Here is a 221,050-nt window from a genome sequence, read left to right on the forward strand (position 1 = left end):
CGAACAATATACCCAAGAAACCACCTACTGTCAGGTGTAGAATTACCTGCAGTTGTGACTCTTTCCTTCACTGGTCAGTTGATGGTGGTTAAAGATCATGTGAAGATATATGTCCTAAATTTAGACATATTTCTCTTCAAGCTTGTCAGAAGGAAAACTGAAAAGCTTTAAAATGTTCACAAGTTATAAAATTGAACATATTTAAATTGTAAAAAGAAACTTACAAATACTTATAGGCGTCAGAGAAGAATAATTTGTATATCGACGAAAGCGACATTCCCCTTCTGTATCAAAAAAAGGTAAAAGAATATATATCACTACAGTCCGTGTCGCGATGTCCGACCACTCACTATCTGACGATTATACATCTTGACAGTAGCCCTGCAGTGCTGTTTCCATGACGAAATGCTCTTTTGCAAAGTTTTCATGTCCAAAACACACTTCTCATCCCTGCTGCTTTCAATAATCTATCTATTGTAGGAGGACGACGGTTTCTCAGCGCTTGTTTCAACAGTTTAATAGCACAGAAATCTATACGTGCTGCACCTGACAACTTGGCCCAACATGACCAGGTGGTTAGCACGCTCGATTTGTAATCTGAGGGTCGCGGATTCGAATCCCCGTCACACCAAACATACTCTCCCTTTCAGCCGTGGTGGCGTTATAATGTAACGGTCAATCCCACTATTTGTTGGTAGAAGAGTAACCCAAGATTTGGCGGTGGGAGGTGATGACCACTAAATTAGGGGCAGCTAGCGCAAATAGCCCTCGTGTAGCTTTTCGCGAAATTCAAAAACAAACAAACAAAATCTGACAACTTGACCCGAGTGCGCTTGTATAACAGCATGACTACGCGTTTAATTCTCCTCCTGCTTGTGGTATTTGTTGAACAAACGTGTCGTGGAAGCAGTTTGTGTATATGTGATTTCTATTGCCCTTCCACAAGGAGATCCTTCTTGAGTATGTCATGTTTTGTTGTATGGGACACGTGAACACCTTTTGGCACTGAGCTTCCTGTTCATGGATTCTCATATGTTTTGATAAACCACATTTTGCTTACCACAGCTGGGGTACAACGTTTTGCAAGTATCTTTCTGGTGTGAGTCTTGTGGCCCAAATTGATATATCTTCTCTTCTTCTTTCTCTTTTTCAATACTGTGAAATATAAGGAATATCCGTGTTTTAGGAATTCTAAATCGCCGATTTGAACAAATTTATATGATCTAGAGGTACCTATATTATATGTCATATAGAGTTGTTACATATCTCACCCCACAACAATGAATTTTCGGTGGCTCATGCTATTTATGAATGCCAAACAATGTAAAAATTTTGTCTTGATACATTACATTCCACCGCGACGTTAAACCGGCTGTTGTTGTCAAGTGACTTGCTGGCTTGCATACTGAAATTCGTTTTAGTATGTTATACTTGACCAAGTGAATTTCCAGGTGGTAGGACTATTGGAACGATCACTAAAAAATTGACGTCCTCGTATAACAAATCGATTATGGAAAGTCAGCAGTCTTTTGAGAAGACTGCCTTTTCACAGAGCCTTTTGTAATGAAAACTACACTGCAGATCTATTGTCAACATGCGCAGTTGTCAGATAGAAATAACCAGACATTGGTAACATAGATTGTAACAACATGACGAAACTCCAAAATCGTCTTAGTACAACATATTCAGCCTCTTTCGAAAGAAAACTGTGTTCCTTACATTCTTCACACTGCACATATGTGTGTACCTTAAAGAAACTGAAATGAAATAACATAAACGTTATGAAAAAAGTATCCGATTTCATCAGAGGCACGTGGCTTAAAACCTATTTCATGTAACGAAGGTGAGGTTCATAGTTTTTCGTCTTTCGTTTTAAAATATAGAGTGACAAATTCGCGTCTATCTTTCAAGAAGAGGGCAAAATTTTGTAAGAAACTTATCTTTTGAGCTTAAACATAAAATGGAAACGAAAGAAATTATCTTTAAAGTTCAAAGCAAATAGAAAGAAACAGAGGCAGCGAAAAAAGAGGGTTCTTTTTCTTTACAATTCGCTGCACAAGTTAATTATTTTAACAAACAAAAGTAAAATATTTCCTCTTGTTCCATTTTGCAGTAAGAATATTCTTGAGAATCGTCGAGATATACGAATGTTGAGTTTATATTCAAGCAATCACACTTTAAGAAACTACTGCCGTTTCAGTGAATTCTCATGAGACTTGGTGATGATTACCTGCTAACCCTCTGTTACGGCAAATAAAGAAATTCATTCCAGCAAATGAGGCGATTTGAACCCACGGAAATGGCCGTTTTCCTGGAAGTTTGAAACCTCGAGAATTGGTGTAACACTTTTAAACAGATAATTTAAACCTTTACTTCTAATATAGTGGGTGAGGAGTAATGAGTCATTAAAAATGTCAGGCATGTTGTTAAAAGTTAGGGTAAAGAAGTGGGCTTCTGTTGCCTCAATTCCTCTTTTGTATTAATGCCAAACAGAAAATTTCCACCAATTTTTGTGTCTAGTTTCTTCTATACACACACACACACACATATACGTTTATATTTATTCATTTAATAGCTCAATTGCTTGTTTTAAGTTTCACGTAAAACTACCCGAGGGCTTTCTGTGCTAGTCGTTTCTAATTTTGAAGTGTAAGACTAGAAGGAAGGCAGATAGTCAACATACGCCAACTACAGCAAACTCTAGGAAAAGTAGGGCTGGCCATTTCATTATAACGCCCTAACGGCTGAAAGGTCGAGCAGGTTCGTGGACGGAATTCAAGCCTTCGACCATGAGAGTATACCAGGATCTTAGTAAAATAAGCTTAATTTTGTGATATCCTTCCTGGCGGTGCAACTTGTGTTTTCTGTTTTGTAGCTACAATTTCTGCCATATTCTTGATGACGAGAAACCCATTTGAAATTAAAATGTATCTCAGAACGGCTGGTATGGGTATTAACACTTTTACTAACCTCTTTGTTAACCTGAAGATGACCTAGGAAGGTCGAAACGCTGTTCTCTGCTGTACAAAGGTTTAGAAAATCCAATTCTAAGAAACAGCTTACTGGATTAGAGCCTCTCACTTTAGGGTTATAACGTAGATAAGCTAGAAGTAAAACAGACACAGTAAGAAATTTTCGTATTTAATTGGAACCACCTGTATCGCACGAATCGTTAAAGTGAAATTATAGAAATTTAAACCAGAAGAGCAGAGCCAGGTTCAACGGGAAAAAATGTGTTATTTATACAGATAAATAAACAAAACGCACATATTTAAATACATAGTCTTTCAGTGGGCCAGCGACAGGTTCGTAGACTTTCAACTCTAAAACCTAGAGTTCGATTCCCCATGCTCAACCGAAAACATAGTTTATTGCATAGCTTTAAACTAAAACAAATTAACAACTAAATATTTTTAATTAACAAGAAAGTCGAAACTATTATTAAATACTTTTGTTAAATCTGTTTGATAAGCTCTGTTTCTGTGAAAACGTTTTGAAAAGTAACAGCTTTCCTGCTCAGTCAACATTTGGTTATTGACGAATTTGGTATATTTTTCGTGGGATTTTTATAGGTGTCACTAGCTTCTGTCTCACTTTACGAAGTCCAAAACGTCCATAAAACAAACTTAAACCTCTAGCACTTTCGAATAGAGGTTCTCGTTACGAAGGTAATGAGATTTTTAGGCTAATTTTAGATATTCATTATTGCTTTGTAGTGAAACCATAGATCTGTCTTACACAGAAATTGTGACACATACAAGTATGTGTATATTCGTGTGTATTGGCAGACATACCAGATAACCGAAATTGTGACTCATAAACACATATCGTATGTAAATGTTCATTGGAACTTTGACATACTGGATAACCTGGATATAAATAATAAAACATTTTGAATTTAAAACGTCATTTTCATTTTTTTTGTGTTCAGATATACACCATATATGTTAGATGATACAAATGTTATGATACTAAAGTGAGTTATTTTAAAAGAATACGGCTGCCAGTCATCGCTCAACTACTGACTTTTCTAGATATCTTTTCAAGGCTCATTAAATTTACCATTCTTTTACTCAGAAGACATTTGTCAATGTGTCTCGTTAATACCCAACGAAAAGTGCATCATGTCTAAAATGCTTCATTCAACAAGATAAAATTTGGCGAAGAGTTTGAATATGTCTATCAGTGTAACTGTCGTTTGTCTACTGTCAACACCAGAAAAAATAACAACCGGAGCTTCCAGCTGCGTAAGTTTTCAATGATCTCGTAAATTTCTATGAATATTTCATAGCACGTGCAAGTTTAGGGAACTGAAACTGTTGTCTGACAGACTCTCCATGCAAAGTGTGTTTAGAACTTGTGTTTAAATACTTTAAAACATGCTTATATTCTATAGTCTTTCAAGTCAAGCCAGCACTTGCATCGTTTCGATCACTGGGGTACTTAATATTCTGCCATTATAACTCTCCAGGTTTTCTGCGTCTCCGCCATTCTATGGCTGAAAAATTCACTCATTATTTTACGTTGGTCATCTAGTTTATTCTTGGTCTGCCTTCTTAGCGCTTACCTACAGTCTTATAAAGGATAGTATTACCAAAGATGTCTGCTTTTCTCGCCATATGAACAAACCACTGTTGCTTCGTGATTCTCAGAGCTCCTAGACTTATGGATCTAGTATTTTTTTATGAAATTATAAACTACCATAATACTGATCCTTGTTATTTCGCTTTATCCAGGGGTCATCCTGAGATCTCTCGTTTATTGTGTTGATGGCTGCCACACAAATCCTACAATAATAACTGACGTCCTTAATATAATTGTTCATGAGTTTTTATATTATCATTCTATATGTAGTATTACTGTAATGATGGCTGCCATGTGTCCTGTAATTATCCCATTTCTTCTTTAGCTTGATTTGAGTCCTACGTTTGTCCTTCATATATTTAGTTTGATTGCACTTGTGGTCCTTATTATAATACAAACACCAGTAATTTCTAAGGTACATACATTCCTTCCCTCATATTGTACTTGTATACACAGGTCCTATATCATTACCTTCCTGATCCTTTATTCGAACCTTTGCTTCTTATGTACAGCAGATTCTAAGGACACTTTGTGTCTAACCGTATATTTATTACAGAATTGTATATTTACAGATTCAAGTGATTTTTGCTATAGATAAAATCTCCTAAGATTACGTTCAAATATGTTAATTGAAAGGATAGGAGAATCTAGAATTAGGTGCTGGCTGACTATGTGTATAGACTAAACGTACATGTATAAGTGTATAATATGAATATTCTGGTGTTTAGGAATACTCGTGTTTATTGACCATCAAACTGCAGTGGAATTACTGCAAATTATTAAAACAGACACATGAAATGTGCAAGTAAAGTGTGTTTCTGTATTACTTTGATAGTATTTTATGCTTCAAGTCCAGATGTTCGGCTTGTTCGTGTGTGTGTGTGTGTTTTAATCATTGACAAAATTACTTCTGTCCAACAGTGCCGTCTTCTTATTGGTTAAAGGTCTAATGCGCGTATAACTCTCAAATACTTTATACAAATGCAAGTTGAGTTTGGAATTTTGACCTAAATGGTGCTTTGTGAACATGTAACATAAACTTCCAAACCAGAGACCTCTAGCGTTCTAATATGGACAAAACTAGTTTTGAGCTACTGAACTTAAAAAGGCAGTCAATTAACGGTACTCGCTGCCACAAGGTTTTTGTTCGATTATTTAAACTAAATAACGGAAATGGCTGTCACTCTTATAACGTTTTCTCAGCTGAATTTATGGAGCTTGTTCAGCAGTAATGTTTCTCAAATCCGTAACAATACAAGCTTACCATCTGGCCGTTCCAAGCCCTTCTATAGGCGAATAAAATGTTTATTATTAAAAACATCTATGGATGGATATTTTTAACTATCACTATAACAGTTTATTTTTTTCATTCTGCCATTCATTTCTCCCGTTATTCATTTTGCTTATTCTTGGATTTTCAAGTTTTGGTCCTGAGTACATTCGTACCTAACATACACCATATTCTCTTTTATCTGGGCTGGGCGTGGCCTATATATTAGCGTGTTGAAATGTGGATCCGAAAGTTCATCACTTGCATCCCGTCACCACTACAAAGTTGCTCTCCGTGTTTAGGGTGAGTTATAAAGAGTGACGATACAATCCCACTGTGTGAGTGGAGTAGCAGAAGATTTCGTAATGGATGTTGTTGACTAGCTATCTTTCTTCTAGTCTATTTTTCGAAATTACAGCCGGCTAGTGCAGATAGTCACTGTGAATACCTGACCTAAGTTCCAAAATAATCAGAATAGTTTATGTCTTTTTAATCATCCACTTTACCAGTGAACCCTTTCTCTCTCTGAGCTACTTTTCACATATCATATAAATAATACCCTGTGTCATTGGTGGACGTCAAGATATCAAAACACGATCCTACCTACCAAAACACGTTCTTAAAGATGTACAACAGCTGAAACAAAGGTAACAGAACGCAGTCAACGAACAACGTAAATGTAGTTTATGCAGCAACATATACAGTCAACGAACAACATACAGGTAGTTCATACAGTAACAGATACAGTCAATGAACAGCTTAAAAGCAGTCATATGTAACAAATATACTGTTAGTGTAAATATGCTTTGTAGTCAATACGATAAAAGTTACACACTGAATAGATGAAGTGAAAATAAAGTATTATTGGCTAGTTCAGTTCAATTCTTTATACTACATTGCAGCACAGTAGCAGACATAATAATCTTAGTACTCTGAAAACTGTTTAATTTCGAAGTGTTAAGTTTAAGGAACGTCCAATTCTATCAACACTGATCAATATGTATATTATTGGGTTATACTAGTTTCGGGGAATTTAACTCTTCATGGGTAACCCTGAAAACAAGTTAACAAAAGCACTTTCACACAAACAGTATCGTTGATACTTTTCATTACGATATAGGTCCAGTTTATCTGTCTTTTATTAACTTGAGTTAAGGGTTACTCATGAGGAGTGAACTTCCTTGAAACTACTACAACCCAATAATACACGTTGATCAAAGTGTTGATTGAACTGGACTTTCCTTGAGCTCAGACATTAAATTAAACAGCTTTCGGAATACGAAGTTCATTTATTAATGGCACGTAAGCCATTCCATCTCACAAAATAATTTTTGCAAAATGTTTCTCGCTACATCATAAACGACGAGTAGGAGGGAAAGGATTCCAAGTTATAAAAATTAGCTCCGTATTCTGTGGGGTTGGCTCAACTCCTCCTACCACTTAAAGCTCTGGTTAGATGTTTTGTAAGTCTGAAAAAGCAGTTTTCCTGTTAATGGAGTGTATTGAATATGAACATAAAAAGATATCCATTTGTATCTCGAAACTCCCCTATCGCCACAAGCTACTGCTATACAACGCTAATTTCAGTTGTTTCATCAAAATTTTATGTTTCAAATGGTATCTGTACACTTGTAAAGACATGTTACTTTACGAATATGCTTCATCCATAAGTTTCCAAGACTGTTTACACTGAAAAAATTCTTTGTTCTTCGAATCTCGACATAAATATTGTTATGGTAATCGTACCAATGTCTCACCTACCTAAAGTGGACAGGGTAATATTTTAACAACGTTTCACTTACCTAATGTCTGACACGGAAATATTTTATTATCTTTTCTCTTACCTAATGTTTGACAGGGAAATGTGAAACATGGAATTCTTGATTTGCGTGTGTGTAAAATCTGTTCATTTATTTATCATAATTCATCTAAATATAGCGTGTACTACGAACAAAACGTGTATCCAAATATCGAAGGTCACGTGATCATGCTTTATTTAATTATAGTTTACACAACTGATAACGACCGCCGAGAAGATGAGAAAATTTAAATAACAGCAAAATTAACTGGTGATATAAAGTGAGCAAGCACGTTGCAAGTCAACATACGACGAATGGATTGACCATGTAAATGGTGAAACATAAAGAATTCGTTTTCGATTTTATACTGTACCTTAGCGAAATCATAAAATAGCGCAGTTTTACACGCATTATTCAATACAAGATACAGGATGACATCGTAACTTAAAAGTGAAATTTAACAAGCGCGCACGATTGTGGTTTGGAGATGAAAACACGTATTTCATTCATAATGTACTGGTTTGTACATGCTTATGCGCACTTAGAGATTGGAACAACATAGTAATTAGTGCAATAACTTGAATTAGTGTTTCACCTAACCATGTACAGATATCCGTTGAATTGAGTTAACTACAAGTGGTTATAAGTTGGGTTCGTAGCCTAGCAATGTAGACAATGGCATTACAGATTCAAAAGACTATATTAGTTACGTCAAATACAAGTGAATTATAAAACTGTGTTAGTTACGTCAAATACAAGCGAATTATAAAACTGTGTTAGTTACGTCAAATACAAGCGAATTATAAAACTGTGTTAGTTACGTCAAATACAAGTGAATTATAAAACTATGTTAGTTACTCCGGATACAAGTAAATCATAATTCGTAGTCTGGACTGTTAATGACTGATGAGGTAATTATCTTATAGAAACTCATTATAGATACGAGAAATCACAAAGTTTAATACTTCGCAGTGTGTAGGTATATTTCTATGTATGTGTACAATTAGTGCAGCGTTTTTTTGTTTAAATAAAATAAACTAAATAGTTTCGGCTTGTTTTTTTTAAGTTACAACAAACTAATATAATTAGTTAGAGGTTTTGATTTGCTGTTTTTAACGCAGTCCATCCCTGTGATTTTGTTTATTTCATCAAAATGTATTCTTTTTTACTAAAACACATACATACATATGTATGTATTATTGATATCATGACAGAATGTCACAGCGTGCACCGCTTATATCACAACAGAGTAACAAGGGAATCATAGCAAGATTAGTTACATTTCAACGAACTATTCTAATGAAACACAAATTGATTTGTATAAATCACGGTAAGGGCGAGGTTTCTGAAGTAGTCTAGACTAAAATTGAGCATGCCCGAAAAACGAAAGGAAAAAAACAACATAAAATGACATATCAAAATCCACACGGTCAGGAAAGTTCGTAACACGCAATTTCTGAAGATTCTAACAAACCTAACCACGATGTATCCTGTTTTCTTTTATTTAATTGAAACTCAGACTTTGTTCACTGGTGATATATAAAACATGCAGCAAACTTTATAAAACCTTAGTTACTGTGCATTCAAATTAGACAGAGACCTACTGGACTTGTATGACCAAATACATTCCAGTTACACAATAGACAAATGTTTTGTAGACAGTAGGCTTAGAATAGAGTACAAGGATGGTTTGTTTTTTCCCCCATCGAACTGTGACATTCAAGTTTGTTGAAAACTTACTCTGAGTAGTTGGAAAATTGTATCTTTGTGTGTGCGTGTTTTCATTTAGCAAAGCCATCTCGGGCTATCTGCTGAGTCCACCAAGGAGAATCGAACCCCTGATTTTAGCGTTGGAAATCCGTGGACATACCGCTGTACTAGCGGGGAAATTTTTTATTCTGTCTTTGTGCTTAAAAGAATGGTCGTTCTAGCGGTGGAAACATTGTACTTATTCTGCTGTTTAAAAAAATTAAATCGCCTACTGTAAGCTTTCAACAAATCTGAATAAATTTGGGATGATTTTAACTAATTTGAGGAAAGTGTATTTACATAATAATATATAATGGATAAGAGTTCGATCGATGGCTTTCATTAAAAATATATTTTCACTGTAGGTTCAACATTTACATAATGGAACTGCAATTTTCAGTTAAGTAAAACAAAATTGTAGTTTGAGCTGAGTACAAACCTTTAACAGATTTGTTAGTAAAACATTCTAGAAAGTAGAGTTCAGACATTTTTGTGTCGTCTTGACAGTGTAAAATGTATAATAGACAAATTAGAACAGCTTGTGTTCCATCTCTAAAATATGGAGCGTTTGAATATTTAACAAACTCTGTAATGTCTGGTATGAAGAAAGTGATTGATTAAAAAGATTAAAAATGTTTTAAGAATCATGCTCAGCCTAGTCTTTAGTCTTCCTCCCCCGAGTGGGTGAGCAAAACGTTTACAAATATACAACGTTATGATTCCAGGTTGGATTCTCCACAGTGAATAGAGAGCAGACAACCTATTACGTAGCTTTGAGCTCAAAATAAATGGTTTGTTTTGAATTTCGCTCAAAGCTACACGAGGGCTATCTGCGTTAGCCGTCCGTAATTTTGCAGTGTAAGACTAGAAGGAAGGCAACTAGTCATCACCACCCACCGCCAACTCTTGGGCTACTCTTTCACCAACGATTGACCGTTACATTATAACGCCCCCGCGGCTGAAAGGGCAAGCATGTTTGGTGTGAAAGGGATTCAAACCCGCGACACTCAGATTACGAGTCAAGTGCCTTATCCACCTGGCCATGCTGGGCCTTCAAAATAAATAGGCACTGTTCTAAAATTTAGGCCCAGTATAACAAGGTGGCGTGTGTTTTTCTCACAGCAAAGCCATATCGGCCTATCTGCTGTGTTCATCGAGAGGAATGGAACCCCTGATTCCAGCGTGTTAATTACTTAGACCTGCCGCTGTCCCAGCAGAAGGACTTGCCAAGAGGATAGGTGCTTGACTCGCAAACTGAGGGTCGCAGGTTCGATTCCCTCTCCTTCCAAATATGCTTGCCCTTACCGTCGTGGAGACATTATAACGTGTCTGTCAGTCCCATTATTCGTTGGTGAAACAGTAGCCCAAGAGTTGGCGGTGGGTATTAATGATTAGCAGCCTTCTCTCTAGTGTTTCACTGTTACATTAGAAACGGTTAGTGCCGATAGCCCTCGTGTAGCTTTGCGCGAAATTCAAACCAAACCTAGCCTAAAATGTAGGTAATATACTTTCGGAAAAGTATTAAAATGTTTTATCGGAAAATAAAAAATGATTTGGACCACTAGAAGCAGTATCGAAACAGTTAACGGATTTATTACACGTGATTATATAATGGATGACATCATACATTATTAAAGTTTGTTGAATTTCGCGCAAAGCTCCACACGAGAATAATCTGCGCTGGCTCTCCCTAATTTAGAAATGATAGCCTAGAATGAAAGTAGTTGGTCAAAACTACCTAAAATCACGTTTAGACTACACTTTTATCAACGAATATTGGAACTGACAGTTATACTATAACGCTGAAAAGGTGAGCATGTTTGTTGGGACGTGGATTTGAGCTCGCGACCCACAGATTATTGCTAAGCCAAAACCGAAACGAAATCGTGGGCATTTGAATTTCATTCAAGGCGATGACTTGTGTACGAAAATATTATAACGTTTCTATGGTTGAAAGGGCAAACCCACTTAGTGACGTGATTCAAACTCGCGATCCTCGGATTACGAGTTCAACACCATCTAGGTCATATTAGACCCAAAAGAAAACGTTAATGTAGTATCAGAATTATAAGACACAAATAAAAAAACTGTCAATGTATATTTTTAAAATATGTAATTAGAAGGATTCGTTTCTATTTAAAACCTTTTTTATGTCTAAACTGAAGTACTTAAAAACATAAATAATTATTGAAACGTCATTTCGCCAGTGCTCGTCTGGCACATTTATATGACCAGAAAAGGTCCTTAAAAAAGAGAGAAAGAGAAGAAAGTCACGTGACACAAGTACAGAAAAGGATTGCAGGACTTAAGAAACATTTTCACCACGCATTTTTTTATTCGTTGTTAAGAAGAAAGCTACACAATGTGTTATCTGTACCCTGACCACCATAAAACGTAACCTACCCATTCCTGGTAAATTAAATCCTTACTTTGTGTGTTAAACATGCCATTTAAATAACCTCGCTCATAAACTTAATACATTACTTCACCGCGTCAAGTGTGCAAATAAATGTACTACATAATATCAAAAAGTAAGTTGGTTTCTAGTGTACACTGATGCTCATAACTTTGAAAATTCCTACACACAAAAAAAAAAAAATATATCAGGCCTTCTACCAGTTCAAGATGCTTTGGAAAGACGGAAAAACAATTGGAGTGAAAGCAATTGGACTTTTCTCGCCGAGTTCTCGAGTTCGAAAGTGAAAAATGCCTCATGAAAATAATACTTTTTGCAAAGACTGGATTAAAACCATCTGACCAAGAGGAATAAACAGTTCTCTATGGAAATATCCATGACTACAGCGTGTGTGGGCTCTCTTTAAGTACTTAAAGCCAGACCATATAAAATAAAGCTTTGCAGAATTCAGTTTCAGTGGCTGTTAATGTATTTTTGATTGCCCATTCAAGCATAACAAAAATACATCTGAAAGAAAACTGATCGTATTAAAAACATCATCTCACGTTTCACGTCGCGTCAGGTCCTCAGCGATGATGTGTTTCTTTTTTAATCAAAATCTGTTCCTCTAGTGGCACGGCGGCATGTTTTCGGACTTGCAACGCTAGAAACGGGGTTTTGATACCTGCAGTGGACAGAGCACAGATAGCCCATTGTGTAGCTTTATGCTTAACTTCAAGACAAACAACGCCTGGCATGGCAAGTGGTTAGGGCGCCCGACTCCTAATTTGAGGCTTATAGGTTCGAATCGCTGTCACACTAAACATGACCATCTTTTCATCCGTGGGGGTGTTGTAATGTGACGGCCAACCCCACTATTCCTTGATAAAGGAGTAGCCCAAGAGTTGGCGGTGGGTGGTGATGACTACTTGCCTTCCCTCTAGCCTTATACTCCTAAATTAGAGATGGTTAGCACAGGTAGCCTTCGTGTAGCTTTGTGCAAAATTCAAAACAAACAAACATATCAATCTAGAATTATTTTTGTTAAGTGGTCTATTAAACAAATCGGGACATAAGTAATTAAAGCTTGGTGGTTAGTACTCGCAAGGCGTGGGTGGAGGGTTCGAATCCCGTCACTAAACATTATAATGAGAAAGTCAATCTCAATTTTCGTTGATGGAAAGCATCCCAAAAGTTGGCAGTGGGTGTTTTTGACTATCTGCCTTCCGTGTAGTCAACCAACAAATATACCTCACTTTCACGTTAATTCGAATCATAATTTTAACATCGCGGTTTATAATTTAAATTGAAACCGCTACTATATACTCATTAGTTTATAAATTAAGATCCACAGAGAAGAACTCCGAAATCAGAAATTGTGAAGTTTTGAAAATATTTGCAGGAGGTTAGAGTTGACATAATTCGATCTGACATTCGCTCTAAACCAGATAAAAGGAATATTAGCAATCCATGTAACATTTGTTTGCAGGGCGTTAGATAAGAACCCGAACAGTCACGATTTATAAACGAAATAATTCAGTTACTTTATGTGAACAATCCGACCGGAAGGCTTTTTCAACATACCTTCCAGCGTTTCAAATACGTTTCTGCCCTTTAGGAACATAAACTGTAATGTTGATGATATATCTTACAAATTAGAATCGATTTTCAAAAAAAAAATTAGGAACTCTAAATCCTAACAATAGTCTCAGTGTTGTAGTCTGAAAAACACACTGAGACTCTTGTTGGTTCTAGCGATTTAATTTATCATACAACTAATACATAGCCAGATAGCACTTTAACCGCCAGTCCTTGCTAGTTACTGGTTAATGTACTAGGAAGGTACTTAGTACACGGGGCTCACCTGACTTAAATTCACCACTGTTAGTATGGATGCAACTTTTGTAATTATACCCTACACTGGTTCAGTATAGTTGTCTAGATTCCCATCAAATTGTTTGAAACGTAGCTTCCACAACCCATGGGATTGTGGATACATGCTGATTATATTGATTTTGGTATACGTTTTCTTTTACGTATACCAAATGGATACATGCTGATTATATTGATTTTGGTATACGTTTTCTTTTACGTATACCAAATGGATACATGCTGATTATATTGATTTTGGTATACGTTTTCTTTTACGTTTTCGTCGATGTTGCTATTACAGCTAAACACAACCATTTAAGAAAAGAATCAACGTAACTACGCCCTACAAAATGACTTTCTTTAAGGAGGAAAGCGTAATATGATTTTTTTTTCTCTTCTCACTTCAACAACGTAGGTGAAAATCAATGTAACTGTTCCAAACAAATAACAGTTGTAAAATTCCCTTCGAACATATGACGGATAAAACATATAACTTTTTTTCTTGTTTGATTCCGGTACTCGCGCAGCGCAACATATACTAGGCGTTTCTAATAGACTAGAGGGAAAAAAGTTGCTAAAAAACACTCACCGCCAACTCTTGGGTAACTTTAATACTGATACGTGAATGTAACTCTTATTTGACACCAAAGTGCGGAAAGATTTTTTTCTCGTAGAAACGGGGTGTTAACCATGGATTCTCGGATTTAGAGATCAGCACGCTCACCAAATTTAGTACCAAAGAAAGTTTGAGATCAAATAAACAGTATCTTCTATAATGTCTTTAAGTTGCTTTTTTACGAAAATTACTTTTTTACGAATCTAAGTTCATGTATGTAACATGAAATACTTTTTTAAAATATATAAAACATCTCATAATTTCACTCGACTTTACATCAAAAGCAGCTTCTTGTTATGATTCATTCTGGTGGTTCACGTTAATTTTATTATTATCTGTACTGAACGTTTCAAAACATCTTGATGAACCAATGAGAAGAAATAGAAGTTGACAATTAAATGATGGATTAGTTTTCTGGTTTTTTTTTATTTTGATGTGAACATTTTCAAAAATTTTGATCTGTCGTTATCATTAAATTTGTTAAGTTACTTTTGCTCTAGCTAAATATTGTCCAGTGTTGCTTCCCCAGATCTGGCCGTAGAGAAAATAGTTGCAAAGATGTATCATGTATGAAAGTAAACAGTAATCGTTGTTTTTGTTGTTGTTTTCCATTGGTAAGTCAAATGAAAAGATCTAGGTTACAACTCTCTTATTTTCTAATAGGAATGACCAGTCACGTGGAAAGCACCACTCGCCCTAGGAAGTATGATGCTATAGATTTTAAGAATATAAAGTAATACCTTGTCAGACTCATAGATTGGATTACGGGGAGCAAAGAGATCATACGGATTTCCAGTAATTAAGTCAGACTTCCACTTCCAACATTTTGGTTCAAAATCCCATCCATGCTCAGGTTAAAACATGATTCTACACATTCAACAGCTCAGATTTGGAAACCAAAATTATATCAAAATTCTCCAGTAGAAGTTATCGTGTTTTACATTGAAACGATACAAACACACTTTAGTTTGTGTTATTATATAAAGATTGTTTATAGTGCGTGTTTACACTTGCGTCTAGTTTATTTACGCACGCTCAGTTATCTTTAAGGGAAATTTAGAATTAATCAGAGTATTCACATTCGAAGGTTTGCTTGTTTGTTTTAAATATTCGCACAAAGCTACCTAAGAGCTAATTGCACCGTCCCTAATTTTTAATTGACAGACAGGTAGTAAACAATGTATAGATTTTACCGTCATCTTTATAACGCGCTCTTGGCTCTAAACGCTGAGAAAGACATTTTTTGACTAAAGAGACGCGAACACTAAACCCGCAGATATGTAGTTAGGTACGCTAGGTACTGAGCCATGCTCGGTCTCACATTGAATAAATTCCCTAGAAGAACGAGTTCATATGAAATTTTGCTCATCCATTCATATCAAAGCAGTATGGAAAAATTGAAACATTCATACCATCAAACAGAAAATACTAGAAACTGGTAACAGCATAGTGTACTTTAAACAACTAAAACACATCACAATTTCTACAATAGCGCTTTACTTCACTGAACTCTTTAGATTAACTAAAACTAATGGTCTTTTACTCTAAGCGCAGCCAAACTTGTGGTATAGCTAGAAGATTATATAAGTGTCAGGATAATTAAAGGAAACAGAAAAAAGTGTGTGTGTGTGTGTAGCAAAGCCACAGAGGTCTATCTGCTGAGTCCACCGAGGAGAATCGAACCCTTGACAGAAAAAGTCTCGTGACGAATAAGAAATACAATAAATCTAAAGGTCGACAGTAAATGCTGTCGATTATCGAGGCTGTCACCCTCTCAGTAGCTCAAATGTACATCTGAAGGTTTATAACTTTTAAAACCGGGTTTCGATACTCGTGGTGAGCACAGTATGGACAGTCCATTGTGTTTCTTTATGCTTCGCTACACACAAACAAAATCAGTTCGAAATTTAGGACAACTTATCCAAATTCGAGTTTAAATTATTGTTATTCTAGGGTGATAAATAAAGTAGTGCCTTACCATGTCGTCGTGATATCATACTGACCAAACTTACAAACATTTACACATTCATAAATGCAACTTTTTTCTCACAAAGGATATTTCCATTCCACGATGCCAATACACGTTTTTCGTAAGGGATTTTTGAGGGTTAGACAACAAAGCGCACGAATGGGTCTTTCGACAGCTTTTGGAGCTTTCCGGAAAGGTCGTTTTCTTTCACGATTTATCGCTGTTTGAGTTGAGGCTGCACCAAGCGCTGTTTTCCACGCACTAGACAAAGGTTTGACGTCACTTCCTCTACTTCGTATACTTCCTGTTCTGGTACCGATACCAATACCAGTTTGTAGGTAGTCAACACTACCAGGTGAACTCGCTAGACCAGCAGATGGCGTAATTTGATGTTGATAAATGTGGGTATTGACGTCTTCGTAGGATACAGTGCAAAGAGCTGGCAAAGAAGCGGAAGATGACAAGCGCCCCTCTGGTGTTTGGTGAAGATTTCGAAGCTCGTCACTAGATGGAAATTCATATTGGGCCGAGGGTCCTTGCTTCTGCTGCTCACCTAGAGAAATGATGAAATAAATGAAATTTTATTCTTTATTAGATCTCCTCTTCTATATTTTTATCTCGTCAGCAATAAAAAATATTGTAAAAAATGGTGATTTAAAAATACAGTATTAACGTTTCATGAATCAAACCGGATGTTCTACCTAACCTGTGAATATGCAGGAAAAGGATCCGCAGCCAGAAAAGTATTGCTACTCCCATCATTCCGTACCGCTTATATTTATAAAAAATGAACTCTGAGTTTTCAGCAATAATTCTTTAAAAAGCTGTATGTGCAGTTTAAAATAATATATAATAAACATGTATATTATGCAAATACGCATTGATAAATTTCATGTAATTCAGGTTAATATAGAAAGTAAAGATACTCAAGCTGACCTCAAACAGCAGGAAGCACATTCCTAAAATAAAAAAAGCAAAATAAAACGTTTCGGTAGTGAGATAGGTGAAGAAATTAGGAACTCTTGATCGGTTTGTTTATTTGTTTGGTGGGCCTGGCATGGCCTAGTGCGTTAAGGCGTGCGCTTCGTAATCTGAGGGTCGCGGGTTCGTGCCCGAGTCGCGCCAAACATGCTCGCCCTCCCAGCCGTGGGAGCGTTATAATGTGACGGTCAATCCCACTATTCGTTGGTAAAAGAGTAGCCCAAGAGTTGGCGGTGGGTGGTGATGACTAGCTGCCTTCCCTCTAGTCTTACACTGCTAAATTAGGGACGGCTAGCACAGATAGCCCTCGAGTAGCTTTGTGCAAAATTCCAAACAAACAAACAAACAAAATTATTTGTTTGGAATTAAGCAGAAAGCCACCCAATAGGCTGTCTGTGCTATGCTAATCACGGGTAACGAAACCCGGTTTTTAGCGGTGTAAGTTCGTAAACGTACCGCTGTAGCATTGGAGGGGGAGAGTAACTCTTCATAAGAACTGCATAATGCTTCTGCGGGTCTAGCCATTTTCTGTGGTTACAGTTCCGCACTTAGGGAATGTTTGGGCGTGATAAGAGAGACAGTTATCTTCCATTATTTGACCACAGTCACCAAAGGTGGAAGGTGTTATTGACTAATTACCCTAATTGTTGTTTATTATCTCAAAATTAGGAACAACGAAGGAAGAAGGACCTAGATTAGTTAGTTATACGTTAATATGCGAAAGAAGATGGAAGTTGTGGCTGCATGAGGTTATGCTACTTAATATACATTTTTCTTGCATTACATCTTCTACGACCATTATGTAATCCAGGAAACACACACTAACTTTCTGTGCTAAATAAATAATGCATAATCTGTTAACAAACAACTTTTAGTTTCATACAAATTATTTTTCTTATCACAAAAAGTTTAGTTATAGAGGAAAAAGTTCTTTTGAATAAGGACAACAAAAAATTTCGTGTTTTATTGCATATAAAAGACAGAGAAAGAACATAGAGACGACATCATTTAGAAGAACAGAATTGTCAAAATGATGCTACTGGTGTTGTCGTTGTAGAATTTGTATTTTTGGAAGTTATTTTAAACTGAATAAACTGGTTTTTTGCTCATTAAGCAAATTCATTTTTCCTCTAATGGACAGGTAAAAACAAAACTAATAACTTTTCTTTATTATCTTTACTTTGTTCGGTTTATTTGCGTTAACAGTTTGTGAAAACAAAACACAAAAGTCTAAAACATCATTTCTAGATATTTATTGTAACAACTATAATGCATAGGTGAAAAATCCCGTAAGAACAGGACACCCATAACAACTGTACCTTTCAATAACATAAATGGTATAATTCTCCCACCTAACATGGATTGTATGTCGTGATTGATCGAAAGTATATCATGTGTCATTTTCCAATGTTGTTAAGGCCTTTGCTATACGAGTCTAAAACTGTTACAGATTCTTGCAAACGGACAATTTTTTTTGCAAAACAGTGAAAACTCGTCGATTCATTTAGGTCCAATTACAAACAGTTTGCTAAAACTCTTAAAATGGTTGTGGACATATTTCATGGCTTAAGGTTTTAATCCTTCAAAGATGAAGAGCCGCAAAATATTGCAGACGACAATCGTTTTATAGTTGTTTTTATTTCTTGTAGCACAGTGAAAATATGCTTATTCCTCTAGGTCTAACTTAACAATCAACAGTATTTTCTAACAAATTTTGCGCTGAAATTAGACAGGTACGTACTTTATATGTTTATTGGTAGGTACACATGATAATGATGAATTATTATATTCTGAAAATTGAAGAAATATTAAACCTTACTAATGATAGTTTATTCTTAACATGAAATCAGAATCTTCAATGAAACGTTACACTTTGAAATCTACATGTAGGCCCAGGGATTTAGGTGAAGTATAATAAGTGACACGGCTAATCAATCAGATTTTAGTAAAACTGAGAACAAAAGAAATGGAATAAAACAATTATTTGTACAACGGAATGGTGTTTTATTCATAATCAGTCAATATTTGTTCAGTGTTTGCCATTTTCTGCTGATGACCAATTGAAGTTTCATCATACACCAAAAATCACTTTTGAAACATAAAAACAAACACACCAAGCGAGTACTGTGTAATAATTACTGGCAAGTAATCAACTAACAATATAGTCGAAAGAAATAATCAAGCAATTATCACTTAATATTTATAACCAAATCTAGCCCATGAATTATACTCCTTAAACATTAAGGCCACCGAACATGGTGGTCAAGCACATGTTTGGTAATTATGATATACTTACCAATCGAAAGAAGTAAATCAAACAAAACTAACTTGAACGGAAAATATCCACCTACCATATTTTCTATAATTTACTTTTTCAAACTAACCAAGAAAATCACTTTCCTGGAGGCCCGGCATGGCCAAGCGTGTTAAGGCGTGCGACCCGTAATCTAAGGGTCGAGGGTTCGCATCCCCATCGCGCCAAACATGCTCGCCCCTTTCAGCCGTGGGGGCGTTATAATGTGACGGTCAATCCCACTATTCGTTGGTAAAAGAGTAGCCCAAGAATTGGCGATGGGTGGTGATGACTAGCTGCCTTCCCTCTAGTGTTACACTGCTAAATTAGGGACGGCTAGGGCGCTCGATTCGTAATCTAAGGGTCGCAGATTCAAATCTCGTCATACAAAACATGCTCGCCCTTACAACCGTAGAGGCGTTAATATGTGACTGTCAATTAGGAAGGACTATAGCAGATAGTCCTCGTGTAGCTTTGCGCAAAATTCAAGCCAAATCAATTAAAACAAACATAAAAAATTACCGACTCAATTAACTTCACTAGTTGTGTTGTTAAGTGAAAAAAAATGTATGAGCTACCACTGTAGTCCGTTTAACGCAAGCAATGAAGTCCGAATATTAATGTCATAAACTCAAGCTTAACTACGAGATACCGGTAGGCCATAATTAAATAATAACCTAGATGTTCATCAAAAAGAAAGTAGAAAAGTGTTTTTTGTGTATGTATATATATTTAACGATAATGTTAATACTTAGAGTTAAGTAAAATAGAACAAAATCAAAAGTAAGAACTGCGTTAAAAACAGCAAGTCCAAACCTCTGATTAATGTTAATTTGTCATAACCAAAAAAAAGCCGAAACAAAATAAAAAACGCTACACCAATTGAAAGAATCCAATGGTATGAGCTATAATGTGGGATATGGAATGAATGTACCCTGGTTTTGGAGGTGACTGAAAAGTAGGACCCACATTGCGGTGGGGATACACCGTCTATCAGTCTTCCCTCCATTCGCCAGTTTCACAGAAAGAAATGAAATAAATTAAAGGAGTAAAATAAAAATAAAATAAATTAAAATAATATAAATAGGAATTAGAAATAGGAGAGTGAGATATGGGTGCTCGAACCCACAACATTCCATATCTATACCACCCTTCACTGTCTGCAGACAGTTGTGGGAAAGGTGACTGCTCTCCAAAGTAAAGAAGTAAAATAAAATATAAAAAGTAAATAAAAACAAAATAAGAATAAGGTACCACCATTTGGGTGTAAGTAAGCTAAATAAACTTACTTTTTGAAGTTAGCATTTCAGCCCCCATTATGGTAGAAAGGCACCGATTGGTAGCCCAGTAAACGATTTATACTAGTTTGAAGGGTCCCAACTAGTTATTTCAATTATTATAACTCCTAACAACACCCATTAAATCTACTGTAATTATCAATTTTCATACTCTGAACAAGTCTTTATATGCGGTAAGGTATTCATCCACATAAAGTAGTGTCAAGTTGTTAAATGACCTTATTCACAACTAAAAATAGTTGTCAGAAATGTTTAGTAAAATTTCTTTTATTTTTATTTCTTTATATTTATTTAATACATTCATATATTTTCTACAGAATATTTAATAATTTTATTTAAAGTTTCTTTATTAAATCATTTAAGATTCATTTTTGTATCACCATTTCAATATTAATAATAAAATATTGTAATTTATTACAAATTTTACAGTATCTGAATAATTATGAAGCTATAATTCTTATAACAGAAGGATATGGTGCATTACTAAAAAGAGGGTAAACCATATACTGGAAAGGCAAAATATTATTTTTATCAAAAATATTTATATTGATGTCCTCATCATAAACTGGCATAGTCAAATAACTAACTCACAAACCTAGTATCAAAATATATCCGAACATGTTTTTTTTTTTATTTGTGGAAAAAATAATATTCTTCCGTTTCATCACAAAACTAACTGACAAAACCAAACTACGGTGAAACTGTGTGGTCGATTGTTATCGAAACCTTCTGTAATTCAAGAACAGATGCTGAGATTAGGTATTCTGGAGTGTTTATCTGACAAACAACGACAGATGCTTTGATCACATTCTGGTAAAAAATTTGTATTTCTACACCATCATATTGCTTGGTTCGAATGCTATTAGGCATTCGAACAAGGTTCACTAACATATGCTGTTATCACAGGTAATGGTGGGGGGGGGGGGAATAATGACATTTTAACTACGTATGTATATATTACAAAAATGAGATCTAAGTTGCTATACGAATATGATTAGTGTAACGCTGAATTCTATTCACGTTTATTAACGCTTAATAACTCTCACGAGCTACCACACCAAATGGTTTTGTATGCAAATTGCGTTTATAATAACATACAAGATATACGAACGGTTAAACACTGACTGAATTTCTCACAAGATATCCTGGTTGTGTTAGTTACGGACAGTAGTCAAGGGTAAAAATTTGAATATTAAACGAGGTGAAGTGATTTTATTTTCATAACGATAAACAACTGACTAAAACACGATGTACTGACTGAACTATCTATTAACATTTATTAACAGACCGAGTTTATAAAAATGTGTACTGACTGAACTATCTATTAACAGACCGAGTTTATAAAAACGTGTACTGACTGAACTATCTATTAACAGACCGAGTTTATAAAAACGTGTACTGACTGAACTATCTATTAACAGACCGAGTTTATAAAAACGTGTACTGACTGAACTATCTATTAACAGACCGAGTTTATAAAAACGTGTACTGACTGAACTATCTTTAACAGATCGAGTTTATAAAAACGTGTACTGACTGAACTATCTATTAACAGACCGAGTTTATAAAAACGTGTACTGACTGAACTATCTATTAACAGACCGAGTTTATAAAAACGTGTACTGACTGAACTATCTATTAACAGATCGAGTTTATAAAAACGTGTACTGACTGAACTATCTATTAACAGACCGAGTTTATAAAAACGTGTACTGACTGAACTATCTATTAATACACCGAGTTTAAAAAATGTGTACTGACTGTGTTTCTACAGATCATGACAACAGGTAAAGACTGAGTTAATAACTAGATATACTGACTGTGTTAACTGTGGATTGTGAAGAGCTACTAACAGACTGAGTTAATACTTAGAGGTAATGACTATGTCAACTGCAGATTCTGAACATCTATCAAAACATTGAGTTAATAACTAGAGGAACTGATTGTGTTAAATGTGGATTGTGAAGATCTACTAACAGACTGAGTAAATACTTAGAGGTAATGACTGTGTCAACTGTAGATTGTGAGCATCTATCAATAGACTGAATTAATAACTAGAGGTACTGACTGTGTTAACTGTGGATTGTGAAGATCTAGTAACAGACTGGGTAAATACTTAGAGGTAATGACTGTGTCAACTGTAGATTGTGGACATATACCAACATATTGAGTTAATAACTAGAGGAACTGATTGTGTTAAATGTGGATTGTGCACATCTATCACCAGACTGAGTTAATAAACAGAAGTACTGATTGTGTTAACTGTGTATCTGATTTTCGGCTACTGGTAAGTTGAACTTGATGCAGAGTCCAAACCTTCAACTACAGTCATGTGAAAAAGTTAAACACCCTATGAAAGCTTGTGTATTTTTGTAACATTTTTGGATATATAGATATTTAATCTCAATTTTAACAATACTGAGAGATTATAGGAATATAACTAAACAATTAAACCTGAAGAAAAGACTATTCAAGATCTTCTGTAAATGTCATGCAACAAAAATGCATATTTGAATTGAGGAAAAAGTTAAGACACCCCCACATTTATGCCCACATAAAATGGCTCAACTCACACATAGGTGTATCATACCGGGTGCACATAATTAGAAGATCGTTACTCAGCATTGTAAATGAGGCTTGCCCAATTTAAACCTCAGACATTTAGTTTGGTGTGCTCCTGACTGTTGAAGTGAGAGTGAGCACCATAGTGAGAACAAAAGAGCTGTCTGAGGCCTTCAGATATAAAATTGTAGCAGCTTATGAGTCTGGTAAGGGATTTAAAAAGATCTCAAAAGAATTTGAAACCAGCCATTCCACTGTCCGGAAAATAGTTAACAAGTGGAGGGCTTTAAAAACAACTGCCAACATGCCCAGGTCTGGTCGTCCAAGCAAGTTCACACCGAGAGCAGGCCGAAAGATGCTAAAAGGTCTCCAAAAACCCTAAAATGTCATCACGGAACCTACAGCAGACTCTGGCTACTGCTGATGTGAAAGTGCATGCCTCTACAATCAGAAAGAGATTGCACAAGTTTAACTTGCATGGGAGGTGTGCAAGGAGAAAACCTTTGCTCTCTAAGAGAAACATCAAGGCCAGACTGAAGTTTGCCAGAGAGAATGTAGACAAAGACCAGGACTTCTGGAATAATGTTCTTTGGACAGATGACTCCAAAATTTAATTATTTGGACACCAGAACAGAGGACATGTTTGGCGTAAATCAAATACAGCATTCCAGGAAAGAACCTCATACCAACTGTGAAGCATGGAGGTGGAAGTGTCATGATTTGGGGCTGCTTTACTGCAGCAGGACCTGGACAGCTCACAATCATAGAATCCTCCATGAATTTTACTGTGTATCAGTGGGTGCTTGAGGATCATGTGAGACCATCTGTACGAAAAGTAAAGCTGAAGCAGAACTGGACCCTGCAACATGACAATGACCCAAAACACACCAGTAAATCTATCAAGGACTGGCTGAAAACTAAGAAATGGAAAGTCCTGGAATGGCCGAATCGAAGATCTTAATCCCATTGAGACGCTGTGGGGTGACTTGAAATGGGCTGTACATGCAAGAAACCCCTCACAGCTGAAAGAATTCTGTATTGAGGAGTGGGGCAAATTTTTTTCAGACCGATGTCAGAGACTGGTAGATGGCTACAAAAAGCGCCTGACTGCAGTTATTTCAGCCAAAGGGGGTAACACTAGCTATTAGGGGGTAGGGTGTCCTAACTTTTCCTTAGTTCGAATATGCATTTTTGTAGCATGACATTCACAGAAGATCTTGAAAAGTCTTTTCTTCAGTTTTCATTGTTTAGTTATATTCCTATAATCTCTCGGTATTGTTAAAATTGAGATTAAATATTTATGTATCCAAAAGTATTACAAAAATACACAGACTTTCATAGGTTGTCCTAACTTTTCCACATGACTGTACGTGTAAAAAAAAAAAAGAGATTGTTTATATTCATTTCATGTTATAGATGTCGTTAGGTCTATGCACCACATCTAACACTTGAGTATGCTAATACAGCTTATGCTGAAAGGGCTACAAATGCCTGGTCTGTGTTATTGATGCATTATTGTTAGGTCATTCACTTGAGTTTGTAGCTGAGAACCTGAAAATAGTACTTCAGTAGATAAAAAGGTAGGCTGTTAAACTGAAGCCTGTAAAAGTGTATTTTCAATAAGGCTGGTATGTTTATTGAAACTTTAATTAGTATAATAGAATAAAGTGTTAATACCCATACCAGCCGTCTTGAGAATACATTTTACATCAATTGTGTTTCTCGTCATCACGAAGAATCCTGTAAAATGTATACTTTTATGCACAGAAGTGGAATGTTTTAATCACATTGTCAGTAGAGATGGTCTTTATGAATCATGATGAAATATTACTGATTAAAAAAGGAGATTAGTCTTTTTAGTATAGTCTCGTATTATGAACAATTTGTGGTCTACGTCTTACCATGATAGGTTCTCACAAAAGTTGGACACACGTAGTCATGATTACATAAGAGCAAATGTTTACTGAACGTGCTCAGCCTTGAAATGCTGCTCCATGTAGTTATGATGTAATGTCCACCTCCTACAGTGGACATTCCAAAATGTCCAAGGAATATACAGGGTGTTCGGAAAGTCACTGTGCAGTTTTGTAATCATATTTTATTCAGTCTATTTCAAGCCAGCAACTGATAGCGGTGTTTAAAAACAAAATAAGAAGGATCCAGGCCTATATTGATGCCAACGGGGGTCACTTTCAACATTGTTTATAATTGTCATTCATATTTACTTCCTGTATTCTGTATTGAAACATGTCTGTTAATAAATATATAAGTGCACAGTGACTTTCCGAACACCCTATATATATATATATATATATATAGCTGCTAATATCTAAATTAGCTTATATCTTAAGACATAGGAAAGGCCACTAGGCCACTAAGCATTGAAGGAAATGTTATAAAAATATAGATAACAAACAGTGGTACCAGGATGAAAAGTGGGAGTGGTTTTGGTGTGCCCTAGTAGCACAGAAGCATCTTGGCTCTGACTAGACAGTTCTTCACTTAATTCTATGGAAGATCGGTTAATTAATGTAAGGGTTGAGACTGTCGAGCCACAGAAGGACAAGAGTACTGTTTCATATCACATCAACGAGGGAAAAAAAGTTGCATAACATGAACCAAATGAGGAAATGTTGTAGTTAAAGACAACCCTAATGATCGGTCAAGCCTCTTGATGGATATGAATGGGACTAGACAATGACTGACACTATAGACATGGAATCTTCAAATATTCCATGGTATAATGTTAGCACTACATTTTGTTATTAATAATCGATTTCCTTCTTATACTAGAAAATTCGTGATATTGAAAAATATATGACTTAGATGGATTTACACCCCCTGATTGCTGAACACATAAATGAATTTTCTGCTGCAAAGATACCCCAGAGTTGCGATACAATCACTCCTCTGATACACATGAGTGATAAAAACTCTACGATTCTTCCTTCCCTCCCTATATTATATTCCCTTGGAAAGTATATGAAATTCACTTGTAGTGAAGTGGTTACCATTTCGTAAGTTGACATACAGTACTAGCAATATGAGTGTTGAGATAATTTCAGCAAAAAAGTCTTAGTTTAGTTTAAATATGACAACGACTATTTATTTTGAGCAGCCTGAAATAAAAGAAAAACAAACTGAGTTTAACGGCCACTATATGTTAGTGTGTTATACGCTACTATAATATATGACAATGTGTAATAACTATACAGTTGGAGAGCAGTATATATATGTAGGTAAATAAAGATATCGGTGAATTCTCACACACGTGTAAAATCACTGTAAATTGCCATTAATCAGCATTATACAGCATGAATGAATCAATTATATAAATAATACAGGAGTAAGTAACATACACATGGAAAAAATGGATTTGATATCATTGGTAAAACTTTGATACGGTGTTAAATGCGATTTTTGAGCAAGCCAATGTAATAATCCAGCATACAGGACAATTCTCTACACACCCATCTGCCCTAACTTTTTTCACTGACTGGAATTCACCTGACGTGCATTAACAAACCTGATTTTTCCTTTAAACAGTTTCTACAACCTTACTGTTAGTTTCCATGTTGTAGGTTTATGTTTGTGTGATACAGTCTCTAAAATGCTACTTTTTCTTTCAGTGTTATAGGTTTATCTTTGTGTGATACAGTCTCTAAAATGCTACTTTTTCTTTCAGTGTTATAGGTTTATGTTTCTGTGATACAGTCTCTATGATGATACTGTCTCGTTCCGTATTATACGTTTATGTTTCTGTAAAACAGTCTGTACAATGTTACTGTCTCGTTCCGTATTATACGTTTATGTTTCTGTAAGACAGTCTGTACAATGTTACTGTCTCGTTCCGTATTATACGTTTATGTTTCTGTAAGACAGTCTGTACAATGTTACTGTCTCGTTCCGTATTATACGTTTATGTTTCTGTAAAATAGTCTGTACAATGTTACAGTTTATTTCAGTGTTATAAGTTTATGTTTCTGTGGTACAGTCTCAACAACGTCACTGTTCCTTTCACTGTTATACGTTTATGTTTCTGTGATACAGTCTCTACAACGTCACTCTTTCTTTCAGTGTTATACGTTTATGTTTCTGTGATACAGTCTCTACAACGTCACTCTTTCTTTCAGTGTTGAACGTTTATGTTTCTGTGATACAGTCTCTACAATGTCACTCTTTCTTTCAGTGTTGTACGTTTATGTTTCTGTGATACAGTCTCTACAATGTCACTCTTTCTTTCAGTGTTGTACGTTTATGTTTCTGTGATACAGTCTCTACAATGTCACTCTTTCTTTCAGTGTTGTACGTTTATGTTTCTGTGATACAGTCTCTACAATGTCACTCTTTCTTTCAGTGTTGTACGTTTATGTTTCTGTGATACAGTCTCTACAATGTCACTCTTTCTTTCAGTGTTGTACGTTTATGTTTCTGTGATACAGTCTCTACAATGTCACTGTTCCTTTCAGTGTTGTACGTTTATGTTTCTGTGATACAGTCTCTACAATGTCACTGTTCCTTTCAGTGTTATACGTTTATGTTTCTGTGATACAGTCTCTACAACGTCACTCTTTCTTTCAGTGTTGAACGTTTATGTTTCTGTGATACAGTCTCTACAATGTCACTCTTTCTTTCAGTGTTATACGTTTATGTTTCTGTGATACAGTCTCTACAATGTCACTGTTCCTTTCAGTGTTGTACGTTTATGTTTCTGTGATACAGTCTCTACAATGTCACTGTTTCTTTCAGTGTTATACGTTTATGTTTCTGTGATACAGTCTCTACAATGTCACTGTTTCTTTCAGTGTTATACGTTTATGTTTCTGTGATACAGTCTCTACAATGTCACTGTTTCTTTCAGTGTTGTACGTTTATGTTTCTGTGATACAGTCTCTACAATGTCACTCTTTCTTTCAGTGTTGTACGTTTATGTTTCTGTGATACAGTCTCTACAATGTCACTGTTTCTTTCAGTGTTGTACGTTTATGTTTCTGTGATACAGTCTCTACAATGTCACTGTTCCTTTCAGTGTTGTACGTTTATGTTTCTTTGATACAGTCTCTACAATGTTACTGTTCCTTTCAGTGTTATACGTTTATGTTTGTGATACAGTCTCTACAATGTCACTGTTCCTTTCAGTGTTATACGTTTATGTTTCTGTGATACAGTCTCTACAGTGTTACTGTTTTTCCCCCATGTTGTAAATATTTGAAGTTAAAACTAGATTATTTCTGGTTTTCTGTGTGTATGGGGGGTCTTGAAGTCTCGTGTGTACCGAAGGGATCGAATAAAAATTTCAGACTTGTCCGGGAAGTGGTCAGTATAGCAGATAACGTTTTTGTTGTTGATGTAATGTCCGTTGTTACATGGATGCAAAGCGTTGTGGACGATGGAGGAGTACATTTTGACGATTGCTGTGATTGACCAAATGTTACAGGTTGTAATGGCGTCCATGGTGGAACGTTAAACTAAACACTGTTTATAATCACAACGGGACTTCTTTTTTCTTTAACGTTTCAAAATACGTTGGTAACAGTGGTTTTACAGTTTACTTTCTATGTCAACAGGTAACGTATCGCGGTTTTGATGGGTGAAATCACGTTTTTCGTTAGAACTCTGTTTTCTTATTTCGCAAAAAAAAAAAAATGAATAACGCAGAACAGTAAAATTCGACGTGTAATAAAACCCCTAGATTTGAAGATACGTTACAAAGTCGCTTTTGTTTTTAAAGATAATAATCCTGAAAGACTTCAAAGAGTTTTCGTTATGTTATCTCCTTTCTGCTAAATCTATATAAAAAAAAGATATAACCGTCTGTCTATTCAGATAAAAAACTAATGTTTAGTCAGGTCTCAGTATAAGGGCTTAAGGGCGAGTCTTTAGGCTTTTCTTTCCTTCACGACCTTTTCGTTTTCCAGTTACGCCTTTCATTTTCGAGGACGACAAACGTTACCATGGCAACGAAATGAAATTTAACAAGATTGGCATGAAACCATTAACAAGTACTGTCTTCTATAGAAAATAAAGAATTACTCAAATAAAAGAGGAAGAAGAAAAAATCGCAATTCAAATGACGAAGAAACCTATCATCCACAGAGCGTTAGTTGGCTAGATGATTACAGCAACTGTCCAATGAGAGATCAGCTAATCAGATTAATTTTACACTATCTATTTGTATCAGTCAACAAGTACTTAATTATTCTGAGGAGGAAGTAACGAGATAGATTGATATCTAGTGTCCGTTACTGTCAGGAAACCAACTGTGCAGCTGAAATAATAATAATAAGTTTTCCGTTATAGAAAGGATTATTTGGTATAAAATATTCTAGCACAACGTATCCCGGATGTATGATGGCCATGGATACAAGAAGGATCCCTTATTTAGAAACAAAAGAGTACTAATTAATAGTGTATTTAAAATTGTAAGTCACATGAGAGCATGAATCTATAAATCTAAAGAATGAACACCAGTAAGATTGTAAACCGTAATTAACATATGATTGAGATCTGTGTTATATATGGAGTTATTACTACGTAACCCATAATTAACATATAACTGAGATCCGTGTTATATATGGAGTTATTACTACGTAACCCATAATTAACATATGTAGTGTAAAACTAAAGGGAAGACAGCTGGTCATAACCACTCACCGCCAACTCTTGAGGTACTCTTTAACTAACGAATAGTAGGATTGATGGTTGCTTACCATGCCCCCACGGCTGATAGAGCGAGCATGTTTGACGTGACGGGATTCAAGCCCGCGACATTCCAATTGCGAGTCGAGTGCGTTAACCACCTGGTCATGCCAGGCCCACTTCACAGTTAGTGGTATTAACTAGTTGTCTTTGCTTTAGTCTATTAGGTCAAAGTTAAAGACAGCTAGACAAAAGCACCCATAACCAATTCTTGAAGTAATTAACTAAATAACTTATTTCTCCTGTAGAACTGAATCCAGTTTTCCAGCAACAGGACCCTCAGATTTACAGTTCAGTACACTAATTATTAGGCCATACCTGACCGGTGAATTATTTTTGAATCCAAAAGGAATTTTACACTGAAACATATTTAGAAATATCGTGTCGCAGCAATCTAGATTACATGACAATAAATTATGGTACAAGATGGTATTACTAGGAAAACAAGGAAATGATTAGTTCAGAAGCGGAACTGCGCCTTTCATACCAATAATATACTGGTACGCACTTGTTTACAATATTGGATAAAACAAACTGGTGGAAAGAATGTCTTATTTGGTTTTAATAAATGAAGAATCAAGATATATAATTTAAGCGATTTCGCGCTCAGAGATCTGTCTCTTTCTCTCTCTCTCTCTCTCTCTCTCTGTGATATATATATATATATGTCTGTTTCTTTCTGCGTTATGTGTTTTATTTCTGTGATACAGTTTCTGTTGGGGGAGAGGATAAACTGTTACACAATTTGATACTGTGCACAAAGTCAACAATGTTGTTAAAGCAACTGAAATGCCACGGAATACGGGTTTGTTTCAATACATGTAGGTGTTCAATATGCTGTAAAAATCATCACTGACATTTCAAATGAATTGAGAAAACAACAGATTGAACGCAGATTGTGAATATTTAATATATAAAATATATATATACATTTTTACTGGTGAGTTGTTTCCAAGATTGAAGTATTTATCTGTCCGATTTAGTGCTTTTAAATATTTATGGAATCAAGTGAGTTTATTATGTGCAACTAAAGAAAGTCAATGATAAGAAAATTGTTCCTTTTACAGGTCTTATCCTTTTATGAATATAATACATTTGGCACTTTTATAGCTGAGACGAATTAAGATACATTTAACCAAAAACCGATAATGATTAATCTAATTTAATTTCAATGTTTAACCTGTTGTTTTACGTGTTTGCCTCAAACTACGCTATTTAATATTTTCATCAGTTGGAAAGAAATCAAACTTAATTTCACGTAGATATAAGAACAAAACATGAAGAAAGAGACACACAGTTTTTATAAATATACTGTTAATTGTTAATATAAGAAAAATAAAATATTGTTTAGCAGAAGAGCTCGATATAAATAATTGAATACCATCGGGATTGTTCAAACTACGATCTAATTCTGAAGACTCTTCCCATTTTTAATTGTTTGTTTGTTTTTGAATTTCGCACAAACCTACTCGAGGGCTACCTGTGCTAGCCGTCCCTAATTTTGCAGTGTAAGACTAGAGGGAAGGCAGCTAGTCATCACCACCCACCGCCAACTCTTGGGCTAATCTTTTACCAACGAATAGTGGGATTGACCGTCACATTATAACATCCCCAGGGCTGAAAGGGCGAGCATGTTTGGCGCGACGGGGATACGAACCCGCGACCCTCGGATTACGAGTCGCACGCCTTAACGCGCTTGGCCATGCCGGGCCCATTTTCAGTTGTGAAAGTGTTAAGTGAAATATCAGCACACATATTAAGCTTAGCACATAGCACAGCTTAAAAGAAAATGGAATTGTGGAGTTTATAAATAGGTAAGAATATAACAGTTAAAAAAAAACAATTTAATTATATCAAGTGGCTCAATTGCTAAACTTTCCTTATTGCTGTAACGGTTTACTGAAAGGGACATCATGTCCCCACTGACGTTAGTGTTAGACAGAATGATTTAGTGGAAGGGTCAATCTGTCACCGCTGTCGTTAGTGTTACAGTCTATCATGGTTTTTCGTGAACAAAAAGTGCGTACCATAATATTTCAGCTACACTATGTCTGCCATATCCATTGCCAACAACAATTGGCATGTCATTACGACATACATATAAGTATAGATAAACAACGGTATTATTACTTAGAAATAACACTAGGAATTGTGATGCCATCGTGACACGCGTACAAATTATAGATAAACAACGGTATTTGAACATCCCACTAGGGATTGTTATCTCAGTAAACTTCCACGGTAACTGTGTAGATAAATCATTATAAATTATCGTCGTATTGTAATTTTAAGATATTAGCCATTCATGTGTATGTATCTTATTTTATTCTTCTTTCTATAGTCTTTTCTAAGAATTTTTAAAACAAATTATTATTCGTTTCTGTGTATTTTCTTTAGCGTAATAATATAATCTTTACTTCCAACTATAAGTATTAAAAACGTCTTAAGAAATTCGATTATCGCAGCAAATGCGTCGAAGAAAAAAAAGAAGAGAAAAAACATTCCTTCAACCAGACATCACGAGGAGCGCACGTAGGAACCCTTGACATTCAAATTGCACGAGCACGACGGCTAGCACCACTCTACGTGCATCTCTTACGTGGTTCTAGTGGCTTTTAATTCAACGTTTTGAACACCGATAGTCGACTTCACGGAATGATAAAACTTCAGATAGTTTGAAAACAGATTTTTATTATTACCCTATAAATATAAGTAATGAACCGAGGTTCTTGAATGTTTTATTACTGGTTCGAAGAAAGAAACAAGGAATTACGTAAACTGGGAAATTCGTCCATCGTTTGACAAATATTTCATAATAAATCGTTAGTTTACTATTTCAGCGGGCGTAGAATATGTCAACTGTATTACAACTGTTTTCTGTAAATCTTTGGAGGTCTACATATAAGAACTGTGGTATTACATGTAGAAACTGTCCTTACAGTATATCTCTTTTATTGTTATTACCGTTAATATTAACACGTTACTATCGTTTATTAAAAGATATATCTCTGAAGTTTAGCTCACGGGGTTGCCAGAATAATTTGGTTTAATGTTTGGGTCAAAAATTGGTTGTTGGTTGGTTGTTTCAAATTGAACACAATGCTATATACCATGGGCTATCTGTACTATGTCCCTTACGGGTATCCGCATACATACAGTTGTGACACTGTGGGTTCAAAACTGAGCAAAATGAGAAAACATTTTGAATTTATCACCCTAATCTCCTACTCCCACCCTCGTGGCTCAGCTGTGAGTAAAGGACTCTTAATGCTAAAGATCGAGTCGCAGTAGACGGAGCACAGATAGCTCAACGTGCAACCTTGGAGATAATAAAGACTTGTATCAGCACACAAACTCATGCATCTACTGAAAACTGTGACAAACAACCGAACCGTAATTTAACAACGTTACAAAAATATAACTCCAATAATATAAGATTTGAAATAATTAAAAGCTAATAAAATTAAAATTACATTGAAATGTATAAAGCTATTTTCTGAATTTACGATGGTATTTTTAATGCAAGTTTCAGTGTTTCATATTTTAAATGTGTTTATACAAAAAAGCCTCCTACGCCCGACATGACCAGGTAGTTTAGGCGCTTGACTCGTAATCTGAAGGTTGCGGGTTCGAATCGCAGGCCACACAAAGTATGCTCACCCTTTCAAGACTACGAGCGCTATTATGTGACGGTCAATTTTACTATTCATTGGTAAAAGAGTAGCCCAAGAATTGGCGATGAGTGGTGATGACTGGCAACCTTCACTTTAGTCTTACACTGCTAAATTAGGGGCGGCTAGCTCAAATAGCCTTCGTGTAGCTTTGTGCGAAATTCTAAACGAGAAAAAGCCTCCTGGTGGCTGAGCGACAAATGTCATTATTTACAAAGGTAAAATTCTTGTTTCAATACCTCTAGTGAGCACAGCACAGATAACTTATAGTGTAGCTATGTGCTTATTAACAAAATATATACTAAGATTGCTGTATATGACCAAACACTGTACATTTTATCTTTTATAACGCGTGGAAGTCGAGTATATATGCACATAAAACCATATACGATTAGTGTGTGTGTGTGTGTTTTCATTTAGTAAAGCCACCTCGGGCTTTCTGCTAAGTCCACCGAGGGAAATCGAACCCATGATTTTAGCGTTGTAAATCCGTAGACTTACCGCTGTACTAGCAGGGGACTATATGATTAGTAACAGTTACCTTTATTTATTTATTTACCTGCTGGTAGATATACACACAATGAATTTCTAATGAACACGGGAAAAGAGCAGAGGTACCCGTGCTACGCGTGGCGTTAAACGTTTCTTTCGTTTGGCGTCAGTTTCAGATAACACGAATTGAAATGGCTGCCAAACTTGAATCGTTTGTTCGATTGCTTATCCATTTAACTTGGAGCTTTGGAAAATGTTCACTTAAATAATCCTGCGAGATTCCATCTAAAATAGTCCAACCACGTGTTCGCAACAGCTTGTGACGTCAAGACACTATACAGACAAACGGACAACTATCTTTTACGTATACAGAGAGAGTATTACGAAAGATTCAGTTAAAAGGAAAATTATTCAATTCTGTTTCATTTCTGTTTATAAAGGAATGTAAATTTTTCATGTTTTCAGTTTTAAAAGATAGCAAACACCCTTCACCTGTTTTAAGATAACTTCGAAAAAACGGGATTCGACTGTTCCGTACTTAGCGCCAGTAATCTTAAGAATAAACATTCAGTGCACTATAAAGAACATGAACTTATATGTATTTATATAAACTTAAATTCCACGTGAACTGTCATTTTCAACCTTATAATAAGTGAGGCTTTGTCCTTCTACTATCACAGATTTTGGATTTCTATAAACTTCGTAACCAGACGTTAAAAGAATAGAACTTACGGGTTCTCTCTATACCTCAGAGTTAAGCAAGCGCGTATTTACTAAGTACCGTTTTTTTGTGTTTTTTTTTGTTAAGCTTTTGTTTTGTTTGTTTTATGAATTTCGCGCAAAGCTACACGAAGGCTATATGCGCTAGCTGTCCCTAATTTAGCCGTGTAAGACTAGAGGGAGGGCAGCTAGTCATCACCACCCACCGCCAACTCTTGGGCTACCATTTGACTAACGAATAGTGGGATTGACTGTAACATTATTATGCCCACACGGCTGAAAGGACGAGCATGTCTGGTGTGACGAATACTCGAACCCGAGACCCTCAGATTACAAGTCGAGCGTCCTAACCGCCTAGCCAAATCTAGTTAACGTACCACTGATCTATGAGGTTGTGTAGATAGGACGTGACTTGAGAGAAATGATTGAAAATTATTTATTCTGCCTTCTTAAATGGATGACCTGGTTGTTATTCTATACTGAAGAGAGCGAATAGCAATATGTTTTCCCAGTGGGTCAGCAATATGTTTTAAGGACTTGCAACATTAAATTCGGTATTCGATTCTCTGTGGTGGAAGGAGCACAATCGATCGATTATGTTGCATTACAAATTACTAGCAGCGTACGTTTAATCATGAGTCAAAATTATTATCAGCACATAAAGAGCAGCGAATTGTGACAAAAAAAAAAGTTGTTCATTCTACTTTTCTCATTATTCAATATAGCAAAAAATGATTCTCAAACGTTAATATCTGTAATAATAATCTATGGCAGAATAGTTCACCTTAATTATTTATTGCGTGATTTATAGTGTTAATCCTTTCATCTTATGCATGGTCCCTTTCTTTTCCATTCACTCAGCCAATGAGTTGTTAGAACGACACTCGTAACGTATGGGGATGTTTGTTTAGTACAAGAGACAAGGCTACGGCTCTGTGCATGAGTTTAAAGAATAATGCTTTTGTTTTTCCTTAGCAACCATTTGGAACTTCTTCGTTGTGTTGTGACAAGGACACTAGAGACATAAGAATATAGCTGGTAACTACAGACATCAGAATATGGCGGGTACTTGTGCACGTGTACTTATAATTACACACTTTTTTTTTGGTGGTTGTAAAAATTCTACTTCCTTAGAGTATACTTTATCCAGTTATTCGGTTTACTCGTGATAATCTTTATTTACATCATTGTTTTCATTCTTTAACGAGTTTTAACTTAAAATTGCACCTTTTTTAAAAATAAGTAAAATTTTATTTACGTAGAGTCATAATTAACCAAATAAATTTCGCTTCTGAAGTTTAATAAATAATTATAAAGTGTGTCTGTTTGTAGTTAAGTGCAAAGTCACAATAAGGTCTGTCTTTCGCCTGTGGGTATTAAAATCCGATTTTTAGCATTATAAGCTGAGACACTGAGGAGTAAGTTCTAAGGCAATGAATGATAGACTTCTATGATTCGTTCTTTGCATTTGCCCCCCCCCCACACTGACTTAGCGGTATGTCTACGGAATTAAAACGCTAAAAACTGGATTTCACTACTCATAATGGGCACAGCACAGATATGTGTTTAACTACAGACAAACAAATATTTGCACCTATCACCCTGATGATATACTCATAACGGGAAACACTAATGGGGAACTTTGACAAACATCGCTTTATCCACGTCAAATTACAGGGTGCTCGATCATTTGGTCTTCTTCCAGTTTTTTTAAAATCCTTTGACTCCCTTTTTTCTGAGGTGGGTTAGACAATTATTATCTTCGAAAACCAAGAGAAACGAATGCTTCTTTCTGCACTTTTTCATTTTTCTTTTCGGTCCTAAACAAAGCGGGAATTTTTTTTGTTCTTAAAGTTTATGCTCACAACTCTCAAGCCAGAAGTGAGGTGAAAAAAAATCGTTTTTTTTTTTAATATTTCTGAACGCTCTCTGGTTCCCTAAACCTAATTTTATGCTATGAAAAGAAAGAACCGCTTGTGTTCTTGGTCATCTCAACGACCAGAGCGCTGGCCTTGTTATTTATATATCCAGGTTAAGGGTTCCCCCTCCACTTATCAATTTTTTATCATTTAAATATTTAATATTAATTATTATGATATAGGAGATATAATAATGGGAAATTCATCACTGTTTGTGTTCTAATACTCAATTTAAGAGGATGACTTACTTACAGTAGCAGATAAGTTAAAATTACAGTACATATATTAATATACATCACCCGTACATTTCATAAAGATCCAACAGGTTTATGGTGATAGATTTGCTTATAACGAAAAATATCCTTGGAGTATGTCCATCTTAAACGGAGGGAACAGGTTACTAACTTGTTATTTTTATTTTCTGTTGTGTCGTTAAAGTGAACTTAAATCTTTCTACTACATCAGCCATCATGATTACCGTAAGTATTTGGGTTTGAAGAATGTTGAAATTAAAGAATTTTTCCTTCGCCTCCCATTCTGGTGTGGAAGGTATAAGTGTTTTCTTCTCCCCCCCCTCTTGGTATGGAAGGTATAAGTGTTTTCTTTCGCCCCAAGTAGTGTGAAAGGTGAACGTACTTGTTCTCGCGGTGTGAAAGGCATGTGTAGAATGCTTCGTGGAGTAAAGACTCTGGGAACAACAGAATCGTTTCTGCCAAAGTGTTTATTGTAGGGGGAGTGCCCTAAAACAAAAACAACAAAACTTATATTGGCTGGGTAGCAGTAAAAAATACGTGATTATTTAGAAAAGGTTATATTTCCCATAGTAGCCTTACTATCAATCGAAGCTATATGACGACTTCAGGTTGTGTGTCTCAGTGCTCTTATAGCGTTTTGTTTGAATGAATCTGTCAAGTTATTACCTAATTCATGTCACTTTAAGTGTCTAGCATCACTTCTAAAGCCACAGACTTCCATCTGTGGTTGAAGAGATTAAACTTTTTTATATATATACCCTAGATACAAGGGCGTTTTAATGTGTTTTTTGGATTGGCAGATTACTTTAATATTATATAAGATATAAGAATTAAACAAACCAGTTCTATTCAAATTGTTTCTTTTTCATATAATTTTATATTTTATTATAGAGATATAATACCATTTTCTACCGCTAGAGTAGCCCTACGTTCACAATAAGAATGGTGAAACGTTACTTGTTTGATATATCAAAATTCACTGAAACAAAAAGACGATTTGTAAATTGAACAGAGACAATCATAAGGTAGAGAATTGTTTAAACCACGTATCTGTCATTATTCTTATATAAAAATAACCTGAAATTTCATATGCATATACAGATATAAACTAATTATTTAAAGTTCCGTTTGCGTAAAGAAACGAGAAAAAAAAAAAAAGCTAATTTCTTTTACAGTTTCATCAAAATTATCTAAAGCTTCTCAGAAAAACACTGTTTCGACTCAGGCACGTATCGAATGAATTATTCATCTTACCAAGACCTTTCGCAAATAACTACGTTCCATTGTCTCTCTACATTTTCATAAAAGTTAATTCAATTAGTGTATAATTGAACACACCGAGTAAAAAACACGATAACTTCAATAAAATATTCAACGTTATTACTCGAGAATACCAGCAGACAGGACATATTTAAATTATCTATCTGATTTTACGATGTTATAAAACTTTACAGACTAACATATATTATTTATTTAGTTCCATGCCAAAGTAAGAATACTTTTATCACAATCTATGACTGACACTTTGTTTATTTGGTTTCGATGATAAGTTAAGAATATTTATCTTCACTAATCTAATATTATTAAGGAACACTCCCCCACTCGTACATTTACCAGACATTAAAAATTGACAAAGACTATATTTTTAACCCTAATATTCTAAATCATCATTTCTAGTTTTTAAATTAAATTTGAGTTTATATAAGCTTTAGGTATTCTGATAACACAATACTTATACATTTGTTATATATTGTTCACCATCTTAATTTAGTTCACATCGAAATAGTTTGTTCAAGCTATTCAAGCCAACATGACGAGTACAGGTAATTAACGATAGGCCTCGTCGGCATTGGATATAGCAGGCACAGTGTGGTTGACATATTATTATAATATTTTTCTTAACTTTCACTCATAAGTGCCTATAAAATCACACTGAAAAATCGGTCCAGACGAATTATATTAAGAAAGGAGTTTTTATACCTCTTTTATATGGAATTATCTTAGGATTTCTATACTTTTTCGGCTTACATTATGTATTGGGTTGAGGAATAATTCGTGAGCGTTATTTCAAGTTAAACAAATATATTCATAAATGAAACGCTTTCGCAAAATATTTCATGTCATTTGGTAGATAAATTTTTGCTCTAATAGATGGTGTGTTTGATTTTCATATGTCTTTAATTTTTGCTTTCATTTTCAGCTCATTAAATGGACTGTCAAGTGGACAAAATCGAACATTTTCGACATCATCTGCTTTTCGCATTTAATTTCTTGCAATTTCGTTTAAAACAATGCATACTATATACCTAGGTATTACATGAAATAAAGTATCATAATAAATGTTTTGGGTGTAATGTATTCATGCATTGAAGTATTGTATAGTCTTGCATGTAATGCTTGAATGAAATTATTTAAAAACGCTCACGAATTATTCCTCAACCTAATATTTCTATGAGAAGTATAAAAAAGCTCGTCATATGTAATAGTTGCTAACTTATTACTCACAAAACACTTCTGCGTGAATATAGATAACGAGAAATAAAAAATAGGAGAATATCCCAAAAGATCCCAACTTGTATGGTAATATATGAAAACAAAATGTGCCAATTTTTCATATCTAATTAATTTAATCTTAAAAATGTAACTTGGTACCTTTCCAAGAGATTAAAAAAATGAGTAAATAAATCGCTGGAAACACGAAAGATAACCCTGTAGAAGTGTCTTCCATGTAGTACACCGCTGTAAAGCTGAAATAACATACATTTGTATTTTCGAAACCAGTAAAATATCTACACTCGTTCAATTTAACTTGGTCAAAAATATGTTACATCTTAGTCGTGTAAAACATATAAACATTACAGGTATGTATATATATATATATATATATATTATGTTTTACTGTATACTCATATAGCTGTGGCCAACTGTTTATCATGATGTACGACTACATTATTTTTAAGATTTCCCATGACTTATAAACCTGTCTACAAAGTTGGCAATTTGTTTACGAAATGCAAACCATCAAATTAAAAATATATCTGTTTAAAAATTCCTACACCTAACAAGAAAACGAGTTTTCAATTCTTTAATGTGGCTGTAAAGTAAGAGATACAAATTGCTACAAGTTACTTTTCTTCGAAATCGACGACAGAGTTGAAAATGAGTAACATAGCTTACGAATCAAATTCACTGACTATATGTCACAAGTTTAAAATCGTGAAATATGGCTTACCCAGGATATACAGTGTTCAAGGTTAAGGAAGGACCACAGATTTAGGCAGAATATGAGCACTTTTGGGCATTGAAACACTCGTTTAATTTACGGAACATACTTCTGGTCAGCCAGCTGACATTTTAAAATGATATTTTTGTCCTCCTCTTTGTTTAATACAAAGATAAGATTGCTGGCACAACGTGGTGGATTCAAAACAAAACAGAAATTAGTCTGTGTTGTAATGTGAGCTAGTTCTTCGAAGTTTTAAGCTGGATTCATGAAGTATTTTTGTCCTATCTTTGGTTACTCAAAATTATTACACCATATTTCTTAAATTTCGCCTTGAGTCCAGGGTCAGTAGACTTGTGATTTTTAATTACGATGTTGTGCAAATGGTTATTATAAGAAAAGTAGCAATACGGAAGTGGGCCGAGCATGGCCCAGTGATTCGCGACTCTTTACCTAAAAAAAATGCGCTAAATGTATTTGGGCTATGGGTGCGCCATACAGGTAACAGGCAAACACCACTATTCGGTTAGAGAATAGTTTGTTTATTTAGAATTAAGCACAAAGCTACACTATGTACTATATGTATTCTGTCCGCTTCTGGTATCGAAACCCAAACTTAGCAGTCCGCAGACATAAAACTGTGCCAGTATGTGTGGGGGGGGATTAGACAGTAAGAGCCCGATAGTTGTCGGTGAGTTCTGAAGACTACATGCATCTCTTTACTTTGTCAATACAAAATTATGGACGGCTAACTCCGATAGCTCTTAAGTAGCCTTGCGAGTATATCATAAAACAAACAAACGATTTATTAGCTTAACTAACCTGGTACTTTTTCTCCTTCAGCTTCTGAATAGGTTTCGCTCATCATCAGACTTGCTCAAAAAAGATAAACTAATTGAATGGACGACCGCATCACAACTCAAGAGTTGTTGAATTTGCGCGTTCTTTCACTAGTATCGGCAGTTTTCTTGTAGTAGAACCTATATAGCCTCGCTTACAATTAAGACAAACTGTTAAAGTACAATTGATATTTTCAATGAATAACTTCGGTCTTTACATGTAAAGACGTGTGGCAGACGGCATCTTCGTTTTAAAATACATTTCAATTACGCATACGGATATACTCTATGAAAGAACTTTGGTTATTAACATGCACACTGTATTTTTAATGTTTTTATTTAGATGTTTGTTTCCTAGAGTGAGCTTTTCATTACATAATGACAAGCTCTCTCTAGAAAATAAATATATAATTTAAATATCAGAAATATAACTTTCAAGAATACAAAGCATATTTCCAGATATACGACAAATTTATTCAGAATATGACCATCCACAGAATTTATTTCATGTGGAATCAAACTACTGCTGAGTGCAGGCCATTTGCTTTTAACTTTGAATGCGAAATTATGGCTAATTATACCTCTTTTATCTACATCTAATTTCGTCATTTGTATTAAATCAATAGCATTTTATAATACACTTTTAAATAAACTTTCTTCTGTAATTACGGAGGAGGCCGCCCATAATACAGAATAGACATTCTGGAACATACTACTTTAATCAGTCGCTAACTATTCTGCAAACCACATAATTGTTTGTTTGTTGTATGTTAAGCCCAAAGCTACACATTACGCTATCTCTGCTCTGCCCATCACGGGTATCAAAACCTGCAGAATTATCGCTGTGCCACTGTTGAGGGCATCCACCAAATAAACAGGTAAAAAAGTTCTCAATCATGGCTTTCTTCAATTTCCTTTAAATACAGTTGATATATAGTACTCGTTAAATAAAATGTTTTTGTGACAAACTTCATATGTAAAATTAAAATCACATTTACGAGTTAATCATTCTAATGATATAAATGTATGATATTCAATACTAACTTAAAACGTTTAAACTTATTTATTAAATACTCCGACAAACGACTACTCTTCAAAGTAACAAGTGTATTCCACATATCTCAGATAAAAGAAGGATCCTGGTGAACCAAGACTTCGTGTAAGGACTTACTCATTCATAAGCTGACACATAAAATTAGCTAAGATTATACGTTGGTGTTTGTTTTGTAACTATAAAGAAAACGTTCGTCTATTTATAATTATTGACGTGTTAGTTTTACAACTACATCTCGTTATAGCCTTTAAGTACATAAATATTGGAGACAGATGTAATTTTATTTTTATATTTGTCATATGATATAGAAGGTTTTATATTTTGCTTTTGTCACACGGAGGTGTGGTTTTGTATTTGTCATATGATATAGAAAGTTTTATATTTTGATTTTGTCACACGGAGGTGTGGTTTTGTATTTGTCATATGATGTAGAAAGTTTTATATTTTGGTTTCCTCATATGGATGTGTGGTTTCGTATTTGTCATATGATACAGGTTTTATATTTTGGTTTTATCATATGGATGTGTGGTTTCGTATTTGTCATATGATACAGGTTTTATATTTTGGTTTTATCATATGGATGTGTGGTTTCGTATTTGTCATATGAATTAGAAGATTTTATATTTTGCTTTTGTCATATGGATGTGTGGTTTCACAAATGTTATATAACGAAGAAAGTTTTATATTTTGATTTTGTCATATGGATATGTGGTTTTGTATTTGTCATATGAAGTAGAAGGTTTTATATTTTGGTTTTATCATATGGATGTGTGGTTTTGTATTTGTCATATGAAGTAGAAGGTTTTATATTTTGGTTTTATCATATGGATGTGTGGTTTCGTATTTGTCATATGATACAGGTTTTATATTTTGGTTTTATCATATGGATGTGTGGTTTCGTATTTGTCATATGATACAGGTTTTATATTTTGGTTTTATCATATGGATGTGTGGTTTCGTATTTGTCATATGATACAGGTTTTATATTTTGGTTTTATCATATGGATGTGTGGTTTCGTATTTGTCATATGATACAGGTTTTATATTTTGGTTTTATCATATGGATGTGTGGTTTCGTATTTGTCATATGATACAGGTTTTATATTTTGGTTTTATCATATGGATGTGTGGTTTCGTATTTGTCATATGATACAGGTTTTATATTTTGGTTTTATCATATGGATGTGTGGTTTCGTATTTGTCATATGATACAGGTTTTATATTTTGGTTTTATCATATGGATGTGTGGTTTCGTATTTGTCATATGATACAGGTTTTATATTTTGGTTTTATCATATGGATGTGTGGTTTCATATTTGTCATATGATACAGGTTTTATATTTTGGTTTTATCATATGGATGTGTGGTTTCGTATTTGTCATATGAATTAGAAGATTTTATATTTTGCTTTTGTCATATGGAGGTGTGGTTTTGTATGTGTCATATGATACAGAAAGTTTTATATTTTGGTTTTATCATATGGATGTGTGGTTTCACAAATGTTATATAACGAAGAAAGTTTTATATTTTGATTTTGTCATATGGATATGTGGTTTTGTATTTGTCATATGAAGTAGAAGGTTTTATATTTTGGTTTTATCATATGGATGTGTGGTTTCATATTTGTCATATGGAGGTGTGGTCTTGTATTTGTCATATGAAGTAGAATGTTTTTCTCAAAATCATCATTCAGCCTAACTGGTAACTTCTGGTATTGTGTGATTGACCTATTGGGAATGACTTGTGAAAACCAAGAAATGAATTAAATGGTATTTTTAAAATGCTTTTGATTTTGAATCTGATGTGGACAAATTAAAAATAATGTTGAAAATTAATATTTACAGTTTATGTCATCTTTATTATGAACAAATGTTTAGTTTAAGTCTTTAACTCGGTAAGGGTCTATAGTATATTTATCAACTATAAATATAATGAAAACAACAGATTAATGATCTAAATTTTATACATATTTGAAACAATTATAGAAATACAAAGAACATTCTTCGCCACTAGTTTAGCGATAAGTTTTAACGCTAAAAACCGGGTTTCAACAACACAGGAATCTCATTGTGTAGCTTTGTGCTTAATAACGAACGAAGAACAAAAGTAACATTTTTGTATAATATACGAAATAACCGGACTAAACTAACTAATCAGTGACTCGTTTATAGAACAGACGAATGCTGTAAATTTTAATCGTTGTAGTTATGTCTTAAAAAGAAAATCTTAGTCTTAGCTCTTAGTTTGAAATTCAAACAGTATCTCCAATAAATTAAATCTTGAATATTACTTTCAACACTTCGAAGAGATTTCACAATTCCTGTTTAAACATTAAATTTGATACAAATTTGAAAAATATTTTTTACTAATATTATAACTCAAGTTAATAGAATAGGTTAGTTATTTCCTTAATTACAAATGCCAACTTTTAACTGTGAGAAAGTATCACTACTATTAGAACTGAAGAAAGGCTTAGAAAAAAATAACAATGTTTATCACTAATTCTGATAAAAAAATCGATTAGTCAGTTTAAAGAAAATGAAATATCTAAATAAAACGTTATTCCTATTTGGTTGATGGATCGGATAATATAAAACTACGTGAATAAGCGGGTATGAAGTATTTAACTGTCTAGTCGATATAACTACATATATCGATAAGTATTATTTGAGTGTTAAAAAGAATTAACGTATGCTGCTAGTTACAATGTATTTGCCGGTACAACCAAGTTAGATAAACAGTGAAAATTATTGTGTCATTGTTACGTAATTATGAGCTTTCTCTTGCAAACAAACATTTGAATTTAAAATATTAGGAATATAGTTTAAAACAGTGTGTTTAAAAATTTGTATCCTAACTCGAAGGCACAACTGAAATACATTTTTAAATCAAAATGTCGTATGTAGCATTCTTTTATAATATAAAAATCGAAATACTTCATTAAAAAGATCGTATGTAACTTTAAAGTTTAAAAACTGACGTGTGTTGAGTTAAACAACCAAACGTTAAAACGCTGAATAAGTGAAGTGTATCAGATGACGCTTTAAGAGAGTGTGACGTAGCCGTCTATTGATATTATTTTAAGATCTTAACAAAGGCCAGTAATGAACAAAAGGCAAGGAACGAAAAACAGCTGACTCGTTCACAAGCTCAAACTGAAGCAAGTTAAATCAACTATAGATCTTCAATAAATCGCCTTATTAACCTCTTATACACCATTACATGGCACTGTTAACCTTTCAAAGATCCTTATATAGCATTGTTAACCTTTCAAAGATCGTCGTATATGACATTGTTAACCTTCCACGACACGCTACGGTCCAATCTTGTGTATATAATAATGTCAGATAATGTGCCATGACTTTCTCACAAAGAAAATGAATACGTCATGTCTCAGTTGCTTGTCAGTCTCATCAAAAACCTGTAGCTGTCACAACCAGACAACATTGTCACAGATTTAAAACGCAAGAAAAAAAATCGAGATTGACGGCAGCGCCATTGGGGTACGAAAGAAACTTCAAACAGTCAAGATGGCGTACTAAATAAAATAACCGTGGAAGGCCATTATATAAAAGATTTGATCTTCAGTAATTAAAGTTAACTCAGAAATAAAAGGTGTAACTTTTTATGAAAAATAAGTGGCCAAAATAGAAATATTAATACTCAATAAAAAGATAGATAATTATCATTAATATGCGAAATTTTAGAAAAAATGTTTTCTAAATTGGTAGTATATTTTTAAAGAAATAAGCAGAATAATAAGCAAATGCTACAATCTATTACACAAGCACTATATTGTAATATTATACAGTTTTATAGATGTAAAAACATCGTCACCTTTGAAAGTGTTTCAAAAAATGTGAGAACTCTAACATTTGGCCAGGTGGTTAGGATGCTCGACTCGTAATCTAAGGGTCGCAGGTTCGAATCCCCATCACACAAAACATGCTCGCCCTTTCAGCAATGGGGCATTCTAATGTGACGGTCTATCCCCCTATTCTTTGGTAAAAGAGTATCCCAAGAGTTAGCGGTGGGTGGTGATGACTATCTGCCTTCCCTCTAGTCTCACACTGCTAAATTAGGGACGGATAGCGGAGTTAGACCTCGTATAGCTTTGCGCGAAATTTAAAAAAACAACAACAAAACAAACTTTAACATTTCCGACACCTGAAATTTACTGGTTTATAAAAAACAACAACAACAGTGGTCAATAACTAAACCAATCATAAAGTAATTCACATTATTCTGAGACTAGATAAAACAGTGTAAGCGCCTTTTACAGAGGAGACAGTTCGATGCTGTAACGTTTGCCTGTCCTGTGAAATACACGTGTACTTAAGGCCGGAAATAAATCCTGAATCTAATACTGTAGTCGTGATGTTCCTCCGTGAAGTTTACAAATCAAATATATAGTAACTTGTGTCAAAATGTCATTTTTGTAACGGTTTTTAGTAATTCATGAATTGTCATTCTTCAGAAACAAACGAATTTACAGTCTGTAAATAAAAGCGTCACGCTACTGGAATTGATAGATCCCAAGAGGACTTAATCCGTTCCTCGGGGGATCGAACTAACCCTACAAGTATTTTGGCAAACTCCTCGAGCAATCCGTCATCCTGCAAACTTTAAACGTCGCCGTCCATAAAGGGACAGATCGTATACACGCACGGACGTTGCTAAAACCTCTCCAGTAAGTGAAATCATTAACTAAACACGGACTACCAAAAGAGGAACATTCGAAGAGTAGCAGATTTAGATCTACGAGAGAAAAAAATGTTCCCGTAGTCAGGAATTATCTTTAACTAGAAATACCAAAAGGAACTGAATATCACGTGGTCGATTTAGAACTATTCTACATTTAGTCTTAAAGGCGTGGTGGCACATGCGAACATCTGCCACTACAGATGATTATGTTCAGGCAATTTCGATATACTGTAACATAATAATGTTATGAGTTTAGAGGAATTTGGTTATTATCAGCTTTGGCATGCAAGTCGAGAAATCTTATAGCAAGATTTAGAGTACTTCCAAATCACATGTTAGAGAGACGTATAACAAAATCTACAGTAATCTGTCATCAGTAGTTATGTCCATATTCACTTTAGAGATTCGAACCAATTGTTTTCAACTGGGCTTTAGTGAATCAACAACTTTTCACTGTAAAAAATAATTAACCCCATTGGTTAATTTCATATCCAATAATAAACGTTGTAGCTAATGAATCACACTCGTTAAGGTTGTTTCATATCCAATCATAACCCTTGTAACTAATATACAACACTCATTAAGGTTGTTTCGTATCGAATTAACCTTTGTATCTAATAAACACCACTCTCTTCAAGATAGAACATACATTAACAACACAATCAATGAAGAAAAAGAATGAATTATATTTAATATTGTTTATATGTTGAAAGCAATACTAGTCAAGGAAAACATTAATTTTTATTATTATTATTATTTACGTATTTAAGACAATTCCAGTTAAGGAAGATATCAGTCATCACAAAATCCATTTAAAAAACGGAACCTATGTAAAATAGACTGAACGCCGAAGCCAAAATCATATCACATCTCTTGGTTAATTTCAAAGTGAACAGAGTTACATAAAGTTTTCGAACTTTTATATGTTTCCCGATATTTAACCATAGGTAAAGTAGGACGGTTATTCACATACAAAAGTAAAGTAACGTTTATGTAGTGTTACGTGTCTCATTCCGAGATACAAAATAGTTCGTATTATAAATCTGAAGCAACTGCGACCGTTAAAATAAATAGGATATCAGAATTGAGGGTTCGCCGATTTGTTATAAGCAATTTACGTATATATTAAGTACTAAAGTTGTTGAAGAAACATATGGGTGACACCTCGTTATCAATACATTTCCTCTTGGCTGCGTTTTTAATTTCAAACTGCCAAAAACAAAGTAAATATGATAACGCCAGAAAATACGACGGTATTCTACATGTTTGTTGCAAGCACTCTTCTGATAAAACATATATATACAGCACTGCACATGTATATGTTAATATATAAAAAACTCCCTTGTCAATAAAAGTTCTATACTTAGCAATTATACATTTCTATACAACATCTATGATTAAGGGTAGTGCATTTAACAAAAAAAAAAAAAACTATCGTGTGGAAGATAACATATTTCTAAACCAACATCCTTATGTTCAATGCTAGTATATTTCTAAGCAAAAAAATTATTCTTCATTGAAACTTACTTTAAAAAAAAAACTCTTCTATATTAACATGTTTTGTATTGAACACCTGTGTTTAACGGAGTTTAGGCCAGCACACTTTTATAGACTTTTGACCTCTGGCTACCGTTTCCTATATTTGTTTGAATAATTACCAAAAGTTTCAGAATATGTTAGAAACATTCTTCAAGTCCAATCGTTTTTTCATAAAGAACTATCAGCCAAATTTTCTCGGTTGTTTTCTGGTTTACGATTGTCAGTATTTCTTGTTGTATTTAACTATGTTTTAATTCACAATCTCTACATATGTCTCGCCTACTCATTGTTCTTGTTGTTTTTAATCATTGTGTTAAGTATATTTCTTCTTTCTTTAAGATTTTCCTAACCTGTGTATAATAACGTTCAGTTCTTTTGGGAATCAGTTTGAAAGATATGCATAAAATAACACAAAAACTGACGAACACAGGAAATAACAGAAGTTACGTGACTAAAGAGAATATTGTTATAGTTCTCTTGTTGAACTTAACGTAATATCTTTAGAGCTATGTTTGTTTGTTTTTTTAATTTTGCGCAAAGCTACAGGAGGGCTATCTGCGTTAGCCGTCCCTAATTTAGCAGTTTAAGACTAGAGGGAAGGCAGCTAGTCATCACCACCCACCGCCAACTGTTGGGCTACTCTTTTACTAACGAATAGTTGGATTGACCGTCACATTATAACGCGCCCACGGCTGAAACAGAGATGCCAACTATTTTAAATGACTGAGCGTAATGATTGTAGACAGAGCCCTTTATCATTTGCGGCTACTAGGCCTGAACAATGTCTCTAAGCTGTTTATTATTATATTATTATTATTATAACTATTATTACTTATTGCTGCTATAGATTGCTCATTTATGACTGAGTTTAATGTATTTAATAAATAAATTAAACAAATTATTTTGAAATTATGTCTTTTATTTAGTTCAGAGTAACAAACATACTGGTAAAACAACATTGAACATGCACAAACAGTAAGCAGAAAAAGCCTTTGTGTGAGGACTAGTTTATATCATGTTTATGATACTTATTGTGATAATTTTGCAGCTGTTGCAGCCTTTGATTTCATGAGAATGTCTCTGGATGGTTGGGAGTTATAACAACATTGTCCATTTGACTGTATACACATCTTGTGTGTTATAATACTGCTCAAAACGGAGGTGCTCAAGTTTGGTCTGAACTTGCTTTTGTTTTTAGTCACTAAACTAAATATCCTTTCACTGTCAGCATTAGAATGGAAGATTGTAAGAATTCCAAGCATAACCTACACAGAATGTCATACTTCTGGTTGCCGTTTCCATCCTTAACTGTAGACAGCTGAACCCAAAACTTGTCAACATTCAACTGAAGGACAGTTTCTGAGAAAGTATCTATTTAATAGTTCGAATATTGCCCTTCCAACTTGTCAATAGTGTCGTGCTCACGTGTATTGATAAGTACAGGACACCTGTCTGTGAAGAAGCGTAGAGAAGAAAAATCTTTGCTGACTTTCAGTTTTGGATCAGCAACCACTGCATGAATCAGAAGTTCATAATTTGAGGGAAATGTTTCATCATGTAATTTGTAGCTGCAATATAATATTTCTTGACACTGGTGTAGAAGCAGATCAAGTCCAGGTCCTTTTCATATTTAACAGTGTATTCCTTGGCAGCATTTTCAATAGAAACTGCCTCATCACATTTGTGTAAGGATTCATTGTTGTAGTCAAGTTCAGTGATGTTGCCGTCAAGATATTCTGGCTTGATGTATCTGACAAGTATATTTTTAACTTGTGTAATCAGAGTTCTATGCATAATATGTATGCAAGGTTCTTCTTTTTGCAATATCAAATTGGCTTGCTCAAATAGAGGAATTGCAGACTGAAGAAAAAGACAAAATAACAAGTTCATTTTGTTGTCCAAGAAAACTGTTAACTTATCTAACTTGCTCTGCGCATAACTTTTCTTGGTTACTTCCTTACTAGCTTTCGTTTTCTTCTCTTTTTTCATTGATTGTCTCTTCTTTAGTTCAAGGTCAGACTGCCTGAACATATATTGAGTTATATCAAATGTTTCTTTGTCTGCTTTTGGAGACTGTTGTCTTATGTCCTGTGTGGCTGGGAGGGTGTCTTGACTGTGTCCCTGTGTGGCTGAGAGGGTGTCTTGACTGTTAAAGTCTTGCTGCCTGACTGAGCTGCACGTTTAGATCCTTTTGAATCTAGTTTTCCTTTTCACAGTGAAAATACTTCTTCAATGGCTTCCACATGTCCAATATTCTGTTGAGGCACACCCCAAGTGATAGTCATCTTGTGTTAACAAGTTGTAGAATTTTTCTTGTTTCTTTGTCATACAATCCTTGAAACTCTTTGAAATGTTGTTTTCTGCTAGCACTTTTGTCCATAAAATACTAGATATCTATCAATATATCAGAAACTGGGCAGGGCAGTTCTCTGGAAGCTTTCTGGACAGCAATATTCATGAGGTGACAGGCACAGCCCATGAAGTAAATGCTAGGCTGTCGTCTTGAGATGTGTCCCATCACACCTTAACCTATACCAGACATAACTGAGGCATTGTCTGAAGAAAATCTAAGACACTTTAACCAAGGAATTTTCCTCTTTATCAGTTCGTGGTCCAAAAGCTTGAAAATATTCTCTCCCGTTGAAGCTTCTTTCCATTCCATCATTGTCAAAAGAGAACAAACAATTTTTCCAAGCAAAGGGTCAAGATATCGTACAACTACTGGATATAGTTCATGTCTGTGGATCCATCTGTGACTAAACTGTAAACACTGTTAGTAAGTATGCTTGAAATAATTTTGTCATCTTCACAACCCAACATTTGTACAACGGCTGTAGTTTTGGTTCTAGCACAGCCATATTTTTTCGCTATATCAGAGTCTGGGAACAATTTTCTGAATAGATGTCCTGCACGATCGGCTACAGCTAGGGGTAAATTATGAGCAATGACGAATTGCGTGAACATCACTTCTGCATTTATGGTTTCATATTCTGAATTCTTGCTCATAAATGTCATTATCTGCATCGTTTTTGTTTTCGCCTCAACCTTTTGTTGATGAGATGCCGATTTTGTATGTCTGGAACAATCGTTTCTCCCACCATGCGCCACAGAAAAATTGATGTGAAAAGCTGTACAAAACGAATGATTGTCACTGACTTTTGATGCAATGACCGGATATTTTGCACTATACTCTTTCCCAAATTTTTGATTCACAGTTTTAGTCCTTTTAGATTTGCCAGAAACAAGAAAATCTGGTGAAAGAGGCCTCTTTTTTTTACAACTTGTGAACGATTGTTTCTATGCCGCTTAGAAAACGAGAAATACTCATCTACGCAAGCGCTGATTGGCTGACAAGCACTGATGATGTAACTATGGATTCCCTCACGTACCCAGTATTGAGAAGCACAGCACTCAAACTATTGGTAGACGTCGGAGATACAAATATTTTTTTTATTATTTCAAGCACAAACATGATTATCGCAAGTAGCCATTTGGACTATGTTTTTTATTTATTATCAAAATATATTTGTATCTCACTAGAAAATTTCTTTTCACCCCTTTCAAGCCCTGGGGAAAAATTTATTACTTTATTGTATAGGCCTATATAATATATAATAATTTGGGAGCTGCAACAAGTCGTAGTATTTGTCTGTATGAGCGTATAGTCGTAATGTATACGCCAAAATGGTGAAGATTACGCTCAAATCGTAATGGTTGACATCTCTGCTGAAAGGGCGAACATGTTTGGTGCGACGGGGACTCTAACCCGCGACCCTCAGATTACGATCCAAACGCCTTAACCCACCTGGCCATGCAGGACCCATTACCATTATAACATGTTATTCTTTATAATACGATAAATACATATGCGTCTTGTTAATTTACGTTAAATCGTAGAATCCACCACTTAACTTTCACACTATAAACACTGTTCAACACTTATGTCACGGGGAAAATATTAAAAAAAAAAACTTTCTAGATTTTTGAAAGAATTGTTATTTTAACTAACGAGAAAAGTGGCACCGAAATCATCATGAAATATAGCCCCAAAACAAACTACTAATTATATCAGCCCACGTCGAACTAGTCTCTCCTGGACTAAGCCCAAAGCAGTTTCAAGTGTTACGACATTCCACGGTGAAAAACCACATAGCTGTATGCTCTAGTTCAAGAAGTGAAGTCTACAATATCTGTTGTCTCTCAGCCTCAAAACGTTGAGAAGACAGCTGGCACAAAGAAAGCTATATCGTTACAGGTGCAACATAACTTGAATCGTTGAGTAAAAGCGTGACAACTATTCATGTCAATGTATCATGAAACTGCCTAAGATTACGTATCTCTCTAAAATATAAGTAACTTTCACGCGAGCAAATAACTTCTGTATATCACCAAAGCACTTCAAATTAATTCCTTTCTCGATAAAATAATAAAAAAAATCCAGCACGAAAGAATGCTCAGTTCATCCAAACTATCTACAACAAATTCCCAAATTGGGGGTAGGGGATTCTCAGTAAATATAAAAACTATCTTCTACAGTAAATAATTTTCTGCCCTGAGTAACCTATTTAAAATTGTGAAGCCTATCTAGCAAATATAAGTTACGTCCTAATAAAATCTTATCTTTATCACTTTATCTCCATCTTTGTCAACGAGATAATTACTAAAATATCCAGTTTTATTTCCACCGTTAGCCTAGTTAGGTTCACGTACTATGTCGACAAGATTGAGGCTTAGTTAATGATGCAACTTGAAGTTGTGTAGCATAAACAACTTTCAAAGGTACTCTGAGCAAAAATTAAACATTTAATGATGACGTACCCAGTTTATTAGACGTCTAACATGTTAACAAATGTACAACGTTTCGACAAAGTTTTGGACATTTGTTAACGTGTTAAACTTGAAAGTTTCCTACATTACCATTCAACACGTCTTCGAACTTTATTATCTGAAACTAAGCTTACGTTTGAGAAATAGAGGGTGAAAGTTTAGTATTCCCGATATATACTTTAATACAGTGGTTCCCAAACTTTTTTATGCCTCGCACCCCTAATAAATTTTAATATGTTCTCGCACCCCTCACAGTAATTACTTATTTAAGAATAAAGTGAAGGTGGCCAAAACAAATTTTTTCTCGCACACCCTGGAACGCTATCTGGTTGGGAACCACTGCTTTAATATAATTATGTATTAATTAGACTTTTCAGTATTTTGACAGTTAACTTTAACCTGATCGTAATGTGTTTTTCCATTAAAAATAATTATTATTTTTGTGTTTTGATAACTAGTAATATTAATTATCTGTGTTAATATGATAATGAATAAAAATTATTTGGTTTAATGTGGTTTTTCTGAATTATTTAAGCATACTGAAGTGTAATAAATTTAACTTTTGTATATTTGACGGCTAACGTAAACTTAGATTTTAGGGTTAAACATGTCATGAATCAGATGTAATTATGGTGATAAGAACAGAAAAAAAATCTATACTTTACTTCGTAAGGAGATATTCATAGATTATAAGGTGTTATCTGTGGTTTCTCGTGGATAAACCATATTTTCGAAATAAAATAACCAAGGCGAATCAGAGATGAATGTAGCGTTGTGGGGAGTAGCGAGTATAGTTGTAAGAGCCTTTTTTGATGACATCAATTCGTTAAATCAGCACTGTGGCAACAATCAGTTAGCCAAGCCAAGCTATCAGCATAAGTGACGTACGTGTAGTACGGAGCTGGAAATAACCAGTGCATCAGTATGTCCACATCCGGTAAAGTGCAGCAGCCCTGTGGTTGAAATCTTGATATACCATAGCAGCAGACTCGTGTGGACAGAAAAAGAAATCTCACTTTTTGTTCTATTTTTAAATGAAATGATGCATTATAAATTAATAATTGGTTTTACTGAAGTTAGTGTTGTTGTTTTCGGATAACAGGATAAATTAAAAACATGAGAAACGATGGTTTGACGTACGGATGAAACAATATTTTGTTCTATCTGGGTCATGGTTTAGTCAGCTCTAAGACAGTAAAATGAAGGAAAACAATGTTAAAGTTTGTTCTGTTTGTTCATTTACAATCTTATTCGTTTTAAAATTATTTTATATATGAGCTTTAATCACCGCGAGTACATAAAGTGAGAAAATGGGGCTTGCGAAAGGGCAAGATGAAATTAGAACAAGGGAGAATGGAAGGACATAAGATGTAACGTCATTGATAAATTTCAAACGTTTCTGTGAATGAGCGTAGCCGCATTGTTTCAGACGAACTGTTTGTAGAAGTTGAGATTCGACATTAGAAGCGACTCGTAGTCTAAGGGACTGATGGTTCGACATCAGGGGTGACTCGTAGATCTAACGAAGTAACAGTTAGATATCAAGGGCGAGCGACGTATAAATCTAAAAGAATAGAGTATCGAGGTCAGTAGTAACATATATAAGGGAGAAGAGGTTCAACTTCAGGGACAACTCGTACATATAAGGGCCGGCAAAGCCAGGTGGTTAAGGCATTCGACTCGTAATCTGAGGGTCGTGGGTTAGAATCCCCATCACGCCAAACATGCTCGCTCTTTCAGCTGTGTGGGCGTTGTAATATGACAGTCAATCCCATTATTCGTTGATAAAAGAGTAGCCCAAAAGTTTGTAGTGGGTGGTGATGACTAGCTGCCTTTCCTCTAGTTTCACATTGCTAATTGCAATGTGCAATGTGCTAATTGCAATAAATTGCAAGGTTTTACAAGAGGTTTTCATGTCTAATAAAACTAAATTGTTTCTGAGATTAAAGAGATAGTTACGGTAATTAAATCTGGTTATTATTGTTAATGTTGAAATTATCTTAAATGATGGTAATTACGTAAATTATTACGTAAAGCAGAATTTAACGCAGTATGAATCTAACATTTAATGTCTTTGTGCAAATGTATGGTGATTTTATAGTTCTTGTCGACAACTTTGGTTTTAAAGATGTTTCTTAGAAGTGCTGCCTAAAAAAAAAAAACTTACCTAACATTATCTCCGTTGCTAGGAGACCTTAGCACAGTAGGTATCAAGTAGTTTGTGCTACCTGCTATAAGTGTATGTAAATTATATTATCTAAATGTTGGCTATATTAAATATTGGAACGAGCCTTTACTTTCTTAACGAGGTTTCCACTTGAACTTGCTATAATTATGATTAGTTCAGGAAGAGTTGCTGGGAGGAAAAAAAGAAACAGGTAGCGAGAGAATAACCGTGCGGCCAGAAATTATACATGAAGGTAGTATGACCGGGTTTCTTTCAGGTCTTTTCAGGGTTAAAGTTTGAGTATCAGACGAACCATCATCATAAGTAAGTTGAGGAAAACCCTCATTTTTATGAGACAGACTTTATTATCCGAAAACAATGTAAGTTTTAGGCCTTTTGACAGGAATAGAAGAAGGTTCGAATTCAAAAGCTTTGTTTATCACTTTTAAACGAGTTCTGTATTTTTGTTCTCAATCAGGGCCATTACTTTTGACATAGTTTATCGAAGTCTCTGTTACTGACTAGGGTTAATCTGAAATCTACCTTACCTCTGTCACCATAACTTACATATCCTTAGCAGTCCTTTTTAAAATTGTGCTGAAATAAACCGTTTAATTGCTTATTTTGTACAATACAAATAGTAAATGACAGTCCGATAAGCTCGATCAGGAAGATGCTTCAATATTGAATTTGTCGAATCGAGATCTTTCCACCTTGAAGCAGCGTAAATGAAAATAAAAATGGAAAATATAATACTTCAACACTGCTCGGCGTTGAATCTAAAGGCTTACAACGCTAAAAAACCGGGTTTCTATTAAAATTGAACAATCAACTTCCAGAAGATAAGGGGCATTTTGTTATTTGAACGTGTAATTTTAAACATTAAAAAAATCGTTTTCTCCCGTATTGTACGCCAGTACCTCCTCGTAGTTAAAAATATAAGCATTCTTTTAATTTCAGCCACAAATAAAAAGAGCGCTTTTTTAAACATACGCGTGCCATATTCGTTATTTTTTATTGTCAAATTTTGTGGTAAAATTGTTTGAGAAACAACCATAAAGTGTTATTTTTATCTCATCTACAGAAATCAAACTAGCCGTATTTTGACAAAGTGAAAAATAATCTGGTTAAAAAATCAATCCAACAGCAATTTACTACAGAACATAGAGCTTGGCAACAATCGTATGACAAATTGTGACGATAAAAGCTGAACTACCGCAAAGAGGCTTCCTTATGTTCCGGTTTCTACGTCATCGATCGACAGCTGCATAACTCTATAAGTCATAACCTAAAGTAAAACACCTTTACATCGATCTGCGACTGGCAGATGATTTACAAGCCACCTACAATCTTCAACTAAAAACACAATTTTTTCGAACATAATTTATATTTTATAACCGTGATAAAGTAGGGTTTTTTTTGTAAAAAATTGTGTTAAGGAAACTTTCTTGCCTGTAATGTTTAGACACCTGAACTAATCTAAATACATCCATATTAGAATATTAGCTTGAGGCAATGAAGACGGATAATTTGTCTACTCCACTTACTATTCGATTATCGAAATCTGTGGCCATGGCGGTTGTTTAAGCCCGTCAGCAAACTAACGTAACTCGAATATTGTAGATGTTAAAGATAACGTGACTGACACGCGACCTAACAGCTGTTTGAATTTCATGGCTTAACAAACACGAGGACTACTAAACCTTTATTTCTTTTATTATTTATTCTCTCTTAAACTGATCGAACCGCGAGTATAAAAACATGTAATCTTTTCATTTCTTATAAAAAGTTGTTTGTTTTCCATCTACAAAAACGACACCTATAAAGAGCAGTGTTTTCATGAACAGATCAGTTTAAAATCTGATGAACGAATACACAACATTTTAGAAGTTTCTACCTCAACGGCGTCTTGCACACAAAGAGAGGCTCTTTATGAATCTTTGGACCCAATATATACACTGACAGTCACTTTTTTAACGCACCCATAAATGTAAGCGTAGAGCAAAATACGTTCAATGGCACCACGTCCTGAGCTCTTTAATTACCAGCCCAAAACAATATCCACCAGGCCACGCCCGCACTAGTAAGAAACGATTAAAATATAGCAGACTTTTATCCGTAGAAGTAGCTTTGGACATTACGAAATGGGTTCAATATGTTCGTTTATATACTAACAAGTTCATAATATAGCATGTGGGGTAATATGGTACTACATGAACAAGACGGTTAGTACAAGCCTGTATTTGTACAATACAGTTAATACAGGTCTGTATTTGTACACTATAGTTAATACGGGTCTGTATTTGTACAGTACAGTTACTAGAACAATTTTTGTCATCTCTTTTCAAGATATGTGATAAAACTTGTCCCAGTAATTATAGGTCCATTTGTCATACATCAGTTGTAGTAACAGTTTCGGAAAGTTTGACAAAAGATGATTTCCAAAGTGATTTATCGAAGTTTAGAATTTTATTGGAAATTCAAGATGGATTCACTAATGGAAAATCTTACCTTACAAATCTTTTAACATTATTTGAAAAGATTACTGTTTATGTAGATGAGGAAAAGGGTATAGATTTGGTGTATCTGGATTTTTTAGAAAGCATTTGACAAAGTGCTACATAAAAGGCTTGTAAAGAAATATATCTATAGATGCAAGGAGAAATTAGCAAATTAGATAAAAGAGTGCTAGATATAAGAAAGCAGAGGGTTGTTACAAATAGAGTTCAGTCAAACTGGATTAATATTGCAAGTGAGGTACTTCAGGGCTCAGTGTTAGGACTTTCGCTCTTTTCAATTCACATCAATGACAGATGAAAGAATAGGCAATAATTTACTTAAATGTGTTGATTATATTAAGGTCTTGGGTGTTTCTAGCTTTAAAGAGGATGCTACTGATACACAAAAGGTTTTAAATTATTTAGTGAGATGGGAAAAAAAATGTCAGATGGGTTTTAATTACAGTAAATGTAAGATAATGTATGTTAGTTATCATCAATTGAATTATAAGTGTAATTTGGATGAAAATAACCTTAACAGTGTTATGAAAGAAAGGGAACTCCATGTAATAGTTCATCATTCTCTAAAGCCATCCAAGCAGTGTAATGTGGTTAGTTGTTGGACAAATAGAATTTTAGGTTGTATCTACAGGAATACTGAATACAACTCTAAGGAGGTTATAATTTATAGGTCGCTGGTTAGGCTACATTTGGATTATTGTATTCAATCTTTGGCTTCTTACTTCAAGTAAGACATTGAATTGTTGGAAAAGAATCACGTACGCTTTTCATGACTGAATTTACACTATTACTCACATGTAAGTTACTCATCAGTGAATTCAACATTGTTATTTACATGTACGTTACTTATAAGTGAAATCAACATTGTTACTTACACGTAAATTACTCATCAGTGAATTCAAAATTGTTACTTACACGTAAGTTACTAATCACTGAATTCAACACTATTACTTAGAGTTAATTCAGCATTGTTACTAACGTGTAAGTTACTAATCACTGAATTCAAAACCATTACTTACAGTTGATTCTATATTATTACTTACATGTAAGTTACGCATCAGTGAATTCAACATTGTTATTTACATGTAAGTTACTAATCAGTGAATTCAACATTGTTATTTACACGTAAGTTACTAATCAGTAAATTCAACACTATTACAGTTAATTCGACATTGTTACTTACGTGTAAGTTACTCATCAGTGAATTCAATATTGTTATTTACATGTAAGTAACTAATTAGTGATTTCAACATTGTTATTTACATGTAAGTTACTAATCAGTGAATTCAACACTATTACTTACAGTTAATTCAACATTGCCACTTATATGTATGGTACTCATCAGTAAATTCAACATTGTTACTTACACGTAAGTTACTCATCAGTGAATTCAACATTGTTACTTGTACGTAAGTTACTCATCAGTGAATTCAACATTGTTATTTACATATAAGTTACTAATCTGTGAATTCAACACTATTACTTACAGTTAATTCAACATTGTTACTTACATGTACGTTACTCATCAGTGAATTCAACATTGTTATTTACACGTAAGTTACTAATCAGTGAATTCAACATTGTTATTTACATGCAAGTTACTCATCAGTGAATTCAACATTGTTACTTACATGTAATTTACTCATCAGTAAGTTAAACATCGTTCCTTACATTTTATGACCAGTGTCAACAGTGAGGCGCTGGAAAACGGAAAGACAAATATAACATGCTCTGAGGACATAAATGGACTAAGGTTTTATTGGTAAAAGGTGATATGAAGAAAGATCCTGTTATGAGTACGCTCTTACAAAGAAACTAAAGTACTTCACAACTAAACTAGTCATTAGTCAGTTGTTTTGCCTCTGGGAGTAAAATAACCATATCTATTCGAGAAGAGATTTTCTGTATTCAACCTTAATATGTTGTACCTTAGTATAATAATAATTTTAACCTTAATATGTTGTTGCTTGGTATAATAATAATATTTCAACCTTAATATGTAGTTCCTTAATATAATAACAGTATTTTAATCTTAATATATGGTATCTTAGTCTGTCAGTTTAAACATATGAACTGCTTGTCTGATGGCCCTTGTACAGAGTTTAGATGGTGTCCGAAACAAACAACTAATTCGGTTCAATACAAACTTTATATATTGGCAATACGTGTTTATTTTCATAGTTACAAAAGTATAGTGCCATTAGGATGTTAGTAACCAACTTGAAGTAAAAATGTATTATCAAGACGGTTGGTATGGGTATTAAAACTTTGATTAAAATAAAGTACAGAACAACGTTTTTACCTTCTCAGGTCATCTTTTGTACTTTATCTTAACTGAAGTTTTAATACCCTTACCAGCTACCTTGAGAATACATTTTTACTTCATCCGGATTTCTCGTCTTTACAAATTTGAACGAAAGTATTGTTTCCAACTGCCTTTCAACAATGATGCTAATAGTGTTTTTTTGTTTTTTTTCTTAAAACAAAGTCACATTCGGCTCTCTGCTGTGTCCACCGAAAGGAATCGAAGATTTAACGCTGTCACAGTGGGGGACATAATAACAGTTTTATAGCATGTTTTAATACCTTGGGTATCAAACAATCAAATATAAAGAGGAAAGGGAATTCTTAATAAAGACTTCATGCTTCAGTTACGGTACAGATAACTGATAGTGTTCCAAAGTTAAATACAAATTAAAACACAAGTAAATATTCAATAGGCCGTTAAATGTAGATTGAACATTCTGAACAGCTAGCTACACGAGTGTACGAACAGTAAACCGCAAACGATTTTGATTTTCTAAAAACTGAGTTATCAAGATAAATCATGAGCACTCGTTTAAATTATCATAACGAGTGTTTCCTCTTTGTGAGATAAATCAAAACATTCATACAAAATTCAACGACTGTTGACGGAATGGAGAGTAAACTTAAACTTAAGAAATTATAAAAATAAAAAGAACAGGGAAAAGTTTTGCTTGTTTGTTGGAATTAAACACAGAGTTACACAATGGGTTCTGCCCACTACAGGTATCGAAACCCGGTTTCTAGTGGGGTACGTTCGCAGACAGACCGCTGTGCCACTTGGGGAGAGAACATTTTTACCAGCACTTACTAAAACTAACTGTGCTTCTCTTTGAAATTCCTACTAAAATACCGTTTGTTTTAAAATTATAAATAATTTACCGCTTCTAAGTAACAGTTGTTGACAGTTTAATTTGAATAGAAGCACCGTTAACTTGTTACTACATCTACTGCGAAGGAGATCCTGACGAATGTAAGTATCTGTGCTATCACGTCACTGTTCGTTTCGTTCATTACGAATATTTAACGTTATTGTACACTAACCTGTGGCCATTTTGTGTATTACTTGAAAATTAATCTAAGCTGTTAACAGTCTGTAAACTTCGCTATCGTGTTCCTGTTGTAACTTAACCATTAGCATATAATCTATAGAAACTGACGAACGTTGTCTCACCAAGTGATAATAAGAGCCGTTACCTCTGACTGTTAAGTGTTAAAGTTGCTGTTGGTTATTATTATTTATCATTTAACCCTATAATGATACAAATATTGTTTAATTTATAAACCATGGAAAGCTTCAATTATTTAGAGAAGAGGGCGGAAACTGGTTGTAATTCTGGAAAATTCGAAGTTACTTTATAAAATTGATTACGTAAAAAACTTGGCTGTCCAAATATTTTTTCTTGTGTTATTCCACTATGTACATAAAATATAAATTTAAAATAAAAACTAGTAGAACAAATTATATAAAGTTATCTGAAACTGACAATTCAAGCAGAAAATTCAGTAACAAACCCTTCCTGTAAACAACGTTTTTTTCAGTATTTCCACTTTTAAGGGAATGAATTTCTAACCATTCTATCTCAGAACGGCTGGTATGGGTATTAAAACTTTTACTGTAAGTGCAGAACAACCTTTCGACCTTCCTAGGTCATCTTCAGATTAACAAATGCCAAACGTTGTTCTCTGCTTATCCATAAAAGTATTATTACCCATACCAGCAGTTCTGAGATACATTTTTATTTCAAGTGAGTTTCTCAATATCAAGAATTTCTAACCAATTAAGTGACCGTTCCTTGGAAAGAACTTAGTAGAGGTTACCGTGAAAACAACACTGGGTCAGCTGAATGCAATCCCGAAAGACAAATGTACGTTTCCCAAGTAATATTGTTGTAAAAGTTTAAACTTCTTTCCACTTAAATACGTTTACTCACTCTTAAGGTAGGGGAGAAAATTAGGATTGTTTAATTGTTTGAAGTTAAGCACAAAGCAACACAATGGGCTATCTGTGCTCTGCCAATCAGGGGTATCGAAACCCGGTTTCTAACTTTGTATGTCCGCAGACATACCGGTGAGGGATTAAAGTTGAATTCAATCTAAAAGAATCTACGTTTATTACTTAACCTTTGGTATCATTTATTTATCTTTTCTAATTATTTTTTTTTACTTTTGAAAGTTCTTGCCTCTGCTTTAAACTGTAGTCAATCAATGAGTGAATTTCTTACGGACTTCGCTCGTTTTAGTTAATATCTTGAAATATGAGAGTATGATATCACTTCAAGGTGTTAAAAATGCATAGAAATTAATATTAGTTTGTTTTGAATTTCGAGCAAAGCTACAAGAGGGCTATCTGTGCTAGCCGTTCCTAATTCAGCAGTGTAAGACTAGAGGGAAGACAGCTAGTCATCAACACCCACGCCAACTCTTGGGCTACTCTTTTACCAATGAATAGCGGTATTGACCGTCACATTATAACGCCCTCACGGCTAAAAAGGGCGAGCATGTTTGGCGTAACGGGAATTTGAACCCGCGAACCTCAGATTACGAGTCGAGTGTCTTAACCACCTGGTCATGCCGGGCCTTTAATGTTAATAAATCAAAATAAAATACCAGAAAATTTGCTTTTTAAAGAATAAGTTTGAGCAGTTTTTATTAAGTTTATTTAAAAGAAAAAATTAATTCATTAAAATAACTGCTCCTATTGGCCCAGCGGTAATTATCTGGGTTTATGATTCTAAAAGTTGGGTTTCAATACCCTTGATGGGCACTTCACAAATAGTTCATTGTGTAGGTTTGTGCTGAATAAAAAGATCCATATTCAAAAACTAACATTTAAATTAATAGGAGTGATACAATTGGCCCAGCATGGCCAGGGGGGTTAAAGCGTGAGACTCGTAACCTGAGGGTCGCGGGTTCGCATCCCCGTCGCACCAAACATCCTCGCCTTTTTAGCCGTGGGAGCGTTATAATGTGACAGTTAATCCCACTATTCGTGGGTAAAATAGTAGTCCAAGAGTTGGCGGTGGGTGGTTATAACTAGCTGCCTTCCCTCTAGTCTTACACTGCTAAATCAGGGACGGCTAGCGCAGATAGCTCTCGAGTAACTTTGCGTGAAATTCAAAAACAAACAAACAAGTGATACAATTATTTTTCTTAGACTAACGCATGGGCTTGTGGTGAGAGCGCATGATTTGCAATCTCGAAGTCGCGATTTGAAATCCACGTCACCAAACATGCTCGCTCTTTCAGCCGTGTAGCATTATTGCGTGACAGTCAATCCCACTATTTGTTGTTTAAAAATAGCTGAAAAGTTGATGGTGGGAGTTATGATCAGCTGACTTCCTTATAGTCTGTCATTGCTGAATTAAGGACGGCTAGCGCAGATAACCTTTCTGTAGGTGTGTACAAAATTCAAAGCAAGGCAAACTTACATTGAGTTAATATTTTATGAAATACGTTTCAGCATTGTTGACTTACTTCTATCACGTACTATAAATTATTGAATAATCCTATACAGAACAATACACATAACACAAACTTATCAGTAATCGGCAGAGAATACGGTGGGATTTTTGACAATTTTTATCCATGTTTTAATATGATAGATGTCGTTGTAAAGATGAGATTAGTTTTTAATTAATTAAAATTAATCAGTCTATTGGAACTGACATATTTGTCCAGAAACTGGCAGGTGTCCACCGAGTTTCCTTCTCATGCACTATAAACGTGACCAGTATACACACACACACACACACTTATATATCGTTTGCATGTTTAAAAACAACAATCGATTTCAATGTAAACTATAGTCATAAGGCTTATTAAAAAGTACAAAATGAATAATAGACTTACTGGATGAAATTTATTTGAAATATGAAACATTTATTTTGTTATTAATTAATCTGTTACCCCCCAATGGCATAGTGGTATGTCTGCAGAGTTGCAACGCTATAAACTGAGTTTCGATATCCGTGGTGGGCAGAGTATTAGGTCGCTCTTTGTGTAGCTTTGTGCTTAACTTCAAAAGAAACAAACTTAATTAATCTAAACGTTGCGTCACTATGTTTTTTTCACATGAATACACCTGCCGCAGAGCTGTAATAAACTTGGAGAAGAATATTCGTTTCCTCAGAAACAATAAAGGTTGTTTGGTTCAAGAAGCAGCAGTTTATGAGATGTGTACATAAATAATGCACTGGCTACATTCGAGTGAACTTTAATGCGTTGTTCTCATCTATTTCTACATGAATGTATACATTACATATGATAGTAGTGAGTACACGCGAGAATCAGGTTTCGTCTTATTTCTAATGAGAACAATGGCTGAAATAATTTCCGACCAACTAAACAATGTATCTGTATTTTCATGTTGTTGTTTTTTTATTTATGATATATTCTCTTCTCTTTTACCCTGCAGTTTTGCTGCGCCTTTTTCTCTTCTTTATCTAATTACTGCTTTTCACAAAACATGAACTGCAAGTCTCGCACTTTTCTTCGCACTTACGCTACATCCTGAATAATCTTAAAATCAAATGCTTTACGCGTCAGTACGTATTTAAAATATTGATATAAACACAGGTTTTCTGGACTCTAGTGAAAAACGATCTTCTAACGAAAATCTCTCAGTCAGAAGGGAAAGCCTTCTTCCAGGTGCTGTGATGTTCGGTTGAGGATATACAAAAAAAAATTTAGAATAATTCCAGAGCTTATATTTGATAAATAAATACACCTTAGCGCCATCTAGTAACATCGATATTCCTTTTTTCTTTCAAATTAGGTATATTATGTCAGAACATTTGGGGATGCGATTAGCTTCATCTGTTTAGTGACGAAAAACGTTAGAGTAGCTACTGTCCATTTAAAAATGTCGTTTCTTATAATAGAATATATAATCGACTAGTTTAGTTTCGTGATAAAAAATCAGTGATTTTAAGAATTTTACTGAAACAAGCCACTTTTAGACAGCCTTGACATCAAGGGATTTCGCACGTAAATAGTTTACGAAAACAAAATCTGTAATCTGTTAAAATATACTATACCTAATTGTGGTAAATGTACTACAAATGCTCATACAACTTTCACGATAAATAAAGTGAAATGATACGAATTAATACGAAGAATCTAGCCTGTCGTTCCTAGATATTTCCCAGCATACCCTACTTGTTAGTGATTTAAATATTTTCTATAAAAAACGAAGTAAATGTATACTATTTTGACATATCACCGTGATAACTGTGCGAATTGTGTGAGCACAATTATATTTATAGAATAAGTTTCTTGAAAACAATGGGAAATAAAAATAATTGTCGTTTATAGTTATAGGGTAATGCAGACATTGTCAAGAATGTTTATATAAGATTATTAAAACTGACAAACACAAAATATAAATGTATAAGCACATAGTCTTGTAATATTTTCATAAAGTTATACAAAACTATCTTCTGTTGGATAAAAAGGCCTACATTGTGTCCTTATATCAATATAGTTTACATATTTTTATGTTGCTAAAACATATACGCACTATGAGTTTAAAATACGTGTGTTTTGCTAAACTCCGATACTTCCTAACGTCACACAGACGGTAAGCCTGTATTGTAATAACTCTTTTTTTGATGTTGCTACACGTAGAGACAGAGAAAAGCTATCGAGAAACTGTGGTCACCAAGAGCGCATGGCGACAGCATCACAAGTCACTAAGTTAACCGGATTAAAACGAAATGCACGAGATTTTACGCAAGCACACACACATATGGTTGGTTAAGTTGAACTAGGGCTAACCACTTACTTGTTGCATTGGCGGCCATGTTCTTCCCAAAGCTGAAACTAATTTAAAAATAAGGTCACCGTGTATGGTTTACGTTTTCTCATCGTATTTAGCCATTTCACGCTGAGCATCCATCCACTCCTCTGCCTCTCTCATCCGGGTCACTGAACGCCTGGAAATTTGAGTGTTCCTTTTGTACACATGAGGGCGCTAGTGTAGTCTCCAACGAGGGACAAATAATTATTCTGTCTGTTTGAGAAATAGTCTAAAAAAAACTCATGAATTACACTTCTTCTTTTTATGATATATAGTATTTATATCACTTTAATATGTGATGCTTGTTTCTCCGTAAATAAATAATAACTCCGGACAAGCGAGCTTCTACTATGTACAAAAAGTATTTCGAAATTCGCTTACGTTGTTTTGTGATAACTGTGTTTGGTGATTCGTCAAGTGATGAGTACGTATTCTACGAATGATTTTTCAAAGTAAGTATCGATTACATCCAACCTTACTCGGATAAACCACAATTTTAAATTAATACGATGACGATTTTGTTTGTTTGTTTTTTCTGCAGGATTTTCTTTTCAAACAAAAACAATTTCATGGAGTTAAAGTTGTTAAACAATAAAATAACAACTTTACGAAAGAGTAGACGTACGAGTAAACATCTTATTAAGCTATTTCATACAATGGTTCCAAATTTAATTTTATACATTTTATGCTAAACTTTTTTTCCCTATAGCAAACAACATTTTCTTTCTTAGGCTAGTGAACAATATTTTCGTATTTATTGAGTGCATCCTTTCATGTTAACAATACCAACAATAACTAATTTTAAATGTTTGATCTTAGTTCGCACGGATAATATATTTTAATGTATATTAAAGTTAGAATTAATAATGTTGACAATTTTTTCAATATTTTGAGCTTGCCTCTCGTGCTATACAAATTTAGTTTCATTTATATGTATATAGTATTGTGGGTCTATAACAAAAAATAACTATGCTGAAGCACACAACCAAACGTTGTTTCTAAATAATTTTACTTTTCTTAATTTATCGCGGAAGGATACAACAGAAATTTTAACAAATCTTATATTATTATATAAAATAACTGAACAATCCCTCGGTTTAATTAATTCTTAGATTTCTTACTAAACATTAATTCCTTGGTTTAATTAATTCAAGAACATAATAAAAACAACTACTCCAAAACATCTAGAACTTTAGTGTTTGTCAAAATAAAACTTAAACTTAATATACGAATTTAGGACTAACCTAAAATCTTCTCAAGCAGATCGACCATGCTATGATATTATTGTCGTTACGGTCGAAAATAAGAACAGTAGACTAAATAACAGTGTCTATCATGGAGCTAATTTTTAGTTCTAAACCTGTGCCAGTTCAGTAGTCTACTTTAGACATGAGTTGATATTAAATACAGTTGTTAGTACAAATATTAAGTAGATAACTGAAGGAGGCGTTGTTCATTGGTTATTTGTTTGAAGTTAAGCCCAAAGCTACACAATGTGCTATCTTTGCTATGCCCATCACGATATCGAAACCAAATTTGAAGCGTTTTAAGTTCGCAGACATACCGCTGTGCCACTAGAGGGTATTATTTATTCTAAAAACATAACTGTAAATTTGTTTATTTGAAATTAATCAATCACAAAGCTACACAATGGGGTACCTGTGCTCTGCCCATCACGGGTATCGATACCCGGTTTCTAGTGTTGTAAGTCTACAAACATTCCGCTGCGCCACTGAGGGCCATAACCATAATAGCAGGTAACAATGTTACCAGTCTTATAGGTATAAATTTACAACCGTGAGGAGTGTGTTTTAGCTATTTTGTTTTTACCGTGCTTTAAAATAAATCAAACACAAACGGTGTGTGTATTAATCCAATTCCTTGGATTAATAACTAACTACATGTACATGTAGAGGTTCTTATGAAGCAGACAAACTTGTTTATTTATTTTTATGATGGATAACCTTTAATATAAAAAAATATAACCTTTACGAACTAGAATATTTCATAATATTTTGAACACTTTTTTTAGGGTAACTAAACAGTAAAGAACTATTATTATTATTATTATGCACCTAAAACATCATGTTCTCATGTTGTGCACGAAAGAAAAATCTCATGACTTCTTCTTCTTTAGACTCTAATGGCACAGCGGTAAGTCTGTGGTCTTATAACGCTAGAAACCGGGTTTCGATACCCGTGGTGAACATATCACAGATGGCTTTGTTATTAACTACAAATAAACAGTTTTATTGATTGTAATATATAGATACAAAACATGTTCTCCACATTAATGTTACTGTAGAAACAAGTATAGATCTCACACTACTGTTTGTTTATAAGAAAAAATGAACTTCTCTGCGCATTTTATGAGAGAAATAGATTGAATTTATGGGTTTCAGAATTCGAATTTCTAAACTACGAATCTAGTTAAATATGCTGAAACAATTCCTTATGTCTAAATAGCATTTACATGTACAACTAGCAAGACATAAGTAAACCGTTATCACGAACTTCAATGTCCAGAGTATGTCAATTAATAATCTTGCTACTCTAAATGAAACAACCAAAATTATTTATTTTAAACCAGTTTCCACAATTCTACAGCCCATATTCTGAAACTGTTATAATTAGAATTTGATATTTTTATATTTAAAGTATATCTTCCTCAAATTAAAAAAGCTAACCAGTGAGTATTATGTTTGTTAACATAAAAAGCTGACACACAAGTCACCTCAGTCACCGCCTTTAAAAAGGTTTTTACCTTTATACAAGTGCGCTAGGCAGGAATAATTAATTTTGTTTGGTTTGGTTTGAATTTCGCGCAAAGCTGCACGAGGACTATCTGCACCAGCCGTCCCTAATTTAGCAGTGTAAGACTAGAGGGAAGGCAGCTAGTCATCACCACTCACCGCCAACTCTTGGGCTATTCTTTTACCAATGAATAGTGTGATTGACCATAACATTTAACGTCCTCACGGCTGAAACGGCGAACATCTTTGGTGCAATGGAGATTCGAACATGCGAACCTCAGATTACGAGTTGAACGCCTTAACCCACCTGGCCATGCCGAGCTTATTGTTATTGTCCCTCAGCTTTGCCGCTGAGCCATTGAAAGGTTGTTGTTGTTTTGAAGTAAGCACAAAGTAACACAAGGGGCTATCTGTGCTCTGGCCACCACGGATATCAAAACCCGGTTTTTAGCGAGGTAAGTCCGCAAACATACCGCTGAGCCACTGGGGGGCACCATTGAAAGGGTGATCTATAAATAAAACATCAAACGGGTTTTCTAGTTGTGTACCAAATGTGTTAAAGCCAACTAAATTACACTTTTCTATCCTGCTGTAAGGCCTGGCATGGCATGGTGATTAGAACACTCGACTTGCAAATTACGGGTAGCGGGTTTGAATCCCGTAATCGAACACGCTTTCCCTTTCATCCGCAGTGGCGTTATAATCTCGGTAAAAGGGTATGTCAAGGGTTGGCAGCTGTTAGCGTTGACTGATTTATCACTGTTAAATTAGAGACGGCTAATGCAGGTGTAGCTTTACGTGTGATTCGTCATCAAACAATTCTTCTCTGTTCAGCAGAAGAGTGAAATAAATTAAGTTTAATCAAGTATTAAGCCTGTTGGAAGGTAATTAAAAGTAGTTAACAATAGTAGTTATTTTTATTTTAATAACTGTAATTTTTTGGGAGGGTGATATACTCCTTTCTGGGAATACGCATACATATATACAAATAATGAACCTTTAATGTCTGTATTTATTCTGGCCCGGTGTAACGATTTAAAATTACCTCGTTTTCAAGTTACCCCCCGGTATATGAAAACGATAATCGTTTCTATATTATCGTGGGGTAGAACAAAATCGATTTCAGGTTACTCCCGGGGTAGTCTGAAATCGATTTCATCTTAACCCTCTTGAGTTCAAAACTACCCCCTTCCCGATAGACTCGTTTTAACGGTTTGTTAAGATGCTAGACGTTTTTATCGCACTCAGTTTGTGTAAATGAAATTAACACATTAATAATAATGTAAAAATTCAAATATTTATTATGTTTTATATTTCATGCTATCAATCACTCATTTTTATTTCAATGCGCATAAAGAAATATAAAAAATTAATATGTATAAATTACAATATATTGAATGAAGACTGTATGTAGACCTTGTGGTCTGGCGAGGATGAGCCCTTAAAATACCTTTTATCTAATATAAATCATCAATTTTAATAAAAGAAATAATAGGTCTTTTGCCTATTATCATGTACCTACATACGTACTCCACACGCACTACAAATATTAAAAGCAATCATTATGTTTGTCATTTTGGCGTTAGAAGAGGAGGTAATTTGAAATCAAGGGGGGTAATTTAAAATCGATTTCATGTCACTCCCCCGGTACTCTGAAAACGATTTCATATTACTGGGGGGTATCTTGAAAACGGGGGTAATTTGAAATCGTTACACCAGCATAGCCAGGTGGTTTAGGCACTCGGCACGTAGTCCGAGGGTCACGGGTTCGAATTCCCGTCACACCAAACATGCTCGCCCTTTCAGCCGTGGGGGGCGTTATAACGTTACGGTCAATCCCACTATTCGTTGGTAAAAGAATATCCCAAGAGTTGGTAGTGAGTGGTAATGACTAGCTACCTTCCCTCTAGTCTTACACTTCTAAATTAGGGACTGCTAGCACTGATAGTCTTCGTGTAGCTTTGCGCGAAATTCTAATCAAATAAGCGTGTACTTTAACCTTAATTTTTCTGAAGACTGTGAAAGTCCAAATCCCAACTCCAGTTTTATGTAAATCCAGATGGGGTTTTAATTTTTTTAATATACGTGGGTACTGTTACTTGTATGAATATTTTGGTAATTTGATATATGACAGTAATTTTAAAAAGTAAAATTTTTTAATTGATCTTAAACAATGGTATTTATATTTTAAAACTGTACTTACAAGAATGTTAAAATTACGAAAAGAAATTAATTGCGTGGCACCAAAAACAATTTTATTACATTAATCACAATACAAAATAATAATACAACTGGTGATAACATCTTATAACAATGATTTCTGAGGGTTCATCACGTGGGATTTCGCGGCAGATGCATGTTGTAACGTCACCTATGACATGTGTAACATCTAGATATTCGGATCAAGGTAAATTCTCGATTATTCGACACTGCATTGCTGCTATGAATATATTTATGGTTACGTAAATACATCACAGCTCTTTCGGGGAAAAGATGTGAGTGAGTATATTAAAGGATGTAGTGCAAATGGATAAAACGTTTAGAAAAACTAAACCTCCATTGTTCTACATTAAAGCGTAAGGTCGCACAAGAGACCAGTGAGCTCTAAAGGCATGCTCAAAGCCAATCAAAACCATAATTCTAATTTTCAAAAAAGGCTTGACTACGAAAGAGAACCCTCTGACCCAAGATGCCAATGTGATGAATTTGGGAATATCTCCTTGCACCATAAACAATATTATAAACAAGAATTTGAAGCTGAACAAGATTCGTAAAGAAAATACACAGAAGCTTACTGTCCCACTTTGACATAAACGGCTTGTTTCGTGAGGACGATAGCTCAATCAACTGAAATCGCAGGAATTCACTTTGACATAAACGGCTTGTTTCGTGAGGACGATAGCTCAATCAACTGAAATCGCAGGAATTCACTTTGACTATGTTGTTGCCAGAACTCATTAATGTAGCTCCAATGAACTTGTTTTCCTTTGATCTCCTCAAATATACTCTTTCAAACTGACGGGAAATATGTAGAAACTTTCTCAAGATCTATGTGCCAAAGCATAACTCTTAAGTTGTTTGATGAACCTTGAAAATATTGCTTTGAGACAATAATGAATAATGACGACCACTGAACTGATTGACAATAGAGAAAGTACTTCCGAAGCGGTATCAACCTATAATGCAAGTTTGTTAATTTTTCATAGGTATTTCATTATATGTGTTACATTATGTGGACTGGTCATAGTTATATTATGTGGTCTGGACATCATTATATTATGTGGATTGGTCATCCTTTATTATGTGGACTGGTAATCGTTACATTATGTGGTCAGCTCGTCATTATATTATGTGGCATAGTCAAATTATGTCCAAAGTGGCCCACGACCTAGATGGACTTAGTCTTTCCAACACATATGAGTTAAAATAATAAGTAATGAAAACCAATAAACAATTACACTGAAAAGATAGTCTTAACACTTTCTTTGGAATCGTTTGTTAAGAAAAAAGCCGTTAAAGTCGTTTATTTAGCTCCACTGTGATGGTTCATTCAGAAGATTAATATTAAACCTTATTATTAAAGTTGTAGAAGTAATTCCTGTTGACATTATAGGAGATATCTAAGAGAATAAAGAATAAAATAGCGTATATTAAATCGAATACTTCAAATATAGGTATAAACATTAGAGACGATATTTCTTGAGACTAGCCTAACCCAGAAGACTGAGATGAGTGGTGCTTCCTGATATTAGTCAAACTTATAAAACTGAGATGAATGATACTTTCTGAAACTAGCCTAATCCAGAAGGCTAGGGTGAAGCTAAAGGTAAATGATTCCTTTAAGATGTTTGTCTTCAACAAAACAGATGAAGTGATTACCAATAAGTGTTAAAGTTCTGTTCTAAATGTAAAGAAGGTGGTTAGAAGATCTTAGCCATCTAGTAAAGCAGGATAATGTAGTTCATAATACTTCTTAAAATGAGGAATTTTTGTTTTATGATATGTTTGACTCAACGATTTAATTTCTTTCGATTCAACGTTTTAGTTACCAGACTTAAAATTCGTCAACTTTTAAATCATTACTATTAATCAATTAGGCTTAATCTACAGATTGAAATAGTTGAATTATTTAATATTTCAGATCTTTCCTTTTCCTTTCCCATACAATGTTTTGAAGAGGGTAAGTGGACTTCTCTTTAATCAAGAGTCAATAAATTTCTATAAATACATTTATTCTTAATGTCTACCAGCAAAATAAATGACCCACGAAAGAGCCATCTCAAAACGTAATTTCACTATGGGATGTTTTAAGAGTTATTTATCATAATATGACAGAACAATGTTTGCTTATTTGTTTTAGAGCAAAGCCACATTAGGCTATCTGCTGTGTTCACCGTGGAGATTCAAACTCTGAGGTTTAGTATTGTAAGTCCGTAAGCTTAAGGCTCGGCATGGCTAAGTGGTTAAGTCACTCGACTAGTAATATGAGTGTCGCGGGTTCGAATCATGGGCACACCAAACATGTTCGCCCTTTCAGCCGTGGGAGCGTTATAATGTGATAGTCAATCCCACTATTCATTAGTAAAAGAGTAGCCGAAGAGTTGGCGGTGAGTGATGACGACTAACTCCCTTCCCTCTAGTCTTACATTGCTAAATTAGGGACGGCTAAGGCAGATAGCCCTCATGTAGTTTTGCGCGTAACTCAAACCAAACCGTTAGTTTACCACTGTCTCACAATGGGACTCAGAGCCATGTATTACCAACTTTCTCGCTAGTTAAATAAGATATGTCCAGCTTTGGAATGTGAAGACCATATCATTCAATGATATTTTATTATTTATCCCAATATTTTCCTTTTACACTATTTTCCTTAACGTTTCAGAATGTAGGGTTTGTGAAATTTTTACAATGATGTTAACCCAAAAATCTTAAAATAAGCTTCAATATATTTTTATTTATTATGAATTTTCGTTTAGTTTTGTTTCACAACAAACTCTCTTTCTTTACTACTTATTTGTGATTCAAGGCTTCCTGTAGTTTGTTTTTTATTCTTTCATTTGCGTAGCAGCCTTTTTTTTGTTTGTTTTTGAAATTCGGTCAAAGCTACACGAGGGCTGTTTGCGCTAGCCGACCCTAATTTAGCAGTATAAGACTAGAGGGAAGAGAGCTAGTCATCACCACCAACCGCCAACTCGTCGTCTACTCTTTTACCAACGAATAGTGGGATTGATCGTTACATTATAACACCCCACGGCTGAAAGAACGAGCATGTCTGGTGTAACAGGAAATCGAACCCGCGACTTTCGGATTACGAGTCGAGTGTCTTAACCACCTAGCCATGCCGGCCCAGCAGCCTTAAATAAAATTCTGATTCATGTTATAAAAATGCAGTGTAATTCAGTTTATAGTGTTTAAAGTTCTTTTAACTTTTTAAAATTAAAAATTATAGTACGTGGCAAGTATTGTTTGTTTGCAATGAATAAAAAAGATGCACAGTGGGCTACTGGTGTTCTGTGCATCATGGGTATTGAAACCCGGTTTCTAGCATTGTAATTCCGCATACATACCACTGTGCTGTCTGTCGGATGCATGAATCTTTCTACTTAAATTAAGTTTTAATTTAGAGCCAAAAAGTTGGAATAAGAGAGTTTGAGTTAAAAGAAAGGAAATGTACTACAAATTCTCTCGGTCACTTTCTTCTCCAATATTTAATTAATTTAATAACACGGAATTTTTATATCGTGGATATCTGTACTTGTCGTTGGAACATGTTATGTGACATATAACCATACTGGTTATCCTCTAAACTAAAAACAAGGTTAACTTAATTACAACTTATGAATATTAACCATTTTAAGAGCGCTATTCTCTGCGATATTTCTGGAGGTAACTATTTACCGTATGGACAAAAAAAGTAACCACAAATAATAGAACAGAAAATACTGATATGTGGAAGTAAAAAAGTAGAATGAGTTTCTGACGTAAAGGAGTTGAAGAGAAAAAAGACTTGATACAAAATAAATAAATTGAAGAAGAGATACTTGATACAACGTAAATAAATTCAAGAAAAAGATTGAATTCAACGTAAATAAGTTAAAGAGAAGAGACTTAATACAACGTAAATAACGTAAGAATCTTTATTTGAAACAAAATAACAAGTCAAAACTGACGAATGATCGAAACATTGACCTGTGCTTCCAGAAAGAGATCCATCTGCCTTAGAAGGTCTGAAGAAAAATCTATAGTTATTATGAAAGAATAGGGTCAAGCTTTGTTCGAGCTGATAAAACCATACATGAAAACAAGAAGGATATAGTTTAGAGATATTTCTAAACTCGGATCCTGCTAAAGATTTCAAATCGAAGTAACTTCGATAACAATAACGAAGACAAGAAAGTACAGAATAAGTCCTCGAGTGCACACAACTGGCACTCGTGATAAAGTCATCAATATTTAAGACTACCTTCTCTGTTTGTTAAAATTTAAACCTAAAACTCTGTAAATAGAAAATAAATTTCACGTTTACTTTTCTAAGTTACTAGCGAAAGAAAACGTAACACTTTTTCAAGTGCCACGTCTTCTACCCGTTTATTTTAGGCTTGTCCTCTAGTCACCATTAATTCTAAGGTGTAAAACCTTTAACTATATAAAAACTATACATCTGTGAAATCAGCAATACTTTTGTAAACTCTCAGTTTCTGCACCTATAAAACTAGTACAACACATGGCATGTACATGTGGCAGTAAACAGAACTGCCAAGAATAATAACACAGAAACAGGATGGGATAATACAGTATCATAGGAATCATAAATCTATACGCCTTTAATGAAAACCAATTTTAAACTTACATTACAATATTACATACAGTCATGTGAAGAAGTTAGGACACCCTATGAAAGCCTGTGTATTTTTGTACCATTTTTGGATATATATAGATATTTAATCTCAATTTTAACAATACTGAGAGATTATAGGAATATAACTAAATAATTAAAACTGAAAAAAAAGACTTTTCAAGATCTTCTGTAAATGTCATGCTACAAAAATGCATATTCGAACTAAGGAAAAAATTAGAACACCCTACCCCCTAATAGCTAGTGTTACCCCCTTTGGCTGAAATAACTGCAGTGAGACGCTTCTTGTCGCCATCTATCAGTCTCTGACATCGGTCTGAAGAACGTTTGCCCCACTCCTCAATACAGAATTCTTTCAGCTGTGAGATGTTTGAGGGATTTCTTGCATGCACAGCCAGTTTCAAGTTACCCCACAGCGTCTCAATGGGATTAAGATCTGTGCTTTGCCTCGGCCATTCCAGGACTCTCCATTTCTTAGTTTTCAGCCAGTCCTTGGTGGATATACTGGTATGTTTTGGGTCATTGTAGTGTTGCAGGGTCCAGTTCCGCTTCAGCTTTAATTTTTTTACAGATGGACTTGCATGATCCTCAAGCACCCTCTGATACACAGTAGAATTCATGGTGGATTCTATGATTGTGAGCTGTCCAGGTCCTGCTGCAGCAAAGCAACCCCAAACCATGACACCTCCACCTCCATGCTTCACAGTTGGTATGAGGTTCTTTTCCTGGAATGCTGTATTTGGTTTACGCCAAACATGTCCTCTGTTCTGGTGTCCAAATAATTAAATTTTGGAGTCATCTGTCCAAAGAACATTATTCCAGACATCCTGGTCTTTGTCTACATTCTCTCTGGCAAACTTCAGACTGGCCTTGATGTTTCTCTTAGAGAGCAAAGGTTTCCTCCTTGCACACCTCCCATGCAAGTTAAACTTGTGCAGTCTCTTTCTCATTGTAGAGGCATGCACTTTCACATCAACATTAGCCAGAGCCTGCTGTAGGTCCCATGATGACATTTTAGGGTTTTTGGAGACCTCTTTTAGCATCTTGCGGTCTGCTCTCGGTGTGAACTTGCTTGGACAACCATGTTGGCAGTTGTTTTGAAAGCCCTCCACTTGTTCACTATTTTCCGGACAGTGAAATGGCTGATTTCAAAATATTTTGAAATCTTTTTAAATCCCTTACCAGACTCATAAGCTGCTACAATTTTCTTTCTGAAGGCCTCAGACAGCTCTTTCGCTCTCACTATGGTGCTCACTCTCACTTCACCAGTCAGGAGCACACCAAACTAAATTTCTGAGGTTTAAATAGGGCAAACCTCATTCAAAATGCTGAGTAACAATCTTCTAATCATGTGCACCTGGTATGATACACCAGTGTGTAAGTTGAGCCATTTGAAATGGGAATAAATGTGGGGGTGTCCTAACATTTTCTTCAATTAGAATATACATTTTTGTAGAAGTACATTTACAGAAGATCTTGAAAAGTATTTTCTTCAGTTTTAATAGTTTAGTTATATTCCTATAATCTCTCAGTATTGTTAGAACTGAGATTAAATACCTATATATCCAAAAATGTTACAAAAATACACAGGCTTTCTTAGGGTGTTCTAACGTTTTCACATGACTGTATAAGACCTTTTAAGGGGTAATCATAATGTGTTAAATTCACCAAAAAATACAATACATTCCAGTTAACTCCTTCAATTAAAACAATTCTAAGTGTCTTTAATATACAAGTTAATATGGGTTTAAACAAATAAGGAAACCCATGTAAAATATTTTAGCTGTCTTTGAATAACAAATTAACATTAAGTGGCAATTAATTTAAATATACATGATTACAAAGCCAGAGGCGTCGCTAAACACTGGAACACGAGGCCCATGCCCCGATTCTACTTGACACTGCACCGAATTCCTACTTAGTGCCTTGGTCTGTTTGTTTATTTTTTGAATTTAGCGCAAAGCTACACGAGGGCTATCTCCGCTAGCCGTCCCTAATTTAGCAGTGTAAGACTAGAGGGAAGGCAGCTAGTCATCACCACCCACCGCCAACTCTTGGGCTATTCTTTTACCAACGAATAGTGGGATTGACCGTCACATTATAACGCTACCGCGGCTGAAAGGGAGAGTATGTTTGGTGTGACGGGGATTCGAGGCCGCGACCCTCAGATACCTAAACCATCTGGCCATACCGAGCCAAAATAATTGGAAAGGTTTGACAGTGAGAGTATAACCCTAACAAGTTTTAGGCCAATCCGTTTAGAAATTAAGGAATGATAATCATCTAAAAAACGTTTGGAAGAAGATGAAAGAAAAAAACGGACAAACAATATAGAAACAGTATATCCCACTGAAGAGACAAAATAAGGCAAAAAAAAAAAAGCTACTTTCTGAGATGATCAAAACTAGCGTGTGTTCTAATTGCAACTTGGACCAAAATAAAGATATTAAGAATATTCAGTGAAAAATCTATGCTTGTTAAATACTTCAATATGGAAAACTGGGCATGTCTCAAAAAATAATTAACACATTCAGAATCCAAAGTTTTGTTTTCGATATGATATACAAGATACTTTGAACGAATATCACCCTCTGTTGACAAGTACACCAACTTAGGATTATTTCATTTTGATTATCGTCTTTTACGCCTTGTAAGACGCTACATCGTGGAAGACGTACCTTAATTTTGAAAAGACGATTTTAAGAAAGAAATATTTTGACTCAGCAACCAACACCTTGATGTGATCTTAACGTTTTTTCAACCTACTGAGTAAATACAGTCGAATACATCAAATTATTCACAGTATGTCGACAGTATTAGTTAAATTGGACGTTTTATGCTATTGAAAACACTTGTAATTAGTAAGTTATAAGATTACGATCTGTATGAGAGGTCGTTTTGAGTAGCCCCTAAACTAACCTCTTACCTTAAACCATCCCTTTTGTCTTGGAAGATGCATGGGGATTTTTCAATGTATTTTTTAAAGAAAAAAAAGTGTCTTACAAGACCTAAAATACGGCAAGTTAAATATATTGTTCAGTTACAATACTAAAAACATTGGTTAACATCGTGCTTCCCTCTCACCCAACATAATCCTTGGTTTCTTTGATATTTCTAGGAAATATCCACAAAAATGTAAATATTTCTGATTCCAAACCTAAAGATATTCTTCCTTAAATACCCAATGAAAATATAGAATGCATTTTATCTAGACATCATACAGAATAAGTCATTTTTCACAGTTGAGCTTCACGCTACATTATCTCAGCATTTGGAATGTACGATTATTATTTATTCATATTAATTTGTTTCCTGGTGGTTGAGGTAATTGTTTCGCGGATGTGATATGACGTTCATGAATAATTTTATGCAATGTCCATCTAAATTTGACACGCGACACAAATATACCATGCATGAATAAAATCATATCAGTATCACACTTTATATATCAATATTGCGTGTCATCGTATATACCTATTGTGTTTCACAGAATGACTTGGAACTTGTGCAAAATAAAAATAACAACTTTTCGTCTGCTTTTCATATCACAAGGGCTTCGAGCCCAATTGTATACTGCCATCTATGAACCGGTAAAGTCAATTATTTTAATATTATAAAATAGAAAATCACAAATGGAATTAAGATGAAATAAAATTGAAATTCCTTTAGTCGTGATTAAAATCCATGCTCTTATCAAGGCATACATCAATACACACTTGAACCAGCATATATTAATTTCAATACTCAAGAGTTAAGCACATTCACTCTTCTAGATAACCACACATCAATACACACTCAGACCAATACACACTAAATACAATATCCAACTATCCTAGATAACCACACATCAATTCACATTCAGACCAAAACACTAAGTACAATATGCAACTATTTTAGAAAACTACACATCAATACATGCTCAGGTCAATACACACAAAATACAATATATAAGTCTCCCAGATAACCACACATCAGTGCAGTCTCAGACCAATACACACTAAATACAATATCCAATTATCCTAGATAACCTCATGTTAATATAAACTCAGACCAATACACACTAAACACACTATCCTTTAACACTAACTAAAGTACTAAAATAAATGTGGTACAACTGATTTCAAATTTTAATACCAATAGATCGAAACATTTATTAATGCTATTATTGCAGATGCCATTAGTGAGAAAGAACCAGTGATTTTATGTTCACCAATAACTTTTGCAGTGCTTAGTGATGGAAATCATTCAAGAAAAATTGTTTCTTAAAAAAAAAGATTTTCATTAGAACAGTCAATAAATGAATAACAGTTTAATTTATCACCTTGCAGGACATTGATAGCTTTGATGATGTAGATGAAAAGAGAAAAATTGATAATGTTTCCACAGATGATGGAAAGTTTTCAATCTCAGCAGAGACATATACTGAGTTTCCAGTTTGAACTACAGCTAATGGAGCCTCTGTAAATATCAGAGTCTACAGTAGATTGCTAACAAAACTAAAAAATGACAATTGTCTTTGGCTTCTAGGCATTTCCTATAGTGTTGAATTGGCATTAAAAGTTGATATATCTGAATCAGTTGCTGATATTCACAATAACTATATATTACTTATTCAAATGCTATCATAACTTCAAAAGGCACTTTGAAACAACTAATAGAGGATTTGCGTGTACCATTTGAATTTTCCTAAAGGTCATGGTATGTGATTTAATTCTTTATTTAAAGTATTTAGCAAAGCATTTTCTGAGTAATTGGGTAATTATTGCTAGAACAACAGAAACTTTCCTTGCCAGCTGCAAGGAGAAAGTACTAACAGCTAAATTTCATGAACTCTTAAAAATATGAAAAACTTTATTTTTTTTATTTTTTTGCTTGTATAAACATGAACCAGGTGTAAGTTCTGTTTTTGTCTGCACAGTTTGAAAAAGAAAACATTTTATGCTATCAGGTACCATTTTGGTAGGAAAAGCAAAGGATATCTTACAAGAACTTAAGAAAGAAACTTTAGGTACACTCTGTGAAAATTTTTTGAGAAAAAGGTCAAACATGAACTGGAAGTTAAATCAGATTTCTGGCAATATAAGAACACTTTGTTTAAAGCATACCACTGGAGAAAGAAAGCAAGGCATACACAACTTTCAGTGTCAACAACATTCTAGTGAACAATGTAGAATTTACAGAGAAAATGGAAGACAAACTGATAATTACAGACATTCCGAGAGTACAAACCAATCTTTAATTAAGGTGTTTGAAAGTGAACTTATTGAAGCATGTTTTGGACAAATCCAACAAATTGTGGTAACATCATCAGGGAAACTAAGAGTATAAATTTACTAGCAGAGGATTTTTCTGAGACTCAAAAAAGAACCATTTTGATGAAACTAAGATAAGCTCAGAATGAAAGGAATTCAATAGAAAGGTAAAGTTCTACATGAATGGAATAAAAACTATACAGAGTGTGTATGTGCTCTGGAGCAGGTCTGGTGGACCCCAGGACAGCAGCCAGACCAACATTTTGTCACAGGTGATTTTAAATTTCAACTTTTACTTCAAAAACTATTTGTATGAAAACATATAGACTTATAGTGTTATGTGTGAATCAGTATAACAATACAAAATAAATTACCTATCTAATCTGTAAGTGAACATACTTGTAAGTGATTACAGCTATGGTTAGAATAAGTACCAGTGAGTACCTATTTTTGTGAATCATCAGAAAGTTCTTGTAAGTGGCCAATACTATCAATAAAGTATAGTAAAATTAAGACAAAATTCAATCTCAGAACCCGTTTTTTCAAAATTTCCCTGAGGCATTCCCCCACCCCACCAGCACTGCACTGGTATGCTTTGCACACTATTCTGAGTTCCCTCACCAATCTAAACTTTTTTCATCCACTCTTGGTGTGTGCTTTAATAAAGAAGGAAGATATTTATGTTGTTGTTTTTTTTAGTAGATTAGCCTGGAGGATTGGACAGCCAAGATGGACCAGCAGGTCTCTTGTTATGTGCTCACTGATCAAAAACTTAGTTTGAAATGTCATAGAGTGGAGAACCTTCTACTGATTAAAACAAATAATCTTGTGCAGCCATGTAATGAAAGGAAAAATGTAGTATAAGCAGTCTTGGAGATGTTTATGGCAAAAATGAAATTTGATACAAATCCTTCTAACATGACTTTAAAACATGCAGCCAAGAAATGGATGTTAGACACACACAATGAAATTTAAATTTATCCTGTTGCTGATGAAGATTTAGATGATTTTGGAGATCATGGTTATGATCATACTGATTCTAGCAGATCAGGTGATGAGGCTGAAACAAGTGGCTTCAAGAACTGGTTACTGAATAACCATTTGATGTTGACATTGACGGAACTTATTGTCCTGTACGCATAGGTCATGTGGATAATGACTTAATATGTTCCACAAGATAATGGATAAACACAAACAGGACAAAGGATATTGATAGATACAAATAACTATGCAAGATAGAGTTACTTCATTACTAAATTAGTAATTTATAATATGTAAGTTTATTCTACTTTGTGACTTATCTTTCTGAACAAATAGTGAAACTGATGCTTTATTTCCAAGTAGCAAATTTTACTACCATATTACTCTTGTGTGTGAGTTTCAACAGAGTAATCATCTCATGATTCTAGCCAGGATGTTACATGCTGGATATTAAGGAGACTGTAACATTGTAAAGATTTCCAGTTTTACTGGATATAAGAACTTTATTGATTATTACTTTGTTTATTCATCAGATTAATGTACTGGGCCTTATATTTAACTTTTACCGTTACCTTTATCTTGAAATACAACCACAGGCTCACTTAATAGAAAAACACCACAGTTCAGTCAGTACAAATTAACTTTTAATGTCTAATTTTGTAAACAAAGAATAGAGATGTGGCATCATACCACTAACAACCCCAATGTTATTATGTTTAGTGTGAGTTGTTTACAACCCTCAAATGTTTCTCAAGTGTCAGGTCCTGCAAGTGCTCCTGAATATATTTATACTACAGTCATACAGTTTGTTTCTCAGGTCCTGTAATCCATTGTGTTTTTACTTCTTCCCCATAAACATTAGAATCTTGTTAAACCTAGAGGGGCATCTTTCACATTTTTATTGATTTATATAAAGAAATATTAATAAATATGCTGGTAACTGGAACCAAGAAATATTCTATTAACTACAACCAAGAAGCATGCTAATAACTACAACTTATCTCATAGTTTTAAACTTTGTATAGATCTTCATTGGCTCTAATGTATGGTTAAAGTTATATATATTTTTTTTTAAAGGGGTACTTTATTACTTTTCAAAAAAGGGGAGTACATGTTCCCATGTTCCACTCCCACTTCTATGAGTTTAGGGTATAGTTTTACTTTTTGAATAGGAGCACATTATTACTACTTTGTGAAAGAAATTAGGGCAAATGTTCCTTGTGACCCCTCTGGTTCTACCACTTTTATTCTGCTCAGTTGAGTAGTGATATACTTCAGGATTTACACTGTTAAACTAAGCAGTTTGATCCTTGAAAAATAAAACATTTCATGCTATCAGATACTGTCTATGGTACTAAAAGTAAAGGATACCATACACGAACTCAAGGAATAGCTTCAGACACATAGTGTGAAAATTGTTTTATAAAGTTTAAACTTGAACTGGAAATGAAATCAGGCTCTTGTACTAAGATATATAAATGAAAGAATATTTGCATAATAGTAGTGTAAAATGTTTTATTGTTTTTTATTAAAATATTTGTTGATATTGTCTCTGATTATATTTTGCTATTCACATTGCTATTTGTCTGCCAATCTACCTTTAGACTTTAGTTGGCCAATCCAACAACTTGCCCAGTTCATAAAAAAGAAAAAAGGGCTATGATGGAAAAGTCCCTAGGAAGACATTCAGTTTGAAATCATTTTGAATGTCAATGGGTGGAACGGAGAGCAACGAGATATTCATCTTGTTGTCTATTTAAAAGAGGAGTTTTAATGATAAGGATAAACCACTATATTGGAAAAGAAAGTTTGATTACAATTCTAAATTTACTACGTGTGTTTCCATAAAATATGGCAATATATATAAATCTGTGGTACACAAAAAATCAGTTGTGCTACATACGTATTTGTCGTCAAGATATATCTGAAATTGCCAATGTCAGTCTGAAATTACAGGATCATCAGGACAAGTACTGTTCAAACATCAACGCCCCTGGCAATAAACTAGAAGGACTGAAGAGACCAGTCCAGTCAAGTAATTACATAAAATGGAGGAATTACACCCTACGACAATATATTTTTTCGCGTGTGACTCAAAAAGAACATACTGCTTACAAAAGCTTGTTGGAATAAGAAGTTTCCCCAAATTATACCAAAAGGAGGAAATTGTTATAGATGTGGGAAACCTGGCCATTACAGCCAAGAAAGCTTTTAGTAGGCCAAGGAGACAGTACTCTAAGCATGAGTATTTAATTCTAACCACATCAAAGGGCAAACCAGACATTGAAAAAACGGGAATTGGCTAAACATGAGACAAGAAGTTCTTTTTTTTTTTTAAGAATTAGCATCCATAAGTCCATGGATTTATTGATAGAAAACGTTGTGTTGTGTAGAGTGATACTGGTTCTAATAAAAGGTGGAAACTTGCCTCTAGAGGTAAAAAAAGTCAAAGGAATTGATGTGAGCAGCAGGTCCTCCAGAAGTCAAGAAAGACGAGAAATTGATGTGAACAGCAGGCCCTCGGTCCAGAAAGACGAGGAATTGATGTGAATAGCAGGTAGACATAAAATACCAGCAAGAGGAAAACTCGAACTTGTATCTACTTACAGTCATGTGAAAAAGTTAGGACACCCTATAAAAGCTTGTGTATTTTTTAACATTTTTGGATATATAGATATTTAATCTCAATTTCAACAATACTAAGAAATTATAGAAATATAACTAAACAATTAAAACTGAAGAAAAGACTATTCAAAATCTTTGTTTTGTTTTTGAATTTCGCACAAACCTACTCGAGGGCTATCTGTGAAAGCCGTCCCGAATTTAGCAGTGTAAGACTAGAGGGAAGGCAGCTAGTCATCACCACCCACCGCCAACTTTTGGGCTACTCTTTTACCAACGTATAGTGGCATTGACCGTCACATTATAACGCCCCCACGGCTGAAAGGGCGAGCATGTTTAGCGCGATTGGGATGCGAACCCACGACCCTCAGATTACAAGTCGCACGCCTTAACACGCTTGGCCATGCCGGGCCTTTTCAAGATCTTCTGTAAATGTCATGCTACAAAAATGCATATTCGAACTAAGGAAAAAGTTAGGACACCCTACCCCCTAATAGCTAGTGTTACCCCCTTTGGCTGAAATAACTTCAGTGAGACGCTTCTTGTAGTCATCTATGAGTATCTGACATCGATCTGAAGAACGTTTGCTCCACTCCTCAATACAGAATTCTTTCAGCTGTGAGATGTTTGAGGAATTTCTTGCATGCACAGCCAGTTTCAAGTTACCCCACAGCGTCTCAATGGGATTAAGATCTGTGCTTTGCCTCGGCCATTCCAGGACTCTCCATTTCTTAGTTTTCAGCCAGTCCTTGGTGAATTTACTGGTATGTTTTGGGTCATTGTAGTGTTGCAGGGTCCAGTTCCGCTTCAGCTTTAATTTTTTTACAGATGGACTTGCATGATCCTCAAGCACCCTCTGATACACAGTAGAATTCATGGTGGATTCTATGATTGTGAGCTGTCCAGGTCCTGCTGCAGCAAAGCAACCCCAAACCATGACACCTCCACCTCCATGCTTCACAGTTGGTATGAGGTTCTTTTCCTGGAATGCTGTATTTGGTTTACGCCAAACATGTCCTCTGTTCTGGTGTCCAAATAATTAAATTTTGGAGTCATCTGTCCAAAGAACATTATTCCAGACATCCTGGTCTTTGTCTACATTCTCTCTGGCAAACTTCAGACTGGCCTTGATGTTTCTTTTAGAGAGCAAAGGTTTCCTCCTTGCACACCTCCCATGCAAGTTAAACTTGTGCAGTCTCTTTCTGATTGTAGAGGCATGCACTTTCACATCAACAGTAGCCAAAGCCTGTTGTAGGTCACGTGATGACATTTTAGGGTTTTGGAGACCTCTTTTAGCATCTTGCGGTCTGCTCTCGGTGTGAACTTGCTTGGACAACCATGTTGGCAGTTGTTTTGAAAGCCCTCCACTTGTTCACTATTTTCCGGACAGTGGAATGGCTGATTTCAAAATATTTTGAAATCTTTTTAAATCCCTTACCAGACTCATAAGCTGCTACAATTTTCTTTCTGAAGGCCTCAGACAGCTCTTTCGCTCTCACCATTGTGCTCACTCTCACTTCAACAGTCAGGAGCACACCAAACTAAATGTCTGAGGTTTAAACAGGGCAAACCTCATTCAAAATGCTGAGTAACGATCTTCTAATCATGTGCACCTGCACATGGTATGATACACCTGCATGTGAGTTGAGCCATTTAAAATGGGAATAAATGTGGGGGTGTCCTAACTTTTTCTTCAGTTAGAATATACATTTTTGTAGAATTACATTTACAGAAGATCTTGAAAAGTCTTTTTTTCGGTTTTAATAGTTTAGTTATATTCCTATAATCTCTCAGTATTGTTAAAACTGAGTTTAAATATCTATATATCCAAAAATGTTACAAAAATACACAGGCTTTCATAGGGTGTCCTAACTTTTTCACATGACTGTATGTGTGGCCAATAGATATCGAGGAAGAGTACGTATTGGGAACAGAATTCTTACATGAATTTAAGACTAGACTAGCTTCAAAAGTCTTACAGTCTGTTTCCAGGAAACCTTTGTGCACTATATGGTAATAACCACACCAAAAGATAAACTTCCAGTGTCAACATGGTGGGTGATCATAGCATCACCAAGAAATTAAGTACTTATGCAAGGATTTTTTTTAATCTATATTTAGCGACTGGGGCATAAGGAAATGATGGCCAGAGAACCTCTTTTGGAACTAAAGAATAAAGATTTTATGCTTGATTATATCCAGAAAAGACTTAGTCAGCTAGTGATAAAATAAAACTTCACTTTGATGTTAATGCTGATAAGGCTGGATTTTATTGGAGTGACAAAGTATGGATGAACGATTCTTGTTGCAAGAAAGGACAAACTCCAAAATTAAGTAGGTGTTGAGAAGAACCCTTTACTGTTGTAAAAGAATCAATGATACGGTTTATCGTTTGGCAATTCAAGCAAAAGGTCATCCATTAATGTTTCTTTGTAAAGACTTTGGTGAGAGAGAGAACAACCAACCGGGTAACTGCATTTGCCATTAGAAATTGAATCTATTTAAAAGTTCAGAGTTTATGTCGAAACCACTTCTAGGGGATCACGTACTCAAGTAATAAGACAGCAAGTGTAATGGCAAGACACTGTCTTATCAATATATAATAAACTTCAGAAAAGAAAACCACTATTGAAAAAGTGACATAATGAATGGACAGTTTAGTAAGTTGTTTTATTTGTGTATTAGTATTACTCAAGGGACTTCACAATCCAAGAAGGGAGCAGTATTGTTAGTTATGTTTTCAATACTTTGATTTAAGTATTTGCTGATAGGCGCAATGTGCTATAACCCAACAAATTCTTGTAGGGAGTAGAAGGCGTGTGTGATGTAAATACGAGTAATCAGTAATGCTTGAATCAATCATTTAATGTATAATGAATGAGTTAGTAATTTAGTTTATCATTTCGTGAAGGTTATTCAGCTAAATGAGAAATTCATGAGCGAATCAGTTTAGTATTAGTAGTTAGAGTTATTACATTTATCAGTGGGGAAATTCTGTAAGTTTATTTATAAGTTAGGCATACCATAATAGTCTTTCAGTTCATATTGAAATGCTATTTGTGAACTTAGTCTACGAGCCCATCATGGACAAGTGGTTAGGACGCTCGACTCGTAATCTGAGGGTTGTAGAATGGAATCCCCGCCACACCAACCATGCTCGCCCTTTCAGCCGTGGGGACGTCATAAATTTACGGTCAATCACACTATTGATAAATCAGTAGCCCAAGAATTGGCGATGGATGGCTTTGACTAGCTGCCTTCCCTCTAATCTTACACAGTTAAATTAAGGACGGCTAGTGCAGATAGCCCTCGTGTAGCTTTGCGCGAAATTCAAAAATAAAAACAACAAAGTTATGTCAATAGCACATAGCCTGTAGCAAGAGGGGTTGGACTAGGCATTATTTCTACCAAATAACCCAAAGAAGCCCAGCCACTGGTAAAATACATTTTAAGTGTGTGTTTTTCGTATAGCAAAGCTACAAAGGGCTATCTGCTCAGCCCACCGAGAGGAATCGAACCCCTGATTATAGCGTTGTAAATCCAGAGACATACCGCTGTACTAGCGGGGTGCACGTTGTAAGACTATTAATAATTGTATTACTGATGACTGAACAACAGAATACTCCCTTACCAATACGAGTGAAAATGTTGGTTTCACCACCTACGGTCCCGGCATGGCCAACTGGGTTAAGACGTTTGACTCGTAATCTGAGGGTCTTGAGTTCGAATCCCCGCCGCCCAAAACATGCTCGCTCTTTCAGCCTTGAGGGCGTTATATGTGACCATCAATCCATCTATTCGTTGGTAAAAGAGTAGCTCAAGAGTTGACGGTGGGTGGTGATGACTATCTGACTTCCCTCTAGTCTTACACTGCTAAATTAGGGACGGCTAGCGCAGATGGTTTTCGTGTAGCTTTACGCGAAATTCAAAAACAAACAAACATTACCTACGTTTCTTTTTTGATATGACATGGATTGTTTATAAAACCATTATTTCTTATGGTTCTACATATTTCAGGTGAAACCAAACAAAAAATATCTTTCACCAGCATTGAAAGAAATAAACCGTACATATTATTTATCAATGTAAATTATAATAATAACCAATCGCCATTCTGCATTTAAGTGTTTTTTTAAGCTACATTTTGGCAAATATTCACAATCTAGCAACAGAACATAAGCTTTTAATATAATGCACAAAACAAATTTATTTAATGTGTTTGATTACTGGGCGGATTCTTTTTAATTCAAGTAACGACAATTAATTCACTTGTTTCTTGAATAACGTTTGTTTTAGGCTAAATTCACTTTGTCACAAGCTGAAACCTTAAGTTTACAAATGATGTTTCAACAGAAATTATCCCAGTCACACCAAACATGTTAGCTGTTTCAGCCGTGGGGACGTTATAATGTACGGTCAATCTCACTATTCGTTGGTATAAGAGTAGCCCAAGAGCTGACGATGGGTGGTAATGAGTAGCTGCCTTCCTTCTAGTATTACATTGCTAAATTAGGGACGGCTAGCACAGATAGCCCTCGAGTAGCTTTGTGCGAAATTCCAAAACCAAAAACAAAAACTACATTGCTAAATTAGGGACGCTTAGCGCAAAGAGTCTTTGTGTAGATTTGAAAGTTCAAAACAAACCAAACCAATCAACACAAATTGCAAGACAAACTGTAAGTGAGTCTAACTAATAAATAAACGTACAGAATTTCTTCGTTTCTAACACTGAATGCCTTTTCTGACATAACTGATAAAATCAGTGTGTATTCATTATTTACTCAATAATTCATTGCTTCACTTTTACTCCCACTCGTATCGTATCCATTTTCTATTTATTTCACAAATTTTACAGATCATAACATCCTGCGCTGTCTAGTAAATATCTTAACTAAAACGTCAAAAATACATTTTAAAACAAAACTTTATGTTTATGGTACAGAGAGGTCTGCTTGCAGACTTGAATAAGACCTAATGAATGATATATGTATTAATATCTCTACAATTTAATTTGATCTCATAAATCTAGAAATTAGTCACATGAAAATAATCGAAATTATTTTAAGCAATATTAAACTTATCTTTTTGTTTTTATTTTATTTTTTGCCTTTATTCACTTTAGTTCGTACGAGAATAAATATTTATAATTCGACATTAAACATTGCAGTAAGAAAATGGCTGAAATTTAAGAAAATGGCGTTACACTTAAAGATTGTCATCTTAAATATTTTATTTACATTAACTTACTACTTTCGTCTTTAAGTACACTGCTTTTGCACTTAGCTCCTAAGGTAAGGTAAAAGGTTGGATAAATTATGAGCATGACAATTTGGTAGTTTCAATGTTCAGACATTCATTTCTTATGTTCAATTTTCAAAGGCTGTGTTAAGCCTAATATCTTATTCGTAAACCTAATTGGTAAAATTAATACTAATTAAATATGAATTCAGTGAATGAAATTATTAATTTATAGTTTTGAACTAGTGTTTCATACTTAATGACAGTAATTAAGGAAAGCTTTACAGCGTTACGTAAAATCGTTATTGTATTTTATGGCTAAAAAACAGGAACTAGAACTTGGTGGAAGAGATACGCGATGACGAGAAACCCACTTGAAGTAAAAATGTATACTCAAGACGGCTGATATGAGTCTTAAAAATTTAATTAAAATAAAGTATAGAAGATGAATTAAGAAGGATGAAACATTGTTTGTCTTTATTTTAATTAAAGCTTTAATACCTGTACCAGCTGTCTTTAGAATGCAGAAGGGATAATTGATTATTCTTCGCAAGTTGGAGTAAAAGAAGTTAGGCTTAATGTTGAGGCCTAACTCTTTTGTTCACGAAGGATAGACAACTTTGAAAGCTTTCGAGTTTCTGGGTCTTTTGGCATTTATAATATCACTTTTAGGTCAGATGTTATAAATTTTGTTATTACTAGAGTATTAGTAATAAATTAATTACTAATAATTAGTAAAGGAAATTGACCATGCAGATCAAACAAAATGTCTTTTTTTTTCTGATGATTAATATTGATTTTTGAATAGAGCAAGCTAATTAGCTTATTAGCTACAGATGTATGACTGTGTAACGTATTATTGATGTAGCAGAAATCATCTGTAAATTTTATTTAAATTGTTCAAAGTTTTTAATATGTTATTACTGTTATTAAACACAAATGTATTTCCGTAAGTGACACAGAGGGAATATGTCCACTTAAAGTTTGACTCAGTATGAATGGTGAATAAAGATTTGTGTTTAATTATCAGGGAAAGATGCTGTTTCAACACAGCAACTAAAGTACCTCCCAAGTTATTTGTGAGCCCACCCCAATTCATATTTGTTTTTCTTGCCTGTGTATGCCATTTTGTTTTAATTTTTCAAGTGTGTTATTATCATGATCAAAATTAGTAATGAATCATAGAGTTCTTTTACATGTGAGCATAATGTATTCTTGTCAATTTCCACTGTATAGGATAAGTCTAAGAATGTGATGTAGTATGGAGTCCAAGACTAACAATAAAGAAAGAAAAATGCCACAGCCCAACACAAAATTGTACTGATGTTGTAACAGATAGTGAGAAAACAAAGTAGCTGAAACAAATGTTCAAAAGTCTTGATGGTGGAGAAACTAGTTTCAACACATTCATTTGTTCTTTTTAGTCTTATGTTTTATGGTGGAAACAGTTATAGGTTGACTTACTGCTATGTGATGTTATGTCATCAGTCAAAAATTACCGTTCATTGTCTGTCAACTGTTTATTAAGACGATTTGTTTAAAAATGCATGACCTGTTGGTAAGTAATAATTTTATTATTTAGGTAATGGCAGTTTTTGGAATTCCATGATATATAGCTGTCGTAATGAGCCCACCAACTTATCAGAAAATGTCTGAAAGCCATTGAAGGTATTGTTTTAATAGTGTATTATTTCCATTTGTAAATAGTCCAGTCATGCATGCTTAATAATACAGCTAACATATCTGGGAAAAAAGGAGTGTGCTACATACTATAAAAATATTTACAAAAGGAATTGGTATCTTAATGCCTTTCCCCACAAAAACTTATTGCTGCATTCAATAAATCATAAATACAAGGTATCTATAAATTAACTCTCCCATTTTAAAATTAATAAATTCAAAAATAACTTAGATAAAATACTGTGGTTTTTATTTTACTTGATAAAGAACTTATAGTAAAGTTTTTTTCTTTTGTAGTATGTGCACCATTTGTTATTCAGTGAATGTCTAGGAAATACTCTTATTTGTTTTTAAACATCTTGATTGTCATGTTTCTTATGACATCAGTTATTCTGGGGCAAAGATTCATGATAACACCCACTGTTGTCATGTGTATCTAATCTTTTATAACTCCCTAGTGGGGTTGTGTCAGTGGAATATGGGGCCATCATGTTGGTCCATCTCTACCAATTCATCTGTCTGGGAATGTTTTATTAAGGAACTTTTTTTTTCTAGCAATGCTTTAACAATGGATCTGCAATAGAAAGCAGGAAGAAACATCCTGGGTTTTTCATCAGGTTGAATAAACCTAGAGTGTTCTATCTATAATAATTGTGAAGTTATTAATTTTTAAAATGGATCAGACACTTATAGGCACCCTGTATGTATGTATCAAAATACAATTACAGATGTACAAATTATACCTGCCTTTCATCTCAGAAACAAGACGTAGGTCAAATTGTGGACAATATATGTAGTAAATGCACGGAAACACTTGGTAGGAACCATATCAACAAATTAACCCAAAAATTGAAGAAAGTTAATGGATTAAAAATTTATGTAATTTCTTTGAATGATATAAAATTCCTACAGTAAAATTAAAAAAACAACTTATTCTGTAGTATGTAATCTTGCCAAGAAATCAAATAAAAGTGTACCAAAATTGTAGAAGTTGTATTCATCATCGGAAGGCAAATGTAAAATGCTATGAGGTATTGTCTAGATCAATGGAAAGTTATAAGAATAAAATAAACCTTACAAGGGCTCTTATAACAAGTGAAAAATTGAAATAAATGTATGTAATGAAAGAGTAAATCACCACATAGTACATCATATATTTCTGTAAATGGTATAGCAATATCTTTGGACTCGGATTTTACAGACATTTCATGGTAAGGTTAAACTACATGTTTGTAAACAATACACTTCAGGTAACAGAGATTGAATATCACTAATCTTTACAAAATTGGTATAATATGATATTTTTAATCAGTGGCTTTATTTACTGTTGTTCTGAAAGAACAGTTAGCAGATGTTTTCAAATGACAAACTGTTGTTCTCTCCATTATTGATAAAAGTGTTAATACCCATATCAACTGTTCTGAGATACATTTGTATTTCAAGTGAGTTTCTCATCATCAAAAATTCTATTTTATTTTGGAAACAAATATATATCTTAAATATGTTGCACTGTTGATTTTATAAAGCATATATCCATGTTAAATGAGTTCATGCATCAGAACTTTAATAATACAAATTGATTATAGAATTTTTTATCTCTCTTAATTATAGATGATTTTGTTATCAATGATACATTATGTCATTTCAGGATTCTCTGAACACATTCTTGTAAACATTGCCACTGCACTGGTAATATATTACATTAATTTTAAAAGAACTTCACAAGTTACCTTGAACTGTGATTTTGATAATGACGCACTTAAAAATATGTAATAATGCTTAATAATTCTACTGTTGTGTAAAATAGTATGGTTCAAGTTTTGATTATTAGTAGGCTATACAATATCATAATTTTATCTGTATGTGTTTTTAAAGTACTAATTTTCAATAATTCTTATTATAATGCTAAAAGTAAGTAGTATATTTTATTTTTCATTATACTACACTGATTATATATTATACAATCATATATATATGTATCTAGTAATGATCATTGATAAATTATGTTAAAACTGTAATACTTGGAAATCTCTGTTAGTTTATCCATAAAACCATTAAAATGTTCTAAATATAATTATTGGACTAGTGTATCTTGTTGCCAGCTGGACTGAATTTATTTGTTACTTGGCTTGGACTGTCAGGCTGTTATTAACATGAAGGTTGGGATATTCACATACCTCAGTGTAATGGTTGCTTTTAGGATCTGGCACTCTTTTCTTATGCTTGTTACTGTTCAAATGATTTCATTGATTACAGCACCAAACTGTATCATTTCATGAAATGCTTATTTAATATTTCACCATTGAAACATTTATTTTCATGCCCATCTTTTTATATTTTAAAGTATAATTGTATACTCATATTGTAGAAATTATAATAAATTATTTGTTGTTTGGTACCATAACAGATGTAAACTAAGAAAGGGTGTCATTCCAACAGTAACAGGTACCTAAATAATGAAAGCAAAATTAATGGACTCTGAGATAAAGTATGTATGTAAATGTTCAGTGTTGTATGTGGTTGTTAGAATAGTTCATTTGTAAACCTATGCACAGAAAAAATATTGTGAAAGAAATTTTCACAAGTAAAAATCAGTTAAGTTTTTTAACTTTTAAGCATTATAATAAGAATTATTGAAAATGAGAGTAATTAGTACTTTAAAAACACGTACAGATAAAATTACGATATTATATAGCCTACTAATAACCAAAACTTGAATACTCATTAAAGTATTTGTTCTGCAACTAGATGTGCACTACCATAAATACACAAATACTTAATAATATGCTGCATATTTGGAGAAATACATTGGTAATTTCTCATGTTCTAAGCAATGGCAAATGTTTGAGAACAAATTTCTGATGAACATTGATATAACTTGAATTTGCAAGCAAAGGTAAAGGGCTTATTGCATAGGTTACTGTTTGGTATCAAACTTAATTTGAGTTGTTTCTGTGAACAAGCTATCAGATGCCTAAGCTCAATGGTCAGTGTATTAGGCCTAAGGAATCTTTCTGTTAAAAAGTTTTCATTTTTCATTAGTCATATATTTAAATTCAAGATAACTGTTTCCCAAGAGGATGGGGAAATAAGTTCATTAATTTTAAGAAAACCTTGTAAAACAAATAAATTCTAGCTCTTCACATGAAGTGCTACTTTAAAATTAATTTTTGTGTAAATGAAAAGTACAGTTGTTGGTATTGCCATTAAGTTGGAGTGCTGGAATAAAGTGTTATGCATGGAATATAAATATTTAATGACATTGTTTAGTTTCATAACTTTACACATAATTTGGGTTTTTTTAAACAGCTTCTCTAACAATTTGTTTTGAGAAATAAATGTTACTTTTAGTTCTTTCCCAAGAAAGAGGACCTTAAAAGACCAATAAATTATCTTGCCTATAATGTTCAGGTGACTGATAAGTTTAAGTTGACAGGAGAGAGTAAACAAAAGGCAATGATATATACTCTTAATAACATAAATTTCTATTATTCTTTATTAGTTGATTTCCTTAAGCCTATGTTGTAATTACAGTTATGTGAAAAAATTAGGACACCCTATGAAAGCCTGTGTATTTTTGTAACATTTTTGGATATATAGATATTTAATCTCAATTTTAACAATACTGAGAGATTATAGGAATATAACTAAACAATTAAAACTGAAGAAAAGACTTTTCAAGATCTTCTATAAAATGTAATTCTACAAAAATGCATATTCTAACTGAGGAAAAAGTTAGAACGCCCCCACATTTATACCCACTTAAAACAGCTCAACTCACATACAGGTGTATCACACCATGTGCATGTGATTAGAAGATCGTTACTCAGCATTGTGAATGAGGCTTGCTCTATGTAAACCTCAGACATTTAGTTTGGTGTGCTCCTGAGTGTTGAAGTGAGAGTGAATGCCATGGTGAGAGCAAAAGAGCTGTCTGAGGCCTTCAGAAAGAAACTTGTAGCAGCTTATGAGTCTGGTAAGGGATTTAAAAAGATCCCAAAGGATTTTTAAATCAGCCATTCCACTGTTCGGAAAATAGTGAGCAAGTGGAGGGCTTTCAAAACAACTGCCAACATGCCCAGGTCTGGTTGTCCAAGCAAGTTCACCCTGAGAGCAGACCGAAAGATGCTAAAAGAGGTCTCCAAAAACCCTAAAATGTCATCATGGGACCTACAGCAGGCTTTGGCTACTGTTGATGTGAAAGTGCATGCCTCTACAATCAGAAAGAGACTGCACAAGTTTAACTTTCATGGGAGGTGTGCAAGGAGGAAACCTTTGCTCTCTAAGAGAAACATCAAGGCCAGACTGAAGTTTGCCAGAGAGAATGTAGACAAAGACCAGGATGTATATTTCATGTTCAGATAATAACATTTATAAAGTGGTTTGAACTGTTGCTTCTAATTTAACTAGCTCAAAATGTTAATAAATGGAATTATTTGGTGAATCTTTACAGTTCTTTGTGAACATTTTATTGTAAACACAAGTTTATATAATTTATATTTAAATAAGTCTGAGTTAGTTTTAAGCTTTGTAAATTGTTAGTCTTAATTCTTTAGGAACATTGCTTATTTGGAAAGACAGCTGGCATTATGAATATCAGTTTCATATTTTACAGGGAAGTTCTTGGTTTTGAAAATTTTTTATATGAGGTAGGTTATTGTGTGAAAGGTGAAAAACATGATACATGTATTTATTGAAAAATTGAATTATATTGTATTTGATACAAATTTATATTTATTTACTACTATTTTTTCTGTGTACTGTCATATGTTAGGTGGCTGTACACAACTAAGAGTTTTTACTTTGTGTGTAACTGGTGTGGAAGTTTTTGTGCATGCCACATGCCTTGAACAAATTCTCACTCCTACATCTGACTTATGTGTATTACATCAAAATGTTGTAGTCCTCCACAGTAAGAGGGCAACACAAGACTTCCATGCTCAGTAATCTTTATGAGCATTAGCACACGATTATGGGGTCATTATATTTCCAGTGCTTTGTGTTTAGACATGTTTTCCAGGGCTTCATAAGTTTCTGGACCTTTTGATTGATTGTTTTTCTTTATTTAGAGCTGCATTACTTTTGTTGTCCTTGTTGCACTTTTATTCCATCTACTTAATTGCTATTTCTTTTTCTCTAACTGCCAAATTTCTTCCTTGTCTCAATTACAACACTGAGTACGTAAATAAATAATAAAAATGTACTGATGCTTGGACCTTTCTCTATTGTTCACAGTTGACTGGTTTTTCTGAAAGACTGCTTTGTTTCTTCACCTTTTACTAAAAAAAATGATAATGTTAGTTGCTGTCATTCTCCTACACCTGGCTCACACTTACAATTAGTATTACTTTGTATTGTTGTAGTCTCTGCCAAACATGGTATATATGTAATAAATATGACTCATTCATTTTGTATCACATGATTAACTGCTATCACATCTGTAACATGAGATTGTATTCTCTGTGATTTTATATACTCAAGGATCTCCAAGAGAGACAACTTTGTACAGTAATTGGCAACATGTCAAGCATATTCAAGTTATTCCAAAATGGATGGCACAGACACTAATAAAACTTAAGTTGTGCTGGAAGCAGTGGATGTTGGCCTCTACTTCAGGCTCTGAAAGGCTGCATGTTATAGACAAGGATATTTGAATCCCTGTTTCCAAGAAATTAAACAAAGGGGTTTTGGAATTATCACAGTCCTTTCATAAGGGTGTTAAATGTTTAAATTCCTGAGAAAATGGAGTAAAATAACTTGAAAAAAACTATGAACCTGGGATAAAAAATCCTGTGGTTTCCCTAGAGAAAGGGATTGTTTTGCAATTTAGGTACAAGCATACATGTAGGTACTACTGGCTTTGAAATTAGGTGTGTGGCAGGGGAGGCTGTGGATAAAATAGAATTTTTAATTTATATATTGGTGGTACAAAAATAAATAAAAGACACATGGATCTAAGGATATTCATGGTAGGGCACAGTCTGGAAAATGAAGGCTAGAGGATGCAACAAGTAAATAAAGATAAAAAGCCTGTTATTAATGCAAGAAATGACAGGGAAAAAAATCACTTAATACTAACCACTTTCTACCTTTGTTGGCTGAACCATGATAATTTAGCCAAATATTTACCAATATTTATACCTTATCCACCACTGAGTGATCTAGGCTAATTTTGGGTGTTATTCTTTATTGTATTTCATGTATTGTACCTACAAGTTTTTTTTTCTGATTTACTATAAGGATGTGGGAAGAATTTTTTAAGTTTAAAGAATGAATGCTTACAATAAAGACTGTAAAAAGGAACTGTGCGCACTCACTATTTGAATTATTTGTCTGTCATCATCATCAACCAATCATATGAGTTCTTACCTTATTTATTTGATGAAATTGAGCAATCAAATTCATTTTTACTTCAATGAGACTTAATAACTAAGGAATAAATTTTTTAAAAAATAAAAGTTTTGAGATGGCCTGACCATCATTGCATGTAATATGCTGGATATCAACACTCACAGTGTGATTTGTTTTCCACTTTTTAATTTCTTTTTTTCAGTGAATGTTTGTTGGTACAAGTAAGAAAGGTCTAGACTCATATTAAGATTATTTCATTATTTCAATATATTTCAAAATATATTGGCCACCTAAACTACTACCTGGTTACTCAAAAGATGAGTGCAGGTGGTCTGGCTGGCTATAAAAAAAAAAAAAAAAGCCCTGTATCTACTTCATGTAAGTATTTCAACAAATCAGAACAGCCTTTTGGCCTAACTGTGCAGCATATTCTAACTTTCTGCTTAATTTTGCAAAATATCAACAATAATACTTGCTTTTCCTGAAAAAAAAATTTTTTTGAGGCAAAAGTTCAATAACGTTTCACCCTGCAACCCCTGTTCTTATAGAATTTGTATTTGATGGGCTTTCCTATTCTGTCACTATTTCAGAAAGAAACTCATTTTTTGTAACTGATAAACACTACCTATCTATCAGACAGATAATTAAAGTTTCTATAGCTGACATTTTCTTTATTTAAAAACTTATTTAAGGTGCATATTTTTCTCTCTATGCCACCTCTCCTTTCCACTTCTAGTGCATTTTGTTTGCCTTATCAGTAATGAACCTATGATCATGTGCTAGTGTTCATGGGAATTATTGTGTATCTGTGTTATGTTTCTATCCTATGTATGGAGGGCTACAGCATCATGATGATTGTGTCATAGGTTGGCACAATATATTTATAATCTTGTTTAGGGGTGGGTGGGGTATTTTTTCAAGGCTTGTGATGTCTGTAGGAAATTCCACAGTGGTTGTGTGAAAGGTAATAGATCTTAGTGGTGCAGGGAAGTAAGTATCTGCCTGAAAATATTAACAACATCTTGTTTCTCATTGTAATTACTTAAGATTATTCCTCTATAATATTCCTAATTGTAAGAATTTTTTTAATAGTACAGAAAATGTTTTTTTTTGTAATATGCTCAGTTGAAATAGATGCAGTTTATCAGTAATGTGAGTATTAAATTTGTAATGGAACACATTGTAAGAGCTGTTGAATGTATTAATTCATTACAGGAATGGCTGAAACTGAAAATAAAGCACCTGAAGAACTTAATCCCACTTGTTCTATAAGTTCTGAGATATCAGGTTCTTCTAGTGTTGAATCAAAACCATCAATGAGTATGGTTATTAAGGAAACTTGTAGGGAAGGGTCTTCTGTCTCAAGCAATTCAAACACAATACTCGTAAATAAATTTAATCAAGAAATAACCAGTGCTATTGGAAGTATTGTTGAGAGACTTGATGCTAATGGTCGAAGTATATCTAGCACCCTTGAAGACACTAGTGACAAAAATGTTGAAGGCTATACACCTTTGGATTGCTCAGCAGAGCAAGCCAATAAAGATAATGAACCGAGGAAGTCTGAGACAAGCTGCTGTTTTGTACCTGATGTCCACATCTCTTCTCTTCAGGATAATTCAAATGGAAATGTTCTGCTTCATCAAAATGTCAATTCTTCAAATGAAACTCAAACTTGGCTGAAGCCATCAGGATTATTTGTTGAAACTCCTAAAAATAAAAGCTTAGTTTTTGGACAGTTTCAAACTTTTAGTGGCCAGAATTACATGAGTCCATATTTACACTTTAATAACCCATCACTGTTGAATTATAAAATTGTTGAAAACATAAAGGAAATCGGATACCAGGCTGAACCATCAAAAGTTTCATCTGTTTCTGATGGTGATTCTTCAAACCTAAAAAAAAATAGTTGTGAACTTAGAAGTAAAGAACTGAATCCTGAAGTTTTGAAAATTAATTCCCCTGACACAGTTTCTGCTGATGATAGTGGCACTTGTTTAATACCTCATACAGTTGGACTCGAAGAACCTGTAGTGTCAAATACAGGTACATTTGAAGTAATGCCCACTCTTAATTTTTCAGACCAGAAGAAACGAAGAGGCAGTGGTAACTCTACCACAGTTGATTCAAAGGAGGAAGTGGAGAAAAAGATTTTTAAAGTAGACACTAAAGTTAATTTTGAGTTTCAACCATGGTTGAATGATAAAAAAATTGTTAAATCTGGTAAAGAACAAGAATGTGGTAACAAAAACCTGTCTGGCTCAAATCATGAGTTTGATACAAAGACAAATAATGTGTGCAAAGAACATGAAAGACCTTTGCTTGAATTCAAGAATTGTAACATGAAAAAATTTAATGAGGAACATAGTAATGTTCAGCAGGAAATACCTAGCCCATCAACAATTATATTTGACCATAATCAGACACATTCTAGAAATCCTGAAAGCAACAGTAATAGTAGGTTCTTTGATGGTAGAAGTTTCTTGTTAGACGATTCCAATGGTCAAGTTGATAATTATTCAAGGGAAGTTGATCAGGATGTCACAAGGCATCCACGATCATATCAGTGTGATATCTGTCACATGAAGTTCACCCAGTTTGCTAACATGCGCAGACACAAGCTGAGCCATTTTGGAGTTAGACCCTTTGAGTGTCGCCTATGTCCAAAACGTTTCTTCCGAAAAGATCATCTAATGGAACACGTTGTAAGACAACATTCGCTACAACGACCTTTTCGTTGCCCATTCTGTGTTAAAAGCTTTAACAGCCGTTCACAATTGAAAACACATCTATCAACTGACCATAGTGGGGATAAACTTTGCAGGATATGTGGTTTTGAATCGGTGTCTGTTGCTGGAGCTAAAGTGCATTACTTGTCTCGCCATGGAAAGTTGAACTCTGAGAGTCTAGAAAGTTCTTCATTGTCCAGCATGGGAGTTGACCTTGTTCAGTCACCTGTTGACAGAGCTGTTGACTTAAATGTTGTTTCTCAAAACTTTGTCCCTGGTATGCTTCATCCTCCTGTTGTATCTGCAAATCAATTAGTAGATGGTAGTAAATCCTATTCAACACACTTGTTTTGTGTTCCACCTTCATTAGCTGTTGGGTCTGTTTCATCTTCAACAAACACATTTTGCACCTCCAGTACATCTCCAGTGACATCAGATACTCATTTTTTCTGTAATACTCTTTCTTCTAGAATAAATCATAATAAGCCACTAGACATAGCAGTTGAATCAGATCAAACCAGTTGTTTATTAGGAACACATAACATCAAAAAAAATATCGTTAGATTAGATAGTTTAGATCCTTCTTTTAAAAGTCCTTTGTTGCAAAAAGTTCTTCCAGCTACAAATGCAACATCGCACTGTAGTACTTCACTCACACTTCCGACAGATCCTATGAATGTCTCTTCAACAGAAACAACATCTCATCATTTTAACATTTCATCCCGAGGAAATAAACTACCAATAACTCAGTGTTTGTCAGGGTCTGAGCACCCTGATACATCTGAAGTTTCAAAGAAGTTTGTGATTAAAACAGAGCCAAGAGATGCAAGTATCACATTGATTGATGTCAAAACGGATGATTTTTCCTCGCATGCAATAAAGAATTATGATCAGAATCAAGAAGGGTTTTCATCAAATATAGACAACACTTCAGAAACTTCTTGTGATTCTGGTGTTTCTGGAGATTTCAAAGAAAAGAAGCAAGAGAATAGTCACATATCTGATCAAACATCTCACTCTACAACGTCTAATAAAGAAGAGTATCAAAAAGTAATTATATCCAACTACCAGAAGAATCCACACACATCTACAGAACCATTGGATTCAGAGTCTTCTCTCTGTCCAAGATATTCGATGAGGAAGCACCATCCTTCCCAGTCCTCAGATAGTGGATGTGCTACAGAAGAGTTAGTCAATGTTGAAAAGATATGTCATATATCCAGGTGCACCCTCCAGGGTAGTACATCTAGTGATAATTGTCCTGGTTCAAGTGAAGATCGGGAAAATAACAGTGCCGCTAACCAAAGACAGACTTCTCGTGACGTTCAACGGCCACAACAGGACAAATTCAGAGCTGCGTCAACATCTTCAACAGATGGAACAGCTGAAACAACCACACACGTCAAACCCGATCCCGATAGTGTGAACAGAGGAAACAACAATTCCCAAGACCAGTCATTGGTATGTCCCCATTGTGAAATCACCTTTCAAGATCAGACACTGTATTTTCTTCACAGGGGTCTACATTCAGGCTCAAATCCCTGGAAATGTAACTTATGTGGTCAAGAATGTAGAGATAAGTATCATTTTACTTCTCATATAATCAGTGATGCTCACGACTAGGCTGTTTTCATCCACTTGCTTGTCATGTTATTGTAATGGTGCTTGAATAAAAAAGTACATTATATGTTGCATAGAATTTAAAGAAATAAAAGAAAAACACGTTTTCATAAGATAATGTATTGCATGTATGGTATGTGATATAAAGACAACACGTGTTTTGATACTTTTTAAAATTCATGTATAAAATTGTACGTGAACAAAATCAGATTGTTGCTAGAGTGTGGGCAGTATATAATATTACTTTACATACTGTGTTATTACATACTGTCAAATTTCATTTCTAATTAAGTATACAATTAAACATTAAAGAACTTTATCTTATTTTCAGATATTGGTTATTTAACTATAGAAAAGGATCAGACTTAAAACTTTTGTTGTAATATTTAGGCTTTACTAGTTTTTTGATTCACTGTTTAAGCCAAAATTCATGAACTTTTGTTTTTGAGGGGAATGTTTCCAGCAAATACTATAATTTTACATAAAGTGCAGTATTTGATATATTCACCTATTCTCATCACTAAAGATACAGTATATTGAAATAAGTTTTTATTAAGCTATTATAATTGTTCATAAAATTTTTTTGTCAACATTGATTCCAGCAAACCCATATATGGGATGTATGCTGTTGTAATGGGCAAGTGAAAATTTAGCATAGTTCTTGAAAGGGTATGCTCAACTTTAGCCTTTTAATGTTTTCAGAAACTCTTAACTTACAAGTTTAACCTTAGGAAATGATAACATGTAACAAAAGAGTTTACCTCTTTAATATTTTGTATCTGGTTGAACCACAGCTGTTGATTGTATGCTACTAAATTATAATCCACTTATTTTGATAAACAATTACAGTATTTAGCTCAACAATAACATTGCTGTAAGGAAAAGTTGTAGAAGCATATTGTGGCTGTACTTCATTTCTTAATAAATTTACGGTGTTGGAAGGTTTAGAAAATACTGTAACTGAGTACATTCTATTTAGGCCTAGTGTTAAGTCTTTCTGTAACAATGAATTATGAAACTTTGGAAAGATAGGATATATTATGGTATAAAAAGCATATTAAAGCAGGTAAGAAATTTGTAATATTTTTGTTATATTTTTCTGTATTTGCCAGAATGATTGAAGAGTATGTTAACATAATTGCTACTTCAGTAGGCTGTTATCCCAAGTTTGTGACATAATCCATAGATGTAGTGTAGTTTTTAAAACTGGTTTTATGTCTCTCAAGAATACTAACATAACTGTTGTGCTGAATATTTTTGCCATCCTATAAATTCTATTTTATAAATTCAATGTCTCAAATCATTTGATATTGTAGGTGTGTAGAAAAATGCCTCCCATATATGTTCTCAGAACACATGCAAAATAGAATGAAATTGGTAGACGAATTTTGTTACACATGTATAGTCAATTAAAAATTAGGTAACTGTGTAATGTATCAATTTGTTATCATACTCAGTAGTAATAGTAGTTTCCTTTGAAATGGCACTAAGTTTACCATGAGTATCTGATACAGTGAACATTCTAATGAGATTCATCAAATAATAACAGGAATATTCATAGTTTAACAAAGTGGTGTTGCCATGGTAAGTAATGTATGTTATATGACATAAATATAAACCAGACATGAACATCATTGTCATTTTTTTATTTATAGAAGATATTGTTAAGATACAGTTGAGTGATTGTTGATGTTTTACAGTAAGATTCTATTTGCTTCATATATTTTACACAATATCATATATGTATATATATAGTTTATATAAATATGTTGTATTTTATAATACTGATGTCATTGAGTGAGTTAGTTTGATATTTTACTAGTTGGAATAAGCGTATTGTACTTTTTTTTTTTTTAAGTTAACCCCAAAACCTTGCTTGGTACAAGTTCTTGGTATAGAGATACTACAATACTACAGTGTACATTGATGGTCATGCATTTTGTATAGAATATTACATACAGCAATACCACATTGTGCTGATGTTTAGACAGCTATATTGAATGTGTTTCATTTTATAAATGTAGCTTATGTTCTAATATATGTTTATGTAGGCCTGCACTTGTATAGTTTTTAACTTGCCAATAATTATTTTTTATGAAAACTGGTCCATTAGAAACGTTCTTTTATATGGTTACACTTCCTGTAATTTATGTGTTTGTTGTATTAGTGTGGTGATTTGTTATTTCAAAGTAGTTCATTTCACTGTAGTAGTAACTTGACAATACCAACAGTAATGGCTACCCAGTAGATTCTTACATGCCAGTTATGTATAGCAGTATGACTGCTTGATTCTTCTGCTTTTTGTTTGTGATTAGTTTTGAACCTGGGAATGTTTAAGTTTGTATAAATTTTATTAGAACAGACAAGCAAATAGTATTGTAGGTATTTAGTCCTACCAACAAATTTCAAAACAGATTACACGTGATTGTGTTAGTTTTTGGTTTCACGGAAGGTAGAGAAAACCAAAACAGGTTGTATGTTTTTGATATAGGTGAAAAAAAAAGACTGAACATTCAGTTTAACCAGTTATTGAGTTAAAGGTAAAAGAACAGTTTGTGTGGGTTTGGCTCTTTTAGTAAAGCTAAAACCAATATGTACAACTCCAGTCATTCCTTCACAGTAGACTGAAGAATGATTTGTTTTTTATATTAATTTGTTGAACTTCATAAAAGAAAACTGTATGTTTGTAAGTTTAGATTTTATAGAATGAACAAAAATTAGGTTTTATATACATGGAGAAGTATAGGAAATATGCCTGTTACTGATAGTACAGTGAAATTGAATGAAGATGTTTCTATGTTAAAACTGTTTTAAATATTCATACATCGTGCATATAATCACTTCTCGTCAGTTATTTCAATGTTGTCACTATTTATTATTGTCAACTAGATAATGTTATTAAACATTAGTACTGACATGAATTGCCCATACACTGAACATTGTTATACAATTTGTCATGTACTTTGTCATTTTACTATTCCTTATGAGTGTATGTTAGTTAACTGTTGTAACATTATCTTTCAGAGGTAAATGAAGGTGTTACCTTTACACAGTGCTCAAATTTTTCATCTGCCTTTCAAAATTTCAACACTTATAGTGTTTTGTATGAAGTTTTGTTTTTTTATTTTTACTGTATTTTAGCATGCACAAAAATGATAAACAATTACATGTTGAGCAGGGAATGTTTTAAAATAGAATTATCTTGCCAATTATTGTTTACACAGTTCATGTTACTGTTTTCCAGGTAATTTTATACTTCATTTTTGAATATACCACATTGAAGAAAGTGTTTTTGTGTTGCATGATATGCAAATTTAATTAATTACAATATGTTCAGTTACCAGAACAAAATACACAGTTATTTCTAGCATGTGATTTTATAAATAAGTTTATATAACCAAATACATGGTATTGAAAATATATCTTGAAAATATTTTTACTGTAGTTCACTGGCGGGGCTATTGCAGATAGATATAAAATTGATAGATAGAAGAAGCAATGACAACTTGGTTCAAAATCTTGATATTTCAAAACTTGATATTTAAAACTTTATAAACTCTTGGTTATATTTTATTAACTTGGTAATGTTTGGGCCAACCATTTTTTCAAGCTGGAAACAAACCTGACTTAAAAAAAGTGGTTGTTTAAAATGTCTTCATGGTAATAAATTATTACCATAATTTTTAAAGGTGATTTTTTTCTCTCTAAAAGTTTATTTTATGGAAAAATTAATTTGCATAACTGTTACATATATATGAAAATTATTTTCTGTGTATATGTGAAAGTTGCTTAGAGAAAACAAATTTCCCCAAATATGTGATAACTTAGTGTAATGAACAATTATTTTAAAATAGAGGATTTACGATGACAGTGGAGCTAAATTTTTCAATTTACAATAAAAAAATGTTTGTGTTGTATGCCATCTGGCATGAAACTCATCCATGCATGTTTTTCCATTTATATGTTTTTGTACATGTTTTTACTACAAAATGCTTTTGAAAGTCACTTTTGATTAGTTTCAGTTCCAGATGTTGGATAGTATTTATGATATGTCAGTGGTGTATTCATGAACTAAACTGGTATTGAATTTTTGATACTCGTGAAATTATATGTCATGGTGGTTTTATGTTAATTGGGATAAAGTAGTTAATATTTAATTACAGTCACAATAATAAAAGAAGATTATTTTGGTATTTAATAACTTGTGTAAGAAAAATAAAAGGCTTAAACTGGGATCCAAATTAAAACTGATTAGTTTCAATTAAATTATTGGCTATTCATGGCTCTGCAGTGTGTTATTGTCATGATAATGAATATTTTTAATACCCAGATTCTACTGCTGTACAGTTGTGTTGTCACATGGTCAGTTTCTTAATTCGTTACTTCTGTTATAGATAGCTTAGCATTATATGTAAGTTTGGAACAAAGAATTTTTTGCGCCATTATTTATAATCCTTTCATCAATACAACTTTTTTTACAATATTTTTAAACTTCATAAATTTATATGAAATGAAGGAAATTATGTCAGGAAAAGAAATATTAAAATTACAGGTAGTTCATGCTGTTTGTGTACAAAACATTTATTGAAAGTTTATTGGTCTTTAAGGAACAAGTCAAAATATGATGTCTGAAGTATTGTATGAACCAACAGAGAAGATAGAATTAGATGCTCTTTTAGTAGATTTAAGAGTTTTCTGTTTGCTTAAGTTTTGTAGTTTTTTTTTTACAGGATGATTGTAAATAAATTTACATAACTACAATCATCCTATATTAGAAACTGCTTATCATTGGGAAACTAAATTTTCACTGAGGCGCATTAAGAATTTCACATTTTTTTAGGGAAGTTTAGATAGTCTTGGATGTACAGGTTGTTTTATAAGTATCAATTGGTGTTCATTCCCTCATTCTGAATCAACGTATTGTACTTAATTAATTGACCTTAACAGTGTTGTGTTTGTAATGGTCATTGTAAGGATTTTCAAATTTTGTGAGTTATTTTGTTAGCTTCAAGAAAGCTCAGTGGTTAATACATTTTTGATCAATACAGATAAGATCCTTGGATTTCTGCCAGAGAAATGGCTTATAATTCTGTCTATAGAGAGGATAACTTTTAACAGTATGAATTGTCCTGATCTTGTTGGAAAGTAATGTTTTCAATCCTTCTCTAGGTGTGAAATTATAGTATTACAGCATTTATTGATATAGACAGTTACATCAACAACTTTAGTAAAGAAGGATCGTTGGTAAAATTACCACAGAAGACACACCACATTGTAGTTTTATGAACCACAAGTATCCTTGTGGTGAACTGTATGGTCTTTTCTGGGCAGAGGTGACAATATTTAATTGTCATATCTTGTTTGGATGAAAGTAAACTTCATATAGTCATGTGTCATTAGTCCCTAGCCAAAACTTAATGTAAGAAAGAAGCCATAAAAGTAACTTATGATCCTTAATAACATAAAGGGGATAAGCTGTGAGACTCAATTTTTTGGTTTTTTCCACGTTATAGTTTCTGGCAAATTAAGTAAAAAAGGTAATTCCCAAGTTTTGCCTTGGATATTGTGAGTCACCTTTCTCTTCTGTTTCCATAGCTATCTACAATAAAAACATCTTTTTATGAATGTTGTTGCCTTGTGCTGATGGATTGATTTTTTAAAACATTTTTAGGACATTTGTGGAAGTACTTTTTTTTTTCCTAGCCTACCAGTGAATCGGAGGTAAGCCAGAAGGATTTATAACACTAAAAATCCATGTTTTGATGCCCATAGTGGACACAACAAACAAACAATAACAGAAATTTTCTCCATGGAATTTCCTTTTGACCAAACTATAAAACTGCCATTTATTTTGACGGTACAGTCAAACAACCTTTATACAGTTGTGCCCACTGACACACATTTTATTGAAATCACACATCTTGTGTTGTTGAAAAAAGTCAAATAAATCTGTGCTAATTTGTGAGAAAAACTATTTAGGTGTGCATTAATATGGTTTTAAATAAAACCCTCAATTGTATCTAGATGCTTGAAAACAATAATTCCAAGTTTTAATGTGTTTCTGTTGAAATTTTCTTCCTTCAACATAAGTAGACTTTAAGATATAATATTGCTTTGACTGTGGAGTTTTCTTTATAAACATCCTGTATTATATAGTCTATTAACTTCTAATACTACAAGTTTTTGTTGCTACTGTGTGATTAGTTTATCCCAGTACTAGTAAACTTTACCACACAGTTACCTTTACTGCTTTATGCAGCATATAGGTCAGCATTTATACTTGCTATAAAATATTGTTTATTTGTTGGTAAACTTTTAAACTGACTTAATGAAACTGAAGTACCAGCTTATATTTGAATGTGAGGCAAAATTAATTATATTTATGGCACTATTATAAACATACTTGAAATGTGTTCTTTAGAAAGAAAGTACAAAGTAAATTACATGAATTTGATTTGATATATAATTATTTTTTTGAGACATGATACAGCTAAATATTCATGGATTGTGATTTTAACTAAGATAATAGAAGAGTCTGAGACAAATGTAATGTGGTGCTTTAAGATACATGTTATTTTGACACAAATATCCATAAACCTTAAAAGTTTTAACATATAGTTTGGAATTTCGGTTTATAAATACTGTCAATCTTTAGGTGTATTTTTTACAGTAGTTTCTGTTTTTACATAATTGTAATTGGTACATTTTGTTATTGTTTAATTGCTAAACTATTAGTTACATCTTGTTTTTGTGTAAGCTACAAGAGAGCGTGGTGTACTTTGAATTACTGCAGACTGTGTGTGATAAGATGCTTTATATTTTAACTTTCAAAAGTTTACCATTAACATTGAGAGAGTAATATATTTCAGTTACTAAATATAACAAACTATCATAAAGGACATACCAGTTATCCATCTTAGAACTGAAATATAAAGCAGAGAAATTAGTATGCCTGTTATATTACAATGTATGTAGCATGACTAATTATAATTGGAGTCGCTTGTTAATTAGAATGTAACATGAATCAAAAATATACTGACAAGAGTCAGCTTCAAAGGCCAGTGGGCAAACTCTAGCTGCTCATTCATATACCATAAGTACCTGTGTATAGTGCAACCCCAAGTACAGTGTGGGAAAAATTTATCTTATACTAAGAAAAATCAGTGTGTTATGTGTAGTGCACATAACAGTTGTAACAACTGATTGGTGTTTGTGTAGTGAGTGGTGTATTATTGTGTAGATTAGTAATAATATGTGCACATGTAAGTGAATACCAGTTCCTACTAGTTAACTGTATTACTTAATGAACAAACAAAAACTGAGCTATGCTTCTTTTTTTTTCCTTCACTTGTGGTGATCCAGTAGCAACAAACAGTAGTTACCTCAGAATGTAAGATGTGTTGAAGCAATATTCAGGTTAAACATTTTATCTGAAAAAAATGGGAAGAATACTGTTCCCTCATATAGTGTGTGTTTTGTATTTGAATTCCAAATTTTTTGGAAAAAATGTGCATTATACATGGATATTTTGAGTTTACCTCAAGTTGACATTCTCATGACAACACCATCTGTGAGAGTACCAATAGTTTTGTTGCACTGTACCCTTGGAACATGACAGAAATTCCACTGTTACATCTTTCTTGGGGTTTGCATTAATTGCTTCACAAATGTCTTTTGTCGAAATGGCACAAGTATAAAATGTCCTGTGTTGTTTGCATATTTCTCCATTTGTTTCTTTGATGTTATAGTCTTATCTTAAACCAGTATTTCTTAAACTGAGGATTATAACCAAAAAGAGGATCTTTGGGCTCTTGTAAATGGGTTGCAAGATCATGAAAAATATTGTGATAGTGGGGAGGATCTTTTTCTAAGTGTATGAGGAGGTCTCGGTTATCACGTCCTGAAGTCTGTTTTTGAAGGGGGGCTATAAAAGAAATTTTAAGAACCACTGCCTTGAATATTTGAATCTGTACTAAAATTTAAATGAACTTTTTCTAAGCTTGATGTTTCAAATATTTTTTTGTTGTTGTTGTTTGTATCACACAAACTGTGATGTCATTTTTTCAGTATATGCAGTTTTAATGTTGTTTTTTATGTTGGGCAGTATTTGAATGTGCCTTTTTTTTTCTTTCTGTGTTGAAATTGTGTTTGAGAAAAAAAAACATAGGAAAAGTCCTTGTGTGACCCAGAATCACTAAAGTAAGTTGTGGTAAGGTACAACTGTTTTATGACAGTTAAAATTTTGTTTGACAGCATTCTTATAGTCATTTGGACAAAAATGTGTTGCATCAGTATGATTGCAGTAAGCCTTATGTGATGTGTTCACCAATACATTTAAATCCTTTCATAATGTTAAAGAAATGGTTTCCTAACTTTTGTAGCTGTTTTGGAAATTGAAAGTGGCTCTTCTAAATATGCCAGCATATTTTCCATGTGGGCCTTGTTATAAAATATTTTAAGTAAACCAAACTGTTGCATGAAGTGGTCATAGCTTATGTGTGAGGGAAATATTCACATTTTCTGTAGTAAATGTGATTGATTGTGAAGAATACCTGTTAAATTGAGTTCTTGTTGTGTGAAATGATACCATCATTAAAGGTGACATAAATATCAACAACATGTACTAACTTATTTTACTGTTATGGGAGCCATGATTTCTGGTTGCATGTGAGCATTTAATACCTGTCTCATTGCAATTGTATCTGGTAAGAATCCATTTTGAAGTACTTGATTTAGAATTGACAATATAATATTTTAAAATTGTTTTTATTGAAACTTACTGAACAGCTGGACTTTTGCTTGGGCTTTGATAGCAATGATTCCTTTTCACACTTTCGTACAAGTTCATGAATTTTTGAAGCCATGTTTTTAGTTTTTATATTTGATTAATATATATAGGTTGCTTTTGTAAATTGAAAATTGAATTTTCATACATTCAGTTGGAGGGCAATGAGCTCACCATTAATTACTTTATGTACTTCTATATGTTCTTTATTATAGAATCTGTTTATCATACTTACTGTAGCATTATTTTACAAGCAATAAATGATTTTGTATTTTTTAAAGAAACTTAAGCTAATATTGGTACTTAAAACTACTGAAACCATAAAACTTGGCACATTGAAGGTTTATGCAAATCATATCCTACAGTTAACTTCTTAGGTAGCATAAAGTTAGAGTAACTGTAATACAGAAATGTTGCCATTAGAAACTGTGAATCATATAAGATAGATATTTTAATACAATAGCTTTCTAGACATATACACTATTACATGTTCGAGTTGCTTCATCAAACTCTCCTCTAGCATGTGTGTAGGAAGTAGGAGACATTGAAGAATGGACTTGATCATGAAACCAAGACAAATTGTATGAGAAACAAGGTCATAGAATGTAAATTAGAGAACCATTGTTCATTGTTATTTTAAATGTTTTTGCAAATGATATTAGAAATTATTAAAAATTACTTTCAAAATCTTAAATAACACTGGGAAACTAATTCACCAACTATAATTAATGAAAGATATGACAAATCTATTGGAAAAAATTAAATTCTGCTATAACCTGCTGTACTTCAACATATTCTTTGACTGCATCCAATATTCAAGAATTTTAAGGTAAAATTAAAATTATGCTTGAACAGGCAAGGTTGCTATAACTAGAATTAGGCTTAGCATACTTTATCAACTGTAGAACCATGTAGTTATTTTAATACTGAGTAAAAACACAGTACCATATGAAGTAAACTAAAAGAACATTTTGATTCATTGTTACTAAATGACAACAAACTTATTTCAATAATAGTTTTGGTAATTTTAAGTGTACTCCACAGTCCAATTTTGGAAAATGTCAAGACATAAAGTTAACTTGAAGGACATACTATAATGACAATTTGGTGTGAAAATTACCAAAAATAAAACTGGATATTCTTAGCAGATGTCATAAAGCCTGGAACTGCCCTAAGGTACACCACACTCCTCTAATGTGTGATTTTCTATCATTTTGTAGAACTTTAGTTCAGGCAACCACATCAGTGATATAATATTTTCATACAGTGTGTTGTAATTTGATAATTTAGATATTGGGAATAATGTATGTACTTAAAAAAATATACTAAAAAAGTGACTTACTTGTGTAATGTTCAGTGTATGAAAACTGACTGGTAGTTTAGTTACAACAGGAAAGTATGTGCACTACAAGGTGCTTTACATGTTCTGTTGCACTTGTCAAAACCAATTGATCTCAGTACTGTGTAAAGAAAATTATCTCCTCAACTTTGAAATATTATAATTACATGTTTCTGTTTTGGTATTTCTAGTCAGGAGTTTATTTCATTGTTTAAAAAATTTAGTACTCTAAACATGTGAGAAAACCTATATTAAATTGATTATATTTGAAGTGAGAGAAGCTTATATTATTATATAATTTTTCAAAAAAGAGTGGATCTTGTGTGTACGTGTATATAAACGAAAATAATTACTTCTATAACTTAAAAATTGGTATTTACAAAAAATAGAAAATTATTCTTCACATGTGAAATTTCCTATAGTCCAGTTTGTATGATCCTGTATGTTAGCCAACAAGATTTGGTATGCAGGTGTAGGGAAAGATAACATTTATTATGTATTCACGTTTGAAGAATTGGGTCAAAAGTGACATAAGAAATGTGTGTGCTGTACCAGTTCCATGTTTATACTTACAGACGTTGTATACAACTAAGTGAAAAGAACATATATTTCTGACATGTCTTCCTCTTATTGACAGTTGAGTATGATTTTTTGCAGATGAATGTTATTAAAAGTCAAATGTATGTTGTAAACAAGTACAATTTATAAATAGTTTATGTTGAAATGTTTATAATAGATGAACTTTTATGAACCTTCTTTACATTTCAGTTTAATTGTCATCTTTTTGAAAGCTATTACTAATATTATGTTCTTACTATTACCTGGCTTTTATCCTGGCTTTCAATGAAACATTAGATGTATTGATATGATAGCTATGTTAGAAGTCTGTATATTCCTTTTTATTGAAAACTGAAGTTGCTAGTTGTATAAACTATCCTTCTAGTTGTATTTTTTTAGTGGTTAATTTTACAAAAACATAATACTATGTTAAAAGTATAAAAATATATTAAATGTTGGAAAGTGTTAGATACTGTTTGAGTTGTAAGTAAGCTTCAGTTAAGTACAGAAGATGAGCAATATTAGCAGAAAAATAAAGCACCTTGTATTGTAATACTTTTTAGGTCTAAGGTAATAAGAGTTTGTTATGTGATCTAAGGTTATTAGTGTTGTATTTTGTGTTTAATTTGTTTTTTTTACCCACCATACATTTTATCCGGTGAGTTAACATTGTTTCCTGTATAAAGAAAAGAGACTGCTTGGTTTTAATTCCATATAGTATTTGTTCTGACTAAAGATAAATATGTCATTATACTACTTGGTGAATAGTTATGTTGGTAGCTGGGAAATATATATCTTAACATTAGTTTCACTGAACGTGTTGTTTTATATTGGAAACTTGATATTCTTTTTATGGTATTAAAAGTATAATGTGGAAACTGGATTTCTCTTTTCATTGTTCATAATACAAATTTTATGCATCCAGAGCATGCACAAAAAAAAACATTTTGCTTATTATTTCACATTCTTTTAGTTATATGTTGGAGATAGTTTATGCAAAATGTTTTTTTTGTTGTTGTTTTGAGAGAGAAAACCAAAAACTGATAATTTCTTGATTAATAATGTGTTAATTTTGTATGTCTTGAGTGTATTAGCTATTTAATAATTTTATAATGTATCAGTAGCATATAAACTGCTGCTGAGAAATTTGACTGTATTTAATGGAATGAAGTTAAAAGTAGACAACTATTTATTTGATACAGGGTGAACTGATGAACTAAAATTACTGGTTGGAGCTCACAACTAATACAAAACATGCGGAAGAGTTGTTAAAGTGTATTTGAAAAGAATTCATTTTGCATCATTTGTAACACAGTTGACAAAAAAAAAGTGTCCAATTTTTTTTTCTAATTTTTCATAGGTATGTTTCAGGAAGAAAGTAAAGTTAAATTGAATAGAAACAGTTTGAACATACAGAATTTTTAATAAAGAATGTAAAGATTACAGGTGTCTTGAGAATGACAGAGTCGTAATTTTTATACCAAAAGATTACTATGTAGGCTTAATTATAGGGTGATCTCAAGCATTAGGTAACCCCCTCCCATTTTCAGAAACTATGGGAAATATAAAAAAAAATTGTCATAACTTTGTTTTTTAGGTCTGCAAAATTGGTACTAAAACTGAATAGTCTCCTAGTGGCAAAAAATTAGGATCTGAAGTGCATGTCTGATATGCATTAGTAGAGATATGCTGTCTGAACATTCAGGAATGTGAGAAGCTTGAGTAGGGACCTATGGTTGGCCATGATTATAAGGTAACTATGAAATTTACATCCCAGTTATTAATAAAAAAAACACTGCTTCATAAACAGACCAATATGGTATGTAAGAATGGTTAGAGGAATTAAATAGTTCATTTATCAAAATATTTACCCAAACACTGTGTGTATCTGAATATTTCTTAATTTGCATCTTTCCATTTTTATATAAAACATTTACAAGAAAACATTATCTTGAATATTGACATAAAACTATATTATTTAGGTGTAGTGATGTGTGACAGATAAGTTCAAGTGTTCACCAAATGCATATTCTTGAGATGTTATGCAGTTTTTGACACGGACAGCAAAGGATTTTAAATACTGGATTGCACAGGTACACAAAATATTTACTTATACATACCATTTCACTCAGATTACCAGCTTCTAATACACAATATACAACTTATAAAACTGGTTGGGACCAGAATCAAATCAAAAGGTGAGGACATGGCCAGGTGGATAGAGTGCTTGAGGGTCAAAGGTTCAATTCCCCGTCACACCAAACATGTTTGCCTTTTCAGCTGTGGGGACATTATAATGATATGGTCAATCCCACTATCCACTGGTAAAAGAATAGCCCAAGATGTGGCAGTGGGTGGTGATGACGAGCTGCCTTCCCTCTAGTCTTACTCTGATGAATTAAGAACAGATAGCCCTTGTGTAGCTTTGTGCAAAATTCAAAAACAAACAAACAAAAGAAAGGTGAGGTGTAACTTATTCTAAGTTCTGCAAACTTTGTAAATAATTTCAGGGACTTCATTCACCTTCTTTTGATATATGCCAAGTTCAATAATCACCTAACATTCCTTTTGAGATTTAATGATCTTCAGGTTAGTCCACACTCTCTTCAAAACCACAGTTTGAAACATATCACATCTTAGTTTAGCAAAGTTTTTGAAAATACTATCACAAAACTTTAAAAAATCACTATTTAACTATTAAGACAAAAGGAAACTTCTTAACATCAAACAAATTCTCATTTCATAAATTAAATGTAAAGAAATCTTTGCTTTGAACTTCAAAAGAAAACCAAAAGAAAAACTTACAGAAATCTGACTTTTGCATCTCAAAAGAGGTGGAAAACCTAGAGACCACTGTTTTAAATTTCAATTCTAGGATTCTAATCTCCAAACGAAAAGAAAGCCCTTTCAGTTGGCCTCAATTTTAAAAGAAAATCTGACCACTGAGGTAAGGGTAAGCATTAAAAATGATTACCAAAGCACTTACCATATTGATAGTAATGGACTAAGTAAGAGTTGTGACTTTCACAACCCTGGGCCAGGAATGGCCTTGTGGTTATGGTACTCAGTTTGTAATCTGTGGGGTGCAACTTCAAATCCTGTCACTAAATGTGCTTACTGCATCAGTTGTGGGCATTATAAGTTGATAGTGAATCCCACTATTTACTAGTAAAAGAATATTCCAAGAGTTGGTGGTAGTGGTCTTGACCTGTTGCTTTCATTGTAATCTGTCACTTGAAAGTTGAGGTTGTCTAGCATAGATAACCCATGAGTAGCTGCATATTCAAGGTGTATTAAACAAATTCACTGCTCTGTCACATTAAAATTCTCTAGAATATCACCAACAAAGAAAAATTAACTTTAAAAAACTTCAAAGCATTTATTGATCTATCATCACTCTTCCAGCAGATGAAAGAAATAATTTTTTTTTTGATGAACTACAATACCACGAGTAACTCTGAACTATCGTCTAGGAAGAATTATATAATTCTGCAGAAAAAGATCCAACCACTAGGCTTTGAAAACATATTAACAAATACGAAGCAGAAAATGCAAAGTCATCATGAACAACAGCAACTTGCCACAACTCTATGGACTATCAAAAATTCATGAACTAAACATTTCTTTTTGATCCATTATTGGTACCCCTGACTCCTCTCATCATCAACTATCAAAATACCTCACCGTCCTTGTACGTTATTTTGTAAAACAACACAGAAGCCAGTATAATCGGTTCGACTTATCTAGTCGAAGAAACCAAAAGTTGACCTGCAACATGAGGTCAGACTTGTGATCTCAGATGTCACAAGTATGTTCCCAGTATCACTAGCAACCTTATTCTTTTTATTGTGAAGGCAGATGAAGCTTGCATAGTGAGGCTACCACTCATTTTGCTGTCCTTGTCATTGGAACACAATCTTGTTCTGTTATAAATCATGTATAAGTGGTATCTCCATGATAAAAGAAGTCATCTACAGGTGTCTTCCATGGGATCAACAACATCTAGCACTTTCTTCATGCCCTTTAATAACCAGCTAGTGACTACAGAAATAGGATTGAGTTCTTGAAGTAACTAGTCAGTAACTTGCATGCAGTTGACTATTATAGGAAGGTAGTCTTAACATTTTGATGATATTGGAGTGTTTTGTTGTGGCCGTAATTGTGACTGAGCAGTCTTCTTTTGGATTCACTCAGCTCACTCCACATGGATACGAAGCTAGAAGATATGCCATAGACATTATCTTTTACCATTTCCTCATTGGATAACTATGTCCAGCTGGAGCACCCATACTGTAGATAAATTTGCAAAATCAGTTTTGGACCTGGAACATCAGGACCCTCCTGGACAATCATAAAAGTGAATGTCAAAAATACTGCACTACAATTACGATTCAAGAACTTAGGCAGTCCAAGCAGTTGTTGACATATTTATCGAAGCATACGAGAAAATTGGACTGATGCTTAACATTCAGAAGACTCAAGGTCCAACATCAACAAGCTTCCAGTAAACAGTTTCGATCTCACAACATACAATGAGAAATGCAAAAGTGAAATTGTTAAATTAAGTGTCAAGGATCAAATCGATAATTTATAACCACCCATGCGACGGTCATTTCCACTATTTGTTTGTAAAAGAGTAGCCCAAGAATTGATGGTGGGTGATGATGACCAGCTGCCTGTCCTCTAGTCTTACGCTGCTAAATTAAGAACGGCTAGTGCAAATAGCCCTCGTGTAGCTTTGCGTGAAATATCAACATAAACAATTTTTAGTTTTTTCGTGGAATGTTTCAGTTTTTGTTTGTGTTTTTTTTGTCAATTTTTCTTGTTCCATATTTTTTTCCGGACAGTTTCGTTTCTCGAAAGTTTTATGTTTTTTATTGGAAAATCTACGATTATGTTTTGTGTTCCAGACAAAAAAACTAACTAATAAAAATCCAAGAGTAAGTCTATGAAAACTGTAGTTCTGTCTTTGATCTCAAAAGTAAGTTATACACTCGAAGGAATTTTGGAAAACTTAAAAGTATTTTAAATCTGAAAATATGTTGATAAATGTTTTTACAAAAATAGAAAACCTGGCAAATAAACACTGACCATACTATGTAAAATTAACTGAGGGTCGATGATTCGAATCCCTGTCGCACCCAACATGCTCGCCCTTTCAGCCGTGTGAGCGTTATAATGGTACGGTCAATCCCACTATTCGTTGGTAAAAGAGTTGGCGGTGGGTGGTGATAACTAGCTGCCTTCCCTCTAGCAGAATTGGTCAAGCTGGTGGATAGCATTCTCCAGTAGCATCATCAAGTGTCTCTCAAGTTGGTCTTGGGTAACACCAATCAGATCTGATGTTCGACTACAATGGCCAAACTTTGTTTGAGAGTTCTGTTTAGCCCCATTCAGTGTTATATTTGCCGGATTACACATCATAATGATAACTGTTATTCATCCACGCCTCCCATGTACTGGGACCGGTTTTCATGGGAAGAACCAAATCATCCATTTTGGGTACACAACATTCTGGCTGTTCTGATGACAAGTCATGAATCCTTTGAATTTATTCTTAAGTTTACCAAGATTAATTATTTTCAAGGAACTTCATATTTTTAGATATCACTTGTACATAAAAGGGTACTGTTACTAGGAGGTGGTTTACAATATATATTGTTATTTTTATAATTTGACATAAATGAAAATTTAGATTTTCTATTTGGAAATTTCGTTACTTTGGTCTTTAGAATCTTCTCTACTTGCTACTAACTACTGCTGTTCATGCTTGTTCCCTCTACACATATCTAGAGAATACAACAACGTCTTTCCCTCACCCACAGTTCCTGCATCATTGCTTTAATCCAGGTAAAATGCCATTTCTTTAGTAATTAAAGAGCTTTTAACTCAATATTAAAGTACTCTGGAAGGATAACGAGAAACGTACTCGGCAAAAAATTGCAGAAGTTTCCACACAAAGAAATTTCGTGATCACTGCACTGATATTTTTCTCCTATATTATGGTATGTTTAGGTTCACTTATTTCTTTCTAGAGTAACTGGGTAAATTCCACAATATAACAAGACATTTGAACTTAAATGCATTATTAGGTAAATTTCAATTATCTGACTTTGAGCTGAATAAATTGGATTTGGTATAGTGTGCAACTGTGTAAAATCATCTTTATTTGCTCATATAATCAGTCAAAGGCAAGGCGAATATGTAATGGCACCTTTCCTGGAAAGTTGAGGTCTCAGTGTATAAGGAGTGTAGAAGAAATTGAGTATATGCAGCCATACTATTCATTTTTTTGAAGACTGTATCTTGACAATATTCTTGAAGCATGGATTTTGTTGCAAAAGACTAATGTAAGGCTGACATGTTCAAAGCATATTTATTTCCCTCTGCTTTCCCTAATCCATATAGAATATGTGGATAATGATTTCTTAGTTCTCGTTTCAGCAGTTCAATAATACAAAATTCCATACGTGTTGTATCTCGTAATTTGTCTGGTATATTTATATATGTAATAGCATTAATTCACATTTCATTTTCTGGCTGCCTGAGGTATGTGATAGTTGAATGGGTAAGTTATTAAAGCAACATATGCACACGTGTCTTTTCTAGATGGACATCTTTCCTGAATATGTTACAAATCGTTGCATAGGACATGTAGTTGTTTTGTTGTCAGTGATTATTGTATTTATGGATTATTCTCTGTTCAGAATGCCACACGGCTTATCACAATTGAGGTAAAACTCGCTGCTGGTCTCTTTCAGAATGGTCCTGGTATTCCAAGTTGATCCATATTTGTTTTCTCAGTGCTGTTAAGCACAAGGGATATTCTTGTCTTGGAAAATTTAAATCCCTGATCTAAACACGTTTTTATAATTTAAGTGTTAAATATTTTGCATCAGAAATTACTGTTATACAGTCTTTCCAAAAGTGATCAATTTTCGGTAGCGAAATAATAACGTATAAACGATAAATGATATTAAAATGTAATCCAGACATAGATATACCATTCCACTTTGATTTTGTTTATATATGCTATAGATATTACATGACTCGATAATTTGCATATTCAAAGTCATTTTAATGTAATATACGTAACCCTCTGTAATTTCACAAATTGAGAAAGCATGACATTATATACACGAAAAACAGTGCAATTCTCAGATATATGTATTACCAATTCGACTTTTATTTCCATAATCTGTCACTCAAATGTAACTGGCTCGGTATGGCTAAGTGGTTTAGGCGCTCGACTCGTAATACGAGGGTCGCGGGTTTGAATCTTCCTCCCACCAAACATGCTCATCATTTCAGCCGTTGGGGCGTTGTAATGTACAGCCAATCTAACTATTCGTTGGTAAAAGAGTTGGCAGTGGGTGGTTATGACTAGCTGCATTCCCTCTGGTCTTACGCTGCTAAATTAGGGACGGCTAGCGCAGATAGTCTTCGTGTAGCTTTGCGCGAAATTCAAAACAAACTAAACCACTGTGGGAAATGGAACCCCGGATTTTACCATTGTATTTTCTGATATTTGCCACTAACCCATTGAAGGGCAGCCGTTACCCTTAGCGAAAGGTAATTGTGCTAACTTCTATGCTTGAAAATTTTCTTTCGATTTTCATACGTTGTGAACATAGTCTAAAACCGCTAGATGGGGACAGAAAGTCGAGTCAGAGCCGCCTATCTTCTATAGATGGCTCTGAGTCGAGTAGAAAGATAATATTTAGTAAATGTTATGGTGGGTTGATCATGTTTTAAGAGGGCTTTGACTTCTAGAAAAATCAAAAACGTTTGGCAAAAAGGTAGCGATTGCTCGAAGGTGAGTTTAGAATTTTTATATACTTTATGTTTATTTTATATATTTTGCAAAATATGTTTGAAACTTAATCATGGCTTAGGCCTAATTAAGTACCATCTGAGCTTCATTGTTGAAATTTGAATGGAAGTTTATGTGACGCTGAGACAACTTGTCAGTAGCGTTTGACTGTTGTTGAAAATTAACATTACAAATATTAAGTTACTAAGCAGAATATAACAGGTGGACTTTCATTCTGCTGCCAATGTTCTGGTATGTTTCCACGGAAACTAAAACCAATAAAATGAATATATATTGCTTTTTTATTTGTAATATTCAAGAAGCAACAAATAGTAAATACATGAATGAAACAAAGGTAGAATATATAATGTAAGTAGTCGATTTAAAATTATATTATGAATCTAAGAACTCCATAAATATTTCATGTATTACCTCGATATCTAGCAGCCCAAAAATTTAAATATTGAGTAACTGTAACATAAACAATGACAATTTTAAAAATTCACAAATTATATACAAGTAATGTAAATTATCATATTGGAAGCATATCAATGATCATGACTAAGAAATTATGGACTACCAAGTACCTATTATTTGAAAAATCACTCAGGTGGCTTCTAGCAAACACATGCTGATACTAAACAAGAAAAATTATCAGTATTTATTTTTATTTTTCAAATGTTTTTTGAGATAGTTTCAATAAGCTTGAATACAAATCAGTCTCATGATTGATTGTTACCCACATTACAAGTCAAGAGAGAGGTAATTGTAGCTCATTAGTATTCAGATTACCAGGTATTTAGTATTTGAAATATTGTTTATTGGCTACCAGCTGTTTAGTCACTGTGGATCATTTATTCTATGTCAAAAAGAATTGAGATGTTAAGACTAATATTCTTAAGAAATAAGATAATTTATATCAGAATTTCCATAACACAACTAACTCCATCATATAATCTTGAGTCTTGGCACCAGAAATTAGAAAAAGAACCACAAAAAAAAAACAACCTGACTTCATAAATTATCACTAAATTCACTTATTACAAATTATAAAACTAATTAACACCAAAAATGTATCTATACCCCTGATGCTTTGAAATATCTTTTTCTTACATAGTGATTTTGTATTTATAGCATAGGAATTTCAAGAATGTGTGGCATTGATTCTACTGATGTATTTATGTGGTAAAGTTTATGCACGTACTGTTTTTATAAGTCTTTTTACAAACACTGTGATCTTATATATATATGGGAATTTCAAAAATATATCAACATTAAAGCTACCGAGTTTAAAAGGTATTTAAACTAATGAAAACTAATTATAATGAAATCTTCATTCTGTTTAAAACTCCACTTTCAGAAAATATTGTAATTCATTTTGGAAGAGTTATTAATTATCTGATAAATTTACTTACATGGAATGATGGACCATTTTACATATAATTATAGTTAGAGTGACAGATGCATTGTGCCACCCACTGCCAGTCATTTTGTCTTACTATGAGAATATTATTTGTAATGGTATGTGAACTGCACTATGCATAAATGAAATATAAACATAACAATAATTAACAAAAAAGAGAGAATACCATCTCACACACCTCTTCCCTTATCTGAAGTGATAATTTTGACTTATATTGAATATTTTGTAAATAAAAACTAAATCATATTTGTTTTACTATTACTTAAAAGTACACTGTTCTATAGCTTTAAAGACTGAACAGCCAAAATGTGAGCAGTTCCTTTTTTTAATAACACTTTTAATGTTATTTCCATTACAATGATAACCTAAATATATTAACCTTGCATTTGTTATAACTGAAAAAAATCATTTGCTATTTCTTGGCCTACATCACCAAATGAACTAAATCCTTGTATAAAGAAGTAACATTCTAATTGTAACCAGTAACACCCAAGACCTAAATGTCATCTCCATATGTAAGCAGTCTATCTGTGTCATTGATGTAAATCCAAAAGAGCAGAGGCCTTAACTTTGAGCTACCCTACTTGTGATATTAATCCAGGTTGAACACCATTTACAACAAACCTTTTGGTTCTGTCATTCAACCCTTTTTCAGTACAATAACCCAACTTATCTCCAACAGATATAGAAATTTTTTAAACAAGCCTTGTGACAATGTCATATTCTTTTTCGAAGTATGGATATACCCAATTCACACCTTTACCCTTATCTACACAAACAGTATTCTCTTTAAAGGATGCCAGATGATTAATAAGGAAAGATTTTCCACTAATGAAATCATGTTTGCTATCTAACCAAATTTTAAACTTTATTAAATGAAATTGCAAAGAATCTTTTATCAGACTTTCAAACAAGTATTTGTACCACTAGTGTAAGACAGTTGTTCCTCTTAGTTACTTGGACATATATCATGAGAGGAAGAGTAACAGTAGCTAACTTCTAATTTTCTGTAACCTGTTTAACATTCAAGGACTTACAGAAATATTAAGAAATTGCTCACTTATTCAGTCTAGGAGAGTTATTGTTGTTTAACCTTTCTACCTTTTTCTTAAGTTCATAATTAATGTAATTATCCTGTTTGGTCATGTTTCCATCCAACAGCTATTGAAGATAATGAATATTACAGTTATTAGAAAAACTGTAGTAGATGTAGATTTCAGTAACCCAGCTATCTCTCAATCATCACCAAGAAGATTTCAATAACCAAGCTATCTCTCAATCATCACCAAGTAAATTTTCAGTAACCCAGCTGTCTCTCAGTCATCACCAAGAAAGTTTCAGTAACCCAGCTATCTCTTCTCAGTTATCAATAAAAAGATTTCAGTAACCCAGCTATCTCTCAGTAATCATCAAGAAAGTTTCAGTAACTTAGCTATTTCTGTCATCACCAAGAAAGTTTCAGTAATCTAGCTATCTCTGTCATCATCAAGAAAGTTTCAGTAATCTAGCTATCTTTGTCATCATCAAGAAAGTTTCAGTAATCTAGCTATCTCTCAGTGATCAACAAGAAGATTTCAGTAACCCAGCTATCTCTGTCATCACCAAGAAAGTTTCAGTAACCCAGTTATCTCTGAATTATCACCAAGAAGATTTCAGTAACTCAGTTATCAAAAAGAATTCAGTAACCCAGCTACACTCAGTCATTATTAAGAATTCATCCTTTACTATTTCTCAAAGGCCCTATTATTATATTAACAATTTCAACATGTTTAATGTGTCTCTTAAATAGTTGGAACGTTGTAGGTAACAGCATCAATTGTTGATGGCTACTGTTTAAGGGTTAAAGAAACCCTTACTTTTCATTTTTGGCAAATCATTTTGATTTGCTAATGTCTTGTTCAATCCTCTGTAAATTTCTAATAACAGGAGTACAAACTTCTTCAATTTATAATTCTTTCCTTTAATTTTAACCTTTCTACTCTCTGTGAGCCAACCTGGTCTTTAACTTGAAGCCCTCACCATTTCTTTTTTACAACAAGTAACATCTTTATCTTGAGCATTTAAACACTTATTTTAACAGTTTACGACATTTGTTCAAACTGTTACCCCAGTTTATCAACAGTCTCTCCATAGCTATGAAGGTTCTCTACTACATTGTCTTTTGCCTATTTTGTAAGCTCTATTCTGTCTTGTATTTATTATATCTCTTTTGGTCTTCCTTGGCATATCCTTCCAATTGTTTTCCAGCCCATTGTTTGTTCTGGTAGCCTGTCATTCATTCTTAGAATGTACCCACAGTATCTCCAGCTATCCTCTCAGTGTGGATTCCTGTACGTGGTGAGGGGACCTCTCAGGGAAAGTTCTGTTCTTTCTGGTTACCTCCTCTGGGATCTAAACATCCACCCACGTGTTTGCTGTGAGTGGCAATCTGTGAAGGGGAGGAGAGGATCCTGGTGGTTGAGAGGTCCAACCCTAACACACCACTTTGGCCTTGAATTTCTGTAGACGGGCGGCCTTTGGGTGGCTCCTCTTGGGTCAGTCGGCTGGTCCACTTGGGCTAGAGTCAACCAAGTACCAGTGTTGTTGACATTGTATCTGATGCTGGTGTTTGGGTAGAGCATTCATAAAACCCTAGTGTTGCTGCAATGTCCTTTAATAACATTGTAGTGCGTCCCCTCGTATGGCTCCATGGTGGGTGGGGCCAGTGGGTACCAACATTTTCTTTTTTCTCCTATGGATCCTCCTATGAAAAATTTAAATAACATTGTGAAAAAACAGTCAATAGGTAAATGACCACATCTTGAAGACTCTGAGCAGCAATCTTCAACATTTGTAACACCTGTACCCCATTTTCTTGTATTACATTCTCTTTCGGAAAAACCTTTAGGGCAAATGTCCTCCTTTTTTATGCAGAAGGGACTAGAGGGTCTTTGCTGGCTCTCCAAAGTCAGTAAAGAAGCTTTGATCTGGAGAGATATTGGTTGAAACATCCACATCCCAACACAGTGAACTCCTCTTGAATTCAAAGGCAATTGGGGATGTACCTATTGAGGTTACCCCTCATGCTACCTTGAATTCATCACGAGGAGTTATTGTTGAGAGGGATTTGAAGAACATTCCTGAGTCGGAGATTCTCTCTGGTTTCTCCACTCAAGGAGTTTCTGCAGTGAGGGGCATCTCCACTCTCAAAGATGGAGTTACACTGCTGACAGATATCCTTGTTTTGACATTTACATCAGCACGTGCACCAGCCACCATCAAGGCAGGTTATCTAATTTGCAGGGTATGGCCGTACATTCCAAACCCTCTCCGATGTTTCCAATGTCAGAGGTTCAGCCACTCAAAGACGTCATGTTGTGGTTCCCTGACGTGCTCGTTGTGGTGGCAAGGACCACGATGCCTATGAGTGTGACACGGACGCACATTGTGTCAACTGCAATGGTTCTCATCCTTCCAACTTTTGTTCTTGCCCGAAATGGTTGGAGGAAAAAGACGTCATGTTGTGGTTCCCTGATGTGCTCGTTGTGGTGGCAAGGACCACGATGCCTATGAGTGTGACACGGACGCACATTGTGTCAACTGCAATGGTTCTCATCCTTCCAACTTTTGTTCTTGCCCAAAATGGTTGGAGGAAAAAGAGGTGCAGTGTATGAAAACAACTCATAACATTAGTTATCCTGAGGCTCGGAAATTGCTGCCCACCACTCCATCTCAGACATGTGCTGCTGCACTTCATTCCACAACTACAGTGGGAGTGCAGACAGATCTCTCTGTGCCTCCAAGAGAATCGTTTTCAAAACAAATGAAAAACCTTTTGACCTCCATGGTTAAAAATGTTGATGAATCGACTTCTACACCCATCTCTGTTCCTCCCATACATTCCAACAAATCTCAAGATCCACATCCTTCGGTTTCAAATACAGGCATTTCTTCTGATACATCTTTTTCTCCAACTCCACAATGCAAAACAATCATTCGTTTGCGTCCTCAGTCACTGGATTCCCCTTCTAACAACAAAGACCTGCCCAATCAACCCAGGGAAGGATCCATGGAGGTCGATAGACCTCCTCCGGCTAAGGACAGTAAGGAAAAAGACATGGTTGTAAACAGAAGGGTTCTCCAACCACTTCACCTACCTGTCATTAAAAATGGCCACCTTGATACAATGGAACTGTCGAGGTTTACATTCTAATCTGGATGACATCAAAATACTGATTGCTTCCTACCATCCTGTATGTTTTTCCTTACAAGAAACATTTCTAAAACCTGCTGATACAGTCACCATTCGGCAGTTTTCTCTGTACAGAAATGACGGGCTGTGTGATGGACGAGTACATGTAGGGGTGCCACTGTTGATTGTTCAGCATATGCTCACCCTGTTTTTATCACTCAACACTCCCTTGGAGGCCATAGCCATCCGTGTTTCCCTGGGTCATACCACCACTGTTTGTTCTCTCAACCTGCTCCCTGGAGAGACTTATGATCAATCAGACCTTGATGCTCTCGTTGAACAGTTGCTGTCTGCCTTTCTAATTCTGGGGGACTTTAATGGACATCATCCCCTCTGGGGAAGTGCTGTTATTGATAGGAGGGGTCGTTCTGTAGAGCGTATACTCTCTGATCACAATCTTTCTCTTTTAAATACTGGTTTTTCTGCTTATTTTCATGCACCTAGTCAGTCCTTTACTGCTACTGATTTCTTGGTTTGCTCCCCTTCATTATTCTCCCATTTTTCGTGGAGGGTTGACATTATTCCACTAGGCAGTGATCATTTTCCTATACTTTTAAGAGAGACTGGCCATGGTCAATGCCACCTTACCTGCGTGCCCCTGGTGGAAGCTGGATCAGGCAGACTGGTTCACTCTCACTGCTCTCGCAGAACTTGATCCTGCCATCATGAGTCAGCCATCAACAGACGACTGTGTGGCAGCAGTAACTGACTGTATTATACAAGCAGCTGCTCAATGTATTCCTACAACCTCGACACGTTTTCCACGATATCCTCTTCCATGGTGGGATCCTGCCTGCCACATGGCACGGAAGGCTTTAAAGCGGTCCTGGGATACTTTCTGTAGATATCCCACACTTTTGAACCGCATCGCTTTCCAACGGGCTCGTGCACATGCTAAGTGGGTAAGATGTCAAAGCCAGAAGGAATCTTGGATTAAGTTCACAACTTGTGCATATCTTCTACCACCAGTTCCAAGGTCATATGGAACAGGAATCGAAAGGTCAGTGGACACTACAATTCTGTCTCCCTCTCGATCTTATTCTCTGATGGCCAAGAGGTAACTGATGTCCTGAGCATCGCTGATACTCTAAGTGAAAGCTTTTGCCGGGTATTTAGCACTTGCTTGTTCCTCCACCTTCTTGGCCATCAAGACTCGGACAGAGCATTCACCTCTGTCCTTTCGAACTGACTGTCTCTTTGACTATAATCGTCCCTTTGCACTGAAAATGGCCCTTCATTGGTCTTGCAGTACATCTGTTGGACCTGATGATGTACACTATGACATGCTGCGCTATCTCTCTCCTTCTCTTGATATTCTTCTAATTGTTTTTAACTGGATCTGGCAGGAGAATGTTTTTTCTAATGCCTGTTGCCAGGCTATTATCTTACCTTTCTCTAAGCCTGGGAAATTTATATAGATGGTTCCAAATCAGGTAACGCTGTGGGTTCTGCCATGGTTTGTTGTGGTTCAGTGGTTGTGTGCAGAATTCCCTCTACAGCTTCTGTGTTCACTGTTGAACTGTATGCCATTTCTCTTTCCCTGGATCATATTGAAGCTAAGCAGTACTCTAATTGCACTATGTATACTGACTTGCTTAGTTCTCTACTGGCCCTGGAATCGGTTCACGTTGGCTCACACCCTTTTCTCACTGATATTCAAAACCGACTGGCCCATTTCTCATTAACATCTACTTCTCTCCAGTTTTTCTGAATACCAGGCCACGTTGGTATTTGCAGGAATGAGCTTGCAGACACAGCAGCTAAATCTATCTGCTCTGGCACTATCACCACTCTGCCTATTCCATACATGGACAATGGTCCTGTATTCAAGGCTCTGCGCCGTGCCCGCTGGTGGTCAACTTGGAGTGAGCATCGTGACAACAAGCTTTTCCACATAAAACCCTATATTGGACTTTGGCCATCTAGCTTTTGTAAGGTTCGGAAGGAGGAAGTTGTTCTAACTAAACTATGCATTGGTCACAGTTTAACTCATCGTTTCTTTTATCTGGAACTGATGTACCAGTGTGTAGTTTGTGTAACACTCAAATCACTGTAAGCCACATTTTACTTTCCTGCCATTGTTACGACTCTCAACGACGGCACAATTTTAAACATGTTCTATCCCAAGGTTTGTCTGTAACATTGGACTGTTATTGGTGATGATGACACTGTCCACCTTGATAAAGTTTTTAGTTTTTAATGTCATTTAAGTGTTTGATATATATTCATTACACCTTTTTAATTGTGGTTCACTTTTAAGAGTCTCAGTCTCTCTAGTTTGATTTGAAATTGGAAAATGGCCATGACATTAAATAACTCGACACCAGGACTGGAAAGGCCAACTTCAGATGACCAACGTTGCTGTTTAAACTACCTGTTAGTCGTCCTAACGACTTGTTATTACAATTTTGCTGCATGCCTTTTAAAATTTTTATTACTTTACCTTTTGATTATGGCTGTAATGACACATAACCTGGAACCAGGATTGGAAAGGCAACTTCAGGTGACTGACGGTGGTTCTTGTACTTACCTGTTAGTCTTCCTGGCAGGTTATGATCATTACCATTATGTTACAGAAAGTCCTTTACAACTTCTCTTACTCTTCTTACTCTCTTAACATTGTAGACTAGGTGTCAACATTGGTTTTATGCTTTTTCTGTTTTTCAATGCTGTTTTGTTTTACCTTCATTTCCTTTTATGAATTTTACTACATTTACTTTATTTTTATCGGATATTTGGCACAGATAGCCAACCATAAAACACTAAATCAATCAATCTCCAGGTATACAAGCTGAACTACAGTTTCAATTATATAATCAAACTATCTGGTCTTCTTCATCTATCTTAAACAATCACTCTCAGATAAACCTGAAATATTCCATATTCTCTTCTCTTCCTTATGTACATCTTCACAAACATTAAATATGCTACTAAGATACATAAAAGTTTCCACACTCATAATAACTTGATTCTTATAATTTGTTTTCAACCTCACTGCCCTTGTTGCACCAGCATTCATAGCTAAACCAACCTACAGAGCTTCATGTACCAGGGTTCAAAAGTGTTATCTAATTCTTCATTACCACCATTTGTTACAAGGTTTTGTCATAACTCAGTCGTAATTAACAACAGATAGTTCTTGCATCTCTTCAAAATTTGTAACCAAAATCTTATTATTCTTGGTTTCAATATACAATAAAACATTGAGCCCAATACAAAAAGATCATTACTGAAATATTCCCAAGTATTTATGCTCCTGACTATTTCTGTATAATGAAAGTTAATGAATCTAAAATAGCAATGTTTCTAGTAATGTTCTCTGACCAGTTGATGAAGATTCATCTTCAAAAGTTCCTGAACACATATCTTCATGATTTGACTTTGAAATATTCCAGTCTTTAAGCCTGCAACTCAAATCACCCATACTGTCTCTTCAACAGATGAAATTTTAATCCTACTGCAGTTTCTCAGTTTTATCAATTTCATCTTGTGGTTTATAAAATTCTAACTGAAGCTTTCTACCCTTACATCCACCAATGTAATCCAAGTAGATCGAACTTGCTATTATATTTGGTATCATGAACTCTAATTATATTTAACTCATATTTCATGTATGAAGCCATTCATTTCCCTTCTTTCTAGTTGTACTCTATCCTTATTAAACAGTATGTAATTGTGTATTTAAAAAAAAAAGTCATCTTAATTGTTTGAACCGTAGTTTCAATTATTCTTTCAGTATCAAAATTCTCTGTTTCAAAATTTTCACCAAGTTTCTTGTTTTATTTCTTATACTTTTAGCATCATACTAATAACAATTAAGCATACCCTAAAATTATTTCTATACTTTGTTTCTGCACTAAATTTTTCTCTTGACCTCATTTTTTGTGTATTTTGTTTATTCTGACTTACGGCTGTCTTGTCTTATTTTAAAGCTGCCTTTACAACTGAATTAATGTCAAACTTGGGCCCATAGGTAGTTTGAAATTCAAGTAAAAGTGTTAAGAGAATTCGTACAGAATAATAACATAGTTGTGTGATGTCGCAGTAAACTCGCTAAAGGCCAACAATGTACTGGCTCATTCTGCTAGAGCATTATTACTTGGGAGTCCTCCGAAATATTTATAAACTATGAGGGGTCCACTATAGCCATTAAGGATTGTTTAGGACATCAGGGGTGTAGAGTGTAACTACAGAGTGAACGATAACATAGAAAGCCCCATCCATGATCGTCGCCTCCTTTGCATTCGCACCTGGTGTTATTATTCGCTACTACCTCTTCAGATCGGCGTGAAGTAAAATAATTAGTAATTGCAGGAATGAAACAATTATTCAACATTCCTTGCTTCGTTCAGAACATTTTGAAGTTAAGATTAATTGATGTGAACTTACCACCACAATAACAACGATATCAGTTGTGTTTTTGCCTCACTATTTGGATAATCATAAAAAAAAAAAAAAAATTGTTTCAAAGAATAATCTGACCATTCTGCATTTTGTCAAGATTTTAATTTTTACATCATGGATCTATACGGTTGGACTGTTATGAAAAACAACTGCAAAAAAACAAAACTATATCAGTGACATTGTCAGTTCAAAGGTCGTAGACTTGTGAATATAATTTAGAGGCAGCATTTTGACGTACAAAACAAATTTCAGAAACTTTTGGTGTGTATACGACTCGAACCTATGTTTGTATAAACATATAAATTGTAGAAAGTTTGGGTCTAGAGTTAGACCAGCACCTTGCACAACCTTCGATGATCAATCGCATCAATAACTTGATAATTTAAATCATGTTGGAACCATCACGATGGTAACTTAGGTATTATGTCTTACAAACATACTTTCTTGTTCTATTGTACAATTATTTAAATATTAAGATTCTTGTGAATTATTCTCCTTGTTAACAAGAACTGTCTCTAACCCTTGATTAAACCGGAGTAGCAGCTTCGTTGGTTAGCCCGTGGGATGTCTCGTCCCTCCATTAGCCTGCTTTTCCACTTGTCAAGGCACCGCAGTCAACGATTTTATCTAAATCAACAGCGAATCACATTTCTTTGGGCCGGTCATGGCAATGTTCTCACTTTCTAACATTCAGTCAGGTGGCTTGGGCACTCCTAAACTGAGGGTCGCGGGTTCGAATCTCCGTTACACCAAACATGCTCGCCCTTTCAGCCAGGGAGGGGGGCGTTATAATTTGATGGTCAGTTTTACTATTCGATAGTAATAGAGTAGTCCAAAAGTTGGCGGTGGGCAGTGATGACTAGCTGCCTTCCCTTAAGTCTTACACTGCTAAATTAGTGACGGCTAGTGCAGTTAGCCCTCCTGTAGCTTTACGCGAAATTCAAAAACAAACATTTATTAGTTTTCGGTCGCCTCTTTTTGAGTTTAAAATGACTACTGCGTTAATAGACTTGTTTTTCTTTCCTCAGGATTTTTTCCAAATCTTCTGAAACTCTTGGCCGTGTGCTGTAATTTTGCTTTCATGTTTTTTGTTTCTTCCATTTTTCTATAACGTTTTTGCTGCCTTGCCCCCTTCCCTCCCGATTTTTCGCTCCAGTTGTAATATTTCCAGACTATCCTGATGAAGATTGGCGGACCACTTTGTTTATTAAGGAATACAAACTTACCGAATTAAGATTTTATAAAGTAGCTGTATTTATTTCAGTGTTTATGGCTCTTGTAACAAGAAAAATACAACCTTATTTTTACATCAACTTATTACCAGATCTGTCTGCTTTCTTGGTATTTAAAACATTATATTGTATGGCTGCAGTAAAAAACTCGTTAACTTAATCGTTGTTGTCAAAACAACAAAAGAAATAAACAGAAGTTAAATAGAAGTATTTCATCATTTCCAGGAAGTTACTTATATTCAAGAATATACACACTACACGTGAAAATTTTGACGTTGAGAGGTTTTATTATTTGTGGTATTATGGAGAAATGTGTTTACTTACATGCGTGCCACGGGAGACTTTGTTAATAGTGTGGGGGGGGGGAGAAGGGGGCAAGTGTATGGAAGGACTGGCAAGCAGACGAGGCAAGAAAATTTTTTACTAAATAAATATTCAACCTGGGGTGGCGCGTTCCCCTTCTGCACCCTTGGTTAGGCGTCTGGGTTATCTGCATGTTTACAGAGTAGCATTTCAGAAAAGTCACTGCTGGTGTACATGTATACATATCGACGCGTTGCTTTGTGTTATTTAGTTGCTCTAACGTATTGTAATGTATTGTTGTTTTCAGTCTGGAGTTGACTATTGTTTGATATGTGATACGCATTCTAAGCCACAGGAGTCTTCAGACTTGAAAGATTCTTTACGTATGTAAGTAGCACTAAATATTTTTATAACCACCAGCCATGAGCTTTGTTAATAAGTTAATTCTGGTCTTTCTTGAGTACTAGGCAATAGTAATAATAGTTAATCTTGGTATGATTATTTACATGATTAATTGTATAAAATTAATCCAAACAACTTTAAATAAATTAATTATTACGTTCAATTTACAAATACATGTTGAATACGTAAATAGACCAACTAATCAATGGCTTGATTTTACAGATACACGTGTCTCACCATGTGGAGCAAATTGTGTAATAAGAGAAATGAAAATGTTGTCCACAGGTTGCGTACAGCTGGGTCATTTTTTTTTCTCGTGTGACCTATAAATCTACATGTAATCGTCACAACATAAATATATTTTTACTGAGAACGTGCTTGTTAGTCTGAACGTTTTGGTATTTGAAGAATTTATTAGGGCTCGTGATTTGGTGTTTATACGTCAGTGGAATGTACTCGTATATGTGTCATTACACAGAGAAGTAGACGAAAGTCTGATGGTATATATTTAAAATTGATCAATTTATCGCCATTTATGGTCGTTTGTTATTGGATAACACACGTGTATAAATATCAGGTGTGCCCTACTTGTTGGCGAAACCAGGACTATGATTCCGCAAGTTCGTGATTCCCGAGTTGTTTTGCAAAAATAATCTCCACACTTTGGAGGCGTGGCTTATCTATAAGAGTGACGTTCAAAATCCGTCTATTCTATCAGAAGAAAGAAGCTTAAATTGGCAATGGTTGAAATTTGTTAGATGTCTTCCTCTTGCTTTATCAGTTCAAAGTTAGGTACAGGTATGCACAGATAAATCTGCGCGAAATTCGAAACCAAATAATGTACTGGTACTGCTAATACTACTACTGCTACTATCTGTTTTAACATCCAGTTTGTAAATTAGGTGAATATTTTTGATTGATTTTCAAACAAAGCTTTCAGTACTCTTATTTCATTTTGAATTTCTATTAGTTTCTTGACGGGGGATGGGGGTAAAACCTATACCTCCATCAAAAATTCCACGCAAAACATGATAATGGCCGCACATGTTGCACAATACAATATCTGATTCCTCAGCTCTGTATAGCCATGTTTTTCGCGAGTTATGACCATAGAAATGGCTGGGCAAGGTTGTAAGGTAGCCAGTCACCTGCCTGAAATGCAGTAGATGTAATTGTAGTCATTGTGGAATTCCTGTTGAGTGAACAGGGGAGGTTTGCACATTTTTGTGATAGTATTTCACAGAGTGCACATAAAACACTGCATACACCACCGGTGTGGTTAAAAGGAGTACTGAAGCATGTCCAAGCGGTATTATCTTTGTTGTAGTGGTTCCTACTGAGAATCACAAACATGTATTAAGTATGTCGCCATCAGGAGCTAGTATGGTATATGAAGGATTAGATAGCAGTAGAAACTAGTAGCAGAGTACGTAAGTAGTGGTAATAGGAGTAGTAGTAATAACAGGGTTGCATCACTGGCACGGCACATGAGCAAGGATTGGTCTTGTATGTACCTGAAATTATTCAGAATATTATAATCAATTTGTATTTGACCAGTCGTGGTATGGTAACATGCACTTTACTAGTGTTTTGTCTAAGATAAACACAGTCAATCCTACTTCCAGCTGCATCTTTGTGGCTGAAAACTAATAAGAAGTGAGTTCGTTTATCAGAACAGTCTATTTCTAGGTTAGCCCTTTATTGGAGTGTTTTCTATTCTAATCTTAAAGCCGTAAGCCATGGCACTTCTTTGTACCCTACCCAGTACCTCCAAACTCGATATCATCGACTCAGTCTTAGTGTTAAAATAAAGTTTTCATAATATTCGTTTTCGACATTTCAATCAACCGTCTTAATTATGTGATAATAGAGTAGTTATAACTTTACACCTTGTAGAGTGTTTAAGTGAACGACCACTTGATAGCTCAGAAAAAAGGAGTGTCACTTCTTTTCAGTAATTTAGTTTTTGAATCAATTGACTGTCATAACTGCTGATGAAATAGCTACAATTAATCATGACGATTGTGAGATTGGAGTCTCAGTTGATCATGAGATCAGAGAGAGAGTTCATGTAGTGGTATATTCTTATCTGACTTTCATGTACAGCCAGATATATATTACCAATTCTTTTTCATCAGCTGAGTTCACATAACGCAGCGAACAGTCTTTTCACCAGTCTTCCACATGGAATTACTAGCTCTCAATAAGCTCATCCCTGTTTTATGCATGCCACGCAACCACTATATCTCTCAGTAACTCAGTGAAGTGAATTAACAGATTAGATACAGACCAGTTCAACCAGAACTGGGTTGTTTGCATGCTGCAGGTGCAAGACATATTCAAACCCAGTAGACAGGCTTGAAAATGTGTCATACAGATATCTCGCCGGAATGTTGATATAAAATGGATGCAGTATAATTGGTTTTTTGTAATCCAAAAGTGATTTGACCCCAGATTCTTATACTGATACAGAACCAACCACGCTTTCTTACAACCTTATTAAATATAAAGATCAAAGTAAATGCAACTTGTAGATCATAATATTATTCCTCATTGAGCCAGGTCTTTGTTGACTAGATATCCAAGGATCCATGATTTGCACCCCGTTACCACAAAATAAAAAAAAAACAAACTGTCAGATCTCACTGTCCGGTCTAATAACTCATAGACTTGCAGAGAGATTTTTTTTTTGTTTGTTTGTTTTGGAATTTCGCACAAAGCTACTCGAGGGCTATCTGTGCTAGCCGTCCCTAATTTAGCAGTGTAAGACTAGAGGGAAGGCAGCTAGTCATCACCACCCACCGCCAACTCTTGGGCTACTCTTTTACCAACGAATAGTGGGATTGACCGTCACATTATACACCCCCACGGCTGGGAGGGCGAGCATGTTTAGCGCGACGCGGGCGCGAACTCGCGACCCTCGGATTACGAGTCGCACGCCTTACGCGCTAGGCCATGCCGGGCCTGCAGAGAGAGGGTGGTGTCGATTAGCTGCCTCCCGTCTAATCTGTCATCTCAAAATTACGAAATGTACGAAAGTCAACATCAAACAGACAATGACTCCTATGTTTCAGTGACTTAGCTTTATCAACTTGAGTCTGATTACTTGTTTTTTGGGTAATGTGTTAAATGAACTTCTTCGACATGACGTTTAAAGCTGTAGCCATTTCGTATTTTGGGAACATCTGTTTTATATCAAGTTGGTTTTTTTTATGGTTTATGATTTCTTAATTCAGAGTTGTCTAATATTTGCTGCAACATGGCATGCTTAGTTATTAGATATTTACAGCTTCTTTATAATAGTGTAATCAAACGCTTCACAATTTTAATAGAAACAATACTTTCTGTATAAGACATTTATTTCAGTGTGTTTATTTATCTTCTTTCAATGAGGTAGTGTTTATTACATAGGATGTCAACGTTGGCGAGTGGTCGTTCTTCAAGTTAATTGCGACACCTGTTTAAATGACATAATATTAATAGCGTAGAGGCTAGGGCACTCGACTCGCAGTGGTGGTGTTATAATGTGACGTTTAATTCCATTATTCGTCGGTAAATAGTAACCCAAGAGTTGGTGGTGAGTGATGTAGACTAGCTTCCTTCTCTCTAATTTTAACACTTCAAAATCAGAGACAGCTAGAGCTGATAGCTCTCTATTAGATTTACCTGAAATTCAAAATAAGTGTTTTTTTGGTTTTTTTTATTGTATTTCGGCCGAAAGTGTCGTTAGTAGCGAGAGCTAACTATTCCGAAGAAACTATACATTCTAATCAACTGTGAGTAGTCTAGTTTGAACATTATATTGAATTAGCCATGCTAATTACTGGGTATTTATTTTGAGCTTTAATTTATGTATGTAGTTTGCATTTACCAGAAGTTAAGGTATTTTCTGTAGAGCAATAAGTTGTAAACTGTAGTCTATAAAGATAGTTATATCCGTTTTAGGCTTAATACGTTGTGTACACAAACATTTGTCAGTAACACGAAATATCGAGATACGTATACAACACATGACATAGTGAAGTGGCAAAAACTTCGTTAGTGTGTTCGTTTTACAAAATAAATTTATAAGGTGAACAATATACTGGTGTATTATTAGTGTTTTTTTGTTTTTTTTTATATTTATAAATTCAGCAGTAAAGATCCATCAAACAGACATTGTATTTATAGTAGCAACAACAAATATAAAGTCGTTGGACATAATGTATGGATGTATATTTTATAGCATAAAACATTTTCTCACAATACTTGTTTCAGTTTTCAACACTAAACGCGATATTCTGTCGTTATTGTTTTTCAAGCACGTGACGTTAGTTATATTGGTAAACTGGTTTATATGAATTTGTAGTTATAGCTGAATTTGTTTTTGTTTTGTTTCCTGATCGTTTTACTTAAACCTGCTAGTGGATTATTGGACAAGTTATTCTGTTGAGTTTCTTGCTATTGATTCAATAAATATGAATATATATAAATATGTGGTCACAAATGAGGGTTGCACTAATGCAGTGCAGTAAATACAGATAAGATTATAACTATTCCACTGATTTTTACCATGGTTTTTATAATTGAATGTATGGATAAATGATTTAACGGGATTTTAAATTAATGGAGTATATTACTTCTAAATATTTTAAAAATGTACTGCTATATGAAAATAAAGATTTGTTCTAATTTTTCTTTAGTGATAGTCTAAAAAGCCATAACTTACATAACCGACAAACGTTTTAAATCTGTGAAAAATTTCTCCAGGCAAATATTTTAACTGTTAAAAAATTACTGCAAACAATGTGGCTTGTTGCGATAATGTTTTCTCTAAGGCCATATCTGTTGTGACAGACATTTTTTTACTGTAGTAAAGTAATTAACTTTATTTCTAGATGGCAGCACTTGTACAAAATGCTTGTTCAGTTAAGTGAATTTGTGTAGTATTGTAGTTCAAAAAAGTTGTTGAAAATTTATCTGTGACGTATTTAGAATTCTAATACGCTCTAGTTTTGTGAACAAAACTATGTTGGTGTCAGTGACATGTGCAAATATACGTAAAGAAAAAATGAATGTACGATGCATTTATTATAAGGAAAATACACAATTTATATATTTTATAGATAAAGCAAGAACGAATCTAAACTTGTTTATTTAAGACATGGGTGAAATGGGCCGCGTAAAAGATGTTTATTCACCTAGGTTTCTCATTATTAAGAATTATGACGAACCTCTGAAACTTGTTTCTTTACACAGGTTGTGCCGTGGTGGTATCGCTAGATCCATCAACCTATGTGGCTCGAAGCGGATCTGAGGTAGATGTTCTTTTCATGTTTTAATTATTACTCTACATACAGTTAGATTATGATATCTTACTTCTTAACTTCATCGTGCTTAGAACGGTTCAAACTCACCGTCTGTTAATTCTTAGATTTTAACCTCACCAGACTTAGACAGTTATAATTTGGAAGTTCCTAACTTCCAGGTTATAACCTCGTCTGACTTAGAATGGTCTCAACCTAGATGATTAATATTCTTGTTGTGATTCTAAACAAATATCTACCCTTAATATTTCATCCTCGTATATTATGAGTTAATAAAAATGTAAGCTGTTAGTTTCCCCTAATCTAATGACTTTCTACCTTCCTTCTAGTGTACTAGGCCACTCAGTTGTATGTTTGATTTCTTACAACGCTACATGTCGAGTTTAGATACCTGTGGTGTGCACAGCACAGATAGCCCATTGTGTTGCCTTGCTCCAAACAATAAACAAGTTAGTCTCTAAATTTAGTTAATCACGGCTATGCCCAGATATAGCTTACATAGGTTTTCGCTAAATTCCTGTAAAAAAAAAAGAGTAAAGAAAGGCTTTTTTCTTGAATAGGTGAAAATTTTATAACCTACGTCACACGTGTATGTTTTATAAACGTTGAAATTGTTACTGAGAGTACTACCTAACGAGAAATCATTAACATCAGTATAAAATGTGTAAATTAACCATTAGGTATTCCGACCCTGCGTAGGATGGTATGTATGTTAAAATTAATTTAAGGACACGTTACTAGCAACCAGTTGTTGGCTGATAGATGAACACCACTATAACAAGTCGTGTGACAGTACTGCAGGAATGCTTTGTTGATAAGTAATTGTGGTCAGCTATTTGATGTAGGTCTTTACTGTACATGCGCTTGCGCATGCGCTCTTCTCTTTAGTTAGGCTGGCTTTCCTGTGCTCTTAAGTTAAGGTATGTATATTGTGGAAAACCTTATGTATTCGTAAAATAGGACAAAATTCCAGGTTTTTTATTAGGCTTACATATTTCTTGAGAATGGCAAACAAGTTTTTGGTAAAGAAACACAAAAAACATTATAATTAATCAAAACAAATTAAAATATTTTTACAGTTTTATTATATCGTCTGTAAACTTAGGATATTTTAGAGAAAGTAACAGTTTTAAGTGAAACAATTACTGGAAGAAAGAGACTGCGATAACAAAACAAGAGGTATGTATTTTCTTAGCCCTGATTTACCAGCATGCTCAGATAAGTTCCGTTTGGTGCAGGGTTGAAAAAAAATAGTCATTTATAACATTGCATATATACTTATGCATATATATTTATTTGTATTTCAAAGCATACTTGTATTTATGTATGTGTGTACATATAAATATGAATACAAACCTAGCACGCATACATATCTATTAAGAAGTTTTATGACAGCTCACTTTTAAAAGGGTATATAGAATATAAGATTCGCTTTATGCTTGCATGCGTAATCGCATGGCTGTTTTTCATATCAAAAGTGGGGGGAGTTCTTCAGGGTGTTACTGTACGAAACACCGTCATTTACCCTACTAATCTGAAGGGTTGGGACGGCACGGCCGCATTCAGAGTGGTAAAACCAAACCTGTCCAGCTGAAACAAGCAAGCATGTTTGTCACTCGAGTTTCGATTCTCAAAGCACCAGGGCTCGAGTTTTAATCCGTGCCATACCACAAAATGTTTCCCGAACTGTAACTTGTATGTGTGCGTTAGAAGAGTGACAGTCAGTCTCTCAGCTTGATTTATCTATATTCAGTGGTTAACAATTAGCGCCGATAAGGTACAAATACCACCTGCATTCGTTCCCTACATCTAGTGTGAAGGCGCACGTAGCCTAGTTGCTTTGTGCCATAAAACGCCAAACAACCAGTTTAGTGTGAAAACGTTTTGAGTTTTCTATATTATCTCTTATTAAAGTCGTGGGTGGTGATGTCAGAGATGCGGCTTCTTTTCACAGAACACGTTTCAAAGTTCTCGGCTCTTGAGCCCGAAATTCTCTACCAGTACGTCTAGTGGGCTTCCATTTCTTGAAGCCCTTTAACTGGTTATATTGGAATTTAATAGGCTTATGTAACCAAACTGCACCTAACAATACAAGTATACTACTTCAGGTTCTTTATTCATTTAAACCCCGTGTATCGTGGAAGTTCAGTGGCAAAGATGTACCATGAGCTATCTATCTCTGATGTGCCTACCACAAATATTGAAACTTGGTTTTTAGAGTTGTAAGCCCACAGACGTACATCTAACTCCAGGGAGAGGTGGAAACAGGACCGTTAGTAATTGAGTGGTAACCTATAGCAACTCAGTAGTATTGTGACGTATATAAAAGTTGAGTTGTGATACTTGCTTGAACTTTGAACTATGTGCCAGAAAGTAGCTAGGAGGTAGAAAAACCTCTAGTAACTGGTATGTGAACTAACAGTCATTTAGAAATGTATTCAAAACGTTGCGGGAAACTAGCGTGTTGTGTATTTGTTAGGGCACGTATTTACTTGGCTATTTTTGTTATCCCACTAGTTTCTCACAGTTATTTAACGTAGTGATTCACAACCCTGATACGCTTAGTTAAGGGTCGCCGTGTGGGCCAGGACTAACTGTGATTGTCCTAAACTAACTGGTTGGTAAATACTATGGTTGTGAAGGTTGTTCGTTCATAGACGTCAACCATTATTTTTTACTTCCCACCTTCTCTATAGCTTTTTTTTTTTTATAGCGTAGCTCCGTTTGTTAGATTTGTTCTTTGTCATAAGCCAATTGTAAGGAATCGACATTGTCGTACAACTTTATTAAATTTAGTATTTGACACCCCTTCCATACCCTGTGGCTCAGCGGCACGTATGAGAGCTCACACCGCTAAAAAAATGGGTTTCGTTACCCATTGTTAGCTTTGTGTTTAACAAGATGTCGTACATGTTGAAGGGAAGGTTTTATCGAGAAAGGATCTGGCGATTTTATAACAATTAAGAATATTAGTTATTAATTTATCAAAAATAAAGTATTTTTACTATATTCGTCTTATTCTTTATACATATTATAATAAGACAGTTTGTGGGATTGTTTTACATTTCATAATTATTAGTATTGGAAGTGCCTGAAAAAAAATCGCCTTAAAAATAAAATATAACTGTAGTCTCCAGAAGTGAGAGAATAGTATAACATTTCTGTCTTCTAAACACTAACATAACAATGAACACTTCTAAAACCCCTCCGTTTCAGTAACTCTTAGCTAAGCCTAAAAACTAGGTTTCGGTACTTAAACACGTTTAACTCTTAATTTTCCTTTCTAAACCTATTAAAAGAAAGGAAAATCACAGACTGTGTTCAAACGTACCTTCTCCTCCCAGAGGTACAACACTAGAAACCGGGTTTCGATACTTCTGGTGGGCAGGACACAGATAATCCATTGTGTAGTTTTGTGCTTAATTTCAAACAGTCAGTCAGTGTCGAACATCTAAACTCTCTCTGTAATCCGAGATGACGAGAAAACCCACTTGTAGAGAAAAATATATGTAAAAATGGCTAGTACGGGTTGATATATATATATATATATTTTTTTTTAATGTAGAGGAGCGAAACGAGATCGAAATGTTGCTCGCTCCTCTACATAAAAAATTTATCAACCCATACCAGCCGTTTTTTCATATATTTTTCTCTCTGTAGTGACAAAACGATGTGTTTACTTAATTCACTTGTTTTTAGCCAATCAAGACTTACAAACCTCAATATAAAATTAAATAATTTAGGGTTAGGTGTTATATTTTCGTGATATTAGTAACGCTTATAAGGGCGGTTAGTAGCTCACAGACTAATGTTTTAAACGCAGTATACATACTGTTCTTCATCAGTAATTATTTTACACTCATCGTCACTTACTTTGCGATTTTTGAAGTTTAGATGTAACGTATTTATGTGGTAAATGTAAACTGTCTGGCTGAATAATTTGAAACGGGTTCTGCACTTCTGAGTTTTAGACATACGCCTTTATATTACTGCGCTCGCTGTTATGAAATATTCCGTTGGTTTGTTGCTTCCGCGGCTATAATTTGTAAAAGAAAATTTTCTACTTTACTTGCGTTGGCAAAGTGATGCCTATTATAGTTGAATGTCTGGAAGTGAATGGAAACAAAGTGGGTGACGTTGAATTTAGGTCTAGCTTTCTGTGAATAATTCAATAATAGGTTTTCCCGTGATTCACTTGGTAACATAATAGCTGCACTGTTCTCCCCAGGCTAAACTCTGACGGGGGTATTTAGACTGGCTCATTCAGTGGATGTTGCAGACGCCCACTGTGTGGTTGTAACGTCTCCCTCCTCTAGGGGGTCGACCATGTATTTAGTGTAGTCGCTGTAAAGCTGGTATAACGTTCAGTTTTCAGTGGTTCAGCTCTGACAGACAACGACTAAGGACCGTCGCGTTGCTTGACGGATAATGAAAGAAGTATATGATAATCCTGTTCGGTGTACGTTTTGATCTGGTCTGGTTACATCAGCGACATAAACCTTCGGAGGTGAGAACCCATTCTATGTTCGGTTTGATTATGTTTGTATGGCGCGTGCATGTGTACGGTTAACAAATGTGGTTCAAAGAATCTCACGTGTGATATCTGACTTTGCTCATGTTTGTGTGTTACAAGCATCTGTAAAAGTGATTAGTGAATAACTTTTAGTCAAAATCTTGTAGAATTCATTTATGCTTATAGTCTGTATATAGGTATTGGATAAGTTGTGGTTAAAATTAATCTAAGTAGATGATTGTATATTTTACCGAAGTCATTTGATATTCCTTAATTATACTAATTTATAAACCATATCGTATGTGTAATATATTACTTATGTAAGAGAAATTAAATCCACACCACAGTAGTATTTACGTGAAGAAACGTATTTTCTGTAACTTGTTAAAGGTATAGAATATTAAAGCATCGAAAAATGGTGTAGGTCGTATAGAAACTGTGCCAGTATTTGTTACGTGTGTGTGAAATGGGTATTAATGTAGTCTTTTGTGTATTTAACATCATTTGTATATTTCTTGACGTGTGATATGTTAGTAACACAATCCCCAGCGTGCTTTATGCTACGTTATCACGAAACGGGAAAAGACGTCTATTAGTCGTTTTTATGTGAGATTTCGATGACGTATATACATTCTTTGTGTGTTGTGTTTGGAATAAATATCTTACATATGACTGTATTACTTAATACTAACTTCCAATCAGGCTAAGTTACCTGTACTTAGAAATTAAATATACGTGCTCGAATCCTACCCTTTGTTTGTAAGTATATGATCTATGTGTGTAAACGTTAGTTGATATATAGGTTCACACATATGAGTTTATGTATGTATATAATTAAAGTTTTACACTGTTTTTAAGAAGAATGGTTGTAAACACTTCTTTCTCTGTTGAATTTTGCTTGAAGCTTCTTGAAGGTTATCTGCGCTGGTCGTCCCTAGTTTAAAAGACTACAGTAGTGAACCATTGCACTACTCTTTATAGGGATTAACAAAACGCTCTCATGGCCGAAAGGGGGGCCGTTATGTTCGGAGACGGGTTTCAACCGCTCCTCCATAGATTGCGAGCTCTTTCCGCTAGCAACTAATTCTAGGAAAATTGAACTAGTACTAATTTATATGCAAAAACGGCTCGTTTGGGCTGAGAAAACACTTTACATAGAAGAGCGACCCAAACGAGCCGTTTTTGCATATAAATTTCTCAACAAGTGGGTTTCTCGTCATCACTGAACTAGTACTAGTCTATATAGATAGTAGGTGTCTTTCTCTCTGTAGTTTCATTCTGAAATGTTTTGTATGTTTTCGTGCTACTTCTCAGTGTTATAAAAATAATAATAAATGAAGTGTTTAATAAAACTGGTTTTCTCTTGTATATGTAAAAACAACTTTGTAAGTTAACTTTTGATTCACGTTTATTTTTAAAGTTACAATAGAAAAAAATATTTTTGATTTTTGCTACATGTTTTACCTCCGTATTCTCCTGATAATTAATTTGTATGAACTTGTCTTTAAGACTATTTTTAATAAGCTGTTAAAATCCATGCAATTAATCTGTATTAAAGGTATATCAGATTTTACTAAAACGTTTTACTTCACAACTCACTATGTGAAAGATGAACGGTATTTTTTTCACGAGATAACTGTTTGCAGCTGTCAAAGGAGTATCTCTGACTGCACATTTTTTAAATTTACTTTTTGTGTATGTTATTCTGTATTATATAACCTATCGTATTACCTAATAGCTAATTAACCTTTATTGAAATAGAAACAAGTCTAACCCTTAAAGCATTTGCTTTATATTTATAGTTTTCCGGTACAATGATGAGTGAACCTAACTTTTCCGATAATTGCACGATACAGGCAGGCAATTCACAATACGTCACCTCGCTTTCATATTGTGTTCTTCTTAGTTAGCTGCTTCTGGACATCTGACTAATACCAAAAAGCAAGTCAGTCTCACGAGTAAATATTTAATTTTGCTTCTAAAACATGCGTAGATTCTGTGAAAGTGGCTGATAACTTTCGGAACGTGTTTCTAATTCCCATCCTTACGTTTGTTTAAAGAGGTAATCATTTAATAATTGAGCTTATATGTAGTTTTCAAACAGCTATTACCTAATTAAAATGTTTATTTCTGTACAAGGTGTACCAGAACTCTGGACCTACAGGGAAACTTATTATATTCTTAAAGTTTAACAAACGCATTTCTAATGTCAGCCACCCCCACAGAGGTACAGCGGTATATTTGCGGCCTTACAACGATATAATCCGAGTTTCGATGGGCAGAGAAGAGATAGCCCATTGTGTAGCTTTCTGCTTAACTTCAAAACAAGTCAAATACCGTGTCAGTTGTACATATTCCTGGAAAGAAAACACCTTGGTGGTACAGTATACCAAGAGTTGATATGTGTATGTCTATTAATGGAACGCTGTTTAAATAATAAGTAAAGAAATAATACGTTGTGTATTTTCTCCCTATGGCTCCAGATTTGTTGGACGCCATATACAACGTTTCATCTCGAACGTATCTCGCTGTTAGTCTAAACGCAGTACGAAATTATCGCACACAAACAGCACTTTCAAAATTGTTTGTATGTTTCATCTTGTCATGTTTTTGTTAGACACGCACATGGAATAATCGAACTTGATTCTGTTATGGTTGATTACATGTTTTTGGAATACAGATATATATATAAACTTAATATAAAAATCATAATACATAGTTAAAATCGAATGTCACGTTTGTTTTCTTTCATGAAATATCTAAACGTATAACAGGTGAGTCACATTTTACTTTAACACTATCTCTACTGCCTGACGAAAGACGTATGCTCGAAAAATCGCAGAAAATATACTTTATTATAGCGTATCTAACACAGTTCATTAGAGATGCACAACAATGTCTATTACCACGCAACAGTTTTGAAGGGACGCATAACTGTATATTTCTACGCGACAGTTCACTAAGCATACACAAAAAATGTCTATTTTTACACAACAATTCACTCGGACGCACAACAATGTCTATTTCTACGCAACACTTCACTCGGCACACACAACAACGTCTGTTTCCACTCAACACTTCACTCGACACGCACAACAACGTCTGTTTCCACTCAACTCTTCACTAGCACGCACAACAACGTCTGTTTCCACTCAACTCTTCACTGGTACGCACAACAACGTCTGTTTCCACTCAACACTTCACTAGGCACGCACAACAACGTCTGTTTCCACTCAACACTTCACTAGGCACGCACAACAACGTCTGTTTCCACTCAACACTTCACTAGGCACGCACAACAACGTCTGTTTCCACTCAACACTTCACTAGGCACGCACAACAACGTCTGTTTCCACTCAACACTTCACTAGGCACGCACAACAACGTCTGTTTCCACTCAACACTTCACTAGGCACGCACAACAACGTCTGTTTCCACTCAACACTTCACTAGGCACGCACAACAACGTCTGTTTCCACTCAACACCTCACTAGGCACGCACAACAACGTCTGTTTCCACTCAACACCTCACTAGCACGCACAACAACGTCTGTTTCCACTCAACACTTCACTAGGCACGCACAACAACTTCTGTCTCTACGCAACACTCCACTAGACACGCACAACAACGTCTGTCTCTACGCAACACTCCACTAGGCACGCACAACAACGTCTGTCTCTACGCAGCAATTCACTTGGCATGCACGGTTCAGTCAACTACGTTTACACAACAGTGTATTTTTACGCAACAGTTTACTAGGTACTCGAAACGTTGCTTATTTCTTTGCAACAGTTTATTAGCCACGTAAAGCATCTTTCTACGGAACTGGTATTTAATATATAAACTAAAGGCGTTCTTGAGTAGGAACCTCGTTAAACTTTTGGTGCCAGCATTGTCAAAGAACCAATTAAAAATCCAGGGGTACACTCCTTCCGCGTGCGTGCTGGATTAGTGAATAATACGTTACTATCGAGACAGCACTCGTGAAGTTTGTTTTGGTGATACTGTATTCTAGTCGGCATTACGAGCCCTGATATTGAACGAAAGGCCTCTTCGACACTGGGTATGACAGTGTACCGTGGTTGGCGTATTATTACGTACGCTGTTTCAGCTTTACATTCACAGAAGTTGTCACTTAGAAGATGCAAAATGCATAAAACTGTTTGGCATGTTTTTCGTTTCGTACGTGTGTCCGCTAATAACTGGCGAACCTTTGATCCGATTGATTCATATTCGGTGTTACTTATTAGCCCCTTCTCGCCCACTGGGGTGACTATTTTAAAGCGTATTTTCCACTTGTATTACTTTGTAGCTGTGACTTTAGTTCGCTCATCATTGTACCGCCATTTTCACTCATTGATAGACACGCAATTAAAGTGCATCATATATCAAGTTTTGTTTTTAAACCTTCGATTGACTGATTGTTGATAACATTTGGCTACGGTTAGGGCTAGACTATTACATTGTAGTAAATATTACTGACAGGTGCTGTTGGTTTTCTGATTGGAATACCGCTAAGGACATACTGCATTAAAACCCGGGGTTTGATTTCCCACGGCGAATACAGCAGATAGTCGCCCAGTATGGCTTTGCTCTTGAAAAGAACATGTGCTGTTAGATACGCATGCGCTTGAAACGAGAACATCTTTCTATGTATTTGTTGCTTTTAAATTAATTTGGTTTTTATTTATTTTTTAAAATCCTACGCTTTTGAAAGAAATGTTATATCCTGCTACAGTTTGTGAATGTTGAATTTAACATATGTAGTCTGTTGTAGTACAGTAAAAAAAGTAAACACTTTCAGTAACATCTAAACAAAAATAAATTTAACCACAGAAGAGCTGACGTCATGAAACCGGGCGTGGCCTTATGCTTAGCTTTGCAGGCTGTGATTCTGAGGTTCAAATGCATTTGAATAGAATAGCCCAGGAGTTGGCGATGGGTGCTGTTCAGAGTTACATATCTCTGTTGTGTATACCTCATTATGTAGTTTTTCGCTAATATCAGAAAAAAAATTGTTGATTTACCTTCCTGATTTGAGACCATGCACAAATATTATACAAGTGGCGATTATGATAGAGATAGCTTTGAGTAGTAACAACTGTATTGAAGCAGTAGCAGTTATTTTATGTTCAGTTAGTATTAGAACGTTTTTGGTTTTTCGCTATTAATTAAAGGTTATTGTCAGTAATACATCTCAAGACTCAAACCAGAATGATTGTGAATAAACGAACTAAAGAACTAACTTTGCAGTGATAGATTAGTAAAGACATTCATACTGTTATCTGGTTCCTTGCGCAATTTGTATCTGAACTTGTGCTTGTGTAGTAGATAATGTTGAATTTAACATGTTAAGTTTCAGCCCAAGGACCGTTTCAGCAACGAGTGATGATGATATATATATTTTAACAGAACGTTATCATCACCAAGGTGGTGCGGATGGTTAACGTGTATTCTACCAGTGCAAGGTTCACCTTATTTATTGTTAGAATGCATGTTGTTGTTTTTTCTGTTCAAATTACTATTTCACGAATAACATTGACATTGTGTACACGTAGTGTAATTTAAAGAGGTTCCACTCGAAGATGAATGGATAGGAAAGAAACTCGAACCTTCTGTTTTTACCAAACTATTTGGCTGGTTTTATAACATCACGGGCTACCCTTCAGTTTAAAAATTACAACAATTACAATTAAAATTCATATGAAAGTATTTTTATTGCAACTCTTTTTACTTTTATATTTACGTTTTTCATGTTAAATAAAAAACACGTGGGTCATAAATAAATTAACAAGGTTTAACATCAATTAGGTCTGTAACATCAGTTATGAAAATAATTTTAACATTAACAATAAAATTGCTATCTTACCCAAATTTCACAGACTACAGATATTATTTCTAAAAAATGTTTTACTAACTTTGACTCTGAATAACCCTAAAATTTCTTTAGAAGTTATTTGTAATGCAATACTTGGTAAAAAAGATAATAGTAAGATATGGTAAGAAAGAAATAATGTAACTTTTCTTATAAAAGTGTTTAAAAATTATAATAACGAACACCTCTCGTAGTTTCATCTGTTTTAAACAGTGTTCATGGTTCAATCTTTATAGGTTTAGATTGGTTACTTAACAAACTGGAAGCAGCCGTTGAACTCAGCTGTCCTTTAATTGAGCTACTACTTGAAAGTTTTTACACTGGGTTAACTAAATACTCTGCTGAGGCCTTTGGGTCACATACTGCACTCGTATACTATGTGTAACATAACCAATTTTTAGAAAAATGTGCAATACATATATGATGAGACTTGACTTTTCCAAGGTGACCATAAGTGCTTAATCACACATCTTTCAATTTTGTTATAATGGATTCGTGGAAACTTAAAGCATAAAAAAAGCGTTCGCTAATCACACTGAATTGATTAAGTACATTTCGTGTGACCTGTTTTATACTTGAAAGCTAATTTGAAGGGAGGAGGAATTAGCTTTACCTTTCACAGTCTACCCCAAATGCTTAGGCTGACGAATTCCTTGATATCTAACTCGTCAGGAAAAGTTCAATTGTCTTTCTATTTTTGGTAGATCAGAAGTTATAGTGACTTGTTGTGTACCAGTAGGTGCAATTTGTATAGTGACTTGTTGTGTACCAGTAGGTGCAGTTTGAAAAGTGACCTGTTGTGTACCATATTCTACCCAAAACTGCCGTGACAGTTTGTGATTTAAAAAAAATGGAATGAAACTGCATACCCTGTGTGGAAGAATTATATGGTGACGAGACTACATTCCTGTGCGGAAGAATTCCATGGTTACGAGACTATATTCCATGGTTAAGAGACTACATTCCCTGTGTGGAAAATTACATAGTGATGAGACTACATATCGTATGTTGGAAAATTATATTGTGACGATAATGAGCAGGATAAGGATACCAAAATTTGAATTATCTTGTATCTTTTGCGCATGCATATAGTCAGTACCAATTTCGAAGATATTTTCGCAATAAGCTATGATCATATTTTTCAGATAACCAATAACATATCAAAAATTAAAACGTCTGAATTTAATTAATTTTGTGAAGTACGCTCAGATAATTTAATGACATGATCTTACCTAAATAGTGGTATGACTCAACAAATGTTCTTATTGCTTATTGGTTGAACTGTACGGTGTGTGTGTGTGTGTGTGTGGTGATGGATTTTTCGTGTTGTTGTTTAGTGCATGTGCATGATAGCAAGTTGAACAGTGACGTGGTGTTTGTGTAGCTAGTGGTTACATGCGGTAATTATGATACACTTATACAATGCACTAAATTGATTCACGTCCGACTGTTCAATTTCCACAGTAGTTATTCCTACCATATAAAACACGTGTGTGTGTGGGGGGGAGTACTTCTCTTTCGTCAAAACGAAAGACTGATCGCAAACGACGAGTGTTTAATCTGAACCGCGAGTTTGAGAGGGCTGTAGTAAAGAAACCCTCTTAACGAATGAAGTGAAGGGCTAATTCTTTAGTTAGTGATAGTGGAAGGAATTTTTTTTTAAGTAATCGAATAATTATCAAGCCATAATGTATATTACAGAGAAGTACCCATACAAGTCGGGTGCACGGGAAGTAGTTAATAGTTTAGTAGTGAAGAGGGCGAGTGAGTTTTTTTTTTTTTTCTTGTAGCAAAACAACGTCGAGTTATCTGCTGAGCCCATCGAGGGGAATCGAATCCCTGATTTTAGCGTTTTAAATCCGAAGACTTACCGCCACACGAGCGGGGGGCGTAATGTTTTGTACAAAATTCGTTCTGCTATACTACAAGTATGAATTGAACCAGTTTTTATTGACTGTGTTCTACTACCTTTGTTACTTTATTGTTAATTTAGAAAGACTTGATTTCGTTCGTCTTGGAACTTTCAATCTACACATGTAAACGAATAAATAATTTCCGGTCAGAGCACGCCAAGTACTGAGAGTAAAATGAGATATCAACCTCATATTTAGTACAGTTAAATAAATATAGGTTTATATTTACAGCGATTAGAATGCACTGTCTCTTCAGTGGGGTACTGTCACTGTCAACGATATTGTCGGCCATAATCCTAATAATATCACAAAAGATCAGGCCATCTTAAGAGAGTTAGGTTAATTCTAAACACATATATTGAGTTGATAGTATAAGATAATATTTATAATAATAATAAAGTGAAATAAGAAGTAATGACATTTGATAAACTAACTAAATGAAAGTTACAAATAGATCTCTTACATAAGGAACACAAAAACAATAGCTATTTGTTTAAACCATTATCTGAGAAGAAAACTCTTTTGAAAACTTAAATATAGTATAACAAGCTTGTTTTCTTTATTATTCCTGATTGATTTTCAACAACTTCCTGGGCATGACATAACCTGGTGGTTAGGGCATTTGACTCACAATCTGTGAATTGTGGGTTTGAATCTAGTCACTGAACATGCTCATTCTTTCAGCAATGAGGACGTTATGATGTAACGGTAGATCTAACAATTCATTGGTAAAGAATTTGCAGTGGATGGTGTTGACTATTTCCCATTTGCCTTCCCTCTAATGCAGGGGTGGGCAACATTTTTTTCATAGTGGCTACATCTGTGGCTAATGAAAACAATGTTGGCCACACTATTAAAAAAAAATTGAAAGATGTTAGTTTAATCAAAGTAATTGCATTTCAACTAACTTTCACTGTGAAAATTGATGGAGTTTTTCATCAGTAAGTTTTGCAAAATTTGGCTTCATATCTGTGCTCAATGAGCATCTTAGCTCTGCCTCTAAATTTATGTTGCTAAGCTAAGGTCTCTATCTAGACTTGAGAAAATCTAGCATAAAAAATGTTGACTCACACACCCATGTGGATTGAAACATGGAAAATAATTTTGAAATTGCTAGCTTTAAATTTGGAAGACTCATTTATCAGAATAGTGAGCCACATCTCTCTGATAGAGATTTTTGTTTACATTTTGTGTGTAGACACTTTGCAGGGTAAGCATCTCATCTTCAAATCAATACTTATCCAAAGGTGAAAAAAGATGTAATTTCCTTACTGAAATTTTCTAAGTCAAATTGAAATGGATTATGCAAAAATTCAAATATCAATTTCAAATTTTTTAAATTTGGAAAAACGTGATTTAAGTTTTTGAGATAGATTTTTGATCCAGTTTACATAAAGATCATCTTTAGCATAGAGAAATCATTGTCCTTATTATTTTCTAGAAAACTATTCAAGTTTGCAAAATGTGTCAACTCATTCTTTTGTAATTGTTCTGCAAGGAGGTTTAGCTTTAATTGAAATTCATGAAATAGACTGTGATTGTTCACTTATTATTTTACCTCTTCCTTGAAGCTTCATATTCAAATTATATTCAAGTGAGCCATCATGTTGCATAGAAAGTGCAAATCACACAGTCATGACAAAGTTTCAATTTCAGGGAAATTTTCAGTCTTACATTTTTCAACAAGATACTCTTTTATTTGAGGAAATAAGGAAGTAAATCATTCCAAGATTTTTCCTCTACTTAACCATTTTAAATTTGCAAAATCAGTAAGATCATCTAAAGTAACCATTGCTTTTCTTCAAAGAAACGTAAAGTTGATGATAGATGAGAGAGCTTCTACTTCTAATATAATTCACAATTTTTACAACAATTCCCATCATATTTTTCAGTTCATCACCTTTAGACATCTGAGCACATAAATTTTCCTGATGCAAAATGCAATGGAAGGATGGCAGTGGGGACTTCACATTATTTTCAATAAAATGCTGTTTCAAAAGAGAAACAAATCTTAATTTCACCCCAGTCATGGTGGGAGCACTGTCTGTTGTGACAGAAACCAGTTGTTTTTAAAATCCAGATTGAATTTGTTGACATTTCAAGAAATTTTCAAAGATATTTTTTCCACATGTTTGATCTCATAATCTACAAAGGTCAAGCATTTCTTCTTTCACTTGAAGATCTGAAGTTGCATATTGAACCCAAAATATAAACTGTGCAGTGTCACTAGCATCTGTTGATTCATCTAGTGTTAAAGAAAAATGCAGTCTTTTAGTTGTTCAAGCAACTGATTTTCTACGTGTTTTGCTAACTCTAGCATTCTGCAGACAATTGTTCTTTGACTTAATTGCAAATTATTAACCTTATGAAGAACATCATCTTTTATTTTTGAATCGTAATTCTCCAACAGAGTTTCAATGACCACAATCAATATTTCTTTTACTAGTTCAGCATCAGAAAATTATTTCTTTTTTTGAGTTAGAACCCAAGCTACTTTATAGGTAGCTAATACAATTAGCTCTATTGATGAGAAAAATCTTTTTAGGCTTCCCTTTTGTTCATGAAGTTGTGCTTTCAAATGGCTAATTTCATTCATATGATTTTTGCTATCAATTGGAAATTGTGTGTCAAATTCATTATGAAAACTGTTAGTGTTGCTTAAGGTTGTATACCTTATTATTTCTAAAAACTTTGTTACACAAAAGACACACTGGCTTATTATTTGCTTCAATCACTGCAAATATCAACTCCTAACTTTCATTAAATTTCTTGTTTCACTTTTTTCCAGTTACGTGCCATTCTCTTTTCAGTAGTAATGTCAGAATCAAATTGTCTTTATTTTCTGAGTATTCACCATTATCTGGATTCTTTCATTTGCAAATTACACTATGTAACAAAATTTTTACGTTTTTTTATTCCTGGGCAGAAAATGTTATTTCCCAATTTCTTATGCCTAAAATAAATGGAAAAAGACCTATTTTTCTCTTCAAACTTTGCTTTTGTAACTTGGGCAATGACATTTTCAAATTTACCCATTTTCCAGAACATTTGAGGTATTCAATGCAGAGTAGCTGATAGGGAATTTTCAAGAACTTTCTAGAATGTTGTAGAACTTACAAGAATTTTCTAGAACGTTCCATAGTAATATATATATATATATATATATATATATATATATAGGGGCTCACCACTTCAGTTTAGTTCTAGCTGCCTAAGTGAACACACAGACCTATCCAAAGAGGCTTTACCAAGTTTCCCTTTTATCCTTGCCTTTGTGACAGCAAGGACACTACAGTGCACTACAACAGGAAGCACTGGCCACAACAGACCAAGTTCTCTGTGGGGAGGCACAATATCAAGTGTGAGCCACTAGTTATCTCCAGAAGGTGTTGTTTCCACCATTGCACATTGGGTCTTATGAAACAATTTGTCACAGTTCTTGATAAGGAATCTGCAGCCTTAAAGTATCTTTGAGACTTCTACCCTAAGCTGTCTGAGGCAAAGGTCAAAGCTGGTGTCTTCGTTGGACCACAAATAAAGATGATCCTGAAGTGCACAGAATTCCTCAAGAAGCTCAGTAGGAATGAAAAAATAGCTTGGGGCAGCTTTGTCGCAGTGGTTCGTGGCTTCTTGGGCAATCACAAGGCCAAAAATGTTGTGGAACTGGTTGAGGCTCTGGTGAAGAACTATGGCAAAATGGGATGCAGAATGTCCCTGAAAGTCCATATCCTTGATGCTCATCTTGATAAATTGAAGAAGAACATGGGAGCATACTCAGATGAGCAAGGCGAGCGCTTCCACCAAGATATACTGGACTTTGAACGCCGCTACCAAGGAGCGTATAACGAAAACGTGATGGAAGACTGTGTGGGGGCTGATATTTGAAAGTAATTTATATTACAGTCGCAAATCTCAAAACACTACTCACTTCTAAACATTTTTGTTCGTTTTTGTATAGCTTTAGTACAAATACATGTAAATCTTGATTCATATGTTGTTTTATTCATACCTTATGTAAATGAAGATATGCAAATTTGCCCGTTTTTACATAGAAAATAAGTTAATTTCTAAATTTCCAGGTCACAAAAGCAAAGTTTAAAAGGAATAATGGCCATTTTCTGTACTTATACAACATAAGCGATTAAGAAATAACACATACTATTCAGGAGCAAAATTTGTGTTACATAGTGTTATCCATTTATCCATATTATGGGATTGAAAACAAAATATATTTAAACACTTGAAAGTTGCACAATAAAAATATGTATGCAAGCGCATGCAAAACAACGCGCACTCTATAACAAACAACTAAACCAGACTGACGTTACAAAATGGACAAAATCTGTGCCAGTGATGAAGCGCGCGACATTAGCGATGATGTGAAGCAGTGCAGTTGCTGATTACCAAATTTGCAAAATAAATAAATAAACGATGGAAAAAGTTGATTATTAACTCAAGGTGGCCACAATTGTGGCCAGTGGTCATGGAGTTGCACACCTCTGCTCTAACGTGTCACTTCAAAATTAGAGACGGTTATCGCTGATAGCTCTAAGTAGCTAAGAAATTCAAGAAACAGACAAACAGTTTGCACGTGACGAATGAGTAGCACTTTGTTTCAGATTATTCTGATGTGATTTAATGGACGTGAACATTTCCCTCCGACAGTTTGTTTCTCCTTGACTTAGATTAATTCATCAGTTAAATAGAGGCGTTATATGTGCGGCCCTTTTGTGGAGTTCCACTCAGCAGTAATATGTCTAGTAAGCTGAAACGAACCACATTAAATTTCTACAGCGCATGCTCATTAGTCTCGTGAGATTAAAATTATTTATTCCGGTAAAACTCCAAAGTTATTCTACAACTTCCGTATGAGTAATTATTTAAAAAGGAAACAAAAAGAGTTAAACCTAAATGGTTCTTCGTTCTTGCCAAAAGTATAACCTGTCATAATTTTAAGTAAATATTACGTAATTATCTATGTCTAAACTGTATTTTCAGATACTCGTATATTAAGTTATTGAAACAAAGCTTAGATTAAAATTTATCTAGTGAATTGACGGCGCATTTCAGCCCTACAGCACAAGTTCATGATTCCAACCATTTGTGCCCGTTTGGGCTCTTTTTTGTGTTGCAGTTCGTTGCTGAGTTCACCTGGTGAAACGTTGTTTTATACAATCACCAGGTACTTACGTACACCACTATAAACCTTCCTGTGGTCACGTTGGTCATTTTCCAACCAGATCTAGTTCTTAAAAAAAAAATTATAGTTGAAGGCTATTTTCATTTAGTTGTTGGATGGAAATTTGGTTGTATAACTTCATCCTTAATAGCTTACTTCGACACTTAATAGTTTATTTAAACAGCAAATTCAGATACTTTGGTTATTCGTTTACATTAATTACACAAGCTAAAATGGCTGTGAAACCTTTACTTAATTTCTACTATGATTCTATACATTTCATCTTCGTCCTCACGGTCTACCCTGAAAATGGTCCGGCATGGCCAGGTGGTTAAGGCATTCGACTCGTAATTTGAGGGTCCCGGTGAAAGGTGAAAGGGCAAACATGTGTGGTGCGACGGGTCAATCCCACTATTCGTTGGTAAAAGAGAAGCTCAATAGTTGGCGATGGGCGGTGATGACTAGCTGCCTTCCCTCTAGTCTTACGCTGCTAAATTAGCGACGGCTAGCGCAGATAGCTCTCGTGTAGCTTTGGGCGAAAATCAAGACGAACCAAACCAAATAAACCTTGTTTATTTTGCCAAAAGATAGTCAAAGGCCGCCTGGAAGATTTCACTTGTTCTAACCACTCGTACAAAGTAGTGTGTTTTCTGTCGGCCAGTCAGTGTACACAAAAATAATGTTGCAATGTGTACTACCGTGATATCACTAAAACGTATACATTCCGGAAATCATAAGAAAAAGAATGTGGTCTACTACATGACTACGAACTTCAAAAGTAAGAAATACAAGCATTTGCTGCTCTTAATTTTAGTTTGTTACTTTTAAAACGGAACACTTTCGTGAGCCCAGCGGAAGTACATATATATAAAATTCACTTCACAGATAATAGCTTATGGAGATAGAAGTGACGTATAATAGGAGAATGTCGAAATACTGTAGTTGAAACATACCTTCTAGTTATGCGTGCTGAACGTGACTTGGACTACATAACACCGACGAACTGAGCTAGCTTTGTATCACATGGCAACTAGAACTTCTCTGTTCACTTTGAATATTCTCAGTTTAAACCATTTTTGAACGCGTTAGAGAATAACTTTTAAAAAATATGAAATGTGATGTACAATCCTGGTAAGTTGAGTTTTATAACATTGTTAAAAGTTCTGTTCATCGTTATGTAAGTAATCATTCACGCTATTATGTACAATCCTGGTAAGGTGAGTTTTATAACATTGTTAAAACTTCTGTTCATCGTTATGTAAGTAATCATTCACGCTATTATGTACAATCCTGGTAAGGTGAGTTTTATAACATTGTTAAAACTTCTGTTCATCGTTATGTAAGTAATCATTCACGCTATTATGTACAATCCTGGTAAGGTGAGTTTTATAACATTGTTAAAACTTCTGTTTATTGTTGTGTAAAGTAATCATTCACACTGTGATGTACAATCCTGGTAAGGTGAGTTTTATAACGTTAAAACTTCTGTTTATTGTTGTGTAAGTAATCATTCACACTGTGATGTACAATCCTGGTAAGGTGAGTTTTATAACACTTAAAACTTTTGTCTATTCTTTATATTGTTGTATAAGTAATCATTCATACTGTGATGTATGTTCCTGGTAACGCGAGTTTTATAATATTGTTAAAACTTCTCTTTATTGTTGTGTAATCACCCACATTGTTATGTGCGTTTCTTTGATTAGAATTTGAGGTCCTTTTGAGTTCATATTGAAAGTCATTCACGCGTGGCTGATGTATAATCTATCTGATACAAGCAGCCCGTCCAAGATATTATTCACATGTGTACATGAAGTTTATGGGGTGTTCTTTTGATTTGAAACTGTAAAGTTTACGGAAGTGTATGAAATGAGACCCTCATTTTAACATGTATTTACGCTTATTAAAATTGAACAGGAAACGTGTTCTTCACATGTAGGTGTTGTATAACTTATTTTCCAGTGTTAGCAGATAGAGCTTAAAACCAAATTCTACATACTGAGTTCTTATTTTTGAGTTTGCAGTGTGTAGGTTAAAAAAACAACAACCAAAAACAATGACTGTTTTTTTATTTAGTTGTTTCGATTTTACAGTAAAATAATATTAACGTTTTTACCACTTCCAAAACGAAGTATTTTGAAAACAATGTTCCTGTAATTTTGATATTTATTATTATTTAGGCAAAACTGATATACAATAGGTAAAAAGTAACGAATATAGCAGGCTCAGCGATGATAAAATTATTATTTTTGTTAAGTTTTAGGTTCGCTTCCTCTATACTGTTGCATGATCGAAGTATATTAACAAAAATTATGCCCTATTCTGTAGAAACACATCACCCACGGAAAATTCTTTTAAAAGGAGGTGTTACTTGAATTTTGAAATTAATGTTTGATAAATGTCTTTCATTTAGTCAAATATCACTTCCTAATAAGTGATCCTAATGGTAGCGTGCAGACTTACAACGCTAGAAACCGGGTTTCGATACCCGTGGTTGAGCTTTGTGCTTATTAAAAAAACAAATCACTCTCTGGTAGTTCAAACGGTAAATGTCCCCTGGTGGGACAGTGGTAAGTCTTCGAATTTACAACGTTAAAATTAGGGGCTTGATTGCCCTCGGTGGCTTTGTTATAAGAAAAACAAATACACAAGCGGTGAACACTTCCCCTATTCCCAACACAATAACAAAGTTCTTATGTTAAGCTGTAGAACATTTTCGATTGTTCTAGAATTATTAGTTTATAGCTACCCTATTTAACAGATTAGTTTGTAATAAGCTTAATTTCTTACAGTTCTAAGAACATATGAGTGTAAGTGAAATGTAGAACGCGATATGTCAGAGACACTGTTTTGAATCTTTGTTGCTGGCCCTTAAAAGTCTCGCCACCTGGGGTTGTCACAAACTATATTGTCGTATATCAGCTTTCTACCTTTAATATAGCAGCAGTAATACCTTGAATTAATCAGTCTTTGTCTGAAAACTAAGACGGATTTAGTATTGTAAACGCCGGCACTAGTGATAGGCTTAGGAAGTTCACTTGGTGGAAATGACATAGGTAGGTGTCACTAACGTTACAAGTGTGTGCCAAGTGTACACTTATGGAATAAACAGTTCCATACTCTAACGGAACATGATCATGTTAAGGTAATGTTGTAATTTATAGTTTTATTAATATAATGAAGACAATCTAAATTTGATTTGAAAACTGTTAAAGTAACTTGAGGAAGAGAGTGTGGGACAAAATAATACAGAAAAATTAATGTGATGCAACGTTGTGTATTTTACACTTGTAACCTCGTTCTTTTAGCCATATTTAATGAAAACCGCTTTAATTGCTTTGATTTACAGTAAGTGTAAGGTAATTTACTGGTTTATAATTTGGGTCGCATATTGAATATGGATGGGAAACCGACTCAGTAAATTGTAACTGTAAATAGGGCCGTGTTTTAGTTGATGAACCATCAAGCTAACGAAACAGTTTTAGTAGTTGATAGTGAAACCAGTTGAATTTTAGGGTTTTTTGTTGTTTTTTCTAGACATGTTGATTACAAATAAAAGAAGGCAATTATCCCTATGCAAGTCAGTAGTAAGGCCTACCTTGAATTTTACGGTGCATAGTTTTGATAATTCCAGAAATAAAAAAAATGTCTTACAGGTAGAAGATATGTTATGCGTTTGTATGGATAATTCTCAAGATAACATAATCAAAATCCACAAGCTTAAAATCTGGAAGAGACAAAATTAGGTTTAATAAGAGAAAGATTTATTTTAATTCAGGGTGGTTGAATTATGGATTGAGTTGCCACTGTCCGTAGTCCAGAATCGTATATGTATAGTATCGATGTAGTTATTTTTTTAACTTTTACCTAGGGTAGAAGTGTACAAACGACTTTGAAGGAGTAATTAGCTATTTCTTGTCTCTAAGTTACGTTAATTAAGTTATAAATATGAAATTGTTGTGCATGGAAGTTTTTTTTTTAATTGTCAGTGCGAGCATTTTAACTCCAAAGTTAAGTGAGAATTTTAAGATGTTACATGATATTAATATGTTAGGCATTTAACAAAACTTATTCTACGAAAATTTTGTTATAATTAACTTTAATTTACTGTTACGTTTAGTGAATTTGTTTATCGATACGAAATGTGTGATTTCAATACTATTTTTCTTTCCTTTCTTCTCACCTCGAGGAAATGACCATCTCTGTAGCGTTACTACGCTCTGGTTTAGAAAATAAAAAATAAAAAAAATTAAACCGTGTCTCAGTATCTGATAGTTGAAAAATTAAAACTTTGATTTTGCCCTAGAGAACTATATAGGTTGTCCCTCCATCTGTCATTTCCGGTTATCTTGGGCGACTGGGTTTCTGTAATGATTAGACAGCAGGGTACTACATTTCAGTTAGCTTTGTTCCCGGCTCCTGCTTGTCGTAATGACAAAGGTTGAGAGGTTCTAGTACCAGTGCACAAAGATATGGTATTTCGTTTAAAAAAAAAAGCAAGAAAGAAAAGCCTGTGTGAAGTAGGGGCAGGTGTTTGCGGTACAGACGGAAACTTCGTGAGGACCGGGATGACCTTGCAGCAGTGAGTGTCGCAGTTACTGGCTTGGTGAACTCTCTAATCTCCGTGCCATTCTAATGGGTTGCTCGCAGGCTACCTCCCCTGCTGTTGGCCTAACTGGCACCGTAGCCAGCCGAGCAAAAAGAGAGGGTGTTATTGCTAGGCGAGTCACCGATGCTGGATGTCACGTCCATATTGTATGGTTTCACCACGTTCATGCTTTTCTTGACGGTTTTGCTGAAGCTTTACTTTGTGGACGTTCCTTTGTTAGGGCTCGGGCGATTGCAGTTTGTGAGATGTGTGGTCAGTATCCATTTTGCAAAATAAGTTGAAACGTCGGCATGTGTGCTTGTGCCAGTGTACAAGAACACTTCCTGCCATATGTAAGGTAAACAGCATCGAACTTGTTGACCGTGGAAGTCTGGGTGAGACTCTTGTGGTTACACTTTTGGGTTTAGGCTATTGTTCATTTATATGTAGTAAGGTGAAATGAATAGGTTTTCAGCTGTGACTTTACTTGGAACCTAGGGTAACTGAAGTACTGTGAAATACATATTTCTGTGTGTATAATTTATGAACATGAAATACTGTCGACCTAACAAGTAGGTTTAATATTAAAGACTGAGAATTAGCTAAGATTGTACTAATTTTATGTTTAGTAGAACTTAACTGTTAGGGTAGAGCTAAGAACAGTTGACATAGTAAATTAAACATTTCCTTGGAGTACAATTCTTATTGGTGTAAGCACGTACAATTCAGTGTTAATGTTGATTATAATAATTAATTATTTCACAGTCAATTGGAACACTGTGAACTTTATTTTATTACAAGTTACAGTTACCAAGGGAATGTATGTTTCTCAGAACAGCTACAAGTTTTCGATCACTGATGCGATTGTTCTTAAGTACAAATATTTTGATGAAACGCTGAACTTTTACGATTTTTAGCCATTCAGTCGTAGTGCTGCATTTTGGGATAGTTATTTTCTCAGAGGTGACCATATCTTCTGTTTTCTTACTATGACAAAGAAGGTTTTATTATATAAATCACCACTGGATAATCAGTAAGTAAACAGAAACGAAATTGAGAACTCTAGTTTTTTCCCTTTGTGGCGCAGTTTCTTAAACTTTAACATTTTTTTTGCACAATATATATTTAAAAAGTTGGTAAATGGGGTTTTTAAAATTCCAGTTGATACTAACAGTTATATCTGTAAATTATAAATTAATATATCAAGTTAAGGTTTTATAACTGAAATTATCAGTTGTAATATGTTTGTAAATTAAGTTAGACATTTAAATGTTTAGGATACTGTTAGAATAATGTATTTGTGAAGCTAAGTAAGTTTACAGTTAATGTTTATTAAGTAAAGAAATTAAAAGGGAAAAAAGCAAAATTTGAACCTGGTGTGATTAGTGGCTGTTTGTTGATCAGAATGTTTAGGGCAAAAATCAGTGAGTTATTTTAACAAATGTAACTAATTACCTGTGCTTATGTGAAGGCATATTCCATTCAAAATATACCCTTGTTAGAGATGGTTTTATAGTCCAACGTTTTAATACCTGGATTGTTACTCCTCTTACACAGCAGAATTTAAAATTTTTTTAGCCGTGTGTGTGTTTTGTGCCATTATTATCTTGTAGTTAGTTTCAATCAAAAACTGTTTACATTAATAAACTTTATAAAAATGTTAAGGGGATTATATTTTGCACCAAATGTTCAAGGACTAACATGCTCCATTGGAACTTTACATGGTTGTCTACAAACTTGTTTCTAGTGTACCCAGGTGGTCTGCTCCAAGTATATATTTGTTTTAGCTGTTTTTAGTACAACTTGTAATATCATTGTAATAGCTTAATAGAAACGAGTTGTTTGTAATATAAAAAACAGGAATATTATGATGCAAATAATTCCCTTGTGGCTGGTTACCATTCTGCAGTGTTGTCTTTGAAGTTGCTTGTTAAGGACGTACTGTCTTTGCTAAAAGGTTATATTTAGTAAAGACTTGTAACACTGGATGTAGTTATTTCCTCTATAAATGTTTAGTTTTTTTTTCAGATATAATGAACTTAGGTGGAACTGCCTGTCTTACCAGGACGTGGTAGCTACATGCATACAAGTTCATTTAATAAAATATTAAAAGGTTGTGTGGCTTTCCTGGTGTTTATTAAATTTTTCAAAGTATATTTTTGAAGATAATTTAATAAAACTATTAATTACTTTAACTATGACTTAATTTAACAAAAATTCGTCTGTGAGATTTAAGTTTCTGAAGTAACTTTGTTACAACACTGAGATGAACTGCAACTTGACTTCAGAAACTTTAGTTCTGTTCACGTTGATTATACTGATTTAAATACAGGAATTAAATACAGTTGACTCTACTTTTCCACACACACACTTTTTTACTGAAGAGTCAATGTAAGTCAAAACTGTGATGTTTCAGCAGGCCGAAATGAATATGAATTCATTCATGTGTCTGTGTATGTCTGTGAGACAGAGAAGTAAAAGGTAATTTAGAAAAAAATATTTATTAAACACTTGTCACAAGTTTTTAGGGAAATAAGTTTTTTATCACTTAAATATTTTTTTTGTTGTAATTTGTTTTCCAACAGTGGAGCCTGGGGATGCTTGAGAAAGAACATTACATAAAATCGTACAAAGATACTGGTAACCTAGTGTGTGGAACATCCAAGAAGCGGAAATTAGATGACTTTATCTGGTAAGTGTTTATGTAACCAGTAAATAATAAACTGTTGGTTGTTTTATTTTGTAATAGTTTTTAAGATATTTAAATTTCAAATGTTTGTTTCTAAATTATTTTCTTTATCACTGTGCATTATTAAGCTGTAGTTTTAGGTGTAATTCATTGCAACTGACTATCTGTGACAAGAAGTATGACTATGACTAGTGATTTGGAGAATTCTTTGAACATTTTAATTGTAATGTGTAAAAATTGAAGTCTTGAATAAGAATGAGCATGCTTTATGAAACAATACTGTGAATTGGACTGAAAGAAGCACAAGTATGTATGACGTACTGGCTTATTACAACAACCAACAGAAGTATTTGTGTTATTTATATATAATTTGAACTACATGATTAGATACAATTAGAATCTCACAACTTGTGGTGTTATATAAAGTAAAACTTGGTTTTATTAACATGTTTGTAAAGTCACAAATTTAACCAGAGCTGTTTGTTGTAAATTTGATATGAATGTTTGATATTGCTATCCTAGTGTATCAGAACAATTACCTACTTTCATTAGTAAATCTCTTGTGAGTACTTTCTAAAGAATTTACATTTTTGTCTACTGACCACATTCTTGAAGAGACAATCCAGAAATGTAATTTTGTTACGATACATAATTATAGCAAACCCAAGAATAACAGTCTTTAATTGTTGTGATGCTTACTTGAGTATAAACGAGTGATAAACAGTTTTATTTTTTGGACACTCATCATTTGACTTGGGTCTTCAGGTGTATATCACTAAAATATAAACCTTAACAGTGTTATGGCATGTGCTTTAATAGAATGTTTCTGAAGAAACTATCAAGTGGCATCTCAAGTGTCCAGTTAAAGAAAGCAAGTGTTATTATAAGGACAACAATATTGTTAAGTCACAGAGAGTAGCTGATGTTTTTTAAAGATATAACAATTCTAGAAGAGTTGATGTTGTGGAGTTAGGTTGGAAAACATTCTGATTTTGCATTGAAAATTTACTTAGTTTCTGTCATGGAAATACTGTTTCTATAAACATTGATAATTAATAATGATCTGGGAGATTTGATCATTCTGTTTTGTATGAAGATCTAAAAGTGTGTTATGTGATGGTTGTTCATTCAGTGGGATGTCAGAATAACTTCTACATAGATACATAATTAATATTTGGATGTGTTTTTTTTCAACAAGTAACTTTACAGCCAGTGACTAGGTTTTTAATTTCCACAAAGTTTGAATTTTGTTACCTAACATTTTACTTTTTTTTTAATTTTTAAATAGAAGTAATATTAATATTTGGGGTTTTAATCATTTTATCTTTTACTTCCTAGCGTAATTACTTCAAAGGGAATCTTTGTTAATTTTTGTTGTTTTCAGCTCAGTGTCTGAAAAACTAAAACCTGAAACATCGTAATCTTCATGTTTATCTTCCTTTAACCATCTCGCAGCAGGTCATAGTCACAACAGCATGTCATTTCGTTTGTCGACTTGTATTAAAAATTTTATTGAACAACTATTTTATTAATTTATGTCAGCAAGTTTGGAGTCAATTTGTAGATTATAATTCAAACTTTAATGTTACATGTGAGTTCATTTTTTAATTTAAAAATGTTAGAAGAACTCGAATTAGGTCTTATTGAGTCACTTGGTATGTTGAATGCAGTGCTGTTTAAAATTAGATATTTGTGATGTAAAAATACTAAGCCTGTAGTTTCATACAAGTTAGTAACTCAGATTACTAATATTATCAAGCTAGAATATAAAATAAGAACCTTGTATCTTTTTAGTTTGCTGAGATGTGGCTTATGTACTGAATCAAACATGGTAGCTTCATTCATCTCTTTCCATTTTGTGAAACATTCCCTTATATATACCCTTAATACAGTATATGACATGAATAACCAGTCAACAGCTTAAAATGTTGCTAGAGTGATTTCTTAACCATTTTAATCTGTGAAAGGTTGTTTTATTCTTTTGAACAAAGATTTCAAGAAAGTAGGTTGTGTCTTTAGTGTGTGCTTAAAGATTCATATTTTTTAAACTGAAGTACATCTTAGTTACTAAGCTTGACAAATTATAGTGGAATTCCATGGTATCAGTATAGTTGTTTATGATATTTTTTTGTTATCCAAGTGTGTGTGTGTGTGTGTGTGTGTGTGTGTGTGTGTGTGTGTGTGTGTGTGTAAAACCTAAAAATTTTGTTTGAAATCCTTCATATGCGATATTCTAAAAGGCTCAGCATCTTATGTCCAGCAGTAAATGAGTTCAAAGGGTATAGGAAGAAGAGATAATTGTTTGCTGTACTTCTAGATTCATTGTTCTATATTTTAAGAAAAATAAGTTTAATAATTAATTTCTAAATAGTAATAATCTACATGTATATAATGTATAATAATTGAAATGTGACCATATATTACAAAATACTAGTCCAATTAAACAGTCAAGACAGGATCACTTGAAAAAGACTGAAGGTTAGTTTCATGTTACTGGATACCTTAACATTGGGCAAGTGCACCCCACAAATACAAGTTATGTAATGTTAGCTAGACATGATTGGAAGGTCAATATAATAAAAAAATATATGTATATAACATTGAGACTAAGCTACTGAGACTAAATATTTGTACTTGTATTATAATGTCATTCTAGCATGAAAAAAAATTATATTTTTAATTTTTTATGACTGTTACAAAGTTATTGAAGTGACAGACCCTCACATAGTTAGAATATGGAAAATAAAATATGAAGTCTACTTAAAACAAATGTTTGAAATATATTTAGGAGGTTTTAGAGATTACACAAATAATATTTGACATTTTTTGGATAAGAATAGTTTTTAATCTTAACACAAAATGCCTTCACACTTAGACTAGTAATGAAACAGATTCTACTTTCACAAACAAATCTTTAGTAAAAATATTTCTTTAAAATATTCTGATTTTTTGTGTATTAAAAAACTTGTAATTTTACTAAACGTTTACCAAATTTTATGAAGATACACATGTTGTATCAAAGGTTGTAGTACAAATACTTAATGTGTGTGAAAGTGCAGACGAACTCGTGTTTTATACAGAGCTCTTTGTGAAAGCGTTAACTGTGACCCTTTTATTTTGACTTATTGGAATATTTAAATGTTTTAATTGATATTAACTTTTCCCATCTGTTTTTGAGATTTACCAATGATACACTACATTTCTAATAAACCATTACAAGAAAATGAGTCTTGTCATGTAACATGATTGATTATTTTTATACCTAGTGTGGAATATGGAGATCCCAACCAAGTTAGTGACATCACCTCAACAAGTGGACTGCTGGCTGAGCCAGGTGCAGTTGGATTAAATATTGTGGTTGACCCAAATCAGAGCACCAGTGTCAATCCTTACATTGTGCCTTCCACAAGTAATCCATATGGCAGTCATCAGACCTCCAAGGAAGGGGTATCAGGTGCTCCCCATAATGTACAGAAAAACATGCATACTTCAGCTATCAAGCTGCTGGACAGTTACCAGGTATATAAGAAACAATAATGTTTGTTGATCATTTCATTAAAGACAAAAATGGAACGTGGCAGAAAGGTAATTTTAAGAAAGATGTACGGTAACGTGAAATACTATTGACTCGCATTATGCAGTAGGTCGAGCTTAGGAGAAGGAAGTAATTATAGGCTGTTGAATACTTATGACAGTCAGTTGTATCACTACTGGTAAACTGTGTACGTCGATAAATTTACAATGGTTTAAAACATGTTTTTTAGTCTGATACGTAATTCACGTTACAGTTTATGAAGTTTCACTGAAGCTCGTGGAAGTTGGAAATTCATTGTTAGGTGTTGATCTTAAGCAAAACTAAAGGTGTAGTTCTCACACTTTGTAATTTTTTCCATGTTAGAGTTTACTCATAAGTTGGAATTTTATGAAGATTGTTTAATGTGGTAACACTGTGATAGTGAACATTAGTGTTATTATATTGTGAGTGCTGACAGATTGGTTGTTTAACATTTATTGGCACAAAGCAACTAGGCTATCTGTGCTGATAGAAATAACATTAAAATTTTTTTCACTGTATGATAGAAGATGTATATTTTGTTCTGAAATATTTCTAATACATATATGAATTAAGATCTTGTATGTTTCATTGTACGCATATCTTTTATTTCACAGAGATATAAAAAAGAATCAGGTTCTTTGTTTAATGTTTTTTTTTGTAGCAGTTCTGTCAGTTGTTACAGCTTAACACATGTTTTGAATCATGTTAAGGGAGAACTAATTCATTACGTAATTTAATAAAACCAAATAAGAAAACAACATATATTATTTGCCAGCTTTTATACATTTGCACCCCAGCTAAAGTGTTTCTAGTTACACTTCTTCCTCCTAGTTTTTTCTAGTTTTAAAAGTAATTTGACTGTTTGAAAGCATATCTTTAATTCTTGTTGAATGTATGTATAAGGATGTTATATAACAATTATTTCCCCTTGGTGTGGATTCCTGTACGTGGTGAGGGGACCTCCCAGGGAAGTTTCTGTTCTTTCTGGTTACTTCCTCTGGAATCTAAACATCCACCCATGTGCCCGTGAAGGGGAGGAGAGGATCCTGGTAGTTGAGGGGTCCAACCCTAACACACCACTTTGGCCTTGAATTCCTGTAGATGGGCGGCCTTTGGGTGGTCAATTGGCTGGTCCACTTGGGCTAGAGTCAACCAAGTACCGGTGTTGGAAGTTCTCAACGGGTGTTGTGGACATTGTGTTTGATGCTGGGGTTTGGGTATAGTACTCATAAAACCTTGGCGTTGCTGCAATGTCCTTGCATGACATTGTAGTGCGTCACCTCGTAGGGCTCCATGGTGGGTGGGGTCAGTGGGTACCAACATTTTCCTTTCCCTATGGATCCTCCTATGAAAAATTTAAATAACATAGTGAAAAAACAGTCAATAGGTAAACGATCATGTCTTGAAGACTCTGAGCAGCAATCTTCAACATTTGTAACACCTGTACCCCATTTTCTTGTATTACATTGTCTTTCAGAAAAACCTTTAGGACAAATGTCCCCCTTTTTTATTCAGAAGGGACTAGAGGGACTTGCTGGCTCTCCAAAGTCAGTAAAGAAGCTTCGATCTGGAGACATATTGGCTGAAACATCCACATCCCAACACAGTGAACTCCTCTTGAATTTAAAGGCAATCGGGGATATACCTATTGAGGTTACACCTCATGCTACCTTGAATTCATCACGAGGAGTTATTGTTGAGAGGGATTTGAAGAATGTCCCTGAGTCAGAGATTCTCGCTGGTCTCTCCACTCAAGGAGTTTCTGCAGTGAGGTGCATCTCCACTCGCAAAGACGGAGTTACACTGCTGACAAATATCCTCATTTTGACATTTACATCACCATGTGCACCTGCCACCAACAAGGCAGGTTATTTAATTTGCAGGGTACGGCCGTACATTCCAAACCCTCTTCGATGTTTCCATGGAGTGGAAACGGTGGGAGTGTAGACATCTCTCTCTGTACCTCCAAGATAATCGTTTTCAAAACAAGTAAAAACCTTTTGACCTCCATGTTTAAAAATGTTGATGAATCGACTTCTACACCCATCTCTGTTCCTCCCATACATTCCAACAAATCTCAAGATCCACATCCTTCAGTTTCAAATACAGGCATTTCTTCTGATACATCTTTTTCTCCAACTCCACAATGCAAAACAATCATTCGTTTGCGTCCTCAGTCACTGGATTCCCCTTCTAACAACAAAGACCTGCCCAATCAACCCAGGGAAGGATCCATGGAGGTCGATAGACCTCCTCCAAATAAGGACAGTAAGGAAAAATGACATGGTCGAAAACAGAAGGGTTCTCCAGCCACTTCGCCTACCCATCATTAAAAATGGCCACCTCGATACAATGGAACTATTGAGGTTTACGTTCTAATCTGGATGAAATTAAAACACTGATTGCTTCCTACCATCCTGTATGTCTTTCCTTACAAGAAACATTTCTCAAACCTGCTGATACAGTCACCATTCGGCAGTTTTTTCTGTACAGAAATGACAGGCTGTGTGATGGATGAGTACATGTAGGGGTGCCATTGTTGGTTGTTCAGCATATGCCCACCCTGTTTTTGTCACTCAACACTCCTTTGGAGGCCATAGCCATCCATGTTTCCCTGGGTCATACCACCACTGTTTGTTCTCTCAACCTGCCCCCTGGAGAGACTTATGATCAATTAGACCTTGATGCTCTCGTTGAACACTTGCTGTCTCCCTTTCTAATCATGGGGGACTTTAATGGACATCATCCTCTCTGGGGAAGTGCTGTTATTGATAGGAGGGGTTGATCTGTAGAGTGTATGCTCTCTGATCACAATCTTTCTCTTTTCAATACTGGTTCTTCCACTTGTTTTCACCCACCTAGTCAGTCCTTTACCGCTATTGATCTTTTGATTTGCTCCCTTTCATTATTTTCCCATTTTTCATGGAGAGTTGACACTAATCCACTAGGCAGTGATCATTTTCCTATACTTTGGAGAGAGACTGGCCGTGGTCGATGCCACCCTACCTGCGTGCCCCTGTGGAAGCTGGATCAGGCAGACTGGTCCACTTTCACTGCTCTCGCAGAACTTGATCCTGCCATTGTGAATCAGCCATCAATAGACGACTGTGTGGCAGCGGTAACTGACTGTATTATACAAGCAGCTGCTCAATATATTCCTAAAACCTCGACACGTTTTCCACGATATCCTCGACCATGGTGGAATCCTGCTTGCCTCTTGGCACGGAAGGCTCAAAAACAGGCTTGGGATATTTCCTTAGATATCCCACACTTTCGAACCGCATTGCTTTCCAATGGGGCCGAGCACATGCTAGGTGGGTAAGACATCAAAGCCAGAAGGAATCTTGGATTAAGTTCACAACTAGCATGTCTTCTACCACCAGTTTCAAGATCATATGGGACAGGATTTGAAAGGTCAGTGGGCACTACAATTCTGTCCCCTTCTCCATCTTACTATCTGATGGCCAAGAGGTAGCTGGTGTCCAGAGCATTGCCGATACTCTAGGTGAAAGCTTTTGCTGGGTATCTGGCACTTCTGCTTGTTTCTCTACCTTCTTGGCCATCAAGACTCGGACAGAGTGTTCACCTCTTTCCTTTCAAACTGACTGTCTTTTTGACTATAATTGTCCCTTTACACTGGTGGAACTGAAAATGGCCCTTCATCGGTCAGGCAGTACATCTGTTGGACCTGATGATGTACACTATGACATGCTGTGCTATCTCTCTCCTGCTTCTTTTGATATTCTTCTAATTGTTTTTAACCGGATCTGGCAGGATAATGTTTATCCTGATGCCTGGTGCCAGGCTATTATCTTACCTTTCTTTAAACCTTGGAAAGATCCCAAGATTCCTTCACACTACAGTCCAATTGCTTTGACGAGCTCTCTGTGTAAGACCTTAGAGAGGATGGTTAACGCTCATTTTGTTTGGTTCCTCGAATCAAACAACCTCCTCTTGTCCACCCAGTGTGGGTTTCAACAACAGCATTCCACCATGGACCACCTAATTTGACTTGAAACATCAATCAGAGAAGCCTTTCTCAAACTCCAACATCTTGTTTCAATATTCTTTGACATTGAGAAGGCTTATGACACAGCATGAAGATATGGAATTTTGCAAGACTTCCATATATATTGGTTACATGGCCATTTTTCCATGTTTATTAAAAAATTTTTTAATGGACAGGAGATTCCATGTTCGTGTGGGTTCGACACTTTCCCGTTCTTTTGTACAGGAACTTGGGGTCCTTCAGGGCTGTGTTTTGAGTGTCACACTTTTCAGTATAAAGATAAATGCCATCACTGAACAACTCCCTCTCACTGTTGCAAAAGGGCTCTATGTTGACGACTTTCACATCTGGTGTCAGTCGTCGAACATGAGATATATTTAGTGGCTACTACAAACTGCCCTCAATCGTGTACTGAAGTGGACTACAACAAACAGCTTTAAGTTTTCTCTCTTTAAAACCGTTTGCATGCACTTTTGACACAAACGGGGTATCCACCCTGATCCTGAACTCCGTATTGGTGAAGTTTTGTTGCCAGAGGTCCCTGAGACCAAGTTATTGGGGCTTATCTATACTGTAAGTTGACCTTTATACCACACTTAAAGCAGCTACGGGTCAAATCCACAAGAACACTGAACATCCTCCATGTCCTCTCTACTGCCAGTTGGGGAGTAAATTGATGTTCTATGTTAAAGATATATCATGCTCTTATTTGTTCAAAACTCGACTATGGATCAATGATCTATGGCTCTGCCAGACCCTTGGCCTTAAAGATGCTGGACCCTATTCATCATCAAGGACTTCGACTCTGCACTGGGGCTTTCCGCACCTCCCCAGTTCAGAGCTTATAAGTGGAATCTCACAAACCTTCTTTGAAACTTCGCTCCTTACCAAAGCATCCCACTTGGGGATATGTTTTCTTTCCTCAGTGGGCCTTACTTTTTCAAAACAGACAATCTGCCATTGCTTTTTATGGCCTTTGCATCCAGGTGCAATTGGATGAATTGGGTCTGTCCTTGGAAAACATTGCAGAATCCACTAGGTAGCCCATCCCCCCATGGCTTATTACAGTCCCCAAATGTGACCTTTCTTTAAGTCATCCGAAAAAGGCAGATACTCCCGATTGGAAGCACCATCTTTTATTTACTGAACATCTTTCTAACAACCTTTCTATTTCAATTTATACGGATGATTCAAAATCAGGTAACTCTGTGGGCTCTGCCATGGTTTGTTGTGATTGAGTGGTTGTGTGCAGAATACCCTCTACAGCTTCTGTGTTCACTGCTGAATTGTACGCCATATCTCTTGCCCTGGATCATATTGAAGCTGAGTGGTACTCCGACTGTGCTATTTATACTGACTCCCTTAGTTCTCTGCTGGCCTTGGAATCACTTCACGTTGACTCACACCCCATTTCTCATTAACATCTACTTCTATCCAGTTTTTCTGGATACCAGGCCACATTGGTTATTCGCAGGAATGCGCTTGCAGACAAGGCAGCTGAATCTCTCTGCTCTGGCAATATCACCACTGTGCCTATTCCATACATGGACTATGGTCTTGCATTCAAGGCTTGGCTTCATGCCAGCTGGCAGTCTACATGGAGTGAGCAACGTGACAACAAGCTTTTCCACATAAAACCGTATATTGGACTTTGGCCATCTAGCTACCATAAGGTTCAGAAGGAGGAAGTTGTTCTGACTAAACTATGCATTGGCCACAGTTTTTTAACTCATTTTCTTTTATCTGGAACTGATGCACCAGTGTGTAGTTTGTGTAACACTCAAATCACTGTAAGCCACATTTTACTTTCCTGCCATTGTTACGACTCTCAACGACGGCACAATTTTAAACATGTTCTATCCCAGGGTTTGTCTGTAACATTGGACAGTGTTATTGGTGATGGTGACATTGACAACCTTGATAATGTTTTTAGGTTTTTAATGTCCATTAATCTTTTTAATCTCATTTAAGTGTTTGATATTTATTCATTACACCTTTTTAATTGTGGTTCCCTTTTCAGAGTCTCAATCTCTCTAGTTCAATTTGACATTTTAAAGTGGCCAGAACATTAAATAACTCGACACCAGAACTGGAATGCTGCTGTTTGAACTACCCGTTAATTGTCCTGGCGAGTTATTACAATTTTGCTGCATGTCTTTTAACACTTTTATTACTTTACCTTTTGCTACTGGTCATAATGACACATAACCCGGAACCAGGACTGGAAAGACCAATTTCAGGTGTCTGACAGTGATTCTTGTACTTACCTGTTAATCTTCCTGGCGGGTTATGATCATTACCATTCTGCTACAGGAAGTCCTTTACAACTTTGTAGACTGGATGTCAACATTGGTTTTATGCCATTTTCTCTTTTTAAATGCTGTTTTGTTTTTACCTTTGTTTCCTTTTATAAATTTTACTACATTTACTTTACTTTTACCTTTTTACAAGACATTTGGCTAATTTTTATTATGATTTTGCTATATGTCTTTTAACACTTTTCTTATTTTATCTTCTGATAATGGCTGTTATGACAACATAACCTGGAACCAGGACTGGAAAGACCAACTTCAGGTGACTGACGGTGGTTCTTGTAGTTACCTGTTAGTCTTCCTGGTGGGTTATGATCATTACCATTTTGCTAGAGAAAGTCCTTTACAACTTCTCTTACTCTGCTTTCTCTCTTAACATTGTAGACTAGGTGTCAACATTGATTTTATACTTTGTCTGTTTTTCAATGATGTTTTGTTTTACATTCATTCTCTTTTATGTATTTTACTACATTTACTTTATTTTTACCTTTTTACTGGACGTTTGGTGCAGATAGCCTAGCTGCTTTGTGCCATAAAACACTAAATCAATCAATCAACAATTATTTCAAATTTGTAGAAAACAAAAGTAGTTTTGAAAAAATATTTTGCAGCCTGATGAAAGTTATAAACCAATAAATCTCTCATATTTATGAAATATTTTTCAAGGAAGTAAAAAAGAAAAGTAGCAGTGGTTGGCATATTGGCTTTTTTGTCTAAGACTTTAGTATATAAACTTTGAAAGAGTAATTTTAAAGATTATTTTGAATTTTGTTGTAGTTGTGTAATTGTTCTTGGTTTGTGTTCCATTATAAACACTGAGCAGCGAAGTGGCTTGAAACGCAAGTCAGATGAGCTTGAAGAACCAACCGGTTTACAGCAACAAGTATTTCAGAATAAACGGATAGACAACAGAGTTACTACTCATCATCGTCACCAGGTGCATCCAAACATTCATCATAAAAGTGCACCTACAGCAGTAGCAGTGTCTATAACTTCAACAAAAAAATTCACAACAGCAAACACAACTATCACCACGGCGCCTGCAACATCCAAAAACAACTCCTCCAATAGTGAGGGGGACTATCAACTTGTACAACATGAAGTTTTATATTCAACCACAAACCAGTATGAAGTGCTGGAATTTTTAGGACGTGGAACATTTGGTCAGGTAAGCCCTTCTCCTAATAAAAGGCTTAGTGCTTTTCAAATCTCTGGCTATCTGGAATCTATAGTTTAAATAAAATAAATTTAAATTTGATTGTTTGGTTTCTTTTCACTTCTGACCAGGTATGGCCAGGTGGTTGAGATTCTTGATTTGTAATTTTAGGGTCACAGTTTTCAATCCCCATCCCACCAAACATGTTTTTTCTATCCATCATGGGGGCATTCTAACATGGTGGTCAATTCCACTATTTGTTGGTAAGTGTAGCCAAAGAGTTGGCAGTGGGTGGTGATGACTAGCTGCTTTTCCTCCAATCTACAGAGTGCTAAACTAGTGCTAAAAGTTCACAAGTGCGTCTATAGCAGTGTATGTTTTGAAAACTGAAAATAATTGAATTGAGTAAGCAAGTTTCTAAGAGTGTTACATAATGGAAACATGTTTTAAATGTAAGCAGTTACTTAAATCTTTAAGTTGAGGCAACTTAAACTATTTTAAGATATTTTGCTTGTTCCAAATTTGGAATTCTTTTTAACCAACCAACTACTCCAAAAAATGAATTTCTCATAATGAGTTCATGAAAGCAAAACTACTAAAGTGTTTAGTTAACATTATGAAATGTTTACAGGAAGTGGTCCTCGTTGGAAGAAAGTTAACATAGTAGACCATGAATTTCTGTTAACCACTTTAAGCAGTTACTCTGTAATGTTAGTTATCAAGGGCTTAATTATGTAATTTTGGGAACTATTATTCTTGTCTTTGAGGAGAAAAATGTGTTGGAAACCAACGTTTAAAGTATGTATAAACAAGTCAATAATTTGTTTTGGTTAGTTTGTTAATGGTTAATTCAAAAAAATGAATTCTGATTGGCCTATACTGTATTTATTTGAATAAGAAAAAACGAATAATCAAACATTTTTTTTTATATGACAAAAAATTCTTCAAAAATGTGAAATAAGAATCAGCTTTCTATTTAGTATACAAAGAAAAGAAAATAAACATCATATTGTGGTCTTACTGATTTCAGACAAATATATACACTTTTCAAGGCTGTTATTTAATGATCATTTTTACAAATTATTCTTTTCTTAGAATTTTATTCATGGAAGATAGAAAATAAGCATTGTTAATAGAAATAATTCTGTTTCTTCTTGATCATAGGTGGTTAAATGCTGGAAGAAAGGAACCAATGAAATTGTGGCAATCAAAATTCTAAAGAACCATCCTTCTTATGCCCGACAAGGTCAGATCGAAGTCAGCATTTTACATCGCTTGAGTCAGGAAAGTGCAGATGAGGTATAGCCATTATCAGTACCAAATGTTTTACTGAACAAATCTCAAGTCTGTTTTGCTGTGATATGAATAAATAATCGAGCTTGGAATAAGAAATGTTTTACTGTTTGCTGACTTTAAACTTAATGAATATGGATCAATATAAAATGTATGTCTTGAAGCTATGTTTAAAGTTAACATTATTTACATGAAACTGTAAATAAACTGTATTATTTTACGTGAAACTGTTTGCAGTTTCTTGAGGTAGACGTTGCTTGTTTCCACGTGGAGCCTTTCTTCAGGACTTGAAGATGAATTCTTCAAAGAGAGTCTTGAGTATTATATGCTTTCAAGAACAGTTTCTATGAAAGTTGAACCCTAAAATTGAACATGTTATAATATTTTAAAGTAGATTTGAGAGTGTATTTAATGATAAGGCATTTCAAAGTTTCTCTCAGTTTTTGTGAAGTATCTGCTGCCTTGCAATGTTTGTTTGATACATTGCTGCTTTGTATGTTTGCTGTATTTGCTTGTTAACAGCTGACAGCAGGAGTTATTTTGTGAATAGTTTTTTGATGTAATTTGTAGTTTATCACAGTTTTACTGTAAAATACTTCTGATATTTTGTGGTTGACCCCTTTGCTAGGACAGCAGCAACTATTATTATCTGTTTTTTCTTAATTTTGTTAGTGTTTTTATGATTTTGTGATAGCAACATTCATTTTTTAATTTGATTGATGTTCATTCATCTGATAGTAACTCTCAAAGGTTAAACTTAATTACTTCAATCATGTTATTTAAATTTTCTTGTGCATACATGTAACACACATTTTATGGGTGCTCAAGATGTACTTGGAAAAAAATTTATGAGTTTTTCCAACATTCACGTTGATTTTGATGAGGGACCTCTTTACCTCTTTCTTGTATGAACAAAAGCATTGTTTTTCAAGTTTATGATATATAGCCACAGAAGTAAAGTATTGCATGTTGGGGAAGCCTCATAGTTTATCCTGAAACTTGCATGAAAACATGTTGTCCTGCTTAAGATTTGTTGTAATCATTTGATGAAGTTGTGAACTCACAACACTGAATATAACCACTAGAGAACTTGGGGCTTTCTGTGGTATACATTACAAGTGAAGTCAAGACAGTTACATTTGTGTGAAGTTCTAGAGAAAGACTGTCAGTATATGCTGTATATTGTATAGCACATCATGTAAGTGCAAAAGATATCTTGCTGAAGGTGGTGCGGCAGAATGGTCACTACTTTTCTAACAATTGATTGTTTTAGTTAGATAAATTAATGTATTTGGTAGTTTACAGAGGTTGTCCTTTGGTCACTTTGTATTTAATACTTAATAATTTGAAAAACTTTGAACCTATAAAATATATACTACATAATTATGCCTGCTTGTACATTAAATATGATTGTGTTTACAGGGTGGTATTTTTGAGTTATTAAATTCTTGTTGGATTAACTTGTTTCAAAGGGTTTCCTAAGTCTAGTTGAAACAGTTATTTAGTGTGATGTGTAACTTAGTAACAAGTGTGTTTTGAAGCACTATATAATTTTCTGTTGTTAACATTTACAGTAAATCTTACAAAGTTATGGATACAACACTTAATTTTGTTGCTTTTTTTTTTTCCTAATTTTTTAGTTCAATTTTGTAAGAGCTTATGAGTGCTTCACCCACAAGAATCACACCTGTCTGGTGTTTGAAATGTTAGAGCAAAACCTGTATGACTTCCTCAAACAAAACAAGTTCAAACCTCTCCCACTGAAGTGCATCCGTCCTGTCCTACAGCAGGTTCTTAGTGCTCTGCTCAAGTTAAAGGTAAAATAAAAAGTGATATCTTTTTAATGAGAATTTAGAAAGCCCAGTTTTACAATTAAAATATTTATAATTTATTTTGTTTTTTCTCTAAGATACATTCTGATTTAATTGTTAGAAATTTACACTCAGTGGCTACTTTATTAGGCACAGTTGCTCTTTAATGCAAATAGCCAAACAGCAAATTATGTGGCTGCAGATATGGTCAAGAGGTTCAGTTGTTGCTTGACCATATATTAGAATGTAGAAGATGCATGATCTAAGTGACTTTGACCATAGAATGATTGGTGCCAGATGTGATGGTTCCAGCATCTCAGAAACTGCTGACCTCCTGGGATTTTTACACAATAAAGTTTCTAGAGTTTACAGAGAATGGTGCAACAAACAAAAACCATCTAGTGAGCAGCAGTTCTGTGGGCAAAAACATCTTGTTTATGAGAGAGGTTGCAGGAGAATGGCCTGACTCATGCAAGCTGACAGACAGACAACAAGTAACCACTCTTAACAACAGTGGTGTGCAGAAGAGCCTCTCTAAATACACAATGTGTCGAACCTTAAAGCAGATGAGCTACAGCAGTAGAAGACCATGCTGGATTCCACTCTTGTCTGCTAAGAACAGGAAGATGAGGCAACAGTGGGCATGGGATCACCAAAACTGGACAATTGAAGATTGAAAAAAACATCGTCTGCTCTGACAAATCTCGATTTCTGCTGTGACATGCAGATGATGGGGTGAGAATTTGGCATAAACAGCATGAATCCATGGATCCATCCTGCATTGTGTCAGTGGTACAGGCTGGTGATGGTGGTGTAATGGTGTGGGAAATGTTTTTTTGATATACATTAGGCCCCTTTATACTGGTTGAGCATCATTTGAATGCCACAGCATACCTGAGTATTGTTGCTACCATGTGCATCCCTTTATGGCCACAGTCTACCCGATTTCCAGTGGCTACTTCTGGCAGGATAATGAGCCATGTCACAAAGCACTTATCATCTCAAGCTGAATCCAGTAGAGCATCTTTGGGATGAGGTGGAATTGGAGGTTTGCAGCACGAATGTGAGACTAACAAATCTGCAGGAACTACATGATGCTATTGAGTCAGCATGGACCAAAATCCCTAAGGAATGTTTCCAGCACCTGATGAATCCATGCTATGAAGAATTGGCTGTTCTGGAGACAAAGAGGGGGGGGATCCTACCCAGTACTAGATACTTGCACCTAATCTACACTAAGTGTAGATTAAGCCAGTGGCTTTCAAACTTTATGAAGCCAATGATACCTCTTATTTCATTCCTTCCTTCAAGGAACCTCAACCATTAAAACTTAATTTAAGTGAAAAAGACCAAGTTTGTAGAAATATTAATTAATTGCATTAATAAATGTAACTGTGTGGGGAAGACTGAATATCAGTTGACCCTAAATATTTGGAAATACATTTGGTCTTTGATAGGCTGGCACTTGTTAATTGAAAAAATAAAAAATTGAAATGCCATTACTTGTAACCTCTGTGGGAAACTCTGAGGTTTAACAGGAAACAGTTTGAAAACCATTGTGTTAGACCAATAGTAAAATTAAGCTGTACTTCCAGTTGGTTCCATTTAAGATGAAATATTTAGTGGATCTCCTCTTTTTTTGTCCAGCAACTTGGGTTAATCCATGCTGATCTGAAACCAGAAAATATTATGCTAGTAGATCCCGTACGTCATCCTTTTAGGGTAAAGGTGATTGATTTTGGCTCTGCTAGCCACGTTTCGAAGGCAGTGTGTTCCACATATCTTCAGTCAAGATATTACAGGTAAAAACTAGTATGGTTGCATGTTACTAATTTAACTTTATTTGTTATATTTTTAGACTTCATGGAAACATAGTAATAATTATATTTGTATCTTTTTATGTTTCCTACAAACCCATTGGTTTTATATGAAGCAACAAAAGTGGCTAGTGTAATACAAATATTAATGTCTTAACAATTTCAGTGTGTAACTGATACATATTTAAAAGTTTAGCCTAATTCATTGTGCATCATTAAACAAGAGTCACTCATTTTTTACTTTCTTACAACAAATACAACTTTCAGACTTTATATGAGAATTTGATCCTTTTTTATGCTTTGAGATTAACTGTGGTATCTGAAAGTAAAAAAATAGATATTTCTATTATAATTAATCAGCAAGGCATGACAATCAAAATTGAACACATTAATTGAGATTTTTAAAGTGGTAGACAATGCAAAAATATGTTTAGATTACTTTTAGGCATACAAGTAGAAGTTTAAATATGTTAAATTAGAAAGATGACCTAGGAAGGTCAAAATGTTCTCTCCTTATCAGTCATGTTAATACCCATACCAGCTGTTCTGAGATGCAAATTAAAAATGTTTTAAATATGACAGTCAGAAAGTTATGTGACAGTCACAGTTGATGTAAAGTTTCATGGTTGAATAGCATGTATCAGAACTACATTTGGACTTCATTTGGTATTTCAAAATAATTATAATTCCGTTAAAAGTTTGTTTTTGAGAAGTGTATGAAACAGCCCTTCCTGAGGCAAAGTATAGTAACAAAGGTGTATTAAAATTGGAAATTTAGAGTTTCACAGATAGGAATGTTTCTTAATGGTGTTAGAAATCAAAGCATCACGTTTTAAACCTATCTGTGGCAAGCAAAGTGTGGATCGTTGTTTGAAAATAAAGCTTGCAGGGTTTAGTTTCACCAGTGTAAGACTTCTAGTCATACCCTCTGTTCAAACATCATATTCCTTATGCATCTTGTAAATAAAACAAGTAGTTCATGCTATTTCGAACTCAAATGTACTATTTAACCACTGAATGCAGCAGCTTAATTTTTGTACTACTGGGCTGTTGAAATGGGTTTTAGAAAACAGCTATCCTTGTACACTTGATAGATTTAGGAAAGCATGCAGGAATTAGTCGTACTTTGGTTGTGACAACAAGAATAGTGATACCTGTGTTGCAGAGTTAATGTTAAGATGCATGGTCATCAGACAGAGCATGGTATCATGGACTGTAGTAGTATGGTGAAGCTTCAATATCATGTACTTTATAAAGCACTTAACTTTCTGTATATGTAAATCAACTAACGTGGTTAGATCAATGCTACAGTTTTTAGGAGAACCATTCCTTTGGTTTATTTGTTTGGAACCTAAAAATCACTGAAGATTTCTGTTACTGAAAGTAACATGACCATATTATATGTTTAAAATTTATCACTTTGTGAAGTTACTTATAGTGAAGTTTAACATGCACAAGCAGAACTAGGTGGTTAACTGGTTATCTATAAATACCAATTACAATTTTTAGTGTCACAGAAAATAATCATCTAATGAGAATTAATGTTTATTATTGTTAGTGTTTTCAACTATTCCAACTAATCAAAATAGTGCCATTATGATTGTTATAGTTTTGGATTAATTCATGGTTGTTCAGTTTAATCGTTTAATTAAATTGATTAGTTCACAAGAATAATACAATAGAAATTCATACTTGATGGACCCGGCATGGCCAGATGTTAAGGCATTCAAATCATAATCTGAGGGCTGTGGGTTCGAATCCCCGTCACATCAAACATGCTCACCCTTTCAGCTGTGTGGGCATTATAATGTGATGGTCAATTCCATTATTCATTGGTAAGAGTAGCCCAAGAGTTGGCAGTGAGTGGTGATGACTAGCTGCCTTCCCTCTAGTATTACACTGCTAAATTATGGATGGCTAGTGCAAATAGACCTTGAGTAGCTTTGTGCGAAATTCAAAAACAAAACAAACATTCTTGATGCCCAATGGCACTGCAGTATGTTTGTGGACTTAGAACACTAGAAACTGGATTTCAATACCCTTGGGGCAGAGCACAGATAGCCCATTGTTTAAGTTTGTGCTTAACTTCAAAGAAAGAAATAATTGGTATTTGATGTTGCATGTACTGAAAAACATTTATGTGTATGTTTTTGTTTTGTTGTATTGTCATAATGATGTGTCTTGTATAGAGCTCCGGAAATCATACTTGGTCTTCTATTCTGTGAAGCAATTGACATGTGGTCTTTAGGCTGTGTGATAGCTGAACTTTTTCTGGGGTGGCCTCTGTATCCAGGGTCTTCTGAGTATGATCAGGTAATCCAGAGTTTGTTTCTCCTTATATATATAAATATTTTTGCTTTATATGTAATTTTGTTTGGTGTCATCATGTCTCAATATAAAGTACGTTTTAGTAAATTTATGTCATTTAGTCATAATAAAAAAATCCTGAGGAAAATATATTCAGCTGTTTATTTTGTTCCTTACAGCTTCTTGTGTTAATGATTTATTTATAGTTTTTTATCTTAAAAGAAATGTTAATACTGAATTTAATTAGTTTAAAAAATAATTTTTAAAAGATAAACAGTGATAAAACAATTTTTGCTCTGTTTTGTTAATAAGTTTTTAATACCAAATTACATTTCAATTTGACACCAAAGTGTGTTAAATTTGAAGACAGGTAAAAGAATGTCACCACAGTACTGGTGTGTTTGTACAGGGTTTCAGATGTAGGAATATAAGATTACAAAATGAGTAAAACTAGTAGCTTTAGTTAGTATCTGAATGCTTTTTTAAGACTTGAAATCTAATTATAATTTTTTTATCTTTGACATCGATTCTCAAACAACAAACTAATTTTGTTGTAAAACTTATGCTTGAAATAAATATCTTAATAGAACTTAGGTTTCTGAAAAAACACACTCAAACTCAGATTGTGCATGGAATGTTAAAAAGTCCTCCTTTACAAAAGGTGATTTAGGTTGTATGTGAATATCCCAATAAGGGGAATGAAGTAAACATTGTATTCTTAAGATGTATATTATTTGAGACAGAGGGAGCATAAGTAATTAGTAGAAGACCTGTATACATACAGGCAGTAAATTATAAATTGAAATTTGGAAACTGCTCAAACAGACTGTAATAGCCTTTTTTCTGTAAATTTCATTGAAATTTGTAAATAATATAGAATTGTTGTAAAACAGTGGTAAAAAAAATCATTGTGAATCTGTGGTGATTTATGGTGAAACAAATATCAACAAAATGTTTGTTGTTTCAAGAAACAATGATTTTGGCTTTAAGGATTACTGTTTATTATAATGGTCATTTACTTCTGATGTGATATGTTTGTTTACAGTGATGTTATTGCTTCTTCACTAAGTGATTGTAAGTTGCATATAAATCAGCCTCTCATTTAGCTGGACATCATATTAATGTTGTTGAAGTAGACGTGTGTGGCAGAAAGCATAAGTAGCGCTAAAATGTTGGATTATAATATCATGTCAACTTTAGATTTAATAATTATTTTTGATTGTTATATCTGTTATTGATATAGATAAGGTACATTAGTCAGACCCAAGGATTGCCAGCAGAACACATGCTAAACAATGCAACCAAAACTTCACGTTTCTTCTACAGAGAAACTGACAGCAATTATCCATTTTGGAGATTAAAGGTAATGTTATTTATCCATTATCATTATCTGTAATATTCTTTTTATTTGTCAAATTATATACTGTGTCATATCAACTTATGAAAGTTGTTATACTTTAATGACTGCTCACACCCTTCTTTCACACATTTTATTTGTTTTACATATGTGACACTGAAGTTTAGTTAATGGAACTTGTGTATGTTTATACTTTAATTAATATTAAATTAATAATTATTAAAAGTATATTGTTAAAAACAGCTGACACCTTTTTATAGAATAGCAAATCACTTCATAGATTTATACTTGATTTTCAAAACACTATAGTTTGTAATATTTTTGAAAAATTTCAAGTTTTGATTTACCATTGCTAGGATTATAAATTTTAAAAATAATTTGTACTGATTTTCAGACTATAGGACTTTCATAAATTATTCAGCCATTTCATTAATTAAATGATTACTACATTTGTTAAATAATTACAGCTTATAGCATAGATGGCTGACATCTTAAGTTTGTCCATGGCCAGTGATGACATTTGTATGTTTCTAAGGGCGCCATTTGTAGCTTGAATGATGTCCAGATGATAATGTCCACCCATGTTCATGCCATCATTGTCATGGTTGTAACACTACTAATATGGCAGCTTTGCCTTTTGGCAATACCTTTCACATACCTCCATTCAAACTAAAATGAAAAAAACATTATTCATCAGTCTTTTATATACCACAAACCATAACTCTCTCACTGATCCAGTTTCTATTCTATTATGAAAATAATTCAATTTATGAATACCTCTGTATCCACTGAAATATTAAAAAAAAAATCATTGTCGGTTAATACATTATAGGTTAGCACATGATAAACTCATAATCTGCATTTAAAAAAAAAGGAAAAAGCTGTATATAAGATCATATTTTTTTCTTCTTCCATTTTATAGACCCCTGAAGAACATGAAGCAGAAACTAATATTAAATCTAAAGAAGCCAGGAAATACATTTTTAACTGTCTTGATGACATGGCCCAGGTAAGGACTTCATTCTTTTAAAGGGTAAAGCTGAGACTAACGACATGGTCAGGTAGTTAAGGTGCTCGACTCATAATCTGAGGGTTACGGGTTCAAATTCCCGTTGCACCAAATACGTTCATTCATTCTGCTGTGGGGACATTATAATGTGATGGCCATCCCACTATTCATTGGTAAAAAGAGCAGCCCAAGAGTTGGCAGTGAGTGGTAATGACTAGCTGTCTTCCCTCTTGTCTTACACTGCTAAAGTAGGGACGGATAGCACAGACAGTCCTCGTGTAGCTTTGAGCAAAATTCAAAAAATAAATTAATTAACAGCACTGTATCTTATAAAAAGAATATACACACAGTTTTTACATTAAAACATAGAAAACAGATCATGAATATTAATTTATGTACAACACAAATTAAAAAAAAAACAATTATATTTTATTAATAGTTGAATTAAAAGAAATAAGTGGATAAGGTAAAGCTCGATGGTCAGTGTGGACAAATTGTGAATAGAATTATTGTTACTTGACACATTGCTAAAAATGTGTTTTATATTTTAGGGCCAGTGGTGTGTTATATGAATGATGGTCAGATCCCACTATTTGATTATACAAGAGCATATTAAATTGATGGTTGATTTTAGAATTTTATGTGCCAGTTATTTGAACTATTTTCTGATTTAAAAACCAAAAAGTCAAGTTAAATTATATTTTAGCCATATTTCCCCCTTTTTTTTCTTGTCCTAGTGAACAACTGTTATTTTAATTTTATATTAACAAAAAATAAATAAATATAAAAATTATTTATACAGGTAAATGTGCCAACTGATTTAGAAGGCGGTGAGCTGTTGGCTGAAAAGGCAGATCGTAGAGAGTTTATTGACCTTCTCAAGAGGATGTTGACGCTTGATCAAGAGCGAAGAATTACTCCTGGGGAAGCTCTGAACCATAATTTTGTATCTCTGAACCACCTTATGGATTATGCACATTGTGCCAAGTAAGAAGGAAGTCTAAACTGATGTTTTATATCTATGAAAACATGCAGCTAATGAAATTTGTCTGTGATTAAGTATCTATTCACAGATGTAAACAGATAAATGGAAATGGTGGTTGATTTTTATTTTATTTCTTTTTGATATTTGGTTACTAGTAATATATGTATTATACTTGCTTGTAGTACCTAAGTACAAAAATTACTTTAAACTGACATACTTTTTTGTACAAAAATTATATCGGGGTTTTTAATAATTTGTGGATTGTGCATGAAACATTTGACTTATTTTATATACATATTAACATTTGTAAAATTAAAAATTGGATAAATAATAAAAAAATACAATAAACATTTTTTTTCTAGGCAGCAGCCAAGATTAAAAGAGTTGGCATGTTATGAAAACACTGAAATAGGCAGTCTTTTAATTTTGACCACTGGCCCCCCAAAAAACTAATTTCACATTTATAACAGTGATCCTGTTTTTAATTTTAAATTTTATTGCACTGGTTCTTCAATTCAGTTTCCCCCTCGGTGTGGATTCCTGTACGTGGTGAGGGGGCCTCCCAAGGAAGGTTCTGTTCTGTCTGGTTATCTTCTCTGGGATCTAAACATCCACTCACATGTTTGCTGTGCGTGGCGACCCGTAAAGGGGAGGAGAGGATCCTGGTGGTTGAGGGGTTCAACCCTAACACACCACTTTGGCCTTGAATTCCTGTAGACGGGCAGCCTTTGGGTGGACCCCCTTGGGTCAGTCGGCTGGTCCAATTGGGCTAGAGTCAACCAAGTTGTGGACATTGTGCCTGATGCTGGTGTTTGGGTATAGTGCTCACGAAAACCTGGCATTGCTGCATTGTCCTTCATGACTTTGTAGTGCGTCCCCTCGTAGGGCTCCATGGTGGGTGGGGTCAGTGGGTACCGAAATTTTTTTTTTTTTTCCTATGGATCCTCCTTCAAAAAATTTAAATAAAATAGTGAAAAAACAGTCAATGGGTAAGCGACCACATCTTGAAGACTGAACAGCAATCTTCAACATCTGTAACACGCGTACCTCATTTTCTTATATTACATTCTCTTTCAGAAAAACCTTTAGGGCAATTGTCCCCCTTTTTTATTCAGAAGGGAGTAGAGGGACTTGCTGGCTCTCCAAAGTCAGTAAAGAAGGTTCGATCTGGAGACATATTGGTTGAAACATCCACATCCCAACTCCTCTTGAATTCAAAGGCAGTTGGGGATATACCTATTGAGGTTACACCTCATGCTACTTTGAAATCTTCACAAGGAGTTATTGTTGAGAGGGATATGAAGAACATCCCCGAGTCAGAGATTCTCGCTGGTCTCTCCATTCAAGGAGTTTCTGCAGTTAGGCACATCTCCACTTGCAAAGATGGAGTTACACTACCAACAGATACCCTCGTTTTGGCATTTACTTCATCACGTGCACCTGCCACGATCAAGGTAGATGTTTCCAATGTCAGAGATTTGGCCACTCAGACATCATGTCGTGGTTTCCTGACATGTACTCGTTGTGGTGGCAAGGACCACGATGCCTATGAATGTGACTTGGACCCACATTGCGTCAACTGCAATGGTTCTCACCCCTTCTACTTTCGTTCTTGCCCAAAATGGTTGGAGGAAAAAGGGGTGCAACGTTTGAAAACGATACATAACATTAGTTATCCTGAGGCTCGGAAATTGATGCCCACCACTCCATCTCGGGCATATGCTGCTGCACTTCATTCCACAACTTCAGTGGGAGTGCAGACAGATCTCTCTGTGCCTCCAAGAGAATCGTTTTCAAAACAAATGAAAAGCCTTTTGACCTCCATGGTTAAAAAGGTTGATGAATCGACTTCCACACCCATCTCTGTTCCTCCCATACATTCCAACAAACCTCAAGATCCACATCCTTCAGTTTCAAATTTCTTCTGATGCATCTTTTTCTCCCACCCCAAGAGGCAAAACAATCATTTGTTTGCGTCCTCAGTCACTGGAATCCCCTTCCAATAACAAAGACCTGCCCACTCGACCCAGGGCAGGATCAATGGAGGTTGATAGACCTCCTCCGGCTAAGAACAGTAAGAAAAAAAGACGTGGTCGTAGACAGAAGGGTTCTCCAGCCACTTCACCTACCCGTCATTAAAAATGGCCACCTTGATACAATGGAACTGTCGAAGTTTACGTTCTAATCTGGATGATATCAAAACACTGATTGCTTCCTACCATCCTGTTTGTCTTTCCTTACAAGAAACATTTCTCAAACCTGCTGATACAGTCATCATTCGGCAGTTTTCTCTGTACAGAAATGACAGGCTGTGTGATGGACGAGTACATGGAGGGGTGGCACTATTGGTTGATCAGCATGTGCTCACCCTGTCTTTGTCACTCAACACACCCTTGGAGGCCGTGCCATCCATGTTTCCTTGGGTCATACCATCACTGTTTGTTCTCTCTACCTGTTACCTGGAGAGACATATGATCAATCAGACCTTGATGCCCTCGTTGAACAGTTGTCGTCTCCTTTTCTAATCCTGGGGGACTTTAATGGATATCATCCCCTCTGGGGAAGTGCTGCTATTGATGGGAGGGTTCGCTCTGTAGAGCGTATGCTCTCTGATCAAAATCTTTTTTTTTTCAATACTGGTTCTTCCACTAGGTGGTTCACGCACCTAGTCAGTCCTTTACCTCTATTGATCTCTCGGTTTGCTCCCCTTCAGTATTCTCTCATTTTTCATGGAGGGTTGACAGTAATCCACTAGGCAGTGATCATTTTCCTATCCTTTTAGAGAGACTGGCCATGGTTGATGCCACCCTACCCGCGTGCCCCGGTGGAAGCTGGATCAGGCAGACTGGTCCACTTTCACTGCTCTCGCAGAACTTGATCCTGCCATCGTAAATTAGCCATCAATAGACGACTGTGCGGCTGAGGTAACTGGCTGTATTATACAAGCAGCTGCTCAGTGTATTCCTAAAACCTCGACACGTTTTCTACAATATCCTCACCCTGGTGGAATTCTGCTTGCCACTTAGCACGGAAGGCTCAAAAACGGGCCTGGGATACTTTTCGTAGATATCCCACACTTTCAAACCGCGCCGCTTTCCAATGGACCCGTGCACATGCTAGGTGGGTAAGACGTCAAAGCCAGAAGGAATCTTGGATTAAGTTCACCACTAGCATATTTTCTACCACCAGTTCCAAGAGCATATGGGACAGGATTCGAAAGGTTAATGGGCACTACAATTCTGTCTTCCTCTCGATCTTACTCTCTGATGGTCAGGAGGTGGCTGATGTCCGGCGCATCGCTGATACTCTAGGTGAAAGCTTTTGCTGGGTATCTAGCACTTCTGCTTGTTCCTCCACCTTCTTGGCCATCAAGACTCGGGCAGAGCATTCACCTCTTTCCTTTCGAACTGACTGTTTCTTTGACTATAATGGTCCCTTTACACTGGTGGAACTGAAAATGGCCCTTCGTCGGTCTGCCAGTACATCTGTTGGACCTGATGATGTTCATTATGACATGCTGCACTATCTATCTCCTGCTTCTCTTGATGTCCTTCTGATTGTCTTTAACCAGATCTGGCAGGATAATGTTTTTCCTGATGCCTGGCACCAGGCTATTATTTTACCTTTCTCTAAACCTGGGAAAGATCCCAAGATTCCTTCAAACTACCGTCCAATTGCTTTGACGAGCTGTCTCTGTAAGACCTTATAAAGGATGGTTAATGCTCGTCTTGTTTGGTTCCTCGAATCAAACAACCTCCTCTCACCCACCCAGTGTGGGTTTCGACGACAGCACTCCAACATGGACCACCTAATTCGACTTGAAGCATCAATCAGAGAAGCCTTACTCAAATGCCAACATCTTGTATCAATATTCTTTGACATTGAGAAGGCTTATGACACAACATGGAGGTATGGCGTTTTGCGAGACCTCCATACATATGGGTTACGTGGCCATTTACCCATGTTTATTAAACATTTTTTAATGCACAGGAGATTCCAACTTCGTTTGGATTCGACACTTTCCTGTTCTTTTGTACAGTAACTTGGAGTCCCTGAAGGCTGTGTTTTGAGTGTCACACTCTTCAGTATAAAGATAAATGCCATCACTGAACAACTCCCTCTCACTTTTGCGAATGGGCTGTATGTCGACGACTTTCACATCTCATTTCAGTCGTCAAACATGAGATATATTGAGCGGTAACTACAAACTTCCCTCAATCGTGTACTGAAGTGGACTGTGGCGAACGGCTTTAATTTATCTCTCTCTAAAACCGTATGCATACACTTTTGCCGCCAACGGGGTATTCACCCTGATCCTGAACTTTATGTCGGTGAAGGTTCGCTGCCAGTGGTCCCTGAGACCAAGTTCTTGGGGCTTATCTTTGACCGTAAGCTGACCTTTATACCACACTTAAAGCAGCTACGGGTCAAATGCACAAGAGCACTGAACATCCTCCGTGTCCTCTCTTCTACCAGTTGGGGAGCAGATTGATGTTCAATGTTAAAGGTATATCGTGCTCTTATTCAATCAAAACTCGACTATGGATCAATGGTCTATGGCTCTGCCAGACCCTTGGCCTTAAAGATGCTGGACCTTATTCATCACCAAGGATTTCGACTCTGCACTGGGGCTTTCTGTACCTCTAGTTCAAAGCTTATACGTGAATCTCATGAACCTTCTCTGCACCTTCACCGTTTGCAACTATCTTTACAATATTCTTCGAAACTTCATTCCTTAACAAAGCATCCCACCTGGGGTTGTGTTTTCATTCCTCAGTGGGCCCTACTTTTTCAGAACAGACGATCTGCCATTGCTCCGTTTGGCCTTGGCATCTGGGTGCAATTGGATGAATTGGGTCTATCCTTGGAAAACATTGCAGAATCCACAGGTCAGCTCATCCCACTGTGGCTTATTACAGCCCCCAAATGTGACCTTTCTTTCAGTCATCTGAAAAAGGCAGATACTCCAGATTGGAAGTACCGTCTTTTATTTAACGAACATCTTTTGAACAATCATTCAGTTCCCATTTATACAGATGATTCCAAATCAGGTAATTCAGTGGGCTCTGCTATGGTTTGCTGTGGTTCAGTGGTTGCTCGCAGAATCCCCTCTACAGCTTCTGTGTTCACTGCCGAACTGTATGCCATATCTCTTGCCCTGGATCATATTGCAGCTGAGCAGTACTCCAACTGCACTATTTATACTGACTCGCTTAGTTCTATACAGGCCCTGGAATTGCTACACGTTGGCTCACACCCTGTTATCGCTGATATTCAAAACCGACTGGCCCATTTCTCATTAACTGCTACTTCTATCCAGTTTTTATGGATACCAGGCCATGTTGGTATTCGCGGGAACGAGCTTGCTGACACGGCAGCTAAATCTATCTGCTCCGGCACTATCACCACTGTGCCTATTCCGTACATGGACTATGGTCTTGTATTCAAGCCTCGGCTCCGTGCCAGCTGGCAGTCCACTTGGGGGTGAGCAATGCGACAACAAGCTTTTTCAAATAAAACCCTATATTGGGCTTTGGCCATCTAGCTTCCATAAAGTTCGAAAGGAGGAAGTTGTTGTAACTGGACTACGCATTGGTCACAGATATTTAACTCATCGTTTTCTTTTATCTGGAACTGATGCACCAATGTGTAGTTTGTGTAACACTCAAATCAAAATCAGCCACATTTTACTTTCTTGCCATCATTACAATTCTCAACGACGGCAATATTTTAAACATGTTTTTTCCCAGGGTTTATCAGTAACATTGGATAGTGTTATTGGTGATGGTGACACTGTCCACCTTGATAAAGTTTTTAGGTTTTTAATGTCCATTAATCTTTTTAACCTCTTTTAAGTGTTTGGTATTTATTCATTACACCTTTTTAATTGTGGTTCCTTTTGTTACAGTTTCATTCTCTATAGCTCAATTTGACATTGGAAAATGGCCATAATGACACATAACCCGGAACCAGGACTGGAAAGACCAACATCAGGTGACTGATGGTGATTCTTATACTTACCTGTTGGTCTTCTTGGTGGGTTATGGTCGTTACCTTTCTGCTACAGGAAGTCCAACTTTGTAGTTGTTATTACACTTTTGCTGCATGTCATTTAACACTTTTATTACTTTACCTTATAGTACTGGCCATAATGACACATGACCCAGAACCAGGACTGGAAAGATCAACTTCAGGTGACTGACGGTGGTTCTTATACTTACCTGTTAGCCTTCCTGGTGGGTTATGATCATTACCATTCTGCTACAGGAAGTTCTTTACAACTTTGTAGACTGGATGTCAACATTTGTTTTATTCCATTTTCTGTTTTAATTGCTGTTTTGCTTTTACCTTCATTTACTTTGACAAATTTTACTCCATTTACTTTGCTTTTACCTTCATTTACTTTGACAAATTTTACTCCATTTACTTTACTTTTACCTTTTTACTGGACATTTGGCTACTTATTATTACGATTTTGCTATGTGTCTTTTAAAACTTCTATTATTTTACATTTTGATAATGGCTGCTATGACACATAACCCAGAACCAGGACTGGAAAGGCCAACTTCAGGTGACTGACAGTGGTTCTTGAACTTACCTGTTAGTCTTCCTGGTGGGTTATGCTCATTTCCATTTTGCTAGAGTAAGTACTTTACAACTTCTTTTACTCTGCTTTCTCTCTTAACATTATAAACTAGGTGTCAGCATTGGTTTTATACTTTTTCTGTTTTTCAATGATGTTTTGTTTTACCTTCATTTTCTTTTATGTATTTTACTACATTTACTTTATTTTTACCTTTTAACCGGATGTTTGGCACAGATAGCGTAGCTGTTTTGTTTCATAAAACACTAAATCAATCAATTCAGTTTCCGTATGCGTATTGTCATTGTTTTATGCATTTCATAAGAAGTTATTAGAATAATTTACTCTCTAGATAATAAGTTTATTATTATCCAGAGAGTAAAGATTGTTTTCTTTTGTGCTAAAATATTCTCAAAAATATTTTATTTCAAATCTTCATTTTTTTGGTTATAACATGTATGGCTAATAGCCTCGTATATGTACACAAAATACAGCAAATAGCTTGATCACTCTTAATTTTAAATCTCTGCCAAAATAACTTTATACAAAATTATTACAGCCAAATAAGAAAGTTACTAACTACAATGATAGAATAAAATGTTGGAAATAATATATATCTTATTAAAAGTCATAACACTGGGGAACACTTTTTCAGTAACTTTGAGTTGCATTGGATATTTTAACTGATTCTGTAGGAGATTTAGGCGCTGATTTCAAATCTGAAATTAGTTTTTCTCTACAAGCTCTAGTTTGTATGCAATTTGAGGTTAATGAAATTGTACAAATGTGAACTTGCGTAAACCATGTATAAGCATTTTCACGTCCATTTTTTGAACAGCCACCTTGATAAGTTCCCTGACAACCTGGGGGCTGTGAGTGACGAACAAGGAGAACGATTCCACCAAGACCTAAAGGTCATGGAAGAACGCTACCAAGGGCGCTGGGACAAAAGTATGATGGCTGACTACTGCTGGAGCATTAAATGAGATTGTCCAGAAGAAGTGTACAAACGCAAAAGTTACAAACGCAAATTCCTACCTGAATAAAATACACAAACAAATTGATAAGCTATTCCTATAATTTCCTATAATAACGAAACATTAAAAAATAAATAAAAATGTCAAATTGCATAAAATCTGTAGCTTGCAGACAAAAACCAACTTCAGATTTGAAATCAACACACTCAAATTGACTATAGAAAGGTCTTTTTTTTAAATGCAACAAAATGAGTGTTCCCCAGTGTAATCAAAATATTTTGGTATTTTTTCATTATCTGTTAAACTAGTTATGCAAATATCAAAACTTCTCGTAATGTATATGTGATTTTCAGTGTGTGGGGGGGTACTTTACTGAATGAAGTTACACAATTTTGCCTTTCACAAATATTGTTTTCTAAAGCAAAAAATTGATTGTAAAGAAACCAAGTGAATTTTTATTCATATTTCATGCATTTTACTATTTAACAGTGTGAAAGCTTCAGTTCAGATGATGGAAGTATGTCACAAAAACAGACATACATATGACCAGAATGGTAATCAAGTGTCAATCATGGGTAACTTTGGTTCATCTTCTACTAATGTAGCTCTTACATTTAACAACCAGTTGAGTCATCTTCAAAACCAGGTAATGCTCGCATGAAGTTGTAAACACTTGGAACAATTTATTACTGTTTAATAGTTTCAAAGTTAAAATTCATAAAACTATTTCTGTCTTAATAACATGTTACTTACTTTAGATAATATTCTGTAACATCTTATTATATTTTAATCTGTTATTAAAGCAGTTCAGAGACGTAATTCTGACTAGTGGAAAATAACTTTGCTGAAACTGATGAATATTTTTTTTCTCCCCTCCCTGTCCCCCCCCCAGGACTTTCAAGGTTTGATTGGTACATTTTGTTACGTTGTTATTAACTGCAAGACTCAGGAGATTCATCTTGTACAAGTGTCTTGCCAGTTGAAAATTTATTATTGCATGAAGATAAATTAGATTGAAGATTGGATGGACATTCTGAAGTAGTCTCATTAACTTGTAGAGAAAAAAAAAGTCTTAGTTTTCTGTGTATTTTAGCATTTTAAGGTCAACTGATACCTTCCCTATATAATAACTTTTAGTGATAAATTGAGATGTTATATTAACCAGTTTTATCTATTTTGATCTAAGTATCAGCTTCAGTCTTCGAGTTTCTATCAGCCAGCTAATCAGGTTGGACGGTCACAGCAGGTGAACATCCCCCAACAACAGTCACAAGCAAGGGTCAGTGGAGTTTCTGCAGTACAGGGAAATCAGTATGTCACTACTGGTGCTCGAGCTACTGACCCTTTCCAGCAAGCATCTCAGTCTCTTTGTGTCCCCTCAATATTGTGCCCTCCTTACCAAGGTATTGTTCCATTTTTCTTTGTGTCCTCCCCCATTTAGTTCTTTGTTTTATATTTTGTTACTTCTCATCATTCAGTTCATGGTATTCTGAGCTTTACCTATATTATGTATTTGTCATTTGTATTTTTTATAGTTCTGTATCTCATAGCCTTAATTCCTTCTATATTTTAATCACTTTAACATTTACTGTTGTCTCTTTAAGTTAGCATGTTTGAATCTATTGTATGATTTATTAGTTTTGGCTAATTTAATTCTTTTGCAAGTGGGATAATATGACCTTTGACACACAGTCACATTGGTTATTGTTTATTTGTGTCATGTAATTCAGTGTACTTAATACTTAGATGTATTTTTTCACAACTTGGAAGATTGATTATTTTTAGAAGTGGATGGTTATGATTATTTTCTTAAGTTGTATTTTTTTCTTCTCTAAACTGTTAATAAATGTATAACTTAAATATAACAACTCCAGTTTCTTTTTCACCACATAATTCTTGAAATATATCATATTATGATTCTTTTATTAGTTTTGGGTATGTGCCATTTGAAGTGAAATATTTATTACAAATATATTTAAAATTAATTCATCCTTACAGGTATGACAAAAATGTACTTTGGTATATTAATTTTATTTATTTATTTTTCTAAGGATTAAACTCTCCTACAAAACATGTAGTACCAGTGGTTGCTCAGGCAGCCCAGGCCTTGCAGATACAACCATCTCTTCTCACACAGGTATTTAATTTTAGTCATACAAGTAACAAGAGAAGAATACGGTGTAGGAACCAGTCATACAGTTATAAATATTTACCTTTAGAATAGCAGTGATAATTTTATTGTATTGCTAATATATATAATCAGTGATAATATTATTGCATTGATAACATATTAGTTAATTGTTAAATATATTATACACTCTAAGGTGAAGTTTGAATATGGAAAGATTTGATTACTTATGTTACTGTTCCTAATTGTTGCTATTTCACTATGTTGGAATAAGCAAAATGTGACACAATGATATATTTATGTAAAACAGTTATGAACACCACCATAGAGGAGTGTTTAGTAGAGTGTATCATTGATCACATTTGGTCCTCAAAAAATACAAAAATTTGTCCATGTGTCTGTTATTAACAGACACAGACCATTTTTGGCAGAACGATGAGGAATGGCATCCTACAAATGTTCAAGTTTCATTAAAAAACCTGATTGTTTTTGACTGAGTAAAAATATTGTGAAATATCAGTCTTTATATTAACGGTTAGAGTTTTTTGGGAATTTTGTAACCTTGACATTGACTTGACAAAAACTAATAATTTCTAAGTGGGATCATAGTTAAAATGTTTTCTGACTTTTGTTTAAATCCCTTCAGTCGTTTTCTTGGAAATTCTTGCTAACAAACACAAAGAGAAATGCACATGTAAGAGTGGAAATTATCTCTATGTTCTTTGCTGGTGGAGGTAACCAATTCCAATTTAGAGCCAAACATATGTTTTGAAGATCTGTGTTACGTCAGTAGTGCCAACTTAAACCTTTCGTAGTATATCTTAAGTAATATTAACAAGTTGTTCTCTTTGTAGTTATGTGTGCAACTCGGCTAAAAATTAAGATAAAAGAGTATGTTAAACTTTAAATCCCAACTGCTTTCAGCCAATAATAGTGATGTAAACATAACATTTGTAAACTATCATTATTTGGGGTGTAACTATTGAGGTTTCCCCCTTTTTCTCTATCTAACAACTGTTTGATTGTTTCTGTTTTCAATTCCATCTCACCAAGAATTTTTTGAAACAGGTTTTTTTTCAAAGTAAGGAGTGGTTTCTGATATTTTAATAAAGTATTTTTATGAAAAACAAACAAACAGGTTTAAACTGTGATATATTGAAGCTACTCTTTGAGCTGGATGATTCCAAGCTTATTGTGACAATCACCACCAAGAAGGATTATGTAAATGTGTTCCTTTTCACAGTGTTCAAGATTGAATGTGGTTTTGTTGAGATACATGTGTATAAATCAAGACCTCCAAAGGTTTTGAAAAAGTCTTTGAAAGTGAGAATTTGTTGAACAGCTCATCACACCCATCTATCACCATATAGTTAATTCATAATATTTATTTGTGAGAAAAACGTTATATTGTTAAAAACGTGTTACTCTCTTTCTCATCAGATTGTTTCTATAATAATATGTAAATAATAAGTTGATTCATCTTAACATGTAAAACACTGAAAATTAGAAGTGATTTTGTTTGTTGTATAAATATTGTTTATTAAATAATAAATAATGAATGCCCCCCAGTGGCACATCTGTGGACAGAGCACAAATAGAATATTATGTAGTCTTGTGCTCAATTACAAACAACAAATTAGTTCAAAAAAAGAAAAAGCAGTGTTAGAGGATATACATTTGTCATTTGAGAAATATTTTTTGTGCTATTCATTTTGTAATATCATGCATTTATTTGTTACTTTGACTCTGCAGTACCAACCCATTTAACTTTAGTGTCAGACTCGTTTAGGTCAGAAAATGTTATCAGTTTACCACTTATTGGATCCTTCAATTTTATTACCTTGATAAGAATCTTGTACTGTTATTTTTAATTTTAGTTTATCAAATTTGTCCAACCTGACAATGTTGTTTTACCACAATTATTTTACTTAACAGTGTGGTTATTTAAGTGTTACTCTTCCTATAATGTGCTGGACCATAGTGCATAAAGCTGGACAGGTGCATTGTTTATTGTCTGTGGGTACATTTGAGGGCAATAGTCATTTAGACAAGCGTTGGGAGTGGATGATGTTGCTTAGTTGCCTTCCTTCTAGTCTATTAATTATCCAGTAGATTAAGTCAGATAAGATACGGTTAATAAAGATATTGTTGCTATTATGACTGGGATCACAAGACAGCAGGTGATGAGAGAAATGGAAAGGGACGTAATCCTGAAACATGATGAGAACCATTTTTGATGATGTCTTTATGTGATTAAAGTCTTCAGTTACCTGTAATATAACTTTCCATTGTCACACAGTGTAAACTTCATAAATCTGATTTAAAATTACATTTAGCATGATGCATAGTGGTGATGAGTAAACATTTTAATTTTTTTATTTTCAGGTGGGTACCCAGAGGTATGTTCCTTTGCCTGTGGTTGAACAAAATGGAAGACAAATGCTTCTTACGGTGAGTTATAATTCATCTACTGTATGATCTGTCAAAAATGGCAGGGGTAAGTGCTACCACCCCCAACACATAATATACTCTAACCTCTTGTTTCACAGCTGATTCAAATAAATAAATTTTGCAAAATCAAGCTTCACAAACAGAGGCATAAATGTGCAGTCAAGGCAGTCAAATGTTGGTAAATTCCTTTTTGAGCCAATCAAAATTAAGAACATACATAAATTAAATTCACAGAATATTTCATAGAATGATTATTGGTAAAAATCAGTTGGATTAACAACTTCTAATAATCTAGAAATGCCAGTGTGTTTTGAAAACATTACCCTCCGATAATGGCTTTTACGTCATTTTGCTTAACAATAAAAGTATAACCTAAAGTTGTTAGTCTGTGTACTGAAAGTATAAAATGAAATGTATAGACAATAAAACTGAAAAAAAATATTGTTGATTTCTTAATTTTAAATTCCTCATTGATTAGAAGAGATTTTTTTAAATTTAGAAACCTTGATGATATAACAGAAAATAGCTTAATTCAGAAAGCATTTAGCTTAAAAATTGAATATATTTTTACATTCATGATAATTGTTATGTACTTTGCTCTAACCTGGGTAATCTCACACTACATCTTTAAGCTTATTATACAAACACTCACTACACTTATAAGGTGTCACAATGCACACACTCCATGGCCCACTTTATCCCCATCACTAAAATTGTAATGTGCAGACAGAATTTGAACTGTTTGGCTAAATAAATTTTGGCTTTTATGACTTTTGTTTCTAAAAATTAAATGTGATGTGACATGCACAGGCATTTATGTGGCTAGATCTCTGATCTTGATGTTTATGTCATAAAACTTTATTCAGATATTTCACAAAAAGTGTGAGTGAATTTATAGCTAGAATTCGTAAATTAGATTTGTTTTCAGATAAACCACCTTATAAGTTTTAATCTTGTTTTTATCTCGCTAGAGCAAATACACTTTCTTCAAACCAGAAACTAATATAATGACAAACTTCTGCACAGTGTTCTGAAAGGAAAATTTATGCAAGAAAGGAATGAGACTTGAAATAGAAACGCAAGATCTGAACCAACATAGTATCAACACAATTACTAGATCTAAATAAAATAAAATAAGCTCTTGACTGAAAATAAGAATTATCAAAACATGAAAAACAATTATGGACAAATTAAGGGAAAAAATACGTTAAAATCAGGAACATAATTTTTTGAAATATATTGAAAACTTTTTTAACATTTCTAAAAATCCGATCCACTTGGTAACAACTTAACTTAAAAATGATTTTGTTTTATTTTCTGATTCTTTGATTGGTTTTTGGGGTCATGTTTAGGGCGGTTACTTTAATATTTTTAGCGTAAAGATTTAGCTTTGTTGAATTGTGGAGCTATAGGCTTGTTGTGATCTTTAATTGAAGTACTATGTGAGTGTTTTTCAAAGGAGTTCTTGTTCATTTGAACTCTGATGTTGGCAACGTTAGTTAGAGAAATCTACTGACAAACTGTTGCATTGGACATCAGTAATAAAATTTGAATATAATTTATTATATGAAAATACAGTGAAGGATTTAAAATCCAAGCTATTTATAAGGTGAGAGATTCTAACCTAAGTCTGAATGTAGGACCATCATAGTCATAGTTTTAAGATTTCTTAAGTAATATTTTTACAAGCAAAGTAATTGTGATATTAATATTAAAATTACTTTTATGCATCAGAAAATTTTCAAAATTCATATGCAAAGTCTTTAACTTCCAGACAATTATCAAACATTTTTTGAGAAAACATATATCTGTTTTATCTGTTATATTTACCACTATCTCTGTAATGTCATTTTGAATGATTTTGTAACCATTGTATAAAATTACGAAAACAAATCTAAGTTATGTTTTTCATTCCAGAATGACTGCAGATTACAACACTAAAACATGTGTATATATATATATAAACAAAAAATGGTGCATAAATTAAAAATATCCCAGGGTACAGGTTATAATGTGGGATATACAATGTACTATAGGTTTGGAAGGTAACTGTGGAAGTAGGATCCATATTGAGGTGGGGATGCACCGTCTATCAGTCTTATCCTCTGTTTGCTGGTTTTACATAAGGAATAATTAAATAATAAAGTAATCAAAGGAGTAAAAATTAAGAGAGTGAGATGTGGGTGCTCAATCCCACAAGTCTCACTTTTATATCACCTTTTACTACCTGTGGATAGTTGGGGAAAGTGACTGCTTTCCAAAGTAAGAAAAAGAAAAATTAAATAATAATTATAAGGTACTACCACTCCAGGTAGTACTTATTTACCCCCAAATGGTAGTACCTTATTATTAATTTTTCTTTTTACTTTAGGGAGTAATTGTCTTCCTGCAACTCATCCTTACATCTGTTAGAGGTCTTAAGTCTATCTGTTACCCAAATAGTCATTTCAACTGTAAGTGTAGATGTTTGATATATTGTATTGTGTAACAACTGTGACCAAATACCTAATACCTATGTTTACTGAACATAGAAGAATTATATATTGCATCATAGTTAAAGGTCAAACTAAATTTCTTTTATTACTGTACTTCAACAAAGTTTGTTCTTCTGTTGCTCAATGACATCCCCTCAAACACCTTTCAAATAATCAGAAATGAAAATGAAATAATTTTTGAATGAATTTTGCAAGGTTTAACTTTTTTAATTTTCAAAATGGGTTTTTTAATGTTTTTTTAAAATTATTTAAGTTATTTTTTAATGCTGTTTAAATGTGTTCAAGTTTTTTCTATTTCCTTATCTCTAATCTTCCCCTCAGTGTCGATTCCTGTACATGGTGAGGGGACCTCCCAGTGAAGGTTCTGCTTTTTCAGTTTACCTCTTCTGGAATCTAAACATTCACCCATGTGTTTGCCATGTGTGATGACCCTTGAAGAGGAGGAGAGGATCCTGGTAGTTGAGGGGTCTAACCCTAACACACCACTTTGACCTTGAATTCCTGTAAACGGGTGGTCCTCCTTGGGTCAGTTGGTTGGTCCACTTGGGCTAGGGTCAACCAAGTACCAGTGTTGGATGTTCTTAACAGTTGATGTGGACATTGTATATGATGCTGGTGTTTGGGTATAGTGCACACCAAACCCTGGTGTTGCTGCAGTGTTCTTGTTTGACATTGTAGTGCATCCCCTCATAGGGCTTTATGGTGGATGGGGGCACTGAAATTTCCTTTTTTTATTATGGATCATTCAAATAAAAGCTGAAATAAAATAGTTAAAAACTATCCATAAGTAAATGACTGCATCTTGAAGGTTCTGACCAGCAATCTTCAACATCTCTAACACCTGTTGTACCTCATTTTCTTATTCTACATTCTTTTTCAGACAAACCTTTAGGGCAAATGTCTCCCTTTTTCATTCATAAGGGACTAGATGGACCTTCTGGCTTTCCAGAGTCAGTAAAGAAGCTTTGATCTGGTGACATATTGATAGAAACATCCACATCTCAACATAGTGAACTCCTCTTGCATTTAAAGGCAATTGGGGATATACCTATTGAGGTTTCACCTGATGCTACTTTGAATTCATCATGAGGAGTTATTGTTGAGAAGGATTTGAAGAACATCCCCAAGTCAGAGATTCTCACTGGTTTCTCCACTCAAAGAGTTTCCGCAGTGAAGCATCTCTCCACTCATGAAGATGGAATTATGATGCCGACCAACATCCTTATTTTGACATTTACATCACCACATCCACCTTCCACCATCAAGGCAGGTTATCTTAATTGCAGGGTATGGCTATACATTCCAAACTCTCTCTGATATTCCCAGTGTCAGAGGTTTGGTCTCTCAAAAACATCATGTTGTGGTTCCTTGACGTGCTTGTTGCAGTGGCAAGGACCATGATGCCTATGAGTGTGAAACAAACCCTCATTGCATCAATTGCAGTGGGTCTCACATGTCCTACTTTCATTCTTGCCCTAAATGGTTGGAAGAAAAAGAGGTGCAGCATTTGAAAACAATTCATAACAATACTTATCCTGAGGCTTAAAAGTTGCTGTCCACCACTTCATCTCGGATGTATGCTGCTACACTTTGTTCCACTACTACAGTGAGAGTGCAGATAGATCTCTCTGTGCCTTCAAAATAATCATCCTCAAAATAAATGAAAAATCTTTTGACCTCCATGGTTAAAAAAGTTGATGTATCAACTTCAACACCCATCTATCTCTGTCTCTCTTTTTAAGTCAATATTTTTAAGCATTCGTATGAAAAGAAGAAATTTCTGAAGTCTGTGGTCCTATGAGAGTAAGTAAAATATGCTGAGAACAATAAAACATTGTGACCAAAGTTTTATATTTTATAGAATGCTGTTCAGTCAGGATGGACAGCCAATCGTCAGATGTTTGTTCCTTCGTGGCAACAACTTCCAACACAACGATCGATCCAGCAACAGGTGTTGTCAGACTCTGAAGTCTGGAACCGATCCCTTGTTCTTGAGCAAGCTGCTCTGTTACCTCAACAGCCTGCTATCATACCTGTGGTAAGTATATTTTTGTTTATTTTTTCCAATTTTAATTTCCATAGGGACTGTTTTTATCCAATTATGGTTGATATATGATATATAGGTGATATATGATATATGGTTAGTAGATGGTGCATGATATATGGTTAGTAGATGATATGCAATATATGGCTAGTAGATGGTACATGATATATTGTTAGTAGATGGTACATGATATATTGTTAGTAGATGATATGCGATATATGGGTAGTAGATGGTTTAATCACAAAACATTTTATATGACATTAACAATTTATGAATTTTTTACATTAGAAGATACTTTGCAGGATTTATTGAAAGGTAAAATAATGAACAACATTCCACTTTTTAATTCAGATTTGACTAAAACCAGTGATCCATTATTATAATTAAAAAGTAGATTGTGTTGTGGGTCTTAGTAAAATGTTAATTGAAAATGGGACTTTTTGATTACAGGTTATTAAGATTTCTTCATTTGGCTTAGAATGCAGGAAACTCTACAATTTATTTTGTATTTGATTATTAGACATATATTGGTGATTTCTTAAATATGACCCTTCATGTATGTTGTTAAGCCTTTTTATGTTATAATTTTTCGAGTAAAACTCACCTTCACACAATTGGAAAAGGAAAATCAGAAAAGAATATACTATTTTCTATAAGGTAATCAATAAAATATACAAGTTTCTATTAAGTTTTTAGAAATGTTTATGGAAAATAACTTTATCACGGTATTTTTAATGAGATGAGATACCTTTGTGCTTTTAGTTGTTATCGAAGTGTGTGTAGTTTATTCTATGGTTATTTCTTCTTTGTGTGTTTATCCATATGATTTTTAATCTTATTTTCTTCTGTTCTAGCAGGCTACTACACTTGCAGCCCCAGGGCTTCAACAACACTGGGGAATGGTTGCAACTGCTAATCCTAATCCTGCTCACTGTTACATTGGAAGTACTCGTCAACAGCAGCAAGCTGTTATGGATCATCGTGGGGTTAATGGAGCTGTACAAATAGCTTCTTCAAAAAGAGTCACTAAAACTAAGTAATTCAGTATAATATTTAATAATTACATACACAATCATTTGGGAAAGGTTTTTGTTTAGACAGTTTATTGCTAGATATTTTTAAAGTTTGTTTTTCACTTTGCTTATCCATGTAACAATGGAATAAGTCAGTGAGATGTGGACAGAGTTGTCATTTTACATCAAACAAATATAATTATTCTATAAAGTGAAATATTGTATTGTCAGTTAAGTTGATTATTTTTCTATGTGATAACACAATGTGTATTTATTTTTTCAGAAAAATATTTGACTGATATTCACAATAACTAAGATAAACTTATTTGTGTCTCTCCCCTTCCCATTTTGGTCTCAAAGCTCTACCACTTTATATGTGTATGGATATTTCTCACTGTTTAACATTTATTTCTACTTTAAAAACCTGGGTATAATTGACTTTACATACATACAGGTGATTAGTTATGTTGGGGTACAGTCTCTTTACCACATAACTGTTATATACCAGCTTACTGTTACTGGAGTTTAAAATGAGTAGTTGTTGGTTATCATAAAATCTGTAAGGGGGTTTTAAGTAAAAGAAGTTACCGTGTTAGACCAATGGTTGATATGTTATTGTAATCACTGTTAAATATTTACTCCTGACCATGTTTTATTAACTGTTTTCCGTCCTGTTTTGTATTTACATGTCTCAAATGGTTACTTTTGTAAGACAATAACTGGGAATGAGAAAGTGAACTCAGCTACTGTTTGTTTTATAGTATTGTACTGAAACTATATAAAACATGTACAGTTTTCTACATACGTGTGCCAATATTCTTTACCATTACAAATTCTGTTAAAGAAAATTAATGTTTGTTCTTTCATTTTTAACAACAACAAAAAAATTCTTCCAACCTTTCTAAAGTTTAAAATGTGTTCAGATGCACAGGTTCACTAGTATTTCAGACAAGTTATTTTTCAAATTAAAAGGGCTTCAGTCCCCATTTGTTTCAAATTGTGACATGTTTCACAAACTTGAAAGCTAGTGGTTCTTCCATGGATATAAAATTTATACATTTTGTGATTTTTGCATAAAGAATGTTTATTCGGTTCACAGTTCAAATGTTATTGTTTTGGGTTAGGCCTAGCAAGAAAGAAGTGAATGGTACTCAGCTGTCGCCCATGAAGAAGCGTGTCAAGGAAGGAACTCCGCCTAAATGGGAAACAGTACCCCATGCTCACAAAGAACGTGGTAATTATCACTTAAAGAAAGTGATAGCTAGCGGTGGCACCAAAGAATGCCGCACAAACTTGCACGTTGATGGAGTGCAGTGGTCAACTGAAGCAAAACCTGGAAGAGACATGTAAGTCAAAGGCCTGTTATGGTGTTGCTCAATAAGTAAATGTGCATGGTGCATACTTAAAAATAATATCCAACCCTCATTAATTTTGAAAAATATATGGATACTTTGTCTCCTTGGTTCTTTATCAGTTTATAAATTCTGTTTTTTCAGTAAAATATTTTAATTCAAGGTACACAAAATCATGCATAAAACTATAGCAGTATTTTTGTAAAGTTATCATTAATTTGATGTTCTGATTTCCATTACATTAGGTCTGTTTTAAGCTAATATTATTGTACAGTATAGTTCACTTCATTCGTAGGATGAGTCAACCTTATATATCTTTCTTCTTGAAACAGTCAGTCAGCATTGACATTTTTTAGATACAACTGATTCTAAAAGAATTTTTGTTCCTGTAGTCATCAATGTCTTTCCTTGACAGGTAATATTCTACATAAAATCTTCTCATGAAACAAACTGTTTCTAGATGTATTTGCTGTTAAATCATGCTAATTCTGGGTATTTTACAAATTTCATTCCAAGTAGTATGATTTTGGTTTCTTTTGAAATACACTTATTCTTGGAGACAGTGCAGTTTTCAATGTTTGAACAGGCTAATTCTGAGTGTTTTGGTACTTGCTGTTGAAACATACTGATTCAACTTGTTTTGGTATCTTCCACTGAAACAAACTGGTTCTAAATGTTTGGTATCTTCCACTGGAACAGATTGGTTCTGAATGTTTGGTATCTTCCATTGGAACAGACTGGTTCCAGATGGTTGGTATCTTCTTGAAACTGGTTTTGATGTTTGTTTTATTCATTTGAAGTATACTGGTTTTTAGGTTTATTTGCAATTTTTTGTTTTTTGGAATAACTTGTTTGTAGATTTTTCACTTTATCTCTCGTAAAATTGATTATACATGAGATGTTTGTCTGAATATGGTAATTTTTATATAATTTTACACATTGTTTAAGTATGAATTCTGTTGCACAAATTTATAAAATTGTTATTGTTTATTGGTTTCCAGATTTAAGGAAGTTACGTACTCTCCTAAACAAGAGAAACACAGACAGACCATTGTAATCAGAGATACTCCAAGTCCTGCTGCTAGTGTGGTGATTTTGAGTTCAGACTCTGAAGAAGAAAGGGAAAGTCCAACGTGGTAATAAAATGTGTCTTGTGGTAAATGTTAATATATGAGGGAAATTTTATCAATTGTTTTTCTACATATTTTTGATAATTTAATTCTCAAAAGATGTACGTAAGCTTAAGAGTTTGTTTGTATCTATACTCCAGACACATGGCTTTCTTAAGAAAATGTTAATTCAATAATTTGTAATATGTCATAGATTCTATGTAAACAAGAGTGTTTTTGGAACTTCAATCATGATTGTCTGTGTTTGAGTGCAACAACTGTAAATATTAATATCTTTTTCTAACCCAAGTGTTCTACCTATTCACTGTGTTTTATTATAAGTACAGTACAGGTACTGAAGGAGATGTGAAGTTAGTAATGGTTCACAGAATACAGAAAGTAAATGAATGTTGCTGGCTTTGGTGTGCGAAAACTGACCGTTAATGAATGTCGCTGGCTTTGGTGTGCGAAAACTGACCGTTAATGAATGTCGCTGGCTTTGGTGTGCGATAACTGACCGTTAATGAATGTCGCTGGCTTTGGTGTGCGATAACTGACCGTTAATGAATGTCGCTGGCTTTGGTGTGCGATAACTGACCGTTAATGAATGTCGCTGGCTTTGGTGTGCGATAACTGACCGTTAATGAATGTCGCTGGCTTTGGTGTGCGATAACTGACGATAACTGACCGTTAATGAATGTCGCTGGCTTTGGTGTGGCTTTGGTGTGCGATAACCGACCGTAAATGAATGTCGCTGGCTTTGGTGTGCGATAACCGACCGTAAATGAATGTCGCTGGCTTTGGTGTGCGATAACCGACCGTAAATGAATGTCGCTGGCTTTGGTGTGCGATAACCGACCGTAAATGAATGTCGCTGGCTTTGTGTGCGATAACTGACCGCCGTAATGAATGTCGCTGGCTTTGGTGTAACCGCGATAACTGACCGTAAATGAATGTCGCTGGCTTTGGTGTGCGATAACTGACCGTTAATGAATGTCGCTGGCTTTGGTGTGCGATAACCAACCGTAAATGAATGTCGCTGGCTTTTGGTGTGCGATAACCAACCGTAAATGAACGTTGCTGGCTTGGTGTGTGATAACTTAAGTTTTTTATATTTTTATTTAATGAATGATGGCATGTTGAGCTACAGTAACAGCTACAGCTACAATTCTTTATTGTAAATATAGAAGAAACTTGGTGATTGTTCAGTCTATTATTTAGTTTTGATATGTTTGTAACCTGTGTTGTTTTAACCATTTTTCGATGTATGATACAATTCGGATTTTATAGTAAATGATCTTTCATATTTTCAGTTGTACAAACAAAAATCTAGTCCAAAATAGAGGTTATTCTATTACGGTCAAAGATCCTGCTAACAAGACATCATCAATGATAGGTTGCTTAGCAGGCACAACTTGTGCAAGTGTACTTCCTTTAACACCAGAATCAGAAGCTGGGATTTACAGTATGCAGTCCACACCAAGACAAGGTAAAACAGAAGATATATGTATGTTTTAAAATGGGTAGCAAGGACATTAAAAGGTCCTAAAATGTGCAATCATCTGTGCATTAGTACAAGATTCTGTGACTTGTGCATTGCATCATGTAAATAATAAGGTAACTCTGACATTAGTGTTGTAGTGGCTGAATTTTTCAGGAAAAATAGCATAAAATGCATCTTGACCATTTGTGTTAATAGCAAATTGTTTTTACTTGTTCTGTCCTTCAAATTAGTTAAGTGTAATAGTTAACCAAATCAACTTTCATCACAAGTTTGTTAAAAAAATATTGTGTACATTTTTGTAATGTGAAATCATTAGATCTTAACGTACTTAAAATATTTGCTTTTCAAATTTGATTCGTAGTTCCTGATTGGCTTCAAGACTTGAATGTGAACTAGAACCCAAGACTGGTATTAACTAGAATAACCAAAGTTAATCTTTTTCTCTGGTTTGGATTATTTTTTTATAATTTCAAAAAATACTTTAACTGTTTAAACACAGAGATTAAGATAATGGAATAATTTTTCAAACTTGGAGGAACAAAGTGGTAGTAGATTATAGAATGAAGACTAAAGCAAGTTTATTAATGATCTTTGTAGACCAACTTTGTAATATTATTTATATAAAACTGGCGTATTATATTCAGAGAAATATTTTGAAAGATTTCCGTTCATTTATTCTGAAAAATACAGCATATCACACAGTTATTTTGAATAAAGTATTTAAATACAGTCAGAGTCAGTTTTAAAATAAGTCAAAAACTGTTGACTTGTGTTTTCTTCAAAGCCCATCTTTCTTTACTGAACAAACTTCAAGGAAATGGAAGTTATAGCACAAGAAAGAATGTAGTTAGCTGTGTTACAGTGCCAGACTCTGATTCGGAAGGTCATTACAGTCCGGTTCGACCTTTACCAAATTTCATGTCAAATGATGTCATGAAAATAATCAAGCCAGAGCCACAGAGAGACAGAGACACGTAAGTTGTTTATTACAGTTGCTGTTGAATGTTATTCTGTGAAGATTATTTTTACAATATTTACTAAGGTATTAAAAAACAAAGCAAAATATTGAAACTTGTGAACAGGGATGAGAATTGTACATTGTTTGACAGATTTTTACCATTTCTATCTATAATCAGTCATCCACTCAGTTCAGTTACAACCAGTGAGAATAATAATGTTAAGGTTTTACTGGGGCTGGAAACAAAATACTTGTGCCAGTAGATTCAGTCTGAGAATGTGTTTTCAGTTAAATGTTTATGCTGAACTTTGGGCTCAGTATGGCCCAGTGGTGTCAAATTGTATGTCTGGAGATTCATGGTTTGCTTCTTATTTCTTCGCTTTGTGTGCATGATGAAAGTGACAGTAACTTCCCACTATTTTGTTAACAAACTGTATTCCCTCTTGTCTGTTCCTTCAAAATGAGAAACTAAGCTCCATGAGGATTACCTGCATTAACTGTCAAAGATCCAGCAAGCAAATAAATGCTTTAGCGGGATTATGGACATGCAACTAATTGCAAAACATTTTTTGAAATTCAAAGTGCTCAAGCAAATAGAAAATACATTAAATTCTTAAAGTGCTGTTATTAAAAATCACAAAGAATCAGTAGGCAAGTAGGTTTTAAATGTTTTACTATCTATCTTAGTGATGTGTTGTTTGGATCAATAATATAAGATTACATAAGAGACTCTTTTTTTAATTTTGTTTTATTATCATTTTTGTTTGTGAAATAATTTACACCAACCCTACATCAGGCAAAGATAGTTGACAAGAATTCTTGTACAAATTAGAACATTGCCAGTGTGATTATTAACTCTGGCATTTTTCCATATCATGGTTTTTTGGGAGTTACATTAAAAATGTAGTTAAATGATTTTATTATCAATGTATGAACATAACTTTAGCATTAGAATAAAGTCTATACTTTAAACTGTATATAAACTTACTTTCATCATTTTAATTTTAAAAAGAAATATTTAAAAATTATCAGTCATCACTTGTTGTCAGACAGCACATGAGCACTGTAATTTCTATAACTTTTAGTTTATATAACTTCAATAATATATCATCTACAGTATTTGGAATGTAAGCACGATTTATGAACAATCTCATGGTCAAATACAGTTTTAGCATCCTAATTGCTCTGTTTATTGAGTTATTGATAAATTTTAGCATGGCAGAAAACCTGCTTGTCTGTCTTTGACTTTCAAAATCATGTACTGTTGTTTTTTATTTAAACGTCTGTAACCAATAGAAAGAGTTTTTTTGTTTAAATCCTGCAATGATCTGTCTGAATTTGGTGACAACAGGCTTTAGGTCATGGTAAGTGATTGGTAAGTCATGGTAAGGTAACTTTAGTGCTTACAACCATAACATCTTTCAAAACTAGTTTATAGTCTAGTTAGAAAACTAGTTAAGTTGTTGCTTTTTTGACATTACATTTTAGAAACATGGTTATTTTTTGTTCTAAAATTCATATTTAAAAGATACATGAATTTTAACATAGATAAAGTATGGTTAGCTAACTGCAGGTACAGATGAGTTTCATGTATATGTATGTCAGTCTATGGGAACTAGCTAATATTTTCAAACTTTTATGAGTTGGTTTTGAAGAATGAATAAACTGTACATCATACAAGCTAGGTGATAAAACTAGGAAATTATGTAAACTGTATGTGAAGAGGTAAACATAGAAATTTTGAAAATCATTAAATGGAAGATACTGCAAAAAATGATTAATTCAGAGAAGAAATAATCTATTTTTCATTTTATTTCATTATTTTCAAAATCTCACATTGATTTAGCTATAGTTTTTGTTAGGTTATAAGAAATAACAGATAAAATGTAAACAGTTTCTGTATAAAACTGTTGATGTTTATTTAGGAGATTCTAGTCTTACACAAGTGAAATATGAAAACTGTGAGATTGAAAGAATTTTCTTTTATCATGAAAACCACTTTTCACTCAAACTGACTCAGTAAAGGCTTCAGAAATTCATAGTACAATTTTCATTATAAATTATTTATTGAAAACTCTTGTAGTGTGTTCATGAAATGCATGCTCCTTATAGTTTATGAACAACAGACCACTAATGTTTGTGTTGTATATACACATAACTTCGATCTTATCCATTTTTGTAAAGTGTTGAAAGTTTTTTAAAGTGAAAACTTAAGCATGTTAGCTTATTTATTCCAACCATAGCCTGCAAAGTGTCTTGTATTTTTAATTTATTCAGTATTGATAGAAATAAATATATTGAACATGAACCTGTATGTGAGGAAGAATAGTTCAGGTTGTAGTGTCTATAAAATGTATTATTAGGTAATTTACAATCAGTGATGTCAGTACAAACATTTCATGAAAATATGATAATGTGTTTGGTATAATAAAAAGATTACGATTCTCATTGATAGTATCTGTAGTTTTCACTTCTGAAAATGATTTTTGTTTAAAATTCAATTTCATTATTATTTTGGTTTTATGGACCAAATTTTTAGGGCTATAATTTCTATTTAAAAACCTTGAGATAACTTTTAGATTTTGTTTTCAGTCTCCTACCTGCTGTGTCACAGAAAAAGCAACATCTTGGAAAGGCTCATAACCAGGTTGTTTTCCAATCTGATACACATTTGGTTGCCACAAAACGTGAAGTGAGTAGTGCAGGTGACAACGAACACATACCTATTGCTATGATTCATCCTTTTGAGAACCATGGACAGAGTGCAAGGATGGTGAATAAAGACTATTGTAATGAATACATACCAAGTAGCACTGAGCTTCTTCCTCATTGTACTCGTCACCAGGTGCAAAACCTAGAAGGAGATCGTCTTATTAAATGTTCAGGTTCTCCTGTTACTGTAAGAGATGGGGTAAGCAGATGTTTTGATTGGTCTTAGTTGCCTTGTAACAGAACAATCTCTAGTATGATATAAAAATATGTCATTGCGAATAAAGTAGGATTAGAATACTGTCACTCAACACATGTAAAACCTGGCATTTTGTGCTAACACTAGTAGTAAATGGAGAAACTTAGTTTAACTGCAAAAGGGCACTGTCTGATAATACCAGTAAATATGAAAGGCTTGTTTATGTAGCCAATAGTTCTTGAATTTTGTTTATAAGTAAAAATAAATGAAAATTAAAGTGTGAAGAGAAACAATGAAGCTAAGAGTTTCTAATTAGTCAAAGCTGTAAGAAGTGAAAAATATGCAAGTTTTTTTACTTGTGGGTTAAACCAACTTAGTATATTGTAGGTAGATAAGCTTTCCCACTGTCAAACGTGTATGAAATTTTCAATTAAAACTGATATTTACTAATGTATTTGCACTGTGTTTTTAATATATGTATATAATGGATTTAGGATTTTTGTACTGTCATCTGAGTATGGTATTCTCATTCTTATAAACTTCTATATTAGCACGAAGTACTGCTTAAGATGTATTTCACTGTCTGTATAATGTAAACAAACCCTGAGTGTAGTATTCTCGTTCTTATAGATGTCTTTCTTAGCAGGGAGTTATGCTTAAGATGTATTTCATTATCTGTATGACATAAACAAATCCTGAGTGAAGTATTTTCATTCTGATAGATGACTTTGGTAGCAGGAAGTTCTGCTCATTTTGTTAATGGTGTTTTGGGAACAGGAAGTGATGTAAGGAACACTCATCTTTCGCCAGTACAACATGTAGGACAACCATTTTATCTGGCTAGTAATTCTCAAGCTGAACTATTTAGGTAAGTTATAGTTTGTTAAGATATGATGGGACTTGGTTACCTGTAATCACCTAATTAGTTTATATGAGTTAAAACATATTGACAGACAATTTTAATTCTGTATCCTTCTTACCAGTTACGTGGATTTATAAGTTACAGTCACTGAGAAGAGAAACAAAAATGAATGTTGTATAAACTATTGTGATCACTGTAAAGAATTGGTTATGTATTTCATCAACTTGTATAATTGTCTTCCAAACCATTACACATTACCTCAGCTTACTAAGGATTGTGCTACATTCCAATTAGTGTGTTGAAGCAACACTACATTGCTTTACAAAAAAGCAACAACTTTAAAAATAGTTTTATTTCATAGTAATAAAATGTTTTTTGTTTTTTTTTACAACATACATTATAAATAAGGGTAAAGCTACCAGTAATTTTCTTTTCTACATATTCAGGAAGTTGAGTATTCATTTTTAAATTACTCCTTTAGTGGCTTATAAATAAGTCTGGGCTTACAATGCTGTGGTGGTCAGAGCATCATTGAGTGGTTTTGCATTTACCAACAACCAAACCATTTTTAATTTATGCTGAAATGTATTAATTCTTTTTTTTTTTTTTTAATGCCCAGTTTTTACTTTGTGTATGTGTGCATGTATTACTTTTTTTATTATTATGTCCAGTTTTAATGAGAAATAGTTTGCAAGAATTAATCCAGGCAAGTCATTTTTGAAACATGGTGCCCGAGTTATCTTGAGCAAATAAAAGAAGACGTTAATATTTGGTTATTTTAGCTATATCATAAGGAACAGTTTCTGAAGTTAGGGTGTTTTAGATATGTAACTTAGAATTCAAGAGGTTCCTTTCAGAAACAAAGTACAAAAATTACATCAATAGAAAATAAATATTTTTTTTTATATTTGGAGCCCTTTAACTTTCTGATAAGTGTTGCTAAAAAACTTCATTATGTACAAAGCTTTTCTTTTAATTGGTCAAGTCAACTTGTACCTTCTTTTTCTTGCATTATGTTATAGGATATAAATAACTTGTATCTATACTTACATTACAATTATATAATTTCATGTTGTTGTTTTTTATTTCAAACTTGTGAAAAGAAAATGTCTGAATACTTTTTCACCTATACCAAGAATTGTTGATCATAAGGTTAAAATATTTTAAACGTATTTGTTTATTGGGTTTGTGTGAATATATTTTAATTAAATAAATCTTGCTGTAGAGAATACTGCCGACCAGCAGTGTACGTGACGTCCAGCCTGACACAGCCAGCGTATATTCCTACTGCTACCCAACACAAGTATGTCTTGGCTGGAACTGGAGCACCATTTCCTACAGCCCAGTTGCCTGCCCCTCCCCCGGCTCATCATCATACCACCAACCGTTCAGTCATGGCTGCCACTGTTCCATATGCTGCAGCTCACCCTCTACCTGCTCACCTCCAGCCAGCTCCTGCTGTGCTTCCAAGCTCCTCCATTTCTCTTACAACGTTTCCTGCTTCCTCTCAACCAGTTGTACCTCCATACGGATATAACGTCAACCCTTTGAGTCCAGGAAAGTCCCAGTATCAACATATGTACCAAATGTTTGGAGAGTAAATGGTATTATCCTAAATATTTTGTAGCATAGCCTCCATGTTCCTGGTGTTTAACTGTTGTGAATTTCGGTCTTAAGAGATTGGGACTGAATATTATTCAGAACACAGACTTAATCCTACCCCCTACCCCTCCCATGTTTGTTTGTTTTTTTGCTGAATTGTCAGTGTTGTTTTTGAAAATTTGAGTTTAGGCAAGAAGACAAAGGAAATAAGGTTTCAGTATGAGGAAATGAAATCGATATCACAAGAGGGTCAAGTATTTGAAAGGATTTTGTTCTTTACATTTACATACCACTCGAATACACCAGTGTAGTGTTGTCTGTTAGGTTTTAGTTATCTCTATTACTTGTGGTGGGTGTAGTGGATTGGGAAACTTTATTTTTAGTTGTAGTGAAATGTATTTAATACAAAAATCTTGATTTCTGCCTAAGTGGAAGAGTGAATGTTTCATGTGCTAATATATTTGACAGAACTTGTGTTAGTTGCACATGTTTCTTTTAGTATTTTCAAGAAATGAAAACAAAAAGTTCAGTCTGATGAATTTGTTCTGAAAATAATTGTGTAATGTTAGAGCTTTATGTAACGAATATACACCCAGTAGCAAATACAGTGTACACCACAAATATGAGGTTACAAACACCAATAGTTAATCATGAGTACAACCGTAAGGTATAAATTTAAACTGTAAGGTGATCTACCAATTTTATAACTTGTTTATTTTTATTCATATATAAAGAAGACTTAGTTTTGAGATTTGCTGTCAAATGGCTTTGGTAGCAAATACAATGATAACTTGAATAATTCCATACCCTTAGTCAAAGATAGAATATAATTATAGGATTATTCAGGCTAAGGAAATTACTATATATATATATAAAAGTTTAATATGATGGTGTATCATCTAGAATCATATCACAACTAATGTTATCGAGTATAGCTATAATAACAATTCTAAGTGTAAAAAATGTAGTACTAAGTCAATTAGTATTGTGTGTTGTGGCAGTCTGTGTTATTTTAAAGCAGTTTAATCACAGAGTACCAGAAAGGTGTTTTCATTTAGAGATGCTGAAGCCATGCCATTTTTCTCACTCTTTTACTATACATACTGAGAAAAATGAGATTTTTGAGAAAGAAACAAGGCTGATATGATTATTAATAACAAGTATTATATGTTCTGTGGCCATTTCCATTTCATTGGAAAATCTATGAATGAGCTGTTATGGTTTTATTTAACACATTATGTTTGATTATTAGTTTATATGGGTAGATTTATATATTTTATTGTAGAAAATGTTTCTTAACTTGCTTGTAAATAACTTTGAAACTCTTTTTATCTAAACAAATTCACTCAGTTTCCCTTATTACTCTGTATTTATTTTTAACATGTGTTGATATAAGCTTAAGTCTATACCAGGTATTTTTGAGCATTCAAAGAAAAGTGTTATTAGAGATTTTAATAATGTTTGATATGAAAGCACACACACTTAATTTTGTAGAGAACTACATAACTTACAATTGTTTCAGGAACAGGTGTGGAAAAGTATGTTGCAAAAAATTCTTGGTAACCCTGTAAACAAATATAAATATATATATTTTTACTGGGAACTTGAAGTGTCTTAGATGTGGTGGACAAAACTTTATATTTCATTTTAAACTATAACTGCATGGCTGTATATATATAGGTGAAATTAATTTGTTACAAAACAGAAAATTTGTATTCAAGTAGTTTGAAAATTTAAAGCTTTTATAGCACTTTCATTGCATTCTACCTTTATTATGCAGATATTAGTTTTTAATCTTGCCGTGTTAGTTTACACTTACAATTATATGAATGTGTACATGTATATGTGTGTATAAAAATATGTACACACAGCTAATTTTTTTCCTGTAATATATGAGCATTAATTTGTGAATCAAGTTCAAATTATGAACTGAATTTAACACTCCTATGAAAAGTGGGGCCTAATAGGCCCCAGAGCAACTTGAAAGGTTATTAATATTAGGCTAATAATTTTGTATTTAAATGAAATTGCCATTTAAATCCATTAATGAATGTATTAACGAGATTCCCACTGTCCCTATCTACTATCTAGCGAAACCACAGCCAGGGGAACTGGCTTGGAGAAATCAGGACTAGAAACGTCTTTTCGTAGGAGTGTTAAAAAGAAAGATTGTCTGAATTAATCTGTGAAACACAACGTTTTTCAGTGTTTTTTATTTATGTAACCATGTAATGTGGTTTTCAGTTGTCAAAATTTCTGTTAGTGCTATTGATGTAATAATGGTTTTTCTTAATACTTGTATTTTATAATTCAAATTTGTTTTTACATTATATAAATTCCTTGTTTTTTCATTTTATCATAATTTTTTTACTTTTATGTGATTTTTTTTTATATATGTGAGTATGGAAATGGGAAAATGTTAAAGTAACTGAGTAAGTATGGACAGTAGAAAAGTTTGAAAACTATGCTTCTTACTAGTGGTCAGGTGAGACCTCTGGTGTTAAAATTTGAAGATTGTTGAGGATAATTTTTACTGTATTTTGTTCTTTACAAACTTGTTTAATGATTTCTTTATCATTATCCTTTTTTTTGTGAAAACAACAAAAAATTAAATTTGTGTGAATTACTGTTTGTTAAGAATTGGTCCTGAAAAACTGAACTACAAGAAATTAGCTAGCTACATTTCAAGCAAGTCTACTAATTAATACTGTGTTATTGGTACAAATTCTTCTACAATACACCTCTTAGTTTTTCTCTGAGAATCCATCTAGCCTTGTTCTCTCTCTGTGGGATTATTTGAACAAGTAACAGAATGTTTTATTGTTATTCAGCAAGTGGGATAAATGGTCAGTACAGGTTAGTGATTGTTTTTATGGTGCTCCTAGTCCATAGCCAGAGTTCCAAGGACAACTTTTTTTTTTTTAATTTTAAACTATTATTCATACCTTACATCTAATTCTATTCTTCAGTTAAATAATCCTATATTAATCTGTAGGTAGGAATAGAATCAGTGTATTGATAGACTACAGAGACTTAGATAAACTCTGGAGTACACATTACAGATTTGTTTTATATATCACTACCTTTGTGTTTTGTTAGCACACCAGTTATAATCTTTATTTCAGTAATTAGAAAATGCACTTGGGCAAGAGAACAAAAAAGACTGCATCCAGGGGTATTATTTTTATTTAAAATTAATTTATTCATAATTTAGTAAGCCACATAAATTGAAACTTTTTCATGTAAACCCACCTGAAACTTCAGTCAACATTTTGTCTCAGGTATTTTATAAAAAAACGTTGGTTTTACACCACTCGATTTTCCCCTTCTACATCCAACCTTGCTCTCAGAGTTAGACATATCACACTCAGGGTTATTATTGCAACCAGTAGTTTAGATTATGTGGCTCCATCTGGACCTTTCCCTAAGAGTTAAGCTCTTTTGTTTGTGTATAAACACTGTTTTTAAGTTTAGGTACAAACAACAGTATAGTAGAACCAATACCTCCAGTTTCATATCACATCTTCGTCATCACTGGGATTGACAACAATTTCTGTTCTGTTAGTGTTTTTTAAGTGTTAGTTTTAACTACCATTAGATGTAAGGTAATATTGATTACTGCAGTGTAGGACTTTGGTAATTCTGTTTATACACCAAATTTTTAGTTTTTATCTTATTCACGATTAGTGTTTCAAGTACAATCAATAATAATAAGGAATAGCTTTTCAAATGAGACTGTTGATAAAATAAAATGTTTAAACAGTATTAATTGTGGATACTGTTGCTTATCAATACTTGGAGGCATCTTGAAATGCTAGTGAAAGAAATTATTTTCTAAACAGTGGATTTGTCATAATTATAAGATGATATAGACTTAGAAATTGTAAAATAAGTAAAAGTTACATTGAAAAAGCTCTTAACACTCCTACAAAAAGTGGGGCCTAATAGGCCCCAGAGCAACTTGAAAGGTTATTAATATTAGGCTAATAATTTTGTATTTAAATGAAATTGCCATTTAAATCCATTAATGAATGGATTAACGAGATTCCCACTATCCCTATCTACTATCTAGCGAAACCACAGTCAGGGGAACGGGCTTGGAGAAATCAGGACTAGAAACATCTTTTCGTAGGAGTGTTAAAATTCTTGGTTTCTGGTGAACAGATTTACAATATAAACTTTCTACCACTTAGCCAGAAGATGGCGCTGTTTGTCATTTTTTGCCTTGTGGTCTATATTTCTACTGTTTTCTTTCACAATTTTTACTAAATTTTTTTTTAAGTTACTTACACAAAAACTACATTGTTTTCGGAAATTTCAGAAACAAACTTTTCCATAGAGTAAATATACTTATTTGGGTTATTTTAAACATAGAAGGTTTTTGCTGGACAGTTGAAAAATAGCTGAATATGTTTTAGGACTCTTGTCTAAAGAAGGTGGTAAACCTTAGTAGTAGCTCACATTAACTGTTATTAGTTTGGTAGTGTACCAGTGTTAAGTGAAACTTCAATTTATTTTTGTGTGTGCATATGTTATAATACACTCTCACATTATGCCTTTGTATTTATCCATTTTGTGAAGTTTCTACTCTACATTTATCTTGCATTACCTCCAGTTTTAACAACTTTAGAGGACCATTTGAAGGTGTGGATAACTGTGAATTAGATATTTTTAGGACTTCAAATGTAAATATTGTTTAAACCTATATAGTGAATGTGTCTTAGGTAAGCGTAGGGATCTTATTTTATCTGTAACTTTTCAATATGTATACGTATTTTGGACAACTAAATTTAATGTACTCAGATTATGTAAGTGGAGTGGAAGGTATTGTAACATAGAACTTTTTTTGTGCTTTACGTTAATATAATTTTCTCTGTGTTGACTTGTAGTCTTTTCAATCAGGTGATATTAGAGTCATACATTCATTATGTGGTGTTGGTGCTGTTCAGTAGTTTGAAGCTGTGTGTTTGCACTTGTTAATGTGTGTCTTTTGGCAAAGGTGTTAAGTTCATGAATGTTTATTTTTAACCTTTAAACCAACATGACCCAGTCTTCACCTTTTTATCAAATACTGTTTTTCTGTTAACTAAAAGATGTATTTCAGTGTTTATCACTTTAACATAGCTGGGAATAGTTGTAGTGCTTTGTTAATTTTGAAGTGGTGGCTGTTGTCTAACAAGTGGTGCCTATTGTCAAGTGGGTGGTGGTTGTTGCCCAACAAGTGGTATCTATTTTCGAGTGGGTAGTGGCTTTTGCCTAACAAGTGGTATCTATTTTCGAGTGGGTGGTGGCTTTTGCCTAACAAGTGGTATCTATTTTCGAGTGGGTGGTGGCTTTTGCCTAACAAGTGGTATCTATTTTCGAGTGGGTGGTGGCTGTTGCCTAACAAGTGGTATCTATTTTCGAGTGGGTGGTGGCTGTTGCCTAACAAGTGGTATCTGTTGTCAAGTGGGCGGTGGTTGTTGCCCAACAAGTGGTATCTGTTGTCAAGTGGGTGGTGGTTGTTGCCCAACAAGTGGTATCTGTTGTCAAGTGGGCGGTGGTTGTTGCCCAACAAGTGGTATCTGTTGTCGAGTGGGTGGTGGTTGTTGCCCAACAAGTGGTATCTGTTGTCAAGTTGGCAGTGGTTGTTGCCCAACAAGTGGTATCTGTTGTCAAGTGGGCAGTGGTTGTTGCCCAACAAGTGGTACCTATTGTCCCAGTGGGTGGTAGTTATCATTTAACAAGTGGTATCTATTGTTGAGTGGGTGATGGTTATTGCCTTACAAGTGGTACCTTTTGTCGAGTGGGTGGTGGCTGTTGCCTAACTAGTTGTACCTGTTGTTGGATGGGTGGTGGCTGCTTTTAAATACAACCTGTAAAAAGAATTTTGAAGGAATGTTAAATGTTGCTAGGATGCAGAATTCTGTTATTCTGGTTTTAGGTATGTTTCCATACCATAATTAGGATATACTACCAGTATGTGTAGGTGATGTGGGAAGTTTTTCTATTCACTTTTCTAATTGGCCAATATTATTGATTGAAATTCATAACAAGCAAGTTTTTTAATTGAAGAACAAAGATATTTTGACGTGTACGCTGTAGAGTGTTTTTAACAAAACCGTTTTCGAAATAAGGATAGTTGAGATATAATTATTAAAAATAGTTGTACTTTATAAGATGAGTGCAGTAAGTTTTGAAGCATTGTATACGTGGAGAAATGTTGGCCTGGAAAAATAGCAGCAATGAGAAGAATGATAAGTATTCTGTTAGATAAATCAGTTTCATTATTTCTGAGTAAACTTAGTATATTAAGTTATAATGTATGGAAAGTCTTTACAGCTTATAGATTTAAGTATTAAGGTTTACGTTTGTAATTTTGTGTTCGTTGGTGTGATAGAAAAATAAGAATGGTATTTTTTAGTAATGTTATCTGAAATTTTGAATTACATTCTGGTGGTATAATAAATTAGAAAAAGGAATTTTTGAAACATTGAAGGTAGATTTTAGTTTGTTCATGTAGTTTACACACGATTTTCACAGTAACTAAGTCAAACGTTTTTTTAACCCTGTTTTTTACATTTTAGTTTAAAGTTCCTCTCATTGTTCTAAACTTTAACAATTTCACCAGTGAAAAGAAAAGTATGGGCTGTGTGATTAAAGAAGATGCGATTGATTAGAAGTTGTTTTTTATGACAATTCCATTATAAATCTTAGTACAGAATGTATAGCATCTTTTTAAAGGTTTTATTGACTGTGTAGTGGAAACAATTTTGAAACTGATTATTGGATATGCTCCGGCTAATATTGTATGTATATTATATATATAAATAGATAATGAAAAACAATTGTGTACAGCGCTGTACATATCGCAACTTTGTAGATAAAGATGGATTGTAATGTGGACTATTCATTTCTCAGCACATTGTGAAGTCAATCAGTTAGGTGGAAAGGTAGGTTTGGTTACCTAATATGTATGTATTCCTAAACAATTAAATGCATATTTTGTAACACTGGATTTGATTGCTTGTTTTTGTTTTTTAATTGTTAATTAATTATTATCATAACTCGTGGGATGTTACACAATTTGTAATGGCCTGAAATCTGGCATTTAGGAAAGTGGTGAAATTGGTTCAATAAATAAATCATTTGATGTATACGTGTAAGTTAACCAACCGTTAATATTGAGTGCCAGTGTATCGCCATTGTGAGTAATAAAGAATATTCTTGTGCCTTTTTAAGTGCAAATCGTAGTTTCTGTCTAATTATTTTATTCCGTTGATTTTATATCCTTAAGTAAAACAAATGGTTTTGTTTAAAGTTTCGGAAATATGGGGGCTGCACTGTGAAAGTGTTTTTTACAGTTTTTGTCAGAGGTCACGTTGAAAACGAGAAGTGTCGAATATTTTGATTAGTAATTTTAAAATTTGTTCTACTTACCCTTCACCAGTTCGTTGAAGTTTTTGGAGTTAGAACGCTAACAATAGGGGTTCGATTCCCCACCGTGCAGTTAATACTAAGAAGACAATTATCGTCATTAACCTGTTATTTTAAAGTTGTTAACAACAAGTGTCTCGTTACGTTTAGGCTAAAATGAAGTATCTAGTATAGTAGCAATAGTCAGAGTAGGATCGTGAAGCTGTTACGTGGTTCGAATACAACCATGATGTACTTAACGTGCTTGATACCGTTACAGTTTGATAATCCTAGTATGAACGTCGTAACGTTATGAATGGCATTAGGATATTTATATAACTATGGAAGCCTTGATGTCTACGTAAGCATATAAGCTTTCTAATTAAAGGCCTTGTGCTAAATCTTAAACCCCCCCCCGTGGCACATCAGCATGTCTGCGGACTTACAAAGCTAGAATCCGGGTTTCGATACTCGTGGTGGGCAGAGCATATAATTTCATTGTGTAGCTTTGTGCTTAACTTCAAACAAACAAAAGGCCTTAAAATTTTAATATGTAGTGTTTCATTTTCACACGATTATATATATCTAAAACTAATGACAGTTGCACAGAAATACTATTTTGATAAAATAATTATATTTGGCAATTTAAAAAGTTTCGTTGAAATATAAAAAATGAAGTTTTCGTAGAAAACTAATTGCGAAGCGTGTTTAAAATTTTAAAAAAATGTCAGAATTTGTATGTGATATCTTTATATTGATTCGACCCGTGATTGTTCTGAGATCACAGCCTATAAATATAATTTATAACATGTGTATGTACCTAGTTTATTGATATTATAATCACCAAACATATAATAAATAAAAACGACACTAGAGAATTTGTTTGTAGACAACTTTTAGTAGCATTATATTTTCGAAAATTATCTAACTTACAATCACCTTTGTAATGTTAATTTTTAAAACGTTTATACTGAGTACAGTTAAATTATTGAAGATTAAGAATGAGATAAAAGTAACCGTATGTTCATAAGATTTACTGTACAGTGACGTAATAATAGTATTTACATGATAAATGTAAATTATTTGGTTGATTGTCCCGAACTATCATTGCAGCTTTTTTGCCATTGAGGGAAGCCTAAAATGTTTTCAAACTTGATGAAAAATGATTGATGTCCAGAATAAAAAAAACAAAGAATAACATTCAAAACAGAATGATGCAATTGCTCTGACACATGTTAGAAACAGACAACAAGTATTTAGTGAGCCTGGCTCGTCACGGACGGAGGGTACTTGTTCCGAGAC

The 221,050-nt window shown here is 34.3% G+C and overlaps 3 protein-coding genes across 15 annotated transcripts; 2 read left to right on the plus strand and 1 right to left on the minus strand.

Annotated features, from left to right (window-relative positions):
- Positions 1 to 16,269: 16,269 nt before the first annotated feature.
- LOC143225332 (uncharacterized) lies at positions 16,270 to 66,240 on the minus strand. Its single transcript, XM_076454536.1, has 2 exons — positions 66,105 to 66,240; positions 16,270 to 16,807 (listed from the first exon to the last, which is right to left on the minus strand). Exons 1-2 carry the CDS (start codon positions 66,121 to 66,123, stop codon positions 16,332 to 16,334), a joined length of 495 nt encoding a protein of 164 aa, XP_076310651.1. The 5' UTR covers positions 66,124 to 66,240; the 3' UTR covers positions 16,270 to 16,331.
- Positions 66,241 to 89,725: 23,485 nt separating this feature from the next.
- Positions 89,726 to 113,761, plus strand: LOC143225334 (uncharacterized). Of its 4 annotated transcripts, none has more exons than XM_076454549.1 (3): positions 89,732 to 89,874; positions 91,404 to 96,150; positions 99,068 to 113,761. In XM_076454549.1, the coding sequence occupies exon 3, from the start codon at positions 99,070 to 99,072 to the stop codon at positions 102,202 to 102,204; it is 3,135 nt and encodes a 1,044-aa protein (XP_076310664.1). In that variant the 5' UTR covers positions 89,732 to 89,874; positions 91,404 to 96,150; positions 99,068 to 99,069; the 3' UTR covers positions 102,205 to 113,761. The 4 variants fall into 4 exon arrangements, with proteins under 4 accessions (XP_076310666.1, XP_076310664.1, XP_076310663.1 ...); XM_076454548.1 differs by having other exon boundaries at positions 91,404 to 91,489; XM_076454550.1 differs by lacking the exon at positions 91,404 to 96,150 and adding an exon at positions 91,058 to 91,379 and having other exon boundaries at positions 89,734 to 89,874.
- Positions 113,762 to 120,544: 6,783 nt separating this feature from the next.
- Positions 120,545 to 219,580, plus strand: LOC143225333 (homeodomain-interacting protein kinase 2-like). Of its 10 annotated transcripts, none has more exons than XM_076454537.1 (27): positions 120,545 to 120,699; positions 132,597 to 132,676; positions 137,930 to 137,988; positions 138,327 to 138,446; positions 162,652 to 162,758; positions 166,022 to 166,274; positions 173,456 to 173,800; positions 174,953 to 175,087; positions 176,722 to 176,898; positions 178,540 to 178,694; positions 180,899 to 181,022; positions 182,260 to 182,379; positions 183,296 to 183,382; positions 184,185 to 184,369; positions 192,417 to 192,573; positions 193,114 to 193,330; positions 193,979 to 194,064; positions 196,441 to 196,506; positions 200,863 to 201,039; positions 201,900 to 202,081; positions 203,183 to 203,404; positions 204,412 to 204,546; positions 205,833 to 206,008; positions 206,808 to 206,997; positions 209,574 to 209,892; positions 210,612 to 210,757; positions 211,977 to 219,580. In XM_076454537.1, the coding sequence occupies exons 4-27, from the start codon at positions 138,348 to 138,350 to the stop codon at positions 212,350 to 212,352; spliced, it is 4,236 nt and encodes a 1,411-aa protein (XP_076310652.1). In that variant the 5' UTR covers positions 120,545 to 120,699; positions 132,597 to 132,676; positions 137,930 to 137,988; positions 138,327 to 138,347; the 3' UTR covers positions 212,353 to 219,580. The 10 variants fall into 10 exon arrangements, with proteins under 10 accessions (XP_076310652.1, XP_076310654.1, XP_076310658.1 ...); XM_076454539.1 differs by having other exon boundaries at positions 201,903 to 202,081; XM_076454543.1 differs by lacking the exon at positions 138,327 to 138,446.
- The last annotated feature ends 1,470 nt before the right edge of the window (positions 219,581 to 221,050 follow it).

The sequence above is a fragment of the Tachypleus tridentatus genome, chromosome 9 (genome assembly GCF_004210375.1).
Source record: "Tachypleus tridentatus isolate NWPU-2018 chromosome 9, ASM421037v1, whole genome shotgun sequence".
NCBI classification, from domain to species: Eukaryota; Metazoa; Arthropoda; class Merostomata; order Xiphosura; family Limulidae; genus Tachypleus; species Tachypleus tridentatus.

Excerpts from the sequence above, each read along its gene's own strand:
- LOC143225334 (XM_076454551.1), top strand. The coding sequence starts at position 99,070 with ATGGCTGAAACTGAAAATAAAGCACCTGAAGAACTTAATCCCACTTGT.
- LOC143225333 (XM_076454537.1), top strand. The coding sequence starts at position 138,348 with ATGTTTGATTTCTTACAACGCTACATGTCGAGTTTAGATACCTGTGGT. Across the intron at positions 192,574-193,113 it reads TGAGTCATCTTCAAAACCAG|TATCAGCTTCAGTCTTCGAG; the intron begins GTAATGCTCGCA and ends TTTTGATCTAAG. Across the intron at positions 209,893-210,611 it reads CTGTTACTGTAAGAGATGGG|ATGACTTTGGTAGCAGGAAG; the intron begins GTAAGCAGATGT and ends TCATTCTGATAG.